This window comes from Homalodisca vitripennis, chromosome 4 (assembly GCF_021130785.1).
Source record: "Homalodisca vitripennis isolate AUS2020 chromosome 4, UT_GWSS_2.1, whole genome shotgun sequence".
Taxonomy (NCBI): Eukaryota; Metazoa; Arthropoda; class Insecta; order Hemiptera; family Cicadellidae; genus Homalodisca; species Homalodisca vitripennis.
The window spans coordinates 152,514,320-152,776,901 of record NC_060210.1 but is presented as its reverse complement, the minus strand read 5'-3'; the positions used below and the strand labels follow the sequence as shown (position 1 = coordinate 152,776,901).

At 32.8% G+C, this 262,582-nt stretch overlaps 1 protein-coding gene across 7 annotated transcripts; it reads left to right on the top strand.

The window, feature by feature from the left end:
• Positions 1-42,724: 42,724 nt before the first annotated feature.
• LOC124360348 (polycystic kidney disease and receptor for egg jelly-related protein-like) lies at positions 42,725-245,579 on the top strand. 7 transcript variants are annotated; one of them, XR_006922237.1, is made up of 36 exons: positions 42,725-43,112; positions 54,345-54,563; positions 72,463-72,691; positions 74,272-74,429; positions 90,850-91,031; positions 113,895-114,114; positions 124,075-124,264; positions 125,344-125,573; positions 130,550-130,762; positions 137,165-137,289; positions 139,958-140,042; positions 140,232-140,326; positions 141,943-142,160; positions 146,066-146,162; positions 148,298-148,429; positions 153,805-153,933; positions 154,906-155,220; positions 178,083-178,232; positions 179,452-179,547; positions 184,359-184,589; positions 193,441-193,581; positions 194,461-194,600; positions 196,759-196,971; positions 198,502-198,608; positions 200,777-200,888; positions 212,622-212,788; positions 214,900-215,029; positions 216,778-216,961; positions 218,230-218,373; positions 219,094-219,305; positions 220,023-220,129; positions 228,346-228,432; positions 230,275-230,463; positions 232,276-232,505; positions 244,105-244,318; positions 245,226-245,360. XR_006922237.1 is itself a non-coding variant. In XM_046813902.1 (36 exons), the coding sequence occupies exons 3-35, from the start codon at positions 72,567-72,569 to the stop codon at positions 245,376-245,378; spliced, it is 5,307 nt and encodes a 1,768-aa protein (XP_046669858.1). In that variant the 5' UTR covers positions 42,725-43,112; positions 54,345-54,563; positions 72,463-72,566; the 3' UTR covers positions 245,379-245,427; positions 245,476-245,579. The 7 variants fall into 7 exon arrangements, 4 of the variants coding, with proteins under 4 accessions (XP_046669858.1, XP_046669857.1, XP_046669855.1 ...); XR_006922234.1 differs by having other exon boundaries at positions 244,099-244,318; XR_006922235.1 differs by having other exon boundaries at positions 244,099-244,325; positions 245,226-245,354.
• Positions 245,580-262,582: the final 17,003 nt, after the last annotated feature.

Here is a 262,582-nt window from a genome sequence, read left to right as displayed (position 1 = left end):
TAATCTGCTAAACTTGTTCATATACCAGTTCAGATTGAAATTAACAGAAGACATTACTAGAATATACTAGTGGTTATAATATACTCATATTTAATAACACAATTACGTAGCGATGGTGGGAAGGGTTGATTCAATGCGAATGTTGAGTTTATCTCCAGTTCACCTTACTCTTAGTGCAGCTTCTGGAAACTGATTCTGTCTCAGACTTTAATTCTGGAATCTGGTGTCATGTTCGTCTGAAGAGGTTCAAAATATTCAGTGAGGTAGAAACTCATGAACTTATTACATCATATCGACATCAGCGTTATTGTCACTAAAAATATAAAAACATAGTGCTGTCTAATGAAATCAGGTGTACAGTTGAGTGTACTACGATGATTCTGATATATAAGCTGACGATATATAAGCTCAGTAGATTAACTGAGTTTTCAACATATAACGTGGCCATGGAGGGAAGCGTTTATTCGATTAGAATGTTGAATTTAGCTCCAGTTTACTTTTATATTTGTGCCTCGTCTGAAAACTGATGTTGTCACAGACTTCACTCATGTTCGTCAGATGAGATCGAAAAAAAGTATGTACCAGCATCAGATACCAGACGTTGAACAAAGAGGAGGGTGAACTAAAGTTAAACTCAACATTCACTGTACAAGATATCGCACAGACCTGCAGACAATCGGACAGTTTTCTATTTTATCTGTTGACCCCAAGCACAATAGTTTTCTTCCTTGGACCAAGAGACACGAAAGTACCGTGTTTCAGGGCCTTAGAACCTTTTTATCAAGAGTTATTGCATGTACAGACGTACTTTCCTTGACCTCTTGACTATAATAGAGTCATGCCTTTGGACATGAACTTAAAATTGGACACACAACAAGGAATGTTAGTTCATCAATAATATAATGTCTTTATACTAATATCTGACAGTATAATGGTTGTAGACACTATTATTAAATACTACATTTCTTAATATTTAAAGTCCTGAGGCCATGCAATTCTCCTCTTCATGTAATATTTATTTATATGTCATAAAAATCCCCTTTTTTCTTTTAATACCTGAAAGAAAACACAAAACCTTGACCTGGCCTATGGTTATTCAATTATGACATTTTACTTTTTTTACTCGTAATTTTATGCTGAAAGAAAAAAATTGTCCAATTGTTCTTAATTGTCTAAATTTTCCAATTAATTTTCACTTAAGCAGGTCTCAAATCTTGTAGATGCACTCTTTTCAAAATTTTTAAGTCCTTGGTGTGCTCTGAGATAATAATCACAATCCTGTATGGTCCGTCAAATTTCCTATCCAATTTATTTCTGTATCCAGGTATTTTACAAAACACTTCATCATTAATTTTAAACTTTCGGTGGTTTTTATTAAAGGGACTTAACTTCGAAATTTTAATAAACTGTTTATTTAAATTTTCCAACGCCTCGGCATATTTTTGACATTTTTCCTTTGGCACTACATTTTCAAAAATTGATTTCAATTTCCACTTTAAATCCAAATCATTGTTAGGTTTAAAATTAAACATTAAAGAATATGTACTATACTCGGTACTGTCATTCACACACGAGTTAACTGCTTGTTGAATTTTACTTAAATTAGAGTCCCAGTTCTTTTTGCAATCACTATACATGCATGTCAAAATTGAATTGAATTTTCTTAAATATCTTTCAGATTTGTTACCCTGGGGGTTGTACGGGATTGTAGTGATCAATTTCACACCCTATTTGAAAAGATTTGCCCTTAGTTCCTCGCTGATGAAGTAAGTAGCGTTGTCGCTCACAATAACTTCCGGCAAACCAAAGTTTTTAAAAATATTACTCTCTAAAGTGTACAATACCATACCTGAATTCACATTCCTGAGAGGCACGACCCAATTGCACCTTGTGAAGACGTCCACCAGATTAGGATGAATTCATCCCGCCTTGAAGATCTAGGCAGAGGTCCAAATACATCCATGTAGACTTTCTGCAGTGGATGTGCCGAAATGCCTGCATGCAGCTCACCACGGTCCCGCCAATTAGTAAGTTTACTCAATAATTTTCTAAGATTGTTTACAGTGTCATCAGTACTACTTTATACACCACGGAATCACAGTTCATAAATTAATTCGTCCTTACTTAAAAAGTCCGCTTTGAGAGCCATTGTTGGTTAAATTAATTTAACTTAACTATCACAAACTATCTGTATACAACACAAGGTGGGTTTCTTGAACTCTCACTGGTGAGTAATGAACCCTAAAAAAATCTCAACGATTCACTATTTTTCTTAGTAGACTCAGAAAAACATAGACTCTATCATTGACAAAGAAAAATTAAACATTATTATTTTGGGAGATAGGGTGAACTACAAAATCTGTAAAATACGAATTCTCCCCTTATACCGGAAGTAGATAGGAACTAGGGAGGATTTCACACTATATCCTAATTTTCTTCTCAGCCCTATGCATGTAGGTTATTTTCTTCATCTCGACAACAAGGAAAACTCAACTATGGCACAGATAATACCTAAGACCAAAAATAGATTACAAGAGCCCATAGTAACCGAACTTTGACCAAATCACATATTCGAGAGCTACATACGTTATTTTTTGATCGGGGCAATAATAAAAACTCAAATGTGGCACCGTAAGTGATTGTATGGAAGGAAGTAGATAGCTTTAATCAAAGTAGGCTTCTGAGTCCTACATATGTGCACAGGTTCATTTTTCGGGACAACATTTAAAACTATAATACGAAACTGAAATAACTTTGAGCGGAACTAAATGAAAAGCTAGAAGTAAATGCTTTTGGTCGGAAGTATGTTCCCGACAATTACGTATTTGTATTTTTGATCAGAGGAACAAGGCATACAACTGTGGCGTTGGAAATATAATTAACCGCACATGCTCTTATGACAAGTGCAAATATGACATGAGTCAGGATAACCCCTGAAACTATAACCATAAACACCGTAATAATATGTATCTCATGTAAGCCTATGGTCGTTTCATTTGACACCATTATATTATATCCTAAGCACTTTTCCTAAGTATAATCAGTCTTTTATTCTAAATATTTAGTATGTAACCACGAGTAACAGCTAGTCATATAAATAAGAATTAATAAAATAAAATGTCTTGTTAAGCGTAAATCACATTAAATTTAGATATATGAAAATATTATTTTTGTCTACATTAATATCACACAAAAATACTACCTTGAGCCTTTATGGAATTCATCCTGACGAAGTTCTTAATAGTTTAACTATACATGTCTAGTATATATCTAAAATTGAAAGATAATTGAATATCTTTTTAATATTTCAGGAATGTCATATATTTCGAATAGCATGATAAGCATTTTTTTCATGACTTTGAAAATGTTTTATATTTTATAGTCTAGCTTAATTTTAATAAACAACTGCAATATAAATATAATATAAACAATATAAATTCGATTGAAACAAGTGTATTTAGAACATTTTTGAACGATAACTGTTCAATTGGCATGAAAACAGTTTTCATACTAAATTTGGATATCCAATATGTTTCCTGCACGAACTCAATAAACGAATCCACCAGAACAAACACACAATCGTACGACCAACGATGATCCTGTGACGAGATTAATTGATGGGACCATTTAACAAGTCTTCTCTAGTATTAATTTTTACCTAAAAGATAAACTAGATGTAATTCTTTAAATAATCTTGACTTCAAAAATTTATTAAAAAAACAATTTTTTGGCACTTGATAAAATAATTAAAATTTCCTCATAGTTAATATATAAACCTTAATATTTCAAATAATATCTTTAAAATTTATGTGCTTTTTACTTATGGTAAGAAAAACCACAGACTGGACGGACAATTCCATTTCTCTTCGTTTTCATCTATTTTCATAAGGGATAACACCGAAAAGATTAAGTTAAAAACACCAGTAATTACAGTCTGTAATTACAGTTCATATGAAGCAGGAAATTGAAAATTAATTTTTAAGTTTAAAACGTTAGGACTTGTTAAGAAAAATGCGACTATTTTCTTAATACAATATATTGTAGGATTAGTAAATATAAATTGTTTTGTTTCATATAAAACTATTCTTAGTATAAGTAGGTAGTATAGATAACCACTGATGTTTGTCCACACCTTACCGAGTAGCAGAGTGCCTATTTAGTTCACCCTAAAATTTTAGACCTTATATAACAAATAAATGGTAACTTAACGAGAGTTATCTTTAAGTGTTCACAATTGAGTCGTCATATGTAATCCACATAAATCTAATTCTTCTCTAGAGCAATATATAAAAAATTTAAATGAGACTCCAAATTTGATAACAGAAAAAATCTACAAAGGAATACAAGATCCAAAAGGCCATTGCAGAGAAGCACTGAAATTAAAGATTAAATAATTGATCTCTTAATGACGATTTGAATTAATATGAGACTCTTTGCAAAAACTTATAACTTATGATTTAGCAGTTACTGAACATTTAACTGTTGCATTTTAAAGGGTATCGCAGATTAAATATGACGTCTGCTGTAATAAATACCTTCGATGACGACTTACGTGATAACATGGACATTTATGCAAAATTTCATGACATTATAGTATTTTCGTATGTTGGAGTGGTTTAGAACATGAAAGTGCTGTAGGGTGCAATTTTGAAAATAAAGACTATATTCATTTCATCTTAGTATTATGTAATTTATTATGTTTTAAAATTGTGCTGAGATAATAGTTTCTATACACTTTGGTAGTGTTTGTGGAATTTAACTTCAATGAATTAAAAGAGTGAAGTTATCCCCTCTCTTTCTCGTGAAAATTAATATAATGTTTATAGAACAATCCATGAAATGTCGTCACAAATAGTCAGTGGGAAATATCTTCTCCTTACCTGATACTTAGTGGCAAACATAATGTCACATCAGTAATTTATATTAATATTATATACAGACCCTAATATTCTCTTCAAATGTGAACTACGAATAATTTTAAACAAAACCTGTAGAAAACTTGCACATCATGCAACCACTTCAATCCATCGGAACATTTACTGACAAAAAAAAACTATAATTGATAAGAAAAATAAGTTTGATAGTATTGCCGGTTCAGTACCTAAATAAATCTTGTATTACTATATTTAGATCTGCGCAATATTTAACAATTTCGTAATATAATTTTCTAGTCATACCTTCAGAGGGATTTTAATACTACGTTAAGTGAAATTTTAAGATTTTCTTGATGGATACTTCAATTATTAGCAGTAAACTGATTTATATTGAAAATTAGTCGTCACGATATCATTTTAATAAAAAAGTAAATAAATATATTAAGTTATATATAAAAAAATCTTTTTTAAAGTTATAAACCATTATTGAAATTCTTTTTGAAAATATTTCTTGTTGATAGTGTAAATTAAAAGATAACCAGATGTACAATAAGACTATTATACATTCTGCCAATACTATTATAAAAAATTGTGTAGACAAAGAGCCAAGTATTTGGAGTTAATGAACCATGAAGCATAACAATGGCTAGGCAATGGCATTTACGATATTGATAAATCAGAACCAGAGATTCTTATTGTTTTATTAATTTTTTTTGTTTAAACTGATGGCTCTACTGACGCCCTAAACACAGCAATCTATTCACCCTCGCATAAACAGGTCGCTGTCGATGACACAATAATTAATACAAATACTTGTAAAGTGTCCAGACGCCTGGTGTGTGGAACGTGCTCAGGACGTCGGATAGAGTGGAGCACTATCCAATGAATTCGTGTTTGGTTGCTTTCATTATTTCTCTATCTCGTATTTTAAAACATTTCCTACGCATCATCTCCGCCAGTACATTTATAGAATAGCGGTATTGAGCCCATGAATATCCTCTAGTCATCCTGGTTAGCTCACACAGCAAGTAGGTTCGTCTTCCGAGTACGGAAGAACCGCTTCTCATTGAAAATTTAGGCCGCTCACGTAAATGAGCAACCAACCGGGAACGCCGGGCAGTGAATGTAGTACCTGTACGAACAGGCTTTAATTATGGTGATGTGTTAAATTTTAACTTCCTTTGATTGGTCACTTCTCAGTTAAACAGGCAATCACCTCTGGAGGAGGCTCAGGTTGGCTCAAAACTAGATGTATGATTGAATAGACAATGTACCGGAGCCGTGGTTTCCGGACCTGTGAGTTTTGAGCGACGACGACGAGTTCAGAAGCGCTACTTGCAGTTCTCGGAACATTAGATTTTCCTCACTAGAGATCAACGCAGGCCGGAAATAGTTGTTGGTAGGAACCAGGAAAAGGATAAAGCACATGGTAAAATAGGAAGTCTCGAAATGATAATTGGTGCCAGATACGTCTGTGGCATCACCAAACCAGTTCATGAAATAAGAATCTCAAAAACAAAAGGTCGTGGTGCCGATAACAAGCAATACAATTTAATTTTAAATTTAAAAATCTAACTGTAAACCTGTCTTAGAGTATTTATAAAATCTAACTATTTTTATATGTATATATCACCTAGATATTAGGATAAACCTCAGATGAAAAATATGTGATCCTATGCACTGAAAATTGTCGAACATGTAGCCCTTATAGTTTGGGAACATAAAATCAGTGACCTGCGTGTTTACTGTCCTTTAACAAATGTGTAAAAACCTCGATAACTTCTCACCATAAAATCTACAAGGCCTGTCTCTGCATCTCTGTTTATGGGCTTTTACGTATCTAACATTTATGTTGCTGATTTCTGTTATGCATTATATAAAGGAGGAGTTTCCCTATGAGTTAGTTAGTATTTTACCGTGGATTAAAAATTTTACTGAATATTATCACCTAAAAATACAAAAAATTACTTATTGCCAATATGATTTGTTTAGTGGCCAAATATTATTACGAAATTTCTATACTATTATTAGTTACCTGAAAAGTATAAATCCTAATAATACTATAAATTCAAAAGTGCCTTCGTTTATTTACTTTCCGTTCACGGGTAAGCTATTCAACCAATTGTACTAAAATTTTCCTTGGATATTCATACGGTCATCTTTTCCAGCTACGCTGCTATTGTCTTATAAATAGCGAAAAATCCCATATTGATCCTTTAAGCTGTGAAATATTAAGTAAAGAGCCCGTCAGATGCCAAACAACTGGCCTGTGTAAACATTGTTTTAAGACAGCTCAACCACATATATTAATTGACCCACAGTTTTCAGTTTGTTCACATTTATAATTTGTAAACTCTAATGAGTAACTATTAGTTTCACGCCATTTTCAGTTTTCACCAATTAAGTAAGTACTATACCTAAGAAATCAACCTTATAATGACGTAATTATGAGATGGACAGAATTTGACTCCGAATACTCCTTTTAAAAAAGGCGGGAAAAACTACTAAATTAAACTTCGTTGGACCTGCTTTTAACTAGTTTCAACTGTACATTTTCAGGAATATTTAACATATCTTTTAGTTTATAAATAAACAATTAAATATCGTCTGTTAATGCTATTTTAGCAATATATTTTTGTAGCAAACATAAATTATTAGATATCAAATAAAACGTTACTATCTAACCTTTATTATAAATTAAGGACATTTATAAAACTTATCTGAGTAGTACTTTTAACACAAATACGACCATATCTGTTTATGTATTTATATTTTTATCGGGAACAACGAAAATTAGATATTGAACAAACAATACTAAGACCTGAGTACATTACAATGACCGAAACATACACATTTTAACATTTCATTGTTTGTGGCAAGAAGGCAAACTCCATATTGGCGTGGAAAATATGATTTACTGGAACCATACGTTCCCATACAGGAGCAAAACCTACGAAACTGCGTACTAAGCCACTGATAACTGCTAATACATCTATAGAAATAAAATTATATCTGTATACTAACACCCTGAAATATATGAATGAAGCAGAAGTACATTTTTGCTTATCATTGCTTTCTCTATTAGATAAAAACAACTTAACCCTTTCCGGGCCAGGCGGCAATATATTGCCGCCACAGATCGTGTCTGAAAAGTGCCAGGCGGCAATATATTGTCGCCTTGATATTCGTCGTTTTCTTAAATAAATACGACGTCAAATGATTAAAGTTTTATGTTTTTTTATTCCCTGGTATATTTGTAGATAATTATTATGAATATCATTTTTATTTTGGAGGTCTATGCATTTTTATTTCGTAATTGTCACGTGACATTATCAGCTGACTCGATCTATTGTTGTTAATTCTTTATGCTTTAGTGTAATCGTACTATTGTATGCTGGATTCTCCTTTATTATTTTATTTTGTGGTTTTAAATATTAGTAGTGTTAGTAGTTACGTGCTTAGCTATTGTTTGTAGTAGTTACAATGACTGACAATTTGCGATCTCACGGGATTGTAAGTAGCATATTTGTAAATAGAAAAAGTGTAAGTAAATTTAAAATAAAATTGTGTAAATATTTCTTGGTAAATAGTGTTTTTAACTGTATTGAAAATGTTTATGGATCCTACAATCATCTGTTTACCGGTAAATCAATAATGTGAATATTTATTTTAAGTTTCTTGCAGTGTAAGAGTCAGTTGCTTTATCACTTGTTGCGAAGTACAATTATGCGTCTTTATACAAAATGTGTCATAAACAATTTATTTATGAGAGAAATAACACAAAATTTTGTATGGTTGTTCCTTTATAAATGTAGAATATAATAAAATAGCTTCCCACGGTAAAATTATTTTTCCTTTTTTACTTATTTACAAAAAAAATAAAAAAATGTTTATGTAATCTATTACAACACTATTTTTTTTAAATTTTAAATTACTTAAAACTACATTTATATATTTATTGTTGATAGTATACATCTATACGAGTAATTTGGTGCAACCTTTAGGTCATTCTCTAATTGTTATGAAAAGTTATAAATTTTAATCCTAGAGACTGCAAAATCGCCAATTTTAGCCTGGCACTTTTGACTAGTCACAGGGGATGATATGTGAAAAAATTTTTGCAACATCTCATATTTGGTCCTGGCCCTGAAAGGGTTAAAAAGCTTTTGTATATAAAAATATATTTAATTCAACATATACAGCTTATATTTCAGTTTAAAGTTAAACTTTTTTAAAGTAACAAATAACGTTCGACTTCAAACTTTATGATATATTGAGAATAATTTAGAAAAATAACCATAATCCACATGTCAAATATATTTGATGCACTAAAAACTCAAAACTTTCTAACCTTAGAGTATTTAAAGAGTAGTTGGAGTCCCTCATAGAGCGCAGGATATTGTTCCCAAATATGCTAGGACAGGTGTTTGGAATAATTAAATTAAAAAGAAAGCTTGATATATTTAAACTTTATATAGGTAAAAAAAACTAAAAATCGAAATAAATATTTTTTTGATCTATATAGTACAGAAGTATATCATGTGTACAAGAGGACAATCAGGTTGAATGATTGTAACCCGTTGTATATTTTGACTAGATTAGTCGAGTCACAAGACTTACATAGCTGTAATATCAGTGATAACCAACTGAAAAATATCATGAAGAAACTTTCTTTTATTATATTTTAATCAACTACTGTTAGGAAATACCAGTTTTATTCTTTTAAAACAATGCAAATCACAGTAATCTTTCCATCAACCTCACTTTGAATATAGACAATGAAGATACAGTAAGAAAGCTAGTCGATAATTAATGTACATAGCACTTCCTTGAATAGTCGGAAATAAATGGATGAACTCAAAATAATACTACCCAAGGTATTCAGTATACGAAATAAATATGTATTAAAATACATTTTTATCGTTGCATAGGTAATATTACTCTTTAAAATATTTACATTAAAATATGACTGGATTTTAGACCTTTGTGAGTGATTCTATTTATTACTTTTTATCCTGATCTAGCTCTCTCCTCATTTTGTTTTCAAAGCGTGAAGTAGTAAAGCTTTTTCGAAAAAAATCAGCTGAAATTTAAAATACTTTCTCTGCAAAGTGAAAAAAAGGTTTACTTAATGGATGTATTCGTCAAAAGTTAAATTCCTGCAAATACAATCCACGCTTATTACAACTGTTTGTTAGATTTTTGCACTATTATTTAACAAAGTATCCTCTATTTATAACTATTAATAGCATCATGCATGCTTGGTCTGTTGAAGAATAATTTTAGCAATTAATGTTTAGGTGAAAGGTCAAAATCTATAGCAGATTCAGATAAAACTTAGCAATTATAACTACTAAGTGTAAAACACTCAGGAAATTGATGTACATAAGTATTTCTTTTATTATTTGTACATCTTTAAACTAAAATTCACACTTAACTAAAATAAATTTGTTGCTAAACATTTATTTATTTTCTTTTACAAGCTCTAATAATACCATTGGGATTTGACTCAATTCTCTGTTTCGTAATTAATTAACTACTTATGTCCCAAACCTGGCTCAATACAAAGGCACCATAAGGATTGGCATTTGATCTTTTAATCCATACAAAGACTTAAACAAATCTTCTCCTAATTAACATTAATCGCAATAACTTCTATTAACGGCATTATAAAAAATAACAATTATTTTACTTTCGTTCAAGAACTACGATTTAAGTATTTTGTAAAGTATTGATTATTCTACCAACCAGTTTATTTTAAGTAAGGGCTAACTTTCAGACCTTTGAAAACAAAAGTGTTCATGTTTGGACCGTAGAGCTGACAGTAGATGTTTGGGAGGTATTGTTAAGTATATCTGGTGTATGGAAGACGTACGAAAATTTCAAACATAAACATTTTTTTAACAGAACAAAACTAACATACCTCAAAACTAAAAGTCCAACATGTATAGAATATACGTCATAAAGAAATGTACTACAGGATCTACAGGTTTAAAAATAAAATACTGAACACACTGTAAAGCTCCTCAAAATTCATGTTGTTCAACATTTAAAACAAACCTTAATTTAAATGTAGAATAATCTCATAACAATTCTTATCTTATACAAAAAATTCTCGTGTCACAATGTTAGATACCTTACTTGTCCGAAACGGCTTTCCAGATCTTTACCAACTTTATATACATAATCAGTGGGTTTGAGAATCGACTATTATCTACGAGGTATGGCTATTAAATAACGGGACTGACGCTGCAGTGGAACGAGTGCGCATGCGCCAACCAACAATGACCAACAGCTGTGTAGTTTGAGACTTCCTCTTCAGAATGCAGTTAGTCTCGTTTCTGTAAACAACATCGTTGTGTCATAACCTTCATTTATGTAAGTGTTGTTATTTTGTTTTGCCGGAAAAATGGATAGCGTAATAATAGGGCAATGAATTGTTAATTAATTTCACGTTAAACTTGGAAAACCCGCTACCGAAACCTATAATTTACTAAAAGAAGTGTATGGCAGTGAATTTTTATCGCGGACTCGTGTTTTTGAATGTTTTAAGCGTTTTTAAGATGGTCGACAAGACGTGGAAGATGATTCGCGGCCAGGTCGTCCTTCAACATCAAAAATGGAAGACAAAGTCGAAAAAGTTGCTAATTTGATTCGGTCTGACCGACGATTAAGCATTTGTGCAGTTGCTGAATCTGTACCCATTGATAAAGAATGGCAAATTTTACATGACAATTTGAACATGCGAAAAGTGTGTGCAAAAATGGTACAAAAAATTCTTACGATTGATCAACAAGCAGCTCGTAAAAATGTTTGTACTGACACTTTGAATGCCATTGAATATGACCCAAATTTATTGGAAAGAATAATAACATGTGATGAATCGTGGTTTTTTACTTATGATCCGGAAACGAAGCGCCAATCCATGCATTGGAAGACGAGAGCCAAAAAAGCAAGAATGAGCAAGTCAAAATTTAAAGCAATGATGATTGTTTTTTTTCGACATTCGTGGGATTGTGTACCTTCACTGGGTTCCTGAAGGTTAAACAATTAATCAACATTAATATCTTGAGGTACTTAATAAACTACGTGAAAGAGTAAGAAAAAAACGACCCGAAATGTGGAAGGACAAATCATGGATTTTTCATCAAGACAATGCTCCAGCTCATTCCGCGTTATCTGTCAAGCGGTTCCTGACCAAGTACAGCATCCCAGTGTTAGAACATCCACCTTACTCGCCAGACCTAGCACCATGCGACTTTTATCTTTTCCCTAAGGTGAAATCTGCATTGAAAGGTACAAGATTTGAATCCGTAGAAGCTGTTCAAGAAAAAGCGGCAAGACTCCTGAAAGAGTTGACAGAAGATGACTTTCAGCATTGTTTCCAACAATGGAAAATTCGCATGGAGCGTTGCAGGGATAGAGAAGGGGTGTATATTGAAGGTGATAATAAGCAATTATGTTTAAAATGAAAATAAATTTTTTACAATATCAGTCCCGTTATTTAATAGCCATACCTCGTATTTTTCATTTCTGAGAAGTGTTCAGGGTGGTCCATCAATTAAATTTAGAAGATCACAGTTTTCAAAGCGCCTGCATATTAGAAACAGCAAATACCAGACACTTACGGTATTTGTATAGCCAAAGACTATTTGAAGGTGATAAGTTAAGATGTATATTTGTGTTTAAAATAAATTATGTATGGTTAAATTTAAAGCATGAATTTTAGACAACTTTATAATAAAGTACATGTACGTGTACCTTGTGTCTTTTTATATCTTTTATTTTTACAGGACACCTCAACCTACAAAAGAATTTAAATCTTCTATAATATTTATTATAATATTAATTTAAATTTTTTTATATGAGCAATAATTAATTACTATCACTAATTTTAATTTTTTATTAAACGTTACTTGAATTATTGTGTGTCTGTTAAATTAACTTGATTTTCAACCATTCATACGACTGCCTTGATATGTGATATGGATATTCTTAAGGTTCCTGGGACTAACATATGCATATTATTTTTTCTAAAATCCCTCTGGGTTACACACCACTGGTTTTTAAAGTAACAACATAATCCTTCCAAAGTACAGAAAAATTCAGTAAAAGACCATTTCTAATGTTACTAACTGTTCTGTTACCAGGCTGTGTAAACATTGTTTAATTTTAAATTTGTTAACATTAATAGTGAGTGAAAATATTTTTAACGTCGTTTTAGAGTTCAGCGATTAGGTAAGTACTTATCTATTATAAAAAATATTCCAAAACATAAGATGGTCGGAATTTGACACCGAAGACTCCCTTTGAAGCAGTCGCTAAGATCTATGCTAGATGAAAATTCGCTGGACTGTGCTTTTGACCTAATGTACTAATTCCAGCAATAAATGTACTAAAATATTAACAATGTTTTTAAGTTAAAAAGGAAACAAAAGTGTAGTGTCATTGTTAACTCACTTTTAGCTGACCATATTAATAAAATATTAAGTATTAAATCTAAAAGATAATGTTTTATCCAACATAGTAAGCTAGGATAGCCATAAATATAAACTTTTAACGTATTTTCTTGATCGTAGCACCAAGGAAAACTCAGCATTGGCGTCGGAAATAAAATTCACTCAAACCAGTAGTGGTTATACTTATGGAACGCCTACTAAATTGCGTGCAAAGGAGCGGGTAAGAGCTAGACGTGCAGATAAAAGAGACAATGTAGTCTGAAATTTACTTTACATTTAAAAACTGTTATTAATCCTAAATGATTTGTCTTTTTACAAAAGTGGGGTTATCAAAGCTGTGGATGTATATATATATATATATATATATATATATATATATATATATATATATATATATATATATATATATATATATATGGATAAAAGGAAAAATCAGCAATAAAAACACTAATATAATAACAAATTACAATGACAATAAATAAAGCAGGTTAAACAGTTTCTTTGATATTCAGAAGAAGGGAAACTCAACATTAGAGTCGGAAATATAATTCACACGAACCAGAGTATTCATACAGGTTTGCACCGTAGGTTGTAGAAAAGCATCCCCGTGTTTAAGTATTACTTGTCACACGGACTGTTATATAAGGCATGCTCTCGAGTGGGCAAACCATTCAGTGCGGTTATGTTAGCTAAAGATTAGCTAGCAAAATATATTGTAGAATGCATTGCGCTAAGGGATTCATGTTGTAATTAGTATATTATGATATGTTTCATATATGATAATTAATTATCTACACAAATTATATTTAGCAAGAAAATATGAATGTTTAATGGTTTGTAACATTTATACTCGTCATACCTAGTTTACAGCGCTCCATGCTTACACCACATTCGCAAATACTAATAAGAATTTATACTGCAAAACATCGTTTGCCGGGTTAGCTTGTAATTAAAACACTTTTCAGGTAATGTTACACATTACTGTACGTTCCTAAAATGTTAAACATAGGCCCTTTATGCATGGAAATGCTAACACTGCACAGTGTGGTTTAACATGTATTTGTAGACAATAGATCAAGTGGAGTTCAGCTTCTAACCTTTGTGTGGACAACGGTATGTTTTCCGAAGATTTTCTAAACACATCGTCTTTTGGCTAAAGTTGCTGTGACATGCTGGAACTAACAAGATGTTACAAGGGAATGCTTTGATGTGGGAGTCACCGCGGTCTGTCGACACTGCTCTACTCTGGGCTCCTGCTATCGGTCTCCGTTACGAGCGACGGGACGTTGGCCAAGAACAAACAATTGTCAATAATCACACCATTTAACATTATTAATGCAAAGGGATTAACAATTTTGTATATATATATATATATATATATATATATATATATAATATATATATATATATATATATATATCATTGCTAGAATAATAAATCATGAACTAAACCTTTTTTTGAAAATTCTTTGATTTTACACACAGTATTAACCATCTTCAGTGTGAACATTAACCTCTATTCAAATAATAAACAAACAACTAAGTATACACATGTGAACCATTTAAACATATGTTAAATTTATATGACACAGTTGTAATTTTGCTTACTATTCTTTGTATAATATATATTAAAAGATAGGATTTGTTTTATTTTGTAGCTTGCTATTTAATATGTTGTGAGGATCTTTATTATAATTTAGACAAATATATCATTCTTCTTTCATGTTTTATTTTTCTCCTTTCCTTTCGATATCCAACATTTCCATGTTCTTTTCAATATTTTTGTAGTTATTTCCAGTTTCTAGTTATGTTGTTTATAACTACAAAAATATTAGACTTTAGAAATTTAATTACACGAAATTTCACTCTTTGGACATTGATGTCTGTTAACATTTAAAAATTTATTTATTTTATATGAAATTTAGTTTCATATATGTAATCACTGCAAATCCTTATAAACCTCGTACAGTATAGTATACAATTAGTATACATCTTCCTTTTTGTTTTAAGAAGCGCCTGTTCCCTTTGAGCTTTATTCTGCCTGACTTCATGGCCACTGGCCTGTGCAAGGATGTTATCAAACATAAGTGGGAGAGTCGATTTAGTGCAAGGTTGATGGTAATAATAAAACATGCAACGGTCATAGATAGGATTCGAAACTGAGCTATCGCTAACGCTGATTCAAAGTCTAGATGGCTCGACCATCTGCACGTTCAATCTTTAGAGAGAGATATATATGTTTTCATAGATGTGTGAATTATTAGAAATGATCCATTTAACATAGTCTTTGTAGTATAAGAAAACATAAATAGAAAATTATACAGCTGTGTGAAAAGTGTTTCTTTAAAATAAATTAAAGCTTTCTATAAATGTTTTATAGGGCAAACAAATTGCTCTCCGACATTACTGTCTAGAGAAAGAATATACATGTGTTATTAACTATGGGAATTTTGTTTTATCGGTAATAATTTAACTTGTTTTTCGATATTAGAAACATAACGATCTGTTTCTTTATACGTATATAACAATCTAGATAACAATAGATATTTTATGTTGTTAGTAGAACAATACAATGTTCTACTTTCTATGTTTACTAAATTTTAAGTTTAAACGAAATAACTCTAGTCAGGATATTGCGCATTCTATGATGCTAAACAATTTCTTTGTCGCAAACAACAAATAGACATTTGGAATTCTTCATCGCTTGGGTCTTAAGTTATAACGGATTTATTAAAAGTTGGAGGAATTACAAAAATATTACACATCACTGTGTGTGTCTTTATTATTCTTTTATATATTATATATATATATATATATATATATATATATATATATATATAGATAACATAATTTTTATATTGATAAGACATGGCATTAATCAGAAATGATAGTATTTATACACCTAATGAACTCTCCTTTCTGATTAAAATTAGAACACATTCTTAAAGTTTGCAAGAAATATCTTATGCATATGATATTTAAAACAAAGTAAAAACAAGCACGCATTGTATATATTTTTATATATGAGAGAAGGTTTTTGCTATGCCCATTGATATAACTCGTCATCAGGCAACGCTACAAATGGTAAAGTTTTAAATGTGCCTGCACATTATAAACTGCAATTATGATACAATTAGGTATCACAATAGATGGATTCAAACACTATTTGAAGACACTACGGTACGACACAATTTTTTTCTTTAAAACATATATTCTTTAAAACAATGTTGAACATAAATTTTAAGTGTTAGACCGCTTTAAAATAAAGTTCATGTAGAATGGCTACAAATATAAAATTTTGACAGATTTTCTTGATCTTGACAAGGCAAACTGTGCATCGGCGTTGGAGATTTAATTCACCTGAAATAGAAGTGCTCATGCACTATCAAAGCTTATTAAAAGCGTGCATAGCCGAGGAAAACAATTAGTATTCATATATTTTTAAATTACAGGCATTGATCAGGTAGGAGTAAAATAATAACGGCCATTGCAAATTTTCTTGTTATTGGTTTTATTAAAATTGCATTTTACTACTTGTTTCTATCACTCTTATAGGAATAAAAACAATTGCTTTCTTTGTCTACTATAAATTGCAATACGAACTCAAGCTTTATATCGGTATTAGTAAATATCTTTAAAGTAAAGTTTAAATGTTAAATATAAACATGGTATGGTAATACCAAGATTAATGTTGTTCTATGCCACTCCATGGGATTCGACAGACCATTAGCGAACATTTTTAAATTGGTAACCATAAATATAACTACAAAAAAGAAATAGAAATTAATTTGTAAACTAACAAATTAAAATCGAATATTTCAACATGTAACATAGTAACAAATGTAGCCTAACTGACCATAAGACTTAATGTATGAGAAAGTTTTAATGCATTATTTTAATTTAATATGGTTTTTTATTTATGTATAGTCAATAATGATTTTTATGATGTTCTATGTTCAGTCTATCCATGGAATTTGGTTGATGGTCATGGAAGTCTATCGCTCATTAAGCTGTCACGAACATTTCTTTTGTTTGCCATGGGGACGTTTGGTGGGTTTAAGAGAAAGCTGTGTTTACAAGTACTGAAAAGTATTGGCTTCTACGGCCTCCGTTCCTGGTTTATTAATCCACTTAGCTTTACCTAATGTGTTTAACGAGATGGTCCACATATCATATTCTGTTTACTGCTGTATTTCTTACATTGACAAAACATTAATACGTTTTTTAAATTAATTAGTTATTAGTTTATCACATTAATCTACCAATGGAAAACACATACATATTTTATATCCCTATACTGTGGCCATGAAGTAATACAGTCTCTATCAAACAATCAGTTAACATAATTAGCTGCATTAATATTATTTTATAAAAAAATAAATAGGTTACACCGTATAAGTATACAAATAGCTTCTCATTATGTTACAGGATATTTCGTTACTGTTAAACTGAGTCCAATGTTAATATTTTACTATATTGCATGAGAATATACATTTTCAGGGATACAACAGGATTTTACAATGTTAAATAAATTTTACATCAATCCCATTTCATGTTATTTGATATCCCGTTTTCTGGGAATCAAGACCATATTTACACTCTATTAATTTCATAAACTGGTTAATATTGAAATTGTGCCTGTAAAATAATCGATCGCTGCGATAATTTTGGTTTCGCAATATAAAATGATAATTATCTCTCAAATAATTATTCTAATAGCTTGGCATCTTTAAGACCTACCGTTAGACACGCAAATAAATGTTAAAGTTGCGTCAGTTAACTTTATATATGCCCAGTTTGTAAAACCAGTTTGGGTTTACAAAGGGAAAATCAACAGAGGACGCTCCCATTGACGTAACTAACTTGATATACGGTAGCTTAAACAATGGTAAATTGACAACAGGTATTTTTGTTGACTTTAAAAAGGCTTTTGAATTGGTAAATCACAAAATACTCCTAAATAAACTTGAGTCAGTCGGTATCAGAGGTTCCGCCTTAAGCTGGTTCAATAGCTACTTAACTGGGAGAAAGCAAAAAGTGAGATTAGGTAACCACCTTAGTACTCCCTCAATAATTAGGACAGGAGTGCCCCAGAGTTCCGTTATCTCTGCAACTTTATTCTTAATTTTTATAAATGATTTGTTACAAACTAATTTTAAAGGAAAATTATTTGCATTTGCTGATGATTTGGCTTTATTTTACTCTAATTCTAATGTAGATTGCTTGGGAGATATTATGGCTCATGATATCGCAAAATTACAAAATAGGTCTGAAGCTAACAGAACAATAGTTAATGTTGACAAAACAAAGTATATTAATTTTAGCCTTTCAGATTACAACATTCCGTTCACTTTAAAATTTCATTATTATAATTGTAGTTATATTGATTGCAACTGTCAACATATAGAAAAGGTCAATAACATTAAATATTTAGGTATAGTCTTTGACAGTAGCTTAACATGGGATAACCATATAAGCGACCTTCATAAGAAATTACGCATGACAATAAGAAAGTTATATTTTTTTAACAACTGTTGTGATAAAGAACTATTAAGAACATTATATTATGCACTAATCCATTCACGGATGCAGTATGGAATAAATTGTTGGGTGGGACGTTTAAATTGTTAAAATTTTGTTATTGTTATTGATGAGTTACTATTAGTTTAATTGTTGTTATTCTGTGTTGAGTTATTAATATAATGAATACCGACATATATATTGTATATGATCTACAGTAAAATGAGTTAGTGCACTCAGTAACAAGAAGGAAGGAAAAGTTATATATTTGTTATTTCATTATTAATTTGTTACATGTGTTGAATGATATATTGTTGGTTTGGTACGGTAATTGTTAAAATGTTATTGTTATTGTTAAGATTTTATTATTATTATTATTTTTGGTGTGTTACTAGTAGTTTAATTGCTGTTATTTTGTGTTGAGTTATTAATATAATGAATACCGACATATATATTGTACATGTTATACAGTAAAATAAGTTAGTGCACTCAGTAACAAGAAGGAAGGAAAAGTTAGAATTGGATTAGCTTACCCAGATAGAGGTTAGTTACACACAACACAATACTTGTATCACTTGTATTAATCACAACTATTACACAATCACAACTATTAATTTTCACAACACAGCCGTTTGTGGCAGTTTCAACAAAATATAAGAAAACACAATGTGGATAGGATAGTAAATTGTAAATGGATAGTTTAGTATTTATTTATGATGAATTGTGTCACTAAGTATCCAGAATGATGCCGGCTAATGAATGCATGACTGAGTCAGGCACAATTTGGACAACCTCTGTCGGAGAGCAGAGCTGAACTTTGCTCTCTGAACAGGTTGGACAACCAATGAAAATAAAATCACTGTTGGCCGGCGTTATTCAACAATATTTGGATATTAATACAAACCTAATAGCTCTGGTTCACGTCAGTAGTATTAAAAAATAAATGAAATAAAAAGAAAACACTACAATTGGAGGCTCGATTTAAATAACTACTTAAGTTTCTGGACTCTAAATTAAGTTTCTAATATTATTGTTAAATTATATCACTGGCCACACTACTGGTAATAGTGGTCAGTAAATTCCGAAAAAAGTTATACTTTGTAAATTATTGATGGAATAAATTATTATTATTATTACTATTCTGCGTATTCTATGTAAGAGTGATCATGAACTACGTTAATCTTGACTTCTTCTTCAGTCAGCCCACTCTTGTAGTGAAGAGAAAAGAATGAATACATCCAAAATTGTCCTAATGTGCCACTGAGATCAGAAACATGGGAGTTTCTGATCTCACTGGGTCAGGTTTATTAGCTTAGTTAAGGTTAGAATGAGTTAGGTGTTACATAAGGTTGGGTTAGGTTATGTGAGGCTAGGTAATGAGATAAACTTAAGTTAGGTTCGTAATATTTTAATACTCCTATATACTATGATATTTTACGCAATCAGGGCCGCATTTACATATTTTTACAGGAGGTTGGCAACCCCTAAAATTGCCGCCCCCTTTACAAATCTCAGCTCCGGTAATTTAAACAGTACGTGCTGTTTTTAATTAGTTATTAAAAAAATCCAGAAGGTCTAAATGATAATTATTACACTTGGGGATCCTGTATCACTGATAGAACTAAGGTTTGTAATCTATGTTTTACTAAAAAGGTAAGAACAACGCAAAACAGTTATTCATCTAACATTTGTTTATTTATATATGTTGATTTGTGTTAGTTTAAATAAATGTGCTACGTTTATTTTTATGCATCTATCAGATGGAAAATGTCTAACCTTAAAACTTAGCATTTAATTTCATACAACAATGAAATATTATTGCATCTGGTTATCTTTTCACTTAAAACCATTACAATAATAAATTAATAATATAATAATAATTACAAGACCAAATATTCAAGTTTAAAATCATATCATTTAACTGGTAATTAATTAAACTTATTGTTATGTATTTTGAAATTTTACTGTATCCCTAGCGCTTTGAAAATATTACGAAAACATAACTTATTTTTTCCTATGCTTCTTTGTAAAAACTTAAAAATGACTTGATTCATGTTAAATATACAACAAAGTTAAAATTTTAACTAGTTTAAACAAAAATTTTGAAAGTTCCTACTCTTTTATTAGTACCTAAAATATGTGCTATATTATACTGAATAAATAAAGCAATTATATGTGAAAGGACGTACTTGTTTTGTGTATATCACTCATCTATCTAAACATGTGGAAAATGTGGTCAGACGCCAGTAATAACATTTACTAATTTAGTGTTGTATTTAGTTGTTGTATTTTGTAGGAGTTGCAGAGATTTGATTTATAACAATATAGCTTAGCTTCTTGATATTTAAAAAGGAATATGTATATTTATGCGATAATACGATAGAAAGGTAAAAACAGCAAACAATTTTATTACTAATCATATTTTAGCCACATATGTTTTATACCAATATTATTAAAATGATTTATTGTTATAATGCCATCATTGATTTCCTTACACCTTTTATAACACTATTAATTTTGTTCTATTTTTTTTCTATAGGTAATCTCTGTGAAGCACATCGTGGTTTTCAGTACTTGGAAAATTATATAATATATTTTTTTATATTTACCGTTGTCTTTCGCATATCAATCGAGAAGGCCTATTTGAATATCTCTCGAGTGTAACAGATGTACTTCGTTTACTTATCGTAATTACTCGGTTTCATAAGCTTTGCAGTCTACTTTATTTTTTATTATTCGCTTAAAAGTTATGTTTGGTCATTTGAAAAGCAAGGCATGTATATTTATTTGGACTTTGATACATCTATGTTCTATTACATTCAGTTACAGATATGGCTGTCAGTCTTATTGTGTATAGCGATTATATGTTTACTTATGTTACTGCGTTTTGGTAGACCAATAATAACTTATTATTACACAATAATAATTTCATTCAAATTGTTACGTTGGCTAATACCTGTATTAATCCTATACGTGATAACTCTTTATTTTTTAGCTTTCTATTTAAATCTATTATACAATGTTAGTTATGTACACTTTGATACAAAAATATCACAGAATTGTATATAACCCTACAGAGATTGCACAACTTCATGCAAAACTGTTAATATTTCTTAAGATTGTTTCTTTAGGTGAATTTATGTAAATTGATATTATAATATTTATATATTATATTAAAATTGCCTGTTCGTATAAACTGCAACATTCAGATAATATCAATTATATATATATATATATATATATATATATATATATGTATTCTTTTATCTCAATCAAACAAAATATTAAAAAGAAAAAAATAACTTAATATGGTTCCAACCACTGTTTAACCGTGCACTCAATAATTTAAGTAATTAATAGGAATTAAATTATATAAATGAATCTGAATTATATATTTATGTATTTTATAATATCTTAATTAAATAATACCTTAATATTTAGGTACTTTATAAACTTGATCAATTGTATTTATAACTTTCAATTCATTTAATTATGTTATAAGATTTTAACCGTTATAAGGTAGTTCTGTACCTATTGTTGTTTTACTTTTATAATATATCCTGAGTTCTGGTTGTTACCACCATGTTAAAAAATAAATGCCTTATTGTTAACTACACATAGTTTTTTTATGAGCTTTAAGTATAAACATATTTCTTAACACTACCTCTCCATGTTTCTGATAACTCATGATAGAAAGCTTTTAGCGATTTTATATTTGGTATAAATGCTCATCTTGGCACAACAATTATGAGATTATCACTAGAGTAACAATCGTAACACCAATGTAACCTGTTAGAACGTTTCTTTTTACATGGCGTTTTGTCATCAAATTCAATAACATTCTTCGTTTCTAAGACGAAACTATGTAAGAAATTTCAAATTTCTAGAAACTTTTTTATTAAGAGTTACCACATAGGCCGTCAACAGACAGAGGACAGTATGTCTTTCAGAAAACTATACCTGTTCAAATAATTGTTAAAATCAACTCAATGTTTTTTTCGAGTAAATATGTGGCAGAATATTTTTGCCTGTGCATTTATAATGAGTTACTTATAATCCACGGTTTCATACATTAGTTCAGCTTGAAATCACCAGAAGTCATTACCGGAATATACTAGTTGTTATAATATACTAATGTTTAATACATAAGATGACGTAGCTATTGTAGGAAGAGTTGATTCAATTTAAATCTTCCATTTAGATAAAGTTCACCTTCCTTTTAGTACAGCGTCTGGAAACTGGTGCTGTTTCAGACTTGAATTCTGGAATTTTTAGTCATGTTCGTCTGTAGGGGTTCAAAATAGTCAGTGAGATAGAATTAACTATTTACATCGTACCGAATTCAGAGACACGTACACTACAAAATGAAAAAAATTATAGTGTAACCTAAATGAATAGGTGTTGTTATTGTCCCGTCAGGTGTACAATGGAGTGCACTACGATCTATAAGCTCAGTGGATTACCTGAGATTTCTACGTATAACGTAGCTATGGGGGAAGAATTAATTCAGTTAGAATGTTAAATTTAGCTCAAGTTTACTTTTCTATTTGCCAAGTCTGAAAACTGATGTCACAGACTTGACTCATGTTCGTCTGATGATATCCAAGAAAGTATGTGACAGCATCAGATAAAAGACGTTGAACAAAGAGGAGGGTGAACTAGAGTTAAGCTCAACATTCACTGTACAAGATATCGCACAGACCTGCAGACAGTCGGACAGTTTTCTATTTTATCTGTTGACCCCAAATCCAGTAGTCTTCTTCATTGGACTAAGAAACACGAACGTACGGTGTATCAGGTCCCAAGTACCTTGTTGACAAAATAGAGTAATGCCTTGTATCAAAATAAATCCTTATACAAAATTCCAAGTCTCTGGGACCTTCTATCAAGATTTACCGCACAGGTGGCCAGACTTCATTGATCGTCCAATATAGTATATTTATTTGAGCTAACTTACATATCAATTACACTTGGAATCAACAAATAATTTTTCAATTATATTTGTTCATTGAATTATTTATTGTTTATTATTAATTAATACTAAAACATATCCTTCGAGTATAATTTCTGTTATGGTTGACCTAGATATTGCTCAAATCCTTTGATAATAAATTCGTTTCTTTACAGTATAATCGTTTCCAACTCTAAAAATACCCAGTAACATTTCAGCTTGATACTATATCAAAAAGATTAACAAATCACCTGCCCAACTGAAGTTTTTATTTGCTGGGCAAGTTTATTTAGTAACTCGATAAGTATTTTAACTGTGTGTTTATCAGTGCATGCTTACAATCAACACTTCTCACATATATTTGTCATTCAAATCATTCATTTGATTAACAAAAACTCATTACTCTTTTGTGGTTTACACGGACAGGACGCCTGAGAGGTTAATTCACATTTAACATAACTTTTTGAAGTAATTACTTATAAAAGTTACTTTTTGCCTCAAATTATTTACTTGTACTATTTAATACTATGGAAACCGTAACCTATATGAAATGTAATGAAAAGTTACCTAGAACGGGGAACTGCAGTATGCTGCGTTTGTGAAAGTGGTTTTCACTTAGATAAGAGTACCATCAAGTGACCGACTTAGAAGTCTCTTACAAAAGAAGCAAAAGGTAGTGGGTTTGTTAGAAGGTTACAGTTAGGAGAGATTGGAGTTCGAGCAGTGAAGCAACTAAAGATGTTAAGGATTTTGAGCTTATTAGCCTAGGAATACAACAAAAATCGTAAACAACGTTAACTAACTTCTTGACATGGAATGGAAGGTAGACAACACTGAAAGCTCCATTAAATGTCTTGTTGAAAAGTATGAAGAGCTGCTCAAGGAAGTTTAGAGTCTGCAAACCAAGAACCACGATCTTAAAAAAGCTATATTTTCATAAACAGAGGGAAGCGAACACAAAGGGCGAGCTGAGACATTAGCAGTGGAACCCGCCGACTTGGGCTAGTATGGGAGGCGACTGAACATATAAATACACGGGCTACAAATTAAAGGAAACCAAGGGCAGGGGGACATAGAAGCGGCGCTTAAGAATCTGGCAAGAGTAAATTGTGTGAAATATCGAGCAGGGTATGTGCGTCAGGCACACCGGCTACAGACGAGGAAATTGGTAAACCTCCTACAGTGTTGGTGCTGTTCCATTCCAAAACTGTGAGAGACACTTGGTTCAGTAAAGGAAGAAAAGCTGAGATAAGTACAGTTTATTTCAATGAAAGTTTGTGTCCGTGCTTTTGAAGTTTACTTAAAACAGCTAAGACTAAGGAAAAATTCACAACCTTGCATTCGTGTGGTTGAGGGGTGGGCGGGGTCCGGTGAAAATTATATATCTAAATATATCTGGGACACCCGTTATACATATATCTATATAGATGGATTATGACTTATAAACCACTCAGTTCAGCTTATTTCCATCTACCTAGGCCTATACCTATCATAGTTTATGAACTATTGTCTCCTTATTAGTGATCCACTTAAATGCACAAATTCATCTTAATATATTAATGTAATGAAAATTTAGTACAACCCTTTTAAAAATCTTTTTATTGACATATACGTGTTTCGGTTTTTAACCATCATCAGTGCACATTTTAACTTACATAATATAAATAAAATTATTTAATAATAAACAATTAAATATACACATGTTGGACTTTTAAACATATGTTAAATTTAAAAGACACAGTTGTTATTTTTGTTTATTAATCTGTATTTAATTTAATATTCAGATTTGTTATTTTTCAGATTACTATTTAAAATGTTACGAGGATCTTTATTACAATTTAGATAGATATTTAATTCTTCTTTTGTGTTTAATTTCTCTCCTTTCCTTTCGATATCTAAAATTTCCATGTTCTTTTCAATTCTTGTGTAGTCGGTTTCCAATAAGTGTTCAGCAAAACTTGATTTTATTGTACACATGTTATTTATTTTCAAAGCTTTTATTTTTTCTCTAAACCTTTTATTAAAATGTATACCAGTTTGCCCAATATAATAGCTTTCACAGTCACTGCAAGTTATTTTGTATACTTCGGATTGTTTTGTATAATTCTTGTTTATCATCATTTTGGTTCAGTTTGTTTTCAATAAGTTTAAATGTATTATTTCTTGTTTGGTAACTGATGGTAAATTTTGAATTTTGAAAGATTTTTCGAATGGCTTTGTTTTATTTAGTGTTGAATGGTACACATATATACTTCTGAATTCCTGCAGTATAAGGATTAGGTAGTATTGTGTTGGTTTCTTGTTTTATTCTTAATCATTTTGTCTACAATATGGGGTTGTTGTCCATTATTGACAGCTATGTATTTTATTATTTTAATTTCTTTAGTTTTATTCGCATCATTTATTAGTATATTTAACATTCTGTTTACCATTGAGTGAAATGCTGCTAATTTGTATTTCCAAAGATGGTTAGAGGATGATGGTATTAGAAGATCTGTTTGGGTTGTTTTTCTATAAATTTCCAAAGATTAGAAATGCTTATATCAAGAAAGTTAATTTTGACTTTTTGGATTTATTTATAAAACTTAATTGTTGGTGATATAGAATTGAGGAATGTTAAAAGGTGTTCTGCTTGGTTCTCATCTCCATTGAAAAGACATAATATATCATCCACATATTTAAACCAATAAATTATTTTGTCTTTAAATGTGTCACTCATTATTCATTTAGGATTAAAGTGTCACTCATTATTTTGTTCTTTTCTGAATTTTGCGTAAATATATATATTTATTTGCAAGAATCCTGAAAAAGGAGATCCCATTGCCAACCCATCTTCTTAATTGTAAAAGTTCTTATTGTATTAAAAATAATTTTGATTAACAATTTATTTTTTCAATGATAATATATCGTCAATTTCTGTCATATCTAGTTTATTGTATTTTATTAGATTATATTTAGGATTTGAATTGCTTCTTGTTTTGGAATGTTAGAGTACATGCTGTTAACATCAAAAGAAATGAAGAAAGAGTTTAATGGAATTTTTAATTTGATTTGCCAGATTACTTGAATTTGATATACTGTAATTACTTTTAAAATGTAATGTAGGTTTTTATTTTCTTATTAAAAAATATCTATACCTTGTAAGTAGGAGATTTACGAAAGTTTACTACTGGTCTAATTGGAATATCCGATTTATGTGTCTTTGGTTGACCTTTTAGTGTAGGAGCTTTTGGATTTGTCATTTTAAGTTGGTATTGCTCTGCTTTTGTTAAACTTTTATATTTAGTTATCGTGGCATTTTTATAAGTTTTGTGTATTCTTGAGTTGAGTCCTTTTTAAATTGTTAAGTTTGTTGCTGTCAATGAATGTTTAATTTTTTCTTCATATGGTTGACTGTCGATAACTTCTACAGTATTCTCTTTGTCAGCTTTAGATATTATACAATTATTTTCATTTAGTTTTCTTGATATGATATGTATACAACTTCATATCGTTGTTTGACGTTTTCATTGATGTAGGATTATGTACTTTTAAATTATTTTTGTCTAATACATGGACAAGATTATATCGGAAAGGTTCTTGGAGTTCTGTGTCCGTTTTTCTTATAGCTGTTTCTAAATTGATTAGATAATTTTTGACTGTTTTAATTTTATGGTCAAGAATTATATTATATTTGAGTGATTTGTCTAATAGGGCCAACTCCTCATGATTAAATTGCATAGATAATAAGTTTTTTTTTATTCTTGGGCAGAAATCTTCATTATCATCAAATATATAGTTTTGAATTATTGTCTTCCTGTGAGCTAACCAATTTAATAATATTCTTAAGATGAACTTGTTTTTTCTTTAAAATGATAGGTTTAATCCATTGCCGTGTATTAATATGAATTTCTTCAATTCTATCTTGGTGAAATGTTAATTTCATTTCTGTTCTAATTTCTTCTATTGATCTGTCTATTACATTGATTTTTGCATATAAAGTATTAATTTTTTCTTTTATCCATATTATTTTCCCTCTTTTTAATGGATTAAATTACTTTTCTTTACATTACCATATCTAGATAACCCAATAAGTGGACTTAATAAAATATCATCTTATATCTATATAAGACACATGTTTTATATATATATATATATATATATATATATATGTATCTATGTAAATCTCAATGTAAATTTGTGGTTTTCTCACCTTAGTTAGTCTAAACATTCAACTCTGTTTCATAATAGCAAATCTAGATATAATATTATTGCATATTTATCTAATTATTCATACGAAAATGTTTGTAAGAGCTTGTACAGTTTTAATTGTTGAAGCTGTTATAGTACATTTTACATCGTGGTCAAGTTAGGTTTGTCGGTTATAGATTATTTTTTGAAAATTATTATTATATAAATCAATAGAGAAACACACTAGAAACTGATGAGCATAGTATTAGATTCCAACATTTAAATATAAGTTCTATTGGTAAACACTGGGACTCTCTAAGCCTAGAAATGGCGTTATCGAAGAGAAAATGTGATATATTAACGCTTTCAGAAATATTTTGAAACGAAATCGAGATCCCCCTTTATAATCTAACATTTTACACTCAATTCAAACTTAGTGTACAAAAAAAGGGGAGAAGAATTTTAGTCAGTGATTTCGAATTGAGCGTAGCTTCCACCCGTGTTGCAAGAGTTATAAAGTCTATGACAGCCAGTATAGTTTCGCCTAAAAATAAGCGGAGATGGCGTTTTGCTTTTTAAACCATACTTTCCCATAGTCCACCTTGGTGAGGAGCGGTAGGACGGTTAAAATGATAATTAATACCTTCAGAGGTGTTAAACTAAGGAATCTTTTCCTGAGCGATTGACGAGCGTAGAGATAACTCATTGAGCTTGCGAAGAACCGCATCAGCACCTACAAAGTTTGTGCCACAATCAGAATAAATGTCTGCACAAAGACCACACCGAGACATCGAGTGAGAGCTGCCAGAAAGACTTTAGTGGTTAAGGTCCATAGCAGCCTCTAAATGAACTGCCTTATTTGGCATACAAACAAAGACACACAGATAAACTTTAATATGTCTCACTTCGCGCAGATTGTGCACCTTTACAGTAAAATGTCCGGCATAGTCAATGCCTGTCCTCAGGAAGGGAAAGGTAGGTGTAACCCGAGAGCGTGGGAGATCACCCATAAGGATTTTTTTTCCCTGAAGTAAGTGAGACATTTAAATATTCTTTAACGAATAGCGCTTCTGGCAGACAAGATCCAGACGTGCCGGGAGAGTAGAGGTTGAGTTAATTGAGGACCTGCATGAAGGTGAATGACATTGTAGTATTCAATTAATATATCCACGTCTGGATGTTTCTTAGGAAGAATGTATGGATGCCTTGCTTCCTGTGAAATTTTAGCAAAGCGTAGACGTTGAGTCGCTGAAGTTTGGTAGAGCACATACGCTCCTTCTGCAAAAGATATTAATCTTCATAGAAAGCAGAGGTTTGAACCAGCTTGAAGATTCTAATCTTGGCCGTTTACAATTCAGAAACAGAGAAAGGTCCAGAGAATCTACTAATTTTACTACGAGTATCTCTTAGAAACCCTAAAACGTATGCCATTACACCCTTGTAGTTTGGTTCAAGAGGAGTATCTTGAGAGAAAGTCAGAGATGGAGACAAGAACCGTGTGTATGTTTGATTTCAATTCTTCCGCCTCTGTTGATTCAGTTGGAGTCCATCGATTCAGAGGCCAAGAATCTTGAGAGGACCATTGCAAAAATCTTAGAGTCTCTAGATATTCCTGGAAGATTCTGGAGCAGCCGATTTGAGTTAGACGACCATTTTCGGAGAGTGAAGCCACCACGGTCTTGGAGAAAAAGAAGTTGAGTTTTCAGCTGTATGGTTTCGTCTTCGGTGTCTGCACCTGCTTTGAAATCGTTCACGTGAGAGCTTAAAATGTCGGCAGCCTGAGGGAAGTCGTGACTTTCATCGTTAGCAAGCTGGTGGAATTCTTATGGCCAGATAGGGGGAGCGGTTCATACCATAATTACAGTATTCAGCTTGAACACAGACACGTTCTGTAATGACTCATTTCATACACCCATCTAGCATTCATTTCAATACTTAGGCCTAATTTAATTTAGAAATTTATTAGTAATAATAATTAAGGAATAATTATTTATAAATTGTCTCAAATTTAACTACAAACAATAATTAAATACGAAATCAAAATTCACCTTATTACATATAAAATTCAAAAGTTATAAAGTGAACTAAAGTCAGTGATACAGTGTGCAGGGATGATTGTTGAAGAGTGAAGAGAGCAGATATTTGAAAGGTGGAGAGGAGAGAGGGATCTGGAAGAAGTGAAGCAAGATTATTATTATAAAGAAACTGGTTACATTTATTCAGCAGTATTTGAAAGGTTATTTTATTAAATTCTTATTATCACTGAAGTACAAAGGAGCAGAAGACAGACATTGGGTGAGGAAAATTCCTTTTAAGTTTAATAGTGATTCATTGGAAGAACATAAAACCCAGGAACATTCGATTTGGCTAATAATTCAAAATTAATATAATTAAAATTTTAAACAACAATTATTTTTCAAAATTACAATATCTTTTATTTTAAAAAAATACCCAATATTTCTATTTCATTAAGCCAGCACGACCACCCAGCCCTAAAAATTAAGAATTGTATTTAAAATTTACCATTATTGTATCCTCCATCTTGTTTCAAAATTCAAACTTGTATGTCAATTTAATTTATCATCATTAAAGTTCACATTTATATCATACTGAGTTATTTGTTATTTCTAACTATAATCAGAATACAAATTAAGTTTAACCATTTATTTAAAGTGTATAATAGTAATAAGTATATTACAAAATTGGCGTCCAACGTAGTGGCTTAATGAAATATTATAATCTTTGATTTGAGACAATTTTCTAGATCGTAACAATAGCCTAGACATAAGTACTGTACGTAGTTAGTTGTCATTTATTCATATTGTCTGTCAATAGGCTATAGGTTATTTAATAACTCACTATATAAACATTTAATTAACAATACATTAGTCCTGTAATATTATTCTATCTTTTATCGCAATTAATGTCCCGTGATTTTAATTTAAGATACCCTAAAACGGTACCCATTTCCAACAGATAATATTGGAAAATAAACCAAGTGCTAAACGTAAACAAAGACGCCATTAATCCCGGTATCGAAGACGAAAGCGTACAGAGAGAAGAAGCAGAACAAACTCCGATAATTCCTCGCGCTAACCAAGTCAACATTCTCACAGCGGTCGACAAACCAATCACGGATGAATGAAAACAGTGCTACCAACACCTACGCGGCAAATTTCCCTGATTCCCTGCAGAGACGTGAAGATGGAGCTACTGGCCTCCCACACTAAACGTAGTTGAACATTCTCATTGTACTCAATCAGTTGATGCCATTGGCAGTGACAGGTCAAATAAACAAACGCGCTGACGATCCCAATCGACAGCTCTTCATGCTATCATGAACGGTTTAAAACAACTTAAATGAAAATTTTATTAACTCTAAATCTGAGTTAAACGAAAACCTAAACGCAATAAGGGATTGTATTTCTAAAACTAAAATCGAAATTAGCCATGAAATCAAAACTTGTAAGGAGACACTCGAGGGACAAATTAATGAACTGCGGGATAATCAAACTGAATTCCGAAATGAATTGAACGCTATAAGGGACAATCAATTCCGTGAAAAAATAGACCTGAAAATTAAAGATTCCACTGACAGCATTAGAGGAGAATTAAATCATAGTGTTGAAGAACATAAGACATTTGTAAACCAACAGATGAATAACCAACAATCCAAGATATTAGAATCGGTACAAAACAAAAAATCAAACTGTAGAAAATAAAATTGCTTTTGAAATAAAAAATGCTATAGACCAAGTACGACATGAAAACGCGGGAAACAAATAAAATACAAATCAAAACCATTATAAATGAAATTCACCACAAATCCAAAAGAATCATGATAGAATAAAACAATCTAGCCGAGTGTATTAATAAATATGTATGTGAATTAGAAAATATAAAATCTAAATCTCAAATTGAGACGAAACCATGTGAACTATTGCAAGTTCCATTTGTACCGGAGGAGATTCTGTAGACAGACAAGTGCCAAAATTCAACGGACGTTCTACCAGTCAATGGAATTTTTACAAAAAATTAGAAGGGTATTACAAAAAAAATATAGGTCGTGTGCAACTCACACACACATCTAACACTTGAACATCTCATTGACATATTAGAAAGTAGTCTCGAAGGTCACGCGTCACGATGGTTCCAATTAATAAAACACAATATTAAAAACTGGGAGGATTTTGCACAAGAATTTACTACGAAATATTGGAGTCGTGATGTGCAACGCGGCATACGTGCAAAAATAGAATCAGAACATTACAAGAATAATGGAACATTGACTCGTGCTGAATACTTCACCGAGCGTGTTATCACACTACAATCGATTTACCCCCACCAATAACCGAAGAAGAAATCGTCACCATTTTATCGGAACGGTTTGTTGAACAAATTATTCAGGACAGCCGGAGCGTTCAAAACATTAACACCATTAAAGAGTTCGAAACGATTACTACAACGAGAAGACATCCGAGACGGCCCAAAAACGGAACAAAATAATTTCATCCCAAAATCACAATTCATCTGGTTATAAGCCAATACACCAGAAACCTCACCAATCCCCAGTCACACCACATAATAACATTGAACAAAGAGCAAATCAGCCAAGGAATCAATATCACGGACAAAATCAACATTATAATGATCGAAACCATCATAACAAGAACTATTACCACCCATACAACAGTCGTAATGATAATGAATTCAAGAGTAAGACACAACCATACAGAGACCACTACCAAAATCGGACAGAATACCCATTACTACCCAGGAAACGACAGACATCACCCCACCACAGAACAGGCACAAGTATGCACTATCGTGCGGCAGGGAGAAAATGCTCGAAATCCACCTACTAGTACCGGCAACGACCGCAGCGAAGACTTCCCAGCGGCGGGAAACGGCTGCGCGCTGTAGAACGGAACCGAGGAAACATCGCACCAGAAATAAAATACGAAACTACAGCGCTAGAAAATAACGACCTCGGATATTTATTGTATCAATTATTACAATAAATTTATTCATAAATTCTCTGAAACAGTCCAGCCACTATTACGACTAACGTCAAAGAAGGTTAAATTTAATTGGACTAGAGATGATGATACAACATTCAACGCACGAAAAACAGTGTACTTTGAAAAATAATAAACCAGTGAACTTTGCAGCCTACATAGCAGAAAGCTGAGGCTTAAAAGAGATTAAAAAAAAAAAAAAAAAAACATTCAACAAAATTAAACAGCTGTTCATAAAAAATCAACACTCTAACACACCCCAATCCATCCAAAGAATTCTACTTACAGACCGATGCGTCTGAATTTGCAATTGGCGGAGATCTATATCAAATAAAAGAAAATAACGAAAAAGCTGCAATTATGTTCATATCACGCACATTACAACCAGCAGAACAGCGTTTCACCACAACCGAAAAGGAATTATTGGCTATAATCCACTGCCTACAGAAGTGTCGATACATTGTTATGGGCGTTAAGTTAACAGTAATTACAGATAACCACGCCTTAACCTTTTTGAAAACCTGCCGTTTGCTAAAACAATAGATTAGCAAGATGGATATTGGCTATACAAGAGTACGACTTTAAAATAATCCATTGCAAAGGGACGGACAACATTACTGCTGACACTCTCAGTCGTATATCCCCACAACACATGTCAAGCGATGCAAACAACCTCACTGAGTTATCTATTTCATTACATCGAGAGAATTCCCGACCAACATCTACAAGATCAACTCCGAAACTTACCTCAGCTCCAACATCAAGACCCTAAACTACAAACCACTTATAGAAATCTTACAGTCACCTATGGAAACAAATGAATTTCAACAATTAATACTAATTATCGTTTATATGACAACACTTTTACTACAAAATTTTAAGGGCAAATGGGCTTATAGCCATCCCAGAATTAGTAATTAAACCACTAATACTAGAATGCCATCTCTACTATCTACACTGCGGTGCAAAAAAAATGTTTCCTGTTTACTGCGTGAAAATTTTATTTTCAAGAATATGCATCGAACAATCAGGCAACTGTTATCATCATGTGATAAATGTCAGCGCTGCGAAATCAACAACCATCCACTGAACAGTCAAGCCAAAGGAGTTAAGTGCAGAGAGAAGAATGACCAGTTAGCAGTTGACATCATAGGTCCCTTACCGACTAGTGTAGGAAATACAAAATACATGTTAATTGTTATTGACATATTTACCAAATTCGTTAAACTTTATCCACTGCAAAGAGCAACAACCAGAAGTATATTACATAAATTATTTCACCATCACTTTCCTAATTACGGTTTTCCTAAATGAATTCAATCAGATAACGGAACCCAATTTAAAAGTAACGAATGGATCAGGAAATTTGAATCCCACAGCATACAATTAATATACAGCCCAGTGTATAACCCCAGTTTTAATTTGGCAGAACGGCCAATTAGAGAAATAAAGCGTTGTCTCAGAACATATTGTTCACAGAATCATAAGAGATGGGTGAAATATGTACCTGTTATAAATGAATGTCTTAATGAAATTTACCATGAATCAACTGGATTCACACCAAACGAACTACAGTTTGGAACAAGAAATATCAGATTTTGGGAAAAAATATGTATCAAAACCCTCTAGCTGAAGAAGCACCATCGAACACAAACTACTGATTGCAAGGCGTAAACTTGAAGAAAGTAGAAAGAAGAGATCTGATAAGATAAATGAAAAGAGAAAACCAGTTTCTCTCCAAATAAATGACAAGTATTGGTAAAGTCCCATCACCTTCTAAAGCTATAGCTGGTGAAACATCAAAATTATTTGAAGTGTACGAAGGACCATTCATAATTCAAGAAATCCTCGGGAAATCGACCTACCAAATTTTTGATTTATCCAAAGAACATGTATATGGACCTTATCATATATCCCTCTTTGAAGCCATATAAAAACTCGGTCAACAACGCTACAGAAGATACTGAAGTTGACGCGTTGGGACGTGTGTGAAATTAATACTATTTCCCCAAAAAACAGTGCAATTATACACCCAGTGACATAGACACTTTTTAATCAATAATATATAAACATTTTCCTATCAGGAGGGGATAATAATTTGTTAGTGGAAAGTATACCGCTATTCGGTACACAATTCATTAAATGTGTATTTCCAAAAAATAAAACTATGTCCTTTGACATTGAGTAAATATTTGCCATTGATCTAATGTTTCTCTATTGTTTGTTTATTGTATACTAAGAACTTGTAACTTTGTTCGTTGTCTTAGCTTAAATACTACCTAACCCTAATGTTAATTTTGTTCTCTTTTTCCCTATTGTTTGTTTGTTTAATACAATTTATTAAATAGTATGTAAGATCATAAATTAATTCACTCATTTAATGTGGTTCATCCTTCTCTTTAAGTATCACAAATCTATATGTATCATTTGCTATTCATTCGTCATTGTATCGAAACCATGTTCATTTATTTCACATGGTTTCTGAGGGGATATTTGTAATGACTCATTTCATACACCCATCTCGCATTCATTTCAATACTTAGGCCTAATTTAATTTAGAAATTTATTAGTAATAATAATTAAGGAATAATTATTTATAAATTGTCTCAAATTTAGCTACAAACAATAATAAATACGAAATCAAAATTAATCAAAATTCACCTTATTACAAAATTCAAAAGTTATAAAGTGGAACTAAAGTCAGTGATACAGTGTGCAGGGATGATTGTTGAAGAGTGAAGAGAGCAGATATTTGAAAGGTGGAGAGGAGAGAGGGATCTGGAAGAAGTGAAAGCAAGATTATTATTATAAAGAAACTGGTTACATTTATTCAGCAGTATTTGAAAGGTTATTTTATTAAATTCTTATTATCACTGAAGTACAAAGGAGCAGAAGACAGACATTGGGTGAGATAATTCCTTTTAAGTTTAATAGTGATTCATTGGAAGAACATAAAACCCAGGAACATTCGATTTGGCTAATAATTCAAAATTAATATAATTAAAAATTTAACAACAATTATTTTCAAAAAATTACAATATCTTTTATTTTAAAAAAATACCCAATATTTCTATTTCATTAAGCCAGCACGACCACCCTGCCCTAAAAATTAAGAATTGTATTTAAAAAATTTACCATTATTGTATCCCTCCATCTTGTTTCAAAATTCAAACTTGTATGTTAATTAATTTATTCATCATTAAAGTTCATATTTATATCATACTGAGTTATTTGTTATTTCTAACTATAATCAGAATACAAATTAAGTTTAACCATTTATTTAAAGTGTATAATAGTAATAGTATATTACAGTTCTTAAAAGCATCTCTTCGTAATGCTTGAAAGTCTCTTCGGAATTGAAAGTTCTGGTCATCGCTTCGCATCAGTTGAAGAAACAAAGTTATGAATACGGAACTGTAACAAAATGGCATGTGTATTAAGTTTGAGTTTAGGACCAATCAACAATATATCGTGAAGGGAGATGCCTGTGTTGCTCTTACAGCTATCATAAAAAACAGTCCTTTATTTTGCAGCATTGCTTCTGGGTTTTAATACCCCATAATGATGGAATAATTAGTGAGGGGTAGATAGATCAAGAGTATAATATTCATTCTTACGTCTCAGAGCTTGGTATCCATCAACAATATCCATATATAACTCGTTTTGCTGAGTTTCAGAACAACACTTTTCTCCAAGGAAGATAGGCTTTTCTTTGCAGCATTATAAGAAATACCTAATAGTTGATGATTGGGTTTGAAGGGAAGGCATACACAGAAACGTCCGTCCTCGACTCTTGTATAGATTCGAGTAAAGTGTTCAACACATGTTTTCTTCTTCCGTTTTATTGGAACACGATGGTAGTTCCTCTTGCTGCTAAAAACGTTGTAGTTTACAATGTAATAAGTTGTCATGAGTTTAAAGAAGGAAATTTAAAGTTACAGGTCGATTGCGTTTGTTCAGGACAGGAGGCTTGTCCCATCAAAAGGAAACCGAAGGGGGTGCCTATTACATGAGGCACACATGATCCCGGAGTGTGACTTTCTTGGGTTAGGAGTGAAGGCATCAGAGGGCCGTCTATCAAAACATCAACACCGCCTGGTAAATGGAAAGAAGAGTCTACGAGAACATATGGTTCCACTCGACAGAGCACTTCCGGTGAGAGGTGGGCCCTCGGTAGATCCACACAAATCTTGTTTAAAATGTGAAAGGGTTGCCCAGAAGGCAAGAGTCGGCCTGACAGAGTTTCCAAGTTAAGCGGCATCATGCCATTAGTGGAGGCTGAAAGTTAAGATAAACCTGCTTTCTTTAGATTAGAGACATAACGACATGAGCTGTACGTTTAAAGATAAGGTTACACATACTACCCGTATCGAGTAAGGTTCAAAATATGGGTGGGTTTCCATCAATTGTAACTAACCGCTTCCTGAGTAGTGGCGGAAAGAGCGGAACTCATTTCTTCATTGAGAGTTTACTCAATCAGGTGCGCTATTAAAAAAAAACCAAAAAACATGTGAATGGATATAAAAATTATAAATAATTTGTAAATGATGAAATGTTTTCTGTATGATCCTAGTAATGATCCCTTTTCATTCAAACGTATAACATTGTTCGAAAAACAATTGCTTCAAATTACAGATATCTACAGTTATGATGAAAAATTACTATCGCACCATTAAACAAATCTAAAATATTTTATGCAAGGATAAATAATATTGATTTGTTGTAAGTAAAACAAACGTAAAAATTGCATTATGTTTCGATAAACGATTGAAGTAGATAAAACCTTACGTAGAAGGGGTTTGAGCCATTAAAAAAAACAGAAGATATGACAGTAAACTTGGACATTTTAAGATGTATGAGGTTTGGAAGACGATTATGCCATTCCCAGGTCAGACAACAAAATTACCCAATCAAACGTATTCAAGCGACGTTTTAAATCTGCAAATGCACCTAGTGGTAATGGGTAGTGTTTAATAGGCAAAACTATTTGTGGTAGTGATAAGGAAGGGCTTGTTGACGGCAAAGACTATGTAAGTACAAAGTAGTGTATCTTTTCAATATAAAGGGGAAAAAAAATACTTCCACGTGCTTATAGAGCTCTTATATTTCTGCTTTAATCCGATTGTTTCAGCTACTAGGCCTCTACATCCTATCAATAATCAGTAATTTGGCAGAGAATGGATGGCAAGGTAATTTGAAAGACGTAGGGTGTGTTAACCTCAAAACTGGGTGAGTGCAGGAAGAACGTGATTTCGGATGATTCGACGGGTGTAACAGAAGACGAAGCGGCGGGAACTAGTGTGGATAATATGCCAGACTTAATAGCACAGTTATACGACAGTATTTCTATATTTAAGAAAGGACCGATTTGTTAATATTGGGTGAAATGATAGTTGACTTGTGTTGAGAGAGGTTGGCTTAAACAATCCCGGATAGCCATAGGATCTGTGCCAATACATACAGTCACAGTGTTGATGTGTATCCATTATTTAAATTTAAGCCCCTCACGCACTCCCCAAAGTCTGTTATTTATTTTAAGAATAGCAGTTTTATTCTGAGAAAATATTACAATCAGGTTTAAGTGTCATGTTTGTCTACTCTGTTGCAGATTTCGGTTAATGCCTTACATATTGATTTATTTATCATAAACAGTTTTATTCAGTCTTTACGTATACGCTCTAAATTACTATTAAGTAACTTTATAGTAAGGTTTAATGAGTATTTTTTTTTCTTCTTTTTTGTATCAAGTGCCATGCTTACAGTTATCCTTGCAAGTCTTGACCCGTGCACAAGATTTGTTTGAAACGAACCTGTATGGATATGGGAAAATACATCGGCTACTCTTTCCTTCTTGGTCGTCACTTTCAATCAATCACTATTCACTATTGCAATCACTTTCTTTTTGGCATTTTTGTGCCGTTAGGTTACTAACGTAAACTATAGACAAAGTTAATACTATTTAATTGACATTAATATGTTTCCAAGAAATTACTCTGTATTTTCGATTATGCATGGCAAGAAATAGAGTGTACTCAAAGACAAAGTATTAAAGAATGATAAATCAAAACAAAGAAATATTATGATAAATCAACTTTATGAAATAAATATATTTATATGATTGATTTATTATCATATTTTGATTAAATTGCAGAGCACTTTGCATTAAACATAGGATTTATATTTGATACTGAAAATCAGAGTCTGTACAAAAATAATTAACAATAATTAAGTGGTTATCTTCTCAGGAGTTCATGTTGAAATCCCCTTTTATTAGCTAATATTTATATGCAAGAAATAAATCTTGTCATACTAGCAGAAGGTAGTGGGATTCAATATTCTAAACTTCAACAAAACAGTTTTAAGGTTTAGTTCGCAAATTGCGACTTTAAGCATAACACCTAGGCCTATGTTCTGAATAAAGTTTTAAATAGCATAGCTACCTAAACCGTAAACCATTTAAAATAATATTTATAGTTTGGTAAATCGTTAGTAATACCGTTAGTACCCGTTATAGTCAATAGTTATATGTCCATTTGTGTAGATAAACACTATCCCAGTTGGGCTTAGTTGATGAGTATTAGTTTAACAATTCCTCTTTACACTTTCAGACAGTACATCATACACTGCTAAAGGTCAACTAGAGAGAAGTTATACAATAACTAGTTCTGTCCTTACCTTCCTGTAATTTACACACAGTTTTAACTTCATTAGTCATTTAGTGAAATATACTGTACATTCCTATCACACTGTGTGTTTAAATCTGGAAATGTAGATTCTGGAATCCTAATCACTGTTTAAATAGCTTGTGATAATACGCCGGTAACAAGAAAATGTTAGTAAACTTTTATTTATTTGACGCACTTAAAAAAGTTGACAAGGACCCACAAACAATTATCGTAACCTCAAAAATGAATGTTCAAAACCCTGAATGGCAATACAATAATGCTTATTTTAAAAACATTACAAGCAAGCTTTCATATTGAAATATAACCACAATTTCGCAATGGCAACAGTAAATTTAGTTTCTTTCTCAGTCTCTCTTCATTTTACGGATATTAAGCACGCGATTTGGGCCACTCCATGTTGCCATAGAAGTAAATAATAAGTTTAACATATACCAGTTGGCCAACTTAAACAGTTTATTCTTGATACCCCCAACTATATTAAAAAGTTTTGAAATGGGTGAAGTATCGTTTTTAAGGAAACAGGATTTTTTACAGAGATTTGCCAGTGATACACAAAATCAATGTCCGGAAAAAATCCTGTTTCCTTCACAATCCTTTGCTTCTGGCTACGATTCTCTTTACTGATTTATGATTTCTCTCAACTCTAAAGAAACTCTTCACACTCTACTTTTCACAAAGCTGAATACGTTTGCATCGAAACATTTTACTGCTGTCCATCAACACTTCTTGTGGTCCTAGTTCAGCGAAAATGTCCAGCAATACTTTTGAACATTTTTCCTTTGTTTCATTAAACATTCCCTTTCCAAATAAAAAATCTATTGGGACCACTGTCTTTCTTTGTTAAATACTTCAATGCTCTATAATGGGTTACGCCAAGTGCATGTCAACGGTAAGTCTATTTACAATCCAAAAGACCAGGTTCCGACTCATTTGGTGCAGGATCTATAGGCAAATATTCTTTATTTCATCACTATTATATCAAATGACTAATTTGAAAATTTTGATCCTGAAATCCTAATTACTATCGAAATAGCTTGTAACAGTTAAAAATAAAATGTTAAAGCATTTCTTTTTTTGAATATCTTAACCAAATTAACAAGTGACCACAAACAAAAACATATCATCAAAAATAACTGTCTTCGACTCTGACAGTCTATACAATTAATCTTATTTTTAAAACCAAACAAAACAGCTGGTCATTATAAAATATAACCAGATATAGATTACAGTACTTGATATTAAGTAGACGCTGCTGACAGGTTCTAATCTACAGGGATCAAATGTATTTATGATTAATCAATACATCAATTTCATTCTATGCTATTTATTAATATTATATATATTATGGCAGTTAACATGGTAAAGTAAATGCTGTGTTCGTCGCGTTACCTTAGTAAACCATAAAAAAACTTATAAAAACAAGATTTCTAGTATATTTATTGTTTATCGGGTGTCAAATGCTATGAAAAACTCGACCAAATAATAGGGTTTCCATTAATATAAAATAACCTTTCCTATACACCTAGCTTATGAGATTGACAATATCCTCAGTGACAAACGTGTAATGTTTGTAATGTCTTTTGAGTGTATGGTTTTTATGAGTACGCAGATAACGATGTGTACTTTTTGCATCTACAACGTTTTTGAGGCCTTCATTTATTTCTTGGTGTAAAACCATGTCCGATTTTAATAATAAAACATTTTCCTTAACAGTGATTACAATATTATATTTTCTCGCCCCATTCGTTTTATTAGGCTGTGTCCATTATTATGCATAGCTAGTATTACAGTGCCAGATTCGTATTTATTTACAAAATTATATTTATAGATTAATTCCACCCTTATTCCAGCGATTGTTCTGTGCGAAAAGAGCATGGAATTTACTTTACAGGAATACGCAAGAATTTGTGTACGAGTATTGCAAATGTATTAAACTTGCAGTAATGAAGCCCAATATTCTGACTGATGATCCCCAGTTTAGCAGTGTTTCAGGACTACATTAGCGGCGTGTGGAGAATGACGCAGTATATAAACAACCTAAAAAATATGTCGCGGTAAAATTGATAGAGGTACAGTAGCAGTAGACCTTTATATGGAATAAAACAGGGCATCTCAAGAATGAAATGATCAATAGATATAACATTTTGAGTGCGAATTCAGTTTATGTTAATTTATGGTGTTCATATTGTATGCCAAACTATAATTTCTTACTTATTTTCTTAAAAACTAATTTTCCTTGGATATTAATTAAATAAATAAAACAATTGAATTGTTTTAGTCATGTATATCTCATCATCAAGAATTTATTGTAGTATTTATAGGTATGTGTTAAATTAAGTATGAAGAAGTAGTAGCGAGGTGTGTTTTATTTGCAGGCTTTTCTTTAGGATGATACATTTAAGAAATAACCAAAGTACTCAAAATTGGGTTCAATTTATACAAAAGTAAGTAATTTTTTTGTTTTAAGTTAAATCCTGAATAAGTTTTAATTTGTCCTGAATAAGTTTGAGGATTTTATTCTCATTTTTCACTCCTTTTAGAATAAAACATTTTAGTTCTATTACAACACAAATGATCAAAGAATACCTAGTGACTAAAATAGGTACAATCAACGATTTTACAAACTATAAAAAACATTTAACGATTTATGGTTCTAGTGGCTATGTTATTTGAAAATATTTACAGTATATGGGTACTTTGCTCACAGTCGTAATTTTAGAACAAAACGTTAAAACTGTTTTGTCGAAGTTAAATTTAGAATAGTTAATCGTACCACCTTCTGCTAGGTTGACAGGATATAGTTCTTGCATGTAAGTATTAGCTAATATAAGGAATTTCAGCGTAAACTCCTGAGGAGATAACCACTTAAAATTATTGTAAATTCTTTTGTACGGAAACTGATTTTCAATATCATAAATAAAAACCTAGTTTTAATGCAAATTGCTCTACAATGGAATCAACATATGATAATAAATCAATCATATGAATGTATTTATTTAATAAATTAAGATTTTTCGTCATTTCTTTGTTTTGATTTACCATTCTTTACTACTTTGCCTTTTAGTACGCGTTATTTCTTGCCATGCATAATGGAAACTATAGAGTGGTTTCTTGGAAACATATTACTGTCAGTTACATAGTAATAACTTTGTCTGTAGTTTACGTTAGTAACCTAACGGCTCAAAAATGCCAAGAAGAAAGTGATTGCAATAGTAAGTGTTCAATATGTGCCATGGACGACCAAGAAGGGAACGAGTAGCCGATGTATTTTCCCATATCCATACAGGTTCGTTTCAGACAAATCTTGTGCACGGGTCAAGACTTGCAAGGATAACTGTAAGCATGGCACTTGTTACAATAAAGAAGAAAAATATGTTCCTGGCTGCTTATGTAATTATCCCTACACCGGTGTTACATGTGAGGTCAAAGAGAAAGGTAAATAATGAACTACATCTCGTAATTTATAAATATAATCAATAGATCAAACTAATAGTTTCAAAACTTACTCGGTAATAAAAAATAACCATCTACTATAACGGAGACTATCCCAAAACGTGAAACACAACCTAGACCGTAGACTTTATGTTAAAAAATGCACGGTATTGAACAATAGTTCCATACAGGTTGTACTCTTTTACAACAAAGGTAACAGTAATCCGTGTATTGATAAAGAGTGAATAAAATTACTGTTTTCTTTTAATTAAATAAATATAGTTAGTAGTTTAGAAATTTGCAAAAAAATGTAGCACACATGAGCTCTCAATCTAGATTTCACTCTTTACACCAGTATAAATCTTGTTTTTTACTAAAAATTTTAAATATATACAATATTTCATAAAGCCAACATACTTAGTGTAATCTACCCTTACTCATTAAACCTTACTGTACAGTTACTTAATAGTAATTTAGACTGTATAAGTAAAGATTGAATAAAACTGTTTATGTTAAATAAATCAAAATTTAAGGCATTAACCGAAATTTGCAAAAGAGTAGATAAACGTGACACTTCAATCTAGATTGTAATATTTTCTCAGAATAAAACTGCTATTCTTTAAATAAAACACAGACTTTGGGGAGTGCGTGAGGAGCTTTAATTAAAATAATGGTTACATATCAACTGTGGTTGTATTTATTAGCACACATCCTATAGCTATCCGGGACTATGTTTAAGCCAACCTTTCTCAACACAGGTCAAATATCATTTCACCCAAAATTAAAACATCGGTCCTTTCTTAAATATAAAAAAGTTGTCATGCATTAAGTCACCATTAAGTCTGGCACATCATCCACAGTAGTTCCCGCCGTTTCGTCATCTGTTACAAATGTCGAGTCATCTACAATCACGTTCTTCCTACACTCATCCAGTTTTGAGGTTAACACACCCTGCGTCTGCCTATTTAATGATTATTGATGGGATGTAGAGGCTCTAGTATCTAAAAACGGATTAAGGTAGAAATAGATGAGCTCTAAAAGCAAGTTGAAGTATTGCTGAACCTCTCTATTGAAAAGATACACAAGTACTTCAAAATGACTTAGTCTTTGCCGTCAACCAGCCCTTCCTGAATTGTGTCCGTACACTGGTCTGTTCAACTTGACCAACCTCTTGTGACTAAAGACTCTGCAGTTCAGTAACGCTATCGTCTCACTAAACGATTGTAATATTTTTTTGAAAATGATTTTTCCCTACTGTTAGTATCTTCAACATATATTACTCCTGATTGGTCACTTAATTTCACTGAAAGAAATGCACAGGAGCGGGATTGTCTATTCTTGTTAAAAGAACATGTTATTGGAAACTTTGTTCAACCCTGAAATATTGAACAACTAACTGGAGTTTTAAACAATACACTTAGACACTTTTTCATTACACTTAACTATTCGATGTGACTCATTCTGATCTAAAAATTTAGTGTTGTTTTGAATGTTAGGTGAATTTTACTTATCACATCAAGAAAGTACATTGCAAACATTTTAGGTTCAGATGTATATGTTGACAATTGTGTATCTATGGTGATGCTGAAAGCGTTGAAAGCAATATCATGCATAACTGTGAATATAGCTGTTGTGTACTCGCCCAAGAATAAATCAGTTAGGCACAGCAAAACTTACTGGGGTCTTTTAGGGATGAAGACGACATTCGATCATCATACACTGCTCTCTTTGAGAGAGATTGGAGCTCAACTACTGTAATACATTCCGACCTCTCTCAGCTAGCTTAACTCAAGCTTATTAACTTAAAGATGAGGAATAATCAAGAATGCTTTCTTCAGATCTATCATCATTTGCTCCTCCAGTTTTTATCTATGTGAGAAATACGCGAAAAACAACTTAAAACCTCACTAGTGTTTTTAACATTTCTAAACCTATATTGTTAGTTTAGATAACATTTAGTTTAAATGTATAAAATTAGTAAATGTACTAAAATAAAAGATTAATAATATGCAATAACATTTTTTTCGAAATGTGGATATTTAAGATATTGGGTTATGTGAATCCAGAAAACTACTATCACTTCTTTTTGGACTGGGGTAGACACTGTATCCTTTGGTCCACCAGGAAACTGAACCAATGCAAACGTAGCAAATATAATGCTGGCAAGTGACAAGCTAATGACGTTGTCTTGATTGTACAACTCCACTATAAATACAATCAACATCGGAGGATATATTAAGTTTTAATACGTTCGTATGGTGACAATTACGAGATGACAGGGTGCAATAAAACACGACTTTCATGTACTATTCCCACTAAGCAGAATACTTCTGGTGAGTTGCAGCCTCAATCATAGGTTACCTACCCCAACGTTTAATGGACAAAGCTAATACTATTTGCTAGTAAGGACTCCAACAATGCGGTGTTCCCTTCGTATTATGTACGACATTTTTAGAGTGGTGTAAGGAAAAAATGCATCAACGTGACATTCTTTCCTAGACTATATTTCTACAAATAACAAGACAGGGCTTTTTGGTCCTACATATGCATGTATTTATTTTCCTTTTTTTTGCACAAGGCAAATTCGACAAATGGCACTGAAGATATCTTAGACCGGAGGTAGTTCATAAGTGCTGAAGGTAAAGTGTTTTAGACCCAAGTAGGATTCCGAAACCGTTTGTCTATATATATGTTGTATTATTTTCTTGATCGAGGAATTGATACAACTAAACTCTAATGTAGCGTCAGAAAGGTAATTAATTAGACCAAAAATGTGTGCTCCTTTTCTCAGTTAAAAATTCCATTTAACCTACGAATTACCCTAACCTAAACTGATGGAAATCCACCAACTATTTGAAAAATGTTAGGGTACCATCACTATCATAAAATCAATTTTTAACTGAGTAATTTCACTTCCTCATTGTGATCTATTTTTAATTGGCTGGTTTTTTTACAATCGGTAAAACATTGTCTCACAAAACTGTCTTAAGGACTTTCTAAGTTCATTCGCAGTAGAAACTTTACTTAACTTGATGCCTATGGATATCAAATCAAACACTAGTTCCTCTTTGGATAAATATTCTAACTTAATAGCAGGCATTTTGGCTTCTTCACTCAGTGTAATGGCCGTTTAGGAACATTAACAGAAGAGTGGCGCAATAAGTTATGTGTACCTGTACCGTTTTACTGGCACATGAGGGGTTAGCTTTGAAAATTAAAGGTTTGTAAAGGTTCAAAAAAATGAAAACAAAAATCTTCTGAAATAAATAAATTTCAAACTAAAATAAAACTTCTTCTTGAAAATAATTACTAGTTTAATTAAAATAAAAACTTCTTGATGACTTTTAAATTCAAACTTGTAATATATTCGCCACTCAAAAAATGTACAAAGTTCTTACAGCTTGTTTATTTATTAAATTTTCAAAATTCAAAACTTTCACACTCTAATCTGATCTGGCAATTCTTTACTTTCATTTTATCTTCATAATTCAATTTTATATTGTTACTAATTTTATTTACTTTAATTTAAATATTACTTCTTTTCAGTGTTCGAATTTTTTATATTTCTAAAAACATCTGTAACAACCACAAAACTCTTTAAGTATTTTTACATACAATGTTATATGCATGTGCTCACTGCACCAACAAGTTTTATGTTGCACAGATCAAAAGGACAAGTTCCTAAATTCCCATTAAAATTAATTTTTACAATATTTCTTTCCTCAAAATTATTCAAAATAATTAAGAATGAATAGTGACTGGACTCCAGTTAAAAGTTCACTTACCCGCAGGTTCGATGACGATTAGCAAAACTTTAACTCTAAGCACTTTCAAAGACTACTCGTTACTACTACTTCCGATCTACTGAGACGGGAGGTACGGCACGTCTACCTCACCCCACCTCTCAATTTCGTTATCAAACACAGCCATCTGCAATGCGCGCCTCGCTGACAGCAGCCTCTTTTGTACTGTCTAGTCCTTATCATTCTTCTGGGCCTACTCCTTCCACCGGTAATCCAGTTACCCCCGAATTTTTTAATACAATCGGTACATAACGAAGGGACGAACACATTGGGTTGGTCACCACTGAGGTCGTAGTAATAAATACTCAATTTGCAAAGTTTACTTATAAGTTTAATTGTGGCAAATAAACATAAAAGCATCACTTCTAATAATGTTAAAAATAAAATAATGTATTGCCACGTTGCCACATAAATAGAGTGATAATAAACTAAATGATATCATTTGAATGATCCTAATAGTTCCAATGTTATGTGGGAATTGTGCATACGGACTTAATAATTAATTATTAAAACTTTTAAAATTGACTTCTCTTCACGTTGATGTCGACTCACGAGCGCGGGCGTCAAAATCTTGGCTCGACATTGCAGCTGTAATAGGAAAAAGTATATATTAGTAAACTAAAAATCTAAAACATGAATGCTGGAAGCTCTCGAAGTTGAAATTAGAGACTTGAAGATAAATCAGACTCGCGGACATGGTGCGCGAGATGTTGCTCGGCAGCAAGATGGTCAGCTACCAAGTTCTCGAGAGAAAACATTAATAAGCGTGCCAATTATCCCACCAAGTATTAAGTTCTGAGACCATCGGATGTAACTTATATTAACCAGTAACGAGTAACATGGTTGCGAAAGTATATATTGTATGAAATACAACTAAATAATGGTACTACATAAGTAGGCTTGAGAAGACTAATTAGGTCAAAAGGCATCTGGTTCAGTAATTTGTAATTAACATATGGTATTATGGGAGTGAAAATATCCCTACTCAGTTCTTGTGAGATTTTAAAATATTCTTTTGTAATATTTTGTAAAGAAGACTTGTTGTTTTTCGGTATAAAGAATTGAGAAAGTAACACTCATTACGTCACGTTAGTGTCCATTGAAAAATGCTATATCTCAATGTAACGAAAACTAAGAAATATTTAATTACCTGGTGTTAAAACCTTTAAAAGTTGTTCAAAAAGATGGGTTTTGTATAAGTGTTTAGATAGTATTTCAAATACATAGAACAGTTTGGTTATATTCGTCAGTAGCGCAGTCTCTACTAAAATATACATTGTTTTTTGTCTTTGCTACCTGTATTACACTATTAATTTATCTAGCACAAATACAATTGATATTTTATTAGATTTAATTGTAAACATATGTTCCAGCGTAATTGTAGTACTTGAAACGAAAACGTTAACAGCTGTCAAGTGTCTGTTCACTTTATATTACGTGTCGAAATTATTTTAATTTTTTCCCAGAATTTTTAAATATTCTGGACAGTTTTTTACGTTATCTCTTCTTCCAAACCTTATATTTATTTAACGTATATTTAAGAACAAATAATTATCCAAGTGAGTTCCGCCGTTCTCGAGATTAGCGCTGACCTACACATTTAGATATTAATTTTTATATAGTAGATGTATTTTTAGTAAAATCTAAAAAGCAACATAGAACTTGTCCTATACTTGAGAAAAAGGAGGTATATAATATATCGATATCCACACACTTCAACACCATTGTGTGAATATTGCAAGGCCAAATCCAGCAAAAGCTCAAAACTACCGACACGATGTGACGTGGGACAAGGGATGTCTTATTTTTATCAACACTAGAGACATCTTTCATAATTTTTGAAGATGCTTGCTCCTGATTAACAAAGCTTGGTTTTTCGCCTCATTTCCAGAATTTGTGAAACTTTACAATTATTATAAATACAAGAACACCTTATTGTCTTAGTTGCTAGGTTTTTTGTATCAACGTAAGGCCCATTCATAGATTTCAACCTACAATAAAGTATTCATTCAAAATGAAGAAATAACGAAATTTGTTACGCGTTTAGTTATAGTTATTTACACATGTTTTATATATATATATATATATATATATATATATATATATATATATATATATATACATACACACTGTGGGACAAGCTTTCAAATTGTTATAACTGTGTAATATTTTATTTAAAATTAAATATTTCTACATTTCTCTTATCTGTAGCTAATTTCTCACATGATTGCTTCAAATCTATCCTGAAACATCTTGCTTACTTTATTAATATTGCTAATCTTATAATGAGTCTAAAACAGTGTCTTCCTTATCATCTCAGAAGTGAACTTTCACCCCCTTTGTGATCATTGCCTGCCTCAGTCTGTGTGTCTATCCATTACTGCAGGTCATTCATTCCCAGCTTAGACAACAACAGAAAATGCCTCTGTCACCAACATATTGTGCCAGAGCCGTTGCTCTAGTTGATAGTGGCTTAATATTGCGAGAAGTAGAAAACATCACAGGTTTCCCTAGATCCTGCATAAGCAGAGCTGTGATTCGCTTTAGATTAACAGGAAGTTATGAAAGGAGGCAGGGATCAGGTCGTAACAGAAAAACAAGGTTACAAGAAGGTTACAGGAGGTGGAACTTGGAGCTTATCGCCCAGCTACAGGTCCTAGTCTGCTCCCGCGCCACCGTAGAGCTCGTTTGGAGTTTGCTCGAACTCACGTAAATTGGACCGCAGAGCAGTGGAGCCCAGTGCTGTGGACCGATGAGTTTCGGTCACCAGACAGTCGTGAAAGAGGGTTGAGACGGGCTGGAGAGAGGTTTGCTTAATGTGTAATATCGCCAAGAGACAGTTTTGATGGTGGGTCCATAATGGTTTGGGGAGGAATTTCAAGAGAGGCTCACACTGAGCTTGTAATTGTTAATAGAGGAAAATTAAATGCTGAAAGGTACGTGGAAGAGGTTCTAGATTTGTGGGTCCTAGATTCATGCTGATGCAAGATAATGCTCGTCCACACACCGCAAGGGTGGTGCAAAATTACTTACGTGAAGTTGGAATCGAGGTAATGGAATGGCCCGCACTTTAATTCATTAGAATACATCTGGGATGTCATGGGAAGAGCAATTAGAAATCGTCGAGGAGAGTTACACTCTTTGCAACAGCTTGGCCAGGCCCTGCAGGAGGAGTGGAATAACTTGGATCAGCAGGTGATACGGGACTTGATTGACAGCATGGGTCGCAGACTATCAGTCATCAGAGCCCGAGGTGGGAACACAAGATACTAAAACGCCTTTCTACTACTCCAAGTTCAAGAAAAAATCTAACCATTTAATGTCTTTCTCCTTTTTTTGAATTTTAAGTTTTTTAGGAATTAACTTGAAATTACGAATAAATTTAATCTTTGTACATTGTTCTTCGTTTGTTGCAGAAATGTGTAAAGAACACTTTTCAATTTGGTTTTCGGTTTTACATCAATTATAACATTAAAAGATTGAAAAATATTGAGTGTCCCACTTTTTTTGTCCCTCAGTATATATATATATAAACAATAAACCTTTAAAAATTTATATACATATTTCAAGTTAAAAAAAAGGTTTATTGAAAATGTTTTAAAATTCAATCAACTTATCTTCACTACGCGTTTTTAAATTATAAGGTAGCAAACACAACCATTGGACTTTTTAATAGATTCTTAACAATAAATTTCAGAAACATACAGTGTGTACTATTTTGGCATGGTAGAAGACAATATATGGACTAATATAAAATCCTCTGTATCAAACATTTTTTATATTTCGCCAACCATATGATGGTGAAGTATATTCCTGGTTGATTAAAGTATATATTAATGGATGATTTTAGTCATCCAGAATTCTTAATACAAATTACCTATCCAGATGTTAGCAATCTACACACGCATGATGTTTGTTACGTTGCCTTTTTTTTATTAACGGTCTATACTTTCATGTTTACGAATTAAAATCGTAAATAATTTTTATAATATAATTTTTCCTTCACTCGGGATACATCCTGACTACGTAACTGGTCACAGGACGAGCCACTAGCACTGGCCAGAAGTAAAATAGTCAATTAACACGCTTTTTGTTACAAAGACATGGTTAACATGTACAAAAAGCGAAGTATAATTTATTTTTGTTCTTATTCACACTAATGTTGTAGATGGAGCTTATATTGGTACTGATAACTTATTTACATCAAAACATTAAAGCAATATTCAACACTTTTATTTTTTTGTGAGGCCTTTCGATACCAAAGATATCTTCTTCAGACACATCACAAAAGTAAATACAAAAAATAAGTTATTCACACTACATCAGAATAAAGAACCAAACGTGCAACTGATCCCTTGGTCCTCAGGTAAAATATTAGAGAAGGATTCTTAGTCCTAACTTCACCTGGTGAAAGAAGACATTTTTCATTTTATCTTTTTACAATTCAGACTTTTGTACATTCGACCTTAATTTTTTTAATTTCACCAAACCAGTCTTCCGATTGAGCGATCTCCCAGTTCCATGAAAAAAAAACATTGTAAATACATGTGAAATTGAAAAGCATTTTAGGCATCCTTTAAGTCCTATGGCCATTGGAAATGATATCTGTTTTGGCAACACGTTAATAAAATGAACACCTGCTTGCGAGGATAAGTGTTCATAAACCGTGGTCTTATGCCTTCCGGTCGGTTAATTTACCCTTCCTCATACGCTCGGCCTATAATCAAGGCACATTTTTAAATAAAATACTGAGTGTTTTTTTTTTTTTCAAAATATAGAGATTTGGTAGAGCCAACAACAGTAATTTTAAAAGACTGGAATTCGAATAAACGATTGTGAATTATTCATTGTTATCATTTTAAGCACTCAAAATTTGGTTATTTGCACAAGCAAACCAATAAACAACTCCTTAAAAGAGAGGTGGGCGTCAATCGGTCCCTAATACGCCGTGGTCAGATCCTGAGTAGCGTATTATTTTATTAACTACTTCAAAACATTAATAACTAAAGATAATGTTGCTCCTAAGTGATCTTTATAGTAATTAAATGTCAGCACTTGATCAAGATTTGTCACGACATTTTTAAATGTCTTCTTCTTTCTGTATGAAATATGCCCATATGACGGCAGAAGATTACGTTTCGGTCCTACAGAATTCAAGGTAAAGTTCATTCAGGACATTGAATTTAGATGTAGGCTATGTATTTGTTTGATATTGATGCTGTTTGAACGATTTAATACAAATTTGTTAAAATTAACAAACGTATCATATATTAGAAAATAATTAGATTAAGAATTGATAAACGCACTTTTAACACATACAATAACAATGTAAGATGTTACCAACTTATCATCATACAATCTGTTTCATTTGAAAAACACATGATTTGAGAACGTTTTTGTCCATAGTAAAAGTGATTGTTGATTATACTGTCAAATAAAACAAAATAAATACTCGCGCAACCAAAACACGCGGGATTTTAAACGTAATACAAAAATATTGATCGAAATAATTTGCTAAAAGAATAATTTTATCTTATCTTTACGTTTCTTAATGCAGTGATATGAATACTTTATTGATTTAAGTAGCTTTTGAAATACTGGTAAAATGTAAATTTTAAAATAGAAAATGGTTGTTGCGGGTAATTCTTTGGAGATAGATATATGTCACTGCAAACCTTTTTGAAACGTACAATTTTATTGTACTTTGTTGTGTCATGAAGTATAGTCAGTATTGACAGTAAAAGTGCTCAAAAATATCAATTTTCGCATTGTAAAAACTGTTTTCTAATTTCTATGATTAAATTATTGGTGTATCATACCTAAAACCGTGGCCTAGTCCATAAGGAAGCTGACAGTGAAAACCGTATGAAAATCCATTGAGTAGTTGCACAAACAGACCAACGAAAAAAGCGACTTTAATATTTATACTATGTATGATGGTAACGAGCTAAGATCCTTGTTCTAGCTGGAAACATTTATTTCAAACAGGAAGGTGATTTGTACATTTGCAGCAGGAAAGCGAGATATTTAATATTACAACTTGTCGTCTTTTTTGTTGGCATTAAGTTACTAAAATATAAAAATTTGACCATATATATTCTTTAATTATAACAGTTTGTTATGTTTGCATAATATTAATAATCAGATTGTCTTGGTCGTTGTTTTTGTTTTATACTTTTCTATTAGACTATTTTCATTGGTTAGTAATTCTAATGTTTGTAATTTATAAACAAAGATTGATAAACACAAATAAAAAAGATGTGGCCGCATTTTAATTCTGTAGTTGCCTTTACGGACCAGACTAATGACAATCAAGGATTGGGGAGCACGTATCTTTAAAGTATTAGTTTATGTTAATAAATAATTACGAACTTACTACTAAATTTGGTACTACATTGTGTTACTGTGATATTAAAAATATGACATCATTAATTATACTGTCCTGAAGTTGTTTACTTTTTTATATTACATTTTATTCAATGAGAACAAAATAATAGTGGTATAAATAGTTTATAAAGTAGAAAATAATTATTTATACAAGACTTTTTTTAAATATTTTATTCCACTAAAATTGTTATCTAAATCAGAATACAGGGACAGGGATGATTTATTATTTATTTTGATGTATCAGAAACAGAGCACGGTATCTATGATTGGATCTAGTGTACCACAATCAAGTTGTCTTAACTATTGTAACTCATTAGGTTTGATCCTCAGAATGATCTACAATCAAGGTCATTAGTTACTTTAAACTGCTGCCTAGCGGACAACAATTGTTGTGTTATCTGCAACAATTTGCAGTTGAGTCATTCTTCCACCTTACAAAGCGTAGCCTCATTTATGTTTTCTGTCAATCCCTGTACTCCTGATACTCTTTTGTGATATACAGAAAGAGAGAGACAGAGTTGGGAACGGCAGAGAGAGATCGGCAAGTGTTCACAAAAGCTCTGCTCCAAAACCTCTATCCGTGTCTGCTCTCCTAATATTCCTGGTACATGGGAAACACAGAAACGCAGGCCCCGCCCTAGCTCAATTTCTATTGGTTAGACAAATCTATAAAACGCCATTCTGGAAGGCCGAATTTTTGGGTCCGCTACCGATTTTTTGTTCTAGGTCGCCTGTCCTCTCGACCGCTTGTCCGCCCCCGTCGGCCGCTTGCCTACCCCTTACTGCCTACCCCAAGTAAGGGGTAGGCAGAGCCACCATTGATGCTTTGCCATTGGTCGTCTTCGTTGGGATGACCTCACCACTGCTGCTCCGGATAACTACCATTTGAAACATTGAATGACAATGTGACTACAACCCGGGATAGTAGTATTCTTTCTGTAATTCTCTGAAGTTAATTTTATTTAAAGTTTTAAAATAATTTGATTAAAAAACTAAATATAAGTCAATAACTTTATTTAACCATAGGTCTTTTCTTTCTTTTCAGATGAATATATACGTTATTTGCTATACAGCCTTTTATGGGAATTTGACAGTCCTGTTTCTGTCGGAGAATACACAAAACAAAGATTCTTTACGCACAGTCGACCAATATATACTAACTTTAGTCAAACATGGCCATCTGATATTACAGTTGAACATGATGGAGGTTATTTTACCAAATTCGATTATAGACCGTGGAGGCTTGAAGAAATTGATGAACATAGTAAGTATTTAACAGTAATATTGTATTGTCTGAGAATCTGTATTATTACAAAGAAATACTATTTATTTTGCGTTTCATAATCATAATAGCTTGAAGGGGTAGCCTTTACGAGAGTACTTTAAATAATAGAGTGTTCAATTTGTTCGATAAAAATGAAGGTTGACGGCAGGCAGCAGAGAGGTAGAGCCACTTGTTTGAGTTGTTAGCTTTTACCTCTACAATGACGAAACGTAGGGGAGAGTGACAGCAGTCGGTTCCGTTACAAGCGAAATTGAACATTGAACATGACATTCTCGATAATCATGGTAACAACAGTTTTATTTTATAATACTAAATATCCCACACTGAGTGCTACTGATAGTTCTTAGTTTAATTGCTCACACTGAAATGATATTTTATTTATCTAATGTATAAAATTTTATTAGTAAAATCCTGGTTTATTGTATCAGTAAATTATTTGTGTTCAATAAATAGAAAACTAAAGCCCCTATTTATGTAGCCTACTAGTACTAATTGTCAAGTATCATTTACCTGATAGACGAAATGGTTTAAAGGCTTTTGATCCTGTTCAACATATTGATCTATAGGTATTAGAAAGCTTAAGAGAGTTTTTAAATAATTACCTTTATGGGCTTATAAAAGGTGTTTTAACGTAACTTTATCGGAGTTAAAACCGGTTACAACATAAAATACTCTTACGTTGATTGTACTTATTATTTTTCTTCTCGTATAGAAGTCATAGTTGTCGCTATCGTAGAATACCACTACGGTTGTGATGGAACAAGTTATGAGTAGTTAATTTTATATCTGCAATAAATTGTGCTTTTATAACTATGGTTACTAAGCAAAGTATAAATGATAAATGAAATATAATAAATGAATAAGGTCACAATATTGACTAATAATAAAATTTTAATATTTTAATGAATATCTGCTCGTATGCACCATAAATTATCAAAGTTCAGAATAATTTTTCCATCAATTCACGAGACAATTTACTAACTTTGCTAGTTTAGGTTATCAAAGTTTGAATATACTGAAATGAATTGATAACAGAATAAGAAAATACATGGTTAATCAAGTATAGCCTTCGTTTGCTTATACTACTTTACTGAGTTTGAACTTTTTCTTCCCATACTTAAACATTTTGTAAAATATAATTTTTTATTGTAAACCCACGTGTGTAAGTAATCCTCACGTATCCACAGGCCCGGCATCGGTGAGTTCCCGTTATCCACGGATCTGTTTGACAGCTAAAATTAAATAAATAAATAAAAAGTAAATATTTACAATAATAAGTCTACCACTCTTGACTCAACAAGTTGAGGTTTGTTCACCACTGCACCGAAGACACTATATTATATCTGAGAATTACCTGAAATTACAGTTGCTGAGTGACGCACTCACCCTTTCACATCATCAATATCCACCGGGACCATACGCTATTGTTACTCACACATTCCTTCTTAGATCTGTCTGTTTATATCATTCATCAGATCGTACATACACTTCTATACTTGGCTTGATTGTGTGTTTTTTTTATAAGTGTGTTAATGATACAAAATCGTTCTCAGCATTAATCAACTAAGATGTCTCAGGTGGAAAAGAGGAAACGTGTTTTGCTGTATTTAGTAAAAAAATATTTATTTAATAATAAATTGATAAGCTTGCTTCAGTCACTAGAAAGTTCGTATTGAATTATTGGAGCGTTCGCAAGATTCGAGAAAACGAGGAAAAATCAGAGGTAGTGTGATACTAAGTGGACTTCTCCGTGCCAAAACTGCTCCTGTTTCTCGAGACATGAGAGTTTAAAAAACTGAAAAGGCATTGAGCATTTTTCTGACTCGTTAGGGAGTGCGCGATATTTCACCTCCGCCACAATTCCTGGCTAGTAAGGGATGGTTTGAAAGGTGTAAGCTTCTCTTCAGCGTTCATATTGTGAAGCTCGCAGGTGAGGCAGCCTCGGCAGACCAAAATCAGCAGATAATTTCCTAGCAGAAATGAAATCAGTTTTAGAAGACGGAGAGTTCAGTGCTGGACATGTGTTTGTTTAATGCCGATGAAGTTGAGTTCTTATGGAAAAGGATGCCTTCGAGAAAATTTCTGTCACCATCCTAGAAAAACCTCGGAGTGCTTCACGGCTGGCGACTCAACAAATTATTTTGTGCTAATGCTAGTGGATTCGTGATTAAGTCTCTGCTCGTTTGTAAGTAAAAGAGTCCAAGACCTCTACAAGGAAAGAATATGTACCTGCCAATCTTTTGCAGGTAACATAAACGGTTGGGACGTTTTGAAATTTTGTTTCGTGTTGATTCACCAACTGTTTCGTTCCAGAGGTGATGGTCTACTTTGAATCCAATAACTTGCCTTTCAAAGCCTTATTGGTGATTGACAAAATCCCCTGACCACACTCTAATTGAACGTCCAAACACCTAAGTCATATTCCTGTCTCCAGTACCACATCGATCCTACAGCTATTAGATCAAGTTGTGACTGCGGGTTTTTCATTTCATTTCATTTCATTTATTGAGTCAACGGTAAACCATTTCGAAGATTTTACATTTTTCTAGAATCTATGAATGATTCCCTGAAGTCACAGTCATTTCAACGTGGTGAACATAGAACATCACAGATCGTCTTAATAACACCAATGACTTCATTTGTGAAGTGAAGGCGTCTACCATAAATGCATGTTGGCGAAGTATATGGGTTGAAGCTGTAAGAGTGATTGATTCCGAAGTGTTTAGAGTAAATAGAAAAACATCAGTAGTGGATAACAATCACCACGTCGAGGGTTAGTGTTTTCCTGAAATAGACCGTCAGGATGTGAAAGAAATGGGCGAAGTTAAAGACGAGGAACTCACAGTGCAGGAGTTAGACGAACTGATAACATCTCCAAACAAGGTAGTCGAACAACATGAAGATGTAAACGAATTCCCCGATAATCTTGAAATGAAGCCAGGGTTTTCATAAACATACAATGGACGACATCCTACGCATTGCAACGCAATTCGCAGATCACTTGTTGTAGTCGGATCTCCTCATGGAAATGACTCTTCGATTAAAAAGAGGACTCAGGATCTGGTGCCCCGTATGAATAAGCCCGCAAGGCATTGGAAAAAAAAGAAGAAACAAACCAACGTAGCAAAGTATTATAAGACTTCCTTTAATTTTGCATTTATATACTCTGGAATGTTCATAAAATTGTTAAATACACACTTGAAACAACTACACTGTACAGTATCAACATGTTAAAATTATTTGTGAGAACTAATCATACAAAATTTTGCTTGAATACTATATCGTTAACCGCGGTTTCGCGGTCCTCGGGAAACTACCGGAACGTAACTTCCGCTGATACGAAGGGATTAGTTTCATTTATTTTGTAAGGGGAATATGGAGGTAATTAATGCATAAGAAACATTACCTAATTCATCATAATAAACTATACCCCTTGATATATTACTATTATTACATTTATGAAATTTAATTCACTGCGCAATAGACTATATTTCCTTAGACTTACTAATTAAAACATATCAAATATAAAATCTATAACATTGAAATATCCTAAGAGCACAATCTTAATCTCTGGAGATTTTAATATTAATCTATTTGGAAATAACTGTGATAAAACACAGTCCATAAATTTATTGAAATCATACAATTTACACCCACACATGTTTAAACCGACACGCATAAGTAAACAATCTCGTACTTGCATAGACAATATCATAATATGTAGTATAGATTCTTCAAATTGTAAAACCGTTGTCTTTGAATTTAGTCTTTCCGATCATCTAGCGCAGTTAATGTCTACATGTACAATTCCTATTAAACATTTAAGAGCTAATCATTGTCCTGTTTCTAAAAGTAGAAATCTTTCTCGAAATAACATAACTAGTTTTATATATAACTAGCGGGCCCGGCGCGCTTTGCTGCGCATTTCAATAATTTTTTGCAAAAGTTGCCCGCGGCTTCGCACGCAATTTCCCGTTGAAAACAGTACACTATATTCACTTATTCTTTTTCTATCACATTCTAAACATTGCTGAGATAATTGATAGTCGTTCCATCGTGAGCCTCTTGGGCGTATTATGAAGGTATGTACCATATTCCTGCCTCTATCTAGCTGTTACCCACGGCTTCGCACGCAAATCTTAAGAACCGAAGTCCTTATATTACTTAGTAAATTTTTTTTTTTTTACTATAATAAATTTTAGATTAAATTAGTTATATCTCCGATGCCACGATTGAGCTTGCTTTGTTGTCTCGATCGAGAGAATATGTACACACGGAGTTTTGAGAACCATACTTCTGTCAAAAAAAAACAACTAAGGTTGATTTTATAACATTCTTTATATTTGTAGCCAACGTAAGATAGTAATTATGATATCTGCATTACTCTTCTGATCAAGCATGAGCATGGTTTATATTAAATAAATATTGCAGTTAAAGGTGAATTTTTACGTCAAATTTGAATTGTATTATCTGGATAGTAAAGTCTATGTTTAACAGTGATTGCAAAAACAGTTTAAACAAAATTTGTCGTTTCTCTTAAGCTTACTCTATGCTTTAAAACTATAAGTGTAATATATGTTTACAAAGAACAGCTGATTAAAAATTTGAAAAGACGTTAACATATGTTTGCTGCAATGCATTTCTTATGGGTATTTCTGTAACCAGTGGGGCGGAATCCTGAATCGGGAAAGGGATGGGCATAGCTTATAAAACCTTCTCCGTGGAAAAATACATATACGTACAAATTTTCATCATGATCGGTCCAATAGTTCACGATTCCATAAAGGACAAACATACAAACATTCATTTTTATATATATAGATTTAAGAAATGAATCCTGGATTTCAGTATTTAACTTAGCCAGTAAAAATAATTCAAATGTGACTTTTAACGAATTATTAAATATTTTTTATCTTTATTTTGACTTGGCCTTTCCTTTGGTTGGAAGGAGAAAATTGGGCCCTGTTGTGAGGGGCTGGGTCACTCGTGGGAAAAAATATCGAGTGTCCGAAAGCAAGAGCTTCATCAGCAGTCAAAACGTTCAAATGATCCGAATTTCATTGCGTATGTAAAAGAGTACAGGAAGATTTTTAAGAAATGTGTTAATGCAGCAAAAAGTTTGCATAACAAAGATTTATTTGGGAAATCCGCTAATAAACAAAAAAACAGCTTGGAATATAATTAAGAGTGAGCTGAAAAAGAGTCAATCAAACCGGTCATTACTCTGGAGGACTCAGGACTGTCTATAACTGACCCTTACACTGTTTCATACAGTTTTAACACATATTTCAGTAATGTTTGCAACAAATTAAATATATTTAATATCCCAAACGCCCAAAAAGCTTTTAAAGTATTTAATGAGATGAAAACCCAGTATATCGTATCAAACTTTGAACTCATTCTTGTAGGCGATGTAATGAAAATTATATCGGAAATAAAGTCTTCTCGGGCAGCTGGCTGGGACGGTATTTCACCTTCTCTTCTAAAAGAATGTGCCTCAATTATTGCTCCACCCCTAACCCACTCCGTAAATATGTCCCTTCAAACTGGAGTGTTTCCCGACAAACTAAAATTTTCTTCTATCACTCCAATTTAAAAAAGGCGATTTGAAGTCCGTGGAAAGCTATAGACCTGTATCCATTCTCCCTGAATTCTCTAAAGTATTTTAAAAAGCTGTTATAAATTCTTTAACCGATTTCTTCTAAAGTAACACACTCCTTCATGACTTTCAATTTGGATTCAGGAGAAATAAAAACATACATAACGCCTTGTACACCTTTCTCAATGAGGTCACCACTGCTGTGGATGAGTCACAGAGTGCTATCGGAATATTCTGTCACCTGTCTACGGCTTTTGATTGTGTAAACCATTCTCTTCTTATAAACAAGTTATCATTCTATGGTGTGCAGGTCAAAGTAAAAGAATGGATATCCTCTTATCTAGAAAATCGCCAACAAAAGGTTGTCATTGGAGATCAACCTATTTCTTCAAAATATCTTAATGTTCTACACCGAGTTCCATAAAGGTCTATATTAGAGCCACTTTTAATTCTGATCTATGTAAATGACCTTCCAAAATGTCTATCAATTTGTACTCTTAATTCATACACTGATGATACCACCATCTTTATTAAGAATTCAAATAGGATGCAACTACTTCATCATCTTGCATCAGAAATTACAAAAATGAAAGAGTGAATCAGCGACAATGGCCTGCTTCTAAATACAGAAAAGACATTCGCAATAAACTTTCATTCCAACTATCAAAGAAGTGCTAGGGCAGAAGATTCCTACCTCCAGCTACTGGCCAACACTACTCCGATAGGAAAGTTTCTGCGCCTCCTGATCGAGGGCAGTTTCACCTAGGGAGCTCACGTGAGAAGACCGTCAAACACCTTAAATAGAGCCCGCTATGTCATTCTCACATTATCAAAAATCGTAGATCTGGACGTAATTTTGATGGTTTATCATGCCTATGTATATTCCCATGTTCTCAACGGTATTATGTTTTGGGGATCTTCATTCCGTAGTCAAACAATTTATAAAATTCAAAAAATAATAATTCGTGTAAATGTTAATGACAGAAACAGATCATTATGCAAACCTATTTTTTTTAATTAAACATACTTCCGCTCCCATGCATCTATATCTATCAAACACTATCATTTGTAAAACAGAACCCTCTCAGTTTCCCCCAAAGCTTTCACACTCAATCATCCTACCTTACTACACATAGAAATAATATGATCCTTCAACTTAATAATACATCTTCTTACGAAAAAACAACTGGCTATATGGGAAGGAAACTTGTCAATAAACTCCCAATATTCCTTAAAAACAAACCATCAATAACAGTCTTCAGAAAGAGGCTCCGTGAGCTCCTCTTGGATGGCATGTTCTACTCAGTAGACGAATTTCTTTTATACTAGCACTTACATTTAAATCATATTTATATCGACGAATATTACTTTTATGATTAATACAGTTTAAAATAGTAGACAATATCACCTGTTACTATAGCATTGCTATAATATGTAATGTTTTGTGAAATAAAGATTTGAATTGAACTGAAGAAATTACTAACAGAAATACTACGTATTGATTTTAAAATATCCACAATAAACTCATTTGTAAATATTTAACCCTATGAAATAATACCTTCAAATTCTGACATCTCTGTTGCACAACAGAAATAAAATTTCACCATTACAATTAGGAATTATTTTAGTTTGAAGTTATAGGATTATTAGTTCTGAATGATGTACGTATTATTTGAATTATCAAAACTCGGATCGTTATGTCTATTGCCTGTTCAAGGTTTGCTTTGATATTAAAATATATGGGTAGAATAATTTGAAAATAACTGCGTCTTGTATACACAAAACGCAGTTCAAAAATTTAAGGTTGTAGGAAGATTCTACCATGAAAAGTCTGATAATAATAATAATAAATATTTTCTTGCAATTGACATTTACAATTAAATGTTTGCAACCGTCACTTGATTTTTTTAACTAAAATTTTCCATTCAATCTTACATCGAGGTCCCATTCAAACTTACAATGTTTTCATTCACTCTCTCTCATTCATTCGAATTATTCCACTCACATCCGGTGGTCAGTGTGTTTGTAGCGCGTTCTCCTAGTCGTGTGTCATAAACTCGTCTGTGTTGTAAAAGGCTTCTGCAATCAATATGTTTTTGAGATGAGCTTTAAATGCCTTTAGCATTGGGACACTTTTAATTGAATTTGGTAGCCTGTTGACCAGATGAACTCCTACCTGTGAGGGCAAACGTTTATGGACTACCGTTCTGTGTCTCCCAGTTCGGTAGTCCTCCCTTCCTCTGGTTTCATAGGAGTGAATTTCACTTCCTCTTATATGATCGCACTTTGACCTGAAGAAAAGAGAAGTTTCTAAAATATAGAGGGATGGTAAGGTCAAGATTTTAAAATTTTTGAAAGCTGGTCTGCACGACTCTCTCCTATGTAGTTTAGCGATTATCCGAACAGCCCTTTTCTGCAGAGTGAAAATTCGTTTAATGTTAGCGGCTGAGCATCTTCCCCACAAGACCAATCCGTAGGAAAGATGTGGATAGATTACTCCGAAGTATGCCGTCATCAGTACCTGAGTTGGGCAATACTTCGGCAGTTGTTTCAAAACATAAACGCCTGAGGCTAGTTTGGCACAGACATTGTCTACATGACAATTCCAAGTCAAACCTCGGTCGAGGTGAATTCCAAGGAATTTGGTCGTGCAGACTTCCTCAACCTCACTTTCATCCAACATGACTGTGGGAGTGGAAGTTGAGTCTGCCTGTCGTAGGCTGAAGTGGATGAAAGATGATTTTGTCGGGTTTGTTTTTAAGTTTAGCTCATTGATATTTTTGATTACGTTGTTGAGTTCTATGAACGTATTTTTTCCTAACTGTGTTATCGATTTGAGCTAAAACAGAGAGTCATGTCATCTGCGTACTGGACTATTCGTCCATGTTGTAAAGATGACCCAACGTCGTTGGCGTAAATCAAAAACAGTAAAGGACCTAATATGGATCCCTGAGGGACTCCATAGCAAAGCTCTCTTTCCATCGATTTGACGTCTGAAATTGTTACAAATTGTTGCCTATTACTAAGATATGATTCGAGCCAGGCGTGTGGCACTCCTCGTATCCCGTAATGCTCTAGTTTGTGAAGCAGGATGTCATGATCAACACAGTCGAAAGCTTTAGATAAGTCAAGGAAAACACTTAGTGTTGTACATTGACTTTCTATTTCCTCTACCATCATCTCGACTAGACAAGCGACTGCGTCTATGGTCGATTTTCCGCTTCGGAACCCGAATTGGTTTGCTGATAGAGTCCGGACCCTGGGCGTTGCCGGAGCCGGGGGGCGACGTGGTAGAGACATACCGGCCAGCCCTCTCACTATGGCGTCAGCAAGCAGAATCTTTCCGGAAGCTCTCAGGTGAAGTCCGTGCTGTGTGAAGTGCTTGCGTCTTATGTGTCTGATGTCAACAAGATCCGCACCCTTGTAGCGAACACACAGCTCTTCTAGGTAGTGATTTACAAGGGATACGGCGTCATGAATGTGGCTGGAGGGTGGCAGATCGTGTCTATGAGGCAAAGAAGTTACCAGAATCCTGAAGGTCTGCTCGTGCTGTTTGATGATTTCCTCAAAGTGTCGGAAAATGTCGGTCTGTCTTCCTGCAGTCAAATCATTTGTCTCCGCAAGCAGCACAAGGCATCCCTGTGGGTCCGGTGGTGGGATATGATTCGAGCCAGGCGTGTGGCACTCCTCGTATCCCGTAATGCTCTAGTTTGTGAAGCAGGATGTCATGATCAACACAGTCGAAAGCTTTAGATAAGTCAAGGAAAACACTTAGTGTTGTACATTGACTTTCTATTTCCTCTACCATCATCTCGACTAGACAAGCGACTGCGTCTATGGTCGATTTTCCGCTTCGGAACCCGAATTGGTTTGCTGATAGTAGGTTTTGCCTTTCTAAGAAATCTCCGATTCTCATGAGAAAAGCCTTCTCAGAAATCTTGCTAAAGGCCGGTAAGATTGAAATTGGGCGATAATTTTGAAAAGAAAAAGGGTCGCCCTTCTTAAAAATTGGCGCTACTTTTGCCGTTTTTAGAGAAGAGGGAAAGATCCTTGAGTTGAAAGAGATGTTAATCAAATGTTCAAGTGGCCTCAAAAAGTGCTTAGAGCATTGTTTCAGAAGCCATGTTGAGACATGATTGGAGTCGTTCGATTTTTTCGTTGAAAAATTCCTAATAACCCGGGCAATTTCCTCTTCTGATACCGGGGCAAGAGCCATGGAGGCTGCTGGGCTCGGCACTAAGGTGAGAAGAGGCTGACTACTAGGCGAGTGGAGGCCTTGGTCAGCCCCTACCGAAGCAAAGAAACTGTTAAATGCGTCTGCAACCCTTAAAGGGTCTTTGACTTTCTCGTTGTCAATTTGTAGCTCTATTTGTTTGTTTGAATGTTATTGTTGATTATGGTCCAGGCAGTTTTGAAACGTTCTTCGACGTGAGCAATGCTTTATTGACATCGTAAGCTTTCGCAGCTTTGATGACTTTTCTATATATACGTTTGTAATTTTTGAAAAAGATTTTGAACTCTTCATTAGTAGTGGCTTCTTTATTTCGGAGTAAAATAATAATTTTTCTCTCGAGACCAGGATACCTTTGGTAATATATTGGCACTTCTGTTGCTTCTAATCAGATTTGACAACAGTTGTTCAAATTTGGAAAAAAGAGGTTTCGTTTCCACTGGGAGCTCGATACAATCCGATGATTGTAAGGTGTAGTCGGGTCATTTAGAGTTTTACCGCCATTTTGAGTTTGTTCGTGGCCATTTGTGCATTTTGATGCATTATTGTCACTATTTTGTCAGATATGTTTTTCAGATTTTGAATTTTTGAGGTTTTGTTTTTGTTGGCTAGTTTTGTGTCATGGTTGAGAGTGGATTCCCTAAAAAAGTATTTATGTCATTTGTCTGTAATGCGTTAGTCTGTCGTGTAGGTGAGGCGGCTGTGTTGGTTTTCACGGCGTCCGCAAAGGTCTCGTGAGGCAGTGTTCTCGGTGAATCTTGGGTCGAAGGAGACTCACAATCAGCAGCAGCCTCGGGACCGCGAGGTGGAGTCCGGACCCTGGGCGTTGCCGGAGCCGGGGGGCGACGTGGTAGAGACATACCGGCCAGCCCTCTCACTATGGCGTCAGCAAGCAGAATCTTTCCGGAAGCTCTCAGGTGAAGTCCGTGCTGTGTGAAGTGCTTGCGTCTTATGTGTCTGATGTCAACAAGATCCGCACCCTTGTAGCGAACACACAGCTCTTCTAGGTAGTGATTTACAAGGGATACGGCGTCATGAATGTGGCTGGAGGGTGGCAGATCGTGTCTATGAGGCAAAGAAGTTACCAGAATCCTGAAGGTCTGCTCGTGCTGTTTGATGATTTCCTCAAAGTGTCGGAAAATGTCGGTCTGTCTTCCTGCAGTCAAATCATTTGTCTCCGCAAGCAGCACAAGGCATCCCTGTGGGTCCGGTGGTGGGATGGAGATGGAGGAGATAGTGAGAAGGCCGTCTCCCGGCCTGCAGACCCCATTGACTCTGGTCCGGTAAGATGTTCTCTCGGAGATGAGAGGCGCCAGGTGACGGGCATGACTGTCTCCTACCACTGACACGTTAAGGAATGGGATTTTTGTTGGGTAAATTGTAGATTTAGAGTTTAGAGCCGATTGCAAAGATTTCCGGTTTTTGTGATTATTTAGGGCAGGTTTTTTGTTTGGTTTTGGTTTTTTGGTTTTTTTATAACTGACTGTTTTGAAATCTTCTTCTAGGGCTAGGAGGGATTCAAAACTATTAGACAAAGGACGTAAAAGGTGTAGGGAATCGGCTTGATTAGATGAAAAGGAAAGAGGGAAGTCGTCGGTTGAGATGGGTGTGGATATTTTTCTTCGTATTTCTTCAGTTCTTCTTGTAGTTTTAGTATGGTTTCTTCTTTAAATTTTAGCCATTTTCCAGGTTTCGTATTGCATTGATCATATTTTTTACTTCATCGTTTAGTATTTTATTTTTTGTGCGGAGGTTTGAATTGGAGTTTTCTAACTCTTCGATGTTCGGGAAGGAGTTGCTGGAATGTGGCGTAGAAGGGTAAGTGGAAAGAGGTATGGTTTGTACTAATTTTTTCTTCTTTGGTACATGGCAAAGGGGTTTTGGGACGGTTCATTAGAAAATGTGTTTTTTTCTGAGGGTTTAGGAGTTTGAGTGAGTGAAGTGTTAGGGTCCGATTGAATTTCTGTACTAGAAAGATACATAGAATTTGATGGTTGAGAAGTGTCTATGGAGATGCTAGCCTGTTTTGGCGTGGATGCTGCAGGGTTTAAAAGGCTATGTGAAGGCGTTACGAGGCTTGAAATGTTCGGTGAAGGCGTGTCAGTGGCGGTAGAGCGGGTCCGGCGAGATGTTCTCCGTTGCGGTACCGCTGCGACCGATGATCTATTGGAGGTTGTTTGTGACGAGTGGTTGTGGTCATTATTTAGCTCCAGTATTTTAGTCTTATTGCTATCAGTCTTGATTGAACATTTACAGATTTTAACACAACAGCGCCAAGTTATGTTACCGTTTGCAAGAGTTCTTACATCCCGAAATTTAAAGTCATTCAGAACTAGATAGGGTTTGCCTGCACTTGTAATAATTTTTAATGTCATTTTCAAAATTTAAGTAAGGGATAGAATAATAAATTGGTGGCAAGACTAACAAAGTTCCAGAATATTAGACTAACAACATTAAAAAAAACATAACAACGTGTAGAATAAGTAAACTCAATAAATTAATAAATTAATTGACTCTATACACACTTGCACTAATTTATTTACACTTGCAAGTGGAGCTATTGAGTTTGTGGGAGTGCCTACAGCCTAGAGATACAACTGAACACACAAGTGATGGACAGTTGAGTCGACGATAAGAAGCAACACCAGCAGCTGATAAGAGGTGTGGTCACTGATAAGAGGCGCTCATTGACAACCAAGTTCAGTTATAAGTGGTCAACTACAGATGGCGTTTAAAGTCTGATGGCTGGCACACTCTATCGTTGCCTAATCGAACTAAGTTAGGTCAATCTTACATTGTAATGTTGGCAACACTGTTGAAGATTTGAGCGTGCGCTAAGTTGAGTAAACAGCCGTTTCAACTAAGTTAATTCTTAGGTTAAGTTCTAATCACACATTTCAAACTGTTCTTTTAGGTAGAAATTTAAGTTGCAATTAAAGGTTCAACAAGTAAGGCTTGGCTGAGAATTAAAATATAATTCAATATAGAGCTATTGTGAGAGTATTGAATTGATAGGTTCCATTGATAATACAACACACTGAAATAAATCTGCACAAATTTTATGTACAACAAAATCCAATTATTTTGCATTAATTTTCAATATTAACAGAGATTAGCGATACAAATTTAGCAAATAATAGTTTGATACTAAACACGAGTTACGAGATATATGTATACTGGATTCTATACTACAAGTTATAATTCATTGATTTTAATAACAAATGTTATAGTTAAACATTGCATCCAAAATTATTTTATTCCAAATTTTTTCATTCACTAACTAAGCGTGTAAAACCTTTCTTTTAAAACACCTAAAAATTTAAATACATTTTACGTAAATAAAATTATTGAGTAACTTTTCCAAATTTAGAACATTGACATAAATTATACGAAATTAATATATAAGTATTTAAATAGCAAACTAATAATTTGACCTTTACACAAGATAATTTAATTAATAACTATAGGTATATGTACGTTGTAAAATGAGAGGAAACATATTAAGACGATTAATAAAACCATCATAGTATCTAATGTTACTTTCCAAAAACTAAAGACAACATTTTTTAATTTACATCTTATTTTTACTTCAAACTAACACATGACGCTATTTCGCATAAAGCAAAATTATCCCGCTAACGAACACTATCGCAAGCACACCCGATTTGTTCTTTTTACCGTTGAATCTTTCAGAAGGCTACCGATCACCCCCTTGAAACTAACACATGACGCTATTTCGCCTAAAGTAAAATTATCCCGCTAACGAACACTATCGCACGCACATCCGATTTGTTCTTTTCGCCGTTGATTCTTCCAGAAGCCTACCGATCATACTCGCGTTCTCCAAGATCAATCAATATAATCCCTGCCAGCTCGCCTGACCAAGTCCCTGCTTAATCTGTTAATAGTATTTGGTGATTACCATTATTTTTTATTTCAGCATTGCGGCAGGTCTGTAAAGTTGTTATTGAAAATACCAACCACCAGACCAGTTGAACCAGTGTTATTGTGTTAATAGCTTACCCACAATTTTACTTATACTTCGTTATTTCTTCGTTAATTTCTGTTAGATCTCACGAAAAATTCGTTAGTGCAGCAAAAGTAACAACTTTGTAGCACTAACTCAATGGGTAAGCCAAATTCTCTCAATGAAAAGTTGCTTATCTAAGTTAAAAGGTAATAATAAGATTTTTTGAATATACGAAGTTAGTATCTTGTTACTTCTTATTAGTTCTCAGGATAAAATAATAATATCAGTACTATCAACCATTTTATAGGCTTAACGCAATAGTTAAGCTAACTTCGCTGCATGAAAATACCTAGCTTACCCACAATAAATAGAAATAAGTACGTATTCACAATATGTACGTATTGTTTGTTCTTTGTTCGCTCCTGTTAAATCCTAAATTAACTATAATACAGTTATTTAATTTTCTGCTCCCCTAGTAAGAAACCAGTTCAGTGGAGTACAGTATAAGCCTAACTCCTGTTTACGCCTGACGATCAAGATAATTGAATAATCAATGGTTCGACATAATCTTGTTAATCTATCTATTTCCTACATGTCTTCTTCAACTTGTTCTACATGTTTTCATTAATTCTTCTACTGCTCCTGTCTGCCTGTCTCAAAAGTGTTGTCTATTGATGACTTTATTCGCTTAAGGTTATATGTCATTTTTGGAAACAAGTATTTTAACTTTGCTCCAGACTAACTAATTGGGATTTAACTCACAGAGATAAGGCAGCGTGTCAGAACTTCGAGTTGATGGTCTTTTACATTTTATAGATAACTTTCATTGAATACAAGTGCTTAATATTTTGCACATCTGTAAGCGATTATTTCTAAAAGCTGTCCGGTGAAAAATCTACAGTTGACCTGCTATCCAAATGTTGATAACGTCTGTTTTTGTTTGAGTTTTATTTTTTACTTTACCGCTATGGTACGCCGCGTTTTCTATAAAAACAGCAGTACTAGGAAAATGTTTATGAGTAATTGTTCCACAAACCATTTTTCATACATGACTCCATTTCTAACGATATTCCTAATGGTTTTTATTTCCGAAATTTATAATCTGATTGAGTCACACTCATTGATTCACTAGTTGTTTCACCCAAAACAACACATTCTATTTCAGAAAAGATATTTCAAAGTATTTTAAAACTTTCAACACTGCTTCTCGGTCGCCAATTTTTGTAAATTTCCTGCAGCACTTGACGCCATAACACACAAACTACAATTAAGTTAGAAACGTATCAAATCGACACTAAGAAAAGAAATATAAATACATTTTATATTGTGAAATTATATATCATACCTACAATAAAATTCATAAAATATTACACTAAGCACTGAACAAGCCTATACAGAGGACAACCAACGAAGTTTGTCATTCACACCAAACTGATGAAAACTTCGGTGTGAATTTATATATATATATTTTTATTGGTAATCATTTTATGTTAATTTAAGGTTTCCTACCAGAAGTTTGTAACCACGGGAACCTAAAGGTCAAGATCTTTTATGATCAAAATGTTACATGCAAGCTGTGCGACAAAATGTTACTTTAAACGTTCTGAGATCTAAATATGGCATTAAAAATTCTCATGATTTTAAGAAAGTTAGATAGTATATAAAATAAAATCAATAATGTTACTAAAGTTTTTTACATTAGCCATATATTTAGCACGCTACACTTTATATCACTATTATACACAAACAGCAGTTACCCGTGGCTTCACAAGCAGTTTCTTGTTGAATAACAGGATCACGATTTGCATATTAATTGTTTTTATTATAATTAAGCCTAAACATTCCTGACCTATCTCCTACACCAATTTAGATTTAAGTTAAAAAAGCAAGATATTGGGAACCTCAGGTGTGAGAATGAAACTGTTTTTTATAAGTACCCCAAAAAATTAAATTTCTTTTCAAAATTTCTTTATATCTGGTCATGAATAGTTCTAACGGTTCCAGTTACAGCCTAACTATGTTAGGCAAGTGTAAGTGTATCCTAAGTCAAAGATATTAACTTAACGTTAACACACTTATAATTTAATAAAGGATTAGGCTCCATGTTATATAGAAACATTATTAGGAGTACTTTAGGTACTCATGTATATCTGTGTTTATAGTTAAGAGCTTTAGATATTAAGCGAAATTGCTAATGATTTTTTACCACTAGTCACTTTTTTAGTAATAGGCTTTCCACCATCATTACCTCTTCTTGTTCGAATACAATATATTTCCGACGGTTTTGTTGATTATGCCTTGTTGTTGCAATAAAAAAATTGTAAAATAACCTACATGGATAAAAAATCATTTACACAGAGCAGTTGGTGTTCAAATATTTTTATTTCTTCATACGCGACCTTTCTCCAACGCAGAGACAAACGGTTAGTTGCTTATAACTGGCGCTATGTGCGGAATAAGAATGGAAGCCAAATGAAACTAGAGTGGTGGGAGGGGCATTCACGTGACCAGCCAAAAGATATTAGGCTTATTGCGTTCGTTCTATAATTCAAGCAGTACTCATCCGGATATTTTGTAGGCACATTTCATATAATTATTTTTAGATTTCATAGATGTGTTTTATTTTGTTTTAAAATTCTTCTTTCAAATATACCAATACATAATTAATTAAAACCTAATTATGGTTGGGCTTTTTAATTGGATTAACATTTTAAAAATTATATTTTAAAGTTTTATTGGATTGCTTAAAAATCTTCAAGTAATTTTCAATTAAATCTTTAACTTTATCTTAAGTATAATTTCCATTTTTAACTTAATAATATTTATGATATGTTTTATTATCATTCAAAAACAAATAACTACATTATCGAGAGTATTCATTACAAACCTATCAGAATAATCCGCTCAAACGCTAAAATAATTCAAGTTCTTCTAAAGAAATGAGGCTGTTTAAAACGTATCTACAATTTCTAAACCTAACTTGAATAATTTAAATCCTGCTCATATGAAAATGTCTACTTTAATATAGTATTTTTCAGAGAATAAGATCAAATTAAACTACAGATATTTAAAGAAAAAAGCGATCAAACCATTAGATTATTAATTGTTTGTTCGAGTGGGTGTAAAAAACCATTTCATCTACAGTAGATGGATTCCTTACTCAAAATTATAAAGTATTTAGTAAATTTCTTGAACAAGTTGCATATAAAAAGTACAAGTTAGATATGAAAATTGTCGTCATTGTAAACAAAAAGAATTAACATATTTTAATGCTTCAGAAGATATAGTTGCTTTTTAGTGTATACCTAAATATTTAATAGATGTTATGATTATATTTGAGAATATTTCGTAACTATAGACAAAAGTAAACTACACAATTTACGTTGTCTATTAAATATAATTTCCTCTCAGGCTTTATAAAAGTTATAAACAGTTATAGAATGATAGATATTCGTTAATGAAATAATAATTCTCACACTACAACTCTGTTGTTAGTTATAGTCCCGTTGCTCAGATAACAGCTGATGGGTTTTGCTTTTGAATGTTTTTGGCTCTAGCTTACAGTTGCCGGCAACGAAAGGACTGAATTCAATGTTCGTTATCACACTGTCTCCAAAGTAACAGGGAGTTTCATGGAACTCGTTGCGAGTAACTTTTGTTTAGTAGTACGTTACGTTAAACAACGCCTACCAATATTTTAATTCAGTTGTAACGGCCGTAACTCGCTACGCAATTCCCTTACTCAATTTCATTGCTGAGCGTAACACACTCGCGCGCACACACGCGGGCGCGCGCCTCTGAGGTGAGTACGCCCTATTGCATCTGTATCGCCCTATATTTTGTATCCAGCAAATCGACACACTATTATTTGAGGTCTTTCCCTATATATTTTCTTATAAATTTAATAGATTAATATCTACAATACTTTCAAATTATTTAGGATACGGTGAAACAAAATCAAATTGTTTACTTACAGGTATTGTATACTCCCAGACCAATACTATACATAAGTATGGCCTCAACAACATACAAAATGTTTTTGTTAAAATAATTTTGGTTAAAACTTTTTAATCCACAGATCATTACCACTTCTATAATGCAGAAATAAGATTTCCTTTCAAGCCGTACGTTCCTGGAGTTGATAACGGTGTTTTGATACTCAAGAATGTTGTCCTTGGATACATGGCTAAATTTAAGGTTGCATCAGGGAAAAGGACTGAATGCAGCATCACAAAGGAGTTCACACATTTTGTATCCTACAAATCGTCTCAGTTAAAATGCGTACCCGTAATAAAACTGATACATTGGTAAGTATATTTATATCACTAGTATTTATTATTTTATGTAAAACATTATACCTATCTAACTCGCCAGTTTCATAATTCAAGCTAATTTACACACACACACACACACACACACACACACACACACACACACACACACACACACACACACACACACACACACACACACACACACACACACACACACACACACACACACACACACACACACACACACACACACACACACACACACACACACACACACACACACACACATACATATATATATATATATATATATATATATATATATATATATATATATAGATATATTATAGAATCTATGAAATTTACGTTTTTTATTTTATTACATAATGCATGGTTCAAATGTTTACACCAGCAGTTGTAGATAAAGAAACTAGCAATGAGGTGTATGTGTATGTATATCCATGCCTATGGTTCTTTTTACGTATCATTAAGCGTATTTTTGACCTTTAAAACATCGAAAATGGTACCATCGTCTAATTATATTTCTATGATAGAGCATTCGTGTCTCGTCTCTCAATTTTTTAAGCCTTTTAGCTGAAACTAGCTATATTAATAAGTTCTTATGCTATTAATATTTTGTATTAAATATTTTAATCTGTACTTATTGTTAATAAAGTATAAAGATTTTACATCAAAAGCAGCCCACCACTGCGCCACCAATAATACTATCAATATTATTATTTTATATTTTTGTATATAATGATAATATATTCTTATCTGTATTTATACACTATTGTATTATTATACAGCCCGTTCACTCGGGCCCCGCTGATAAGTACTCGTATGTACGTAACGGATCATAATTATTGTATAAATTTGGGTATAAGTAAAACATGTTAAAGTCATTAAAGTTTGATAGACAGATGGCTAGATAAAAAACAAATGTATCTATAATATATTCTTTGATAAGTGGATTGTAAAACAATAAATAACAAAAATCATGATAATAAACATTTATAGATATACTAATGCTTAAAAACAAAAAGAATTCTCTTTAGACAAAAAAAATGCATGTCCAATCTCGTATCCCATCCCTAACTAGATGTGCAATTTATTATATATTGTTTTGACTCATTTTGAGATTAAGGTTTTTTAAATCTTTTAGTATTTAAATTTAAGCTTTGAGGCTGAGTATTTAAATTTACCATGCCCAATTACTTGACTGCTAAAAGGTCCACTCAGTAATAAATTAGGTAAACATATGTTGTCCGACCATATCGAAGTAAAAAAAAAAACATATCATGTTAAAAGTTCCTTTAAAACGGTTATGTGCACTCTGTAAACATTTAAAGTGTATGAGACTAATAAAATGACATATCACGCGACCTATGCATTTTGTAATTTCTCAAAGTTTGCACCCCAAAGATTTGGCCATTTGAAAGCATTTTTAGATGTTAAAAATAATTTTATTTTGTTTCCTGTGGTATGTTTAAGTGGTATTCTAAAAATACCTATATGGTATGATCATTGTGCACATACCAAACTATTGGTTTGCTTCACTCAGTATATAAGTAAATGTTAACTGCTACTTTATTAAAATATGCGTGTTACAGTGGTTCCTCCATAGATAATCCTATAAAATACTATCGATCATCTAATATAGAGATCCAGAGCAGTGTACGATACATTTCGGACGGAAGTTATGTCTCTACTTCAGTTTACAAACCGGATTGTGCTCAGAGTGCTACGAGTACGTGGAAGATATGGCAAAGTAGGTAAATATCATATGAATTTAAATGTATATGAAATTGCTCCTTTTGTGATGTTCTAAATCCAACAACAATCGTGTTTTTGCACTTTTTATTAAATAATAAAACAGTTAGGTATTTTTGTAAGACCTATAAGAACTATTATACTTATATACAGAATCGTTATTTTTAAGTATATACAGTGATATATTTAGAGTTCTTGTCACTCGAAACTTCTAACTAAAGTTCATGGATAAATGGGTAGTCAAACGTAGGCTGATTAAAACTGTAAAACTATGGAATACGTAGGATATGACCTAAGTGAAATCTCAGCTATGACAAAAATAAGGTTTATTGCAATAAATAACGTAATTATCAAGTGAGAACTTACCAATTAGGTATTAAACTTTATGAGTATATACATAATATTAACATAAATAAATTGACATAAAAACCCCAAGTATAACAGGTAGAGCTTAAAATATCATTATTAAAAAAACTTCCACTTATAAATATAAACTTTAAATTTTGAAAACAATAAATGAAATAATAAAACGTAAAACAGGCTAATAGTATAACATATCTACTGAGATTTGATTTATATATTGTATAAATAACATGTAATTGTTAATATATCATTGATCTTGTTTAGTAGACGGATCACAGCTTGAGACGATCAGTGTTTAAATGTAGTTCTATTAATGTATGATGCCTTCAATGATAATAGTATGGTGATTTGAACAATATTTTTAATGTTAATAAGACAATGTAATGACATTATTTAGTGCTATTGATCCATATATACAAAGCACAGCGTCATTCGTTATAATATTGAAGTAGGGTTGATTCAATGTGAATTCTTATCTACACTAATATTATAAAGAGGAAAACTTGGTGTGTATGTTTGTTTGTAATGAGTAGGCTCAAAAAATACTTGACCGATTTTAAACATTCTTTCACCATTCGAAAGCTACATTATCACCGAGTAACATAGGCTATATTTTAATTTAGAAAAAAAATAGGGTTGCCTAAGATATTTGGGTTTTTCGGACACAAGGTGTAAAAAATCAACCAGAAAAGTTACTTATTTTGCCTACGCTACCAAAAGTATGATAGATAGAACCATAAAATGTTCTAATTATTTGTAGATCTTATAAATATCTACAAAAAAGTCCGCGACACACTATATCTATCTATGTCGAGTAAGGCACAGCAACCATTTTTTAATTTTAAAATCATAAATTTTTTGGACTACATTTAAACGCGTTTATTGTACTCCTGCTATTAATCCTTATCAAAATAAATTACTTCATCACTAAGTGCAGTTTATTTAGATAATATTTGGTCTTTGAATGATTAAAATTGGACGTTTGGTTTTGAAGTTATGGCGAAATTAAAATATTACGATTTCTGGTGCACGGCCCGCTGAGAAGTGGGCGTCACCAAGGCGTGGGTGCGCGTGCGTATGAATAAGGACCGGGGTCGGCTCCCTACGCGTGAAGTCGTGCGTGAAGTCTAATAATTTTCGTGTGTTTTTTTTTTTTAGATTTCGTTCTTAAAACTACACCTACGCAAAAATTCTTCTCAAAGCTAAACAACCGTTCTTTTCAGGGCTAACCCATAGTTATTTTCAGAGTTATCCAACAGTTCTTTTCAGGACTAACCAACAGTTTTTATCAGGGCTAAAGAACAGTTCTTTTCAGAGCTTGAACATTACACGCTAACAATGTCTTAAGCATTTGAAAATGCCTAAGAGAGCCAGGTCTCAACTTTCTAAACATAGTTCTCAAGCACGGTCTGCAAAAATACGTCGTATGAGAGAATCTTCACCTGAACGTTCACAACGCCTTGCTGAACAAAATCAGATAAACTCTCAGGTACGCGCACGAGAGTCGAGTGTCGAACGTTCGCAACGACTTGGAGCTCAGGCAGAGAGAAAGCAGTTGTCCACAAATAGAGTTCGCAATCGAATTTTACCTAACAGCAACAGACAGGCTTTCAGATATTATCCGCAGGTTGATTATGCACAAACCATCCAAATCGGACTCATGAATAAGATCTGCTCTAACTGCTCTGCCAAGAAATGGGCGGACGAACCTAATGGTATGTGCGTGCTTGAGGTAAAGTTTGTCTTCCTAACCTTCAGGAGCCGTCACAACCAATAAAAAACCTTTTAATCCATTATCTGGTCATTTTTTTACAAACATACGCAAATACAATAGTCTTTTTCAAATGACTTCGTTTGGTGCAAAATAAATCAGGGAAGGAAATTTTATGCCCACTTTTAAAATTGAAGGACAGGTGTATCATCTCATAGGTAGCCTTTTACCACCATCTGGCCAAACTCCACAGTTCTTGCAAATATATTTTATTTCGGATGCAGAACAGTTATCATCGTTGCGATCAAGCATCGCAACAACCTTAAAAATGGATTTAATTTACGAATTACAGACCGATTTGAATAGTCATAACGTGTATATACGAAGTTTTAAACAAACCTAAGAACTTAACTCCTAAGATAATTTAAAGTTAATTATTCATTCAGATCGCACTTCACAGACAGCACACAGAGGCAGATATAATGCTCCTACTGTAAACGAGGTAGCCGTTCTATTAGTCGATGAAGACAAAGGTCCCAGAGATATAGTCTTACACGGTAGAGACGGACAGCTCAAAAGAGTTTCTGAGCTACATCGGTCCTATGAGTTACTATAGTATCCTATAATGTTTGTGACAGGAGAAGACAGTTATTATTTGACTATCCCTCAGCAGGGTAATAAAACTGTTTCGTATATGCAATTTTATGCATTTAGATTAATGTTTAGAAGTAACTCCTTTATAAACCGTTACATTATTTCAGAGACTTTTTAGTCAATATTGTGTTGACATAATGGCGAAAATGATATCGGACAGATTAAATTATATTTTTTGGAATCAACAAAGACTGAGGGCTGATGACTACATCAAATATCGGTTAACACGTCATATTGCCATCGTCATTTACGGGTTCTCCGCGTTTCATGCACGAGAAAACGTAGGACGTGATGACGTACGTCCGAAATTACGGTAGACCTGACTTATTTGTCACTTTTACATAATAATTCCGAACGGCCTGAAATTAAAGCGGAGCTGCTACCAGTACAACGGTCTTTCGACCTTCATGACATAATTTCACGTGTATTTAATTTAAAGATGAAGAAATTCATCAAATTATTTTTCAAAGAACAGATATTCGGTGAAGTAAAATGTTATATGGCAAGTGTGGAGTGATAAAAGCGCGGTTTAACTCATTGTCATTTGCTGTTCTGGCTAGAAACTAAAATACAACCAGATGAGATCGACAGTATCATAGTTGCGGAGCTACCCGATCAAAATATTAATCTCGTACTACACAACATTATAACTAAAAATATGGTTCATGGACCCTGCGGAGGACATAATTTAGCTGCACCATGCATGAAGAACGACGTTTGCACAAAAAATACCCTCGCCGTTTCATGAACGATATCCAGACCGGAGAGGATGGGTATCCAGTTTATCGTAGGCGCAATACAGGAAATGGCGGTCGGAGCACTACGCTACAAATCAGGGGCAACATGGTGACGATAGATAATAGGTGGATTGTTCCATACTCCCCGCTACTATGTAAGACTTTTAACGCTCATATAAACGTGGAGTATTGCCACTCTATCCAAGCCATTAAATATATGTAAATATATAAATAAAGGTTCAGATCAGGCAACTTTTAGCCTTAGAAACCCACACGACGAGGTCGAAACTATTTAAATGGCAGGTACATAAGCACATTTGAAGCTGTTTGGCGCTTATTTGAATTTCCCATTCACGACCGGTATCCTACTGTAGTGCATTTGGCCGTTAATCTAGAGAACGGTCAAGGGGTGTATTTTACACCAGGTACAGCTCATCAAGTTGTCCAAAACCCACGCAATACCACATTACTGGCATTTTTTCCTCCCTGTAATGAAGATGAATTCGCGAAAACTCTTCTATATCTTGAAGGCCCGCAATTGTATACATGGGCAAATAATAAATTCACTAGAAGGAGGCGTGGAGAAGATGTAGTTGGACATACGGGAATAAAAAAATAATGCCGCTTTAGGTAAAGTCTACAGGATCCATCCATCCCAATCAGAGTGTTTTTATCTTAGGATTCTACTGCACCACGTATGCGGTCCGACATCATTCGCATACCTTAAAACTGTAAACAGTATTGTCAAAGAGACGTATCAAGCAGCTTGCCGTGACCGAGGTTTACTTGAAAACGATGACCACTGGGGTAATACTTTAAGCGAAGCTTCGTTATCATATTGTCCAAAAAAACTTAGGGAGTTGTTCTTAATCATACTTTTATTTTGTCAACCATCGGAACCATTGAAGTTATGGGATACTCTCAAAGATCAGTTCTGTGAAGATATTAGACATCGTATCAGACAACAAAATCAAGATAACACTTTACCCTTCATTGAAATAATTTATAATGAAGGATTAATTGAAATAGAAAACAAACTTCTAGAACTAAAAGACAAAAATTTAAGTGGTTTTTTTGGATTACCTTCTCCCGTTCGTACCCAGAAGTATACTATTGACACAATGGTACAACAGTATAGTAGAAATGATCTAACAGCGTTTGTTAGTGACAATGAGCCAAAATTAGTACTAGATCAAAGACATGTTTATGAGACTATTGTACACAGCGTGAAGAATAACATGGGGAGATTTGTTTTTGGACGCACCTGGAGACACCGGAAAGACTTTTCTCGCAAATTTGATACTTGCTAAGATACGGCAATCAGGGAAGATAGCGATTGCAGTTGCTTTGTCAGGCATTGCTGCAACTCTCTTGAACGAAGGAAAAACTGCTCACTCTACGTTTAAAATCAGGGAAGATAGCGATTGCAGTTGCTTTGTCAGGCATTGCTGCAACTCTCTTGAACGAAGGAAAAACTGCTCACTCTACGTTTAAAACTCCCACTATCCATATCTTTATATCAACGGTGTACGTGTTCTATTCGGAAAAAATGAGACTCTTGGAAAGTTGCTGCAAGACGCGTCGTTGGTAATATGGGATGAATGCACCATGAGTCATAGAGCTCATGTGGAGGCCGTGGACCGTACTTTAAAAGACATCCGAAGCTCTGCTAATGTCATGGGTGGTATCACTTTTGTATTTGCTGGAGATTTCCGACAAACGCTTCCAGTCGTCAACAGAGGTACGCGAACAGATATTGTGAAGGCATGTTCGCGTCTCACCTTTGGACATCTGTTCAACATTTGAATTTGCGCACCAATATGAGAGCTCACCTACATGGAAATACGCAATTTTCCACAAAAGCTGATAAAATTTAGAGAGGGGATTTTTCCATCCTTAAATTTGGGCACCGATTATGCGGTTACTTTTGATGAGTCTCTAGACCAAATATTCCATAATTTAGATAGTCTGATAGATGCTATATAACCTGGCATCGAAAACTTACATCAAAATGATTTTCGTTGGCTGTGTTGTAGAGCAATATTTTCTCCCAGGAATGAAACATTCAACGAAATAAACAATTTAATAATGCAGAAAGTACCGGGTGAAGTTAAGTGCTATAAATCCATAGACACCGTCACTAAATTTTTTTAATTCTCTGAACCCCGCTGGGCTACCACTTCATGAACTGTCTTTAAAAGTTTGCTTCTCAGAAATTTAAGCGCCCCCTAACAAGCGTAACGGCACGAGAGTTCTTAGAAAGGAGCTAAAAGATAATTTAATAGTAGCGAAGATTATCACCGGCCCTGCAGCTGTTGAATTAGCTCATATACCAAGAATACCCATGATCCCTACTGATTTGCCTATACCCTTTAAAAGGCTCCAATTTCCAGTAAAAATGTCTTTCGCACTAACGATAAACAAATCCCAGGGCCAAACATTTAAATTAGTTGGAATTGATTTACGAAAAGAATTTTTTACGCATGTACAAATTTACGTTGCCCTATCACGGGTCGGGGCTCCCGACCATCAGTACATTTTGTTACCTGAAAATAATTTAACGCCAAATGTTGTTTATAGAGAAGCTCTACAATAATCGATTTAGTTATCTATCCCAAAACAACGGGTTGCACTTCGAGGCTGCCGCAAAAGTGAAAACTTAGTATTAATTACAATTAAATATTTTCATCATTAACAACAGACAGTCTGTGCAGGCTGCGGATAATGACTGCGTCGTCGATGTTAGTGTCGGTGTCTGTGAATTGACCTGGGAATCATTTTGCTGACCGTGTCTTTCCAGGGTAAGCTTATTGCAGCTGTAACCGACATCCACGCGGGCGGAGCTGCGGGCGACCGCTATTTACAATAATATCATCGTATACTTTTAGCGATATCAGTAACTATACAGAATAAGTTTTGATGAATAAAAAAAACAAATTTTTCGTGTTTTGTTATGTTTATTTTCTGTCATCGTTTACAGCGCTCCATGCTTCTACTACTCATACACTACATCTTCACATACTTATAATGATGTATTCATTTTATTTTACATAATTAATTTTTAAAAAACATTTATGTGGCAAAACAACGTTTGCCGGTCCAATATGTATAATAACATGCTTTATACATAAGGAACCACTGATAATTTCAAGTCGTAAATAAACAAATTTTTGCGCTTATATTGCAAACGCTAGCTAAACTCTACGAGATGGATCAAAATAATGTTCTAAGTTAAAATGTAGGGACATAGCGGTTGCGGTGGTACCGGGTGGCCGAAATCACGGCACGGCGCGTGTACAATGAATTCAGCGATGACATGCATCTATCTTTCTGATATAAGAAGTTGTCAACAAAATAAAATCTTAATAAATCATAAAAGACGCTAACGTTATATATAAATTTATTAGGCCATCATTCGTGTACTGACGTGTAACGTAGGTTGAGCTAACGCCCTGTGAGACACTCCGCTATTAAAATTTGCTACATACCAACATCATTACTTTGTGACACACACACACACACACACACACACACACACACACACACACACACACACACACACACACACACACACACACACACACACACACATACTGTATATATACTTCGACTGTAAATTATTGATGTAATATTATCACGTTTTTACTGTTTATTTCAACCTACTGCCACCTATAGGGTTATAAATCTATGCTAGTTGCGGATAGTAAAGTAGACCCACTCTATTTCCCTTCCCCTTGCTACGCGTGTAAGAGTATAGTTAGGAGTTGTGAGTGAGCTGTTGGTTCTGTTGCTTCTGGTAGTTGGTCCACCTGTGGTTGCATAGGCAAGGTTCAACGGACAGCCGTAAGAAATTGATATTAGACCCTGCACACTTAATCGATTGCAATATCTCTACCATCTTGGTACGGAGCAGAGAACGAGAGATGTCCGAGCGCTTGGAGGATCACCCAGGACAGATTAGGCAGTTGCACACTGAAACTACCCCGACAAATGTAGGACGAGCCGTCTGCAGCTCTATACTAATATTCTTATGAGGATTTGCTTCAAAGGAGGAAAATTCCTCATATTGTCACGACGATCCTAGTTTTTTTTAACCTGGGTGGCAATGTTCAACGTAATCTAAGTAGACATATGTGCCGTCAGTTATCGTCATATCGGTTTCTAAAGGCATTTATTTTAAATTTTTTCCCGTAATCAATCTTAAAAGTAATGTATCCTGTAGACTGTTGGCTACTGTATGATTTGTTTATCATAGATAATAGTTCATCCTGTTCTGACTGTTTTTATTAAGTGGCTCAGTATTTGAGGCATGATTCGGTGCAATATCACCGCCTGCCCGTTACTTAAAGGATGGCATGGTGGTTTTCGTAATTTATTTGTTTTCAATAAATTTCATAAATGCTCAAGTTTTCCTTGGTATGTAATATTAATTCTCTTGGTACTCAATTGCTGTTATGAACACATTCTCGAGCTGTGGTTTCAGCCGGTTGGTCTGGCAATACTCTGAGTATTCCGAATGTTATGAAATGATCGATATTATACAATATGTATTTTGTATTCTATCTACACAAAGGTAAGGTGACTAAGCCACAGGCTAATCTATTCCTCACATCATGGAACTTTCTTAATGGTTTTATTTTACCTTCCATAGTTGGTTTCGTTACATCTATTCTTAATTTTAGCCAGTAGAATTTGTCTTGAAGTCTTAACATGGTATTGTTTATGATTCAGTCGTATTACTTTCTCCAAAATTTCTTTTGGTACTATAATGAATTTTTCATCCTGGTCCTTAAAGTGCACTACTAATTAGGCACTAGTTATAAAATAGCATTTGATATTGGTTCACTTTTTTTCGAGCTTCTTTAAATGCGACTAGATTTAATAATGATAATTTTTCACACTCTTTTTTCTATACCACTGTACATACACAATTAGCATTTCTGTTCTGCACACCTGGTTTGTGGTAAATTTTGTGAAGGAAAAATCATGTTTCCTTCACAATCCTTCCATCGTCACAAATAACCTTCAAACAAAGAAGTAAATTTTGTAATCATATTCAGCTAATTTTAAAGCCCCAATTGTTATTCTGATTGAACAATTCTTTATTGCTATTAGAAATTTGATTATACTGTAGTTTCTTTGAAAATAAAACGATATTCCATAAATATTAACATCAAAAGCTAACCAAATTGCAGCTAATAGTTATCTTTTGGTTATACTATAATAAATCTGCTCTATGCAGTTCAAATTTATAAATGAGTTTAGTATAGAATGTTCTCTACACAGTATATTTCCTGGCATTGAACTGCACTAGTTGCTACACATTGTGACATATATTCTCCCCTACAACTTAAATGTAACGAAAAGTCTGTGTAGATAAAACGGATTTCAGGGGTTAGGTTTTCTTTTTTCTTTAATCGGCTTCACATTATATTGTCCAAAGAAATTACAAGTTCTGTTTGGTTCATTTATTCATAGGTTAGGCTATCTCCGTTTATTTGGAACATTTATTCGTCTGTAACTGCAAAATCTCATTAATCATCTAAACAATTCTTTTTCATTCTTTTGAGAAAGCTTCTTTATAGATTCGATCTTTTTTGAACATGGATCTAGTCCATGATTTGTGATTAAACATTTCATAAGCTGTACACTGCAATTTACTTGTTCATTTTTCTCTAGCACATAAAATAAATTCTGTGCACGTTGTTCTATTGCACGACTCTTAATATGTCAACTACGTATGAGGAACAAGATTTTCTCTTCAGACCTTACAGAGTGATGTACTCTTAATGTCTTGTTGAAGTTTTGAAAAATTCTTTATTCTTGGTTGTCTGGATACATTTTAATTTGAAAAATCTTTCAATTCATTTTTAATGCTGTATAGAAATTACTTACTGAACGTGTTCCATACTGTAAATTGTGCTAAAAATTTTTGGTTCTGCTATGGCCTTTATGGTTTAATGGGTTTTTCTTCTTATAGAGCAAATTTTTCTTATGCAGAAATAAATCTTCCGGACTTGTATTAATTAATTTCGTACAATAAGTTATTACTTTGGATAGACTTCTGGCTAAATAAATTCCATTAACTTTAAAACATGCTGTTTCTGTAAAGGCAACTTTGTTCCTAACTTGTTATTTTTGAAAGTTTTTGATTTTCATGCTTCACATACGTATTCATAGAAAGATCGGAATCTACTTAAAATGTTACGGTCTGCTTGGTAACTAGCTCAAGGTGTGCCTGGATAGCCCTTCTTTCTATCATAGACATTTGTGTCAAATTATCAATTATTACGCATTCACTCTCCCAAAAGTTCCTTCAACTAGTACTAACTTGTTTTCGTGTTCAATTATGTATGGAAATTAAGATTTTTTTTCGCCTGTACAAGGCTACCTTGTGTAGATTCAGATTTACATCGTTAAAAGATTACCAGCGGCGTACCCGGTTGTTCCCCTGTACTTTTAAGGGTTCTGTGTTTCTTATGGCATAACCGTTCCCTGAGGTCTGACCTCTTTCACTGTTCCTTCATCGATCAATTAGATGACCTTGATACTTGCAGAAGGTGCAGTCAGGACTAGTGAAGTTTGCCTTTCATACACATTCTGATCCTCTGTGTCCATTTCTTCTACAATAATAACATTTATGTGCTGCCTCTCTGAGTTACGTGTCTTATTTTCCTACAAGTCTAACATTTTACATTTTATATCTTATTTTTCTTGGGATGAATGTAATAAATATAAATTCGAAATAACATACTTAATGTACTCAATACTCCATCTCACATTAACGTATCTATTTCACCTCAACATCTCTATGCTCTCTTAATTCTATGACTTAATTATTACAAGCTATTCTACGTTTATCCTTTAAAAAGTTATAGCTAATGTTTCTCCTTGCTATTTAATTTAATTTCTGAATGATAACAAAGGCTCAATAATCATCATCGTAAAAAGTTTACTTTGGTTGCCAGAGGCAACACAGTTGAAGATTGACATCTGCTTCACTCCGCTCCCAGTTTAAAGCATGTCACAATACCGGTTGCTTCGCCAACCAGACTGGTGACGTGTAGGGGAACGCGAAGATGACAACATATGGTGTCCCATGACTTCCTTTCTCGGTTTGGCATCATCACGTGTAGATTTCTTCATCCCATTCAATCCTATCCTTTTGCACACTTTCCTTAACATTTTCGATAAATCTAACTTCAAATACAGTTGCTGTACATTGTTTTATTAATTTAATTGTTCTCTTGCTCACTGGAATTTCGGCGTCAGGAAATTAAATGCCTATTACGGTAAGACTGTCACAAAGTTGTTCTATCCCACCGCTGCCTCCACATTGGTAACACATCCGAAAAGTTCAAAACAATAAAACTATATTTTACTGTTCGGTTTTGGTAAGGTAATAATATTCTGCAATTAACACACTTTTTATTGAAAATCATATTATATCCATAACTAATATAAATAAAAACACGTATTAATAGTGCTACAGAGAATCAAATGTTGCTTACACATCACTGTCAGCAGTCTTTTTTCTGCTCAAAAATACTTTATATTTAATAATGTTACTGTCTTTTGTGAAATATTTAGAGCTTAGTACAAGATGACTAACATGTTCATACGAGTAAAACCAATAAATCTTAATTTATGGATAATTTTTACGTGAGTTAAAATTAATAATCAATGTTACTTGAACCACAAGTATTTTATGTGTCATATGTATTATATATCTGGTACGACTCGTTACATTGGTTAAAAGGGAGGTTAAAATATTCAATATACATTGAAGTATAATAAGCGGCCATCATCACAATCGAATTATTGATATTTTTGATTAGCCTATCCAAACAACCGAATTTCATTATAGTTATTTAAAATTACAGTATAGTATCAGAACTGGCCAACAGAATTAAAACCCAATTCCTATACTATTAACAATAGTTATTCACACATGCGATTTGTATGCTACTTAATTTGAACTTATGTGACCAATTTTGAATGCAGATTAAAAATGTAAATTACAACAAATTTTTTGAAATCCAATTAGTTTAAAACTTGATTATCTAAACTGTTAACAATATAGTTATTCACACATAGAAACACAACCTTTTGATTTGAATGCTTCTTAGGTTATTTGAGGTTATGCGACCAATATACTCACTTCAATAAATTTGGAACATGAGTACAATAACTTCAACAAATAACTATAGTTTTTTATGCACTTCAAACATCTTCAATCACTATTAATGTATTATTACAATTAGCACTTAGCACAATAATTACACGATGTTACAAAACAACACCCAAATTTGATAGTAGCACAAAATGTCGGGACAACCTGGAATTAAAATAGAAAAACATTATGGCTGTGTTGTAATATTATAATGTTTACATAGAACAATTGGTGAAACTTCATATTTGCAATCTGCATTACACTACTGATCAAGTACTTTACAATAACAATTGTTTAAATTTTAAATGTAAACAAATATTTCTACCTCTTTGATGAACTTCAGCTGAAAGTATTAACAGCTGTTAAGTAACAGTTCACATTGTATTACGTGTCGTAGCGCAGTCAATGTAAAACACTCCAACATCAACAACAATTTATTATTAAAAAATTTATTAAATAAACTATTTAAATTGGACCGAATTGTGAATCTAAACCATTCTCGGATCCACCTGAAGACACACACAAAGTTTCATTAAAATCGGTCCACCCGTTTAGGAGGAGTTCAGCCAGCCCCATACACACGCACACAAGAAATATATATATATATATATATATATATATATATATATATATATATATATATATATAAAGATATATTTTATACGGGGTGTAGATTAAGTCCTGATACGCCTGGACCTGGATGTATTCTAAACTTATGGAGATATCAATGTATAATCTTATTATTTTAGTAATATGTATGGGAAAGTAACGCAAAAGAAAGTAAATAATAACCTGTAGAGACAATGCCAATGTCTTGCGCATGTCTTTATTAGGCATGCGAGATATCTTTCAGTAAGACTTTGAGGAATCCAGCTTATCCTTTTAATTAGTATCTAATTTTGTGCATAGTTTTGGGAATAGGTGTCTTTTTCGATTTACTATGTAAGGGGTTATTTGTCCATAACTATTTCTAAATACATCGTAGAGACGTTGTCTTCACGACATTGTGTTCATTTAAAATTGCATGTTACAAGAAACGGGTTGTAATTTGAAAATGTTAAGTTATCCCCCTCTATCCTTTTTTAAAAAAAAGGAGGGAGATTTTTTTCTTTCAATAAATCCACAAAACAATTTTAGGAAGTATAATGAAGGTTGTTAATTGTATCTCATTCCATTTGGAATATAATTCAGGCATTTCATAATTTAATTCACACACTTTATATTTACTAAATAATAAAACACGACGAAAATGTGCATACGAATTGGACTGTATCAGTACATTTGGAATGTAATATGAATCTTTAAATCAATTGTTTGCAATTATTATTGTGTCATTGTGTTTATGTTGCGATATTAGTTTGTTATGTAAGAAACTTTAATCAGTGTTCTGTAAAGTGAGTATTTACTTTGAATTATTAAGTATTCGGTGGAGGTATTACTAAAAACTGCCTAGTAATTGAGTGTACAGTTCTATTACTTAGTCGTTTAAGTTTAGGGATTAGGTCTAAGTTTTAGATCTTTCAGTCACTAAATCATGTCTTTTATTATTTTTAATACCAATGTCTTTTTTATGCTTTTTACTACTTTCTAAATGTACTAATATAGTCTTATATACATGTTTTTGCCATACTTTAACATTTATTTTGTTAATGTTACCATTTTATTTATTTGTTCATTTTTAACAATCCAAACTATATTCTGTAAATATAAAATATATGTATTATAACTTTTTAATACTTAATGAATTGAAACTTTTTACTAAATTAAAAATTTACAATCTTTTCACGCTAAAATTTGATATTCTATGTTTTTAAAATGTGCCTATTTTGTGTGTGTAAAGATTTTAAAATAAAATGACAAAATATTGCGTTATTTATTGTTAATAACCTAGTATATGTATACATAAGAAATTATCATATTGTAACAACCAGTATTTGTGAAAGTCCTTTTACTCTGCGTAAAATCTGTCTGCCACCGAACATCTCTACTCTGCCAGTCGGAGAGTAATACAAGGGTCGTTCAATAAATATTTCTAAACTCGAAGGAATGGCGATCATATTATCGGAAATAAATTCTTTCCATTAAGTAGAAGTTCTAACTAGCCAGCTGTATAATTTTAAACTGTGTCCATCACATAGTTTAATTGTTGTCTATTGAGTAAACAACCTTAGTTTATCTATAAATATGGTTGAAATTCCGTTTCGAGTAATAATTAAACACTTGTATTGAAAGGGTTTAAGCAAATAAAATTCAAATCTGAGTTTAAAATATGTCATGGCACATCTGCTCATGTGTTTGAAACTCTTTTAAATTGGATAAACGAGTTTCAACTTGAAGGTACATCAAGAAAAGATGAATACAGATCCTGATGTACTGTTGAAATTATAAACAAATTCACGATACGATTTTAATCGACGAATTGAAGTGCGTGATATAGTTGAGTCCACAGGCTAATCGCAAGATAGTGGTTTTAATTTTGAAAAAGAATTTAATATAAAAAATCTCGGTAATATTTGAGCGGAGTTTACTCACAGTGAAGAATAAACACAGTTATGTGGTGGATTCTAAATCTGATTTGGCAATTTTCGGTTGATGTATAACTATTGATGGAACATGGATATATCATTAAAACTGTTTGCTTAAACAAAAGAAAATTCAAAGCAACGGATTTTTAAAGTAAACGGGCTCCGAAGAAGGCGAAGATGGCCGAGTTGTTCACTGAGATTATGACCACTGTCTTTTAGATCCTCGCGGAATGGCCAGAGTTATGTAATTAAATTTCCAATAATTACAAAATAAACCGTATTTACCAGGCTTGGCCCCAGTGACTGTTTCTTATTTCTAGACTTGAAGAAATATTTTGGCGGACAATAGCTTTACTTTAACGATGAAATAATCGTTTAAAATATCTAATTTTTCCTGTTTTTCTTGTAATGAAGATGGTAAAAAATGCAAAATTTTTATCAAAGCTTCCAACAATAATAATAATAACAATAACTGGTTTGAAGCAACAAAATTTTACAATTACATACAAACGTCACGTAACATTTTACGAAGAAATGCACTCAGTCACCCATGCAGAGACAATTTCTCTCACCTAACATGCCATACATCAGAACCAGAGGATTGATCGTGTTAGTTTTGACCCTACCCCAGCGGCATATTACAAACTCATTAACTGAGTAGAACACCCTCAACAGGAAAAGGTGCCTTATACGAGCTTTCAATTGTTTGGGGTCATTTACTTGTTTCAAGTCTTCAGGGAGTATATTGATAAGCTTGACACCAATCTCGGACGGCACACGTTTGATTATTGCAGTTCTTTGTTGTACGCGGAAGTTGTCCTTGCCTATAGTCGAGTATTGGTGAACGTTCATTCCTTGGACCAAGTTACACTTGAATCAGCAGTACACCGCCACCACAAGGATATAGAGACAGAGCTAGGTCACTAATCCAAGCTCCCTGAAGGCATCTTTACAAGAATCTCTAATTTTTAATTTCGAAAATATTCGTTTAGTTTCTTTTTAACTTCAAACTATTACTTAATAAGGACACGAAATTAAGAAAAAGCTGATGAGGACCAAATGAAATGTAGAATCAAATTGTTACGCGCAGCATGATGAATAATTTCAGAAACCAGTGTAAATAGTAATACTATTACATTTTTACATAAATTTCTTAATAGTTGGAATCTAAACATTACGCAATCCAAATATAAATGCTCCTTATTCGCGGTAAATGACAACAAAAAATACTTTAATTTAGTATAATATTCATAATACAAGTTTCAAAAAATTTAATTAAATATGTATGACACTACACATAGTTAAATTAGTTACAAAAAGATTATGATCATGTTTTTATAGTTCATTTCTATGTCATTATGACGAGAATAAACGACAGGGAAATTCCAACCAAAACATGAAGCCATTTGTTCTTCCATTTAAGACGATGCTGTCCTGGTGTAATAGAAACCATGTGAATGGAATTTGTAGATTAATTTTCGTTATAAATAATTGAAAAAATGTTGAGCTCTAAGGAAATTTACTGTAAGTTTTAGTTGAAACTATAAGTATAATTTTGGTAACATTTAAATAATAATAAAAAATATGTTCTTCAATATTTTCTGAGTAAGCTCTTTTATCATTAATTATATGCCTATACACATCATAACTATCATTATAGTGCATCTCTTTGATAAAAAATAATTTTTACACAGTGCTACGTATACTGGTACGGAAATGCTATTGTTTTCCGTGCGACTCTTCTTGCTAAGGAACCACCATATTGCACAACACGGGAAGCAAAGACAATATTTTCGTTATGCCTTGGGTCCGTATACTAATAATAATTACTAATGAGATTTTTTAAATACTTTTATTTATGATAAGCCCCCGTAGATCCTGTACTAAAGTGGTCCTCAATAAATAGTACACTGGAATATTGTTACAGTAGGTTATTAGTTACTTCTCTTTTCCCCATTAAACATAAATGTACTTAAAATATTACTATTAAGGAGGCAGCCCTGTATGTTAAATACATTATTGCGTTGGTCTTGTTTTTGTTTTATAAAAGTCATAGACTGTATCCTGAAGATAACTCTTTGTACTAACTTTGTATCAAATACACATAAAAGATAGGTTCTAAGAATTAGTCTACTCATCAAAAAGTTAGTCATGTTCTACATAAAATACTAATATACGTTGAAAATTATAATTGTTGTTAGTTCAACGAGGTTTTGAAAATGTAATGTTTTAAATGTCGTTTTATTATATTGCAGCCGGAAAAAAGGACTGTCGACCTAGATACAATCTACACTCAGACAATACTCCACCGATGAATGAATACACGGCCATTACATCTTTACAATACAAACCATTTAAATTGGAATTTCACAGATATAAGATTATGCTTGAAGTAAGAAATGCTCAAGTTGGAAAATCTTCAATAAACTTTTCATATGTAAGTTAGGAAATAGTTTACACAATCATTTAATTGTTAGTAACATTTATATTAGTTTAATAGTGGAATAACATATACGTCATTTCCTAGTGATTGGGTACTAGCGATATTTTTATTTTATTTTTAATATGAATCGTATTATTTATTGAAAATATTCCAAAAGTCCGATACAATTTGCCGCAAGAGAGAGTTGCCATGGATCGCCCAACGCACAATGACATAAATTTCATGTGTCGTCACAGTCTACTAAAAAACTCAGTAAAGAAACCTTAACCCGTGCCACGGAATTGAGTTGGTATCTAATTAAATGGTGATCGAAATCACCCCGTAAACCCGAGCTAGACGGTTTTATCATCACAGGCACAGGGAAAGTTGACAAATTTTCTCTCAAACTACTGATAATGTTTCCAATACCTCGAGCTGAGAACCGCGAACTGCACTCAGAGAAGTGGGTTTCCACTCTCAATTATTAAAAGATATGGATGGTAACTCCAAAAGTGCCGTCCGCTTATCCACACATACAGCTCGCTTCGTCGTTAAAACAATTACTTACGATCGTATTAAGCCCAAAACGAGATTGCAAAACCCCAAACGCAGCCGTAAGCTTACCGAACGACTCGACTGCTAACGTTCACCTACAGCCACGACTAAAACTAGTATCATAGGATTGCAATTTAAGACTCGTTGAAAGTCGAAACCTAAAACCATAGGGCCGGGATAAACGAAGGTTCACATGTAACTGAATAGCACACAAAATGAGAAGACAAATTAATCATCACTAATAGAAAAATATAGCAAAACTATCACATTAAAATTATCTCTTCAATTTAAAAGAAACAAAAACTAAAACAAATCTTGGTAGAACAATATAGATTCCAAAATAACTCTTATTAGCTTTCACTCTCTCATTCTTACTTGAGCAATGAATAAAATTTCAACAAACCTAAAATATAAATAAACTAATGGTAATCACCTAAAACAATTTTTGAGGTTAAAACAAATTGAATAGGTTAGTCAGTGAGATTTTAATTTATAAATCCATTTACCACTGTTGGCGTTACGAGTTAGGTGGCATCTGGTAGTTCCGTCTGTAACTTTATCTGCGGTACTATGTAACTATGTGGCTCTATGTTGAATAGCGTGGTAAGCTATAACAGCCTAAACGAAGCTTAAAACAAAATTTACCCAAAGAGACCTAAACCGTTAGATGGGGACGTCCAGTCTCGTGGCTGCAGGCATATGCATTCGTGATTATGAAAATAAAACAGGAACACTTCTTACAAACGTTAGCCACAAACTGGAGGCAAACAATTAAACAAAACAAACCACCAAAAGAATCAGTAGCAATCGTTTAACTTGACAATACCCATTCGGAATGAAGTTCTATCCAGCTTCTGTACTCGCCGTCACCGATTCTTCCTCTGCCGATAACTAAATTCGCACGTTCGGACCCCCGAAAGGATTAACCGAGTGTAATGGCACCTTAAATAAGTTTTTCTTCAATGCACCCGTGGGCACTGACGACATGGTGTTACTTTGGGGAACTACGTCATTTGTCAGCACCCGTCGGTGAAGTTCTTGACTCCTGGCCCAAGGACGTGAAGCCTGTCGCCTACCGGTTTTACCTTTTCGTGTTTCTCTGCCTGGTCTAGTGTATCGACCAATCGTCCTCCTCGAATCGTTACGAGCCAGCGCCCCACTTCTCTCGGGAATTTTGTCTTGTTCCAACAAGGAATTGTGGTATCTTTTGTGGCCAGAGTTTTACCCTCTTTTGTGCACGGATGCGTCTCCGTGAAGAGTGCTCCTGTTTCCTTTCTCGTTCACTCGTTGCCCCTCCGTGCGATGGGATTGTGCGACCGATGCAGGTTACGTTTTCACGAAATAGATACTGAAAAAACATCTCCATTCTGTCCTAACAATGTCCTCAGGTCTACCCTCGGTTCGTACTCAGGATGGTGTAAAGACCCTGCTAGGATGTTCGGGTAATGATTCCACAATCGTCATTGCAGCGCTGTGGGTTACCACGGTTGACGGTACTGTGGTCCCAAATGTAGTCGAACTGCTGCTAAAAGATATTTATCGAGAACTTGCTTAGAGGTAGTACAGTTTGTTTAGAACAATAACTACGTTCACAAGCTCCTCTCGGCCAGTCAGGTCATTAGTGACCTTAGGACCTTGTGATCAATGACGACGACATACGCCCCTATTTACGGACTCAAAGAAAGAGAAGTCTATACTTTCAAAAAGCCCCTCTCGACACGTCAGTGATAAAAAATTAGATTCGCCATGGGTACTTCGATTGATTTTCATGTCCACTTATCAAGGTGTTCCGTAATATATGGTGAATTTACTTGAGAATCTTTTTCCATAAGCTGTGAACTTTCTCCAATATTTCATCTGTAGGTAGTGTTACTTTTCTGATCGAAGGACCACAAATATATTAGCAAGGTTGTCATCCCATACAGAGTATGGCAGGGGTATTTACTGCAAATTGGAATTCTCCAAGTTGCGAGTCCCAGCTTCTGTGGTTATTCTTTAAAAACTGCGATATCAAGGCCTTAATGACACTTTTCACTCTTTCGACGGATTAGATTGCAGAATTTAGTGGAAAAGACGTTTTTTATACTTCCTTATTAAATTTGTTTAAAAAGCGCTTTCGCCTTTTAAATAAATTTAAAAAGTCGACACAGGACCACTATGTGTTTTGTACAGGAAACTTAAAAAAAAAACAAAGATTATGCACACAACATATTTCGTTTAATAACCAATGCCGTAAGTAAAATATATTTCCTAATTATTTTCAAATCAGAATTAACTCTAAATCTCGTACCTCAAAACCTGCCTTATATAAGGCTAAGAAAGTATGGCTAACAGAAGATATCAAACATTGGTATCAATTAAGAGACAATGTTAGTACATATCATAAAATTATTCATGAACCACTCATTTTGAGATTACATCCCATTGAATTAGATATATTTCAAGCAGAAACTTTTTATATTGTCAGTGATACGATTCATAATGTTTTTACTAAACAAGTATCAAAGATTGTAAGGCTTTGTAATGTCAATAAAATAATATGTCCTTTTTCTGATTCCGAATTACCTTCCTCCGATAATAACCAGACAAATAATAATCAGTTTGTTCTTAATATTTCTAACAAATAGATTTTAAAATTGGAGTATTAAACCCAAAATTTGGTTACGGTATGTCGATGATGTCTTTTGTGTATGAGAAAATAAAATTATCATCCAAGACGAATTTTTAAAGCACATCAATTCAATTAGACCATCGATAAAATTTACTATTGAAAATGTGGTAACCCTTTTTATCCCAGCGTCCGATTTTTCGGACGTGTTGTAAGATCGTGTTCGATCCCAACGTCCGATTTTCCGGACGTTCACAAAAATGTTTTTTTTAATACAATATAATCGGTTGAATACTTCTTATGTTATATTAAACCATTTGTAATGAACACCTTTACAAAGTTATAGTATGTAAAGGAACTTTTAGTTCAATTTGGCAACGATGTTTTCGTTCAAACTAGAAGTCTGTGGCTGCTCGGTGCCATGTGCTGTCTGCTCTCATTGTCGTCAGTCGTGAGTGTATCGTCTGTTTGTTATGAGCTGTAGTTAACCTTATTGTTTGGAAGTTTATTGGTTACGTTATTTACAATGAGTGTATGATTCTTTGTAGTTATTTACAATGAAACGGGCAAATTCACCTCTTAGTGACAATACGATTAGTCGAGTGATAAATGAAGAAGAAAAATTTTCTAGTGATGAGAGTTTCTTGAATAATTTTGGCAGTAAAGTTGACAGTAGTTCCTCTGAAGTGGATGACACGGATAATGATCCCACATATGATCCAGATCAACCAGGACCATCATCAAACATTCTTCCAATTGTAAGTAGGCCTAGGATTTTATCGGAAAGTGAATCTGAGAGTAGTATTGATGGTGAAAATGTAAGGAGTAGGCTTACTACTATACATCAGCAACCTAGACAACCTTCTAGGCCTAGGCCTAGACATACTAATGGTAATTCAACTGATGATTCCAGTGGAGAAAATAATTAAGGATGGATTGATGTTACTGCAGAAAAATGATCCAGGTTATAGTCATTCATTTTCATTTTTAGAATTGCCCGGCTTGAAACATTGTCCTCCCATGAATACACCATCAATTGCTTACTTTAGGCTGTTTTTCACAGTTAAATTGATGGAAATGTTTGTAAAATATACAAATATGTACGCTGAAGAAGTTGTCAGAAAGTACAATTCTAATTTGGGACCGAATAATAGTTTGAGAACATGGGTCAAAGTTACAACTGCAGAAATTCAGGCTTTTATTTGTATCCTAATAAATATGGGTCTAAATCACAAACCTACCTATGCAAGTTACTGGTGGAAATCTAACAGTCAGAATTGTAGTTGGTTCGGGAGAATGATGAGTAGGAATAGATTTCAAGAAATTTTGGCATATTTCCATATGGTTGATACACGGAACCTTCCTAAACCTAAGGAGCCAAATTATGACCCTTGTGCCCGTGTGCAACCCCTAATAGATCATATGAATAGGATATCTAAGCACCATTATAGTCCCAATATGTGCCTTTCTATTGATGAAAGTATTATACCGACTAAATGCCAAAACCCCTTGATGCAGTATCTCCCTAAAAAGCACCATACATTTGGAATCAAGTTGTGGGTACTGTGTGATGCAGTAACCCACTACTGTGTGCATTTTTTTGTCTATAAAGGAGCAAAAAATACCGATAGACAACATGTAAGGGAAACAGGCCTGGCCTACAATGTAGTTATGAAACTTCTTGATGTAGCTGGATGTTTATACAAAGGTTTTCATATATTTGTTGATAATTTTTTTACTTCTGTTAGATTGGCCAAAGCTTTGTACACTAAGTGTACCCATTTGACTGGAACAATTAGAATGAACAGGAAGGGTGTGCCTCAAGAAATAAAAACAAATTACACAATTGGGGAAAGAACATACAAAAGGAAAAATTCAATGCTGTTACTTGGTTTTAGACAAAGGAAAACACAAAAAAAACCTGTAATGTTGTTATCAACTGTGTATAAAGCTGGAGAACAACAAACATAAAAAAAACGAGGAAATAAAATATACATTACTACTAAACCTAAAATAATAAGAGAGTACAATAACTTTATGGGCGGTGTGGATGGCCATGACCAAATGTTACACCAATACATGGGTGATCGCAGGTCGGCCAAATTTTGGAAAAAATTAACTTTCAATTTGTTATCCAGGATGATTTTGAATTCATATATTTTGTATAAACAAAATACCACCAATCCTATGACTAGACTAAAATTTTTAGTGACTCTAGTTGACAGTTTATCTGCTGAATGGTTTGATGTCAAAGAACAGAGACACCCGATTCCAGACACCGATGTCAGTGATGATGAAAATCAAGGTGGAGGCGATGCTGGAATACTACCCCGTTTTTTTGAAAAACTTCCTAATAAAAAGGAAAGAAATTGCCGTGTTTGCAGTGCAGCCAGCACCAGACTGGGTGGCAAGAGGAAGAAATCGAGCTACATTTGTAAAAAATGTAAAAAAGGACTACACACAAAGTGTTTTCCACTGCACAAGTGTTAGTGAACACACCAGAAAAACATTTTTTGTAACAATAAGATCATCATCGTAAAAGCAATTGATGAAAGCTAAAATATAACTATTCATGTTCTTTTGTTATAATTTGTAACTTAGCAAGTGACAATACTTAATTTTATCTGTACATACATTTTTCATGTGTTTTTCGTAATGTTAACTACATGTGCATTATTTAGTTGTAAACCTGAGTAGTATACTTTGGCCGTTGCTGGGACAACGCACCCGAGACCGGTTCTGGGACAAACCGTGTGAGACCGAATCTGGGACAGAAAATTGTTAGAGAGCGACTAAGAGTGTGAGTACGGGTGGTCAGAACCGCGCCGCGCGAATCACCACGCATGTCATCGCTGTCCCGCCACCGACACCACGCGTTGTTACTGTAAGTGTACAAGCAATCGGCACGCGCCCTCGTCAGCACCGCGCCGCGCGACTGCTGAACCGTCACCGCCAAGCAATTGGCACGCGCCTCGTCATCACACCGCGCCGAGCGACTGCTGAACCGTCACCACCACCGCGCCGTGTGAGACACTGCGTGTTGTTTCTATAAGTATACAAACAATCGGTACGCGCCTCGTCACTGTCCAGTCACCGCCGCGCCGCGAGACACCGCACCTTACTCATCCCACTCACCCACCTTCTTCCTACTCCTCTTCCTTTGAGAGTCAAATGTATTAATAATGCTCTCATCCCTCCTTCCACTCATCCCACCCTCTTCCTACTCCTCTTCCTATTCTCATCCATCCATACCTCATCCTTTTCCATCGTCAATCACCCATACAATAAGAGAGTAGCCAGCTCTATAATAATGGCGTTTTCTCCTGCTAGCAAGCAAACAGCATTTCTCAATGCTACGGATGGTCTTCGAAGATCATCAGTCAAGAAATGTCCGAATTGTGGAGAAGAGGTTTACTGCATCTAACCTATCCCGCCACCAAAAAAACAAAGAAGTGTATCCATACCTCATCCTTTTCCATCGTCAATCGCCCATACAGTAAGAGAGTAGCCAGCTCTGTAATAATGGCGTTTTCTCCTGCTAGCAACCAAACAGCATTTCTCAATGCTACGGATGGTCTTCGAAGATCATCAATGAAGAAATGTCCGAATTTGTGGAGCAGAGGTTACTGCATCTAACCTATCCCGCCACAAAAAAAACAAAGAAGTGTATGTCAGCGTCAAATCCACCAGCTTACGCTTCTTCCAACGGATTCAATGAAAAACCTCCTTCGATGAAACAAGTATGTTCAAGGTGTGGTGCTGAAGTCAGGAACTTCTCCATGTCCCGCCATAAAAAAAACAAAGAAATGCATGTCTACGTTAGACAGACAAACTCCGGATTTTGATATGTCTATGTTGGAAAACTACGCTGATGCTGTGAGTGACAATCAATTCCAGAAACGCGATTGCTGATTTTGATATGTCTATGTTGCCAGAGTCCTAATTCAAATCTCAGACCTGAAGAACAAGACGTGATTGCTGATTTTTGATATGTCTATGTTGCCAGAGTCCTATTCAAATCTCAGACCTGAAGAACAAGACGCGATTGCTGATTTTGATTTGTCTATGATAGACACTCCAGATTTCTATTCCAAATTAGAGCTATAATTGGTCCATCTAAAGCTGACGCTCCAAAGTTTGAACCACCAGTAAAAAGGATACACCCCGATTCATCGAAAATTATATCAATACTTGGTCCACCACCATTTGAAGTTCCGGATGAGTCCGACTATTCACTGCATATACCATATAGTCCTGTATACAATTCACCACTACATATCCCAGAGAGTCCAACATACAACGTGCTTAGTCCGACCGATGTACGTGCTCAAATAAAACCCCAGAAGAAACCATGTCCAAAATGCAGTAAGGAAATAACGGTTTCCAACATGGCTCGGCACCAAAAATCTCAGAAATGTGCCAAAAACCAGCATGGTAATGACATATAACGAACGTCTGAAAAAGATGGAAATCAAACCAGCTTCCTAAAAGTAAAATGTGTTGGATTTGTGAAACACCAATAGAGTCATCCAACTGGAACCGTCACAAACAATCGAAACGCCATATCCGCTTGTCAGCACTTCATGAAGGTCCTCGATACAGGAGTGAAATATTACCCATTACGAGACTGACACCAAGACTGCCGGCACCCACTCCAGACATCAACATGCTGGTAAAGAAATACCCAAAACGACCAAGGGAAGTCAAACAAGTACCGAAGGTCAAATACAAACGATATAGCTCTTGAAGCGATGATCCGAAAACCGACTAGACCACAAAAGATTCCTACAGGTGTGAAAAAGATTATTAGTGAGACACCGACTAGTACAATTAATAGTGAGAATTCGATTAGCCCTACCATGGAAGAGAGACCAGCTTCTGTCTGAAACAGAATCACCTTCAACACCTCATCTGGTTCCGGTACGTACTCCAGAGGAGTCACAGACAATACTTGATGAAATATCAGAAGTCCAGTCGGCATTCACGGGAAGATTGAAAACGTATGTGATTATGAACAAACGTGGGATCAAAGATCCAAAAATGTTTCTTGAGATATGCAAACCACTCGTTGTTGAAAAACTTCAGGAAGGTGTAAAAGAAAAGAATCTTAAGGTAAACCATGGTTTATCATGCTGAATTCAAGAAAATAATAATAAACGATGTGGAGGTGACTCAAGTCATGAACTTTAAAACGAAAAATGAAATTCTTTACTCGACAACGTCTCTGTCTGACTATTATAACTCAGCAAAACTTTAAGATGTTGGTTGAGATGGAGGAGTTTGAGGCAAAAACGGTTCTCAATGGTCACTAAAAAGTGTGAAAGACTTGGAGATCAGAGTCAACCGATACGTTCCTTTTCACGGATCCAGCTATGTGGTTCTACCAAAACAGATTCAATCCAAAAAGGCTGTTATTAATGTAAAAAACGAAGATCAGAAATGTTTTATGTGGTCTATTCTGGCAGCTTTACATCCAGTTAAGGTTCATCCAGAAAGAATCAGCAATTACGAACCTTTCAAACGAGAGCTGCTTCATGCACTAGCAACTTGCGAATGCCCCATGAAACTTGATGTTATAGCAAAGTTTGAAAGACTTAGTGGCAATTTCTGTTTAATGTCTATGCTTATGATGACAAGTTCGATATATCCCGCTGAGAATAAACTGATAACGAGATGGAAAAAACATGTTAATCTACTGTTTATCAGAGAAAAAACAAACACTCACTACTGCTGGATCAAAGATATGTCCCGTTTGGTTAGTTCACAGATCTCACGAAAATGGACATAAGATGTGGATATGCAATAGGTGTTTGCAACACTTTACGAGAGAGGATTTACTCATCAAGCATAGAGAAGACTGTAACACACACGATGCTGTGAAATTGGAACTACCAGAGCCAGGAACTGTAATTAGATTTAAAGATTTCAATTGCTCAATGAGAGTGCCCTTTGTGTATTACGCAGACTTTGAATGCTGTCTAGCACCTATTCAACATGTCAAACCGTTGTAAAGTGGATTGTAATGGTAATCACCAATCGTTCACTATTAAATATCAGAAACATAATGCCATTTCCTTCTGTATGTATGGGGTGTCAGAAGACGGCTTTTCCAAACCACCGATTAAATACTTTGGAGACGATGCTGCACATGTATTTGTAAAATCATTGATTGAGGAGTCGATAAGGATTAATGAACTTTACAAGAGTGAAGCAATAGTCCCCATGCAGTTGATGACAAAAGAGCAACAGGAAATGTTTGAATCTACTACTACGTGTCATATCTGTGGAAATTTTCTTGGTGATGATCGTGTTAGAGACCATAACCATTTGACGGGTTTGTTTAGAGGAGCAGCTCACAACAAGTGTAACATCAATTTCAAAAAACCTAGGTTCATTCCTGTTTTCATTCACAATTTAGCAGGTTACGACACTCACCTATTCATTAAAGAGTTTGGTAAGTTCCAAAATCGCATATCATTGATACCCAACAACGAGGAGCGGTACATTTCCTTTACGGTCAGTGTGGAAGGTGGAATTGAACTACGATTCATCGATTCATTCAAGTTCATGTCACAAAGTCTCGATAGGTTGGCAAAGAATCTGACTAGATCTCAATTCAAACACATCTCAACATATTACAATGGTAAGGACCTCAATTTATTGCTACGAAAAGGAGTGTACCCTTACGACTACATGGACAGTATAGAAAAATATAGTGAAACATCACTACCTAGTCAAGAAGAATTTTACAATAGACTGAATAAACAACACATAACAAATGAAGATTACAAACATGCGTGCGATGTATGGACCGCCTTTAACATTCAGAACATGAAAGAATATACAATGCTATATAACGAAACCGATGTCTTGCTGCTTGCAGATGTTATGGAAAACTTCAGGGATGTATGTCTCAATACATACAAATTAGATCCTGCATGGTATTTCACAGCACCTGGGGTTGGCTTGGAACGCAATGCTAAAATTACAAAAGTTGAACTGTCCCTATTGACTGACATCGATATGGTACTCATGGTTGAAAAAGGTATTCGTGGTGGTATTTCACAGTGTTCTCATCGATATGCGAAGGCAAACAATCCCTACATGAAAGACTACGACAAATCGAAACCAAACAACTACCTCATGTACTTGGATGCAAACAACCTGTATGGGTGGGCAATGTCTGTAAAACTACCATGTGCAAACTTTCAGTGGAGCAGTACAGACATCGATGTAATGAAAGTTAGTGACGATTCACCCACAGGCTACATATTAGAAGTTGATTTGGAATATCCTGAAGAACTACACGACGTACACTCTGATCTACCTCTCGCTCCAGAACGTAGAGTCCCACCAGGATCGAAAATGGCAAAGCTTCTGACAACTCTCTATGGCAAAGAAAAGTATGTCGTACACTACAAAAATTTAAAGCTTTATTTGAGTCTGGGTATGAAACTAAAACATGTTCATAGAGTTTCTTAGTTTCAGTCAAAGCAATTGGTTGCAACCGTACATTAATCTGAATACCATGGAGCGTACAAAGGCGAAAAAATGATTTTGAGAAAGACTTTTTCAAACCTTATGAACAACTCAGTTTTTGGAAAAACTATGGAAAATATGAGAAATCGTGTGGACATTCGTTTGGGTACTAAGTCCAAATTAGTGGAAAGATGGGTTAGCAAACCGAACTTTAAGAGTCGAACCATCTTTACAGAAAACCTAGTTTGCTGTACATTTTAGTAAGAAAAAAACTTTTGTTAAATAAACCTATTTACGTAGGTATGAGTATTCTAGACATATCAAAGACACTGATGTATGATTTCCACTACAATGTAATGAAAGAGAAGTATGGATCTAATATAAAAATGGTGTACACCGATACCGATTCCCTGATATATATGACATCAAAACTAAAAACTTCTACGAAGACATGAAACATATAATTGGATTATTTGATACAAGTGACTACCCCAACCCCAACCAATATGGGCTCCCCCACGTAAACAAAAAAGTTCTGGGTAAAATGAAAGATGAACTTAATGGTCGAATCATGCGAGAATTTGTAGGACTACGATCCAAGATGTATGCGAGCAATATAGAAGACAACCATTACATAAAGAGGTCTAAGGGCGTGAAAAAAGCTGTAGTTGAAAATGAAATTACCTTTAGCAACTATAAACGACTGTTTGTTTAGTAACATCGAGCACTACAAAACGATGAATACAATTCGGAGTCAAGCACACAATCTCTACAGCGTAGAACACCATAAAGTGGTACTTTCATCAAAGGACGACAAGCGATTCGTACTCGAAAACAATATCCGAACCCTAGCATGGGGTCATTATAGAATATGCGAAAACTGTTAAATTGTAAATGTATGTAAGAGAACATACTATGGAAATTCAAGTGTATTGCAAAGATAAATTCGAAGACCAATTTTTTACCTAGACCGTTACGGTTGTCTTATTGTAGGACCGTCTGGGAGTGGTTAAAACGAACTTGTTATTGAATTTCATTTACAACAAAGATGGAGTTCCGTTCAAGAATCTATACGTGTTCAGTCGTTCAATAGAACAACCTGCATATGTAGATCTGCGTGAACAATACAGTAGATTAGAAAAAAACCTTAGAAGACAAATAGCGTTTTTCTATTCGTCCTGTCAAGATCTCATTTCTATCGATGACTGCAAACCAAACTCACTTGTGGTATTTGATGACTGCCTCCTAGAAGAGCAAACTAAAATCAAAGACTATTTCATTAGAGGACGTCATAAAGGGAATTTCTTGTGTCTACCTGAGTCAGAGCTATGGTCGAGTTGATATGCAGGTCATACGAAACAATGTTAATCTGTTGTGTCTGTTTACAATGAACAAGTACTATACAAAGAGAGTGTTCCAGGACTTTGTAGGTTTCTGACATGACTTTCAACCAATTTGAGGCTCTCTGTTTTGAGTGCTGGTAAACACCTCATGGATTCATATCTATTAATACTACACAGCTAAACCACAAGAAAGGAAATATATGTGCAATTTAAAAAAGGAAACTAAGTGTTGAATAATACTTCGTTGTAAAAACGTACCAGTATAAAACGTAATTTGACGTTTAAGTTTAAACGTAATTTGACGTTCATAAACGTAATTTGACGTTTAAGTATAAACGTAATTTGACGTTCAAGTATAAACGTAATTTGACGTTTAAGTATAAACGTAATTTGGACGTTCATAAACGTAATTTGACGTTTAAGTATAAACGTAATTTAACGTTCATAAACGTAATTTGTGACGTTTTAGTATAAACGTAATTTAACGTTCATAAACGTAATTTGACGTTTAAGTATAAACGTAATTTAATTTAACGTTCATAAACGTAATTTGACGTTTAAGTATAAACGTAATTTAAACGTTCATAAACGTAATTTGACGTTTTAAGTATAAACGTAATTTGACGTTTAAGTATAAACTTAATTTGACGTTTAAGTATAAACCTAATTTGGACGTTCATAAACGTAATTTGACGTTCATAAACGTAATTTGACGTTCATAAACGTAATTTAACGTTCATAAACGTAATTTAACGTTCATAAACGTAATTTAACGTTTAAGTATAAACGTAATTTGACGTTTAAGTATAAACGTAATTTGAGCGTGGTGTCGGTGGCGGGACAGCGATGACATGCGTGGTGATTCGCGCGGCGCGGTTTCTGACTACCCGTACTCACACTCTTAGTCGCTCTCTAACAATTTTCTGTCCCAGATTCGGTCTCACACGGTTTGTCCCAGAAACCGGTCTCGGAGTGCGTTGTCCCAGCAACGGCCAAAGTATACTACTAACCTGTATCTCAGTTATTTGTGAATATAACTAAGTCAAAATTTAGAATACAACTCATGTTTATTTGTACAAGGACATAATGCTTTCATTTTCGAGCAGAAATTTCATTTTATGCCTTCTATATCAAATGGAAACAGAAAATTTTGAAAAAACATTTTTTGGTAAGTATAATTTTTTTTTTCAAAAAATTGTTTGTGCATTTCTATTATAATTCTAGGTGGGCTTATGTTGTAGTAGGGTCTTAGAGAAGTATATTAAAAAAAGAATCAATAAAATCCATTGATTAATAAAAAGTTTGTGTAACACTAACATTTTCGAAGCACTACATTTTCAATAAATCTTGGCCGGGACTGGGGCAGATACCCGAGCACCAGACGCCGGGACGTGGGCAGACGCCCATGCGAAAACTCCCGGGATCAAAAGGGCAGTGAAATTCCATTTCTTGATATTTTGATAACAAAAACAAAAAAAAACACAATTAAAACAACATTATTTTACAAGAAAACTTTCAGTGGGCAGTACCTTAATTATAATTCAAATCATCCTCAACATGTAAAAATTGGATTAGTACAAAGTTTGTTCCAGAAGATTAATAATTTGGTAACTGATAAAAAAGATAAAATTTTAAAGGAAAACTATACTACAGAACTTTTGATTAAAAACAACTACCCTCCGTCAATTATTGAACGAGCTAAGGCTAAAAAAAAGTTGCAAGCAAATTACCAAAAAAAAAACAATCCTAATTATCTCACTACCGTAACTATTCCTTACGTGAAAGGAACATCAGAAAACATTCGTAGGATAAATTATAAATTTAACATACGCTCTGTTTTTAAGTCTCAAAATAATATAAGAAGATACTTAACAAAATTAAAACCGAAAAAACAACAAGAAACCAAGAATGTGATATATAAAATTGACTGTGGTTGCAACAAGACGTATACCGGTCAAACATCAAGACCTGTGGAAATTAGGGTAAAAAAACATATTTATAATTATAAAAAAAGAAAACATTGAAAAACCTAAATTAGTTGAACATGCAGTAAAGGAAAATCATCATATAAATTTTGAAACGTCTAGTTTAGTGTTTAAAGAATCTTCCTGGACTAAAAGAAATAAAATTGAAAGTGCGTATATGACAGTTTTAAAAGATAATTGTATTTCCCAACCTTCCGTAAATTTCAGTGATATTTTTATACTATTAGTGAAAAAAGAAAAATGTATTTTTCTACATAATTCTTTTATAATTATTAGTTTTTGGTATTTACAGTTAGTTTTAAATTTTTTTATCATATTTTTATTCTATTTTACACATATGGGTTTTCTTTAAACAATATCTAACTGATGATGCCTTAACCGGCGAAAGCGATTTTTAAATAAATTGAATGTGGAAGTATAAAAAATGTCTTTTCCATTAAAAACTACTCACTTCCACCAAGAATACAAAGTAGATTGCAGAATGTAAGGTGCCGTATTGCTATAGGCTATGCCATTTGAGGGCCACGTGATAAGTTAAAAAAGCGGTAAAAAGATATACTACAACATTATGGTCGGAACTTTAGAGCTGCCCTGACCAGTGCCAAACACTCCTTCTCGGAGGTAGAGAAATTTCTTTCCTGGTACTTAGTCGAAAAGTAATCGACTTAACATAAGCAATAAATACCTCCAAACCAGGCTGGAATTTAGTCATGAAGCTCCTAGACCTTCGTTAGAGGCGTCCACTTGAGAACACATTTCTTGGAAATAATCCAGAAACGATAACCAAAGAATAAAAACAAGTTTCAGCTCGTGACATGCAGCCTAATTTTTCTGGTCGCACCACTACTTCATTTCTTCCTTGAGGAATTTAGTTAGCGTTCGAGTCAGCGTCACTAAACTCTCCACGAATCCCCTGTGCCAATTTCCCAGACCCGGAAAACTGCAAAGCGTTCTGCAGGCATCAATGACCTTACGCATATCAATACAAAACCAAAATGTCCCTGACGATTTTCTTACCCTAACAATGGGAGAGCACCAGGATGAAGTGGAAGCCTCCACGATTTCGTTCCTCAAAATGCTCCTTCCACTTCGTTACCCAGTGTCTGCACTGTTAAAGTCCAAGAATAATGGCATTGCTTTATGGGCACTACTCTTTCCTCTAGCTGGATCACATGCTGCAACACTTGATACTTCTCTACAACTTGGTAGACTAGTCGAAGTTCCCTTTCTAAAATCTGGCTCAGCGTGGACACTACTGCCGCTGATACCGGAGTGACAGTTCAGGGGTTTGACCACTGATCCTCTTCTTATAGGACTATACATATTCCTTTGGGTTACCTAAAACCCCTTGAGACGGTCCAAAGAGTTTACTATTACCATTATTACCCATTGTTACCAATGTCATCAGAGTTAGCACAACCATTAAACCCACTGTTAAACTCCGCATCAGTAACCACACACTCTAAGAATCTCAGACAAAATCTCCATCGGATTCTAACTCTTAATTATATCCACTCCAAAGGTGTAATCTAATATTAAAGAGGGGATATGCAAGGTTTCCCAAGTCCTAAGCCTCCTCTAATGTTTGGAATATCTCCGTAATCCTCTCAGTTGGTCCATCCGCGATCCAAAGTGTATTACAAACGGCTTCAGAATAACATTCAGCGTTTTGGTGGTGGTCGGTTACTTCGCCGCTTATAACCTTCATCTCAGAACCTGTACCCAAAAGTGCGGAAACAATTTCGTCCACATGACCCTTCCCTAACAAAAGATCTGATATCTTGCCATGTACTCCACCTATTCCTCCCTCGTGAGAATTTATATCTCGGAGGCACCTTTGCCAATCCTCGTAGGTTGTGCGTATTTTGGAAACTCTAGGCAGAGATAAGCTCTTACTCTACGACCCATCCTTTCCACACCTTACTGAACTTTGCCTAAAGCTAGACTGGTCGGCAGTAACACTAGGTGTATGGCAGAAGTAGCAATCTAATGACTCGCGGTATATGGTCCATTCCCCGACACCTTCACCATTGAGTTGTCTTCTTATTTCTTTCACCACTCAGAGAAGTAGACCAACGGCTCGAAGGTCCAGAACCGAAAGAAAGGGCTATCGAATTTGAAAATTATTGTAATAACTGAGATCTACAGTTAACTGAGAATAAAACTGTAAATTCTTTGACAGATGGTGCTACTGTGAAATGTATAAATCGTTTTGAGTCCCTTGCTGAGGGGGATATAATAGTGTAAATTACACAACAGTATGCAATGCATCAGGGAAATGGTATCAGAAGTCAGTAAACAAACCTAAATTGGCAGTTAAGTTAACTAAGAATAGTAACTTTTAAAGGAGGTAAAGAAACCTTTGCTCGTGGAAATGTTTTCCTTGCCAAGAGAAAAGGTTTTCTAGTGGCAAAGTCAGTGCTGAGTCTAGAGAGGAATTAAATTTAACATATCAGGAAAAGACCATGTCCAATGTTTTGCTGATCGGTGATTCTCTTTTACGTTATTCGGGGAAAAAATGTGAAGAGAGAGGGGCTATTGTGGATATAAATCCAGGGGCTAGAATATCTCACATCAGAGATAAGATCAGTAAGTATAAATCAGCACAACCTGAGATAATATACATTTTTGTTGGAACTAATAACCTAGTTCGCGGATACAAACGGTGGCCCTGGATACAATGGGGGCTGTGGCAAGAGAGCGGTGCTCCACGCATTCGCGGACCTGTTGAGTACTGCCAAAAGAACTTTTCCTAATGCTACTGTTATTTTAAATAGTATTATTACAAGGAGGGATATCAAAAAGCAAGCACTTTTCCACTTAAATGAACAGTTAATGCTCATGTGCAATAACTTCAATGTTGAGTTTCTCAACAACAGCGATGTTATCCGAAACTATCATCTTTCCCGTGACGGGAGACACCTCAATCGAAACGGGAATAATCGTATGGGGGAGTTGATTTTCAGACACTGAAAATAGTCTATGAGGCCTGTCACGCCCGGTGTGGAAGTGAGATTGCTCCGGATGTCATCTGTCCCAGTACTCAGGTTGTCTCCTGTTAATGATTGTGCCCCGGTGAGTATAATCCAGTCGGGAAACGAGATCGAACGACTGCCACTTGTGTTGTAGAGTAGCGCATGTAAATTTTAGATCGCTTAACACAGGTTTTGCAGAGTTGTGTTCGGTTGTTGATGATTTTCAATTTGACTTGTTGGGGTCTCTGAGTCATGGCTATCCGCTGATGTTCCCTCGTATGTGTTCGATGTGCCGGGCTACACACTTCATCGTTGCGATAGGCCGTCTCTGATGGGTCGTTGGAGGAGGTGTAGTTTCTGTATGTAAGGTGCATTATTAAGTTTACTCCTGTTAGACTTCTCAACGTGGATACTGACATTGAATATATATGTGGCTTGGTTTGTCTGAAGGGTCAGAAGCTTTGTGTCTGTATTGCATATAGACCACCAGCTGCGCGCCATATTCTTGCATAAGTTCTTTGATTCATGCTTTGTTTATTGACATGTCACCCGAGGTAGACTCAGTGATTTTGTTGGGTGACTTGAATGTGAATTTCCTGGACAGGAGAAGAGCAGATGTGAAATATCTCGAAAAAATTATTCAATCTTTGGGTCTCGTCCAAATAGTTAGGGAACCCACTCGCATCACTGAGAGTAACATCGTCTCTTATTGACGTCATAATTGTAGATAAGAATTTTAATCCAGATGTAGGAATAGTCGACACCTCCAATATCTTGGAGCACAATGGTAAACGTATCACCGACCACAAGCTGATATACTGTGACGTGTTATGTGAGAAACCGAAATCCAAGGCTAAGTTCATATCATATCGCAATTTTAGAGATTTTGATTATGAGAAGTTTATTGAGATTGCCTCTAGTTTTTGTTGGGAAGACATAATAACCCTGGAAGACGTAGATGACATCACTAATAATTTAAACTTCAAATATTATTCAAATCTTTGACGTGTGTGCCCCTATGGTGCGAAAGAGAATAACCAGGAAAAAAGCTCCTTGGAGGGACTCCAACCTGATTGACCTTACACAAAAAGAAGAAATAGGTGTAAAAATGTCTATCTTTCCCTAAAAACCCAAGAATCGAGACTCGAATACTGTAAGGCTCGTAACGCACTCAATGTGGCTGTAAGATTGGCGAAAAAGAAGTTTTTCGCCGATAATTTAAACATAAAAAACACAAAGAAGTTTTGGGCTACGTTGCGGGCTGGTGGAATTCTGAATGCAAATGAAGAAAAAACCTCATCAATTTTCACCTAAAGAGCTGAATGACTATTTTTCAACCATGGTTTGTGGACGAAACATAAGCATGGATAAACTGAGTTTCTTTAGCCAAAAATATGTGTGCAGGTGTAAATTCCCCTTTCACCTTTATGCGCGTGTCTGAGCAAAAGGTGAGGGAGCTTATGAACACCATTTTAGGTACTGCTTTTGGCGTGGACGGAATATCCATCGCTATGGTCAGAGGCTTAAGCACCTTTTTGTATTGGAGCAATCACCCATCTAATCAATGTGTCTCTAACTACTGGGAAATTTCCTTCCTGCTGGAAGGAGAGTGTAGTGATCCCTCTTCCGAAAACTAACAATCCTACTTCGATTTCTCAGTTTCGACCAATATCGATCCTCCCGTCGTCTCTAAAATACAGGAGAGGTTGTGCAAGAGCAGATGGTCAGCTACTTGGAATCTGAGGATTTACTGCCTGAAGCACAATCAGGTTTTAGACAGGGTTTTTAGCACCTGCTCCGCTCTTCTCAATGTCACTGATGACCTGCTTTCTGCTATGGGATAGGGGTTTTCAGAGCTTGATTACGGGATTAGACTTTTCCGCAAGCTTTCGATTCGGTTAATTTCGATTTGTTATTAGCTAAGCTTAAATTCTATCATTTTGACGAAAATTCAGTCCGATGGTTCTCGTCGTATTTATTGGGGAGAACCCAGCAAACAAAAGTTGATTGTCGGCTGTCTCCTGCGTTGCCCCGTTTTGTTGGTGTCCCGCAAGGTAGTTGCCTGGGGCCAAATACTCTTTCTTGTATACACTGCAGACTTGAAAGACCAGCTGGAGTTCTGTTCTCTTCATTGTTATGCAGATGACACACAGCTATTATTGTCTTACAATCCTTTGGAGAGAGCAGAGGCTGTAAGGAAGATAAATTCAGATTTGGATAGGGTAAAGTCGTGGTCGGATGATCATGGGTTTCTGCTTAACTCGGATAAATGTGCTGTTTTGCAGGTGGGATCATCTCTGAACTGTCAGCCACATGGTTGCATTAGTCAGTTAGTCACTTTGGATGGCAAACCTTTAGTTATGAACAGTTCTCTAAAAATCCTTGGAGTTACTTTGGATTCCAATCTTGATTTTGCGAACCATGTAAAATCCATATGTAACAGCGTTGTGACCAAACTGAAAACCCTTTATAGATGTGTAAAAGTACTGCCTGTGTCTTCTAAGCTAGAAATTGTCCGTTCAATAATTTTTCCCACTATATATTACGCTCTTCCATCTTTTTTTGCTCGTTGTTTGTCTCAGGAGTATGTCACGGTTCTTACTAGAATTGCAAAACAGAGCTCTGAGATTTGTTTATAATCTCAAGAAATTTGATCACATCAGTGAATTTAGATTAAGCTCTAAGATACTATCAATTGGAAATTGCTGTGACTTACAGACTGCCCAACTAATCCACAGGGTTCTTCAGACTGGCAAACCTAAATATCTCAGGAAAAAACTTATTTTTAGACATGAAATAAATTCTCGCAGTACTCGGCAGGACAGCCTACTTCATTTGCCTAGGGTCCGCCTAGAAATTGGCAAGAAAGGTTTTAGCTACTTTGGACCTGAAATATATAATGCTTTGCCCCCTGCTTTAAAGACCCTTAGTTATAGTAACATTTAAAAATCATGTTAAAGAGATTTTTATATAATTTTATAAGTTAGAATAATTATGTAATTTTATATCATTTAGAATAACTAATTATTACCTTTAATTTATGTAATAATTACCTGTAAGTTATGACAAAAGTTGTCTTGTAAACCAGAGTCTTACTTTGAAGAACGCTTGCTAAATAAAGACGTTATTATTATTATTATTATTATTATCTATAAAAAATTTTATTAATTCTGTACAACTTTTATCTTCAATTATTTCATACAGGTAAATATAATATGTAATTTTACCTTTTTTTATAAAAAAAACCAATATAAACCCTTTTCACTCTTCAACATACAATATTTGTACTGTTTTAAATAAACTATTTCGTATTAAAATTCCTCTAAAATGTATAGTATCCTAACACATACGTTATAATTCTCCAAATATTATACATACAAAATTTGTAATGTTTGATTTTACATAACTATCCAATCTATATCCAACACTATCTTCTAATTTTTATCTAAGCAATTTAAAATATGTTTATCAAAACCTATTTTACCACATATATCCAAACCACAATTGGAGCAGCTTTTTCAACATAAGGTACAACATTTTTTAAATTAGGATATCCTTCCAAATCTAACAAACCTTTCAATAAGCCATTTTTAATCGCTCACAGAACTTTCCTCCATTTATTAAGCTAAAATTTTATATTTTCACTATAAAAACAATGTTCCAGCTTTTTCAAGTACAAAAATGTTTACCTCATCTGGCATTTCTTATAAAAATCGATCAATGGCTTAATTTAGTAAACTTTTGTATATAAATATGTCTAGTGTTTGTATCTCTGATTTGCAAAAAAATATCATGTTCCATTGCAGTTTCATATACAAGGTTCTTCATTTTCTTTGCAATAAGATTTCCTCTTTTTATTTTTTTACAAGCTTTATGTCTGGACCCAGGTACTGCAAACCTAGTACTCAAACTGTAAATTTGCATTGAGATAATTTAAATGTCCACTTATTCTCTTTAAATATTAAGTTCCGCCTGAGTTTTCAATTAATTCTTTACATTTATTCTAAATAAAGTAATTATTTCTTTCTTTTCGATCAAACAATTTTTGTTTAAACTTTGTAAATATTACTTAATACTATCAAGTTTTGTTAAGTCATGGCTATATCAGTACTTAATTTCATAATTGGAATATTTTCTTATTGCTATATCCTTCAAATCTATTTTCCGTTTGTTTAAGATTAAAATACGATTATTATTAAATGTGTTGAAAATTACAAAAGCAAATATTGGTTAAAGGTTTAACTTTTATTTTTAAAGTTATAATTATATTTAAAATATGATTTTTTAATTTTTTGCTAACTTTTCTATAGATGAAACTATAGATTTAAATGTATTTACAAATAATAACTTTATTAATTTTCAACATTTTAGACTTCAAATTCATATCCACAGCCAGAATTTACCAAATATTTGATATACTTTCGTATTGATTGCTGTTTTTGTCATATAAAAATGTGTATTATATTTTTACACTTAATAGCAAAAATCTGGAGGATTTCGAGGGTAATTTTAAATTTAAACTAAAAAAGTATGAAATAAAGGTTCATATAATTTTTTTATTTAAATCGCAGTGATATTTAGAAATTTTTTACAATCAAATCCTTTAGGATACATTCCATCCGCACATTTCGATATGGATCAAAGTCCTTTATTTTATCATACAAAAAATTAAGGCATTCTTGAAACGACTAAAATTGCAAAACCTATATATATATATATTATATATAATATATAATAATATAATATATAATAATAATTTAATTATAATAATAATAATTAATTTCACCAAAAATGTCTTTATGTGTATCAAATATAATAAAACTATATCGTACGTACTACATACTACATCAAATTTAATTGATTAACATTACTATTCTGCAAAATAATTAAGCACTATTATGCAGTTAATTTTATAATTAGCAACATTTCTGGTTTAATAAAAATAAAAATTAAACTTCTACATGTTAAAAAAAATAAACATACCTTAAAAACAAAAAAGTTAAAATATATTAAAATTTACCCTGTATATCATGTAAAATGCTTCAACTATATATTTTTAAGCAATTTAGTAAAATTAATGTTTTAAATCTTTAATAAAGTTAATTAAACACTTTAATCTATTGTTGTAGATGGAGCTTATATTGGTACTGAAAACTTACTTACATTAAAACATAAAACCAATATTTAATACTTTTATTATTTTTTGAGGACTTTCGATATCAAGGATATCTTCTTCAGACACGTCAAAAAATAGTGATAATTACTTAGTATATTTAAAAATTACAAGGGAATAAGAGGGTGTAGGATACATGGAGTAGGTAAGGGAGAGGATTTCAAGTTTATCTATTGTCTTAGCAGCGAGACAGAACAGCTGGATTCCTGAAAAATGAGTAAACGAGAGTATAACGTTACATTAAAACGTATTTATCAGATTTAAAATAAGATCGAGAAGTACGTATAAATTTAAAATTGAGTAACGAAACTCAAGGTCATCAAGTAATATCTTGATCTCTTAAACTGGTATGCGTCGGGCCCGCTTGACATAGAAGTGGATCAATGCGTTTTACACGTAGAATTGTAACAGGTTCGCGGCAGCAGTGGAGCGGTTTCGACTTACAGTTACTTTGCAGCAAAACGTTATGTTTATTTCGTTACGTTTCGTCACATCGCACATATCGGATTTGTTTAAAACCAACTTACCTAAGTCAAAAGGCGTAGATATTACAATTTAGTAGTTAAAATTTTAACGGCTTTTAAAATATTTAGACATAAAATATTTTGTAAGACGACATTTATTTCATTAAAATTATAAATTTAATTTAAGTACACTACTTTTGAAATCTAATTTTAATACATAAATTGCGTACAATATGTATTGATGTTTTAATTGTATTTATTTTGATTATAATGTAAATGTATGTTTTATACTACAGTGCTACATAGAAGTAGCAGATTTGCCCTTAGTTGCTGTTATAGACGGAAGCAACGAAAGAAAAATTTATCGGAAACATGGTTTGTATTTGAGTGCAAGTAAGTCATACGATCCAAATGCGCCAGCCAAAAAGCAATCACACTTATTCGTTACGTGGACATGTGTCAGTTCCAATGACCCAGAAGGAGTGAGTGAAGTCTGTAAGCCCAAACAACTCACACGTAAGAATTTTTACAGTCTAAATCTCTTTAGTGAAAGTACATTGTTTAACAAATTTAGTTATACATTTATGGTCATATCCAAGGATGAAAATAGTATACAATGTATTTTAACTTTAAGTTTATAAGGAATATATCGACTGATGATTCGAAAATAGTATTCCAGTTGGTAAAATCTTTACGTGTTGTTAAATTTACGATACAGGGGCTGCCAGCTTACTTGTTATGATCCAAAGTGAGATTAACTTCCTCTAAGGATGATTAGTTACTATAATTATCTTGAAATTGAAATAGCCAAAACATTTAGAGCATACTTAAATTTATCGATTACTTATGACTGGGCCACTCTCATAACGCTCTCACAACTATGTACTGCCCTTCTTGATAAATAGTGTAACTATAATTTTAAAACTATAATGTTTAAATTTTAATTGTTTGAATACCTGAAAATAGCTTACAGTCAATTAAAGATGCAGAACGTTATAGAAAGCTAAACGTCTTATTTGTCTTACAAAGCCCTAAAAGGACTAAACTCGCGACCGTCACTTGTCCCTTAGCAATAAAATTGAGTAGCAGTAGCGTTAATTCAGTTTTCGCTTGACGATTATTATCGGTATATTCACAATGTATCAAATAAACGCGTAATAACACGATACTAAGCTTTAAACATTTATAAACCTATAAAGGTTTATTGAAACCAATGTTTTTATGTCCATGGATTTTATTTCACTACCGTCACAGGAATGAATTATTTAAATAATTCACCAGTAGAAAGCGCTAGTTGCTATAAGCAGTGTGATTGTTGGAATCTTAAGAGAGACACGAGGTTATTACGACTGGATAGAGAAGATGGTTATTTAGGTGTAGCCTTCGTTATTCATAAGTCTCCGACCGCCAAAATAATCAAAAAACATCATACGAATAACATCCAAACCCTAGGCAAAACAATCTCGAATTCTCTTTGATCATTATATTGTACCAATAAAACCAATACATCCGTCCTTCTGGCTTAGATAAAAAAGTATATTTTGGCTTAGATTAAGGTATTACAGTTAGTTGGGGAGATTTCGGTGCTCACCATCAGTTCTGGAACTGAAAAAAAATCCTGACAGAAGAGGTAGTGACATCTTCAGGAATTTCGGTAACTAAAATTTTACATTGGCTAACAACCATTCATTCACTACCATCCCGAACTTATTTCATTATCAGTCAACGATAGACCTAACATTCTTAACCCATGAAATTTACACACACCTTGATAACTAGAAGGGGAGCAACCATTTTCCAATCGTAGTGACTCTAAACTCCATTAAAGATTCACTATCCAAGGTAGAAACACCACGAAGGATCTTTCACGAAAGCAAATTGGCACAAATGTTCAAACTCAGTTGAAAAATATTCCTCACGAGCCCTTAGACATCCAATTAGAAATGTTAGAAAAAAATCATGAACAATGTAGCAGATAAGTCAATACCCTAATGGAACAATTCTATTGTAATTAACCAAAAAGGCTTTACACCAAAATCATAGTAGACTGTGGAATGTTCTCATGCAATTACTCGACGAAGGCTTAGATTAAAACATTTCAAGATGGATATGAACCCTGTAAGTTTCCAAGAATATTAAGAAGCTCAGTTAAATTCCAAAGGCACAATCAAAAGGGAAAAAACAAGAACGGATGGCACAAATTATGTGCAAATATAGGTGAGAAAATAAATAAAATTTACATGGAAGGTTATAAGAAAACTTCGACCAAACAAAAGCAATAATGAAATATCACCCATCAAAGAAGCCTACTAATTTATCTGAGAAGTTTGTGAAACACATTGTCCCTGATCATGTCCCACAAGCTGAAGAGATATCCAAGCATATATATCTTAAAGGACACAAAGGTACTACTGAATATCTATAATAATATTTGGAATGACAACTTAAGCATACTGCAAAAATGGAAAGATATAAAAGTCATAGCTCTGATTAAACCAGGTAAAGAAAAGATCATGAGGAATCGAACCGCCCAATGTCTTTGATTTGATAATCCCGATAAGGTGATGAATGGTATGATATACAAATCAGATTCTCTCATCTCATTACGGATTTAGGCGTAATAAAGGATGCGCCGACTGTCTAGTAAACCTAATACTGGATTGGAAACTGCTTTAACTTTTAACTAACCATTAATATTAACAAGTCTAGATATGTGAGTATGAGTGCAAACTATCCCTATCTGTTTAGATGAAATTTACATTTATGGTGTTACCGAAAACTGTATCAATCGTTGTCAAATGTGGCTTGTAGATATATTACTTAATATTGTCTTAAACTAAGACATCATATCTAGAGTAATCTGTAGAGGTCTCCCTTAGGGAAGTATCTTGAGCCCATTGTTATTTACATTATATTTGGCAGAAATAAACAACTGTTTGCCTGAAGAAGTCACATCCTTAAAATATGCTGATGGTGTGGCTTTGTACTCTAATAATAAGAAAATTGATCAAGTACTGTTTAAAATGCAGAATGCGCTCACAAATACTGATAACTTGACAATAATATGAGCCTTGGCTTAAGTGTGAATAAATGCAAAGCAATGATTGTATCTATAAAGAAGAGGTAAACAATATTGTAAATCTTAAAGTCGAAGAAAGCCAACTCCCAATTGAGCCAGGAATTAAAATGCTCAGTATAACGATCGATAATAAATTGAAATTTGATGAAAAGATAAACAACTTTACAAACTAATGCAGTAAAAACCTACATTTCACCAAAATAAAGGACCCAAATGAAGACATAAATAACCTGTTAAAGAAATGGTGTTAATCCTTATTTCTCACTTACAGTGTAAAAAGCCTAATTATAAACTTGATTACTGCACGTTCTTGTTTGGGACCTATTCATAACAGAGATTGTTTTTGAAATATAAAACATTCAAAACCATCCGCTAAGGATAGCTTTAGGAACCTTTACATCATCGCATATCATCGCCTTATAGTCTGAATCAGCTTTACATTCCTGAAACCTGAGAAGAAATGTTTTAACGGAAAGACTTGTGTATAAAATTATTACAGATATTGATAACCAAAATCGACACAGATGACTATATGTACAACTATTAAACAACATCAACCCTTACTGGAACTTTAAAAAGACTCCACTCTATATTGAAGCCATAGATTTCATGGTAAACTTCATCCCAGACTTCCCTGAAGTAAATCAGAAAAAAATAATATCTACTGATTGGGAAATCCTCCCTCAGCTAGCAAAAATTTCAATACAGATTAATGATAAAATAGATGACAAAATTATAATTAAGAAAGATAATTGCCCGGAAGTTTTCCAATAGAAAGTTAAACAAATGATCAACTTAACCTATAGAGACAGAATCAAAATATTTACAGGCACATCAATTTTGGTACTACAAATGAATGTGAAATAGAAATATAATCTTTCTCCATGTGCATCGATTTATACAGATGAGATTTTTGCTCTGTGCAAGTGCTCTCAGCATATGAATAATATCCTCTACTCAGACATATTAATTTGCAGTGATTCTCTTTCTGCCATCAAATCATTACACACGGAGCATCTACTAATGAAATTCGCAAAATTTGATTATGCAGGGAACTCAGGTTTCCTAATCGAGGAGGAATAAGCGAAGCCAATTGCAGAGGAAATCAGTGCCATATTTTTATTAAGTGGAAATTTACTTCATGGTGTACTTCTAAGTCAGCTGTAAGGCCTTAAAAAAGACGTCATTAATGTATTATTAGTGAATTTTTACAACTACTTCAACCCATATGGTAAATTTTCTACTTTGTACCTTTTATTACTAACGCCTTTTTAAGAGTTATATATTGTTTTAAAAGCTTCAACACTCTATCATTGGTTATATTTAAATATGTAGCATAGATCAATCAACGTGGCCTTCGAGGTTGGGTTCCGAAGGAGATACATATATTAGTTTATCGATCCGTTTCGAACGACCATAACACATATTTAGTGACAGTTGCGAGCATACTTTGACGTTGTAATTAATGATCTTATAATTAACCTTGCAAAACTGGTAACGTAAACAATATAGTTGGTGTATCGTTTAAAACCAAGATCTAAACTTACAACAAAGACAACAATGCACTATTAAAACAAACTATTATTGTTTTAAGATTGCCTTATACATTCGACAGATATTCTTTAGTTTCAATTACAATTACATATTGCGGAAACATAATAATTAAGCAAACAGTCACGTTCCTAAGAATTTCATTAACCAATCTCGGAAAATCATTAAAAAATGAAAATAATGAAAATAATGATTTATTCCAATAATAGAATACACATGGTTAACACAACTTAAAAAACTCTGGAATGACTGACCACTTTTACAAGTAATGTGGTCAGTTAAAACAAAAATATAAAAACAAAAGTTACTTACTTGAGTCCAGGTGTTCATGTTGCTGCCAGTTAAGCCCGCACTCTGTGGCGTCTGTCAGACTTAGCTGACTCTATTCCATAAGTTAAGACTTATACAAAACTAACTAAAACTACAGTATACAAATTATGCATTACTCAGATTACAAAATATGAAAGGACAGCTAATTATACTAAAAAACAAACAAGTTCTTAAAATATTATTTACATTAAAAAAGAATAAAAATAAATAGTTAAGCATTTAGGCCAACATCTGTTTTTAAAAACGCAATATCGTGATGACTAAACAACCAAAGTTTTACTTTCAGACTAAAATACTTTATATTATTAGTTTCTTTAATATGTTGAGGTAATCTATTAAAAAATTATGGTCCACTATATATAAAAGAATGTTTAAAAAATGATTTATTTACTTTATGCATTCTGAAATTTCTTCTATTTATACTTCTAGTTTGCATATAAAAGATCAGTCGTTCCGGTATTCCCACTCCGTAAATAAAATAACCTTAGAACCTTAAATACGTAAAGATGTTGAATAGGCAGTATTTTCAAATCTACATACAATGGAAAAGAACTGTCTCTCTTTTTCTTACCTAGTATTATTCGTAGAAAGTGATTTGAACAACCCTTAAATTTGCCTATTAAATAATTATATGTCCCTCCCCCAACAAACTAATCCATATTGCATTCTAGAATCAATTAAAGCAAAATAATTAAAGATCTTAATAGGTCTGTGGAGCAAAAATTTTTCAAAAAGTAGAATTTCCTAATGGATGATTTTTAATTTTGACAAAATTTCTTTAATATGTGACTCCCAATTTAGTTTTTCGTCTAATGTTACTCCTAGATATTTTTGAAAGTCGGCACTTTAGTGATGTCATCGCAACAACAATTTACCATTAAACAATCCATATCATGATATTTTAAATCTATTACCAAGTCAAATCCCTTAAAGGCGAAATTGACGTACTTTGTCTTATTAACTTTAATGAACATTTTATTTATTTAACACCATTTTCTAAGTGACCTCAAATCGTCAGTCATGTCATTAGATAGGGTTTCGATATTTTTATTTGAATAGAAAAGAGCCACGTCGTCTGCAAAAGCACTGGGATTTCCCTTAAAATTTATCTCTAACATGTCATTTATAAAAATTAAAAACAATGTAGCAGAAATTACAGATCCTTGGGGAACCCCGGCTGTGACGGGTAGAGGCTCACACTGAGACACTCGCCCACTCGGACTCGCTGCTCTCGGCCCGTGAGAAAACAACGGAACCAGCTGAGAGCCACTCCCCTCACACCCGCGGCCTCCATTTTGGTTAATAAGATTTCATGATTTACCAAATCAAAAGCTTTCCTAAAATCAATAAATAAACCGGTCGATTTATTACTACAATTTAAACTATTATAAATTAAATCCGTTACATTAACAAGGGCGTCTTCCGTCGATTTACCTTTTCTGAAACCGTATTGATTTGGGTTAAAAAAAACTGAAAATCATTAAGATACTTTACAAGCCTTAATTTCATTATTTTTTCAAAAATTTTAGATAAAACCGATAAAAAAGGCTGATGGGACGCAGGTTGTCCAGTTTTTATTGAAGTTCCTTTCTTAAATATTGGAATTACAACACAAGCCTTTAATTTATCTGGGAAAATCCCACAGCTAAAACTTTGATTGATAATGTAAACTAAAAACAGGAGATATTATTTCTGCTATACTTTTTGATAAGACTCGTATTGATATTATCAAATCCGGAGGATTTCTTATTTTTTAAGCCTTTTATAATTGCCAACACTTCAAATAATGTAGTTGGTTCTATAAAAAAAGATGCTAATCTGTTTCTCAAATTAATATGGCCTGTCTAAGTACTCTCGGTCTGAGTACAGTCTACTTGCACCGAAATAAAATGTTTGTTTATTTCATGAGCAACAAGGCACGGGTCTGTTACGGTTTCTCCATTATCTAACTCAATTCGATTCAATACTTTTGGTCTTGCTAACTCCTGTCAAAATCATTAATAATTTTTCCATTGAAGTGCTGAGTCGCCTTTACAATCTAAAAATTTTTTTTTGCATAGTACGCTTTTTTTACTTCATCTACTTCATTCCTAAGATTTTGACTAAAACGATAAAAGTATTCCCTTAAAAGTTCTGTTATACGGCATTCGTTTAAAAATTTTGTACAGCTGCTTTTTCCTATTTAGTTTTGACAAAAGTGTGTTATTTATCCATGGAGTTATGGCTTTAGCTCTTTGTAACTTGGTTACTCCTATTTACAGATTTTTTACAACTACTTATCACATTACACAACATATCATGGAAAATATTAAAACCTATATTTACATCATTTTCTTTGTAAACTTCCGCAAACGTTACTTTTTGCAGTTTAATTTTTACTAAGTTGTAGTCAATAACAAATTTACTGTCTGAAAATGGAACATTGTTATCCATTTTCTCTTCATCATATTTTGTGTTCATGATTTTTAGACCAAGTAAACAATGATCAGTCAATGCGATATCAAAAACTGCACTACGAAAAAGTTCTAAATTTTTATGTCTTATAAAAATGTGATCAAGGCAAGTCCTGATTGGGAAGTTATTCTAGTAGGACAATTTACGATTTGTGAAAATCCCAAACCATTTAGCATAGTAATATAATTTTGGCTTGCTAAAGAATCCCCTAGTAGGTCTATATTCCCGTCTCCGATTAAAATGGTATTATTAGCTAAAGTACTTATTTTTGTTTGCAATTCCTGCGTAAAATTGTTTTCTGGAAAACTATGTAGCCTATACATACATAATAAATTAAAAAAGGTTTTATGCATCTGAATTTTTAATGCTAACACGTCTGCAGTTATAAATTTAATGTCTAAAATGGTAACCCGTAATTGAATATCAACGTAGCAAATCACTCCACCTGCTCTATAATGTATTATTACAACAATGATATGTATTGTACCCTTGAATTTGTATAACCCCACTTCATCACTACTTATCCAGGTCTCACAAAGAACTATTATACTGATTTTTGTTTTTAGTCGACTTAATTCCAACAAAAATTTATTAAAATTTTTCCTCAAACTTCTAATATTTGCATAAACTAAGTCATGACCCTCCTCGTCAACAAAAAAACTACTCAGTGAAAATAAATATTCCGGCATTAAAAATATTTGTGTTAGCTAGGAAAATACAATAATTTAATTTTAAATTAAAAAAGAAAACTAAAACTATAAGAGGAAAACAAAAAACTACTTTAGCATGATAACAACAAACTCTGACTTAGACTTCACTTTAGCTTTTTCAATATCTTCGAAACTGGTGATCCTTTTTACAGGCCCTCCCTCATCTTTCCTGGCGAAGAACTTGGCGTCCCTGCACCAGGCGAAGGTGTAGCCGATCTCACGGCATTTTTTTCTTAAGTTGGGAGAGGAGTTGTTTGTTTTCGGGTGACAGATGATCGTTGATATAGACGCGCTGAGCCGGGAACCGCTGATTTACCTGCTGAGCTGTCAGCGCTGGCCTCTTCGTTCGAGTACTTGCTGATCCACTCTTCCTTCTTCGTCCTGTTGGTGAACTGTACAATGAGGGCAGGGTCTCGGTCCCTCCTGAAGGATGGGACACGGTGCGCTGCGGAGATGTCGCTGTCTTGCACCTCCACTCTCCGATAGTTGCGGCCAAGTCCTTGAGCAGATCCTTTACACATTCTTCTTTTTGTAGTTGGCAGACCGTTAATTTCTACATTATTAACTCGAGAGTACTGCTCCAGGTTTCTTAGTCGTTCACGAAGCTCACGAACCTCACTGGATAGAACAACAGTTTTACTTTTTATCTCTTCATTTTCTTTCTTAAGCTGGGCAAACTGAGTGTTTAACTGTTCCATCAATTTACAGGAAGAATCGATCTTATCAGAAAAAAATTGTAAAGATGTTGTTAGTTCATTTCATTAGTTCTAAAGGACACAATTTCGCCAAATACCTCTTTCTTTAAACCCTCCATTTCAGCAAAAACTTCTTTTTTAAAACTTTCCATTACTGACTGAAGAAAGTCCTTAGTCAAAACATTTGAAGGTAGTACTGTTTAATGATTTTGTACTACCTTGCGAAGAATTCGCCTTGCAGTCCTTACACTTAAACTCTTTGGACGAACGTGTTTTCTTCTCATACTCGCCTTTAATGCAATCCGCATGAAAAACAAAACCACAATGTCCTGAGCACTTCACATCACTGTCTTCATTTGACACATTTTTACAGACGCCACAGACTGCCATTTTTAATAATACTTAATAAAAATAAATTTTCAGACTTGATAAAACAAGCGAAACACGCACAGTTGGACTAGGTAGCCGGACCAACCTTGAACTGATAACAGAGCTCTTATCGGCTCGGCTGACAGAGCTGGACTAAAAAGCTAAAAGCTAGTAATGTAATAACTACAAGTTGGTCCCAGTGCCATATCTACTAAGCTAAACGTATATTAAAAGAGTGAATGTAATAATTAATTAATAAAATTAAATAAACAACTAAATGAAATAAACAAAACAATACTGAGTCCTTGAGAATGGCCCGGCTCATTCTTCTTTCAACAAAGCTTCGGCCTATGAAGATAAACGCTCTGTCGGAAGTATATTCACTACCACATTTTTGCTTTAATGTACATAGTCCAGTATATGTTAGAATTCTAATTGTGAAAAATCAAAAGTAGATTAAAAATTTAATTATTTAAAACATATTCAGCTAAAATGTTTTCATTCTTCTAGTTTCTTCACTTTTTGTAAACTTTTAATTTTAAAAGTGCTAATAAGGATCTAAAATTAGGCTTCTGTTGTTTTCCTCACTCATCAGTAATATATTTATATTTTAAATATAGTCTACATACTGCTGTATAATGCACGCCTTGTGAGAATTATGTTTATTACTCGTTAAATACATTACAATTATTTTATCTGTTCTTATTATTATTGAATGTGTTAGCCCAGTGACGTGTCACTGTTATCAAATTTGATGTAGATAAAGTGTCTTCTTCGTTTGTCAAAGTTGATCAGGACACAGTGTGTTCATCCTGTGCCATAGTTGAAGAAACAATGTCACCTTTTTTTGACATATTTTACCATATGTTGTCATATTTCACGAAAGACATGGCGTTACCTTCCGTCTTCAACGTTGTTGCAGGCCACAGTGTCAACTTTCCTTTTCATAATTGATACAAGACGTAGTGACGTGGGTAGATTATTTTACTGATAACCAAATCACATCGAATTCTATTCGCTGTGTTAAAGAAAGAGATGATTATTTGAAATGTTTGATTAAAAGATCAAGGTCACTTCATTGTCTACAATCTGTTGCCTAACATGATAATATCCATGTGAAATTTGATATTAGACACTAGTCTCATCGTCACGACTAAACCTCAATTATACATTACGCATTAAACTAGTATAATATATACATATACATTTATATTTTAATTTATTATGAAAAGCCCTTCTTGGATTTTTAGCTTTTAATGGTTAATGCATATAATTTTACATGTTTCAGCATCCGACAGATATTTTATAATTCCACATATGTTGAGCTATGACACCAAATACAATTTTACTCTAAAGGTTTGGACAAATCTTTATGATGGTTTAAATTATACTACTGTGGCAAATCAATCGAGGTTTGCAAATGTAGAGGTAGAAGTGTTTGGGGAAAACGAAATGGTGCCGTATGACATTGAAATTATGTAGGTTAATTTTAATGTAAAAATATAATAGCATATATAACTAATGTATATATTTTAGGTTTACTTTTTCTATACATTTTCAGTGATGAAAAAGTTATTATTAACGCATATTTATCACAGTACGAAGACTAATTTGATTTTTTAGATATCAGTACTAATTTTTTGGACTTTTTAATAAAATTTGAGTAAGACACTTCCACTTTTAAAGTGTAGAAGCATTGCACAATCTTTTTCTTAACAGCGAATAATTTTTCATGAGTTATATCAATCATTGGAGTATTTTGTGTTTTACGTAAATTTACTTCCTTACTTTGTTTAATATTTTATATGTTTGAGTGATACGTGGCTAGGTGACAGTGGTACACTATAAGGGGTATATTATTAACAAAATACTTCCGTTGTAAGATATTGAACTATGATAGAATAGTACCCATTATAAAATAAATATTTATGTTTAAGTGTGTGTATATTATTAGGAATGTGCGTAACTAAGTCAACTGCAATTTAACATTAACTTGCACTCTATATTATCTTGGATCGTTTGTGTATTCGCAGAACATCTCGAGAATAAAATTGGCTATGGATTTAAAGGCAATCTAAGCGAAATCTGTTACATAACTCTTACACTGGCGTTCATTTAAGTATTATATTACATTCATTATACTATTGAAAGAATAATTGTTACCTTAGTGAGTAATCGTATTATTTTATTTTAAAAATCTTTGCGTACAATAGTTAAAAAGGGACAACTTTATCAAAACTGAAAACCACAGATTTTACAGTCAAAAACTTGTAGGACGCCCTTAAAGAATATTTTTGTTTTAAACTATTAACTTCAGGATATCTATACTGAGATTTAACATAAATATCACTTAAGTAATTTAATTATCATTCCATATCTGAATTTTTTATACTTAACTCTATTGATTTTCTATATAACAGTGACTAACAGTTGCATGATTTACGCAATAATCCATCAGTGAAACTTTCTTCTAGTGACTAATTTATTTGTAAGTTTAAATAAATTTTAAACATAAGCTATTAAACATCTATTATATTGACTTATTAATTAATTGTAGATGTGCTACGAACTGTGGTGTAAAGGTGTTACCAAATACGATACTATTTTTGAAGGCCAAAGAAAAGAATAATTTATATGATGGCCTCGAATTTACGTGGTCTTATTCTAAGGATAATGGTACTGCACAGTCATTGGATTCCATAAAAGAACAAAACTTGCCGGATTTTATGTTAATAATCAAAGATAATAGTTTAGACGGAGGAGTTGAATACAATGTATTGCTTGAAGGTAAGAAAAGAATGGATTTTTCTGGAATATGATTCATACATGTAGGTAGTATAAGCGGTACTGTATTATATTTAAATTAATCAATTATTACAGTATTAAATATTGTATCCCATTACCTTAAGTTGATCTCTCCATGTTACTTAAGTCAAATCTCCATAATCAAACGCATGTATCTTACTATTCCTTTGCGTAATAATCTAATCTTCCGATTACGCATTTCCCATATGCGTTAGAGATATTTAACCATGAAATATCAAAGTTTTAATACTATTCAATGCTAATATAATTTAAATCGACGCGTATGACTCTTACAAAGGGTTAAAAATGTATTCGTATTTTCACAATGGGTAAGCTAAGTTTTGGTTCCGATAGCTTAGACGTAGTCTATTCCACTGTCCATCGTTTAAATACTCTTTTTACTAGAATACAGGAAGTAAAAAAAAAATATTTCTTTCTAGATTTTAAAAAAACTTATTGTTTATGTTATTGGGAAATTGTTATAAACTTGAAGCATTCTAATGTGTGATTATTTTAACATTAAATTCTTTCTGGCAACAAAAAATTAATGTAGGTTATGTATTTGATGTATGATGATTGCAACCATTTTAATCCCAACATTATAATTACGTTATCAGTTTAATTTTTCTTTTATTTTGTATATTTATCTTTCCTCTCTTCCGACTTGATTGAGTTGCTGTCCTCTTCTTAACCCTATTTAGTTCAAAGACTAATGAAAAATATAAATTATATTTTTGAAATAGACATGAATTTATTCTTAATGTGATTTTTTTCATGTGTGTTTCCTTGTTTCCACTTATTGTATCAGTCTTCGTTGGAAATGAAGCCAAATATTTCTTGATAAAAAATTCAACATCATTGATTTTAAAAGTGGAATTGTGAGCTAGCACCCAATCCTTTACATCCACACGTACTATCTTTGATACATTGATATCAAGGGTGATAGAAGAAATCTTACATGTCGTGACTATGAGTATTCTAAATGTCATCTATAAAGTAATAAAACTTAGCTAATTTGTGTTTATTTCATTAAGTTGTATTATACTTGTACTAAAAGTGGTTCTATGTTCTCCAACAAGTACTACTGCACTTCATCTTTAGCAGTACTCGAATTGGGACACTTATACACTTACTTGTTTATTGTGATAAACACCCATTGCCAAGAACCACTACAGAATTATGAGATAAATTTGGCAGCAAACTTTCTCTGAAGCACTTATCATCACTGTTTACTTTATCGTAATAGACTCGCTTTCCACTCAAGTAAGGTAACTCGCTTTCCACGTGGTCAATTAATTAGAAATTAGCCCAATTTCTCCCCAAGCTTGTAAAAACAGATATTCTTTTTTTTAATAGCCCAGTGACAATTACGTGAGAATCATGAAACCTTTGCCTTACCCGAAATATGAGATGTCAATGTAGGGCTCATCCGTATAAACTGTACTACGTTTTTGCTGCCTGTAACCTTATCAGATAAAAATATTTTATAGTTTCATATAGCAGTTCAAATTTAACAGTTTTATATAGCATAATAAATTATCCTTAAATACAAAGTTTTTGGAAATATTTAATATAAGCGCCGAACGGGGACGCTGTTTTAGCACCCCCTGGAATAAGCACGGCAGGGGTATGATAATTTAGCATGGAAATGGTAGAGGCCCTCCTTGAATTAACATCCCTCTGTTCCAAGAGGGTGCTTTTTCAGCGCATGGACATGGCCCAGTCACTGAAATAGCACCACCTATTATTCGACCAGTAACACAAGCAGAATTGTCTTTTAGAGATCGAATCTAAATATAGTTATTATCTGGAGTTGTTATGGGACGCTGTCATTTATAAGCTACTATCTAAGATTTTGTTGAAATTTCGGATAAATGATGAAATACTATGTTTCTAAAATATGGCTACTTTGTCTTTTAAATTATTATGCGACTTAATATTACATATTAAGTGCTCCAAATAATAAAGCTTATAGACCTCACGATTGCTCCCTTTCGCACACATTGTCCTATTTTTGTAAAATTGTTCACTCATGACTTTGCTTTCTGAATAATTTCTAAATATCGTTAAATAACAGAATTAATTAAATCACATTCATAATTTATTTGACTTAAGTTAATTTTTCAATTAATAATTTTATAAAATTAATTAACACTCTTATTAACATAATAAGAATATAAACCTTTATTTTCAATTTTGAGTCTACGCACAGGTTATTAAAGCACATGTAGGCTCTGTCCATTTAGGTTCCTTAATAAACAGTAATTATATAGCAAATTAAAACTAATGATACATGCTGTTTAAATTTGTTTTTAATTTTAATTAGCTATTTTAATTTCTGTGTATTGATTCATTCTTTCGAGATATAAGATTTTTATTATTGTGTATTAAGCTCTTTCATTTAATCTATGAAATACTATACATATACCATAATTTGTTATTTTTCCTCTTCATTATAAGATATTTACTGTTGTATGTACTGTTTTGTGAAAATAAAATCTTTTTTTTTATTTGACTTGACGTTGGGTTTTTAGCAGACAAAAGTTGATTTTTAGAATATTATGTAAGGTAAAATTTAATTCTGGTTTTCAATTCACAGTTAGTCAAGTATTATATCTATGCTGTGTCATTTTCATTGTAAAGACGTTGCGTATTGAGTGTCTCCATCAATGGAAAATCTACTGATAGTCTAGTTAAGGGTATTCACTGAGCATTAACATTGCAAGTTTAATACAATAGTGAAAAATCATTTATTGATGTTCTCGATATAATTAAAACTAAGTCGTTTTTGTATAAAGCCATAATAAAACTAATTATTTGATTTAATAGCTTCACGAATTGGAAGGTGTTAAAGATGTTATCATAATATATTTTTGCAGCTAGCCGTCATACCATAAACATTTGAACAAGACTTGGTAGGTTTAAATTCATTCGGTTTTAGGATATAAACGTTTTAATTAAAAGAAAACGCATACACACACCGACAGAGAAGAAATTTAGCAAGGAGATCCATACTAATCCGTATATCAATGTGTCTGTCTTGACCTGATCAATAATGCTTTTGAAGATATGGTAATATATTAATTGCTACGTGATTTAACAATGTTTGTTACAGCGTTTTTATTTTTTGTTGATTATAGTTGAACTAACTGGTATGAATATAACTGAAGTCAATCAACTTCACACACATTATCGTAAATAGAAGCACCGTTTTTTTAAACTAAACACACGATGGAGATAGCAGATATTGATTCTCGTGAACATTACATAATATTGTACTTGTTTGTTCAGTTTGTTGGAATTATACTATTTAAACTGGTCTGTTCCTTAAAAATGAAATAATGATTTATTTCCAATTATTTTTTACATAGTTGTACACATACATAAATCATCTGGAAATTTCCTGGCCACTTTTGTTAGTATTGTGGCCAGGTAAAAAAAAAACAAATTTGTAATTTAAATAGAAATTTAAAATGAAAATTATGAGTCTAGCATTAACATTATAAAAAATGTTGTTTTCTGCAGCATCTGATAAAATTCTAAACTAAAAGAACAAATAGACTTATTTTTTTCTAAGCTTACAGACATACAGTTGTTATGACTATATAACAATACAATTTAAATATTATTACTAACAATGTATGCTTACCTAACAATATAACTATAAAATTTGTCACATTAACCAACTTAATATACATTTATAGAAAACACACTTTAAGGAAAAACGTACTATCTTATAATATTTTAACTAAGAATACTATTTAAAAAACTTGTGTCATTCAAAGACAATAGCCAATCAAACACTTTTTTGGAAAATTTATATAAATTGCCACTGGATTTAATGCTATTGGATAACTGGTTATAATATTTTGGTCCCAAGTACTGAAATGAATGCCGAAAAATTGACTTGTGTACTTTTGGCAATTTAAAGTTAATTTGGTGGCTAAATCTTGTGTCATAATGCACATTTTCCAAACCAAGATTTCCGCTTCTAATAAAAAATATCCTTAGCACTTTATAAATGAAAATATGCTGAACAGGTAATATACAAAAATTTTGAAACAAAGGAAAAGAACTGACCCTTTTTAACCCCTTTAAAATTATTCGCAAAAAGTAATCAAAGTAAAACATTGATCCTTAGACTTTTTTACACTACAAAGTTTTTCCAAGTGTGACTGGTCTTCGAAAAAATTAAATTAATACAGTAGATAATTGTTTTTAAACCGGTTAAAAGGTTGATATAGCCTCTGGCCATGTATATTTCTTATATTTATATTTCTTATTATGTATATTCCTTAAAATTAAATTTACTTTATAATAAAGTTTTATTGGAATGCCTAGAGCACAGTTTTTTAACGTAAGCATATTCGATGCATAGTATTTTTTACAATAGGTAAATAACTTCTTTTTAATATTAAAGTCTAATCATAGCAATACAATAAATAAACTCATTAATATGGTTAGCAATATGGTTAGAGTTTTATTTTTTTTATTCAGTAGGGCGTGGTTATTCACATCAACAAAGTATAGGCACTGATTCAAGGGGGTGCTAAATCAGCACATGGACACGATCAAGGCGCTGTATTAGGACCCCCCTATTCGAAGGGGAGCTTATTCAGGGCATGGACACGGCCACTGCGCTGATTTAGCACCCCCTTTCGTGACGACAATATGACGTCAGTAGCGAGGAGGTAATATGTCCAAGGGGTGCTACTTCAAGCGCACCCGCCGCTAATAGTATGCACAGTACCCAAATACACTGTGTCTATGTTATCTAACATAGTTAATAATATTACTTAGTAGTAAAAAATTATCTGTTCCACTAATAAGCTTCTTTTACACAACTGATTTTATTTCGAATAAGTTTTCGTGATTTTGGCTCAGTTAATTCAAAAAGCTATATATTAAAAAAATATAACTTACTAAATAAATTTGCATGAACGTGTTTCGTGTTTCAGTGAAGTTAAAAGGTGATTTGACTACAATCTACAACTATAAATTTGAAACAGAGTCAATTGGAACCAACGAAACCTGTGATGTGGCCCCGAGTAAAGGCACTAAAGGAGAAACAAAATTTGATATTGTTTGCTCTTATAACGTGGATTCAAACTTCATATATGAATTTTATGATAAAACTTCCGAAGAAGCTGATGAAAAAACTATATTTAATGGTGAGTATCAACCGAGTATCATCACGGTGGTAAACATGCTTAATTCTTCTTCAAGAACAGCAATCATCGTTATATTACACAGCATTTAGAATAACCACAGATAGTAGGCGTAATTAATTTTCAATGACATTATTAATTTAAATATTAACACTTAAACCCTACTCAAACAATTTGTGTCACAGTCGATAATTTTGAGTCGCAGCTGAAGAGGGAACACACATGTACGTACTAGAAGTGGGCCAAAACTTGCACGGAATCATAATAGGTGTTAATTTTACGTTAAAATTTTAAATCATAAACCAAACTGGAAATGAAGACTTTTGGTATATTACTTTCTTATTATCGATCTCTTTATTGTGTTTGCCACAGTAATATAAGAAAGTTACTGCATATCTGGATAAGTATTACAATACCTACTTGTACTTACAGAATTTTTAGAAAGTAATCTTACCCTCAAGTTTAATGATTTTTTCCATCAAAACAGCTGCCAGTTAAATAAGTTTATTTTTATCCTTAAAATACGTTGCGTAAAGGCATACAAGTGAAAAATCATGATAATCAGTAAGAAAAAAAATTTTGGTTGCCTGTAAAGTCGGTTTTACGGGCGAAGATTTTACGTGACAACGTCTTTTTCTCGGTAGAATATTTATTGATATGAATATTATTAAATTGCACAATAGGAACAAGGAATTTAATGAAAATAAGAATTGCACAAATTTTAACTATAGAAATATATTTTGTTTACTAAAACATTGTACATGTAAACTTAAACTTAACTAATTCCTATTTGAGTGATTTTGTTGAGGATAGGACGATGATAGGAGAAATATGAAATGAAAGGAAGTGTTTCTGCTGTAATGTGTCTTGCGAAAGTCAAGTCGATGGTTGTTCCTTTTAACGTAGTTGACTTAGAAACGTTTGATACGCAATCAAGATTATACGTATATTTCATGAAATTAAGAAACGAGTTGTCAGACTTTACGTTTTTGTTAAAATCACCACACAGAAGAATCGGTATACTAGAATCAACTTGCACGAACGGTGGCACGTACTGGCTGTTGTGAACGTACGGACTGAGTCCTTGCCATAGTAACATTCCAATGTCCTGCATACTAGCTCCTGGATGAATATATACAGCACCGAGTATAAACTTGAAGCTAGTATTAGCGGTGAAGCAAGTAACTTCAGTCATGCACATGTCACCCTTGGTTTTAATGACACGAGTTGCGTCTGTAATCGCAATTTGGACCACTTCCGCCGTAGATGTCGATGATAATTTACGATAGATCGCCACTCCACCAGCCGCGTTGGTATCTGAGTTAGTTTGATTATTTTCCCTGGATACGCACTCATAATCCTTGATTGGAGTTGGTTCACAAGTGTCGCGCATCCACGTTTCAGTCAATACTAAATAGTCGGATCGTGGTATCACTGTATCTGTTTCAATGTCCGCGGCATGGGCACTTAAACTTTGACAGTTGATGTTCGTTACAATAAGTTGTCCAGCGTCGGTTGCGTCGTCACAGAATTTTACGGCTTGTTTGGTAGTTGTGTCTAGAGTGTGTCCACGAAGTCGTATGTATTCATTGCGAATATCTCGAGTAGTCTGTGAGTCGTTTCCATCTCGGCCATGTTTGAAAACCAATGGAGAGTCCTTTTCTGTTATGATGTACAATCCGTCGATACTTGTGACGCGGCTCATGGCTACATATACCAATTGCTGTGGTTGCTTTGAGGAGTACTTGTAAACAATTGTAGTAAACGTCCCACCCTGGGCCTTGTGGATCGTAATTGCACAAGCAGGCACGCAAGGAAATTGTTTTCGCTTGCACTTCACTGTTTTTGTCAACGAAATGTTTACCACTTTCTTGTGCACTGGCACCCAATCGACGGATAAGGTGTTTGGTTTGCTGTGCACATGTGGTCGACATTTGATTTTTGCTTTGGTACCCGTATTTTTGTCTTCAAACTGGAACCATAGAGTGGCGATTTCATCTTCAGCTGGCGGCAAACTTGTGCTGGTCGATGGTCCTCCTGGGGCAGAACGGTCATCTGCATTGGCTGGCTGACGTTCGATGTATCGCAAAACTCCAATAGCCCCATTTACCAATCCATCGGCGACGTCTATGTTAGATGTAATCATGTACGGATATCCTACTGCTAATGGCAACATGTATGGCAATCCGTCGGTTTCTGCAACCAACATCTTGTGAAGTTTCCCTTGCTCCCGGCTCTTTTCAGGATTGCTGGAATACCCGAGAATATTATCAGTGGCGATACAGTTGTGTGCGTTTTGAATTGCGTTTCGATTGTATGAATCTACTTCTTGGTTGATGTAATACAATCTGACAGCGTCGGGTACGTTCTCTTTGCACCAGGCTTCAGATTTGTGCCTGGACTCAATAAGTGCGATCTTATTGACACTTAGTTTGAGTCCATCTCCAATTTCGGTGAGAATCGTCGAAAACAGCTCGTCAGTTTGTCGGACAACACGGACTAATGGGAAGTAGTTGATGCTTTGCCAGAGTACAGGTCCTCCGAGTTGGTTGTGTGGTACTGTGTAACACGGAGTAGCGCGCACAGGTGGCAGCTGTCTGAAATCGCCGCATAAGATCATGTGAATGCCTCCGAATGGTTGATCGTAAATACCGGGAATCTGCTGTAGTCGATAATTGATTTTTCCAAGTATAGCTGCACTCAACATGCTGATTTCATCAATGAAAACAACTTTCACGCCGACAAACACGTTTCTGTAGGCTTGCAAGTTCTCAGCAGAAAGAAGTTTTGTCACTCGAGAAGTTGTGAGACGAAACGCTGAGTGAACTGGAACGTTGTCCAGGAAAGTAGATTGATATCTCCTTATTGACGAGGAACATTTGGTATACCAGGTGGATTGTTCCAGTTGTATTGGTGTTTGGCTTGAAGAAGTATTCGGTTGTACATCAGTCCGAGAAGATGCAGCTCTACGTTGTCGGAATGCACGTTGCCGTTGAGCGTTAGTTAGGGGAACGCTCGTTCTCTCCGCCACGACAGGAACGCTTGTTCTCTCCACCACAGAACAGGACGTTGAAGCAGGTGACTCTGACGTACCGCTGGTGAGGGCTATGTTAGCAGATTGACGTAGCTTGAACCTGCGTTGCCTCTCCGCGGCTGCTTTTGCAAAGGCTCTTGCTTGTTCAGGAGTTCTGGTCAATGCTTGACGTTGTCTGTAATCACGTTGTCGCTGAGCATTCGTTCTGGCGGTAGAGGTGGTGTGTGGAACAACGAATGGTACTGCAGACGTTGACGGCACGATATCCTCCGTCTCCATTGATGTACTGGACGTTGAAGGCATTTGATCGTCCGTTTTCATTGTTTTGAGAGTGGTGATTCCTGTTGAACATTTGAAATTGAATGGATGAGTTTTTAATGTTAAAAAAAGAATCAATTTGGAAATCAAAACACTTATTCAGATCGAAGGTTCAAATTTTTGCTAAATAAATTTGAAATTAATTTAAATTTCTAATTGTAAACGATGAAGTTGAAAATTAAAACATTTACTTAAATTAGATGTTAAAATTCTTGCTCAACACAGTTTAAATCAAGTTTTCTTATATATGCCACTTTTTCTTAATATTTGTAATTTTAAAGAATCAATTTGAAAATCAAAACATTTATTCAGATCTAAGGTTCAAATTTTTGCTAAATAAATTTGAAATTAATTAAAGTTTGTTATTGTAAATGGTAAAGTTCAATAAAACATTTACTAAAATTGGAATTTGAAATTCTTGCTAAACACAGTTAAATTCTAACTCCGCGCGTGGTGATTGGTCGGTTTAGTTCGTTTGTTTGGTCGCACTGTTATGACAGGTTAGAGGTTATAATTTGTTATTTTAATGTTTGACTAGCAATACGCGCTGTTTCTTCTCAATCGACTGAATTACGATTGATTGCAGAGTGATTTAAACTAATAATTTACTTAACACTATCAACATTTGTCAATAGTATGACATAACCTATAAACTCAGTTTCTCAACTTTTGTGTCAATCTAACAATTAATCAATCAATCATAGTTTACGATAATGAAATATCAGTGTACAATTATTTACCTTTATTTGTGTCAATCTAACAATTAATCAATCAATCATAGTTTACGATAATGAAATATCAGTATACAATTATTTACCTTTATTGTTGTAGTTGTTGTAAATGACGAATCTAAGCACTCCACATTTTCACGAATAAACATAGTTATCTGCTTTATCCCGTGCGGCGGACCCACAGTTATCTGCTTTATCCCGTGCGGCGGACCCACAGTTATCTGCTTTATCCCGTGCGGCGGACCCACTGTACGGGCATCGTAACGTTACCGGGCGTTACACATTTTCACGAATAAACATAGTTATCTGCTTTATCCCGTGCGGCGGACCCACTGTACGGGCATCGTAACGTTACCGGGCGTTACACTTTTTCATGAGTCACTCCGAGCCGCAACCTAATTTAAGACGTTGTCACGTCAAAAATGGGTTGAACTAAATCCATGATCAAGGAAAAGAATCATTTTCTGAATCCTCTCCTGTTGGTAGTAGTTCAGCTTATTGTGACACGATTCTCGTTAGTTTATTCTATACTCGTTAGTTGGCAGTGACGAGATCTGTATAGAGATCTTCTTCACGTTTGTATATCCGTCTCCTAACGCCCTTTCATGGCATTGTAAACTAACTGTGGTACAACTCAAGACGGACTTATTGGATGAAAATCTGTGTTGTGCTGTATTTCTATCCCCCTTAAGATAGTGTTAAAAAACTCACAACTTCAAGTGCATCTATCAACTGGATTGCGTACGATGATAACAAAATTTCCAGTGTCTGGTGAAGTCTATTTTGGTGGAGATAAGCGGCACCGACATTTTCCCTTGGAACTGGTAGCAAGTCTAATAATTCTGTGAGTCTACATGAATTAAATATTCTCTCTAAATGGCATAAACCTCACAACACTTTGTCTAACCTGCTGTCTTCCTAATCAACGATTTATTTGACCGTTACATTACAATATCACAATCCGTTTAGTTTGTATAAAACATTGGTGTTTTGTCCTTTTTGTAACCCTTAAGGATAACTAACGTTATAATTCACTTCTATACAACTGACAAGCATAATGTAGTATTTAGCTGCAGTATTCGTTTGGTTGCAGTTTTTCTTTACTGGGGTTATGGCTACTAATAAAATGTAACAAAGGAAAACTTTTGAAGAGCCGCCATTTTGTACTGAATCAATCTTTTTGAGTGCGGTTTGCAGCATTAAACTCTGCTAGATAAGCCATTTATGAAGTTCATATTGACCTATGCTCCTATTTAACATTTCCTTCTGACTCCTTGCGGGACGTCCCCATATTACAGAAAACTGATAGTTCCTTCCAAAAGTAGATGTTTAGGTGTTGATGTACCACATCTTGTTGATTTATGTGTTATCGTTCAGAAAATATTAATAGATGTGCAGGACTTTATGTACACCCTGTATATATATATATATTTGTGTGTGTGTGTGTGTGTGTGTGTGTGTGTGTGTGTGTGTGTGTGTGTGTGTGTGTGTGTGTGTGTGTGTGTGTGTGTGTGTGTGTGTGTGTGTGTGTGTGTGTGTGTGTGTGTGTGTGTGTGTGTGTGTGTGTGTGTGTGTGTGTGTGTGTGTGTGTGTGTGTGTGTGTGTGTGTGTGTGTGTGTGTGTGTGTGTGTGTGTGTGTGTGTGTGTGTGTGTAGAATATACATACACATAACTTGTAGAATATACTGCAATTTTGTTGTTTTGACTTAATGTAGAAATGTATAGAGACCGATTAACGTCCACCAATACGATAAGAGTGTGACATCTTCATAAATGAATAACACAGGAAGACAGCGTTTCAACACTTCCGTCTCAAATTGAAGTGAGACTAATCAATACGCTCCTAGAGTATTGAACATGTAAATAATCCCCATAGATAACAAATTCAAATACCCATTAAAAAGTTTCCTGGTATCAAAGGCGTTTTACTTCCTTGAAGAGTTCAGGATGGGCCGCTGGGAAGAAAATACTTAAATAAATTATAGTGAATGTGAAATCTCAGTTCTGATATCGAAAGCTATGTCTAAAGACTTACTACTGTCATTAGTATTATAATTATATGTACAGCAGTATTGACGCATCTAGTGCACATGTATATTGTGTATGCAATAAAGTATATTATGATATTTGTTGGTGAAGCTCTGTTTGTGAACCTCTGGGTATTCTTGATGTTGTGTTTATTAATAAAGAGTAATATCGATCAGATATGTATGCAGGTTTTCCTGAACTCCAATTCTAAATTGACAACTTTTGATATTGTAATATTGGGAATACGTTACTACACATATATTTAAAGATTAAATTTGTGAAACTTTGTTTCAGGAAGAATGTTGGGGACTACGTATCGAGGAGAGTTACATGAAGTCAAACTGACAAGAGGCAACGTCGTTGTGTATCTAATAAACAATCAGAATGGACTTTCACTCAGTAAACGTATTTCCGTAACTGTAAGTACTTTTTCTAGTAAGTAGGATTGGCTTTATATAAGGTGGTTCCTTTATACTCTGTAAACAAAGAAAACAAATTTAGCATAAGCATTATATCCAAATATATAATACAAATTAAATTTTATCTGAGAATTAAACGTCATTACTAACCTGCTGCTATAAACAACTCATAAGGCAACAAAACTTACCATGTATAATGTAATCAGTTTATTAAGGATTGCAATAAAAATATTATATAAATAGAAAGATTAGTACACATACCTATTTCTCCAATACACGTGTTTAATGACCTCTTTCCTATCTCTTGTTCCCACTGTTGTTGCCAATTCTCTAAAATGGAGGCGCTTCGGATCTCAGGAAGAGTAATCGCTATTTCTGTAGTAAACCCGCTTTCACTTGAGTACGAACAAATCGATAGAATAGCCTCCTAACGACGATAGCAGCCAGTTTTGGATATTAAGATAGACACGATAAGCACACAATTACGAGATATACCTTTTATTTGAAAAGTTAATATATTTTAAAGTTCTTAATGCAGTATGACCACCCTCAACTTATCCTCTTACAGGAGTACGAGCATGTGGCTTGTATATGAAGCCACTTTATCAAAGACAATGATAGTTGTCTTCTCTACCTCACTGTAAATCTGCTGGCCTAATAAGAACTTAGTGTGAAGTTTCACACAAATATATCCTACGGTGTTCAGAAACTCGGTATACTCACGGTTTACATGTAATGTTCTTTGACATTAACCCCCATATATTTAAAATGATGATTTATATCGTTATAGTCAGGTCCTGGTTTCCCAACCGGTTCAACAATATCATCCTTCCATGACTAGCAATAATGTGCCTTGCCAAGAACTCTCGATATTATACCTAAATTAATAAAGGCTTTCGAATTCAAAGTATCTAATTGTATGAACAATTTTATCGATCTGCTCAATTGATCATGCACTAAACTATACCTGCCTTGTTCTTAGTTTCTGTACCTGTCAACTGTGATATATGACAGTACACTACTTCTGTGGGATTCTTAGATATAAAAAGCATTCTTAAAAAGTAAAAGAGGGGTACGGTGGTCGACAATATTTCAAGACTCCTGAAAAGTGTTTCACGATAAAGTGAACGATGCAATTATAATTATCAGGGTATAGTTATGGCTCTCACGCTACGCATATCTAAGTCTCATTTTCACTATTGTTCTAGTTGTAAAAATAGAATTTCGAAAACCTTAGTCATGGTCTCTAATAACTTTACAACCTTTGGTGACTTCCGCAAGCGCTAGCTTTTAAATTTTCTCGAGTACACTACCTGTTGCATGTAGAAGATAGTTATGGATTGGAAATTAGAAGACACTATAATCCCTGAAAATATCGACTTGTGAGATCCCCACACCGCTGAGAGAATACAAGAACTGCTTAGATTATCAATAACCTTTAACACACGCACGCGCGCGCGCACACACACACACACACACACACACACACACACACACACACATATATATATATATATATATATATATATATATATATATATATATATATATATAATAACATATATCAAATAACATATGACTAATATTAAAACTATCCTTTATAAAATATTACTGTTAAAATTTAAAATTAATGTCGATGTAACATATTGATGGTTAATGTTATAGTGAATAAATTATAAAATCCAGATAAAGCTACATGTGATTATAATAACAATTAACTTTTAAAAAATATGATGACAACTCCAAGCCTAATGTTTTTGTGGTATTTTGCACTTGATTACATGGTCAATATGTCTTCTATATAACTGTCCATCATATATTCTGACTCTGTAGGTGACACGCCCTTTCCTAGATGCTGTTCGTCCGATGATCATTTTACATCTAGAAGTGGAGCTTGCAGGTTTTAATTGCCACAGTTCAACTTATCAGTCAACTTTGCAAATCAAGTATTTATTGATAAGACCTAAGTGATATCTAACCCCATGTGTTTTGACCATTCAGTACAATGTACATTTTTTACAATGTATAAAATTATTGTATATAATAAAGGCAACCATTAAACAAGAATGGAATAAGCAATAGTATTGAAACAACATACATAAAGGGTAGGTGAACAAGAAAACATGTTTCTAAAGATTTTTATTTTTATTTGATTGTTATTGATTAGAATTTCCTCTACCCAGTGCAACAAAACACAAGGTACATGCCTCTTAAAAATACGATGTAATAACATTTCAAAAAAGATAAGGACTTAATAAAACTTTAAGACAATCGTTCCTAGAGATGACGTCAAGCACTGTAAAGTCGTCAAAATATAGTTTGAATTTTTTTTTTCTGAAACTTGTAGTTTTTCAGTTTAGGCAAATATCTCTTAACAACTTGTAAATATATATTTCTATGTAAATTTATGGTTTCTTTAGTAAAAAATCATTAAGGCAGGAATTTTATAACATAATTAAAATCAAAGATATAGATTTATTCAATAAACCATCAACACACACATACAGACCCATATGGTATATTAAACTAAATTTAGAAGGAAGTTCTTACTTGCTTGTTCTAACAAATAATATGGTTTATTTTAAAAAGATTAATATTTATAAACATCTTGCATAATGCAGTTATAATATATTTACAATGGATATAATTGTTACCAAATTTCTTTCAGCTAACTGATTTGGAAATGTCAGACTCTGATTTGGAAGAAAGATATGACTCAATAGAAGACAGCCTGTTGGCGGGGGATAATTTAAGTAGGTATTTATATAAAATTTACTTAATAGCATCAAATATATTAAGCAATACATATACATTTATTTTAATAAAATAAAAGTTTTCTGTACGGAAATTAAAGGATTTCAAACTTAGGCTTGGCCACGTATTCAAATCATAAATTTTACTAAGCAGCTCAAAACAGTATAAATATGTGTGTTTTATTACAGAGGGTCTACAGACTATATCTTACATCGCGGACATCATACCTCCTGACAAGGATAAGAGTGCGGTTTTAAACAGACTACTTGAATACGTCACTCAGGTCAGTATAAACGATGGTATAAATATTACTAGTTATATATAAATTAACTTTATATGTATGTAAATTCTATATGTAGTTTTTATTGTATGAATGTAAAGAATATGTATTAAACCTTTTATACTTTTTAGGATGATCCAATGTTTGTGTTGGAGTTTCTTTGTGTACCCTGTTCCTATACGTGACCATAGCTCAAATGGTTTAAAAAATTGTTTTCATTTTATTTTTGTTGTGCTTTTATATTATTGAAAGAGCCCTAGTAATTTAAAAGGAATGCATTTGTGAGGCAGTTTGAATATAGTTTTAAGTTTTGGGACTAAAACAAAATTAGTGTTAACAGATGAATTTCAATATTAAGTAACGATCAATTCACTGGTAAATATTCACCCTAAATTAACCTACTCTACAGGCTGAAACAAAAGGGAGATGTACAAGTTAATATAAAAAGTAAAGAACGAGAAATACAGCAGATGACCGCGTAATTGGTTATATTAAATCACATTATTACAAAACCACAGCGAAGAATGACCGTATTACTAAAATATTGAGTATTGAGTGTGCAATCTTTGTACGTGGTGTCAAACACATAACTTGAATGTCACTTATCATTTATTTAATAATTTATGCAGATGTAAAATAAGATTGAGCCACAAAAAGTACTTTCTCCGCCGGGACTTGAACCTGAATCCCTTATTTTCCGAGTGAATTTACTACCACTACACCATAGAGTTATTAATTTGTAATATTATATTATTTTGAATTTTGATTTTGGCCGTATCTGTAACATATGCGTTTAAATAATTATACTAACATTTGATCGGAAGACCAAATACCTGTCACCCTGTCACGCGACTTTATTTTACATATTTTATTAAATTGGTATATGTTAAAAATTGTATGTAACAATAGCCTAATATATTTTTTAATTATATATATGGGCGGGATAACTAGCGTTAAAGGATTCCTAGCTGTCCGCTATTGGAATAGTAGATTGGGGTTTGAGAGGATCTTTTTAGATACACACTCTGACTGCGATTACCTACTATATAACAATATAGTGATCAACCCATCGCTTGACTTTTCGAGAGTTTATATACGGAAAATATTTTCTTCATAAAATCGTACACTAGAATCTGTGAATACTTAAAATTTTTTAAATATATTAACAGATTACGTATTATAGCATAGGTGTTAAGTTCACTTGTATTTTCAGGCTATGATTTAAAATTTGTATACCTATTTACCGAACGATGTTTCAATAGTATATTCAGATTAGCTTTATTAGTGGAATAAATCTGGTATTAATCGTAAATTAGAACAATCCTCTCAAAGAAGATTGAGGAAGAAAATGATTCTAATTTAGGAAGGATGCTACTAATTATTTTACTTAGAAATGAGAAGGTAAAGCGTTATAATTCGTTACAATCTTTTTTTAGATGTAAATAATGTTATTCTGTACAAATTTTGTTCGTTCCTCAAAAATATACTTATATTAATTATGATGATTGTTTGTAATTTTGGTTGTCTGTACCCGGTTTAATGTTAAGAAAGATAAACACATCGGCAAATTTTTGTAACTCAATGGTTAATTCGTTCTCTATTTTCATTCTCAAATACAGGTTTCAGTTACGACACTTTCGGATGTGAAGATGTGCACCTCAACATTAACCAATGTATTAGTAGCTCTTAATACACCCAATCAGTTGGCATTGAGTCCCAATATGATGATGGACACTCTGGAAGTGATCAAGACACAAGCAAATATTTTTCAGCGATTTGTCTTCGATAGAGTTATTTCACAATGGATGTCTGCTGAAGAAATTAGACAGGTGGCATCGTAAGTATAAACATATTTTAATTTTAGTAATATTAATGATTTAAAAATACCATTTCAGAAAAAAATCGAAGATGATTATAATGTTCATTTTATCGAAACAATTTATTTTGCATGATTTATTAAGAAACTATTTTATTTCTCCTAATAGTAGAATTTGATATTAAACATATATGATCGATCAGATATGATATATAATTTTAATTAATTTGGAAACATAAAGTGTGTATGTCTATCCTTTAAGGGGAGTCGGATGGGCCTATCCCCGCAATGTTAATTTGATGAATTTTAGGTACCATTATTTTAAAAACTATAAATGGTAGCCAGTTAATTTTTTTTTATTCTGTGCCTTGTACTTTTCTTAACATTTTGAATACAGGGTTATAAAAAGTCTTTTCAGATAAATGTGTGACATTTTTTTTCTTTTTATGAAAAAAATATCATAAAAAATTACAATTTACTCTGATGTATAAAATTAAGTACTGAACATAAGGCAATAATATGTATTAAAAATGTAGATAATTACTTAGGGAACAAATTAAAAAAAGAATCAACAGGCTACCTATAATAGTTCTTGAGAAAAGTGTACCTATCGAACAAAAAAACATAGTTTTACAGAAAACGCATTTGAAGTTCATTGTAACCAACTCTATAAAAATACAAAAATATACTACAGTTAATAGTGTCCAGGGGCATATGCTGGGTTATCTGGATCCTCTTCTTCCTCAAGCAACTCTTCCAGTCTTAATTTGGTTGATTTTGTCCTCTGCCGGCACTTCTTTTCTAAGTCCTCGATGGCAATTTCTGGTTGTCGGATTCGGATCTCATCTTTCTGTTTCATTTGTCTGACCAAATTGTTACCAGGCTTGTAGCCTAATTGTTAAAGCTAAACATCTCACAATATTACCTTGATTGAAGCAAGCAACAGCCTCATATACACCTACTTCAAGGGTTGACCTTAGCATAAATGTATTTTTAGGAAGTCGAGACCAAATTATGTTGTTGACGGATTCATTGGGGTTTTGTGTACCTCCGTGTAAACATTTCCTTAGAAGGTCTGGTGAAGCCAAGTTCCTAAATATTGGTTTTATTTTGTCCATTACCACTTTAGGCAGGTGGAAATGATCTTTATGATCATAGGCCTCCTTATTGGCCATCGCTCTCTGGTACTTGCACGTCAAAATCTCTTTGCAATTCTTAAAAAAAACAGCTATAAAAAATAACTAACCATCAGAAAATCTTAAGTGAAGTATTTTCTGAAAAAGAATGAAATAGGGAATACAAAATCACAAAAAAAAAACAATTTTCGGTAAAAAAAAATTTTTTTTTGCCCATCCGAGTCCCCTTAAACCTTTACTTCAGCTGCCACACATATAAGTACTAATTCAGATTGACTTTGACTTAAGCTTGAAGCTGAAATGTATTCCTGATTCAGTATTATAGTGCATATTCCAAACACATTGATACCATAGCAATATGTTCCATACCAATTTATTCAATTACTTTCAATTGATTCAAGTAATTAAAGTAATTTAATTACTTTCAGTTACTTTTAATTTTGTCCAAGTTAGGTTCAAAGACGAAATACTTTTTTATTAGGCTAATGTAATACATGACTTATAAATTAAACTTAACATTCATAAGTCAACAATCATTCATCTTGTAGATATCTGGAACTTGTCATAGTCACTGTTTCATGTTAAGTGGTTTCTATCTTATCCATCTAGTATGATACACACTTGGAGAGGAGGTTTGGGACAGGCTTAGATTCCTCTTAGTAGATTACCAAAACTCTCTGGGAATTATGATTAAATAGAAAATATCAATATATTGTTATAAGTAATTTATTATGAAAATTATTGAGGCTGTTAATAAGCTTGTCCTTTAAACAATTCTACTAAATAATACAAATTTTGCGGTTATTTTGATACAGTATTTAAACCATTACAAAACATGAGCGCTGCAGCTATATGCTAGAGTAGATCAGTCTTGCCCATCTTTCTACATCCTATTCTCCAGACAACCTCTTATCCGTACGTCACACGCGAGGTCGTTGCTCTCAGAGAGTCCCAGCCTCTGTGGTAGCCGTAGATTAAGTCTGTCTCTTATTTTTAACAACTTTAACCTGCCGAGTCATTGATAGCTGGGTGATTAGTAATAATTATGAGTTGAAAATTGTAATTCTGACTCTTAGAAATGATAACGGTTTAAGAAATAAAAATGCATTATTTTTAATATTGTTATTACAAATATGTCTAAATTAACATGAAATCCCACGCGAAGGTTTCTTGCATTTCGATGAACCAGACTCACGTCCTTAGACAAGTAAACCAATTAAAATTTTATTTTTTGCAATACTAAAAATAAGTAAAGCTATATAACGAAATTTTGAATTGTTAAATTGTTTATTTAACCAGTTAGTATCTGCCAGTTAAATTTGAGGTGTTTTCTGTATATTATAACTCTTGATATAAGTTTAAAATTTTGCTGTTAGTAGGAGCTTTTCGTGATCTTGTTATTCTTAAGTAATGTCTGTTACTTTGAAACTACTCTCACTGTTTATCAAATTTTGTTCAAAGAATAGAATATAATTACTTTCAGTTTATACAAACTCTCCAGTGATACACTTCAGTTGCATTGATACAAAATGGCTTGTGTGATATATATGTTTAAAGTAACAGAGCGAATTTAGGCAAAATCCGCACTTACAGGTTTCCCAAGTTTCAATCCCAACTGCTTAATACATCCCATCCTTGAGTTTTTAGGCATACGAAGGATATTTTTCTTAATGAATTATAGCGTTATAAGTACCCAAATAATGATGAAAAGTGTTTTATAAGAGCAGTTTTCAAAAACCATTACTACTTATTCGATATGAAAAGCTGTTGCTCTATAAACATTTAAAAAATCTTTCATTTCAATCATTCGACCAGATAGAATACAATGAAATAATTTAAATTTGTAAAATTTGCCAAGCTATACACCCCAGTATGTATAATAAAAACCATAGCTTGTGTGATACATATATTTAAATTTACAGAGGCAATTTCGTCAATAACCATACTTACAAGATTCTATAAAATGCCTTTAAAATTAAGTACTGAGTTAACCTCAGTTAAATATTACCAAACCACTGTTTTCCCTTGATCAACGTATGATTGAGCTATTATTTAAGTAAGTACACGCTTCTCTGCATTTTGTAAATTTAACAAAATGCTCAAATTGAAAGAACATAAACGAACCTTAAACAAAATTCTCCAACAGCAACTCACAAAATTTGTTTGTCAAATTAAAGGAGTTGTTTTCAAAATAATAATTTTTTGTACTTTATCTATGATAATCTTACTGTTCGGTAGTGACAGCCCCAGAAAGGAGTTCATTACGTACGTCGGTTTTCAAAATTTAACAAAATATAAATATTAAAAATAATATGCTAGGTACATGTCCAGCGTTTTTTTTCCTCTAGCTACTTGAAATAATGCTATTATCTATAGTAACAACTAGATAATAAGCTACTACTACCATTGACATTTGTAACACATGATGTCAGATTGTATTTTTTATACAAATACAACATTCAGAGACAACTGTGATTTAACCAGCTGTCCAAAATTGTTCCTATTTTTACATAAAAGGAAATGTTGTTGTAAATAATTATAAGAGTATTTATGGATGGTAATATAGAGTAAACATTATACTATGTTTTATATAAACATCGCAGCAGAGTACAAATTAACAGAAATCGGTCACTAAATATTGTATAAATGAGTGTCATACATCCAGGTATACAAACACCTAACTAAGAGACATCTACACATCTCCAAAAACTTTCTTATTTGAAATATTGATACGATAACTTAGATATCCGTAGAATTATGCATGAACTAATCCTTATGTTTTTTCTACAGAGTTATACTTACCTGTCTTAATGCTGGATTGATGTGTAAGGATCCAGGAACAGAGAATGTGCCACCAGATGACTTTAAGCTAAAACTTCTAAACGAGGTAATATACTTCATCTTTTGCGTAATCTTCAAACTATCAGTGAACATATTTAAATTAATCATTCCAAACTTTAAAACAGTAACAAATACAAGATTGATGTAATTAATAGCTATTTTGCATTTTTAGAAATCACAACGTCAAGCTATATTTCATTATGTACACTGCTAGACTTCCTAGCCTATGTACTGAATTATTATAAAGTCTAAATACACTTTTATATGATTCAAAATTTCTATTTTGAATTGTCAATACGTAGGCATTCTTATGTATATATTATTCACAAATAAAAAGTGCGTTTTCAGTTTTATTACAATGTTCAAGGAATTTACGCCTTCCAATGTAACCTCATTGACCTGTATTTTTTTAATGGGCCTCTTTGAGTCATTGCATTTTAGCTTCCACTCTATGACGTCCTCTCTCTACTGGGAACATCTAGTCTAGAATATGACTCATACAAATTTGGTACTCTAGGAAGAATTTACGCCTTCCAATGTAACCTCATTGACCTGTATTTTTTAATGGGCCTCTTTGAGTCATTGCCTTTTGGCTTCCACTCTATGACGTCCTCTCTCTACTGGGAAATCATCTAGTCTAGAACATGACTCATACAAATTTGGTACTCTAGGAAGAATAATTGTGGGGTCTTGGACACTGGATAGTCTTAGACTTTAAGTATTCCCATCTTTTGGAAGCTTAAAGGCTTTTGAACGTTTCAAACATTCTAATTACTGTAAATAATTGAAATGTTTCAAAGGCATATAAACTAAATAAAACTCTTCAAAACCCGGCGGGCCTATTTAAAATAACTTGAAAATAAAACATTAAAAATAATTGGTTAAGTATAAAATAGGGTTATAAAAGAGATTTAACGTTGTTCTCATTAGGTGACATTCGTGGTTTTTTTTCAATATCTGGCTCCTAATGCTAATGTCCTTGGTACATAGCCTCTATGAAAATTTTATCCTTAATGTTCCCAGTGGGGACTATTAATTTGGTTTACGTCATAGCACACTTGATTAACTGACCATTGAAGCGTCATAGTACCCTCATAGTAGCGTCACAACTTCTCGAAACCCAACTCATTTGCGTTACAGCTATGAAGTAAAAAACATTAATCAGCTGTTGCAGTATTATTGCTGATAGACTGTGTATTTAAAAGTATAAGTATCGACTATTCTGCACTAATATTATAAACGCATATTTCTGTTGCAGAACGTGGTCGATTATTTATCTAAAAACGTATTGTTTTAGCAATATATGTTAAATTATCATGTTTTCTTAATACTTTTGCATATTTTATAATGCTTTTATAAAGACAATATTTATAACAATATAAGAGCTAGTATTGACCTTGTTTACAATGCAACTATTGAATTTTTATTTTTCTTGAATAAATTAAGTACTGTTTAATATTCGTTAAATAACTGGTTGTTTTACCAATGCATATACTTTACACTAAATTTAGTTTTAGTTCTAATATGCGCCATGATTAAATAAAATTTGCAAGTTATGCAATTTTTTTATTAATTTTTGATGACTATACATAAACTAACACAACAGTTGTAGTAAAAAAAGTAGAAAATTCATTCACTTTTACTAATGCCATTTTCAACCTTTTATTCCAAATATTAGTTTTTAGTTAACAACCATATGTATAAATTAAACATTTAGTATAATTCGTATTAATGTTTAAATATTTTGTCAATGCCTGGATGGGTGATATTTACGTACAACTTGACCTACGTGTACAGCCCTCTACAGTATCTACTTCTATTATGCCAAAACGTTTAGTTTTGTTTAAAAGTCTCAATAGAAGTTCCAAAGGTTCGTAGTATTGTTACCTTAATGCAAGCTTGTTGTCACACGAGGCGTAAAAACATTTACTTTATATATCTGTTCAGAATCTATGAAAATAATATGAAAAATTTACAACATCCCGACCTTTGACAAAGTAATATAATTTGTCTATATTGAATTTACTATTTAGTATACATTTTTTTTTGTACTGTTATAGTAGTTAAGATTTAATAATATAAATCTAGAATTAAAAGTAAAGGTATCATTATTATTTCAATATGAAAGTATTTGTTCCCATTACGAAAATATATTAAGAGTTAACATTTTCATGTTTCCAGTTGAGAAGAGTATCAAGATTTACAGAGGAAACAATAGAACTAACCAAAAAGGCAGTGAGCTACGTACAAACTTCAGGGCAGCCACCTTCCAAAGTGGCATCTAGCGCAGATAAAATTGTTATGTGGGCAATGGTATTAATTTTTATATATAGTTTATTTAGTGATAATGTAATATTTCAGTCTATATTTAAGTAAATGTTGTATAGTATCAGATCTGAAAAACTTTCCTTTCCTCAGAATAAATATTGTGTTTGGCTTTTTAGTCAAATTTTCTAGTTTGCAATTCAGTTTCATATATTCTTTAAATGTAAATACTCCAACATATTTAACCCTATCAAGAATTCCCTTTGTTAAGAACATAATTCAACATACAAATATAATTCAAAAAATATTATTTCAAAATTTGCATTCTTTAGTTAGAAAACACATATTAAAATAATTATTATCTTTGGTTTCGGTTTCTCATGAAATTTCGTATTAAAACTTTAACAAACTAAATATTTTTCAGATAAATTATCCTCCGCTACAACATGTGTAATACTTGTTAATAATTACTTTTTATCCATCTGTATAGTAATGTTTTTTGTAAATGCAAAGAGAAACAATTATATAATTACATCTATTTACACACAAATTTAATCGAAATTTTATGTTTATATTTATACTACTACTAAGATAAATTAAAAAAAATAATAATAATAAATAATAAAAGTAGTTTAGTTTTTTTTTTACAAATATCTAGGCTATTATGCTTATGATTACATAGATTATTACAGAGGACCAAATGACAGTCAATAGCTATGGAGTACAATTAAGAATTCTTAGAAAATATAAAAACTAAAAAAAAAAACTAATTAGTTGGAATATTTACTAAGAGGAATTCTAATAAATTAGTTGCAATCTTATAAATTTTAATTAAAGTTATATATCATCTTCTATGTGAAAACATTAGGAATTTATAGGAGTTTGGTCATATTATTTATATTTATTAAAAAAAAAAAAAAAAACACCATTGTTTTCATTCAAACTTCTTTGATTTTCACAGAAAAATACATAAAAAACGAATTATGTTTTTATATTAATATAATTTTTAATGTTATGACACAGGTGTGCGTATCAGCAAAGTATCACCTCTAGTGTGCTTATAATACGAACGCTTGTCCTTGAGAATGATTTTACATAGCAATAATATGGTGTTCGTGTTCATTAATGACCGCGCTTTTGACAGTGTTCATAATTTATTCAAAGTTTTGTCAATATTTTATAATTATTTCACTAATAGAAACCATCCTAAAACATCATAACACCTATAATTCATCACAATGTCACAAAAATATAAGGGGAAAATACTTGAATCTGTACTGAAAATCGTCTTTTTGGGTCCTCAGGGCCGGATAATTGTTCAGGCGGCAATTTTTTCACGGAAATCCAATTTTTCTTATCAGAGCCATGACATAAGCCCAAAAAACCCGGGTAACCTAACTTCACCTGGGCTACAGTGTGCAAACCCTTTTTGAAACGCTCCCCCCTCCTCCCATGGCGTTCAAGAATGGCTAATGACCCTTTTGTTACAAACTCTCGACGTAGAACATTGTCAAAAAAAAAAAACAATTCCGCAACAAGTACCACGTCCATGATCCGCAAACTCGGTTCCGCCATTTTGGATTAGGACTACATACGGAATTTCTATAAACGACGTTCACCTTGCACTCCCAAGAGTTATCACATAAGCCCTTCACTTTGGAAAAAAGTCCAGCCGTTCAGAATCGCTGCGAATCATCTCTATTCAATATACCACCATCGACACCCCAAAGCAACAGGAAACAGCGCACGATAGTTTTTAAACTCTCTCCGGTGGACCATGTTCAATAGAAAAACCCTACACCAGGTTCAACTGTTCTCCTATCCGCGAGGATCGTGACGCCAACTTGAGTATCTCTCGAAGTAAAGGCCATTTCACACTGGCATCCATGGACATCCACGGACGGGAATGGAAAAAAATTGCTTAACATGTATTTTAATGGGACCATTCAAACTGGCGTACATGGACATCCACGTATGTCCTAGGACGCCTTGGACGCGTCCACATAGATCGCTCTCGGAGCGATCGGCTTGGAACATCCGAGTGGACGCGCATGCGCATTCGACCCACAAATCAATGCGTTCTCGACTACTAATCGCTTTCCGGCAGTTTGTATCCTTTTTCAAGATGTCTTTATCAATAATTGACAACACTTCTTCGAACTCGTCCTTATTTAATCTAAAATAGGTCTTGAACCTGTCGTCATCCAACTTGAGATCGCGTATTAAATGGTGGTACTCACCAAACTTTTCTCGTTTTTTGTTTATTGGGTGAACCCATTTAGATATATTTGTAAGACTGTACAACATTACTGTTTCTTCTTCACTACTGCTATTTTCACAATCAAGCCACGGTACGTCTTTACAAAACCCATCACTACACCACGGCACGTCAGAAGACATCATCTCTTTGTCGAAGACTGACGTTTGTAAGAGTAGACGGGGGAAATGACACATCTACTACAAATATGTCCACATGCAGTGTGAAATGGCACGTCCACGGAGTCCATGGACATCCATGAACATCCTTGGACGCTGTGGATTGCAGTGTGAAAAGGCCTTAAGGGAGCTAGCGACTCGGTGGCAAACCTAGGATGTCCCCTATGGAGCACGGATATTCCCCATTCTGGCTTCGGTGCTCTTACCGTCTGGGCTCCAGTCTGAAAGGACCATTTTTGACTTCCCCCCTCATCCTCTCCCGTGCATCGAATCAAACGTCCAAGGTCTGATTGTTCATGTGGGAACTCCAGCCTACAACGACCACCGGTCAAAACCCGTGTCAAAATCGTCCCTAGGTGTGCTCGTTGGTATGAAAATGGAAAATTTGACCAAACAAATTGACTTCTTTTTTAACACAATCATTTTGCTAGATATCTCTTTTTCAGACATAAATACTACAGAAATATTTAAAGTATGTTATTTACTACTATCGTGTACGAGAAAGGCAATGACCAACACGAATTACAATTTAGCAAGTCACTTCACTATTTTGTCTACATACAATTCCATCACATAACGTATAAAGCAATCTTCTTGCTTTTAATGTTTATTTCTACAATTGTCAAAATTGTATTGTTCTTGAATTAATTTCATAGAGTTTTGCCAAATATTTTGACAATTTCTAGAGTTCTTAAAGTTATTTTGTTGAATCATTCAGTAAATATTTCTTAACATTATGTTGCATATCGTAGGTTTTTACATTTTGCGTATTAAGTTAGAAACTAAATATAGTATACGATTAATATGCGTTTAAATTTTAATTGCTTTTGATTTTACACAAGTACTTTTACAATTTGTATAATATTCTCTAAAATACTATCAACTTACATAGAATCATATAAACGTTAAAACATTTCTTATAGTACTTGAAAAATTTTAGTATTTGAGTTTTAAGTTAAATAAATGGTTTGCAATGTTTTTTACAATTTCCAAATGATCCGATTAATTCCTGGACTTTAAAAGTTAAAACCAATTTATGCGCATGAATTTCGTAAGGTGAGAATTTACTGATTTATTAAAGTCTATTATGAAAACCTAATGAGATTTATGTTTTTTTTATATAAGAAATCAATTTTTTTATCCCAACGTGATAAATTTCTGATATTTGCATAGCAAATTTCAAGAATTTGTTAAATCTTTAAATATTTATAAAAATTAATAAATATCTCATAATATATATTTAGAAAAAAAAACTAATTTTTGAAAATGTTTTACATTCTTTTAGTGTAGAATAATCTAAATCTCTAAATATATAATTTACTAAATTAATTTAGTATTGTTTAACTCTTTGTGTATAAATTTTTGCTATTTCTACAGCACATTTAATTGCATAAGTAAAACAGTAATCATATTATATTTGTAATAACCAGAAACATTTTTATTTTGTATATTTTTGGTACTTCAATTAAAAATTTTGTTGTATTTATAAAATTAAGTTTGTTTGAGAATTATAGAATTTAGTTGTTTTATAATAGTTAGATAATTTATAGAATCGTCTAAAAATCTTTTTATAGACGATACTATATGAACGTAAATAACAATGTCTTGTAAGTTTGGAAAATATTTTGGGAATTTCAAGTGATTGTATATTATATTTATAAATTCTGTTAAGATTTTAAATATTAATTCTTTTAAAGAAATTCCCAAAAGAGAGCTTTTTTAGCAAAATTTTAAACTTTTCAATATTAAGATTGCTGTTTTTTCCTTTCCATGGTTTCTTTAAGTTTTCTGCACTTAGTATTTTGTAATGATAAATGGGGTTTACTTTAGCCAAACTTTGATAATTAAATTTATTCCGTAAAGTCCTATATATAGATATTTTATGGAGTAATGTTGTCGATTATAATGTTTTTAATATCTTGATTGTATGCAACACATTTCTCTTGATTCACGCTATTTACATGAGCTTCACTATTAAGTAAAATAGTTTTTGGTTAACAATTGTTTTTCATGAGACTTACAGAAACACATTTCAATATTCGTAAGCTTGTTGAATGAATTTAGTTGAATCTGAACAATTTTGGTATTTTTTGAAAATTAAAATTTATTATTACGTTAATTTTATCCCAATGTCTTTGAATTTGAGAAAAGTAGTGAGAAAAGAGTTTCGTTTTTGTAAATATATAAATATAAACTTTTGTAATTTTACAATAAATTTTGTAGAACTTATAAATTTTTAAATGGTATTACAGTTTAATTTTGAAACGATATTTTTTTACAATCCATAAAGATGTTCCATTCGTTTTTTGATGTCTCCTAAAAAGTCATAGGAACTCTTATAGACAGTATTTACATTTGAATTGTTTTGCCTCTGAATGAAACTGACATTCCTGTTGTTTATATATATATATATAAACAATTATATATTTTTGTTCCGATTCAGCCCTATTGGAAAATCATCTAACTTGTTTGTGTATACTCCTAAAAGGATTAACAAAAAATATTGTATATTCAATGGCATTACGATAAATTAAGTTGTATATTGAAAAAATATACCTGTTATAGTTTGTTTCAACTTTTTTACCTGCAGATTAAGTAAGTTTAAGTTTTTATTTCAAACATCCTCTACATTTCACATCACTCATGTTATACTTACACACTATCGGTTGGTCGAAGTGTGATTAAATGTACATGTAATGAAGTTAGATATTGTAATAACTTTTTAATAGACTTTTTTATCAAAACAGCCCAGATTGTTACAGATTAATCAAAGTTAAAAATTTTCGAATTAAAGACGTGTGTACAGGACAACGTCTGTCGGGTCTGCTAATATATATATATATATATATATATATATATATATATATTATATATATATATATATAATGCACATAAAACTCACATACATAAAATAAACACATTCATATATATAAATACATATACATTATGTTTATATAATAAGTATTATTATAGTTTATTGATTACAGGAAGATGAGGACTCTTATCCCATGAATGACATTTTGACGCAAAACACAGATATACCTGTAAACATTTCCAGTTTACTGTTTCGGAGCCTACAGAAACAAACAACACCAGGAGCACACATGGCACTTGCGGTAATTAACACTTTTTAATACTACTGATAGCAATTAATGTTGTTGTAAACTTAAAAAAAACTTACGTGGTGAGTACAGTCCTGATGCTATAGAGGAGTGAATCATGTGAGGAGGGCCTCTTGCCGCACTGTATACCTAACTACTACTTTTATTTTATTTCCAATTGTTCCAGGAGTCTTTAATCTAGGAAACAGTATTTTATAGCAGTTTTCAAATAACATTTCTATTTTAACTGATTAAAAGTATTGAAGTATTAATCTATTAACTTTAACTATTAGTTTATGTTGACATATTATAGTGTACGACATAACGTATTGTTATGTAGAATACTCATACTTTATTGTGTGACATATCGTACACTGCGTTAAAGTCGTTGAAGTCTTATCTTATAATAAATTAAAACATTTTTCACTACCCGCTGAACCCTTTCATGTAAACAAAATCTAAAGGGGAAAACTTGAAAATGAACGAGGAAGAGGAAAGATTAGTGATAAAAGATTGCTGGTTTGACCTTACCAACTACACTAATAATTCGTAGACTACAACACGTTTAATAGGTGGATCTACGTATTACCTGCTGTTATATATGGAAAATGTTTTTCAAATATAAATTTAGTTGAATTAGAAACCTTTATTGGCAGTTAACATGTAAAAATGGATTTTCGTTACATTAATTTATTTTCTGTAATAGTTCTTATTCAAAGATATTCCACTATACATTGTTGCTAACTTCATAGGACGATAGTATTTAAACATATTGATACGCACATCAAGTATTATAATCTAGTTTGGTTCTTTCATTCGTGTTTGTTAAATATGAATGTAGTTGTTAAATAAATTTAAATAAAGATAGGATGGTTTAGTGCTTTAAACCCCTAATATTTATACTTGACAAAGTTAAAACATCATTAAGTTTCTATAATTTTCAACTGGGTTCCTACAACATTTATGGTTGTTTGTTTTATGTTTCAGGTCACACGCCTTACGGATAACATATACTGGTGGCGTACTTCGGATATCAAATCAGATTTTGTATCAATTTCTCTTAACCGGCAATTTCAACAAAAAAGAATTGCAGTAACAGAACTTACTACGCCTCTCGACTTTAAAGTTAAATTAAACAAAGACGTGGAGAGTGTTACAGTTACCGGCATCACCACTCAGTTAGATCCCAACATGACTGAACTGGATCTGGAACTAACATTAAATATCCATAGAATCGACTGTCCTTCTAGAAGCCTTACGTCAATTAAGTTTAATTTCCCTCCAACTAACTCGTCTTTGCGAGCAAGTATATTTAGTTATACATAATTTTAAAATAGTATTTTAATGTTCGCCAACATTACTGAAATTTTAAAAATAGAATAATAGATCGGGATATACATTTTGTATTTGAAGAATAATGCGTGTAGCGCTTGAAAGTAGACTCATGAACAAAATAACTTTGTTTCACAAACTGCCCAAGTTTTACTTTTAGAAGTTTACTTTTAGTTTACTCCTATATTGAAGTATATAATTGAGTGATTGTTCGTAAAAATATTGGTTAAATGTTATTATATCTGGTTTTTCATTGCATTGTAATTTGTAAGACTAAATTGTTTGAGCTCCAAATAGTTTTAATGGTGCATTTTTAGACCACCCATGAAATTATATGAGTGGGTGATTCTTAGAAATATTTAAATTAATAAATGGGTTGTGTGATAGCTACGTACCACACAGAGGGAGAATGACGCAATGTGGTAAGCAGGAACATTCTTTTTTTAAGAAAATGTTTAGAAAAAACGAATTTATTATTGGATGATGTTGCTCTTTCATAGCTAGGCTTGTTGCAGTAAAAGTAATAAATCCATCACCATCGCTTCCATGCCTAATGGTCTCCTCTTCTGACCATTGCTTTCTTCCCTTTTGGTTACCTCACCTGTCGGGCCACCTACTCGCTAAATGGCCATCTTCACTGTACTATCGCCTCCTTGTCTAGTGATCACGTCCTCAATTCCACTGCCTCCTCGTCTTGAGATGACCTCCTCTGACTAGACGAAGGGAAATTGTTTAACCGCTTTTTCATATTGATTTTGTGTGGCATTGAAGTCACATGAATCTACAATTATCATTTTTGTGGTAGTAAAAAATTAATTAATTTCAACTGTACTTACAGATGTACCAAAACCTTTTTAAAGATATTATAAGTTAATTATAGTTTTCTTACTATATTAATATAAGAAACTACTTAACATGTTTCAAGCTTAGGATACTCAGTTATTCTATATTGTTATATATTATTATAAAACGATACATACCAATAACTAAAATTAGAAGATAAACTGCTAAAATGAAGTATCACTAACAGCATTTTTTTTAGAGAGGATGTTTATTTAAGAGGGTGGGTTTTCTTAGTTATGAAAATTATAGGAAGCCAGAAGTTTAGGGTGAATACTCCTTTGACAGCTTAAACTGGTAGATGCTGGAACAGAGACATCATTCTTGCACCAAAAAATGAATTAGTGCAAGGGATCCGAAATTTTAAAAGAGGTTCAGGGAGAAATGAATGAATATTTGTCAATGAATATAGTTAAGTGTACGGAACTTAGTACTTCATATTATGCGGAGTTTTGAATTCACTTGAAATGTCGGGTGTACCTTCACCTAAACTTCAATTGAAACTAAAAGTACCAGTAATTCTTATGCGAAATCTAAATCTTCCTTTGTAATGTAATGGTACAAGGATTCTGGTAACGAAATTGGAGGAGAATATATTTGGTACTACAATTTTAACAGGTGTTAGTAAGGGAAAAAGTGTTATCGTACCTCGTATTCCAATTATTCCCACCGATCTTCCTAAAGGGTCCAGTTAAGCTTATCTTTGATGTTACTATAATAAAGCACAAGGCCAAACATTACAGGTAGTAGTGGGAGTACATTTAGAAATCACGGAATTTACACATATTTGCACCTGACGGAAAAACTTATAATACAGTCTACGGTAATATTTTACACTGATACTCTACGGTTTATCTTTTTAAATTGTTAGAATTCAAATTCATTTATTTTTGTTGCAGTGATAGGTATTTTAACATATTATGTTGTTGTTACTTAATAAAGCATATTTTACGTTTTTGAAACTTTGTGTGTAGTAATTTTTGAGAATTGATAATCCTAGCTAAGGAATAAAATATTGTTATCATATGAATAATTTCTACAGTAATGATCTCCGATGTTTATTTAATAGCTTAAATGCGAGGAAAGCCGCGGGTAAAAGCTAGTAATATTATAAATGCAAAATTGCTTTTGTTTGCTTTTCGCCTTTTTATTTGCTATTACGCGTAAACTATTTGATTGGTTGTACTGAAGTTTTACATGGACATTCTTACGGCCTATTCTTGGACAATGAATATATGCCTATTCTTACTTAGAAAATCAATTGATGCTACGCTCCACTGGTCTTCAAAATAACTAGTCTTAATAAATGCGTTTAGTATTTAAACTCTTGTGCAACTAGCTATTCATATTTTTAGACACACTTTAATAAAATTCATTGGCACAATCTTTTACCTTGTTTATACACACACACACACACACACACACATATATATATATATATATATATATATATATATATATATATATATATATGTTTCATTATTGTTAATGAAATTAAATTCATTACACAAATTAAATAAGGCTATTGCCATTTATACAATTTAACGTAAATAACAAGTCATTTGACAGGTATTTGGTCTTCCGATCATATGTTAGTTTGCTTATTTAAACACATATGTGACAGATACGGCCAAATACAAAATAATTGAATCGGAAAAAAGTAAGCGCTCTGTGGTGTAATGGTAGCACATTCACCCGGCAAGTGAGAGATCCGGGTTCGACTCCCGGCGGAGCAAGTACTTTTTGTGATTCAATGTTTATTGAAATTATATATATATATATATATATATATAAGTAGATATGAATGTGAGGGTTCTAGCTCACTTTTGGGACAGTCAGAAAATCAACGTAAAATACTGTTTAAAGGACAATAAACTAATCTGTAACTCACGAATGAAAAATTAACCGAATCTATAGCTGTTTTACTGTTCATTGTAGGCTTCTAAATTTCTAAGCTGTTTTAATGAAAAAAATCCAGAAATCTCAATGAAAAATCTATAAACGGAAATAATGAAATTTGCTAACATTCGCTCAACAGAAAAATAAGGACGATTTTTACTGAATTTCTTTAATATCGTTCTTAATCACATCATTAGGCTAAAAAATTTCTCAGAAACCACAACACATAACAAATCGCGTTTGTAACAGCATTTTGAAAATCCATATTGATAAATTATATCGTTCTTTGAACTAGAAATATTTGTCAAACTCTTTGTTGTATCAATGACATAAATAGGTTATTTGCTATAAATTTCTTTGGGGTTGTAATACATTTCCATATTTTTGTAGTAAACTTTCTTAAAATCTTGATACATCTGATACATGATTCTGAAAAGACCACCGGAAATGTTTAAATTTTGTAATTCATCTGGATAATAAGAACCATTCAATTTTACTCTGATATTTTTAACATTCAAACTATCAAACTTTGAAGGATTTTTCTCTTGATTATTCTGTCTATCTGTTTGAAAACCTATGATAACGAACTTGGGATTGAAGATATTTCTATAAATATTGTGGTATCGAACGAATAAGTTGTTCCGGAAATACCTTTTTTGCTCAATACATTGCCAATCTAGAAAATTAAACGTGATGTTTGAGATTTTATAATTTCATCAATCAACTGAATTTTACTCGTGGTTTTGTAATCAATCATCGGAACTCTAATGAAAAAACTCGTTTAATTGTAATTTTGCCATCAACAGGCATAACATTTCTCCAGTTGCAGTCTTCAGAATCACATCATCGTCTTTCTGCTCTTATAAAACTTAGATAAAATCCTCCTTTATAGATCGGAATAGTAACATTTTCAAAAAATCCTAAGCCGAAATGTGCTAAATCACCGACCGCTTCAAATTGTCCAAATTTAAAAGTTGATTCAAAACTGTTTGAAAATACATCACTTTTTGAATACGAAATAGTTCCTTTAATTGTGCTTAATTGACCACAGTTTTCGACTTCTTCTATCAATTTATTGTGTTTTCTTACTTCAATCTTAGAAAATAAAAACGGTATAAAATTATCGATTATCTAACATTATCAGTTCCAAGATATGCTTGACCATCTTGTTTTGTTAAAGTTCCAGAAATATAAAACTGGAAGTTAGACGAGCAAAAGTTATCTCCAAAATCAATATTAAACTCAGTTCTTTTATTCGGGTTCATTCAAATGTTGTTTACTAATTGGATAGAAATTTTTAAAACTCCGCCCTTTCAATATCACTAGCATATTTTTCTGTAGTCCGCCATTTAATAAGAGAAAATTTAGAAATTTTAAAACATCGTGTATCATTTTTTTCATCGATCTAATGTACGTTTTTATAAGAAAAGATATAAATTTTAGTAAATAATTAAAAAGATTAGAGTCATTTTTAATGATCTACTTCGTCATATTCAGGATTCTCTTCCTTAAATTTTGCGATCTCGGTCACATATTTCAATAAAATCTGCACAGGATAGTAACCGCTATCTATAATATTGTTCCAATCAACTGTATCTTTATTTTCATCCAATAAAACTTTATACTCAAATGTTGATAGAGGCAAAGAACAGACATATGATCTTTTAATTGATAATGTATATTTTCTTGAATGAACTCTGATGATAAAGTTTGATATTTAGCAATGTTTATACCAATTCAATTTGTTTACGTATAATCTCATCATTATCTTCGGATAAATTCATATTTTTGAGAAATATCATCCCAATGTTCTTTTTTCAAATCTCTTTCGTGTTGCATTATAAAAAGATCGAAAAGCACTGTAATGTCCCGCCATCTCTATTTTTTTAAGAAAAAATTTCAAGTTTTTATAAATTGGCTCTTTTTTGCGTTACATTCAGCACATTTTCCAGAAATTCTTTTAACCTCCATTGATATTTGCGTAATATTTTATATCATTTGTTGCAGTTTTTGCCTTACACCTCACACAATATATGAGCGCCATTTATAAAGGAGAAATTTTGTCATCATAGCCGCCTAATCCATTAAATCTGATGTCGATGGCTCTAAAAACTTATAACAACATCTTCTTTAAATTTATTAAGTTTTTCTTCTAATTTTTGAAATTTGACAGCATAAGAATCATTGTATTCAACAAATTTATGACCAATATTCTCAAAAAGTTTTCGTAGCATCTAAACTAAACTTATCAAAAAGACTCTTTAAATCTAGTAAGTTTTTCATTAATTTCACCAACATCGTCTACTGATCTTTTACTTCTTTCATCAAGTTTTTCATAGACTTCTGTTGTAAAATCTTTAACATGCTGTTTATGATTCTCATAATTTTGTTTTAGTTCATTAAACATTTTTAATAGGATCTTCTAATTGAATCATTACAACAACATCAAATGGATTAATTTCCTTTACTAACACTGCTAATTCTTTTTCCTTTAAAATCTAAGGCATTTTTAACATTCGGATCATGTAAATCAACAATATCGATGTTTTCTGATAATTTTAGAGGTTTTAAAATTTGCTCTTTAACAACAACATCATGTTTGTCAATACCAGGTCGAAACACCGACAATTCTTTTTTTATTAGCCAAAACTAACATAATTCTTTTCAACTTTGATCGCTTTCAGTAATTTCATCAGCTTTTTCGATGTGAGACATTAAATTGGTAAATAATTTTTTTTACACCATCATCAACTTCTTTTTCCAATGTTTTTATTTTATCAGCAACTTTCATTTGAACTCATGAAATTTGCAAGTTTGTTATCATATTCTGCTTTAAAATCTTCAATCTCGACAGCAAACATATCTGAATCTGGAAGGTTTTGTAATAAATTTTCTAACTTGTTATCAAACTCATTTCTCAAACTATCAAAATTCAAACTATTATCTACATTTTGAATAATTTGTGTTCCAAATACGTCAAAAATATTTTGTGAATCCATATTTTATTAAGCAATAAATTTGTTAACAACTTCTTTAAAATCTTTACCATTACTCAGTTTCATTCAACACAAAAAAACACATAAATCACCACAAATTGGGGGATCTTTATAGTCTTGAATCTGAGAATCATTGTAGTAGACGCTTGATTTTTTCAAATATTAATCAATTCTATAGGTGGTTTGTCCTCAATTCTTCCATACGAATCAAAATAACATGCATTCTTATCATTTTTATAATAACAAATCCAATGCGTTCCCACTTCCCATAATCGAGTCTAAATTCACAATTCCACATTCAAATTTCTTTAACTTTTTCAGGTAATGTATCTCTCATGAAGATTCCTCTAAAATGTTTAATATTTTTGCAGATTTCTTCCAATTCCCCGAATGTTAAAGGTTTAAATTTTTTTTTTCAATGTTTGATTTCACGTAATTCAAAGTTTTTTTCATCTAATCCAGATCCTGTAACATCTTCCAACTCTTTAATCTAACCAATTTAAAATGTTTCGAACAATAGTAATCACATCCTTTTTAACGATTGGAGCAGCTTTACGAACATAAGGAACAACATTTTTAACAACTGGAATATTTTCTCCAAAATCTAATAAATCTTTCAAAAGTCCACCATTTTTAAGTTCTTTCAACTGATTATAAGAAAATTCTATTCTGGTTCCTTTATTGTTTTTCTTATGTTTTTTCGAGTTTATTGTATTTGTCTATTTGTTAAAAATATCTTATCTTCGCCATTTTTTTAGTTGATCTATTTTAAATTGAATACTAACGGGTATTTTTCTTCTTAAAAGCGGATTTTTATTTTTTCTTTCTGTTTTTGCTGAAGTTTACGTTCACCTCCATTTATATAGTTAAAAATTTCAAGTTCTCTTCGATTCCCATTCCTAGTTTTCTCTTCAAAAACATTGCTCCAGCTGTTGGAAGCGCAACAAATCTTTCACCTAAACTAGCATCTTTTGATTAAAAATCTATCCATTGCCTTATCTTGCAAAACTTTATCTGCGATATGTCTGGAATTTGTGTCTCTATGTTTTGCATAAAAAATATCGTGTTCCATAGCAGCATTTATACCAGGATCTCCTCTTTTTAGTCTTTTTTCGAGTTTTGTGCCAGGCCCCAGATACTGATAAGTTGGTACGTGTAATTCAAAAGGTAAATTGTTGATTAAAATCATTCAAAAGTCCGCTACCTTCAATCATAGATGAACTTATTGCTGGCAAAACTCGCTTTAAATATTTAATTCCATCAGGTTTTTTCAATCATTTCGTCAAGTTTGTTCGAAATAAAATCTTTAATTGCTTTCTTTTCATTCAAAAAATTGTTATTTCCAGCCTTCTCTTGAGCATAAATATAATTAATAATTCCATCGAGTTTTGTCAAATCGTCGATATATCTGTACTCAATCTTATTATCATTGTATTTTCTTACACCTGATCCTGCGATTCGTTTTTCCCAATTGGTTTTAATTAATTTCATATATTTTTTACCTTTACTTGACTTAGGCTTCTTAGTAGATGGATCATTATTTTTGTAAATTGAGTCCAGATTCCCATAAAATTTCTGTATTACTTTTTCAAATCTTCTTCAGAATATAAATTATCTTTTGGAGCGTCATAGTCTGTTAATAATCTCCATAAACCTTGAGTTCCCTTCATATGTTTTTTCATTAATAATGATATCATTATGTTCAAAATTCACGGGCAAATTTCCAATCATAAAACTTTTCTTTTTTGTATCCCAATACAAACCAAATTTATCATCTTTTACTCTAGGAAGAAATTTTTTACCAATTTTACCAATTATTATATCCGTCGTTCCAGGACTTATTGGTTCAACTATGGTAGAGTCTTCAATGATTCGAGGTCTAAATGGTGTTGAAGATGGTAATTTTGGCAATTCAAAACTCTTCTACTTCAGATTCTGGAATCGAAATATCAGCAAATTGTCGTACAACTGGAACCAAATTCATTAAATTTTGATTATCGCTTAAAACATTTTCAATTTTGCCCTCAACATTTTTTATTGCAGAAGTTACAGGTTGATTAATTTTTTGAATAAGTTCTTGTTCTTCTTCATCCATTCGAATCTGTTCTTTAAATTCTTTGATTAATTTCTTTTCTATTTGATCAAGTTTTTTTGCTTCTTCTGAAGTTACGTTCGCCATTTATTTAGGAAAATTTTGAAACGTAAACGTGGAACGTGGAAACGTGAACACGAAACGTGGAAACGAGAACACGAAACGTGGAAACGAGAACACGAAACGTGAACACGGAACGTAAAACGTGAACGTGGAACGTGGAAACGTGAACACGAAACGAGAACACGAAACGTGGAACGTAAAACGTGAACACGGAACGTAAAACGTGAACGTGGAACGTGGAAACGTGAACACGAAACGTGAAAACGAGAACACGAAACGTGAACACGGAACGTAAAACGTGAACACGGAACGTGGAAACGTGAACACGAAACGTGGAAACGAGAACACGAAACGTGAACACGGAACGTAAAACGTGAACGTGGAACGTGGAAACGTGAACACGAAACGAGAACACGATAACGTGTAAAGAACGTAAAACGTGAACGTGAAACATGAACGTGAAACATGAACGTGAAACATGAACGTGAACGTGGAACGTGAACGTAAAAACATGAAAACAACTAGATTATCACACGTTTATATTGGAAAATTTATTCAAATATTTGCCATTTTTAGGCTTCAAAGTTAGATTAATAGTTAAAAATCCGTAGTCTTCCTTCCAAATTTTATCACATAACTCAATAAAGTGGTTAAAACTCATATCAGATCCCACATAATTGTTATAAATCTTTCTCGAATAGTGATCATCTTGCTTAAAAATACACAACATATTCAGGTTATTTCTTATAACTTGTTTATCAACCTTTGAAAAGCATTGGGAAAGATAGATACAAGATATGTTTTTGTGACGAGACATTACGAAATATTCCTTAATTACGTCCTGATTTTCCAAAATACAATCATCAAAAACGATTAACGAATTGGGTTTACATTCGCTTAACGGAACTATGTCCTCAGAAGCATTATAAAAATGTGATATTTTCTTACTTAAGTTCTCTCAATGTTTTCAAATCTTTCTTGTAATTTTTTATAGGCGTCATGTTCTAAAGATTTACTAAAAACATACAAATTGGAATAAGGAATCAACCTATTGTAGATAAAATTCAATAATAAAGTTGTTTTTCCACATCCACTTGAACCAACAATTAAACATCTGATTGGTTGATCTTTCTTATTTTCTTCAAACGTTTGAAGTTTTATCTGATCTTTTTGCTTTAAAAAATTTCTCCATTTAAATAGAAGATTTTCATCTTGAAGCAACGCTTGCGAAAATGAAGCTGTTCAAGTTGACTTCAGAAAGCTCTAAATTAGTTTTAAACTTGGAACATCCTATACACTTAGAGGAAGAATCAAATTATTTTATCGGTTTAAGCGGTTTTTATTCTGACAATTTTGTAATAAATATTAGTGAAAGTTCTCCTTATTGCATAGGATTTAGTGAGAAGAACATAACAAAATACTATGGTTTAAACAAAGGATATTTTACTTTCGATCAAATAAAAAATTCCCTTAAAAATTATCTGAAAACATTCAAACAATCAGATAAATCTTTAAACTTTGACGAAAACAAGTTTGAAAATGCAAAAAAATTATCTCTCTAATAAAATTCAAATAAAATCACCAGTAAGAATAATGTTTTCAGCAATTATTGTAGAATTGTTTTAGGGTTTGTTCAAGAAGTTTAAACTATTGAGCCAAATCAGGTATATTTAGGAAATTAAAACGCCAAAAATTTAGACCGTTCGATGTAATTGAAGTGCACTGCAATCTCGTTGAAACCTAGTTTTGAAAAATCATACCGAACATTTACACAAAGAATCTGAAATTTTGTACACATTTTTCCCAAATGTTGCTTATGGATCAAAAATCAGTGAAAAACCGAATGAAATCGATTTATATTCCAATTAGAAAAAATATTAAAAGAATTCAAAAAAATCGTTCTAACTATACAAGACTCTGAGGGAAATTTATTAATAATGAAAGTAAAACAACAATATATTTAAGATTGACAAAAGGATTAAAAAATGGACCCCAAAATATAAAAAAAGCTTCGAAAACATACAATTCTGAAGGTAGGGGTGATTCGCCCCGCCTTCAAACTTTCAAAAAAACACTGTTTTCATTAATGAATCTGGGCTTTATTCTCAAAATAAAAAATTACTAGTTAAATTTCTTTTCTATCTAAAATGGAGACAGTTGTAGATCCAATAAATAATCAACTTATATTCAATAATAAAGACATTGTAACGATTGTAGACGAAATCAATGTTAATCTGGTTTAAGGCTAAAGATGTTTGTGTGAAATATTAGGTTATGAAAAAAACAAAAAACGCAATTAAATTAAATGTTGATGATGATGACAAAATTCAATATTTTTACTTAAAAAACAAGGGGCTATTCGAATGGCCCCTTAACAATCTTCATCCTGACACTGTTTTTATCAATGAATCTGGCCTTTATTCTCGAAATAAAAATTTACTAGTTAAATTTCTTTTCTATCTAAATGGAGTCAGTTGTAGACCTACTCAATAATCAACTTAGATTTGAAAACAAACATATCTTTACCAATTGTCCGATGATAATAATGAATTTTGGTTTAAAGCAAAAGATATTGCAGGAAATATTGGAATTTAAAAATACGATTGAAAGCGATTAGAGATCACGTTAAGAAAAATATAAAAAAAAGCTTCGATAACATAGATTTTCAGAAGGGGGGAACGAATCGTTCTTACCTTCAAACTTTCAAAAAAACACTATTTTTATTAATGAACCGGGCATATATTCTTTAATACTGAAATCTAAAATGAAGATTGCAAGAATTATTTCAAAATTGGGTTTTAGAAGAAGTTTTACGAGTATTAGAAAATATGGCGAGTTACAAACTTGAAAAACAAGATTAAATATTTAGAGGATGAAGTAAAACACTTGCAAATTAAAGATGAAATGAAATCATTGAAAATAGAGAATCAAGAATTGCGAATGGAATTAATGAAGAGAGATATGGTATGTAAAGATTTTGATAAGAAAAAGCACCATGTTTTTGTATTAATTAAGAAGAATCACATGTGGGAATGGCCTTATTACGTTATCAGAGCTCAGAAACGAGAAATACCAAACCGATTTAAAATACATCTAAAAATAAATTATCCTGAATTAGAGATTTTGTTCATTGATGACGAACCAAATTCTATCAATCTGTTAACCAAATGAAAGAATCTTTGAATATTTTATACAAACGGAAATCATTTTACTACAAATATGGCAGAATCTCGACTGATTTATAGAATATCTAAATTACACGATGAAAATGTTAATAAATTTTATTAAAACTCTCGAATTATGATATTTTGTTTGTAAATGTTTTTGAAGATAAGGTAACCATTGAATGATTCGTCCACACTCGCAAAGAGTCGGTTTCTTTTGACTTTCTCGTTTAATTCTTCTAGCACAATCTCTACAAAAAGCCTTCTTGTTATGTTTACTATAATGCCAATCGTAAAAATTTGGAAATATCCTTAATTTCTTTACAAACGCAACATTTTTTCTCTTCTAACGTTAATTTTTCTAATTTATCGTATAATTCTCTTGCATATTTTTTATGACAATCCTTACAATAATAGTATTAATCCATCTTTGGTATTCTTATTTTTTATGAAAAGCTTCAAAATCTTTAAATTCTTGCACCTTGAACATTTCTTTTGAGCCTCCATTTATATAGAAAAAAATCTTTGACTTTCTCAAATTCATATTCATAAAACTTTCCGGTTATTTCTTTCATTATTTAAATCTTTTATACTATAAGTTACAGGATCTGTGTTATTAATTTGATAAATCACAAAGATTTCTCTTGACCAATTGTTCTTATATTTGTTCGAATAATGTTTGTTTTTTACTAACAATTTTACATGATCATTGACTTTAAATTTAGTTTTCGTGTGAATTTTGGTGGAACATACTTAAAAACGACTCTAATAAATCTTTTTCTGCATCTTTATCTACGTCTTTAGGCTTCATTTTTGATTGTGCTGTGAACTGTATCGTTATAATTGTTTACGATTTTTTGAAGAATATCGATCATTTGAAGTTTTTATTAATCTCAAAAATAACTTTCATCCTCTCATTTTGAGTCTGTTATATCTCTCTACAATACTTGATTTCTCTTTCGTTTTTCAGTATGATAAATCTTAATGTTGTATTTCCTCAAAAACATCGTTAAAATTCTTTATTTTTAAACTCTAAACCCTTATCTGTATGAAGTAGGTTAGGAGGTTTGTGATTGATCCTTATGGCATCTTTTACTATATCTTCGAAAGCTTTTGAAATATCCTTTGCCGTTTTTTTTCTTTTGATAGCTCTTGACCAAGCATATTTTGAGAAAGTATCAATAACATTTAACATATACTTAAAATCCATCATTTTGATCTGAATAGTTAGACATTATAACTAAATCTGCTGCCCATAAATCGTCAATTCCTAATGTTATAATTTTTCTCTTTTTAAACTTTTTTCGTACTGGTGCATGAATTTCTCGAGCTTCAATCTCGATTTCTTCCTTATTCTTAGATTCTTTCTTTACTTGTTTTTCATAAGGATTCTTTATAAACTTACTCTTGTTTGTCTTACATTTTGAACATTTTGCAGCAATTCTATACAATCCATTTTGAGTTTGAACGATTTTTGAATCTATATTTTTCGTTTTCTTTTTACACTTGTGACAGGTGAATTAAATCATCTTCCATTTACATATCAAAGTTTCCAAGTTTATTTAATTCGTCTAATATATCAGATTTTGCTTCATAGCCATACGGTACTGTATCGATCTTATTTTCTAGGACAATTCTCTTATCATCTTTAGCGTTCAGTGCCAGCTTGTTTATGGTAACAGTGTACAACTCATGTTTATAACTTTTGATGACTGTCATCTCCCTAAATTCTTCTTTATCTTCGAACAAACATCTCTTCAAGTTTTCGATATTTTATTGTTTTATTTACAACGCTTCTCTTAATTCCTTTACACCTAACTGGGTTTTTTATCTAGATATTTTGTACGAGTACATCTTAGACCTTAAACCACAAAATTCTTCTAAAACTTCGCTATTTAACTCATCTTTGAATTTCCCTATTACCTTCTTATGTTTAGTAGTGAAACATTCATGATCTTTTTGGATAATCACTTGTATCAAAGTCATCTATATTTTCTTTTAATTAATTTTAAAAGGATCTCGTTTCAATTCTAGAAAATAACTGTCTGTATCCATGTAACACAGATTCAAATCTGGATCAAAACTTCTTTAATTTGTTGTAATAAAAACTCGTACATTAGCAATTTTGAGAGGTCGAGAACTGAAAAATCCTATGTAAATCGGTTTGTTAAATTTAACCTTTTGTTTGTACATGTGACTCGCTATACAGTTGTCGTCAAAGATGTTAAAGCATTTGAAATTTGTTTTCTTAGCTTGTTTCATTGAAAATTCTTCATTTCCAAGCTTAATATCACATCTGTTTCTCACATTTTCCATAGATTTTTTCCAAAACACTGAGTTGTTCATCAGCTTATAAAAGTCCTTTTCAAAGTCGCTTGTAGCTTTGGTTCTCATGTTTGTGTTAAATCAATGTATTCTTTCATAAAAGGCTTCTGATCGAATGCAATAACTCTAATTCACCATGTTTCAAAAATCATACCTTGTTCCAAATAGAACTTCAAAATTTCTCGAATGAACAACGTATTCAGTTTTATCCAGTAGAGTTGTGCAAAGTTTGTTTTTAAAATGTTCTGGAGCAAGAGGTAAATCCTTGTGATGTTCATGCAAATTTGTTGGATATTCAAGATCAACTTCTAAAATATATCCATAATCTTCGTCGCCAGTGAGTTCCAAAATTGTTTCTTTCCATTCTGCTGTTGTATACGTTTTAGGATCCATCCACTTGATTTCGTTATATGGTAAATTTTGCATAAGTCCATACCCATAAAGGTTGTTTGCATCGACGTACAACAAATAGTTTTCGGGCTTTGTCTTATCAAAATCTTTTAAATTTTTGTTATTTGCTTTCACATATCGTTTAATACACTGAGAAAATGCCTCCGCGAATACCTTTTTCGATCATCAAATACATATTATAATCACTAATTAATTGTAATTTCTATCTTCGTTAATTTTAACATAGCATCCCATGCAAGACTGGGAGCTGTTAGATAGTGTTGCTGGATCAAGTTTATAGCAATTCAAACAAATATTCCTAAAATTTTTCAAAGATATCAGCGAGCAATAGAACATCTTGAATGTTATAGAGATCGGAGTAATTCCTAGATTTTTTACTTTTAATTTGTTCCATACATTTAAAGTAGTGTTGAAAATCTTTCTCAGATATGCTCTGTCTGTCAAAAGTGAATAGAAATCTTGAATTCTCAATTCTTCTGTGTAATCAAGTTTTTCAATACTGTCGATAAATTCGTAAGGAAAAATATGCCTTTTCCAGATAGAATTTTTAAAGATTTCTTCTTCGTCATTTGGTTGTTATCTAGAATTGCGTTCAGACCATCTTGTATAAAATGATTTGTATGTTTGAAATTCATCTTTTTTGAGGTTTTTAGCTAACTTTTCTATAGACGATGCCATAAATCTGAACGTATCTACGAAAGAAAACTTGATGAACTTTCTTGGTTTATCATCTTCAAACTCATACCCATATCCTGAATTTACTGAAATAATTTATATATTTCTCATCTGTGTTTGCGATCAAATCAACATTACCATACTGTTTAGGCCAATTCTTTTATGTACAAATGAGCATCGTAATTTGACATATTGTAGCAGAAAACGGGAATATTTTGAGGAAATTTGAGATTCAAGTTACAAGATAAATGAGCAGCACCTCGAAATTTACCTGTTAAATGACAATGATCTCGTACTTTTTTTCTTGTTTGATTATCAAACCCTCACATTCACAAATATGACAAAGACTGGAATTTTGATACGAAATTTCTTCTTCTTCAGTTAATTTCATGGGTTTTTGGTTCTTAGAATTATATTTTTTAGCTATGTATTTCGATAATTTTATTGAGCTCTTCAAACAATTGTTTTGGAACATTCGGCAAATTTTTGGGCTCGATAACATATCGGTTTGTACATGCGATTTGTCACATTTGACACTAATATAGAGTAAAAACCATAAGGAATGTGCTTCTGAATCTTGGTTGTAGTCGACTTTTGCGGATTGTTTTTGCATGTGAGAATCTTCTATCTAATATGCTTTCAAAATCCATATAAATAACGTAAGGATGAGAAAATTTCTTTTGTTAAATTAATAAATGTTGTTGTTTGACCTGGAAACGGCATAATTGGCTTACAAACTTCGTGATTTTTTACAAATTTCTAATGGTCTGTTAAATCTCCAGATTTGTAGAAATGGCTTTAAACATCTTCTGCGTAGAAATTTTTTATTTTTTACACTTAGATAACTGAGAGAAAACGAGCTTATTTAAATCTGTTATCAAAACATAATGAGATTTGTCATCTTGTTTAACATACAATAAATCGATTTCTAATCGGCATCATAAATTTCTGAAATTTGTAACGGGAACATATTGAGTTTTTCATCAAAACTATAGACATTTACAGACATTTTCGGATAATTATACTTTGCTTTACTGCTTCGTTTTTCAAATTAATTGTATATCTTTTAAGGACATTGGATACTCGAAACCTGAAAAATATCTCGTCATTTACAAAATTTCTCGTATTGCTTTGCTCTGTCAGCATTCTTTCAGGTTTTTCAATAGCGCATCGGATAGAATAAACAAAACAGAAATCATCTTTATTTTTGATATTTACACAAGCTTTCTTATCTTTGATTTTCTTTGGCAAATCGATATATGATCCTGCTTCATTATTTCGTGTTTATTAAGGCTCAAAACTAGTTGTTTGCAGCTTTTAAATGTCCATCCAGAACCCTTATTTAGATGATTTGTCTGTTCTCGATGTGTTAATTTATTAAATTGCTTAGTAATAAAGTCGTTTACATCAAAGATCTCGTCTGCTTTTATAGTAAAGTAACATTGGACAAGTTTGTGTTTCACCGTTCACTAAAGTTCGTTCGTATTCGCATTCTAAAGAGAGATATCCTTTACTATTTTTCACAGTTTCTTGAAATTTTTCGATTAAACTTTTAATTTCTGGGCGCAAAATAGAAAGATATTTGTAAATTGACATGAAAATTGTCGTTCAAATTTGTTAAAATGTATTGCTTAAATAGACCATGTATTGAGGATAAAAAACTTCTACATCAATGATATTTTCAGGTTTCTCATTAAAGAGTTTTGTCAATTTCTTCGATCATTTCAGACTTAGTTTTTATCGTTTGTTTCAATGGACAATTTCTCAGCGATTGATTGAATTTTTTCATCTTTAAATAGATTGAGATCTTTTTTACTTTCCTTAAATTTTTCTTTAGTTCACGCAATTTTTCTATATTGTACATCTTCTCGTGACCATCGATTTGATTCTCTTTAGCCCAAGTCCTCAAATAATTTAGTTCTTTATTATAAATTTCTTTGTTCTTCAAATGATTTTTCGACTTATAATGTCGGGTAAAATGATGTTCGAAAAACATCTTTTTTTGCAGTACGGGCAGGATATCTTTTTCCTCTCCATTTAAATTAGGGAAAATTTGAATCTGCCAAGTTTTACTTTTTTTAGTAAAATATCTTTTTATTAAGCTGAAAAATAGCAATAATTCAGTATAGATTTTCTAAGGGATTTTTTATCAAAATTTGATAAAAATCAGCACAATTTATGGTTGAACAGCCTTTGATTCTTCTATTTAAAGAAGAAAAAAATTTGTTTAACTAACACTTTGAAAAGTACAGATTTTTACTAAAATTTGATACAAATCAGCACAATTTATGGTTAAACAGCCTTTGATTCTTCTATTTATATAGAAAAAAATTTTTATTTAGAGATTTTTTAAATTTCAATTTTGTAGTGATTTTTCGAGAAATATCGTTACACATTATCAACTTTAAAGCTAAAAAATTCGCAATAATTAGAGAAATTCAGTAGAATTTTCAGGATTTTTCAAAAAAACTCTAGTATATATGCACCTTAAGAGCTGTGGTTTTGACCCTAAAAAAACACGTTTTTAGGGTCAAAACCCCGGTTTTTTTGTGTATTTTGGAAGTATAGTGTTGATTTTTCACCTTAAAAGTGTAGAAGTATTAATTTTTTTTTCTATGTAAATGGCACTGTTACAAGAGTTGAATAAGGTTGGTGATTTAAACATTCAAAGAATACAAGAAATTAATAGAATATTAGAAGAAAATAAGAAATACAAAATTGTGAATTTGGAGAAAATGAAAGATAAATTCGGGTTTACAATAATTGCCGAGTTGGAAGATTGTAAAGTACACTTGCCAAACAGATTTTTGACTGTTTTGGATGAAAAAAAGATTAAAGAATTGAACAAAAATGAAAAAAATACACTTGGTTGTTACTGGAAAGAAGACTATTAAAGATAAAAGACTGTGTTACAATTAACTTCGTGGAATAAAAGATTTCGAAAGATTTCTGGATTTTTTCATTAAAACAGCTTAGAAATTAGAAGCCTACAATGAACAGTAAAACAGCTATAGATTCGGTTAATTTTTTCATTCGTGAGTTACAGATTAGTTTATTGTCCTTTAAAACAGTATTTTACGTTGATTTTTCTGACTGTCCCAAAAGTGAGCTAGAACCCTCACATTCATATCTACTTATATATATATATATATATATATATATATATACTATATATATATGAAACTACGATTTCTACAAACTTTTTTTATTTGCAATTATCCATTGTTCAGTTATCGTTTAAACTAATTCTTGTCCCATTGCACTTAGACAAATGTGTTTCAATTATAATAGATAAAATATTAATGGGTTGAATTTTTGTAAGTTTACGTTTAATGTTATTTATAATCCGTTTATAGTAAATAGATGCTCAACACATATTTTAGAGCTTTCTGTAATTCTTGTTGGTTCATTTATAAACTTTACGAATCCATAACCTGTTATCCCGTTTAAATAATGTTTCGCAGTTCTATTACTACTGTTTTTCAGTAAATTTGGCAAAACATTAATTAATTGATCAAAACAAGTTATTGTAATGACTGTCTAAGCGAACGAACAACAAATAGTGGTTTTTAACAGTTTTGTTCAAAAAAGGAGAATCACCGTTTCTTATGTTAATGTTTAATTGATTAAAATATTTATTTTAGAATCATAACATGAAACAGCACTTGTTCGTATATACTGTAATATTTAAAAAAATATTAAAACCATAATTTTATAAAAGCTAATCTCATCGGTATTTGCCCAAATTTTACTAGGTAAAATTACACTTATTTTCGTCTACTTTGGTTTTAATCTAAAAGAAATCACCTAACATTTTTCAGTGAGCTCCTACAATAGAAATAAGAAAATATAAAATAGAAATAAATCACAATTAAATTGCTTTGCTTACTTTCTGTCTCACCAAAAAACTGCTCAGATTATCAATAATTGATAATAAGTCAAACATTATTAAAGCTCAAAAGTTTGAAAGAAATTAAATGTAACGTTTTGAAAACAAATGGTAGGATTGTACGGTTTCTTAAACCCCTTGACTGCTGTAAACGTACATATACCTTTTCGTCCGCGGAGCCCTCACTGCTACGCCCGTAAATGTACGGAACACGATGTATCTCTTTGTTGTAGTCCACTACTACTGAACAAAGGGGCCCACACCATCTAGCGGCCTCCAATATGAACTATCTGGGACACTATTCTCTTGTTGATTGGTGCTGCTACCTGATATATTATATTTCAACTACCACAAAAACCACGTGCATTTTCTGTTCTGAATAAGTTTTGTCAAATGTCAGTCACAGAAGTGGTTCTTGTCTTGTGCTTTTATGTGTTTTCGGAACTTATTGAGGTTGTTTTTATTTATATAGTGTTTATTTATATAAATATAATTACTAGTATAGTATTACTACTGGACATAATTTTGTTGTTGTTGGATAATTAGACTACCATTATGTCTATGGATAACGAAGGCGAGTATGAGATTAGAAGATTTTTAGAAATGCCGAGTTCTGAAATAGGATTGGATTTGAGTGATTTATCAGAGGATGATGACGTTGTTGATACTGACCCTTTATACCAGCCAACATTATCGGTAAGTGAATCTGAATCCGACTTGGATCTTGATTGTAATACACTATTATTAGAGGAGGTTAGTGATCTTGACATCGTTGAGGACAGAATTTACCTGGACCGAGTAGGGTAATTTCTAAACGAAAAAAAAAAACTACCTCTAAATGTAAATAGAAAAAAGAATAAGATAGAGAGAAAAAAACTGTTCAAACCTAAAGTAAAAATCAAAAAAACCAAAGTAATAAAAACGAAGGGGTTAATATAAATAAAACTAAATACACTCATTCATGGACATCAACTGATTTTATTCCACAAGTTTTTGATTGTGATAATTCGGAAAGTGGGGTAGTGGATTCAGACACATTTTCAGAGAATTGTTCTGAACTGTATTGCTTTTGAAAAAATTATTACTGACGAATTGTTAGATTTAATTGTTTTGGAAACAAAAACAAACAGTTTGAGTACATTGTTTCCACATCCCCCCCTCAGAAAACACTCTCGATTGAAAAAGTGGGTCCCAATTACGAAGAAAAGAAATGAAGTTATTTTTTGGCTACTACAATGTTGATGGTACATAACAAAAAAATAGCCATTGAAGATTATTGGTCGAGTGACCCTCTTCAATAAGAATAGTGTCTCTAAATGCATGTCTAGAGACAGGTATTTTATTATTTTGCGTTTATTGCACTTTTCTGATAATACACTTCCTCCCGCTCATGGCAAACTTAGTAAAATAAAGGAAGTGGTTGATATTTTCAGGGCAGCATTTTCCCGCAACTTCAAAACCATTTAGAAAATCTATGCATTGACGAAAGTTTGTTGCTTTTCAAAGGACAGCTTGGCTTCAAAATGTTCATCCCCTCAAAGAGAAGTAGGTTTGGAATTAAATTATTCCTGTTATGTGATTGTGAGACGGGTTACATACTTGATAGCATTGTTTATACTGGGAAAGACACTGACTACTCCAATTCCGAAAATCTTGGTATTTCCGGAGCAATTGTGACAACTCTTCTCCAAAATTATCTCAACAAAGGCCACTGCTTATTTATTGACAACTGGTTATTCCAGTCCCGACTTATTTACATTTTTGCACAAAAACAAAAACTAATGCTTGTGGGGACAGTAAAATCTATAAGATTGGGAATGCCACAGTTTCAGAAAGAGCTAGAAGTAGGTGAGCGGGAAGCCCTAAAATAATGGCACAAGTATAGCAGTCAGGTGGATTGATAAACGAGAAGTTGTCATGCTGACATCGGAGCACAAAGATGAGATGGTATCTACTGGTAAACTAGACAGAAAAACAAAGCGGGCCATTGTGAAACCCATATCTGTTCATGACTAACAACCAAACATGGGAGCAGTTGACAGGTCGGACATGATGATCGTCAATGTAGAATGTGTACGCCGAACTACTCGATGGTATATAAGAAGCTTTTTTTTCCATTTTTTGGATATGTCTATATTAAATGCACATGCCATATACCTTTGTCAAACAGGCAGAAAACCAACGTTTGCAGCAGTTCCACCTAGAGCTTGTTCGCCAAATAATGGCTGATAATTTGGAACCACGGACAAAACAGAAAGGTGGCCGACCCTCTGTGGGTGATAATCCAATGCGTCTAACACAGCGTCATTTTCCATCTCTTGTACCATCCACGGAAAAAAAGAAAAAAATGCACAACGTATTTGTCACGTTTGTAAAAACACAAAACAAGGAGAACAGAAACGCCGCGAATCGCGCTACCCAGTGCGCTGAATGCGATGTTGGGCTGTGTGTGGTGCCGTGTTTTGCACTATTCCACGAACTCAAAAATTATTGAATAATAACTCAAAGAGCTTTACAAAGTGTAAATACAAACAAATGTTCTAAATAAATACGTTTCTTTTCATTGTGAGTATTATTTTTCACTTGCTAAAAGAATTATAAACAGATAATTTCCTACCCATCTTTAGTTCCTTCAACCCCCCTCCCCCCCCACCATCCCCATTATATATAAAAAATACGGGTTTCCCCCTAATTACTCCTTATTGTATTCTGGAACTGGCCCTCTAAATAAATAGTACTCAGAGTGCTGTATAATATTGTTTTTGCCCAATAAAATGATTAAATTAATTTTTGGTTGCAAGTGGCAAAAAAAACCCCGCAGTGAGGTGTCAGTACTGCAAGAGTATCACAGCATTCAAGGGTTTAATTAAAGCGAGTGTAACGATACATACCAATAACTAAAATTTGAAGATAAACTGCTAAAAATAATATAAATTAAAATATACTTAACAAGAGTTAGCTTCTAGATTATATGATCTTCTCAATGTCAGCGCACGTGGATATCTTAAGCATTTTGTTCCAAGATGCAGTTCTTGCAAAATGCTTTCAATTTCTGTACCAGGCAAAAATATAATCGGTCTCGTTTTCTTGGCACTTGTGCGTCATCATGGTGAAGAATTGCTTGTCCGTCGGCGACAAATGCTCACTGACGTAAACTCTGCGGCCCGGAAACGCTGCGTTGATCTGTTGGGCAGTCAGTTCTTTTTTCTCTCGTTACTTGAGTATCCATTGGCCTTTCTTGATCCGGTTAGTAAACTGGGTTACGATCGACTGCTCGCAATCTCGCTTGAATTAGGGTACCGGATGTGCGGACGCTACATCAACCTCCCACACGTTCAGACCTTAAGCAGCACACACATCCTTCACCGCCACGCCACGCTGATATTTTCTCCACGTGTTGAATTGCTCGAGTTTTCATGCCCTTTCTTGCAGCTGTGTGACTTCTCAATGGAAAACTTGTGCGCGCATTTGAGGAGTCAACTGTCTTTGAGTACATTGCGTTACCTTATAAACATCTACCATCTAATTTTTCAATAACTTGAGCTCCTAAAAGCCTTGTTATTGAAATTCTTCTTGGCTTTAACTATAAAGGCAATGGTAAAAGCGCCTGCAGTGGAATATAAGGCTGAGGCCTTATTCAGTTAACACACTTCCGTTTCTTGACAGGAAGGAATTATTTTCCCCATTACTAGTAACGCAGAAATTGTGCGCCACAATATCATATGCACTTACACACTTCACTGCACTAGTGTCTTCACACCGTTTACAGCAGACCATTCAGATAGATGTTATTAATATCAATTATAAAATAATTAATGAAAGTTAAAAACGGATTAGTAAGTACACGTCTAAGCATAGACTTTGTAAAGTGAACCTTGAACAATCTAGTCGGCTTGAGCTGGCTGATGATTTACAGTCAAAATAGAATTAATGAGATATTAACTAGAAATTTTGGTACAAATTTGTTACATGTTTTCTGAAACAAGCTTGATACAAATATTTCGAATCTTACTAATTATATATATTTGTAGTTAGTAGTTAATGTTTACAATGTCATGATATTGTTATTGTATACAATAATTCTTTTATTAACTATGTATACTTCAAGTAATCATAATAAAATTCTTTGTTCCTGCATAATCATGGCCCAACAAAATTAAACACATAAATCTATACCATCTTTAACTAGATATTTTGGTACAAATTTGTTATATGTTTTCTGAAACAAGCTTGATACAAATATTTCGAATCTTACTAATTATATATATTTGTAGTTATTAGTTAATGTTTACAATGTCATGATATTTTTATTGTATACAATAATTCTTTTATTAACTATGTATACTTCAAGAAATCGTAATAAAATGCTTTGTTCCTGCATCATCATGGCCCAACAAAATTAAACACATAAATCTATACCATCTACTCTACTAAATAGGCACTTTTATTATAACCATACCATTCACCACTGATTGCAGGTTTACGCTTTACCAGATTTCAGGCCTGATTACGAAATGGTAACGAGTGAATATGTTAACATAACCCAGATCTCTCCTTTTTATCCAGTTATTTATAACAAAGAAGAAGAACCAAGCTTTTTATTCGTTGCAATTCTTCCTGGAATAGAGGTAAGTCGATAAATAAACTAGTCAGGGAGGATATATAGCAGATACGAGTAGATTTTATTTGGATTAATCATTAATGAATATTTTTGAAGATCACATAAATACATATTTAATCATATCGGTCTATTAGATCTACTGTTTTTATTAAATTAAATATTCTAATTATTAATTGAAGCAATTTAAACTGTCAGATAATGTATTTTCCTGCATTTTTTTTTGTATAATTTGGAAAGGAAAAATTAAATTTAAATGTTATAAAATTTATTAAAAAATATTACAAATTCAGTTCATCCAAAAATATTTTATAATCGTTTAAGTAATTTTTTAAATTAAATAACGAAATGTATTAATTCGTATATCACGGTACAAAACTAAAGTGTAAAATGACTATTAACATGTTGTTAAAGATAATATATTAAATAATTTAAATAAAATATATATATATATATATATATATATATATATATAGGTTCATAGCATATTCGAAGGGTAATCATAAATAAAAGAAGTAATATTTCCTTTCAGACTTTCAAAATTTTAACTAACAAAATCATAGTTTAAATCTTAAATAAAGATAGCTTATAGAATTTGTTATTAAAATGGATTTTATTGCGCATCTATTCAATAATCTAAGTAAATTTTATAAGAAAGATGTGTTTACAGTTGTAGATAAAAATGTAAATAATATGTTAAAAATTAGAATTAAAAATACGAGACACACGCTTAGCAATGCGTATATATATATATATATATATATATATATATATATATGTAAAAATGGCAATAGTTTTTTTAATTTTTAAATAAACATTGAATCACAATAGGTACTTGCCCCGCCGGGACTCGAACGCGGATCTCTCACTTGCCGAGTGAATGTGCTACCATTACACCACAGAGCCCTTACTTTTTAAGATTCAATTATATTGTATTTTACTATTTGTGATTCTGTGTTTATTGAAAAAATTATATATATATATTTAAATTGCGACGGTTATATTGTGGCACGTTATACTTTGTTCGATGACTTTTCATAAACGTACTTTCAATTTTGATGACTGCTTAGGGGAGCTAACAGTTTGGTCATTAAACGTATCTTAACAATTTGTAAAGTATTTTATGTTTATAAAACAAATAGTAGTTCAACTAACGAATTCATAACTAACTGAAAAAGCTACTGTTAAATTGTAAAAAATATACTTTATGAATTATTGTTCTGATGCAGATTCAAACAAATGAGACCGTTCCTTATTCCTTCGAAATGAGTTCTGTTCTTTGTCAATATTGGGATAAAGGTCAATGGAGTTCACGTGGGTGTGATGTGAGTATCTCAATAACTTTTAACTATACTAAATAAGTTTCATTATATTTATATTTCAATGTAGCTTCTTGTGTGATTAGGAATATCAAAAACACAACTTTAAAATTATTTATATCAGACGAAATTATTCGCTAAATAAGTGTACTGTAATAACATATTTTTGTTAATAAGAATTACACTAATCACAAGCAAATAAGGAAGCATATTCCTAAATTTCCGTCACTCTGGTCCACAACGCTGCTTGAAATTATGTTTATTGTATAATTCCTGTTATTCAACTAATAGTTTGTTCAAAATCGTATTTTATTAGTTATTTGGTGACTTATGCGAGCAAATAATGTTATTCGTGTTATCCCATCCTCTCTACATATTATCAAATGCTTAAAATAAATTAGTGTTAGGGTTATTTCAGGGTTTGAGTTTCAAATAATGGACGATACTAGTATTCTGTAGTATTGAAATCATTCTGATATCAATACTACTCTTCAAGTTTTTTAAACTCATGGTTTAACCATTTATGTTTAGTTTTACAACCCGTTATAGAAAAATAAACAATTACACAATGTTATGTACATATCACTGGACAAATTTTTGTTGGGGTTTTTATTTTCCAGAAAACAAATCAAACTATTTAAATATTGATGAACATGGAGCTCTAGACAGGAATATCGATACATAATATATTGGTGTCTTATGACGAAAATAGACTCAGCAGTCTTGAGATGTATGACGTGTAAGGAACAGCATTCAGGACCTACCTAATGAAAAAGCGAACATGACATTTCCAAGAACAAACAGACTGCGGAATCTAAAGCAATTAAAGCAACATTGGTTACAGCTGCAAAAGATGGCAGTGTGAAAAGTCCGTTGCTACAGTTACCTCCTTTTAAGACTATTTCAAAGAACAGAGATGGGAAATAAATAGTAGGACATATTATGCGAGGAGTGGGCTCGATATCTGAGCAGGAAGCCAATAGCCTAACTGAGATGTTAGAAAATCTGCTTGATAATTTTTGAAAATAACGAAAAAATTTACAAATATCATTAGTTCGTAACATGTAGCTTACAGTCTTAATGGACCTCAAATGTAACCTGATAAATGCAATTTCTGTAAGAAAGATTCCCGCAAGAAAATTTGCTTAGCGCAACACCCACCTCCGGAGGCCTTTGGTATCTTTATTACAAATTTATAACTGTTGACCATTTAGCTGATTTGACTGAACTAATACGTTAATACAGCTAAAAGGCGATTGGTACAATAAATAACTACAATAGGTACAAGGAAATTCTAACCAAGTAAGCAACCTTAGAAAAAAAGGAAGCGAAGCTTAAACTACAGAGATCGAGAGAGGCTAGTGCCGACATTGACCCTATATCATCGTAGTTGTTGTTTGTTCCCATCAAAAATCGAAAGATAGACTTAAGAGAAAACTTTCGATACGGGCGGCTACATTGGGATCAAAATAAGAAAGTACTACTTTTGAAAGTGATTGAACTGCCAAGGCCTCAAAAGAGAGTAGCTAAACCAGTAGGTAAGTTTTGATGAGTAAGAGCATCACATATATTTTACTCACTGAGGGTGTGGTAGTAGCTTCATTAAAATTTTAATTCAGTAACATATAAATTAAATGAGCAGAAGACGCATTTTGAATTGGCGCTATGTGCTTCAAATGAAAATAATTTACATATAAAATTATTGACATTTGCCAATCTCCCAGAATAAATGTATACTTTTTTCCAGTTTGAAGCTATTTTAAATTAAATGCGCAAAAAGAACATGAAAACATTATTTATAGTGGTCTTAATATTGAAATCCTCACTGTTGCTTATCGTTAGACACGAAGTTTTTAAGACTTTAAAGACCTTTTGTCTGAAATTCTCCCAACGGATATTGGTTCATTGAAAACAACTATTTAGAATATAATTGCAAACTTAGTAGGAGGCCATTATTACAATATGGTATAGTATTGAATATATAACACAAAATTCTAGATTATTTTAACATGAGATGTGCTTGCACCCAAAAATACCCAAGTTTACTCAAGAATAAATCAAGAATCTTTCTTATGTTGTTTTCTTATATTTTTGTGTACGAGGAAAGCTCATCACTACAGTATGGAAAACTCATACAGTACGTCTATGGCTTGAATCTCCTTTTAAGTGAAGTCCCCGTCATTATAATCCTTGGAAAATCAAATTCTAAACATGCCAATCAAAGTTTGTATATGCATATTCCCTATATATCTAATGAGGTCGGGTTCGTCAAGTTTAGTTCTTTCGTAATGACCGAAATTTTTATTAGAGTTTGTGTGTCCAGATTCAAATGAAAAATCTGCTGTGGCGAATCACTGTATTGAATCTGGACACACAATCTCTAATAAAAATTTACGATTATTAAAAGAAGTTACAAACACAACACACTTAAATGCTAGGGAAACATTTTACATTAACATAAATCAAGAAAAAATTATCAATAATGAAGACGGACTAATTCAAAATTCAGTTTTACTCTCATCTCAATTTATAAAAAACTAAAATTAAATTCTCATTAAATATTTGATACTGGCTAACCGTACATCCAAATTGTTTACCATATGTTATTATAAAATTAATTATTATTATAAAAATGTAAACATTTGATAATTTGTGAAGTGCCTGATGATATGAATCTTTGATTCAGAAAGGCCTTGCACATAATAAAAAAATATATATTGGAAAATGTTGTATTCCTTTATCTAGTGATACTACAATAAACCGTTTTTTCCAATGCTCTAAGATTCTAAAATAGGATATAATAATTCCGCATGCTTAAAGAATTAACGAAATATTTTAACGAAGTATTTAATATTAAAATATGCAAAATGATAATGTATCGGTAAACCTTTTAAAAAATATTTTCTTACCTTAAATACTACACTAGAAGGATACATCAGAAGAAACCTAAAGTTCGCTTGGTTACATACTTACAATATACAATAGATTATAAATCATCCTACAGACCACATCAGTTTATCGATAACTGCTTATATTAAAAAGCAAAATCTAACTGTGTGGTTCGTGTGATTGTAGGACTGTAGATCCACGCGTAGTTTTGACGTGGGTGGCGGACGTCACCCTCGTCAAATTACCCTCAAACCCTCTATTGTATTTTTATTTGCCATTTTACGATTCAAACGATTTCTAACCAGAATCCATTAAAAACTAAACTTTGCTGTTATATACGTATGTAAGCGACGTATACTTACATATAGTTCAGCCCAAAGGTCAAAATGGCACCAATTACGACCCGGTTCCAATGTTCTGTTAGAAAGGCGATTTAACTACTTAACTTAATACGTTATAATATTATTTTCTTGTTAAATTTTCATACACTCTTTGTTCAAATTTTTCAAATTTAATCGTTATATGTAAAGAGCAAACGAAAAGCACTTAACTTACGAAACGGATTTCAGCAATATTTATCCCCTAAGGTTAAGTGAAGAACTTTTGCAATGAGCATATACTTTCTATGTAACAGTACCGGTATCACCTTACCGAAATTTGAATGCAATTCAGCTGTGATGAAACAGTAATATAAAGTTTTTGTAATACCTGTACATCACTATACTTTTTCTGAATCAAAATAAAGTCACCTGTTTTTAAAAGGCTTTAAAGGCATGTATTATTTTCAGTTAAATCAGGATCAAATACCGACACAAAAAAACACCATTTGGGTAAAAACTTCTAGTCTTTTTGTCAGATTAGACGACAGTGTATGATTGTTTATTTTTAAGTGTGTCAATCAAAAAAGTATGACCCACGGAGAACTGTTATTCATATTGGTTTACCATTTCAATACCCTCATATTTTAACCGTCATAAAAACTAACGTTACTGATAACTGGTTTCTTTCTTAGGGCACATTCCTCTATCAGATCCAGAGAAAGCTAGGTTTTGTACAAAACAATGTTTATTAGCTCTTGCCTACAGTCTAGCAGTATGAATCGTATATAAATCTAATGATCTATTCGGTTGTAGGTAAAAATTTTCTAAACAATACAAAACCTGAGCTTATTCAAACTTTTATATCAATGATCAGAGTTTAAAAAATTCCATGCGTTTATTTTGCTTGTTTATTTCGTATACTAAAATGGCAATTAAATATACTTTTAAATACGAAGTATAAAGTCTGCTAAAGTGTAAACTCTACTAAAGGGTGGTTCAAAAAGAGTAACGACTGGTAGAATTTCGTTTGTTTGTTGATAACAATATTTGACTTCGTTCCTATTTCCGGGAATATACCGATTGTTGGAACGGCTGGTATCTCTCTCGTTCTTGCATTCCGTGTCTAACCATACATAAGTTTGTCTAGGATCGCGTCATTTCTAAGAATTCCGATAACCATTGGACACCGAGGTCGTGAGACTTTTATGTTTAAGGTGATTGGAGTATCCTAATACATCCCTAGACATCACTTACTTGAATGAAAACAATTCATCGGGTGGTCAGCGAAATGGATGTGCACACTTGTGCAGTCATTGTAAGTTTTATGGACAGAGCTGTTGTGCCAGCACAGTTGAGGAGGCCACATACATGTCATAATTTTTTTATACGTGAAAAAGGAAGGTAATATGAACATAATGAATTATTTATTTTTAGTTTTTATTAAACTAAATCTCTTAATATGATACGTAAAAACCGACTCTCTGATTGAATCACCCTTTACTTTGACCTTGGTGATTTCATTGCCATTAGAACATAGTTTTTTATGTATAAATACATATTAACTATCAATATTAGATCCGATACATGTGTTATAATCTTTACATACAGGTAGATCCCCGCACCAAGGAAAAGGACGTTCACTGTCAGTGCAAACATTTGTCGGTGTTTGCGGCTGCATTTCCTGTACCACCCCAGGAAATAGATCCTTTTGCAGATGCCAAGTTGTTCCTTACAGTTCTTGACAATCCGCTAGTTGTCGCTATTGTTGCGAGTATTCTGTTAGTATACCTCCTCTTAATCTTTTTTCTATGGCGGCTGGATAGAAAAGATAAGAAACAGGTAAGATTTGAAGGTAACCAGAACTATTGGTAGTTTAACAACTATTTAGATGCAATCATTTGGAAGAAATTCATAAAATGTAAAAAGAATGGGAGGCTACTAATATTAATTAGTAAAGAAGAAGGGTTTATTAATTATATCCGCAACAAAAAAAGATTATTTTCTTAACTTGCTTAAAAACTTCTTAAAATGCAAATTTAATAAAAGCTTCATCACTATATTTTTATATCACACATTACAGTTGCTTCTTGCGTTTAGTTCTTCTAAAAATTAAACCCAAACAAGATATTTGTAGTTTATATTTAATAGGGAATTAAATAAAACAAAATAATATTTCAAACATCTAAGATAACAAGCAATCTTAAAATTAAACATTACAATCTTAACACCATGATATCTGAACTGGCTAGAAATAATGTGAAAATTTTGAATTCTTCTGTTCACGATTGCTAAATATATTTAAAGTACAAATCTCTTACCAAAAGGCTTTTCTATTCACTTGTGTTCTATAATTGCATAAATGCGCAATTATTAACATAAAGCAGACTTCTTAGTACAAATGCCCTTTAATATTTCGGCATTTGACGTTATCAGAATGGTATAAAGAATATTAAAGTAGTACAACCAACAAACAAAAATTACATGAATAGAATTTCACATATATAAATAAACAGAACAATTGAACATGTGATTAAAATGTAAGAGAAATACTAGTCTTAAACAGAGAGATTTATAACATAGATACATAATTGAGAAAAAATTAATTAAAATGAATACAGTTTATCAATTTATCTTTTATTCAGTCCAAAAGGTACTTTTGATTTAAATATTAACTGGTGTGCGTGTTCTAATTTCTCTAAGTAAATTTTGTTTCTATCATTCTTTGGTTACTTTGTAAATATCTTTCAGTGAATAACATTGTTCAAAACTTTCTTTGGTGGCCTAATGTCTGTGGAGAAACGAATTTTTATCCTGATTTTTAGAAGAATAACGATGATGATTCATTGTTATGTAATTTGTTGTCAATCCAACATAATCCATTGCACTATGTTACAGTCATGTTATTTTATAATTTACATTTTACCAAATATTAATTGATTTAATATGTTTTATAAACCAAAAAAGTAATGGGGTACAGAAGTTCATATTATGGTCACATAGTAAGGTTACATAATACAGTTATTTAATTTGGTTATCTTGCAATATCTTGGTAGTCGTTAGTACACCTGGTTCTACCCTACAAACACGTACTTTACTCCCTAGTTTAGTTTAATTTTATATGATTTTACGTCATATGGAATAATTTTGACTGCGGAATAGTTTCATTAAGTTTCATAGTAAGGAACTGACAGGAAATAGGCAGTTTTCTTCGTAAGTAATTACAAGCTGTAAATTTAACTATCAGACTAACAAGTTTAGACATGTTTACAGCAATATAATCCACGTTTGACATAATTATGAGGACCGCCACTAATGAAACATTATCAGTCAAACCTTATCACAGTTCTAGATGGTCAAGACGGCAGTGTTAGAGTCTCAGACACGCTAGTTCGCCAGTTAGAATCTCAGACATTGCCTTATATTTGTGTCTTTATCTTCTTTTACATACATTTCTTTCTATAACTTTAAACACTAATAATTTTGTATTTATTGTGTTATTTTAAATATTGTTTCATATTTTATCCACACTTTATTATAGTGGATCTTGTTATAAATTAAATATACTTTATTGTTTTTAGAAATATTTTTAATCTTTATAATTTAACCTCTTTGTATTTATGATCAAAATATTATATTATGTATTCGTTGTCTGTTATTAATATTTTACTGCATTTTAATCATCTATTTATTTAATTTTTGTTATATATATATATATATATATATATATATATATATATATATATATATATATATATATATATATATATATATGTATTTTATTATAAACATGTCTGTCACTGTTGAAAAAACAAGTCAGGAAAACCGTGCCTTATTTTCAACGGAATTAAATATCGACAGCAACGAATTCTAAAAAAAATGGAGAGGTATCTTGGCGCTGTCTAGGGAAGAGCTGTGGCGCATCGATCAAAACTGATGCGAGTATGACATAAGTTATGGCCTGTAATCAAAAACACAGTGGCGTACATCCTGTCACAATGCGTACCCTCTTGTCATCTCTGCTGAAATCCCCAATGCCCTCATTGCCTCGTACACCACCTGCGCTGGATTCATATGCAATACCCGTCTGCTCCACACCCGCGTCGGATCTCTCACTGTGTGACCTGGAGAGTGAATACCTAAAGCTGTTCAATCATACTATAGAATCGGACACTCGATTGCTTATAATTCACGGACCAAATATTTCAAGTGAGCAAATCCCACGTACACCAGACCGCACGCACTTCCGCGACATTGGACGGCAGTGTCTAGAGCGAGCCGCATCTCGGTTTACCAGAGGATGCCTTGCCTACTACAGTGGCCTTTGCTGTGTCGGTACATCGCGCCACTCTGAACGTCCGAGCTGAGACAGTATATTCTGCCGTCCAGATCGAGTCTTTGGCGTCACCATTATGCAAACTTACAGGCTCGGCTGTGCATTGCAGTTTACTCGGATCGACGGTAAAGGATGGAAAAAACTAAGGTGCCAATACAGATATCGCACTGAGTCTGCGGACCACTGTTGAGGTTTTAGAAGCAGAGGTGCAGTGCCTGAAGCTTCAAAGTATCACCTGCGAGGGTGAGAGCATGAGAGCATGAGCGCATGAGCGCATGAGAGCATGAGAGCATGAGCATGAGCCGTGGACGAGGGTTATATAGAAAACATCAGCAAAAGCAACAAACTTCAAAAAAGGTACAAAATACGTACACTGCGCCGAACTATAAACCTGTTGAACACGAACACAGGTAAAGAAACAATAAGAACCTAATAAATCAGACAATACAAGCACCAAAATCTCCCGTGCGGTTCAAAACAGTAGGGATAAGTAGTGACAGGAACAATCGTCGTGTCACAGAACTGGTGGCTCTTGCAACAAAGGTGAGTGGCATCTGTAAGCCAGGAGCCAAGCTGCGCAATATCTTGACCCCCTCTCTAACACGCAAGTCACATTGCGAGATGTTAATTTCGGGAACCAATGATCTGACGGACGACTAGCAGAAAAACATACATATTCACATAGAGAAGGAACTCGCGGTTAGACCCACCAACACCAACATGGTCATTGTGACTCTCCCACACCGTCACAACTTGGAGCCTGATAATCCCATTCACTTGGAGACCACGCTGGTAAATACTTTCATTCAGGAGCTGGCTGTGAGTAGCGTGATTGACATCAACAGAATCAGCCGACAGTGGTTCATGGCCCACGGCCGACACCTCATCATGAGCGACAAGCGTAAGCTGGCGGGGCTCGTGGTGGAGAGCCTCGCTGCTGAATGTGTGGTGTCTTTGAGGAGGACTGAAGCCCCGCAGCCGACTCTCCGAAACGAGAGTGCGCCGTCAAAGACTGCGAAGCCATTCGTCCTTCCATAATACGACTCTTATGCCTACGTCGTCAAGAAGACTCTATACAAGGAGCCTGTTTTTTTAGAGGCTCCTACTATTGTACTAGTTTAGACATAGGATAAAATAGAAACTAAAAGCGCTCTTTCAGGGACCCTACATTTCAGTGCCAGAACAAGTTGACAGATTCGCCAAATCAACGAAAAACAAATGCAAATGTCCAAATGTACCCTGATAAGGGGCCGTAACGTGCAGGGATATGAGACAGGAGGCACAGACAACTACCGTTCTGATAAACACAGGACCAAGGTTTATGAACACTTGCTTTCATAAGCAAGTGTCTATTTTATGAACAGATTACCAGCTTCTGGGCATTTGATAATGTTGGCGAGATTTTGGCATATAACTGAGAGACTACCCGTTTAAAAAAAAGACCCTATTAATTTTGTCTTTTGCTTTATTTTTATTTATTTGTTAACTCGTTCTTTGCCCTTGCTTAACTAGCTATTGATAGAAAGGTACTTTGGGATTATACCGACCACACCCAGACATGAATCGTTATTTGACATTTTGCTTCTACTGATTACTAGATTAGCGTAGAACAATATTTCGTCAATATAAAACAGGAATTTTCTTATCGCAAACCCCTCCCCATCCTCAGACAGAGGTCGAAGTCGAGCGGTCTAGTAGATAACGTGATTGCAGAGTCTCGCCGCCCGTTCAGCTGGTTCGTCGCTTTGTTGTACTTCCGTGTTTTACCTCTTCATTTCTCCAAACACAAAAATTCAACAAAAACAAACATTACCAAACTAAAACTAAACTCTTTATTGAAAAAACACTCAAAACTTGTTTTTATTCTTGATCACATTCCGCCACCCAAAATGCGAGTGCCTCCAGCCATCTGCGCGGGCTTCGGCAGCCCCGCGCTGATGTCAGGGAAAGAAAAACATCCCTCGAGATAGTACCTATCAGTAAAATATCAAATTCTAGAGGGGCTGATCAGATATATAAATTGAATTGTAATGGAAAGGCGATTATGTACAGTGCAAATCATGTGATGCCGCGCGGCCTGCCGTAATCGGGATTCTCGAGAAAGATAAGATAACAGCGACAAAAATACCGATCACAATACCTGGAAATGCTTGTAAGTTTGTATGTTTGCAATTAAAGAGTTGTTTTTTCGTCCTATCATGTCTATTTCTATAAATTTATATTTTTGTGTTCTTCATACTGGTGTGGTCGGTATAATCCCAAAGTACCGATAGAAATAAATAAACGTTTGATTTACAATTATTATTGAGTTTATTTGTCACATGTATGAAAAGTGGGACCATATCACAGACAATGAAGATTTAGATTCTGCTACTGAAGGATTTATGGAAAGTTTACGGGAGCTGATAGAAATAATACACGAAAAAAATCAAAATCACATCCAAATTTAAAAAAGTGAAACCGTGGATAACTTTAGGAAATCATTAAATCAATTAGGCGTAGGGATCAATTGCATACTAAATTGAATAAGGAACCTTTTAACGTTAATCTGCGTAATAGGTATTTAACGTTACCGAAACACTCTCCACGCAACTATTAAACGGGCTAAATACATTTTTTATCAAAATAAAATGGTGGGAACTGCCGGTGACGCTAGGAAGTTTTGGGCTGTGGTGAAAGAGGTTGCGGGAAGCCCCGGGGGAAAGGAACGGTTCCCGATTGAAGCTTTTTGTGCGCGCGGCGGCCCGGCCACACCTCAAGATGTGTGAAAACCATATGTGACGAATTTAATGTTTATTTTGCCTCAGTGGGGTCGCGGTTGGGCGGGCAAGCTCAACCCCAGTGGGCCTTCTGAAGTCGAGGACGCTGACCACGCTTTGAATGCCGTGTTTGAACTGAGGCCTGTCACTCAACAAGAACTTTTCAGGGTCGTAAATTCTTTAAGAGCGCGGTCGGCTCCTGGTTGGGATGCAATTCCAACAAATTTAATTAAAAACAATCTTTGCAAATTGGCACAGCCTCTTCTCCACGTAATAAATTTAAGTATAACGATCCGGAAAATTTCCTAACGCTTTTAAGATCGCTAAAGTCATTCCTATATATAAGTCTGGCCAGAAATCACAACACAGTAATTATAGACCAATTTCACTCTTGACATCAATTGATAAGATTCTCGAGAAATGTGTAAAAAATCAGTTAGCGAGTTACCTAAAATCAATTTCACATTGTAGCTAAAGAACAGTATGGTTTTAGACAAGAAAAAAATACATCCGATGCTTTAATTGACGTTACTAAATTAATTTCACATAAAATTGGAGAAAAAAAAACATGTTGATAGTTACATTCCTAGACTTAGCTAAGGCTTTTGATTCCGTTGATAGAACAAATCTCATTAGAAAACTGGAAATTATTGGAGTTAAAAACAACGCTCTTAATTGGTTTAACAGTTTTCTTTAACAATAGAACCCAAGTGGTTTCTATCAGCAACATTAATTGCGACATCATACCTGTAAGCTATGGTGTAGTTCAAGGAAGTACCCTAGGACCACTTCTGTTTAGTGTTTACCATAAACAACATTGTCAAAATTGATTTAAAAGGGAAATTATTTCTATTTTGCGGACGATACGGCCTTAGTTTTCAACTGGTGACACTTGGGAGGAGGCATATGACCACGCGTCCTTGGATCTCATGAGAATTAAGAAATTGGTTTGACCACAATGTGCTGAGCGTAAACGTTGACAAAACAAAACACCTACCGATTTTCATGAAGAACGATCCAGGACCGAGGCAACTGAGGATGCACTCCTGCGGTGACCACCGTGCGATAGCTTGCGGCTGTGGCACTAATTGAGCGTGTGGAAACAATACAAGTACTTGGGAGTAATTATCGATCGGAAGCTAAGTTGGGTTCCACACGTCCAGTATGTAAAAAAGAGGCTTCGGACCATGATTTATGCATTCATTGCAGCTGGCGCAGGTTCTGTCCGCTGGTCAGTGTAGGGAGGTTTACTTCGCCTATGTACAGTCGACGCTGCAGTACGGGCATTCTGGCGTGGGGGGGCGGCCTCTTCGTCTACTCTCGAGCCGCTGGCGGTTGCTCAGAGATCCATAATGAAAGTTATCCTTATGAAAAACAGAAGATATCCTACTGAATTATTATTTGAGCGGTTTTCCTGTTTTAAATATAAGACAGCTCTTTATTAAGTCCCTATTAATATATATTCGTAATAATAAAAATACAATGTTCCAAGAAAGTTCCCCATACATACTTAACAAGAAATAGAGTAAATTTTGGATTTGATATTCCCAGACCGGCACACACTTTGGAAATTAATAATTCGTTTTATTTAGCTCACCAAACTTTATAGGAATCTCCCAACTGATGTACTGCAGGCCGAGGGTGGTGGTGCTGCTGCATACAAGCGGAGGGTGGGCGAGTGGTTGCTCGGCCTGGGCTGGGCAGCAGCGGAGGCGCTCATTCAGTCGCCATACACATAATGGTAAAATTGCACACACGTTCGTTCACTCCATCACAAACACACACACACACACACACACACAACCAAAAAGTACGGTAACGCGCGTCCTCCTTGCAACCTGTTCTGTGTCATAATTATATGATTGGCTTGACTAGCTCCGATTATTCTGACAGTAACGTATATAACTTTCTCTTAGTTCTTGGATTAACTCTCTCCTTAGCTTTATTAATTAATAGAATATCGTAGATTGTCGTGTTTACTTTTTTTTTACTTATATATTATGTAGGATGTATACAATGTTTTCAGTTTAAAATTATACCACATTTAGAAAGTTCAATTTATTTAATGTTAATGTAAGCTAGCAAAGTTCAATTAAAATAAGTTTATTAGTGCTGCTGGACTGACTTAAGAACTCTAATCCTGCACACAGACGTGGAGTCTCTGCAGTATTATTCCAATTTTCGTTTTACTATTTTTATAAGTCAATTTGTATTCATGAATTGTTTGGAAATAAATAAATGAAATGATACAGAGTTTCGTGAACTATACTGCCAGGGGCACATAAAAAAATTATATCCAACATAGACAAGATTTTGGTGCATGTTAAATTTGAAATTATACAAAAATAGGTTCGAATTTTGAAAGATTTGGAGTCAAATTGGGTAAATCTTACTTGAGATCAAATCCAGTTTTACTTTGTATGTTCCATTGACACTTATTCATCTTCCAATAATCTTTGCTGGTTTACTGTAGATTTAATACTGGTAGTAGTAATGCTTGCAGATCTGAGACTTCAAGTTGCCATCTAATATTCTGGTCATCCTCTAGTAAATGTCTATCCTGTTGTTTTACAAAATCGTGATTTAACAATTTAACACAAATAATAAAATGTATTACTGTATTTAATAACTAAAATATTGATTAACTTTGATGAAAAAAGGTTTTTCTCAGTCTCATTTTAAGCCATCAATCCAAAGAATCAAATTCCATTATTGTAAAGTCACCAGCTGATCTACATTCACTTTATAACTCCAAGTGTTGTAAACTTACTTTGCATAACGATCTCCTTGTTTTTGATATTGAGACTTAATGTATTCTGTGGTATTTGGTCTAAAGAAATTACTTTATTTTAGCTGATGATTCAATTTTACAATAGTTTATGTATATCTTCAATGTATGATAATTTGTTTTATTTTAATTTTAACTCTAAAATAGGTTGCTTGTTTGTCTTAATTTTAAAATCTATTGATTTATATAATTATGTTTATTGTAAGTTATCAAAATAGTATGGATGTATGTTCTTCTTCTTGTATGGATTCCTGCGCGCGCGCGCGCGCGCGCGTGTGTGTGTGTGTGTGTGTGTGTGTGTGTGTGTGTGTGTGTGTGTACATATAGTATAAACTCCATTAGTTATTTATTAAAATTTTATAAACAAACATAAAATAATATGAACTATGAACTTTTCAAAAAAAAACTGTAATAACCCTGGCGTTGAATATGGTGTAAATTGGCGATTGACTGGAGTGAATAAGAAGAAATATTGTATGAATGAATGTGGCACTGTGATATGATTATTTTATATTATATAGCTGACTTTGACAATATAATGTATACTGATTACGGTAGTAAAAGGTTAGAATTTCAATTTTAATTTATTGTGTAATATACGTTTTACAGTTGTTTAGGAAAATTAAATGTGCCTTTTATACGACCTTCTATTACAATTGTTGTTTTATTTTCAAAAATATCATAATAATTTATATTATTTACCCTCAAAATACAGTAAAAGTTTAGTTGATCAACTGAAAAGTAAAGTTGTCTGCGAGTTATGTTAAAGAGGTGTCGTCAAATAATTTGCATTAATCTGTACTTTTTCAGCGAACTGTAGTTGTGCTTGAAGACAATTTTCCTGGCAGTCATTATCCATACCTGATCGCAGTGTACACCAGTTCGCGAGTTAACTCAGGAACCACAGCTCATGTAGGATTTAGAATAAATGGATCTTTAGCAAAGAGTCGGGTAAGGATACTTTCCTGAAATATTTTTTACTAAAAGAAAACTACCAAACTATCTGATTATTTTTGTCTTTTTCCTTCACATAATATTATTTTTAAATGTCATTTGAATAAGCTCGCTTTATTATATTGAATTAAGGGTGTAATTATGTTCTTATGTCATGGGGAACTGCTTAATCTTCTCTGTTACAAGGAGTATTCAAATTGCAAAAGAGGGCTATTCGTTTAGTGTTTGGGTTGAGGGGCCTGGAGAGCTGTAGGCAAGTGTTTCACCAAGAACGTATACTAACCCTTCCCTCCATTTTTATTTATTCCGTTTCAATTTACACTTTTAAACACATTACCGATTTTCCTACCCACAATCATAATATATCCCACCAGAAATAAAAATAGTTTAACAGTACCCCACCATAGTAATAATATGTTCCGCAAATCAATAGAATATTTAGGACCTACAATTTATAATAGATTGCCAGATTATTTAAAAGCCAGCCTTCACTTGCATCTTTCCAGAACAAACTAAAAGGCTTTCTTGTAAAAATCTGTTTTTACTTACTCTCTGAATTTTTGTGCGCCACCCAACCTTACAAGTAAAACTATCATTAGTACTGTTTTTCAATATATTTTTAATTCGTAGTTTTACCAGATATAGCAATAACTTTAATAAGAATATTTTTAGTATTTAGTTATTTTATACATATTGACAATTCTCGATACATGTTAATGTCAATGAGAAATAAATGATTTTGATTTGATTTGACTTATATGGCCGGGTTGTATTATTTAAACTTCTCCGTAGTGTAGAATAATTTTAAATAAATGATGTTGATGGTGTTTATACTATGGTAAAAGATTTTAATATATGTTTCTTCTTTGCTTGAAGGTACACATCCTTTCAGCCAGAAATCGCAAGATTTTAAAAAGAAACACTGATGATTGGTTTTTGATATTTTGTGATCAATATTTGGGTACACTCGAGAGTATTCACATATGGCACGACAACTACGGGTCTAGTCCTGAGTGGTAATTAAAATAATATGTGACTATATATTACTATTTTGTTACTATCTTAGTAAATAAGGTAACGATCATTCATTTAGTACCGTTCCTACAAATAAATTTTATCGTTGAAATCGCTTTTACTAAAGATTTAACAATTGAATTCTAACATAATTATTATTTGTTACTGTACAATACTATCATTATTGTTACTATCATTTGTATATCATTGTTACTGTTATTGTACTATCATTATTTGTTACTGGATATAATTTGTATAAATTGTATCCTGGTGTGACAAGTTTAGTTTTAACTAATTCAAATAAAGGTATGATATCTTAAATTACATAGTCACAAATCATAAATTATTTATATAGAACAAATTGAACAGAATTATGATAGAAAATGTACAATCTTATTATGCTAAAACTTTTTTATTTGATTCAGGTACCTGATTTACACGTATTACATTGATCAGCTGATCATAGTTTGGCCAACATAATATTAATTTACTTTTTTATCATTTAGTTGGAAACTGGAAATAACATTTTTGAGTATTTTCTTTACTTTTTACTGTTTTGTTTTGTTTGTTTGTTTTTTTTTTTTTTTTTTGAAGGTAAAATAGAACCTGTACACTCCCATATCCAGTCCATGGTTTTAATTTAATAAAATATATAATTTTATTTAGAAATGACAAACATGACTTGGGTTTATCTCTAAACATTACTGCCTTAATATTATGTAGGTTTCCATGTTAACATTTCAAGCGCTACCTAAAGCATATGAATATTCTTCCTCCACATATATTCTTACAGAAGGCATTTATTGAATGCAAATAAGGAGAAAATTTGCTCGCAATGATGACCGATTATAATCCTCCACGTATACAGTACTTAAGACTGCACATGTTATTGGTTCTAACATAAATAGGCCTCTACTTCCCTAAGACATCAAGAATGATACTTTGAATGTCCTATATTCCTGTATATCGTCGGTACATATTTGTCAGGACAGCATACGTAGGTAAATGTGACAAGTGATCTGGGATGAGAATGTAATAATTTGGATAAAATAAATCAAATAAACGTGACAGAACTCGATTAAAATCATATTAATGTTATAAATGGAAACATCATCACATATAATGTACATATGTGTGGATATTTATATGTTCGAATGTTGGTATGTTGCTGCTACCCAATCACACAAAATCTAGAGGCCATATTCAGACGACATTTGTCTAGGATACAGCTTGGATATCAGAATAATGCGTATACAGTTTTTATCATGCATTAGAAATTACTAATAAATACCTATTTTAGAATTATGTATCTATATTGAAATATATTATTTGCTGTAGTGAGCGGCAAATAGTAATGACGGTAGTATTTTCCAAGTGTTACCGAAGATCACAACAGAGTTGAAGTGAAAACATTTAGGTTATTTGGGATACTCAACATTAATTTACTTTTTAATTGTAGAACATATTTATATTAGCTAAAGAAGCAACAACTAGGGATCGGAGGCTACTAATATCATTGTATCTATTCTATCAAATATATAGAATGGTGGGGGGGAATATAATAACATCTCATTTTTACCTAAAATACTGTGTAAGTCTTGGAATTAAGGGCTTACAACTGCTCTTTAAATTTATAGTCCAGTAATTCAAGAAGGTATCTAGAGAATAGAGTACACTGACTGTAGTGTACTGTAGTGTAAATACCTTGTACTGTAGTGTTTAACTAGACATATAAATTATGCCCCTGTTTTGAGTAGGTAAATGCGAACAAAGCCTTACTTAACAGCTAATACTTATTTAATTATTGAAACTTTTCTTATTGAATTTTATATTTCTTACTCGTTTATAGAGGTCAAGAACTTATTATAAATATTATGCGTATGTTTTTTCAACATTTTCTTCAATCCTCGTTGATGTTACAACTCAACTTTTCATTAGATTTCATGATAGCTGTATAATTTTAATCCTGTATGTAACTGTTAAATATTGTCATTTTAAGTGTTTATCTAAATCCAATATAAACAAAATTCTCATTTGGGATTTTGGGATTTTACATATAGTTTTGAACGGTATTCTGTAAATGAAATATTATTCAAAACTGGTTAACATAAGAAGGTATTTTTATAAAATGTTTCAGTGTTGTCTGTTAATTTGTTGCAGGTTTTGTGACAAAATACACGTTTTTGATCTAAAAGGCAACGTAGAGGCAATATTTGTCGTCAAGCAGTGGTTGTCTCTCACCTTAACAGATTATCCTGAAGCGAAAATCAGAGTAGCTACTGAGGAGGACGTTATGGGTGTAAAATTATTATTTGTCGATAATTTTTTCCTTGGTATGAGAGAAAGCCATCTTTTTTTAAGTGTCTTTTTGAGGTAACTTTGCTTTTGCTCAAACATGACTCATATAACAATAGAAAAAATAAATCTTTTAATTAAACTTCTATAAAATGCAACAAAAATTGTTCAGGCTAATTTTACGGGGAGTAAAACAATAGATTGAATATTAAAGAGCACGTTTAAATTATTTCCTTAAGACAAATATTTTATCTATATATATATATATATATATATATATATATATATATATATATATATATATATATATATATAATTTCAATAAACATTGAATCACAAAAAGTACTTGCTCCGCCGGGAGTCGAACCCGGATCTCTCACTTGCCGGGTGAATGTGCTACCATTACACCACAGAGCGCTTACTTTTTCAGATTCAATTATTTTGTATTTGGCCCGTATCTGTCACATATGGGTTTAAATAAGCAAACTAACATATGATCGGAAGACCAAATACCTGTCAAACGACTTTTATTTACATTAAATTGTATAAATGGCAATAGCCTTATTTAATTTCAATAAACATTATGTTAGTTTGCTTATTTAAACCCATATGTGACAGATACGGCCAAATACAAAATAATTGAATCGGAAAAAGTAAGCGCTCTGTGGTGTAATGGTAGCACATTCACCCGGCAAGTGAGAGATCCGGGTTCGACTCCCGGCGGAGCAAGTACTTTTTGTGATTCAATGTTTATTGAAATTAAATAAGGCTATTGCCATTTATACAATTTAATGTAAATAAAAGTCGTTTGACAGGTATTTGGTCTTCCGATCATATGTTAGTTTGCTTATTTAAACCCATATGTGACAGATACGGCCAAATACAAAATAATTGAATCGGAAAAAGTAAGCGCTCTGTGGTGTAATGGTAGCACATTCACCCGGCAAGTGAGAGATCCGGGTTCGACTCCCGGCGGAGCAAGTACTTTTTGTGATTCAATGTTTATTGAAATTAAATAAGGCTATTGCCAATTATATATATATATATATATATATATATATATATATATATATATATATATGTAGTGTAATGGTAGCACATTCACCCGGCAAGTGAGAGATCCGGGTTCGACTCCCGGCGGAGCAAGTACTTTTTGTGATTCAATGATTATTGAAATTATATATATATATATATATATAGATATATATATGTGTGTGTGTGTGTGTGTGTGTGTGTGTGTGTGTGTGTGTGTGTGTGTGTGTGTGTGTGTGTGTGTGTGTGTGTGTGTGTGTTATATATTATATATAAGCTTTAGAACACTCACATTACTTATTACTTGTTTAGATAGTTCTTAAATAATTCTCTATCTTACACTGCCACATATGCTGAGGAACTATTAGATATAACATTGAAATGTAGTAATACCGACACAAAGAGTTATTTTATTTAAAAAGGCTGTTATCACAGTTTGCCACAATAGTGTGCCTCGTTACATATAATAGACTACTAGTATTTCTGATAAAGTAATGAAAGTGTCCACTTACCTACATTTAAATGTGTATTTCTTTTAGACAGTATAAAATTGAAATAAATTGAGTTTAATTTCAGACATCCTAGAAGTGAAGTAAGCCGGATACAAAGGATTAGTGTCCTCTTAGCGTTTTTTATGGTGGCAATGTTATGCAGTATCATGTTCTACATTCCAGAAAATGAGAGTAAGTACAGAAAGGGATAAGAGGATTTTAATAGTGCATAAAATAAGGAATATACTAAATATGGTAAAATTACTGTCTATCAAGCATCTTTCACACTCTTGTGACATCAAGAATTGTCATTGCGCAAGAAAGTAAGCAGAGCTTATAAATTACTCAAACTGAAGCCTTTTATTGATAGTAATAATTTACATAACGTAACAAAGATTTTTATGGAATCTGGTAATCTGATGATAAAGTGGACCTGCAAGGATAGACGTTTATAAACTGTCATTATGTGTCTCCCAGTTCGGTTCATTTCTTGGCATCTTGTCATTGCACATTTCTACATACAGAATAATATTGTTTCTACAATTTAGATACTAGGCATTTTAAGACGTTTGAAGAATTTCTGAAATTCATGTTTTCTATTATTGAAACAGCTTTTCTTTTGAAGCGGGAAAGGTCTCAAAAATGTATTATGTGCACATGCCCCAATAGGAGAGGTATGGGTAAAAATGGCTACAATAAGCCGTGATGAATACCTGACTTGAGCAATATTTGGATAAAGCCCTCAAAATGTTCAAAATGCAATTTGAATTGACGTAAACATTCCATATCTACCCTTGGTGTACACCAATTTGCAGGGGTCCATCACGAAGTTTCTGATACAGAGTGAAACATCTTTGACACCGGTGTGCAAGAGTTCATGCTCTGTGTTGTTCATTGCTAAAATTGTGCCTTGTTTTAAATTTGTAAAGCCAGACGTTTCTACCTTAGCTTAATTCCTATTTGAATTGAAATTATCAGAGTAAAATCGATTATATAGAGATAAAGATGTCACAGAGCTTCCGAAAAGCTTCTTTAGACGACTACCTAGAGTTAAACGTTGATTGATATTCTGACAATTTTCTTCTGTGTTCTATATACTATTGATGATTGTTATTTAGAACAGGTGCATCCTAATCTCAAGCATTAAATGTGGATATACAAGAACCTACCATGCCCGTTTCAATAGCCCATAGAATAATCCATAGACTAAACATGTGCAAAGTTGCAAAAACATAATTGCAGATGCTTTTGACATGAAAGCCCATGCAAGGCCTTAATGAAGGAACTTTTTGGATTCATCATCTTCGAATACACAGGGATAATACTATTTTTTCTATTTCCAAAAACAGAAGTTCATTTCTTACGTCATTTCATTTCCAACTAATAGTTTCCAAATTAATTCTTTCAGAATGCATAATGTGCTATTTGACCAGCCCAATATTACGCAGTTTTTAGTCGTTTGCAAGAATAACTTTATTTGTCCATCTGTAGTAGTTTCATACTAAGGCTTACTTGAAAAGCCAAAGAATTTGACTTTATCCTCTCATTAGATTTGGATTTCTCAATACCGGCCAATATTTCAACTATTATTGAAATTGTTGGAGCTGTTCAGTAAAATTTGGTGAAATTTTGGAAAGAATTTCGAGAAAATTGAGTTAGTTATAAAAATCTTATTCACGCTCCGGCTTTCAGGACCCCCTCTTTAAAATTAAATCTAAAATGCATCAAGAGGTGGAATACATTGGTCCAAAAGGAATTTGGATTGGTCATTTTATTTTCAAATTCGCATTTTAATATTTTTGCGTAACTTTACCTATAATTTCGTTATAATGTATTTGTTCATATGTAAAGCATATTATATGTTAAATTTAACCCTCTGTCCTGAGTCAAGATTACCCTGCTCAAATCATTTATCTACCATTTTGCAAGTGCTCTTTGAGATTTATAAATAAGCAATTGACATTAATGGGTAAAATAAACTATAACAACGCATTAAAGGGATCTATATTAGGGAACTCACTGAAGTAGTTACGAATATACACTACGACTACTCTCTAAGCAATGTATTGAAAAAGTATATGTGTTTGCGCCTTAAAGTTTTTCAGTTGGTGCGTTTATTGACAAAACTAGGCCAAAAGCAGTAAGTTGACCAGTAACCACTGGTCAACTTATTGGTGTGGTCTAGCAAATCTATGTAAAACTCATCAATTATTCAAAGACTTCGATTTAAAAAAATTAGAAGGGTCTCAAAGTTAATAAACAAGATAAGGGAGTTGTGCTTTTCCAGTATTCCAATATTTTGACATTTTCTTCATTTAATTTTTGTAGTGCTGGCATTAATATAAAACTGAATTTTTCAGATATGCAATTAGATGATTTCCAGTACAAATTCGGATCAAGAGAATTTTTTGTCAGCATTCAAACTCTTATTATAAGCGGTATAATCGCCTTTATCATCATGTTTACTTTTAGGTGAGTTTACATTATAAATTTAACAATACATATTTCAAAACGTCTTTAACTAACAAATAAATATATTTAAATACCTATAATACCTAGATATTTTTAAACCTATAATTTCAGTTACTTGAAATCGAAATTGAAAGCCATATATACATACACGTATGAGGAGCAAACTTTCAAAACGTGTTTTGTCACACTCCTATGAATGTTGGCAAATTGAAAAAAAATCTGTAAGTAAGTTATTGTGTCAAGTATATAAAGTGTATATAAGTGTATATATGTTTATTCACACAATGATACCATTTTAAACGATTATCAAGCAGTAAAAGTACTAAACATGTACAAATACAAATACAAATATCTTTATTGTTATCAAACAAAATAAATTGCATCAACAATCGTCATTACAAACATTTTCTAAAAGCTAAACATATTTCTTATCTAATAAATCCTTAATATTATAAAAAATATTTTTAAGGAGAAAATGTTTTACATTTCTTTTGAAAGTAATTGCATTACATTCTTGTTTTAGAGCGATCGGAAGGCTATTGAAGATTTTAATACAATTATAAATAGTGTGGTTTTTGAAAAACTTTGATTTGTGCGGTGGTATAGTATAACTGTGCTTGTTCCTGGTTTTACTATTCGAAGATGGTAAAAATTCAGAGAAAATGTGCTGGTTCTTTTTCATGAAAATAAGTGATTCCAAAATGTAAATAGATGGAAAGGTGAGCAAATTAAAAGATCCAAATTGAGCAGCACATGATTCTGTTCTGCCAATTCCTGCAATAATCCTCACAGCTCTTTTTTGCAGAATAAAAAGAGTCCTCGTATATGAGCTTTCAGATCCCCAAATCACATCTGCATATGAAAGGAAAGGATAGATGAGGGCATAATATGCTGAAAGAAGGATTTCAATACTGGAGAAGGTGGACAGACGTCTTAATACAAAAACTCCTGACGACAAACGTTTAGCGACATGTTCTATATGAGAGTGAAATTTTAAATTTGCATCAAGGTGAAGTCCTAAAAATGTTACGTTATCCTCCGCAGTAACGATACTTTCACCTATGTAAAGTTTTAAAGGAATTGTGTCTTTATAGCCAATATAAAAGTCAAGCAGTTTAGTCTTATTAGAATTGACACACAAAAGATTTTCTTGGAACCATTGCACAATGTTATTTGATTCAACATAAGAGTCAATTTCCAAATCTTGTCGTGCCCGATGTGATATGGCTAGTGAGGTTTCATCTGCGAAAAGACACAGATTACCCTTATGAACACTTGTTTTTAAGTCATTTATGTACAAAATGAACAGTAACGGGCCCAGGATGGAGCCCTGAGGGACTCCAGAGATTACAAACTTCTCATCTGAGTAAGAATATGTCATACAATCTTGATGTATGGAAGGTATCTTTACTATTTGCCTACGTCCAGTAAGGAAGGAGGAGAACCATTTTAGAGCAGTGCCCCGAATTCCAATTTTCTCAAGTTTTTCAAGAAGCAAACCATGATTTACCATGTCAAAGGCCTTTCGGAGGTCAAAGAAGACACCCGCAACAGATTTTCTTTGATCCAGCTCTTTTACAATGATGTTTATGAGAGTAAACATGGCATCAACTGTACATTTTCCCTTTAAAAAGCCAAATTGGCCAGAAAATAAAGTATCATGTCTATCAATAAAAGAAGTCAATCTATTTAAAACTGCTTTCTCAAAGACCTTGGAGAATGTAGATGTTATCGCAATAGGTCGATAATTGTCAAGCATTTCCTTTTTTCCTTTCTTAAAAAGAGGGCTAACGACTGAAAGCTTAAGAAAGTCGGGAAATATTCCAGTTTCAAATGAACTATTAATAATATTTGCAAGAGGATGTGCTAGAAAATTTGAGCAGGACTTCAGGAGCTTAGACGACACATTGTCAATTCCAGATGCCGTTTTGGGACGTATTGAATGTATCAAACTAATGACTTCTGTTGAGCTTACCGGGTTCAAAAAGAAAGACTCTGAAATGGAGCATTTATTTGAAAAGATACCTGCATTCTTGCTATTTAGAGCGCAACTCTGTAATAGACCTACATTTATGAAGTAATCATTGAAAATGTTGGAAACTTCTTTCGGATGAGTAACCAGTTCTCCTTCGCTATTTTTCACAGCAAACTTAAAGTCATGATGAGACTTTGAGGTGACTCTATTTTCATTTATGATGTTCCACATAGTCTTTGACTTATTTGAAGAATTGTTAATTTGTTTTGACACCTTGAGAGACTTTGAAGATTTTATGCTATACCGGTATTGAGCTTTTAATCTTAGGAAGTGTTGTCTTAGTGGGGAGGATCTCTCTAGATCTTTGGTAATGGAGTACCACCATCTGACTAAGTCCCTAAGATCAGCCTGCTCTTTGCTCAAAGAGATTTTACTATAAAACCTTCTCTTGCACATTACTTTCTTCTCTGGGAAAACCTGGTCTATATGAAACGAAATTATAGACATGAATTTCTCTATTTTGGTCTCAAGTGAATCTGCGCTATAGACCTCATCCCATTTCTCATGAGCCAGAAAATGTTTGAATAGCAAGGTGTTCTCATCTGTGAATAACCGGCAAGAACGAAATTTTGGAGAAGCATCCCCTTGAGAAGGCAGCCTAATCACAGTCGTCTGAGCATGATGATCTGCCAAAGCAGTCACAAGAACAGAAGCAGTAACATAATCTTTGGAAAGATCAGTGTATACATGATCAATAAGAGATCTAGAGTTCTTGAACTCTCTCGTAAATGACCAGACTATATTCCTCAATCCGTGACATTCCATGGTATGCATCAGCTCGTCGACCTTTAGGCCTGAATCAGATAAGTCTACATTGAAGTCACCCATTACAAGTGTGCCATAATGCACTGACATCACTTTATCAAGGAATGATGACAAATGACCATAGAAAACCCTGTGTTCCTCAAGAGTGGCCGAAAATGGAGTCGGTTTATAAACGACAACAATGAGAAAAACTCCATTGCAAAAGTTAACCTTTACAGCCGCCAATTCACACTTGCCCTCCAAACAATACTCCAGAACATCAACCTTTTCAATGTTTAACGTGTCTTTTGCAAAAAAACAAACTCCTCCCTTACTTAGGTTTCCACGACAAAAAGATGAAACTCCAACATACCCAGGCAACTTCAAAAAATCAAATTCGGACTGTTTCAAATAATGCTCAGATATGCAAATCACATCAGGGGCCTCCGTATCAATGACATTTTGAAAAATGTCAAGCTTACCTTCAAGTCCTTGGACATTTTGATGAAGTACTTTCATGGCAGTACACCCTATGTCAGTGTTGGAGGATTGGGGGATAGTTCTAAAAAACTAGCCGAGTCAGTAACTGATTGAGGAGGAAGACGGGGAAATACACTCTGGGAGTTTTCAGGAGAGAGTTCATTAAGTGGTCGATTCATGGCAGGTAATTCAGAATTCCCGCCGTGAACCCTCGTCAATGAACGAAGCATAAGAGAGCCTAGGCAACGATTCCCATATCTGCTGAGATGGCGACCATCTCTTGCTAAGTGACGTCTAGAAATGGAGTGCCAGGTCTTCACCAAGTGTACACCAAAATTCCAGCACATTAACTGAAGTTGGTCATTTAAATCTATCAGTGCTGCGTTACTGATGTCAGCCCGATACAAAATGCTATTAGCAATTATCTTCGACCCTGGAAAGGTTCGTCTTGCTGTGAAAAGCAGGTCTGCCATGCCATCTAGCATTTCCCGCTTCCCCCAACCACCGTTATAACCTTTACCACCACAGAAACCTTGTACCAAATTATTTGTTCCTACATGCAGATATATTACCTGTGGATTTTTCCCAACATACTCAAGAAGTTTCTGTTTTATGTGAATAATTTTAGCCCCAGGATTGCAATCAATAGTAGCACCGTTTTCAGCACACTGCCTACTCGAATACCTAAGAATGGAATCACCAATAATCAAGCAATTTGACAAAGTATTGGACCCCCCTTCAATAACCTTCCCTTCCTTCACACAGCATTGTTCATTTACGATTGAGGGGGTCTCTGCTAGACGCTCCCCATATTTAAAATGTGACGTCAGGCTGGTGTCCCTTACTTTTGAAATTTGGTGGGATTGCAAGTCACAATTTTGGAATTTGCCATTTAAACTAGGTGAGACTATTTTAGGCTTATAACTAGAAGAACCTGAGCTGGTGTCGTGATCTGAGTGCAAGCTTGCTCTCTTACTGGGTCTGACTTTCCATTTCCCAGACATTTGATTTAACACAAAAGAGCTTACATCTAAGCCTACATTTTCACAATGCTCTATATTCATTAACACATTAAACTTGTTTTTGTGACTAAAACTAGATTGTGTTACTATATTTTTGTTGCGAGAGCAAGCGTGCTTACTGTTAGATTTAACCTTAACCCAGCGATTTTTGTTTATGTTTATGGCCTGTACAACTGAACCAGTGTTGGAAGTAGTAGCGGATTTTTTGTTATAACCCATAGAACTATTATTCTTATGGCAATCATCCTCATTGTTACAATTTCTAATGTCTGTACGTAAGGACTGAGAGTGTGCACTAGAGCACACGGATGCACTTTCTAAAACCTGAAAAACGCCTACATCTTCTGCCGTTTCCACCAGGAAAGAATTGTACCAGTCTTGGAATGATGTACAACCGGGCTTTACTCTTCTACAATAACCCTCATCCACAAACTTAGCGTTCACCAGAACGTAAATACCACATTCAAAACTTTTGCTTTGTTGATTACATTTACTTTCAAAGAATTCACTCCCATCAAAACTCAGAGCTTCAGTAAACAGGTTTTTTGCACTATTTAAGTTATGGTTATGAAGAGAATCGAAATGGTAACCAGATTTAGCTTTGAGATCTAAAAATAGTAAGCTCCAATGAGTGCCATTGTCTGACCTGAGCTCAGCTCCATTATTATTTACACACATGAATGCAAAGTCATAGTTATTAAAATTAAGAGAGTTTAACTGATGCCGTACTACATCCGAGCTCCCGTGTCTAATCAATTGTGTCACAGTTGGTCCTAAGAATAAAGTGTTACAGGAAGAGTTATATAAGTTATTGTTGTTAAAAGCTTCAAAATAAGAGTCTAGTATTTTATCATCTACCCAACGTCCTGGCTTCCAGACATTTTCACGCTCTTTTTTTAACTGCATGTTTAGCTTAACCAACTGATTTTTTAGATCGAGGTTTTTACACTCATGCTCTTTTAAGCCATGAGTAAGAGATTCAATGGATGCACCATTTTCTGAAAGCAGCAACTGCAAAGAACAGTTTTCTTCTTCAGTCCTACTTAACTTATTTTTACAAACACTTAAGCTATTTTTTAACATATTATTTTCTTTTTGAATAGTGTCTCTTTCCTCAGTGATAACGTCCTGTAGTTTGAAAGAGTCATTTAACGCCGCACGTCCATCCAACTTAGTTTCCCTTAGCTTAGATTCTAACAAACAATTTTCGGCTTTTGTTTCTTCTACTGATCGTTGAAGCTCCGAAATCGTACCGAAAGCTTCGTCAAGTTTTGTTACTAACTGAGAAATGTTTACTTCTATTTTTTGCAACTCCAAGTCAGGAACGTTCACTTGCAGTTTCTTCCAGTTAAGATTTAGTTCCAATATTGACTCAACAGAGGTGTCATCTAAATTATGAATAGAATTCATAACATTGTCAGTATTGCCAATAACTTGCTTACTACGAGTCACAACCATTTTTCACAATTGCACTATTTTTGTACAAAAGTCGAAAACAAAACAAGAAACCCTTACAACACAGAGAATACAGGAATATAGCTTAAACGAGCAGAAAATACATAAAACAGCGGGCAACAGATAAATAGACGAGCAGACAATAAATAAATTATGCACATAAAATCTGTGCAAAGGTTAAAATCAAATATACAAATAGGTAATTAAATTAAAATCAAGCAATAACTAACAGAACAATAAATAAATAACAATTTACAATAAATAAATAACAACAAAAAACAATTAACAGTCAATAAATGTATAAAAAATTGTTCAATAAATAATATTAGGAAATATTAACGTCAATTTTGTTAATTAATATTGTTCTGTACTATTCTAAATTATGCAGTCGGTGCAACGGAAGCAGACTTGACGGTATGTGAGACAGTCTAGACGCCTGCAGGGTGGTAGTCGCAGTAAGGCAATCGGGGCAGCATGCGTGTTGTGTCTCCGGCCGGCACGGCGCAGTGGGCGTTATTCCTGTGCGGGACTACCAGTGCTGTCACGTTGGTACAGCAGCCGAGCAGACCAGCGTGCGTTGTGTACTGATCAGCTGTGCGCTAATACTACTGTATTCCTGTTGTTACAGCCGCTCTCGGCAAATACACTTTCAGAGTAAGTGACAGTTTCTGACATTAATGTACTCACAAAGTATAGCAAGCGTTATTATACCACAGCATGAGTTCTTAAAGAAATATTTATTAGACCACTCAACTCACAATAAAGTCATAGACATTTGTTATCAAGTAATAAAACGGGAGCGATGTTCCATGCGACCAACTACTGCAGAACAGGTCTGCCACTTACCTGTTGTAGTTTAGTTTAAATTTGACTTCAAATGTAGGAAAAAACGCCTTTTGAACAAAAATATGGACAAATCATATTTTGAACATTGGGGAACCGCACAAAACACTTTTTGAACACTTCATATAGGGGTAGAGTAAAAAAAAATTAAATAGTACAAATAATATAATTTTTTTTATTTTACATTGCTGTTCCAGTAGTAGAAAACGTAGCAAAGAAAAATTATTTATGTACTCTGTAGGAATTCACTCATTCAAAAGTTACTTAACATTGCATAAAAAAGCTTAAATCCTGACAGCAACATCTTCTTACAAATATTCACAATGTTCATCATCTTCATTACCTTCTTCAGTATCTACAACACTTTCAGAGTTCAAAATATTTTTGTAAAAATAAAACTGATCTCCTGGTAAAGTTTTCTACTCAGGTCCGACCATGACACCTAACAATTTGTTTATGTCTTTCTTTTTCTCATCTCTTATACAGTGGTTGAGAGGAAGTTTTTGAAATTTCACGTTGTTCCTAATGGTTTCATCTTTAACACCTTTCTTGTATAATGACAAATAATTCACATCTTCTTGGAAACGATAGTGTTGTAGTCCCTTAACACCTACGGTTAACTTAAATGTCCGTGTGACTGTCCCAGTCTTCTTTACAATTTGCTCTTCAACAATTGCATCCTTTTGAAAAGTATTTTTTTCATGTTGCTAATGTTCTCCAAATTCTTAAAATAATATGCTAATTTCGATTTGGTATCGAAAATATTTTCACTAAAATAATATGCACTCAAGATCAAAATGCACATTAACCTCCAATTTCACAAATAAAACTGGTGTATCGTCATGTGACTAAGCCAACCAATCAGCTGCACTGAATGGCTAACTCTGATTGGCTGTGGGACAAAACTTGCTTTGACCTAAACTAGTCAAAAGACAAAACACTTTTTGATCGAAAGTACAATATTTGGACCTTATTATACAATAGGAGACAATTTATTTTGATCGATATTGGCTTTTAAAGACCTTCCTTGAAGCAAAACAATTACTTCTCAATGCATAACCCATTTTTCTATTTTTCGGGACAAAACACGTTTTGAAAGTTTGCTCCTCATAATATATATCCATGAAAAAGGAGTTGATTTTTAACACTGGCCTTAATCCCTCTATTGTAAGTGAAACAATTTAGTATTCCTCTTCTGATAACGATAATGGTTTAGTACCCCTCTACTAATAGGGATAATTATTTAGTATTGCTTTTCTTATTGAGACAATTTAGTCTCTCTCTCACTCTTATGATTGTCCGGCTTTTGATAGTGATAACTATTTACTATTCCTGTTCTGAATAAGACAATTTAGTATTCCTGTATTGAATGAAACAATTTATTATCCCTGGCCTGATTGTAAAACAGTATCTCGCTTCTGATTGGGTTAGTTTAATATCCCTCTTCCGAATGAGGCAATTTTGTATTCCCTTTCTAAATGAGATAACTTAGTCTTCATCTTATGAGTGAGACAATTTAGTCTCCCTTTTCCAAACGAGATAATTTAATCTTCATCTTCTAAGTTAGAAAATTTAGTCTCCCTTTTCTGATCAAAGCAATGTAGTATTCCACTTCTGAGTGGCAAATTTAGTCTCCTTTTTCTGAATGAGAAAATGTTGGATTTTCTTCAGATTGACAAAATTTTTGTATACATTTTCTGAGCAGAAAATAACGCCTCTCTCTCCTCATTAAGACAATTTTAGAATATTCTTAAATTATAGGTTGAACGAAGAGAATTATACCCATAACGCTATTTACAATGTAAACACAGTAACTGTCTGAGTACTTTGGTGTTATCCAGAGGAAACTATTTTGGGGCAAGTTTTCTTTATTGGGGACCAAAATAAAATTCACTATATGTAACTAATACTTTTCTTATTTCATAAGGAATCGAAAATTGTCCGATGAGTCACACTTCCTGTCGCCAAATCTGAATAGGTCTAGACGCACGAATCACCGGTCACTTTCTAATAATTAATTGTTATTCTTTTAGTTACTTTTTTCACTGATTGTCGTGTGCTTGATTATTTTATAATGTCATCATGACTAAATATTAACTGAAGAGGAAATGTTTTTATTTGCGGCAACTGGTGATGATGCATTCAAATCAATTCTTGCCTACATCGCATCCTTTTGGGAGGTAGAACCATTCGTTGTAATGACTTGTAAATTTCTGTTCTTATTACTACTCTAATTATTTATTTTGGTCACCTATTATTAAATATCATCCAAAAATAGTGTCCTCCGGTTAATACCACTGCCGAGAAATCGACATTTCTTTTAATTTCCAGCATTATTAAATGTTTGAGGTCCGAGTCTTCTTGATGTGCCACTATCGCTTTCTGGACCTTATGAGTCAGTAACAACGAATCTAGTGATATAATATCAAACAAAATATTGTACAATGTTTATTATGTGTGTTCTGAGAGGAATTCATTGAACTATTAGTTATCTTATTTTTTATAATGTGAAGTTTAATATTTGGAGTTAAAGTATTCATTTTATGTATTTATATTTGTGTTGACCTTTCTTGGTGGGCACGTAGTAGTTATCTCATACTACAAAAGTTTTGATTGTGGAGTTTATATATAATGGTTACAATACAATAGTTAACAGTTTTTCGATTAATTCCATTTGTTGCAATTGTAAATACTTTGTCTGAATTCCTTTTAAATACAAAACAAATGTATTCTTCCCCCACATTGTGTGTATTTTTTAGATACCTTTATTTTATTTTTAGAGCGTTAAAACTCTTTTAACATAATTGACTATATTTATATTATGTTTGTATGAAGATCAATATTCAATCAAAGTTTTATTTCAAATATATCCAAATTATCTTATTTCCATATACTGCATATTTCACATGTGCCTTTAGAGTAATTTAATATTATCTATTATTATATTTTAATAAAATCAAATAGAGATATAAAGCTGGTCCTAACTAACATCGATATTGAGTATAAGGATCCGCTACATTGAAAAACAGTTAACTATCAACAAACAGAATGGATTATCTCCTCATCATCAACCCACCCTGATTATAAATTATACTATCCTTTAGATCCTGTCCTTCTATGAGCTAGCACCAAAAAGTATTGCGACTTAAAATGGAGGTTTCAAATATTGTAATTTTAACAATCATAGCTGCATAACAACATAAGGTCTGAATATGATATATTGGTAATGTAAAAATTATTTTTGCATTAAATAAATATATGGAGACAGTGGGAAAGATATTATTTGATTAATGGCGTTAATATATGTATCAAAGACATAATTACTTAAAATGGAATTATGTCTTTATTAATTACGAAAACAAAACCTGGTACACTTATGGACAAATCAAAGTTGTTTAATACCATCGTGTTCTGAGGTATATTGATACTGTTCTAGTCATGTGACTTGGACATTTTTGCTTTCTGTTGTATGAAGAATTACCACTTTGGACAATAATTTCTCCTTTACACCCCATACATACTATGGAGCTACAAAGATAGTTTTTAGTTGATTTATTCCATGATAAGAATTGAACACAGATTTGGTAGAGAATGGAAGTGTTGTAATCTCGAAAATCTGATACGAGAAAATAGATTTACACAGACTGAATACAATTTTGTATAACTCACTATTTTTTTATTAAACATATAACACATTTGTCATTAAAAAAGTGAAGGGTTCAATGGAGTGAAGAAGGTTATCGTAAGTAAACATTAAAATGTAATGATAAAATTTATTTTAATACAAGTTGGTAAAATGTAATTAATTTTGATGACTCTAGTATTGTGATTTATTATTTTACTACGGATAAAAAGAACATCAGACTCAACGTTGCTCCGTTCGACTGATTAAATTGATCATACTGTACCGTTTTACTGGCACATGAGGGGTTAGCTTTGAAATTTAAATGTTTGTGAAGGTTCAAAAAAAAAGGAAAATGAAAATATTTTGAAATAAATAAAGTTCAAACTCAAATAAAACGTCTTCTTAAAAATAATTACTGGATTTAAAATTAAAATAAAAACTTCTTGATGACTTTTAAATTCAAACTTGTAATATTTTCGTCACTGCAAAAATGTACAAAGTTCTTACAGCTTGTTTTTTATTCAATTTTCAAAATTCAAAACTTCTACAAAAATTCACACTCTAATCTGATCTGGCAATTCTTCACTTTAATTTATCTTCAAAATTCAATTTTATTTTGTTACTAATTTTATTTACTTTACTTTAACTACTACTTCTTTTCAGTGTTAGAATTTTTATTTTAAATTTTTCAGTGTTAGAGTTTTAAAAATAATGCTGAAAGCATCTGTAACAACTACAAAACTCTTCTGGTATTTTTACATAACATTTTATATACATGTGCTCAATGCACCATAAGTTTTATATTGCACAGATCAAAAGGACAAGTTCCTAAATTCCCATTAAATTTAATTTTTACAATATTTCTTTCCCCAAAATTATTCAAAATAACTAAGAATGAATATTGACTGGACTCCAGTTAAAAGGTTCACTTACCCGCAGGTTCGATGACGATTAGCAAAAGATTAAATCTAAGCACTTTCAAAGTCTACTCGTTACTATAACTTCCGATCAAGTGAGACGGGAGGTACGTCTACCTCACCCCACCTCTCAATTTCGTTATCAAACACTGCCATCTGCGATGCGCGCCTCCCTGATAGCAGCCTCCTTTGTAGTGTCCAGCCCTTATCATTCTTCTGGGCCTACTCCTTCCACCGGTAATCCAGTTACACCAGAATTATTACTTAATACAATCGGTACAATACTACACTCAATTCGTATATTATTAGTAAATCGAATAAATTCCTTCATGTATGATAAATTATTAAATTTTTAACAGGTAAAACTAATATTATCAACATTTTTGTGTTAAATTATGTGAATCATAGACAAGGAAATTGACAAAAAGCCCAGTTTGAAGGTCACATTACTATTCGAATGTACGCAGTAACATTTGGTCTCAGAATACTTTATATTTGTATTCACCACATAATTCTAAAATATTTTGAATGCACAAACATGCTTTTCTAAATATTAAAGTAAATAAATTGGATGATGTATCATTATTATAACTTACGAACATATAATTTCAGGAGAAGCTATACCATCATATATGACGTTAAATACAAGCCCTCACTGTACGTTAGGAGTGATACTGATTATTATTATGATGTTAAAGTCAGAAGACAATCAGTCTTGTCTCTTCAGGCAAGTAAAGATGGAGTTACAACTCAAGAAGTTACAACTCAAGAACAACAAAGTAAGTATGTAAAATACGTATATACTATTCTATAAAACAATCTACGATGAAAAGGATTCTGTGGTGGTGAATTTACTTAAACAAAACCATACTCATAAGGTTAAAAAAGCTGCATTAATCCAATTAAAACATTAGAATTTCCAGTGGCATACGAAAGAACATTGTGTCAGCCTACAAAATGATACGCTTCAAAAACGATCAGCCGAATTCCATTGATGGGCAGGCACTTTCATAGCCTATTAATAATAATATTAAATAATAATAATGTTTTATTTTCTCAAATTTATGTACAGTAAAAGTTGACTTACAAGCAATAATTTCTTAGAACCCAAATTTTGTAATGTTTATTTGCGTCCAAATATTCCATTCTGACACTACTAGAGTTTGTTCTGCCAAAAGTATTAAGTAACTTAAATACGCGTTTACTTAATTTCAAACATTAATAATCATACTAAGGCTGTTTGTTGTTAAATATTTCTTACGATTATGTATTAATTTTAAATTACTACATTAATCATATTTTCAGTTACCCTAGATACATTTTCTTGGTTGTCACCACTCAACTAATAATCTATAAATAAACTATTTGTTTTATCAACATATGTTCTATTATCGCTATCTGTCCATTCAATTTAGGCAACAATGGTAGTGATCTTCCCCCTCCCCTTTTTTCTCAATGCCAAGGTCATTCACTTCAAAAGTAACTTCGATTGGCAAATAGTCAGAACCGGGGTGAGAAAGTCTACTACTTGAAAGTCATGTACGAGGTGTAAACAGTCTATTGAAACTGTCACCAAGTAGAAAACAGAGCATCTCATAGCACCTACAAAAGTGTATTCTCCTTTTTTTCTACTGGAGATCGTCAGTTTAAAATAATAACGTGTGGAATAGTTCCATTACTCGTTTGACTTCCCATTCAAAATTGAATCTTTAGATTTTCTGATGACACTAAGGTCACTATTTAATTCATTTAACATTAATTTGGTTATACTCTGCTCGAAACCAACTCTTCCATTGACATCACCTAAAATTACTTAATTGTTTATATGATTATTTTCGGAAAAAATAACGTACATTAAACCCTGTAACGGTAATAATAATTGAGAATACCGCCAATAAATTTTTTTCTATAGCTGTAACTTATCTGAATGAATTTAAAAGATTCTAGTGATATAAATTTCATGATTTTTGCAAAAGTGAACTTTAAATTAAAAAAAAATGCATACTCGCAGATGAATTCACCAAAGCTAGCCAATCTTGTGACCTGAATTTTGAAATCTCTAAATGTTACTTACAATAAATTCGATATCCTGGTCAAGACAAAAATTTTCAAGTAAAATAATATTATAGCCACTAATAAAATTTTGAAACAAAAACGTAATTAGCCTTATGTTTTAGTCCACACACATTGTAGCAGACTATTTTTAAATTATTTTTTCAATCACCTTTACTCCTTTCCCTCAAGCTCGACCACCCCCCGGATGCAGGATCAGCAAAGTCCTCTCACCCCTCAGTGGTGTTCGCAGCCGGTCCAGAGCTCGTCCCCGTCTCCGAGGCTGCTGGGTCAGCGGCGCCTGCGCTCACAGTGGTCGTTGTTGTGCTCGCACCTCTCTCCGGTCTTGGAGCTCCCGGTTGTCGCTGTTGTCTCGGAGCCCGCTCTCTCAGCCCATCCAGAAAGCCGTTAAAGACGTGGTTGAAGAGCGTTTTAAGCTGGTTACCGCCGGCTTCTTGTCCTCCCATTAGCTTTCCATCCTCCCATGTAAACCTGATGACTTAATGGTAAGGTGATCAAACGCAAAAGGCATTCTCATCCACTCCACTTCGGACCGCACCGCCGCTAGACACGAACGTATATTACGCAACTCCATAAAGTAATCCCTGTGCACAGTGTACCCCGTTTCCTTCAGGGATGAAACTCGGGACCCGTATTAATTGATACTTGTACGTGTGTGAATAAAATGTATTTATCCTGATTGCTATGTATAGACACATTTTTGTTGCAGAATATTATCTGTCTACTATAAATTAGGCTACTAGACTGAAAAGCTGCATTTTAATAATAATTATTATTTTACTCTTGTATTACTAACTTGTAAATGATATGATTCCAGATAAATCCGTATACCAGAACTTTGTTCGATTGGTTGTAAAAAATATGAGAACACCACCTTTGCCACCAGTTCAGTTACCTCCATTCTACATAGTGATTAAGAAGAGGAAAATATGGTTTACATTGGCATGGTAATATTACGCAGTACTAAATTTGTATGCACTGGAATAGGGAAGTTAGGTATACTATAACCTATAACTTCTCTATCAATACTAAGTCCGTACTACTTGAAAACTGAAAATAAGATTTAATTAAACAACTAAATCTGGAAATACATTGCGGAATCGATTTCTACGATTGATACATCAGTGAAAAGCTCGCACTCCTCAAAATGTATAGAAACCAAAGTATTACTTCTGAAATGTTCATGACAACTAGTATGAAAAATCACTCTGATGTATGCTGTCGTACTTAATTATAACCTAAATTAGAATAAAATAAATATTTGTTATAAACACGTCACTAGCATGAGATGTTTTTGCACTTTTTAATATCAAACAATAATTTTTATTCAAACTGTACATTTTATAATAATATGCATTTGAATGCCACCGATATGGGCCGGAGGTTTTGACCAAAACTTTAATTTATTACATTACACATAATGCATTGAGAATAAGATATCCATCGTACAATATACGATTTTCTTATAAGAAGGTTACCTGGTATCAATATAAGTATTTAAGATCGTAAGATGGTGTCACTATTACTTTGATTTTTTACCAATCTGATCAGCTACAAACGATACAGCTAGTGTATCCACTAAATTGTGAGCTGACACATATAAAGTGTCAATGCAAATTAATTTAGTTAGTTTACATTTCTAGTATTACTGCCAATAGATAACAAATACTATATTGTAAACGTTCTATTGCTTAAATATGATTTGCTATACAGTTTTAAATGGTAATTTAATTTATGTACAGCGCATTCTGCTGTTTCTGTACTTGATTGAAAAAGGAGATCAGGCCATCTCACTCACAAATTTCATATCTGATTGGCCTTCTTAACGTGTTACAGATTTTGTTTTATGACGATGGTTATGACATTACTGTTCCTACATCTTATCTGTTGAAAATAATAAGTTTATATGGTATATTTATTGATATTATATTTCAACCAAAGTTGTTACGAAATAAAATTGGAATATAATTTAGTAGCCCTGCAAAACTGAAACTCCTTATTTTTATACAAGCCACATATATGTATATATATATATATATATATATATATATATATATATATATATATATATATATATATATAATATAAACATATAATACACACAATATATATTGTGTTTATTATATGTATATAATATATATACATATAATAAAAATTAAACTGCTACAGATTTACGTTATTTATTCTGTAAGACAAAGTTCCATGAAGACCCATGGAACTCGGTTGAGTGTTAGCGAAAACTATCTTTTCACTAGATATATTGATAGCGAACCCACTAGGAGGAATGACACTATTCAATTTCTGTTTTTCTGTCTCGCAAAATATCGGACTTTATCATGTGTGTTCCAAATTAGAATATATATTCCTAGTATTTTTGAAGCCATTATAAGTCTAAAATATTATGAATTTCTCTATCAAATGGTAAAGTGTTGTCAAAGTTTTATGCATAATCTGAGTAGATGAGGTAATCCAGAATTATGGAAAACATATGTTCCGTTGCTCCAAGAATCCTCATTGTTTTGTTGTGGAAAGTCCTTATAACTTTTTACGGAAATTTCCTAATATAAATTGATTTTATTATACAAACTTTCATCCTTAACTTTGTGTTATTCAGCGTAATTGTCTACAAAATAAAACATTTTGTTAATAATTTTGCTTATAAAAATTTACAAGGCTACTGTTATAACTGTTTCAGGATATTTTGTATTGCTGCAATTTTTGTATCTGCTTATTTTGTGATGCTTTATGGATTGAAACTTGGTCCAGTAAAAAGTAAAGAATGGCTTTCGACAGTATTAGCCTCTTCAGGGGCAGACACGTTTGTTTCAAGCCCAATCAAGATAATATTCTTCGCTATTGCCTTGACTATGGTATTCCAGGTAAGTGTTAATCAAATAAATTAATATATACATTTATATAATTAACCTTATTACTCGTATATAAATGTAAGGTGCTACTATTTATGTATTTTTGTAGAGTAATTTTAGAACTTTATTCCTTATCTAAGTGGACTTAAATATGCGCTGCTGTTTCACCAACAACTTTGTTTCTCGAAAATGAACTGAGCGAATGAGGATTATTCTTCAGGAAAGGGCAGAATATGAGAAATAGAAAAAGTTTAATTAATATTGAGACTATTATAAAAATATTAATATTGGTCTTATAATGGTCTTTTTATTATTGTAAATAGGCTGCTACACAATGTCTAAGAAAACAAAATTCAGTAACTTCACATTCAAAATTTAGTTAATGTAGTAAAATTAATTAATAGGTATATCTTGTTTCCAAAATGTTGAAATAAAAAGTGTTTTTACTTTTGTTATGATTTGACTCTTTATATGAAAACAAATATTCAAAATAGTAGTTATATTAATTGAACATATGATTGTATTGTCATTTTACAATGTTACACGGAACAGTTGATTACATTTAACGGGCTCTTTCAATTAATATTTTAGAACGCAATGACTCAGATGGGATTTGTAACCGTTTTAGAAACCAGTAGGACGTAGTCCGGAGGCCTTTTCCATGTAAAAATAAACCTATATTTATCCCAGGGGCCCTAAGAATGTTCAGGGAACATTTTAGTAAAATCGGTTAAATAATTTATGTGTCAAAGCAAAACAAACAAACTAAGCACTTTCACATTTATATTATTATTAGGATATGGTTTTCTGAGTATGTTTATTCTTATTAAATATATATTTCAAATATAATTTTAATTTGAGAATTAACTTGTTTACCATATATTTTCCATGTTTGTTTACTTTAATGAAGTGAAGCATTACGACTTTTTTACAAGGTTAAATTAACTTTTACAGAACTCGGACAAAAAGATAGCAGTCATTAATGAGTCCCTCATCGATAAAGCGGATAACTCGTTGATTTACTTGATTTTTTTTTGTAGCAATTTAGATTCAGTTTTATGAAATAATAATAATGCAGAGATCAAAAATGTATTGCTTAAAAGCAGGTGTTAGAAAACTATATTTCTATAGTATGTATTTTACCATATTTCCGTTAATACTAACTGATGATACCAAAACCGGCGAACACATTTTTGAAATGTTATTTTGTGGAAGTAATAAAAAGTTTATCAACAGTAAACACATTGTATATAGTCTTCACATTGTTTTATTTTGTTTAGAGGATGTATGAAGTAAATACCCATGCAGTCAGCTACAAGGAAGCTATGCGTTTAACCTTTGAAAATAACGAAGAGCATCTAGCCGAAGTATTAGCTAAAAGAGAACTTCCGATGTACGCTCCACTTACTCAAGCAAAGAGATATGTACGTACTATTCTTAATAGTATGAAAGGAATACAATTATTTAATGTTAGTGAAAACCATGTTTTATTCTGAACATTTAAAATCATAATTCTAATTCTAACTTCGAACCCAATAAATATTACTCTTATTTTAAATCTATTATAAAAATATTCTAGTGCAAAGAGACATCTTTTTCATTTATACACAAATGTTATAACTTTCAGAGATAATTTTATGAAACCTTTTTTAATATTCGACTGTTGTACTCGTTTGTGCCTTTTCCCGCTTGAGAGCAAGAGACATGAAAATCAAGACATTGATGTTTTTGAAAAATTATGTAACAATTCACACGAAACTATATCTGTTCATGTTGCACAAATTAAATATTTATTACTGAATAGGTCATCAAGTATCTGGGTTAATTGACAATTATAACTATGAGACATTGGCATTTTTGAACCAAAGTTATTGTAAACATATTTTGTAGTGTCCGTAGAAGGTACATAAGACATATAATTGCGGGATTATAATGTTTAAATCAAAATTGTGTATACAGTAAATTAAAATAAAAGACACTGCATTATTAGTTTCAAAATAGTAAAGGATAAGAACTTTTAGAATCTTGTTGTTGAAATAATACAAAACAGTGTAGCGAGTATCATTATCATATTAGTTAAAACATACTGTAAAATGTAATAAAATAACCTTTTAATAAAATTTTTACATTTGTTTCTTGTATAGGAAATGATCCGAAAGAAACAGTTGAGGAAGGATTGGTTTGATCTACTAGACTTTGTCATATCCGCGTTCTTCGTCATAGTTGTTTGTACTATCATCTCTAGACTGTGGAGTTCCCGATATCGCACAAACAATCAACTGCATACGGTAATGACAAGATCTCACTACATTAACTTGGGAGCTGTTAACTTCTATTCTATTTCCAACATTAATCAGTAAGTATTACTGTATTAGTCATATTATAATGTTTAAATTAACAAATATCCTTTATTTTTATTTTCTTTAATTTATTTAGCCCTACAGTTTTGCATATCCGAACATTATAAGATAACATAAATTTATTGTGTAATTTGCATATTTTCCTTCAAGAGTATCAAAAAGTTAGGGGTCCCAAGGAATATGTGAGAACAAACCATTTCTGTGTGGATATGATAATTGGCTAGGAGGTTGATGGGAGCCTATACTGCCTTTAGCTAGTCCACGGGTGCCAATATTATTGCTATAGCAATACTTTATCCATTTATATAAGCAATGGAAAATAGGTAATAATTGAGAGTTGAAATTTAAAATGCGTACGTAAGATTTTGCATGAAATAGCTAATTAATATAAATTCACTTATTGCTATCTTGTTATGGAGACGTATGTTACACAACAAGAATAACTAATATAATAAATTATTCTTTTGCACTTTCTGGACAGGTAGAGGACAGTATGGATACTAATTCAATCATTTACATTGAATTGATGGGTTTACAAAGAAAGACTATTGTATTGCTTACTATTTGGAGGTTCTATTTTTAATGAAAAACGAATAAGAATTTATATTGTAAACCCAATATACAAGAAGAAAATAACAACAAAACTATAAAAGATATGTAACTGATAAAACTGTAATTGCCCAAGTCTGCATTTATAAACTTTGTTTGTTCAGAATGGAAAAGTATTTGGAGTACACATTCATGTATGCAGCATACAACACAAGATGGTATAATGACGTCAAGTTTGTGAAGAAGAATGAAGAGATGAACGTGACACAGGGTATTGTTTTACATTCTGCCAACAATTTAACTTTTTATTAATTGAAGGTTTATCCTTGACGAGTTTGTTATAGTTGTTTGGAGAAGTGTTGGGTACAGCCAAAGCTAATAGACTATTACTTGCATGTAGGGAACACAGCTGATTAGCAAGAGAGTTACGTATGTATATTCACAATTCCGAGATTGCGAGTTAATTTCGTGAGTTTAGGGCATTCATTTGGTTAGTTTACAAGATATAATAGCGGTTGGAAAGGATTACTCCTTCTGTTTACTAGGCAAAAAACTATAATTTTGAAATGTATTCTTTCTATACGCAGTGAAAATTAATTGTCTAACAACTAGAAATAATAAATAATAAAATTTTATGAATATGTGGATTAATTTATAATAGAAATGGAAATTGGTTATTTGTTTTATTCTGTATAACATTTTCAGCTCAATTATATGAAAGTTTGTAGCAGTTTGAAATGAAACGTGATAAATTTTAGGTTAGGTGTCAGAGAGGACTTAATATTTCTAACCTCGCCAATGGAATATATTTTACGTTGAATTCAATAAAGGCAATTTTCATTTAATTTAATTTTATAAATTACTTACACGAACAAGTATATTTATTCTGCCAAAAAGTTATTAATTATACAAAGAGTACTAAAATAGTTTTGGTGTCAAGACGTCATCAATCGCTAACGTACAATAATGTTGTAAAAATTTAAAATACTAAGCGTAACTAATTCTAAATTTATCGAATAAAAAAGACACCTAGTATAAAGAAAAATTAAAGAATTCCAGTAGGCAATAGAATAACTTTACTCTCTATTCAAAAGAACAGAAAGGTCTATGATCCAAACCTGCCCCTATCTGTGGGCAAGAACTGTTTATCCTTAAGTGATTTAGTTAATATTTTATAATTTCTTTTAAAACTACTGTAATATTTTAATATAGTATTTCTAATTAATTTTAACAACAATAAGAATTTAAACAATTCAAACAAACGGGCTTTCAAAACTATTTTCATTGTTAGGCAATAATAAATTAAACTCCATAATTTTCCCAAATCATTTAAATCTACAATACACAAAATCTAATATAAATGGGCCAATTTACATTATCTTACCTTTTACCTGGATATAAAAACGGTTTAATGTAATTCTTTAATTGGTTACTTAGTTTGACGCACTTTGAGCGGATATGCGGATATTTAGACACAATAACAATACTTACATCACAATCAAACAATTATAGTAATAGCAAATAAGGATTTATGGTGAAGAGTCAGGGTATTCGCCTCACACGCACGCACCCCCACTCGCAGGAACGCCAAGGGTTGAGGCACCTGCCGTTTTCTGTCCCGTGTTATTTAGCAACATTTCAGACACTTGAATTTAGCAAACCTATATGACAAATGCAATGAAATTATGCTTTGTCAGGTATAATGTTTTCCCGTTATAATGTTCAGTATCTACATACAGTAATGACTGTAGAATAACTTTACAAATAACAAAAATATGAGTTTTATTGGGAAAGTTTACTTGGTGACTAACAGGACGGAAATGTTGCTGGATCTTAATCCCCTGAACTATTTTATTGGGAAGTTAATTTGGCGACAAACAAGACGGAAATGCTGGTGGGTCATAATCCCTTCACAGTTTTATTGGGGAAGTGCACTTGGTGACTAACGGGATGGAAATGCTGCCAGTTCATAATCCCCTGCAATTATTTGTATGTAGTGGCTACTTAAGTGTGGGTCTACCTGGATCTAACTGCAATCGCTTTCTTTTAATACTTTTGAGAAAGAGATTTAAATTTTTAATATTAAATGTCTGTGTAAAGGGTGTAAAATTAATCCCGGGACTGATTTATATAAAAAATAGTCATTACAGATAGAGCCACAAAACACAGTATTTTGGTCTATTAATACTTAAGATGCCGGAGGTAATGTTTGCCTAAGATAAAAGTAACACTTCAGTCCTAATGTGAAAAATTTCATGCATAACAAAGTAATAGCTGATTATAACAGCGTATATTTGGTACTTATCCTGCCACGTTTAACACGTTAGCTGCCATGAAGGTCAGATCTGACCGGCAGTAAACTACCTCTAAAGGCCGTGCTCATCTGACTGCCCAACCCTGTAATTGCCAAGTTTGGACAAGTACTTTTTTTACCTACTGTAAATGCTATGTTAATTAATAGTATTTTTTGTGTAAACTGCATTGAAATCTATTGAATATATAGACATTTGATCGTCGGCCAGATCTGGTCGGCACAACTTTTTTTATTTACAATTTTGTATTGAAAATACTACTGCTGGCCAGACCTGACCGTCTTTTGTTTTCTCTTTGTTGCGCGAGTATTTCGTCCACCAATGTTGATATTAGATGAAGCAGCTGATAAACAGCTGTCATCTACTGTCCTGCTCGCGCAACTATTCTTTTTCTGTGGCTGTAGCTAGCATTGCACGACGAGCATTCCCGCCAAATCTCTTTTACGTCTGCTAATAACTAGAGTTCATGTGTAGTCTTTTCTTTTTGGTTAGTGTGAACTAAACTTGAGTAAACGACTTCATCATGTGTAATAGAGATGTGAGTGATGACCGTATTCAAAGACTTTTGGACTGTCCAATGTCGAGTGAACCAGATCCTTATGACATTGAAAGTGAGCGAAACTTAGGTTATCTCAGTGGCTCAAGTGTTGACGACACGGATGAAGATCCGGACCTTTTGCCAAGCGAATCTGAGCATGAGAGTAGTGATGGTGAAGGTGAGTCTGCCATGGAAATGGAAACCAATGATGTGAACAGTGACGGTTCTGGTGTAAATGACGGTGAAGTGATGATCGATGAATGGACTGAATTCAAAGGTAGGCAACAGGATTTTCCTTTTACTCGTATTTCTGAGTATCATTTAAATATAGCCAATAATGCTAAGCCTGAAGATTATTATTCAGTTTTTCTTACTGACGAAATTATTCAAATGATAGTCATTGAGACAAACAGAAATGCCAGTAAAGTATTGCGAGAAACCAGATTGAGCCGCAGTAGCAGACTTAAATGGACTCCCACAGATGAGATAGAAATGAGAAAGTTCATTGGTATCCTCATATGGATGGGTTTGGCAAATCATCCCCGTATCACAGATTATTGGTCTGGCAACATTTTGTACAAGAATTCGGTTGCTTGTCAAGTTATGAGTAGGAACCGTTTTTAGCTGATGCTCCGCTTTTGGCATTTAACGACCATGCTGACGAAGAACTTGATGAGCGTATTTCAAAGAGATTATTCCTCGTATCAAGCATGAACGAAATTTTTTTGAACAAAAAATCTGCTGGCCAAGACCTTGTAATAGACGAGACCATGATTCCCTTCAGGGGGTGACTATCATTTCGACAGTATATACCAAACAAAGCTCACAAATTTGGGCTAAAGATTTTCAAAGTATTTGATCAGCTTGGGTATACCTATTGTATAAAAGTGTACACGGGTAAAGGGACAATTCAAAATGAAAATAATGAACTAGTTTCAACCTCAGTGGTCATGGAGCTCATGGAAAATCACTTGGATAAGGGACAAATCTTATACGTCGACAACTACTACACATCAGTACAACTTGTGCCTGGTGGGTACTGTAAGGGCAAACAGTAAGGTCTCCCTGCCGAAGTTATGAAAGCACAAATAAAAAAAAGGAGAAATGAAGGCACTTGAAAATGCAGATGGAATTGTAGTCACAAAATGGAAGGACAAGAGAGAAGTGAGAATGCTTTCCACCACGTTCTTACAGAAAGAAAAGACAAAAAAGGTAATGCCATATTCAAGCCATTAGTGATAGTTGAGTAAAACAAGCGAAAGATGGGAATCGATGTATCTGACCAACTATCATCGTATGGCACTGCTGTTAGAAAATCAAGAAGGTTGTACCACTAAGCAGCCGAAGAAATAATCCTCGGGACTGCTGTTGTGAACACTTGGCTGGCCTACCCGGATGCAGTGAAGGCAAGACCTATAGCTTGAGGACGTCAGAAAAACACTGCATGTTCATAACGTTCAAAGAGAATATTGCAATTTCACTAATAGGTCTGGAAAATAACGCTATTACTACTGTACAAGGTACTGGTCACCATTATCTGACTGTATCTCAAAACTTTACTGGAGAGGGAAAAGCTAATAAACACAGGATCAGAAGGTACTGCAGCAAATTGTGCTACAAGCAAGCTGTACAACTAAAAGAACGTAATGCGGCCAAGAAACTGGGTAAAGTGAACACATTTTGTGATCAGTGTCCCGAAAAGCCATATTTGTGTAAAGACTGTTTTCGAGCAATTCACAAATAAGGTATTTTTGGACAATAACTAAAACTAGTTATTAAACTAGTTTTGTGGTCCCCATCCATAAATCCTCTGATATCTCGGATGTTAAGAATTATAGACCAATAGTTATTCAACCAGCGCTGGGCAAGGTCTTTGAAGCCTTAGTACTTGATCGAATCAGTTTCAGCTGCAAAAGTCTCTTAAACTCCGAACAGCATGGGTTTTCACGGGGAAGATCAATCACTACGAATCTTGTTCTATACGACCATTATATTCGATCTTCCTTCAGTGCCGGCTATCAGGTTGATAGTATCTACTTGGACTTTAGCAAAGCCTTCGACACCGTGAGTCATCGTCATCTGGTTGCGAAACTACGTGCCTATGGGTTTATGGGCAGCCTCCTACGCTGGCTTCATTCATACCTTACCGATCGGATGTTAATGGTTAGATCTTCTGGTGTTTTTCCCAGCCCTTTCATGCTTCATCGGGTGTCCCCCAAGGTTCACATCTCGGCCCCTTTCTCTTTTGCATCTTTCTAAGAGACATTACCAAATGTATCAGTTCTGACTACCTTATGTTTGCCGATGATATCAAAATCTTTACTTCTGTTAGTTCCATTGATGACTGCCACAGACTTCAGGTCAGTCTGCGTAGTATCTACGATTGGTGTGGTTGGAACAGCATGAAACTTAATATTAAGAAATGTCACGCCATATCCTTTCATCGTTCCGCTGGATTCATCCACTTTGAGTACTCGCTTGATGGTTAATCGTTGGAGAGAGCTTATTCCACACGTGAGTTAGGTGTTATCCTGTCTGCCAACCTGAGCCCAAATGACCACATAGACTCAATCATTAACAAGGCTTCTCGGATGCTCGGATTTGTTATCAGGACTTCAAGAAGGGGAATTAGCATCGAAGCAATGAAAACAGTGTATGTGTCCTTGGTGAGATCTGTATTAGAGTTTGGCAGTGTGGTGTGGCCACCTTATCAACTAGGTCAGATTCAAAGACTGCAGCGAATTCAGGATAGGTTTGTGCGTGTGGTTGGAGTCAGATTGGGTTTTGAGTATTGGATGTCCCGGTGCGTGCTGGGGAGGAGTTTCTGGGCCTAAATCCTGTCATTGTGAGAAGGCAGTTGCACGACCTGACATTTCTTCAGAGGGTGCTTTTTGGTGATCTGGACTGCCCTGCCTTGCTTCGCTTGATCAACATCAGAGTTCCTGGCCGGACTCGCTCCGCGGACTTCTTCTGCCGTCCCTCATGTTCTACCATCCATGAATTGAACAGCGTTATCCCTCGTCTGCACAGGCTTGGAAATCTGGTCTCCGCGAACTATGATTTCTTCTACGACAGCACCTCTAGTCTGAGGAATTTATTCCTATCCTTAGAGCACTGACTTCCGAAATCTATAACCAATAGCGGCATTTAACTGATTTCGGGTGTATTTAATTAACTAAGCTCATATCTGTCTTTATTATTTATTGTATTGTATTTATTCTAATCGTCTCTTAGGCTATTGTGTATTCGGCATCTTCTGTTATTACTTATTTAAATTGTTATGTATTTATATTTTCCGTAACATGTTCAAGTTTGTCGCGTATTTATAGTGGTTACTAGTATATGTTACATTGTTAATTTTTCATAGTCTATTAGTGTTATCGTTGTCTATCATTATGTTGTTATCAATTGTTTTCGTTTCTGGTTTTTGGTGTCACTCATATATCTAGTTATGTTATTTTCATTCAAGTATCTAGCTTTTTACTGTACAATTTTGTTAATGTTACTTATTAGTGTTTTCGTTGTATATCTTATGTTGTAATCAATTGTATTCGTTTCTGGTATTTAGTGTCACTCATCTATCCAGTTATGTTATTTTCATTAAGTATCTAGCTTTTTACTATACAATCTTGTTAATATTACTTATTATATATTTATACATACTTTAATTGTAGTCATGATGGCTTTTATTTTATTATTGCAGGCAGCCAGCTGCAAACTGTGTTTAGTTTTGTAATTGGCGTATTGCCGTGAATAAATAAATAAATAAGTCATGTAATTATTACCAATAATTACCAATTTTGCACACAACTTTAATTATACTCGTATTTGTTTAGTTTACAGCAAATGGTTTTAAAAGAAATACACGCATTTTGCTTTGATAGAATTAGGTTAGAGTTGGTTTACTCTGTACAACATGTGTAAAAATTAAACTAAAAATTAGTTAAACCATGATTGTTTTTTTTTTATCGCTAAACAGTTACTCTAACACGTACAGTATGTTTCAAACAAGAAAATTAATTTATCTTGTAAGTAACTAAATGATTATTATATCTAATAAATACTGCCGGTCATTTCTGGCCGACACATTACCATGACAACAAGGTCAATTTCAGGAGTGTAAATTTAGCACGATAAAGAAAGAGGACAACACTGGAGATGTTCCGTGTAATAACAACAACATGGCACACCGCTAATAGTTCTTCAGAGCGACCGCAGATCTCACTACATGTGAAACAAACATAACCTAAAATAACCTTGCATTTTAAAGTTGCTGGTCAGATATGGCCGACACGAAAGCTTACCATGACATACGGTGCCGGCTAGATCTGACCTATGTGGCATTCAAGTGAAAGATCAAAAATATGACTTGGCAGCAAACGTGTTAATATTAATCCCATCGTACTTTTCTTAAAAGAGGTCTTTAATTACTTTTATTTATTTTTGAGGTTTGCAATACAAGTGAGGCATGAACAAGACATTAAAAAGACGTAATGTTAAAATTTGGCCTGTTATAACCAAGTTTTACGTTGTGCTTTAACTTTTGGAAATCAGCAGAGTAACATTAAGTATCCCTTATGCGAAAGTGGGCTGACAACCGGCTGCTAAGGAAAAATAAATAAACCTAAATTTTGTTTTACTAATCCAAATCTGCAATTTGTTTTAAAAAATTTTCTGTCACTATTGCAATTATTTTTCACAGATAAAACTAAAATAATACCAAATCTGAAACATTTTGGTTAGACCAAACATTACTTCATAAAAATAAAGACATTTTACTTAACATACTTCTCAACGTATGTCCCCATTACATCCCCTTTCCTCTGATTCCTTGCAGGCCATCACACTAGCAGCCCTTGTATTGTTCTAAGTACGTGTTTAAACACTGTTTTATGTGTTTTATTAACTTAATTGAAGGTTTTTAGAAATATTTGTATTAGTTAAATAATATAAAGCTGCCCCGGGACTTTTTTGACACCCTGTTTAGTCATACACTTGTTTAACACATAACGCTTATTTAACAGTACTTTACATGTGTGTCGATTTATTTTAAGTTTGCATTTATTTTCACTTTCTCCAAAATTAGCGTGCTTTACGTTTAAATTTTCTAAGAGGAAGGTTCTCTAGCGATTAAAAGAACAATAAGGTTGTGTGACTATGAAATGCAAATTGGCTCTCGGCTTACGACTATTCATCACTTAATTTCCCTGTTACTAACCTTTGTAGAATAGGAAAAATGGTGTTTTCCAATTCAATGGCATTGCAGGGACCAGAAAACCGTTATTACTAGGAAAATAGGATTCCTTGCATAGCAGAGAAACCGCCATGCAAGTACGGTAGGACTTACTATTGGGGAGGGGTGTTAGATTCCCGTCAAAAGTCTGTGGTGGTTAATAAGAAGTATCATCTAGGCCTTCAAAACAATCATTTTAAATAGAAGAGGATTTTCCTTATTATTTTCTCTTATGATTTTTTATTTAAATCTTTAATTTATAGGAAATACAAGACACATCTTATCAGCAAACCTGGATAGAGATTTGAAAATAACCAAAGTACAGAAAATCTATCCAAGAATCTCTACCTAAAATTAAACAGTATGACAAAGCATCTTAGTGTAGTTTTCTTGTATGATTACAGATTTGAAGATCGGGGCGTACTGGCTATCAGACTTTACTGGGATAGTGTTAGGACTGCCCTTGTTGAGGCAGCTCCGCGTACACACAAGTAAGGTCAAAACATAAAAAGCGTAGAACGCGAATGAGAGAAAGATACGAAAATCATCTCCTCTATTATAATTCTTATAGTATTCTGTACAGATGAATTTTGGAAGGATTTATACAAAACTAATTTAATTATTATATTATACTAAATATACTATTATAATATATATATATATATATATATATATATATATATATATATATATATATACTTTATATTCCACAACACAAGTTGTATTACGTATTGAAATTTTAAAATAGTACTACATAGTAAGTACTTATATTTTGCCTGCCGACTTGGCTCCTCTGACAAGAAGAAATAATCAAAGCATTTGTTATTCTAAGGACTTTGACGTAATGTGTGTAAATATCCTAATATCTGTATGTAGTAAATAGAACTTAAAGTTTATTTGAGTATCTGCTCTTATTTATATCACGATATTCACACATACAATATAGTGTGTATATATATAGGATATATATATATATATATTAATATATATACACTATATTGTATGTGTGAATATCGTGATTTAAATAAGAGCAGATACTCAAATAAACTTTAAGTTCTATTTACTACATACAGATATTAGGATATTTACACACATTACGTCAAAGTCCTTAGAATAACAAATGCTTTGATTATTTCCTTGATATATATATATATATATATATATATATATATATATATATATATATATATTTATAAGTTGTTTATAGGTTTAACTGCAATTGGCTTTAAGCGTATTTTTTTAAATGTTTTATCACAGGATAAAATCCATTTACCATTTAACAAAATATTATCAATTACTCTATTCTCCAACTTATATTTATAGTATTAAATAAATAACAGTAATATTCTTTATTAATTAAGAATCATATTCAGTTACAGGCATACTGTGTTATAAGATACTGAGATTCAGTATTTGGTATCTATAAAAAAATACCTCCAATACCGCCAGTATCAGGTTTCCTAGTCATTAAAGAAAAGAACCTTTCTGCTTGCACTTAATTTCCAGTTTTACCTATCGAACTCAAAGTTAATGCAGTGCCCTCTCATACTTGCATGTTCCCTAGCCTCTTGAACAATAGGTCTCTAAAATACACGGGATTCAGGATCCCTGGAACACCAAGTGTTATACATTTTGTAACATATAACTATATCAAATATCTGACATCATTTTATTCATCCATCGTAATTAACAAACATTAAACAAAGAAGTACTCAGTTTGTTTACAAATAAGTACCCTGTTATTTTCTCCTTGCCATTGTGATTACCCATAAAACCAATGAGATAAATGTGTAATACTGCTCAGCTAAATCTCATGGAGTGACGTACACCACCGTCATAATCAGTATTGACTTTATAGAAAGGAGAAAGATTCTTTAAAAAAAGTCTATATTTCAGTTCATTTTCAAGATATTTTGTCAACAGACAGACATAACAGAGATTTTTCAAACCCTTGAGTGATTGGAGTGCTAACACTCTGCATATAAACTTTTAGATATCTTATATTGTAGTTGCTACAGTTTGCTTAAAACGTATTATTGTGTTTCGTCTCTTGGGCACCTACCTGCATTTACAATTCTCCCTCTCTATATTTATTATTTATTATTAAAATTAACACAAAAGAATTTAAAATTAGTTTACACAGTAAAAATATTATACAATTTTCTTATTTTTCTATTATAAATAGCGATTTTTATTAATAAATTATATGCACTTATTAATTCGACAATATGACTTTAGATCTAATAGAACACGTAGGATATTTATTTAAGTAGCCATTTTTTTCTTACTCATTTATCGGTTTGTAAAAGTGATTTTCTTTTGATATAATATAGAACCATGTGGGAACCAAGTCAACCAAAATGCAAGCTGCATACCTGAACTCAGTAAATCGCATGCAGATACCGACGTTTATGCAGTGGGTTGGAAGTCTGCCCTCTATTCTGACGTATTGAAAAATAACTCTCCTTGGAAGTACATCAAAAAAGATTCAACATTCACATTTACACTGTTCAGATTATATGGTAAGTACGATAAATTAACTCACCACTTATAGGGAGTCTAAAACACCGTTTCAACCATAACAAGTATAAGGTTTCATCAGTTAAAATTCAAGCAGTGGATTACTGGACGTTTCTGAAAATTATTTGCCATGCATTAATATTCAAATAAATGAGAATATAAAGGTAAGTTATAAGTTTAATGAAGAACATGGTGCATAATCTGAGTTTTGTCATATTGTTAAAGTAAATACTATTTCTATTTATATTTATAAAAGGCAAATTACTATAAATTAATGTAATATACCAAAATTATAATTTGGAATGTTTAATAAATTCTTGCAATAGCCATACTTAGAATAGTAGTTTAGAAAAAAGGGCTTAAGTTTAGGATATTTAAATTTTTTTTACAGTAAAACTCATAAAAATGTATTGCTACAATATTCCACAACCTTGTGGAAACCAAGCTACAGTATACATTTCTGGCTTTGGTTATTTTTACAGGTTAGGTACTATTGGTCTAAAACAGCATTCTCGTTTTTGTTAAAACGAAGCAGGAGATTTTATATAACCTTCAATAATTTTTTTTCAAAATAAAGGATTTAAATATACGTTGTCTTAAGTATATTATGTATATGTGTGGAGAAGAATAATGAAAGGAAAAGACGAAAAACTGTTTCAAATTCCACTGAAGAAATAATTGAAGATACCATAAAAATATTTCATAAACCTCCAAATAGACTTCATAAGATTAAGTTTAATAGAGCAATTCATTAATCCTTTATAAATGTTTCATATCAATCTATCTTATTTTAATAAGATAAAAAAATATAGTATTGTAAAAGAAACATAGTTCAAATTGGATAAAATAAATTTCATTCTTAAATAAAAAAAACTTTAAAACACCATTAATGTTCTATCACTATGTTTAATACTTACCTGAACACTGTCCAAGTTTATAATATTTGTATGATGTACTATTCGGTAACATTAAAATGTAATTCGTATCAGAATCAAAATAAAACATTAAGATGTAGATACAAACGCAAAAAAGTATAACTTGGAACAAGTAGGCCTGTATTCAACCAGAATTTTTTATCATAATATATTTTTTAACACAGAAAAAACAAATATTTTTAACACATTTAGATATAATTGGTAACGGGAAATATTATTAATGTATAAAATTATTAATATAAAAGTTTAAATTCACATTGAAACTATTTAAATAATGAAATAATAACTGCAAGTGTTTTTTTAATATGATCTAAAGAACAAATAACATTCAAACGAATACTAAACAGCAACATAAAACGAGCTACGAAATATAGAATTGGCTATTTATAACCATTTTCATATACTTGCAGTTCCAAATCATCAAATAAATGGCTCATTTTATTCGAAAAAACTAAAATCAACGTCCAAATTATATTCATATAATACATTGAATAAGTGTATAAAATAATGAATTAACACCTTACTTAATAATTAATATTGTAAAATATGATGAAATAGTATTACATACCTCAATATTATTATACACCATAAGTAACACGTATTAATCAATGTCATAATCATACATAAAGATCACTCACTTTATGCTTCAAAAATAGTTTTGTAAAAAATATTGTTAAACATAGAAGGATAGATGTTGTAAGAACATTTAAACTTCCAGTTAATATATTGCCCAGTGCCATGTATTCGGCCATTCTGAAATTTCACATTAACCAGTTCTGTTAAGAAGCCACATACACGTAACTTGTAGGATATGGCAATATTATCCTAGTGAAAACAGTACAATGTTGAGTGGTATACAGTTACTAATAATTATTTCAGGTAAATCCGGCAAGTTATATGAGCGTGGAGGGTATGCTGTTACATTGGGGCCTACAAGACATGAAGCAGACATTAGTCTGGTACAACTAAGAAGAAACAATTGGCAAGACAAGTTAACACGAGTCGTAATTATAGAGCTGACTGTCTACAACATTAATCTGGACCTCTTGAGTCAAGTCACTCTCATTGCAGAGTACAAGATTACTGGCAATATTCTCCTAAAGGGACAGGTGAGATAAATAAATAAAAACTGCACGGTTTGTTATACTAGTCTGCGTATTCTATGTAAGAGTGACTATGAACAACGTTAATCTTGACTTCTTCTTCAGTCGGCCCACTCTTGTAGGGAAGAGAAAAGAACAAATACACCCAAACTTATCCTAATTTGCCACTGAGATCAGAAACATGGGAGTTTCTGATCTCACTGGGTTAGGTTTATAAGGTTAGATTGGGTTAGGTTATGTGGGGGTAGGTAATGTGATAAAGTTAAGTTAGGTTCGTAATATTTTAATACTCCTATATACTATGATACTTTACGCAATCAGGGCCGCATCTACATATTTTTACAGGAGGGTGGGCAAGCCTTAAAATTGCCGCCCCCTTTACAACTCTCAGCTCTGGTAATTTAAACAGTATTTTAAGTGCTGTTTCTTAATTAATTACTAAAATATCCAGAAGTCCTAAATGATATTATTATCCTTGGTGATTTTGAATCAGGAGTTTGTAACCTAAGTTTATTTGAATGCATTAATACGTTGAAAAATGTCTAACCTTAAAACTTATTATTTAATTTCTTAACATAAAACAATGAAAGATTATTGCATCTGGTTATCTTTTCACTTAAAACCATTACAATAATAAATTAATAATAAAAAAATATTATAATAATAAGACCCTATTATTCAAAATTTAAAATCATATTATTAAAGGGTAATTAATTAAACTTATTAGTTTGTATTTTGAAATTTTACGGTGTCCCTATTGCAAGTCTGATGAAAGCAAAACTGATGTTTTCCTGTGCTTCTTTGTAAAAACTTAAAAATGACTTAATTAATATCAAAATAAAACAATGTTGATATTTTTAACTAGTTTCCACAAAAATGTTGACAGTTCCTAATATTTTATTAGAATAAAAATGTGTGCTATATTATATTGAATAAATAAAGTTATTATATGTAAAAGGACGTACTTGTTCTGTCGTTATCACTCACCTATCTAAACACGTGGAAATTGTGGTCAGATGCCAGTAATAACATTTACTAATTTAGAGTGTTCTATTTCAGGAGGTGGCAGAGAATTTTATTTATAACAATACAACTTAGTTTTCTTGATACATATAAAGGAATTTTCCCTAAATAGTACGATAAAAAGCTAAAAAGAGCAAACAATTTTATTACTGATCATATTTTAGCCAGATACGTTTTATACTAATATTATTAGAATGATTTATTGTTATATTGCCCTCATTTATTTCCTCACACCTTCTATAACACTATTTATTTTATTTCCTTTTTTCTAGGTCATCTCTGTGAAGCACATCGTGGTTTTCAGTGCTTGGAAAATTATATATATTTGTTACATTGTATTTTATTTTTACCGTTGTCTTTCACATATCAATCGAGAGGGTCTATTTGAATATCTCTCGAGTGTAACTGATGTACTTCGTTTACTTATAGTACTACTCGGTTTCATAAGCTTTGCTGTCTACTTTATTTTTTATTATACACTTAACAGTTATGTTTCGTCATTCGAAAAACAAGGCATGAATATTTATTTTGACTTTGATGCATTTATGTTATATTTCGTACAGTTAAAGATATGGCTGTCAGTCTTATTGTGTATAGCTATTATACGTTTACTTATGTTACTGCGTTTTGGTAGACCAATAATAACTTATTATTACACAATAATACTTTCATTCAAATTGTTACGTTGGCTAATACCTGTATTAATCTTATACATGATAACTCTTTATTTTTTAGCTTTCTATTTAAATCTATATACAATGTTCGATCTGTACACTTTGATAAAATTATATCACCGAATTGTATATAACCCTACAGAGATTGCACAACTTCATGCAAAACTGTTTATATTTCTTAAGATTTTTTCTCTAGGTGTATTTATGTCAATTTTCATTATAATATTTATGTATTATATTAAAATTGCCCGTTCGTATAAACTGCAACATTCAGATGGTTTCAATTACATATATTTTCTTTTATCTCAATCAAACAAAGTATTAAAAAGAAAAAATAACTAAATATGAGTCGAATCACTTTTTAACAGTGCACTCAATAATGTAAATAATTAATAGAAATTAAATTTTATAAATGAATCTGAATTACATACTCATGTATTTTATAATATCTTAATTAAATAATACCTTAACATTTAGGTACTTTATAAACTTGATCAATTGTATTTATAACTTTCAATTCATTTAATTATGTTATAAGATTTTAACTGTTATAAGGTTGTTCTGTGCCTATTGTTGTGTTTTACTTTTATAATATATCCTGAGTTCTGGTTGTTACCACCATGTTAAAAAAATAAATGCCTTATTTTTAACTACACATAGTTTTTTTATGAGCTTTAAGTATAAACAAGTTTCTTAACACTACTTCTCCATCTTTCTGATAACTCATGATAGAAAGGTTTTAGCGATTTTATGTTTGGTATAAATGCTCATCTTGGCACAACAATTATGAGATTATCACTAGAGTAACAATCGTAACACCAATGTAACTTGTTAGAACGTTTCCTGTTATTTTGACGTTTTGTTCTCAAATTCAATAACATTCTTCTTTGTTAAGATTTAGATTCTATGAACGAAATTTCAAATTTCTAGAAAATTTTTTATTAAGAGTTACCACATAGGCCGTCAAACAGACAGAGGGCAGTATATCTTTAAGAAAGCTATACCTGTTCAAATAATTTCTAAAATCAACTGAATGTTTTTTCGAGTAATTATGTAGCTGAATATTTTTGCTGTGCATTTATAATTATAAATATTATAATTATATTAGTACACTTATATAGTACTTATATTAGTAGTAGTAATATTAGTTACTTATGATCTACAAACTGTTTCACACATCAGTTCAGCTTAAAATCAACAGAAGTCATTACTAGAATATACTAGTTGTTATAATATACTAATATTTAATACATAAGATGACGTAGCAATTGTAGGAAGGGTTGATTCAATTTTAATGTTCACTTTAGGTAAAGCTCACCTTCCTTTTAGTGCAGCGTCTGGAAACTGGTGCTGTTTCAGACTTGAATTCTGGAATCTGGAGTCATGTTCGTCTGTAGGGGTTCAAAATACTCAGTGAGATAGAATGAACTATTTACATCGTATCGTCATCAGAGACACATAGACTACAAAATAAAATAAAATATAGTGTAAGCTAATCGCATTGTCCCGTCAGGTGTACAGTTGACTGCACTACTTTCTATAAGCTCAGTGGATTAACTGAGATTTCAACGTATATCGTAGCTATGGGGGGAAGAATTAATTCAGTTGGAAATTTTAATTTAGCTTAAGTTTACTTTTATATTTGCCAAGTCTGAAAACTGATGTCACAGACTTGATCATGTTCGTCTCATGATATCCAAAAAAGTATGTGACAGCATCAGATACAAGACGCTGAACAAATAGGAGGGTGAACTAGAGTTTAACTCAACATTCACTGTACAAGATATTGCACAGATCTGCAGACAGTCGGACAGTTTTCTATTTTATCTGATGACCACAAATCCAGTAGTCTTCTCTCTTGGACTAAGAGACACGAATGTACCGTGTTTCAGGTCCCTGGTACCTTTTTGACGAAAATAGAGTAATGGCTTGTATCAAAATAAATCTTATATACAAAATTCCAAGTGTCTGGGACCTTCTATCAAGAATTCATGCACAGTTGGATAGACTGAGATATGCAAGAACAACAATACGATATTAAGAAGGCCCTCTTTAATAACTGAATTACTTCATTAATCTACAAATATAGTATATTTATTTGAGCTAACTTACGTATCAATTAAACGTCAACAAATAATTTTTCAATTATATTTGTTCATTTAATTATTTATTGTTTATTATTAATCAATACTAAAACATATCCTTTGCGTATAATTTCAGTTGTAGTTGACCCAGATATTGCTCGAATCCTTTGATAATAAATTCGTTTCTTTACAGTATAAACGTTTCGTACTCTAAAAATACCCAGTAACATTTCACTTTGATACCAAATCAAAAAGATTACCAAATCACCTGCCCAACTGAAGTTTTTATTTGCTGGGCAAGTTTATTTAGTAACTCGATAAGTATTTTAACTGTGTGTTTATCAGTGCATGCTTACAATCAACACTTCTCACATATATTTGTCATTCAAATCATTCATTTGATTAACAAAAACTCATTACTCTTTTGTGGTTTACACGGACAGGACGCCTGAGAGGTTAATTCACATTTAACATAACTTTTTGAAGTATATTCCTTATAAAAGTTACTTTTTGCCTCAAATTATTTACTTGTACTATTTAATACTATGGAAACCGTAACCTATATGAAATGTAATGAAAAGTTACCTAGAACGTGGAACTGCAGTATGCTGCGTTTGTGAAAGTGGTTTTCACTTGGATAAGAGTACCATCAAGTGACCGACTTAGAAGTCTCTTACTAAAGAAGCAAAAGGTAGTGGGTTTGTTAGAAGGTTACAGTTAGGAAAGATTGGAGTTTGAGCAGTGAAGCAACTAAAGATGTTAAGGATTTTGAGCTTATTAGCCTAGGAATACAACAAAAATCGTAAACAACGTTAACTCACTTCTTGACATGGAATGGAAGGTAGACAACATTGAAAGCTCCATTAAATATCTTGTTGAAAAGTATGACGAGCTGCTCAAGGAAGTTTAGAGTCTGCAAACCGAGAACCACGATCTTAAAAAAGCTATATTTTCATAAACAGAGGGAAGCGAACACAAAGGGCGAGCTGAGACATTAGCAGTGGAACCCGCAGACTTGGGCTAGTATGGGAGGCGACTGAACATAGAAATACACGGGCTACAAATTAAAGGAAACCAAGGGCAGGAGGACATAGAAGCGGCGCTTAAGAATCTGGCAAGAGTAAATTGTGTGAAATATCGAGCAGAGTATGTGCATCAGGCACACCGGCTACAGACGAGGAAATATGGTAAACCTCCTACAGTGTTGGTGCTGTTCCATTATAAAACTGTGAGAGACAAATGGTTCAGTAGAGGAAGAAAAGCTGAGATACGTACAGTTTATTTCAATGAAAATTTTTGTCCGTGCTTTTGAAGTTTACTTAAAAAAGCTAAGACTAAGGAAAAATTCATGTTCCTGCATTCGTGTGGTTCAGGGTTGGGCGGGGTCTGGTGAAAGTTATATGTCTGGGTCACCCGGTATAAATGTGTGTATATATATATATATATATATATATATATTTATATATATATATATATATATATATATATATATATATATATATATATATATATATATATATACAGGGTGTATATTGTGTCTGGAAACACCCAAATATATCCTTTAATAATTTAAATATAAATTTGAAACCTCTTACAATCGTGATAGAGATGGGGCATCTACTTTTTGGAACAATGTTTTTATGTTATGTCACACCAACGGGGGACGTCCTGCCGAGGGTATCGTGAATATTCTTAATGGAAGCCTATACCTTGTGATACATAATTTTAAAGGTAATAGCTTTACTGAATTGAATGCCACAAACCGCATCTCAAAGGAATTATTCTATCAGAAAATAGAGCATTTTTTAGTATTGAAAATTTACTGATGTTCAACAATGTAATTTTTAACATGGTTCTTGCCACAAAAATGTGTTACACTAATTTTTTTAGCATTTTTTAAATGTTCAATTAAAATAAAATAAACAATTTATTTTTTAAGCTGGTTTCATTAGTACAAATTTACCAGTTTTTATTACAATGAATAAAACTTATGAGTCACTTTCTCTGATTACTTATGAATCTGTACTTGGTGTTTTCCAGTCAGCAGGAAGGTTTAAAGAGACAAAGGTCACTAGCCTATGAGAAACATTATTGTGTTATTAATCATCTGGTCTACAGGTTTCAGTTTGTTGAGCATGGAGCTTTCACTAGACAGGTCTAAGCTTGGGAATTACAAATGGACAAAGGTCATATCATTCCTGTCGAGTTAATCAGTTGTCTCTGAAGCATTGCTGTCAACAAGTTATCTAATTACAGTAGTTCATTTTATTTGGCATTTTAATGGAATTGTCTGAAAGAGAAACGAATTACTCTGTTGATGATGCGAGGATATGGCGATCGTCAAAGATCTTATCGGGAAGTTTGTAATTTGTTTAATGACACTTTCCCAGAAAGGAATCCCATAAGTGTTTCAACAATATCAAAAAGTATTGAGCGTTTTGAAATGACAGGGAGTGTACGTAATTGGCCAAAGTCGGGTAGGATACAATCTGCAAACAGATGAAGAACATGCACTAGATGTTTTGCAAACATTTATTGAAGACCCCACATACATCGCTCAGAAAAAGCTGCACAGCAACATTGATATGCACCCTATGTCTGTGAGTAAGATTTTGAAAAATTAATAAATACAAACCATTTAAAAGTTCATTTAGTCCAACAGTTAAGTGAGGATGATTACGACAGAAGAGTTGAGTTTTTGTGAACTTGTGATGCGCAAATGTGATGACAATAGAGATTTTCTGACCAACATACTATTTTCTGATGAGGCAACTTTTTTCCTAAATGGCAATGTTAACAGGCACAATTGCCGTTACTGGGCTAGTGAAAACCCACATTGGATTACTGAGTCCCATTCACAGCAACCACAAAAACTGAAACGTATGGTGTGGAATTTTAGGTAACAAAATTGTTGGACCCTTTTTCATCAATGGAAATTTAAATGCCGAACTTTACTACAATATGCTCCAAAATGAAATAATCCCAGCTATTCAAATTGCATCAGGAGAATACTTTGATAATGTATGGTTTCAGCAGGATGGTGCTCCCACCCCCATTATGGGAGACAGGTAAGAGAGTATTTGGATTTAAGGTTTCCTCATAAATGGATTGGCCGAAGAGGAGAAAATCGAATGGCCTCCAAGATCTCCCGATTTGTCACCAATCGATTATTTCCTATGGGGTCATTTAAAATCCAATGTTTATAGAAGAAAGCCTCATAATTTTGGAAGACCTAAGAAACATGATTATAGAGGAGATTGCTTTGATAACTGAAGAAATGTAGGAAACTCTGTCGAATCATTTTACACAAGATTGGCTCATTGTCAAACCGTAGAAGGAACACAGTTCGAACAATTGCTTTGACACCAAATGCAGGTAAAACGTTTGTTGTAAGACTTTTCTAACAGCATACATTATTTTTTATTTGTAATAAGAAATCAATAACATAAGTATTTCCATAATTGTACTGTAATAAAAACTGGCAAATTTGTGCTAATAGAACCACTTAAAATGAAATTTTTGTTTTATTTAATTGAACATTTAAAAAAATGCTAAAAAATTAGTGTAACACATTTTTGTGGCAAGAACCATGTTTAAAATTACATTGTTGAACATCAGTAAATTTTCAATACTAAAAATGCTCTATTTTCTGATAGAATAATTCCTTTGAGATGCGGTTTGTGGCATTCAATTCAGTAAGCTATTACCTTTAAAATTATGTATCACAAGGTATGGGCTTCCATTAAGAATATTCACGATACCCTCGGCAGGACGTCCCCCCGTTGGTGTGACATAACAAAACATTGTTTCCACAAAGTAGATGCCCAATCTCTATCACGATTGTAAGAGGTTTCAAATTTATATTTAAATTATTAAAGGATATATTTGGGTGTTTCCAGACATAATATACACCCTGTATATATATATATATATATATATATATATATATATATATATATATATATATATATATATATAATTTGAAATGGTGAATATAGGTGAAATGTATATATTTGTATATACATATAGATGACTAATAAGCCACTCAGTTCAGCTTTTGTCTATCTACCTAGGCCTATACCTATCATAGTTTATGAACTATTCTCTCTTTATCAGTGATCCACTTACATGCACAAATTCATCTTAATATATTATTGTAATGAAAAGTTAGTAAAACCCTTTTAAAAATCTTTTTATTATTGACAAACACATGTTTCGGTTTTTAACCATCATCAGTGTACATTAACTTCTAAATAAATAAATAATAAACAATTAAATATACACATGCGGGCCTTTTAAATATATGTTAAATTGAAATGACACAGATGTAATTTTTGTTTAGTAATCTTTATTTAATATTTAAATTTGTTATTTTTCACATTACTATTTAAAATGTTATGTGGATCTTTATTACAATTTAGATAGATAAGTACTTCTTCTTTTGTGTTTCATTCCTCTCCTTTCCTTTCGATATCTAACATTTCCATGTTCTTTTCAATATTTGAGTGTTATGGTCAGTTTCCAATAAGTGTTCAGCAAAACTTGATTTTAGTGTAGCATATTATTTATTTTCAAAGCTTGTATTTTTTCTCTAAACCTTTTATTAAAACTTCTACTAGTTTGCCCAATATAATAGCTTTCACAGTCACTACAGTTAATTTTGTATACCGCAGCTTGTTTGTATAATTCTTGTTTATCATTTTGGTTCACTTTGTTTTCAATAAGTTTAAATGTATTATTTCTTGTTTGGTAACTGATAATAAATTTTGAATTTTGAAAGGTTTTTCAAACAGCTTTGTATTATTTAGCGTTGAATGATAAACGTATACATCTATGAATTTCTGTAGCATTAGGATTAGGCAGTATTGTGTTGGTTTCTTGTTTTATTCTTAATCATTTTGTCTACAATATGGGGTTAATATCCATTAATGTCTGCTAGGTATTTTATTATATTAATTTATTTAGTTTTATTCTCATCACTCATTAGTATATTTAACATTCTGTTAACCATTGAGTGAAATGCTGCTAATTTGTATTGCCAAGGATAGTTAGAGGATGATGGTATTAGAATATCTGTTTGGGTTGTTTTTCTATACATTTCAAATGATTGATTTGCATTGAGAGTGGAAATGCTTATATCAAAAAAGTTACTTTTTACTTTTTGGATTTCTTTATAAAACTTATTTGTTGGTGATATAGAATTGAGGAATGTAAAAAGTTTTCTGTTTGGTTCTCATCTCTATTGAAAAGACATAATATATTATCCACATATCTAAACCAATAAATTATTTTGTCTTTCATTGTGTCACTCATTATTCCTTTAGGATTAAAGTGTCACTCATTATTTTGTTTTTTTTTCTGAATGTTGCACAAATATATTTATTATATATATATATATATATATATATATATATATATATATATATATATATACATATTGTTACTATGGGTTACTAAAAAATACTCGTGCTAAAATTAGTAGATTCTCTGGACCTTTCTCTGTTTCTAAATTGTAAACGGCCAAGATTAGAATATTCAAGTTGGTTCAAACCTCTGCTTTATATGAAGATTAATATCTTTTGCAGAAGGAGCGTATGTGCTCTACCAAACTTTAGCGACTGAACGTTTACGCTTTGATAAAATTTCACAGGAAGCAAGGCATCCATACATTCTTTCCAAGAAACATCCAGACGTGGATATATTAATGGAATACTACAATGTCATTCACCTTCATGCAGGTCCTCAATTTAACTCAACCTCTACTCTCCCGGCACGTATGGATCCTGTCTGCCAGATGCGCTATTCGTTAAAGAGTATTTTAATGTCTCACTTGCTTCAGGGAACAAACCTCGAAACAAACCTCCTCTCATGGGTGATCTCCCACGCTCTCGAGTTACACCTGCCTTTCCCTTTCTGAGGACAGGCATTGACTATGCCGGACCCTTTACTGTAAATGTGCACAATCTGCGCGAAGTGAGACATATTAAAATGTATATGTGTGTCTCTGTTTGTATGGCAAATAAGGCAGTTCATTTAGAGGCTGCTACGGACCTTAACCACTAAAGTCTTTCTGACAGCTCTCACTCGATTTGTGTCTCGGTGCGGTCTTTGTGCAGACATTCTAATTGTGGTACAAACTTTGTAGGTGCTGATGCTGTTCTTCGCAAGCTCACTGAGTTGTCTCTACGCTCGTCGGTGGATCAGGAAAATATTCCTTAGTTTACCACCTCTGAGGGTATTAATTATCATTTTAACCGTCCTGCCGCTCCTCACCAAGGTGGACTTTGATAAAGTGCGGTTTAAAAAGCAAAACGCCATCTCCGCTGAGTTTTGGGTGAAACTGTACTGACTTTCATAGACTTTATAACTCTTGCAACAAAGGGTGGCAGCTATGTTCAATTCTAGACCACTGACTAAAATTCGTCTCCCCTTTTTTCGTACACTAAGTTTGAACTGAGTGTAAAATTTTACATTATAAAAAGGGATCTCGATTTCGTTTAAAATATTTCAGAAAGTGTTAATATATCACATTTTCTTTTCTATAACGCCATTTCTAGGCTTAAAGAGTCCCAGTGTTTACCAATAGAACTTATATTTAAATGTAGGAGGCTCTAATACTATGCTCATCAGTTTCTAGTACGTTTCTCTACTTACTTACTGTGGGAGAATAAATAAATATATATGTATGTATTTTGGCCAAAAAACAATTGAATCGTAAAAAGTGAGGGCTCTGTGGTGTAATGGTAGCACATTCACCCGGCAAGTGAGAGATCCGGGTTCGAGTCCCGGTGGAGCAAGTACTTTTTGCGATTCAATATTTATTGAAATTAAATTAGGCTATTGCCTCTTATACAAATTTAATTAATGTAAACAGAAGTAGCCTTATTTAATTTCAATAAACATTGAATCACAAAAAGTACTTGCTCCGCCGGGAGTCGAACCCGGATCTCTCACTTGCCGGGTGTATGTGCTACCATTACACCACAGAGCGCTTACTTTTACAATTCAATTATTTTGTATTTGGCCGTATCTGTCACATATGCGTTTAAATAAGCTAACTAACATATGATCGAAAGACCAAATACCTGTCAAATGACTTTATTTACATTAAACTGTATAAATGGCAATAGATTTATTTAATTTCAATACTTTTTGTGATTCGATTTTTATTGAAATTTTATATATATATATATATATATATATATATATATATATATATATATATATATATATATAAGATGTGTAATGTAATGCATTAAAAAGAGGGAAAATAATATGGATAAAATATAATTTACACTTTATATGCAAAAATTAATTTAATAGACAGATCAATTGAAGGACCAGTCATCAATATATCGTGAAGGGAGATGCCTGTGTTGCTCTTACAGCTAGCATAAAAACAGTCCTTTATTTTGTAGCATTGCTGCTTGATTTCAATACCCCATGATGATGGAATAAGTAGTGAGGGTTAGGTAAATCAAGAGTAGAATATTTATTCTTATGTCTCAGAGCTTGGTATCCATCAATAATATCCATATTTAACCCGTTTTACTGAGTTTCAGAACAATACCTTTTCTCCATGGAAGATATGCATTTATTTGCAGCATTATAAGAAATACCTAAAGGTTGGTGATTGTGTTTGAAGGGTAGGCGTACACAGAAACGTTCGTCCTCGACTCTCGTGTAGATTCGAGTAAAGTGTTCTTCTTATTTTTTCTCCTTCTGTTTTATTGGAACATGATGGCAGTTTCTCTTGCTGCCAAAAACGTTGTAGTTTATAATATACGTTTTCATGAGTTTAAAGAAGGGAATTTAAAGTTACAGGTCGATTGCGTTTGTTCAAGACAGGAGGCTTGTCCCAGCAAAAGGAAACCGAAGTGGGTGCCTATTACATGAGGCACACATGATCCCAGAGTGTGACTTTCTTGAGTTAGGGGTGAAGGCATCAGAGGGCCGTCTATCAAAACATCAACACCGCCTGGTAAATGGAAAGAAGAGTCTACGATAACATATGGTTCCACTCGACAGAGCACTTCCGGTGAGAGGTGGGCCCTCGGTAGATCCACACAAATCTTGTTAAAAATGTGAAAGGGTTGCCCAGAAGGCAAGAGTCGGCCTGACAGAGTTTCCAAGTTAAGCGGCATTATGCCATTAGTGGAGGCAGAGAGTTGATATAAACCTTCTTTCTTTAGATTAGGGATATAGCGACATGAGCTGCTCGTTTGGAGATAAGGTTACAGATACTACCCGTATCGAGTAAGGTACAAAATATGTGTGGGTTTCCATCAATTGTACTAACTAACCGCTTCCTGAGTAGTGGCGGAAAGAGCTGAACTCATTTATTCATTGAGAGGTTACTCAATCAGGTACGCTATTAAAAAAAACCCCAAAAACATGAGAATGGATATAAAAAATATGTATAATTTGTAACTGATGAAATATTTTCTGTATGATCCTAGTAATAATCCCTTTTCGTTCAAACGTATAACATTGTTCGAAAAACAATTGCTTGAAATTAGAGATATCTACAGTTATTATGAAAAATTACTATCACACAAATAAACAAATCTAAAATATTTTATGCAAGGGTAAATATTGATTTATTGTAAGTTAAACAAAAATAAAAATTGCATTATGTTTCTATGAACAATTAAAGTAGATAATAAAACTTCAGTTCAGTTATGTGGGTCCGAAGATGTTCTCATTCAGTACGAAAGGCCTCACAAAAATAAAACAAAATTATTTCATTGGAGTGTTTGTTTTAATTAATATATAATTTCCAATAAGAAAAGAGATTAAAGAATCTATTGCTTATATTTATAAAATATATAGTTCATTATTTACCTTTCTCAATGACCTGACATGTATCGCCGGTGTAGGGATAATTACATAAGCAGCCAGGAATATATTTTTATTCTTTATTGTAACAAGTGCCATGCTTACAGGTATCCCTGCAAGTCTTGATCCGTTCACAAGATTTGTCTGAAACGAACCTGTATGGATATGGGAAAATACATCGGCTACTCTTTCCTTCTTGGTCGTCCATGGCACATATTGAACACGTACTATTGCAATCACTTTCTTCTTGGCATGTTTGAGCCGTTACGTTACTGACGTAAACTATAAACAAAGTTATTACTATGTAATTGGCAGTAATATTTGTCCAAGAAATTACTCTGTAGATTCGATTATGCATGGCAATAAACAGAGTGTACTCAAAGACAAAGTATTAAAGAATGATAAATCAAAACAAAGAAGTTATGATAATTGAACTTTATGAAATAAATATATTTATATGATTGATTTATTATCATACTTTGATGAAATTGTAGAGCACATTACATTAAACATAGGTTTTATTTTTGATACTGAAAATCAGAGTCTGTACAAAAATAATGAAGTGGTTATCTTCTCAGGAGTTCATGTTGAAATCCCCTTTTACTAGCTAATATTTACATGTAAGAAATAAATATTTTCATACTAGCAGAAGGTAGTATGATTCACTATTCTAAACTTCAACAAAACAGTTTTAACGTTTAGTTCGAAAATTGCGACTTTAAGCATAACACCGATGTTCCGAATAAAGTTTTAAATGCATAGCTACTTTAACCGTAAACCATTTAAAATAATATTTATAGTTTGGTAAATCGTTAGTAATACCGTTAGTACCCGTTATAGTCAATAGTTATATGTCCGTTTGTGTAGGTACACACTATCCCAGTTGGGGTTAGTTGATGAGTATTAGTTTAGTAATTCCTCTTTACACTTTCAGACAGTAGATCATACACTGCTAAAGGTCAACTAGAGAGAAGTAATACAATAACTAGTTCTGTACTTACCTTCCTGTAATTTACACACAGTTTTAACTTCATTAGTCATTTAGTGAAATATACTGTACATTCTTATCACACTGTGTGTTTAAATCTGGAAATGTAGATTCTGGAATCCTAATCACTGTTTAAATAGCTTGTGATAATACGCCGGTAACAATAAAATGTTAGTAAACCTTTATTTATTTGACACGCTTAAAAAAGTTAACAAGAAAACACAAACAATAAACGTAACCTCAAAAATGACTGTTCAAAACCCTGAATGACAATACAGTAATGCTTATTTTAAAAACATTACAAGCCAGCTGTCATAATAAAATATAACCATATGCTTTCGCAGTGTCAACACTAAATTTATTTTCTTTCTCAGTCTCTCTTCATTTTACGAATATTAACCACGCGATATGGGCTTCCATTTGCCTCAGTACTAGTTGAAAATAGTTACCTTGTTACCACTCCATGTTGCCATAAACGTAAATAATCAGTTTAACATATACCAGTTGGCCAACTGAAACAGTTTATTCTTGACACCTCCAACAATATTTAAACGTTTGAATTGGGTGAAGTATCGTTTTTAAGGAAACAGGATTTTTTCCGGACATTTATTTTTTTGTATCATTAGCAAACCTCCGAAAATATCCTGTTTCAGTTGGTAAACTGGTATATGTTAAACTAATTATTTACTTCCATGGCAACATGGACTGATAAAAAGGTAACTATTGTCAACTAGTACTGAGGCAAATAGAAGCCTGTTTCCTTCATAATCCTTTGTTTCTGGCTACGATTCTCTTTACTGTTTTATGATTTCACTAAACTCTAAAGAAACTCTTCACACTCTACTTCTCACAAAGCTGGATACGTTCTCATCGAAACATTTTACTGTTGTCCATCAACACTTATTGTGGTGGTCCTCGTTCAGCAAAAATGTCCAGCAAGAATTTTGAACATTTTTCTTTTGTTTCATTAAACATTCCCTTGCCAAATAAAAAATTTATTGGGACCACTGTATTTCTTTGTTAAATACTTCAATGCTCTATAATGGGTTACGCCAAGTGCATGTCAACGGTAAGTCTCTTTACAATCCAAAAGACCAGGTTGCGCCTCATTTGGTGCAGGATCTATAGACAAACATTCTTTATTTCATCCCTATTATATCACGTAACTAATTTTAAAATTTTGATTCTGAAATCTTAATTACTATCGAAATATTTGTAACAGTTAAAAATAAAATGTTAAAGCATTTCTTTTTTTTAATATCTTAACCAAATTAACAAGTGAAAACAAACAAAAACATATCATCAAAAATAACTGTCTTCGACTCTGACAGTCTATACTATTAATCTTATTTTTAAAGCCAAGCAAAACAGCTGGTCATGATAAAATGTAACCAGATATAGATTACAGTATTTGATATTAAGTAGACGCTGCTGACTGGTTCTAACCTACAGGGATCAAGTGTATTTTTTGATTAATCAATACATCAATTTCATTCTATGCTATTTATTAGTATTATATACACTATGGCACTTAACATGGTAAAGTAAATGTTGTGTTCGTCACGTTACCTTAGTAAACCATAAAAAATTCCAGCAGTCGTGGGACTGCCGATAGAAGTGAAAACGGAACTATTAAGTTGAGAGTAATTAAAACTATATGCAAAAATTATAAGAAATTTTTTATGTTTTTAAGTTGAACTTCCCACGTGGTCAATTTAACTTTACTTATGTATTCTACACTCTAATACTTAATGTACAACGCGTCACATTTACAATTACAGATGTACTGCTACTATAACGTATTGTTGACGTGACTCACAAAATTATACTTATCCAAAAAGCGTCCAACGCGCACATAATACAGTCAGAAATAGTCGATGTATTAGTGAAAGTTTTATAATAAACATCGGTGATTCTGAGACAAGCGATAGTGAAGAGGATAGTGACGCCAGTGATGTGGAGGAACTCGCCGCTCCATTGTAAAAAAGTACTGTAGGTATTAAAGAATATTATTTTAATGCAAAAAAGTTCAATGCAATCATTATACTTGTTGCAATTGCTCGATATTAATAGTTAGTTAAACATAGAATACATGTGAGTTAACACCGTTGTAAATAATACAGTTGTTGCTACGGATAAAGCATATAATTGCAATAACAATTAAACCCACAATATTTTTAAGACTAATAAATTAGTTAAATTAACTTGGTTCTTTCGTAAAGGTATTTTTATTGCACAATAAACTAATTTATTGAGTTAATACGGTATCAGTGAGCCAATGCGCCAACTACAGTTCCGGCAGAAACGTTCACTCATCACTTCATACGCTACTACAGGCTAAACTAAACTTCCAATAAAAAAATGATAAATTACAAAAAAAATATTCATCTATTTTCACACAACTTTCTCGCTGACAAATTTTGTCTGACCAAAAAATAAAAAAAATCCTCCCTTACTACTTTTTTCTTGTCATTGTAAACGCTATGTAAAATGTAAACAATAATCAAAATTATTTCGAAATTTTTTTAATATTTAAATATGTAACCAATAGATTGCCAATATTAAGAGCTTTAATTTGACGCATCTTACAGAATTTTACGACATTGGCTTCACTTTTAAATCGCGAGAGGAAGCCGTAAAGATCACTGATTTTAGCAGTCTGTTTTCATACTCCGCCGAGACAGTTTTAACACAGCGAGACTGACTTTTTCATGCAGGTTACTATCATTAGCATGTCGGTGACGCGAACCCAGGATTTTACCCTCTACCAAAACGCTCAACGCGCCTAAAGAAGTTTTCACTTCAACAATGAAATGTAACTATGGATACTGTTATGTATTTAATTTTGCAATAGAATGAATTTTTAGCATGTCGGTGACGCGAACCGAGGATTTTACCCTCTACCAAAACGCTCAACGCGCCTAAAGAAGTTTTCACTTCAAAAAATTATAAAGACAAGATTTCTAGTATATTTATTGTTTATCGGGTGTCAAATGCTGAAAAACTCGACCAAATAATAGGGTTTCCATTAATAAAAAATAACCTTTCCTATACACCTAGCTTATGAGATTTACAATATCCTCAGTGACAAACATGTAATTTTTATAATGTCTTTTGAGTGTATGGTTTTTATGAGTACACAGATAACGATGTGTACTTTTTGCATCTACAACGTTTTTGAGGCCTTCATTTATTTCTTGGTGTAAAATCATGTCCGATTTTAATAATAAAACATTTTCCTTATCAGTGATTACAATATTATATTTTCTCGCCCCATTCGTTTTATTAGGCTGTTTCCATTATTGTGCATAGCTAGTGTTAAAGTGCCAGATTCGTATTTAGTTACAAAAAATTATATTTATAGATTAGTTGTACCCTTATTCCAGCGATTTATCTGTGCTAGTTCCCTGAACTGTGTCAATTTTTCCTTAGCGGCGAAAAAGAGCATGAAACTCACTTTACAGGAATACGCAAGATTTTGTGTACGAGTATTCCAATGGTAGCACAATTGCATTAATGAAGCCCAATATTGCAATTAATGCACACTTGCATTAATGAAGCCCAATATTCGGACTGATGATCCCCAGATTAGCAGCGTTTCAAGACTACATTAGCGGCGTGAGGAGAATGACACAGTATATAAACAACCTAAAAAATAGGTCGCGGTAAAATTTATAAAGGTACAGTAGCAGTAGACATTTATATGGATTAAAACAGGGCATCTCAAGAATGAAATGATCAATAGATATAACATTTTGAGTGCAAATTCAGTTTATGTTAATTTATTGTGTTAATATTGTACGCCAAACTATAATTTCTTACTTATTCTCTTAAAAACTAATTTTCCTTAGATATTATTTAAATAAATAAAACAATTAAATTGTATTAGTCATGTATGTCTCATGATCAAGAATTTATTGTAGTATTTATAGGTATGTGTTAAATTAAGTATGAAGAAGTAGTAGCGAATGTGTTTTATTTGCAGGCTTTTCTTTAGAGGGATACATTTAAGAAATAACCAAAGTACTCAAAATTGGGTTCAATTTATACAAAAGTAAGTAATTTTTTTGTTTTAAGTTAAATCCTGAATAAGTTTTAATTTGTCCTGAATAAGTTTGAGGATTTTATTCTCATTTTTCACTCCTTTTAGAATAAAACATTTTAGTTCTATTACAACACAAATGATCAAAGAATACCTAGTGACTAAAATAGGTACAATCAACGATTTTACAAACTATAAAAAACATTTAACGATTTATGGTTCTAGTGGCTATGTTATTTGAAAATATTTACAGTATATGGGTACTTTGCTCACAGTCGTAATTTTAGAACAAAACGTTAAAACTGTTTTGTCGAAGTTAAATTTAGAATAGTTAATCGTACCATCTTCTGCTAGGTTGACAGGATATAGTTCTTGCATGTAAGTATTAGCTAATATAAGGAATTTCAGCGTAAACTCCTGAGGAGATAACTACTTAAAATTATTGTAAATTTTTTTTTACGGAAATTGATTTTCATTATCATAAATAAAAACCTAGTTTTAATGCAAATTGCTCTACAATTAAATCAACATATGATAATAAATCAATCATATGAATGTATTTATTTAATAAATTTAAATTTTTCGTCATTTATTTGTTTTGATTTACCATTCTTTACTACTTTGTCTTTTAGTACGCGTTATTTCTTGCCATGTATAATGGAAACTATAGAGTAGTTTCTTGGAAACATATTACTGTCGGTTACATAGTAATAACTTTGTTTATAGTTAACGTTAGTAACCTAAAGGCTCAAAAATGCCAAAAAGAAAGTGATTGCAATAGTAAGTGTTCAATATGTGCCATGGACGACCAAGAAGGGAAGAGTAGCCGATGTATCTTCCCATATCCATACATGTTCGTTTCAGACAAATCTTGTGCACGGGTCAAGACTTGCAAGGATAACTGTAAGCATGGCACTTGTTACAATAAAGATGAAAAATATGTTCCTGGCTGCTTATGTAATCATCCCTACACCGGCGATACATGTGAGGTCGAAGAGAAAGGTAAATAATGAACTATATATATATATATATATATATATATATATATATATATATATATATATATATATATATATATATATATATTTTATAAATATAATCAATATATCAAACTAATAGTTTCAAAACTTACTCGGTAATAAAAAATAACCATCTACTATAACGGAGACTATCCCAAAACATGAAACACAACCGAGACCGTAGTCTTCATGTTAAAAAATGCACGGTATTGAACAATATTTCAATACAGATTGTACTCTTTTAGAACAAAGGTAACAGTAATCAGTGTATTGGTAAATAGTGAATAAAATTACTGTTTTCTATTAATTAAATAAATATAGTTATTAGTTTAGAAATTTGCAAAAAAAATGTTCCACACATTAGCTCTCAATCTAGATTTCACTCTTTACACCAGTATAAATCTTGTTTTGCACTAAAAATTTTAAATATTTACAATATTTCATAAAGCCAACATACTTAGTGTAATCTACCCTTACTCATTAAACCTTACTGTCCAGTTACTTAATAGTAATTTAGAGCGTATACGTAAAGACTGAATAAAACTGTTTATGTTAAATAAATCAATATGTAAGGCATTAACCGAAATCTGCAACAGAGTAGACAAACATGACACTTAAACCTGATTGTAATAATTTCTCAGAATAAAACTGCTATTCTTAAAATAAATAACAGACTTTGGGGAGTGCGCGAGGGGCTTTCATTAAATTAATGGATACACATCAACTGTGACTGTATGTATTGGCACACATACTATGGCTATCCGGGATTATGCTTAAGCCAACCTTTCTCAACACAAGTAAACTATCGTTTCACCCAATATTAACACATCGGTCCTTTCTTAAATACAAAAAAGATATCGTATCACTTTGCCATCAAGTCTGGCATATTATCCACACTAGTTCCCGTCGCTTCGTCTTCTGTTACAAAAGTCGAGTCATCCGAAATCACGTTCTTCCTGCACTCACCCAGTTTTGAGGTTAACACTCCCTACGCCTGCTAAATTACTTTGCCATCCAGTCTCTGCCAAATTACTGGTTATTGATAGGATGTAGAGGCCTAGTAGCTGAAAACAATCGGCAGAAAGCTTATAAAGGAGAAATATAAGACCTCTATAAGCACGTTGAAGTTTTGTATAACCTTTATATTGAAAAGATACACAACTACTTTGAACTGACATAGTCTTTGCCGTCAACAAGCCCTACCTTATCCCTACCACAAATGGTGTTGCCTATTAAACACCGCCCGAGATTACCACTCGCTCAGTCTGCTAAATTACCTTGCTCGATCCGACATAGTCTCTGCCGTGAACAAGCCCTCCCTTAATTGTTCCTGTACACTCGTCTGTTCAACTTGACCAAGCTCTTGTCACTAAAGAAGTTGGCAGTTCAATAACACCATCGTCTCACTAAACGACCGTAAGTTATTTTAAAACTAGACCTAAAAGTTCAAATATTCAGAAGAAAAGAGTGTGAAAAGAAAAGAACTAATAATCATCTAAAAAATTCAGTTGAGTTTCTGGATATTCAACTACAGTGCGTGCAACTGGAATTGTTAGAATACTAGGAAAGTTCGTCGCCTCTCCGACTACGATCAGCGATGTCGGCGACACGGTGCCGATCTCTTCAGCATCATTAGTGTGTCTCTACCAGAGACTAGGACACATGGCTAGGTGCTCATGGTTGGATACAATAAAGTGAATATCAAGGAGCAGATAAATATTTACAGTTACCCAGACAAACATATTAAATCAGGAACTGCGAATCTTAAAATTTTCCTTGCTATCATTCTCTACAACCAGGCCTTAGATCCTGAAAACCTTATCTATGAGGACTCTACATTTGAAAATGTTTTTATGTACTAGGTGGCTGTTTGACACACATTATTGCCTTTGACTTTAACAACATTGGTCAAGAGCACCTCACGTTTCACGGTCAGCATATAATTATGCATAGCAAATATCTGCATGCTGAACTTATGATGAAGAGCATCAATGTTGCTTTTGTGAAGTTCCCTAAAGAGAATCGTCTCTAACAACCAATTCCTTACTCCAGCAATCGAACCGTGAGGACCACTGATCCACCTTTCCTATTTTACGAGTTCTACGGCGCCGATGTTGTCAAGAAGTCTCGCACCTCAAGGCCGGCAAAGAGCAATATAATACAAAATCAACCACGTTTTTAGAACATTCTTATAAATATAAAGCAACAGATATAGTTTCAAGCAAATTTAATAAGTAATTAAAATCTAAACTATACTCAAATTCTAAACTCTAAATGATTCAATAAATCAAATAACAGGCAAAAAATTAAGTTCTCTGCTTAAAGCTTTGCTTTGTAATGAATTAAATCCAAAATGTTTTGTTGCGTTAAAACATGGATTTACAGACGAAACTGTTACTATCTTCAACATATAAAACTCATAATTGGTCACTTAATGTCACTTAAAGAAATGCACAGTAGCGAAATTGTGTATTCTCGTTAAAATAACATTCCATCGGAAACTTTGTTCAACCCTAAAATATTGAACAACTAATTGGAGTTTTAAACAAGACACTTAAAATTCTTTTAATTACACTTAACCGATCGATGTGACTTCATCTGTTCTGAAAATGTAGTGTTTTTCTGAATGTTAGGTGAATTAGACTTAACACGTCTAGAAAGTATTATGAAAACAGTGTTTTTAGGTTCTGATGTAAATTTTGGCAATTAATTGTGTATCTACGTTGATATTGAAAACGTTGACAGCATTATCGTACATAACTGTGGATATAGCTATGGAGTATACGCCCAAGAATAAATTACTTAAAAGACATCAAAACTTACTGAGGCTTTTTATGGATGAACGATTACCTTAGATCATCTTTGCGAGAGATAGGAGCTCAACTACTGTTAGACATTCAGATCATTCTCAGCTTATTAGCTTAAGATCTCTCAAACAATCCAGAATATGAGGAATAATCAAGTAATAGAATGTTCTCTTCAGATGTATCATTATTCGCTCCTCCCGTTTTTATCTATGTGAGAAATACGCGAAAAACAACTTAGTGCCTCACTAGTTCTATTACCATTTCTAAACCTATATTTTTTGTTTAGAGAAAATTTAGTTTACATTTATAAAATAAGTAAATGTACTAAAATAAAAGATTAATAATAGGCTATTAGATTTTTTTCTAAATGTGGATATTTAAGATATTGGGTTATGTGAATCCAGAGACCTACCATCACATACTTGTGGACTGGATAGACACTGTATTCTTTGGTCCACCAGGAAACTGGCGCAATGCAAACGAAGCAGATATAATGCTGGCAAGTGACAAGCAGATGACGTTGTCTTGATTGTACAACTCCAATATAAATACAATCAATATCTGAGGATGTAATAATTTTTAATAAATTCTTATAGTAACGATTACTCCATTCGAGATGACAGGGTGCAATAAAACACGACTTTTATGTACTATTCCCACTAAGCAGAATAGTTCTGGTGAGGTGCAGCCTCAATCTTAGGTTACCTACCCCAAATTGTAATGTGCAAAGCTGATATTATTTGCTCGTAAGGACCCCAAAAATGTGGTGTTCCATTCATGTTATGTACGTCATTTTTAGGGTGATTTTAGGAAAAAAAATGCATCAACGTGACATTCTTTCCTAGAATATATTCCTACAAATAACAAGACACAGGGCTTTTTGGTCCTATATTTATATATTTTTATTTTCTTTTTTTTGGACAAGGCAAATTCGACAAATGGTACTGAAGATATCTTGGACCGGACGGTAAAAAAAGTTCCGTTTGTCTATATGTATGTATATTATTTTCTTGATCGAGGAATTGATACAAGTAAACTGTAATGTAGCGTCAGAAATGTAATATTTGATTAGACAAAAAATGCGTGCTCCTTTTCTCGTGAGCAACTTTAAACCAGTAAAAATTTTATTTAACCTATGAATCGCTTAACTATGGTCACTTAAACCAAAATTGACGGCTATTTGCCAACTATTTGAAAAATGTTAGGGTACCATCACTATCATAAAATAAATTTTTCAATGAGTAGTTTGACTTCCTTCTTGTGATCTATTTTTAATAGGCTGGTTTTTTTGCAGTCGTTAAAACATTGTCTCTCAAATACTGTCTTGGTTACTTTTAAAGTTCATTTGCAATAAAAACGCTACTTAACTTGATACCTTTGGATATAAGTTCAAACACTAATTCATCTTTAAATAAATGCTCTAACCTAATGGCAGGCATTGTGGCTTCTTGACTCAGTGTGTCTCACTGTAATGGTAGTTTAGGAACATTACCAGCGGAGTGGCGCAATAATTTATGTGTACCGAATGGACGAAACACATGGGGTTAGATACCACTGAGATCGTAGTAATAAATATTCGATTTGCAAAGTTTACTTATATGTTTATTTGCGGCAAACAAACATAAAATCACCACTTCTAAATGTTAAAAATAAAATAATTTATTGCCACGTTGCTGCCAAATAGAGTGATAATGAACTAAATGATATCATTTGGGCGATCCTAATGGTTCCAATGTTCTATGGGAATTTTGCATACAGATTTAATAAATATTAAAACCCTTAAAATTGACTTCCCTTCAGGTTGATGTCGACTCACGAGCGTGGGCGTCAGTATCTTGGCTCGACATTGCAGCTGTAGTAGGAAAAAGTTGAGATTAGTAAACTATAAGTCTAAAACATGAATGCTGGAAGCGCTCGAAGTTGAAATTAGAAACTTGAAGATAAATCAGAGACTCGGTTGAACTCGCGGACACGGCGTGCGAGAATTTTGCATCTACATGGTCAACTACCAAGTTCTCGAGAGAAAACATTAATACGCGTGCCAATTAGGTTATTAATCCGCCAAGAAATAACTTTCAAGAACATCGGATGTAACTTACGATATAATAACCAGTAACGAGTAACAGGTTTTCGAAGGAATGTATTGTATAAAATAAAACTAAATAATTATACAACATAAGTAGGCTTACTAGGTCAAAAAGCATCTGATTCAGTTATTTGTAATTAACATATGGTATTATGGGAGTAAAAATATCCCTTCTCAGTTCATGTGACATTTTAAAAATTTATAATATGTTGTAAAGAAGACTTGCTGTTGTTCGGTATAAATGATTGAGAAAGTAATACTCATTACGTCACGTTAGTGTCCATTGAAAAATGCTATATCTCAATGTAACGAAAACTAACAAATACTTAATTACCTGGTGTTAAAACCTATAAACCTTGTTCAAAAAGGTGGGTTTTGTAGCAGTGTTTAGATAGTAATTCAAATACATAGAACAGTTTGGTTATATTCGTAAGTAGCGCAGTCTGTAATAAAATATACATAGATTTTTTGTCTTTGTTATCTGTATTAAACGATTAAACAAGCACTAATACAATTAATATTTTATTATTATTTAAATGTAAACAGATATTTCAGCGTAATTGTAGAACTTCATACAAAAATGTTAACAGCTGTCAAGTGTCTGTTCACTTTAGATTACAGTATTAAATAGTTTACCTTTTTACCCGAATTTTTAAATATTCTACACAGTTTTTTTAGCTTCTTTATTCTTTCAAACCTACCTCGGAATGCAACGTATATTTAAGAAAAATTAATTAGCCAAGTGGGTTCATCCGTTCTCGAGATTAGCACTTACTTATTCATTTAGATATTCATTTGTATATAGTAGATATATCCCTAGTAACATCTAAAAAGCAACATAAAACTTGCCCCATACTTGACACGAAAGGAGGTTCTAATATATCGATATCCACACGCTTCAACACAACTGTGTGAATATTGCAAGGCCAAATCCCACAAAAGCTCAAAACTGCCGACACGATGTGACGTGGGAAAAAGGGGGCCATATAATATTTTTATCAACACTAGAGATATCCTTCATAATTTATGAAAGTTTGAAGGTGTTCATCGCTTGCTCCTGACCAGCAAAGATTGGTCTTTCACCTCATTTCCAGAATTTTTCAAACGTTACATTGATTATAATTTGAAGAACTCCTTATCGTCTTAGTCGCTAAGTTTGTTCTATCAACGTAATGCTAATTAATACATTTCAACCTACACTAAAGTATTCATTCTAAATGAAGAAATAAAGAAATTTGTTACACGTTTAGTTATAATTAATTATTATTTGTGTGTTTTTGTGTGTGTGTGTGTGTGTTTGTGTGTGTGTCACAAGTCACAAAAATCTGTATTCGGTCATAATACAGGATAGTTGACAGTCCCCATGCATCACAAGAGTGCGTGCGGGGAAAAGTAAAACAATTTTAAATAATATATAATTTCTTTATCTCTGGCAGTATTGTGAAGTTTCTTAGTTATACACTATAATTTACAATGTTACTATTTAAGGTTAAAATTTAAGTCTGTGGCGAATCACTTTTTAAATTTATATTAATTTATTCACAATAGTTTTAACTTACATAAAATAAACTATTTAAACAAAACAAGCAATAAAATATAAAGTGAGTAACGTGCAATAAACAATATAAACAAACATGCAATAAAATGAAAATTAAATATCAAGCAATAACAATTAAATATACACGTAACAAGAATCAACAATAAATAAATAAATAAATAAATATATATATATATATATATATATATATATATATATATATATATATATATAATGTACCAGACACCACAAAACTACAAACAAATAAATATATTATAAATACTGTACACGAATAAATTAAGCACTGAGGTCTTCAAACCACGCATTGCACTGGGCCACCAGGCGGCTCATGGCCCTCGGGTTCCCCTGAGGTTGCCTTATCAGGCACTGTCAAAGCACATGGTGACACACCTAGTCCCTGTGAAGCCCAGCTAGCACAATATGCGCCCTTAGCAACAAAAATTTACAAAACTGCATACCGGACACAGATACGCTGAGCAGACAACCATAACAAACCTCCAACACACATACACACATTTTGAGTCTTACAAGCAGGCCTACTAGTTGATCTTTTCATGAGTTACAAATTGGACTGTTTTCATTTTAAATCTAGGCTTCCTCTCCCAGTACAAGTCATCACCATGACTTTGCAACAATAGCTTTGGAGCCAAGTAACTAAACTGATGTCTACACTCTTTCTTCAAATATGGCACGAGAAGTCGTATGTTTTGTGTAGAACTAGTTGCTCTAGTTGCCTGTTTGATTTTAAATTAGTTTAAATACTTGAAAACATACAATAAAACACTATATGAATATAATTGACAAAACGTTAAGATATTTTTTTCTGCAAATAAATGACTTACCCGATCAATCTTTCTAATTTGATACACATTGCGGACTGCGTGTCTCTGACTTACTATCACCGACTGTAGCACGGTTGGGTAGGTACCACCATAATGGATGATACCATACCTCAAAGTGCTTTCAAACCATGCAATATATACCTGTTTTAATTGGTCTTGTCTAACAAACTCTCGCATGTGATATAAGAGTAATTAATTTTCCTCAACTTTCCATTCAAGTAGCCTACGTGTGAATCCCACTTCAAGTGCTGATCTATGATCAAGCCCAAATATTACAACTTCAATACTACTACATTCACATGAATATGTACACAAATGCTCATGACACTTAAAATCAAATCTGTTTTGGAGATCAGTTTTTGATTTTTCATAATCAAAGAACAAAATGCATTTTGACTTGGACGTGTTAATCAGCAGCTTATTTTTAATTAGCCATTGTGATATTGTCTCCATATCCTTACTTAAATTTTTCCTTAGAATGTCTCTGTTAAAAGCGGAGCATACCAGTGCTGTATCATCCGCATAAGCAAAAATAGAAGACTCCAATGAAAGATATAACAAGTCGTTTATATAAATTAAAAATATCAAGGGGCCAAGAACACCACCTTGCGCTATTCCATATTGTAATTCCAACACATCACTCAATACACCATTAATCTTAACTACTATTTTCTACCTTTGCAAAAAGTTATAAGCCAATCCAAAAAAATACCTCCGATCCCATATTTTTTGAACTTGACAATTAAAATTTCAATATCTAGTGAATCAAAAGCCCTCTTAAAATCCAAATACACAGCAGCAGTGTACTTATGTTCATCCATTGATGCAGTTATGCTTTCCACATGTTTTTGTATGGCCAGATCTGTACCTTTACCAGGCAAAACCCCATACTGATTTTTTGAAAACAAGTCTCTATTAATAAAATACAACTGTAATTTATTTTTAACCGCTTAAAAAATCTTACCCATCGTATTTGTAAGAGAGACAGGTGTATACGAAGATACGAAGAAGGTGGTCATACCCATCACCAGCCTTAAAAATGGGCACAACACGTGCAATCTTAAATTTATCAGGAAATATTCCTTGCTCAAGCGACTTATTAAAGATATCACTCATTATAGGAGCAAATATGTTTAAATTTCTCTTTATTGTAATTATACTGATACCATCAGTTCCGCAACTACGCTTGTCCTGCAAATTACAAATCACTTTAAGTATTTCATAATAGTTTATCTATATTTCATTAAAAAACACTTCATATTCTTGATTGTCCTAAATAAAAAATCACTTCCAAATGATTCAGTTCCTTATGTAGCTACGAAACTACCACAAAATAATTATTGAATTCATTCGCCACTACATACTCATTACCCTCCACCAAACATTCTTTACCATTCATCCTAATGTAACTCAATGACGTTTTTTTTTAATCTTTACAATTTTTTTATAACCCCCCAGTATTTTTTTGAATTCCCATTACATCTGTCTATCAAATGAGAATAAAAGGTCCTTTTCGCATATTTTATTTCTCTATTTACCCTTCCAGATAACCGTTTGTATTGCATTTTAATATTCAAATCATTTCTTTTTCTAGTGTAAACTTTAAAAAGATTATTTTTTTCATTTATAAGGGTAATCAGATTATCTGTCACCCAGTCGCTCCTTCTCCTGGTCTTACTATTAATTTCCTTCAAAATGCATGCAGCATTATAACAAACATTACAAATACTATAAAAATTATCAACACAAGAATTTACGTTATTACAGTCATATACCGGATTTCAATCCCGTATTCAGTTGTCTACTCAGCATATCATAGTCCACAACCTTACAGAACCTATTAATCACTGATCTATTTACACAGTTAATCGAACTTTGAATCCATAATGATCTGTTATATTTCATACTTCAATGTTAGATTCAAAAAGAAGACCTTTGGAATTTCTAATGAGAACATGATCTATACAAGAAGCTGATCCATTGAAAACCCTGGTAGGTTCGTTAATATGACTTTCAAATCCATAAGTCGAAATTAAATTCAAATAATCCTGACCAGAACCTTTGTTTTTTAATAAACATAAATTAATATCGCCGATAATTAGTACCGGGTCAGAATAAGGCTTCAATACATTTTCGAAATCATTTTTAAATTGACTAAAAGTGTATTTACAGTTTCGATAGATTCAAAAAATAGAAAAACTCAATAACCTATTTTTAACTCAACTATAATTTAACATTAACAATCTCGGAGGTAGGATGTAGTATCATCTGATAAGAGTAGCGAAGCTGACAGTCAATGTACACATTGACTCCACCAGCTGCGTTATCTAATCTGGGCTGGAATAGCATGTCATAACCGGGTAACTGATATCTGTCCTCTTCATCGATCTTTATCCATAATTCGGTCAGAATTACAATGTCATAGTTTGAGGTTAACGAGTTTAAATAAATAACAAGTTCGTTGTAGTGTTTCCTGATGCTCCTTATATTTAAACAAAATATAGTAAGATTACGGTAATAACTCGTTGGTTTCAGAGTCATTGGAACATTACATTTTTAACATCTTTACACCAGCTTATTTAGTTTTCCTCGTCCACTTTTAAACCCCACTTCTGTAGATCAGATACATTTTTTATACGAACTTTTCCGTCCGTCTCAGATTTCCTTGCAAAAACCTTCCCTTCCGCAGTCTATACATATTTAAAACCTATTTCCCTAAGTTTTTTGGCATGATAGAGAACATTTTTATTTTTTCCAGTTAGGTGTTCATGTATGTAAACATTAGCACTTCGAACACCCGCAATAAAGTTAGTTGATTTAAGGCCAGCTTTCTTAGCTTTGCTCAATACGGCATCTCGCTTTTACCGGTTTGTAAATTGAATTACAATCGGCTTTGGACCGCGAGCACGCCTGGTTGGAATTTTATGCATTGCCTGGATATCCTTATTAAAAATTATTTCTTCGCCAAATTTATCCGACAATTTCATAATAATATCGGTCATTACTTCGTTGGCGACCTCTGGAACTCCATCTAACTGCAGGTTTCTGTTCCTATTGTATTGTTCCAATTCATCCATTTGGTGTTGTACATTAGTTAACTGTCTCTTAAGTGCTAAGTTTCACTTTTCAATTCTTCATTGGATTTATTAACTGAATTTATTTGAGTTAAAACACCATTTAATTTGACTACGAAGTCATCGATTTTAGAAGAAACAAAATCTATAGATTTTTGAAATTCAGCCATTTTGACAGAAAGGTTTTTGTCATAAATGGCAAATTGTTGTTTGATTGTCTCTTGCATTTTTACCAAAAATTCCTCATGCAATTTAGAAATTATATCTTTTGACAAATGTTCTTTATTTTGGTTGGAATCTTTACCTTGCTTGCAGCACACCTTACATTTCCAGGCTTCCCTTCTCTTCGCTCCCATTCGGCTCCATGTCGATTCTGCAATATCCACACAGTCGAAGTGGAAACACAAATTAAACATAGAGCACTTGGCGAAATCACAATTATCGGGTAATGGGTCAGAACAAATAGCACATTCACTACTCATCTTGACGAGATAAAGCAGGTTTAGATTTATAGGTTAGGTTTGATGAGCACGATGCAAGCACGTCCGAACCACTCAACTGCCAGCGACAAAATGTGTGTGTGTGTGTGTGTTCACAGTTCACACTTCACGGTTTAAATCATCTTTATTTCAAAAATTACAAAGTACAGTACAGTACAAATGTTTCCAAGTGCTGTAAAGCACGTGTGGCAAAAAGTATTGTTGGCACAATTCTTAGTAGCTTAAAATGTCTCTGGTCTTGTGTGGAGGCTATGATATACTATATTTCAATAACATTTGCAAATCAAACAAAACAAACAATTTGTGTGTGTGTGTGTGTCTGTGTGTGTGTGTGTGTGTGTGTGTGTGTGTGTGTATAGTTTTAAAAACAAAAGTTTTATTGAAAATGTTTTAAAATTCAATCAACTTATCTTCACTACGCTGTTATCTGCAACACAATCCCTGTCAATCCCTGCACTCCTGATACTCTTCTCTGATATACAGACACAAGAGTTGGGGACGGCAGAGAGAAACTGACAAGTGTTCACAAAAGGTCTGCTCCAAAACCT

Excerpts from the sequence above, each read along its gene's own strand:
- LOC124360348 (XM_046813899.1), top strand. The coding sequence starts at position 72,567 with ATGGCTAAATTTAAGGTTGCATCAGGGAAAAGGACTGAATGCAGCATC. Across the intron at positions 178,233-179,451 it reads CAATTCTTCCTGGAATAGAG|ATTCAAACAAATGAGACCGT; the intron begins GTAAGTCGATAA and ends GTTCTGATGCAG. Across the intron at positions 220,130-228,345 it reads AGAGATGAACGTGACACAGG|ATTTGAAGATCGGGGCGTAC; the intron begins GTATTGTTTTAC and ends GTATGATTACAG.